The 281,870-nt window shown below is 43.7% G+C and overlaps 4 protein-coding genes across 5 annotated transcripts; 3 read left to right on the forward strand and 1 right to left on the reverse strand.

The window, feature by feature from the left end:
* The first annotated feature begins 17,907 nt into the window (after positions 1–17,907).
* EEF1E1 (eukaryotic translation elongation factor 1 epsilon 1) lies at positions 17,908–43,694 on the forward strand. Its single transcript, XM_075416960.1, has 4 exons — positions 17,908–18,063; positions 19,816–20,016; positions 34,948–35,043; positions 43,025–43,694. The coding sequence occupies exons 1-4, from the start codon at positions 17,956–17,958 to the stop codon at positions 43,163–43,165; spliced, it is 546 nt and encodes a 181-aa protein (XP_075273075.1). The 5' UTR covers positions 17,908–17,955; the 3' UTR covers positions 43,166–43,694.
* A 7,833-nt stretch (positions 43,695–51,527) lies between these two features.
* BLOC1S5 (biogenesis of lysosomal organelles complex 1 subunit 5) lies at positions 51,528–68,257 on the forward strand. 2 transcript variants are annotated; one of them, XM_075416961.1, is made up of 5 exons: positions 51,528–51,718; positions 52,731–52,813; positions 55,006–55,135; positions 58,945–59,003; positions 65,120–68,257. In XM_075416961.1, exons 1-5 carry the CDS (start codon positions 51,607–51,609, stop codon positions 65,297–65,299), a joined length of 564 nt encoding a protein of 187 aa, XP_075273076.1. In that variant the 5' UTR covers positions 51,528–51,606; the 3' UTR covers positions 65,300–68,257. The 2 variants fall into 2 exon arrangements, with proteins under 2 accessions (XP_075273076.1, XP_075273078.1); XM_075416963.1 differs by having other exon boundaries at positions 55,006–55,090.
* A 34,704-nt stretch (positions 68,258–102,961) lies between these two features.
* Positions 102,962–129,227, forward strand: TXNDC5 (thioredoxin domain containing 5). Its single transcript, XM_075416965.1, has 10 exons — positions 102,962–103,292; positions 108,991–109,140; positions 111,894–111,999; positions 113,291–113,387; positions 115,730–115,845; positions 118,098–118,184; positions 120,834–120,974; positions 124,369–124,451; positions 128,348–128,477; positions 129,084–129,227. The coding sequence occupies exons 1-10, from the start codon at positions 103,054–103,056 to the stop codon at positions 129,204–129,206; spliced, it is 1,272 nt and encodes a 423-aa protein (XP_075273080.1). The 5' UTR covers positions 102,962–103,053; the 3' UTR covers positions 129,207–129,227.
* Positions 129,228–130,719: 1,492 nt separating this feature from the next.
* On the reverse strand, positions 130,720–226,935 carry BMP6 (bone morphogenetic protein 6). The gene is made up of 7 exons (XM_075416964.1): positions 226,521–226,935; positions 156,132–156,324; positions 143,705–143,853; positions 142,265–142,462; positions 134,337–134,413; positions 132,264–132,374; positions 130,720–132,173 (listed from the first exon to the last, which is right to left on the reverse strand). The coding sequence occupies exons 1-7, from the start codon at positions 226,933–226,935 to the stop codon at positions 132,024–132,026; spliced, it is 1,293 nt and encodes a 430-aa protein (XP_075273079.1). The 3' UTR covers positions 130,720–132,023.
* Between the last annotated feature and the right edge of the window lie 54,935 nt (positions 226,936–281,870).

The raw sequence follows: 281,870 nt of genomic DNA on the forward strand, positions 1-281,870 counted from the left end.
GTTATCATATGAACAAGCACTAGAAGAGAAGAAGAATCCGCGATTGAAGGCAGCTTTGGATCACACTCCAAGAACTCTCATTTGAACTAGTGGCAACACTCTCCTTGATGAGAGTGGAAATAGGTCTGGGGCTGGAATAGTGTTTTTTTGCAGGATTTCCTGTTTCCTGGGATTCTGTGCAAGTCACTAAGCATCTCCCGTTTATATGGTAATTCTAAGGAGAAAACTGGTGTCCAAGTATTGGAATGGGAAAGGAAGTTTTCCAGCAGCACTGACGGGTTTTTTTCCCACCTGCTTTCGACTTACTTTCCCTCTGTGGTAGACTTACAAAATAAGAGTCTTTTGACCAGCAGCACTTGTTGTTGCTCCAGGGCAGAGAGCTTAGGACAGAACCAACAGGCACTCTGTTGCCCATACAGAGTCCAGATGTTATAAAATTCAGCAGAAGAAAGGCAAGCTGTGGAACAGAGATAGACAAAACATTCTGAAAATCCAAAGCTACTTTCTTCCCTGAGGACTTTTTCACGTATTTGCACATCAAATAAACACCAACCTTATGTGTTGGAACTGAGCTTTTGGCATCAATATCAGCGGAGGAAGTAACATAGCTCTGCCGAGGCCAGCAGAGCTGGGTGCCTCCGCTACAGCAAACTGCTCATACGTGCTGAATGGCAAACAGCTGCTCTTCAGTATCAGCAATGGTGCATGAAAGAAACCTGAGGGAAGCTGCAGGTCTTTAGGTTTCTCCTCTTTGTTATTCATACTGACCTAGCTGCCTTTCAAGGTAGGAATTCATGGGGTCCATAAAACAATTTGTACTGGGGCAAGGTATTTTTTTGACATAAGGAGACTAGTTACAAAAAATCTGCCTGGAGTTCCTGAAATATTCCGTCTTGACTAGCCCTAACCAAGCGCAGATGAAACTTTGTCAGGGAAGTTTCAAGGCTGGTGAGGTTGCTACAGAAGATGACCTTGGTATGTGTTGCATGGTATGTTATCGGATTCAGTCTCATGAATTGTTCCTGCTGGTGGGTATATTCATTTGCACATAGTCAAAGATTTGGATATAGAGGAGAGAGGTGAACTTACAACAGCTGGATATGTAGCAGTCTTGCCTGTGTATACCCCATTTATTCCAAAATTGGTTTTGCCGACGACCAGAAAATAAGTTTAGTTTGGAAGTATGAAGTGGTATTCACAATATTGTCAATTATCATTCCTCTGTAGAGATTCCTGATGAATAATAAAGACTAGTCGTTTTGAGACTGTGAGCTAAGACATTGAGGCTGTGAGCCCAACCTACAGTAGCTTGAAACTTAACTGTGTTTTCTGGATACTTTTAAGATACCTGAATTCCTTCAAAAATGCAAAGCAATTTAAGATACTCTGTTACCTCTCTGTCGAGTGTTCAACAAGTTATTACACATTGATGATGTGATCTCCAAGTTGCATAGATAGTCTTCGAGACTGTGTGTCGGCCTCTTTGCTTTCTTTACCTGAACTCTGCACCTTTGTGGAAAGATGATGTAGCACAGCCTGAAGGCCTCAAAAGGATATGCATTAAAACTCATAGATCCACATGAAAATCTCAAGGAAAAAAAACCAGTTTGCATTGCAAGCAGTAGGCATGTAGGGAAATGCTCCACAGGATCTGAAAGGGTTTTGTTATTCCATTTAGGGAGATAAGTCAGTGATGGCTGTGTTGTAGCAGTGTATCCTTATTCAGGCAAAGTTCTGCTCTGTTTAATGTCATCAAGAGTTTGAGGACTGCTGAGTTCTAACAAAACAATTAAACAATATGGTGTCACTCTCTCCAGAAAGGAACAGTTTTACTATGGTTATGAGTAACTGAAACTTGCAGAGTTTTTTCTGCTGATGTGCCCAAGAAGTTAGTGCAAGACCGTACATACACAGCTACGTAAACCGCAAACATGCAAGCCACTAACTACTCTGCCCTGATTCCCCATGTGGATGCTTTTAATCATTAAATACATGATATCTTATTCTACTCCATTCACAAGCAGATGTTCTGAAGACTTCAGCACATTTTGAAAAGTTATCCCAACTATAGCACCTGCCCCGCTCTTCTGACAGCAGTCTTCTCCCCTCGTCTGGGACATCAAACCCAAAGGTGGTTCAGTTCTTCAGCCTCCATCAACAGCAGCTCAGCTCATTACCACGAATCAGCCTTTGTAGGCAATGTCAGTGAATGCGGCAGGCTGTGAAGGAGAATGGTGGAAATGTGGTCATGTGCTCCTTTGTGTCACTGCTGGAGCAGGGGCCATACTCTCCAGCCAAAGGATGAGGCAGGTATCGAGGGACAGTGACCCCTGAAACTACCTCAGTGAGCACTGGCAGAGGCCATCTGAGGAAGCCCCGAGGGCTCACCACTCTCCCTATGAAGAATGAGTGCAGACAGCTGCTGTACCATCAGTTTTCATCTTGCCTTACCACATGCTGATTTCCCCATATACACAGGCCTTTGGCTGCCCTTTGGAGTCTGCCTGCTCCAAAGATATTTGTTAGTCAACTTTAAAACTGTGAGGGGTAAGAATTTGAATCAAAGATGCTCCTGTTATTTACAGAGACTGCTTCTGGACCCTGACTGTATTAAAAAGCTCAACAGAAAATCTCATCTGGGAACCAAAATTTTTGGGGTCAAGCTGATTTGTGTTCACTGCAACCTACTTATAATGTATTTAATTAGTCCATACTTCAGGGCTGCTGTCAATCTGTTTCCTCTGAAGACTGGCCACAGATGGAGCTGTGGTACTGGGGGAGGTGGTGGATGTTCCTGGCACTATTGAGGAAGATCAGGTATTTCTTTAGCATGTGTTGTTAACACTCTCAGGGTTAAACCTGTCACCAGATTCAACAGTGACAAACAAAGGGTTTGACTACGACATATTTCAGGATGGAATTTTACTTCAGGAAATTAGCTGGGAATATCCTTCCTCCTCTGGAGCTTGGGGCATGGCCCATGGTCCCATAACTTCCTGGGAAGTTCTGGAAAAGTCACCTAAGAAACTCCTGCTTCATCCTAAATACTGGCAATGCCCTTTATTTCATTTCTTCCTTACCTGTGACACCATTTTTGAGGTTTCGCATCTTTGTAACAATGGTAAGGTCTTTTCTTCAAAGGTCTTAGAGCATGTTTTGAGGAAGAACTTCACTTTGAGGGTGATGGAGCACTGGAACAGGTTGCCCAGAGAGGTTGTTGACTCTCCTTCTCTGGACACATTCAAGGCCCGCCTGGACACAATCCTGTGCAGCCTGCTCTGGGTGACCCTGCTTCGGCAGGGGGGTTGGACTAGATGATCCACAGAGGTTCCTTCCAACCCCTAACATTCTGTGATTCTATGTTTTATAAATATTGATTAGTCTATGTTGCAGGACTGTCTGCAGATGTAAGACACTGAATTTCACAATGCACAGTTCGTCCCTTTACATTCTTACTTTCCTAAATGAGCATGAGCTCAGAGAATAACCTGGGAGGCACCACACCTTTCCCAAGCTACGTTTTCAATTTAGAGTATGTCAGACAAACAATGCATGTAATTTTATTTACCATGGCAAATGGACAGTTGATGTTTTTCTTCACCAAGCCTTTTCCACTAAACGACCTCAAAGAAGCAGCCTGCGTTATAAAGAGTAGAGAAAAATGATAATCGTAACGTTGTCTCCTGCTTCCAAATGATGATGTGCAAGGCACATACATAACTTCTTGGCAAGGATCCATTTGTCAAAATAAAGGAGGTCAACTGCGTAAGGGAAAGAGACAATAGATCTTGACAAACTTGTAGATGCTAGCAAAAAAGTAAACAAAAAGTTGCTGTGACTGATGTATTAATGTAACACTGCCGGAGTACTAGCTTCAAAAATTAACAACTGTTCATGCTTTTGTGACGAGTCAAAAGAGCAAGTGTCATGATTTCTGCTATGTTTGACATTTTCTATAGTTTCTACTCAATTTTAATCTCTGCGTAATACTCAATACTCAGCCTTCTACAAGCAAGACAGAATAAGTAAGATTCCCACAAATGGGATAATACATTTGAAGACAGCTGACCTAAGACAAGAGATAGCAGAGATGAAAATTTCTTGACATTTTTTATGAACTCATCATTTTTGCCATTTAATGTATAAAAAGAAAAACCTATTTCCACTGATTGATTACTTTAATGAATAAATGTACTCAATGATTTGGTGGCTTGAGTGGATTAAATTTCCCTTGCTGGCAGGAACTGGCCTTAAATGAAAGTGTTTTGAGGGTTTATTCATTTTTTCCTACATCAAAAAAAAGATAGAAAATCAGTCTGAATTTCAACCACTTTGATCTCTGTGTATATTTTATAAAATATTGTCTGAACCTCCGTGAGCTCCTGTGGAGTAAAACCCAATTACAGTCCCCCAGACTGTGGGCTCAAATAATTTTAAACCAGATTTTTCACAATGTCACTGACATGTTGAACAACACGCAGAAGCTTATAATCATGACCTCCTTCTTTTGCATTATACTTCCTTGCTGTAATCAATTCAAATACTCATCATCGCATAAGCCTTGATCCTCACCTCCACAAAATGTTTTCCAAAACACAGCAGCAAATAAACAGTTGATAAAAAAAAAAAATGCTGCATCGCCAGGTATGGTTTTGACAAGTTTTGGGTGGAGACAAGAAGCAAAACTGAAGATCACTGCAGGAAGCAACAGGGAAAACGAGAAGAGGAGAGTTCATTACAAAAACCTAAAATAAAATAATACATAAAACCTCCAAACAAACAAATACAAAAACACCTAGGAAAAGGAGGAACTAGGCGATTTTGCAGAGGTGCTGAAGAACAGGATAATCTTCTGTTTGTGGCCCTGTTTGCTTCTGGTAGACCCATTATCGAACTTATGGGTTGTGGTGCAACATAACCTGAAGTTCGTAAACTCATAAGTTTTGTGTGTAATTCTTCGTTCAGTCCTGGGTCAAGCATCATGTGTCTTAGTAGCAGAGCATCGTGTGACATCTCCACACTAACACAGATTTTCCTTCGGTTGATGTGTGCGCTAATGTCAAACACACACACTTGCCAAAAGCTAAATGTAAATTTCTTCTCACAAAGGCAGCCTCCCCCAGACAGAGTTTGTGTTGGCCTCGGTCTATAACATACATTCCAAACACATTTTAGCTGTAAGAAAGTTGCTTTAACAGAAAAAAAATGCACTTGGAAAGTTATACAATGTACTGCCTTAATTATAACTTTTATAATTTGAATATGTTTACTTACTCTGTAGATTTATGTCTCCAGCAATTAAAAGCTGAAAAAGACTGAGTAAAGAGAAGCAAAGAACAAATGAAAGAACATAACACTTATTTTCACTAGCAATACCAGCTTCAAGGGGATTTGCTGCAGATAAACCTTGTGATCTCATTTATATGAAAGAGAACTCAAGACTACGGTGAGTTATTTGCTCCATATTTTCATTTGTCTGGTTGTGTCCTGATGTCTACTCCTGTTGTCCTCATACAACTTGTCTCAAACCACAGTAGTAGGGGTCAGAGTTTGAGCTTTCCTTTGAGGCTGGCTGCCGCTCAATGAAGGACCCTCTCGGTCTTCGCATCTGTCTAAATACACCTGCCTATTCACTGCATCAAGTCTGTATTACTTTTTTCTCATTTTTCTGTTCTGCAACATTTCCTAGTTTTATTGGGTGGTTCCTCATTGACTCAAAAAGATCAAGAGAAAAATGTGCTTCTGTGTAGTAGCTGATCATTCCCATCCTGTTAGAGAAACTGTACAGACACTCTAGCTTAGATTAGCAGCAACTGAAGCCTGATTCCTCTTTTTTTGTTACTGATTTAACTACTGCATTCTCTAAATGCTACAGGATACAATACTGAAGGCCATAAAGGCTTTTCATCTGGGAGAAAAGCATAAAGGTAGAGGCAGAATCCTCTCCCAACAATTAATAACCACAGTGCATCTGATACACAGGAATACAGGCAACACTGGCTGTGGAGAGCCAGCAGGGTTGCTATGTCGTGAGAAACACCTCCAAACCAAGCTGTTTCTCGGAACAACTTCACGTAACTGTGTAGTCAGTGCAGACGGACGGAATCAAAGGGGGAGCAGAGGAGTTGCTGGGATTGGCAATTAGTTGTTCAAAACTGTGAGCAGTGCAATAGCACAGCATCCAGGTGTGGTTTTAACCCACCTCAGTACGAATCTGTCTGGAACTCAAAAGACAGTATTTAGAGTATTTAGAGTATTAAGTATTTAATTATTAATTATTTAAGTATTTAGAGCCACTAGTAAACTGAAGTTTAAACTTCCCAGTTTCTTGTTATGTCTGTTTATTCAAACTGAGATTTTCCCACTGCTCAAGAGAGTCCCAACTGTATTTTACTAGGTGACTTGGTGAATAAGGCAATTGAATCCCCTACACGACCCACAGAGGTCCCTTCCAAGCCCTAACGTTCTGTGATTCTGTGAAACTACACAAGCACCTACTTCTCCGTAATTCTCAACTGATATAGAGCCACAAGCAATAGCAGTTTACTCTAGAGACAAGTGTAGAAAAAAAGCATGTTGCCCACCATTTGTTGTCTAGAGATGTGCTAAGCAGGTTTAAGGCAAACTGGCAACAAAAGCTATCTTGCTTCTGTGGAAGTGCTGTAGCCCTGCAACAGATACAACAAACTCCCTAAAATTCTCAGTACAGACCTGTTTTATTTGTGCCAATAACTACCTTAGCTTGAATCTGACTGTAGAGTAGTTGTGTCATTAAAATCTGGAGATTAATTGATAATTAAAATCAGAAGAGGTGCACCAGTTCAGGAATTTGCATACTGTAGCAGGAATCCTAAATGCATCTGATTGCAACTCAACACCGAGGAAACTTATTGATTGAGAAAAAAAAAAAGCAACCGATGACCACTCTTGGTATTCCTATAAGTATCACTAATGGAAAAAATAAACCTATTGGAAAGACTACTTTTAAAATGTGATTTACTCTCAGAGCCCTGTGAGACTCACCTATGATATTAGTATAATCTGATAGCAATGTGACATCTCCTTTCAAATGCACCCTTTCCTCAAGGACATCAGGAGAGGTGAAAGCTGACAGCATTTCTGTTACACTGACAGAGCTGTGGGTCAAGCGAGCACCACACCAGTTTACACGAGGCCTGAATTTGACCTTGTATCACGACAGCTCCCAAAGGATCCTACGGTAAGCACTGATGTATTCAAGGCTGTGCATGCTGGCATTGCAACGAGATCTCCACTTGGAGGGCAATGTTGAGGGCATCTTTCATCCTGGGGCAAACACAGAGCACTAGAAAGATGTTCTGCTACAAAAATTTTGCGACAAGCTGCCATCATTTCCTGCAGGGCAAATACAGGAGTCTACTGCTGAAGACAAGCCATCAGAGCCTGCCTCAGGTGCTGACAGCGCTTCTTTAACACATCCACTTCTCTAACACAAGCCTTATTCTCAACAACAGCTGCTACTGATCGAGCTGCTACTGATCGGGCATCTTGTCCTTGTCGGCTAAGAGGCAAAAGCAAATCTGTCAGAAACAACGTGGCCGAGCATCTCATGGGCAGAGGGACAGATCAGCTTCTAGTCCGCCAACCGCGCGTTCATACCCAGTACAGTGAGTCAAATGTGCTTTTGTGCTGGCCCGAGGAAGACCAACTGATCTTTCAGAGGCAGGAGGGAAGGCTGCGAGATGAATCCGATGGGCAAGGCTCATTCCCAGCCACCTGACCCGCTTGCCATCTCATGTGTGTTCGGGACGTATTTCCAACTCAGCACAGCAACAGCTGCAGAACAAAGAACAGAATTAGTCCAGATTAACCCAGTACATTATAGCTTATGCTGAAATAGCTTGGCCTTTTCACCCCAGGACCCTGCCTTCTGTAAACAGGGCACACCCCCAAAAAACAGCTTGCCAGCAGCGATTCAGTTACAACAATCACGCTTGCTCTCAAAAACACAGCAGGCAAACCCCAGAACTTAGTTGTAAAGTATGCAGCAGGTTAGATTCTCAACAACCAAGTGTACCACATTTACACATGATAAACTAGATGTAGCATTCTAGGTATACTACTTTTAAAATTAGTTACCTGCTTCATCTATTGCACTGTCTCTTGGGAACAGAAGTGCCTGTGGTAGATACGCACAACCGCCGAGCAAACCCACGGTCCTCCGCCACACCGAACCCCTCCGTTCAGATCATGGTAGCAGGCGTCCATTTGTTCCCTTCCGTGCCAAACAATCAGCCGTTCTCCATAACACTCACTGCCATATATCCATCAATTTCAATTGTTTTTTTTTAACGACATCTTCTAATTTGGAAGGCAAGTGAGTAATAAAGGATAGTAAATTTGACTTAAGAAACAAGGATGGAACTGAGAGTAGAATATGTCTCTACAGATTTCTCAGTAAATTTTCCACGCAGGTCCTTATTTTCTCGTCTTGGGGAAATCAAATTTGTGACAATCACTGCCTAAGAGTTGACTCTTTCCTTATTGAACAACAAAGTTACCTTGACTTTCTGACAAAACTTCAAAGGAACATCAGTGAGACATTTTTTATACAGACTTACGTATATGAATACATACACACTCTCTGTTGATTGGTCTCCAAATTCATGGCAAATAGTCAAAATTATTTTGGAATTATCAAGCCCAAACTCACACCCATGTTCAACAGTTGTTTAATCTCAAAACTGAGTCGTGACGCTTTTGAGATCCACAGACACACTTGTAACAAAGTTCAGGGAACTCTGAGCTATGAACAAGCGAATCAGCTCTGGGAATGCATTAAAAACAGACACAGCAGCATGGAGCTAACTGCCGCCTACCTGTGCTAATTAGCTTTTGTACAGCAGTGCAGTAATGCAGCTACCCTGCCCGTTGATCTGGCACTGCCATGCAACTGAGATGAGGACTTTAAATCACTGCAATGCCTGGGCAGCGCTGTGACTTGCAGCCATCTTCCGTGGAACAGACGACAAAAAGAATTAAGTCAATTTTGTAATGGTCAGTGACAAATCCTGTTGTCGCTCCGACTTCAATGAATATAAAGGTATGCGTATTTTGCTAAATTAACACATACATTGTGCATGAGATCAGTCTTCTCAGGAGTATGACAAGTCTCCCTTGCCCTACTTTTGGTGTTGCACTATCACAGCGGTAACATCACGGCCACTTTCCCTTCCCTGTTTCCTTCAATACGCACTTAGGCTAAAATCTGCTGCTGGCTGCTGGGACAGTAACATCTCTGAGTCTTTGCCTGCAGAGAGGCTTCTAACTAGAATTCCTTTTGTCAGGGTAACCTAGTGGGAATGAGACAAAAAGATAAAATTATTCTGCCTCTTAGGTTTAAAATACTGGTTTTGAGTTGTTTTCTGCCCAACACATACAAGAATGGCTAAATTTTAACCCAGACCAGGGTTGAGCAGCAGGGACGCTGAAGCAGAGGATTGATGGCTGCTACAAGAATCACTCTCTCTCTGTGTTCAATCTTCCGAGAGAACCTGAAACAAAAAGGCCAATTAGCCAATTTCATCTTTGCTTCATTCAGCCACCGCAGGGACCAGGAACAAGTCTGGATCTTTCAGTTTGACTGCACACGCTCCCCTCATTTCCATGAGTGGAGTAACAGCAGCAAGGTCTCGGCTTCTTTTTTTTTTGCTCTTAAGCTAAAGGAATAGCTCCGCTCACACAGGCTGCAGATCCAGCAGTATAAGTGGTATCAGTCACAAACATTTAGCCAGTTTGCTACATGCATTTAAAAATTAATCGTGAAGCTACAGCAATGAAACCTTGCTGCAGCACTCTGGTATTAAATCCTTCCTTGGGGAATTTTTATGAGGTTTGGATTAGGAAGGTCCTACTGGTCCTATTAGTGGGAAATAATATGGTTTATTGATATCTTTATTTCAACAACTGTGTAAAAGCGTCCACTGGGCAAACCCACCTTCCCCACCTCCCCGGAGGTACCTGTGAATAAATAAGCATTACGGCTAGTGTAGTTCATTGTGCAAAGCAGGGACACAAAATGCAAAAAGCGAAGAAAGACCTCCTTGCTTCTGGTTTGGGGCAGGGGGAGGAGGGCGTGCCAGAGAGGGTCTCCACGTGTCCCGGCAGCAGGCTGAGGAAAGAGAGGTATGCTCAGCTACAACGTGGGCCTCCCCGTACTGCAGGACTACAGCCGCTGCTGCTGAATTTAAGAAGGTGGAAGGAAAACTGGATTCACATTAAGATTGCAGTGGGTCCAAGGTACAGAGCAGAAAACTTTCTCCATTTGTATAAAACGTAGATTTGTATATAAATATTCAACAATAACTTCTCTAGTAATGAATAAGAAATAAATTGCTTATATGATGCATGATAAAACCATTATTTTGCACAGATGAGGCGGGTGACACTTGATTTATATTGACTTGCAAAAGCTTCAGACAATTAATGGGAAAACTGTTCTGAGACTTATTACATTGACAAAATTCTGGTACAGCTCACAGCGATATGATTCACACAAGGATCGTCTGGCACATAAAGCTTGTTTTAACAGATACCAATGTGACATACATAAAGCTGTCAGGCTTTCTCTAAAGGACAGTCATCCACTTCATGTTTCAAGTGCCAAATTAATTATATTTGACATTTAATTTATAACCTAAGGTATTTTAGATTTGGAACTTGACTATGATAACAGCAGATTAGAGCAGCGCTCCATTTGACAGAATTGATTTTTCAAGTTATTTTCCTTGTGTGTGAGGGTCTTGATTCAGATTTTTGTGTACGGAGCTTGCGTACAGGACACTGACACCTCTAAGCAAAGTAGGCTTCGTTCGCCTCCTCCCCCAGCCCATTCCCTGCTGAATTATTTTGCACTTGAAGCAAGTTTTTCCCGCAGTCTTAATCACAAAGCTCCATCTAATGGAATGAGGGGAGAACTGTGCACAGAAAAAGAAAGGGAGAGAGACACTGCTAAACACTGCTGTCAAGGGAAAACTGCTGCTACACAACCATGAGCAGCTAATTTCCTTCACCTAATTTATAAATTCACCCCTTCCAAGGGCTTCAAAACTTTGAGGAGAGAGAAAAGCCAAAAAAACAAATACTTTGGCTTTCCATCTGACTGAAATCGTAACCTTTTTATTGTAACCGATAGATATTTCAATTCATCGATACTAGTATTTCACACTGGTAAGTCTCACCTTCTAGGTTCCAAAGCATTTAAAAATTATGAATATATAAAATAACCTGTACATGTAGGTACACATTTACTGACAGATGGTTCATTATTGAAAGTGAAATCTTTCAACAATGAAACAATCAATTACCTTTTCAAAAAATTGGCAAAACATTTCTATCAATTTCCTCACTGAAAATGAAGGCTTTCTGTTCAATTTTAGATCATTCATTGATAGCACGCTGGAACACAGCTGGAACACCAGCCTTTCAAAGTATTGCTGCAGGAAAGGAGCTGGAGAATTAGAAAAATTTTGCAAAGAGCAATGCCATTTTCAAGGCAGAGCAATTTTCTTTTTTTAAAAAAATGAAGTGCTTTGCAGATGTTAATACAAAAGATTGGACAAATTCCTGTAAAACCTTAAAAATACATGTATTATTCAGGTTCCCTCACAGTAAGGCTCTGTGGCCACTTTCAGATTTCTTCTCACAGAATCACAGAATGGTAGGGGTTGGAAGGGATCTCTGTGGGTCATCTAGTCCAACCCCCCTACCAAAGCAGGGTCGTCTATAGCAGGCAACAGAAGGTACAAATCTAAATGTCACCTTGTATCAAGATAAGTCGTTTCACTGGAGAACCAGGACATTTGTCAGGGTCATCTGATTTAAGATGACCAACGCAGTGATAGCCCTGAGTCTCTATTCTGAAACTGTCAGTGGCAGGACAAGACTAGCTTGTATTTTTTAGTAAAAATGCTAGTTCGGTATTTAAGCCTTCTACCAAGAATTGCACTTTGACGCTCTGCGCAAACAGACCTGCCAAGCTAAAATCATTTCAATTTCTTAACGTTCACAGCCAGACGGAGAGGTAGGACACCCTCGGCAGGGTACCTTCAGTTAGAAAGGTGATTAAACCCTGTCTTCAACAAATCTCACACACATGTAACGCACAGTTCAACCCGGCTATTTCACAGCCAGCTCAGATTTTCACAGAATCACAGAATGGTAGGGGTTGGAAGGGACCTCTGTGGGTCATCTAGTCCAACCCCCCTGCCGAAGCAGGATCACCTACAGCAGGCTGCACAGGACCTTGTCCAGGCGGGTCTTGAATATCTCCAGAGAAGGAGAATCCACAGCCCCTCTGGGCAGCTGTCCCGATCCGATATCGGGGAGGTTTCGATTCGATCCCAGGAGACAAGATTAAGATGCAAACGCAGTCATATGCCGTGCAACCTTGTAAACTTTATTTTCAGTGAACCGGGAATCGGAGGTCTGGCAGGGACAGCAGCGGGGGGGGGGGGGGGGGGGGGGGGGCGGAGAAGACGAGACAGGGAAAAAACAAGGGTAAAGTCGGAAAAACCCCAGCGGGCGAGGAAAAGAAGTGCGGGGGGGGGGGAGAGGATCAGTTACCACCACCATGGATTCGACGATGTCCAGCGATGTCCAGTCAGCTCAGGCTCTGTGCAGGCGTGGAGCCCCGGCAAGAGTAGGGCCCAGCAGCCAGGCGGTGAGGAGGAGACCAAGAGGGCGGCGAGGAGAGCAAGAGGGCGGCGAGGAGCATGTGCTGCCCTTTTATAGGGGCATTTTCGCATGTGCAGAGCATGTCTGCATATGTGCAGTTCCTGCCATGCGTGTTGCCCACTTAGACAAGTCCATTTTTGCCCGTCCACGGGCTACTCTGTGCGCAAGCGCTTTCCTGCAAGTCGTTGTGGCGTCTTCCTTCCAGAGGCCAGCAAGAGATGGCAATAGCAATGTCGAGACAAAACCAGTTTGTAGCAGTCTTCTACAGCAGCCTGTTCCAGGGCTCTGTCACCCTCAGAGTGAAGAAGTTAGAATCATAGAATCATAGAAAGTTTTGGGTCAAAAGGGACCCCTAGAGGTCATCTAGTCCAACCCCCCCGCAGCGAGCAGGGACACCACTAACTAGATCAGGTTGCTCAGAGCCCTGTCCAGCCTGGTCTTGAATGTTTCCAGGGATGGGGCCTCCACTACCTCTCTGGGCAACCCGTGCTGGTGTTTCACCACACTCATTGTAAAGAATTTCTTCCTTATATCCAGCCTAAACCTACCCTGTTTTAGTTTAAAACCATTAACCCTCGTTCTGTCACTGCTGTCTCTACTAAAAAGATTGTCCCCATCTTTCCTATAGGCTCCCTTTAAGTACTGAAAGGCTGCAATTAGGTCTCCCCGCAGCCTTCTCTTCTCCAGGCTGAACAAGCCCAATTCTCTCAGCCTGTCCTCATAGGAGAGGTGCTCCAGTCCTCAGATCATTTTTGTAGCCCTCCTTTGGACCCGCTCCAACAGTTCCATGTCCTTCTTGTGCTGAGGGCTCCAGAGCTGAACACAGTACTCCAGGTGAGGTCTCACCAGAGCAGAGTAGAGGGGCAGAATCACCTCTCTCGACCTGCTGGCCACGCTTCTCCTGATGCAGCCCAGGACACGGTTGGCCCTCTGGGCTGCCAGCGCACATTGCCGGCTCATGTCCAGCCTTTCGTCTATCAGTACCCCCAAGTCCCTCTCAGCAGGGCTGCTCTCGATTCTTTCATCCCCCAGCCTGTATTGATACTGGGGATTACCCCGACCCAGATGTAGGACCTTGCACTTGGCCGTGTTGAACCTCATGAGGTTCACACAGGCCCACCTCTCCAGCTTGTCCAGGTCCCTCTGGATGGCATCCCATCCTTCTGGTGTCTCAACCGTACCACTCAGCTTGGTGTCATCTGCAAACTTGCTGAGGGTACACTCGATGTCGCTGTCCATGTCATTGATAAATATATTGAACAGCACTGGTCCCAGTACGGACGCCTGAGGGACTCCACTTGTCACTGGTCTCCATCTGGACATTGAGCCGTTGACCACTACCCTTTGGCTGCGACCATCCAACCAATTCCTTATCCACCGAACGGTCCACCCATCAAATCCATGGCTCTCCAATTTAGAGAGAAGGATGTTGTGTGGGACCGTGTCAAAGGCTTTACAAAAATCCAGATAGATGATGTCCATTGGTTTTCCCTTGTCCACTCTTGTTGTTACACCATCATAGAAAGCCACTAGGTTGGTCAGGCAGGACTTGCCCTTGGTGAAGCCATGCTGGCTGTCTCGAATCGCCTCCCTGGCCTCCATGTGCCTTAGCATATCTTCTAGGAGGATCTGTTCCATGATCTTCCCAGGCAGACGTGAGGCTGACAGGTCGGTAGTTCCCAGGGTCTTCCTTCCTATCCTTTTTGAAAAGGGGCACAATGTTTCCCTTTTTCCAGTCACTGGGGACTTCCCCTGACTGCCATGACTTTTCAGGTATCATGGAGAGTGGCTTGACAACTACATCAGCCAGTTCCCTCAGGATTCTGGGATGCATCTCATCAGGTCCCATGGACTTTTGTACGTTTAGGTTCCTCAGGAGGTCCCGAACCTGATCTTCACTTACAGTTGGAAGGATTTTACCCTCCTGGTCTCCTTCATGCCATCTATCAACTCGGGAGGGGTGAGGAGAGAGGTTGCCAGTGAATACTGAGGCAAAAAAGTTGTTGAGTACCTCAGCTTTCTCCTCATCTGCTGTTACCAGTTTGCCGGTCTTGCTCATGAGCGGGGGTACCCTTTCTTTGACCATCTTTTTCCGGCTGACATACCTGTAGAAGCCCTTCTTGTTATTTTTCGCATCCCTTGCCAAGTTCAGCTCCAGCTGTGCCTTGGCCTTCCTGACCCCATCCCTACACAACCGGGCAGCTTCCCTATACTCTTCCCAGGAAGCCAGTCGCTGCTTCCACTGCCTGTGCAGTTCCCTCTTCTTCCTTAGTTTGACCAGCATCTCTTGCCTCAGCCATGACGGTCTCTTCCCTTCTCTGCCTGACTTCTTACACTTGGGGAGCGAGACCTCTTGCGCTCTGTGGAATACATCCTTAAAGACGTGCCAGCTCTGTTCTGTTCCCTTGTCCCCGAGGACCGTTTCCCAGGGAGTCCTTCTGACTATCTCCTTGAAGAGCTGGAAATTTGCCCTCCTAAAATTTAGGGTCCTGACTATGCTCTTCATTATTCCCATTTCCCTCAGTAGCGTTAGTTCCACCAGCGCGTGGTCACTGCAGCCCAGGCTGCCTCCGATCTTGACAGCCCCAACGAGCTCACTCGCATTGGTGACCACCAGGTCTAGTATCGCATCCCCTCGTGTAGGGGTGCTTATTACCTGGCTTAAGAAGTTGTCCTCAATGCATTCTAGGAACCTGCTGGATTGCCTACAGCTTCCGTGTTGCTTTTCCAGCAGATGTCGGGGTGGTTGAAGTCCCCCAGTAGGACGAGAGCCTGCGAGCACGAAGTCTCCTGGAGTTGGAGGAAGAACGCTTCGTCTGTCAGCTCCTCTTGATCTGGCAGCCTGTAGTAGACACCAACCACTAGGTTCCCTTTGTTGCTTCTCTCTCTGATTCTTACCCATAAGCTTTCGACCAGCTCGTGGTTATTCTTCAGAGACAGCTCTTCACTCTGTAGTGTTTTCTTGATGTAAAGGGCAACGCCCCTGCCCCTCCTTCCTCGCCTGTCCCTTCTGAACAGCCTGTAGCCATCAAGAGCTACATTCCAGTCATGGGATTCATCCCACCAAGTTTCCGTGATGGCAATCAGGTTGTAGCTTTCCAGCAGCACGATTGCTTCGAACTCCTCCTGTTTGTTTCCCATGCTGCGTGCGTTTGTATAGAGGCATTTCATCTGAGCTGTTGGCCTCGTTACCTTCATAGCAGAGCATCCCTTTTTTCCCTTGAGGTGTTTCATGGGTATTTTCTTATTGGCACCTGATACCTCAGGCGCCTCCAGCTCCCTTCTGCAAGACTTCCACATTGCTGCAGTGTCCCTCGCATGCTGCTGGGCAACGGGTTAAGGGCTCCTACTAGCCCCCCATCCCTCTAACCATCGTGTATCACCCCCTAGCCTGTCGCTGGCAAGCCTGATAGGTTCCCCTTCCCCCTTCACCTCTAGTTTAAAGCCCTGTCAATGAGCCCCGCGAGCTCCTGGGCAAAGATCCTCTTCCCCCTTTGAGAAAGCTGGTTCCCACTGGATGCCAGCAAGCTTGGTGCTGTGTATGTTGTCCCATGGTCAAAGAACCCAAAGTTGTGGTGGTGACACCAGTCACGGAGCCATGTGTTAATAGACTGAGTCTGCCTATGTCGCTCAACGTCTCTGCCCACCACTGGAAGGAGTAATGAAAAGATAACCTGTGCTCCAGATTCCTTTAGTAATCCTGCTAAGGCTTTGAATTCTTTTTTAATTACCCTCAGGCTACTTACTGCAACTTCGTTCGCAACCACATGGAAGAGCAGCAGAGGATAGTAGTCTGAGGGTCGGACCAGTCTAGGAAGTTTCCTAGCAATGTCCTTGACCCGTGCTCCTGGGAGGCAACAGACTTCCCTGAGAGGAGGGTCTGTCCAGCATATCGGACCCTCTGTTCCCCTCAGCTGGGAGTCTCCTACAACTATGACTCATCTCTTCCTCCTTGTAGAGCTGGTAGTAATACGAGAGGGAGGTCCTTCTGATCTTTGTGCCTCCTCCGGTGTGGATGGGTCAACCCCTGCACCATTCATCGTTTTGTTCTCCACATCTAGAGCCTCATACCTATTATGCAAAGGCACCTGTGGAGATGTGGTGGGCAACGGAAGGGTTCGCCTCCTGCCCCGACTGGGGACCCACTTCCACTCGCTGTTTTCTTTTGCGTCCCTTCCTTCAGCCTGATGGGGGGAGGTTACCAGTGCCCTTTGGTCCCGGGCCTTTTTTACAAGTTCTTCCTCATGTTCAGTGGGAACTTCCTATGTTTTAGTTTGTGCCTGTTGCCCCTTGTCCTGTCGCTGGGCACCACTGAAAAAAGTTTGGCTCCATCTTCCTGACAACCCACCCTTGAGATATTTATAAGCATTTATTAGGTCCCCTCGCAGACTTCTCTTCTCCAGGCTGAACAAGCCCAGCTCCCTCAGGCTTTCCTCATAGGACAGATGCTCCAGTCGCCTCATCATCCTCGTAGCCCTGTTTCGTGGGGTTTCTCTCTTCACTTCGCTACCGCCATTAGCCACGGTTCATTAGCGCGCTTTACTGAACCTCTTTCACCCCTGCCCTTGCTCGGCACGGGTAACGGCCCGGCCCGGCCCGGCGCCATCCACCCTTCCCCGCACCCCCAGTACCGCGACTCCCCCCGAGACTCCACCCGCGGCAGCGGGGGGCCGGGTGGACCTCTTGCCGCCCCTCGCCTGCCCCGAAGCCCGCGGTAGCCTAAGGCTGCCGGGAGCACTGCCACCGCCCCATCACCGGCGCTCGCCCCTTTCCGGAAGCAGCGGCCGTTACTTCCGTTGGGAAGACCGACTCGCGCCTGCCTCCCCGCCACAACCCCCCCGACCGGGATGAGGTCATGAGCCCGCCGCCCCGTCAGCGGCCGCCGGCCCCACCCCATGGCTGAGGCCCGGAGGCGCGGCTTGCCCCCCTTCTGCTCGGCCCCCATGCGCAAAGCACCATGTGGGCGGGGGAATGTTTGTGCGCGGCTGCGCATGCGCCCTTCGTGATCCGCAGCTCTTTTCCCCCCCCTTCCTCCCGCCCTCGAGCGGTTTCGACTCAAAGCCCGGCTCGGCGCATGCGTTGGCTGAGCCTAGCGTCTGATTGGCTGGCCGGCCCCTTCAGCCCAATAGTAGTGGAGGTTCCTTTAGCGGTGTGGTGTTTCTGTCTTCCAATGAGGTTGGCGGTTGTTGTCAGGTGGCGGCCGCCGCTGCTTTTGCTTGCCCAGGTGGTCCTGCGCCAAAGATGGCAGCTGCGGCGCGGCTGGGGCCCAGCGGGGAGGAGCTGGCTTTGCTGGAGAAGTTGCTGGGCTTGCCGAAAGGGAACAAGTACGGCGCCCAGGGGGAGCGGAAGGTGAAGGGAGTGAGGAGGGGCGGGCAGCAGCGAGCGCGGGCGTCCACTGGCCCCCTTCCCCAGCGGCTTCCTCCCTCGCCCTTTCCCCTCCCGCCGGTCCGGCGCCTTCCCCGCGCCACGGTTCCCCTCACACACACACCGGTGGCTGAGTGGCCGGGGCCTTCCAATCTCCCCCCTCTCCGGGGCGGGCTCTGTGTCGGCCTCGGCTGCGCTTCCCCGCAGGGTCGGATCTTGCCCTGGGGCGGGGGCTTCACCTTTCCTCTCTCAGCCCCTTCCTTCGCCGGCCGCCTGAAGTTGTGGCCGTAGAGCCTCGCTACAGATTCGGAGGTTCTGGAAAGCTCTTCCCTGTGCCTGTGGAAGGGTTGTCGTGTGCCGTTGGAGAGACATCGGCGTAAAATGTGCTTGTTCTTACACCACTGCCCTTCTCCCTGCATTTTCCTCATGCCAGTGCAGTTCTATCTGTGCTGGTATGGTTAGCTGACCTGAAAAAATAAGGTGTTTTAACATCAGGAATGCCTCTGTAGTGAGGCACGGTTGCTCTTAAATATTTTTCTCTTTTGAAGCAGATGTGTTGACATTTTGAAGTTCACATGCAAACATTAAGTTCCATGGTTTAATATGCAGCTGAGGCATGAAAAACTTGATGTGGGGCTGAGAGTGTCACAAATGTGTGAGGGCCTTTACGTGGTTCTTTGAGACAGAAGAGAAGCTGTTCCTTATGTTTTTGTGTGGGTTTTTTTCTTGACTTTGTTTACTATTTATGATTTGAGTCCTGAATATCAATATATGCATTCTTTCATTGCAAAAAGTTTCTTAATTATGTAACAACCCAAGTGGTATTTTAATGCTATTACTGTAAAGCATAAGTCTGAATAATCAAGTAACTAGATCTGTCTGCAGTTTATCTGACTGTGTGTTCAGTGGAAAAATTGAATAGTAGCCAAAGACTCTTGATACAACTGCAAAATTAATATTATGCTTTCAACTTGCATCTTATGTTAATTAAATCCAAACCTGAATGGGCTCCTCTGTGGGGTCTGATACTTGGAAAAAAAAAGAGCATTGCATTTTAATCAGTTTCTCTTCTATCATTTGAGGTCATGAATGACTGCAACAGACTAAAGCCCATTGAGTTTCACTTCATTCATTTCATTTCTGGTTCTTAGAGGTTCAGTTTCCTTTCCCACAGTTTAACATGTGCTAATGTCACTGAGAAAGATACAGTTAAACCCAGAGGTGTGTTGTGTTGTCCTCCTCTGATACCAGTGAACTACTGACTTCTGTCAGAGCGTTTTGGAATAGAACAGTGAACATGAATAAGCATTTCTGAGAGTCTGGCTACTGCAGTCTGCTTGGAGAGAAGCTGGATGCTGCTGACTTCAGAATCTTAAGTCAGAGTACTAAATATAAAAGTGATTTAAAAGTTAAGGTTTCTGCCAGTGTTAGAACAAGCAATGCTATTTCTTGCTAATGTTGGCAGAATTTGATTAATTGGAGCTAAAGGTGTCCTGGTTTGCCCATGTGCATATGTTAAATACCATTCTTCTGTAAAAACTAAAAATAAACCACTCCACAGAGTAAAAAGAAAACATACACTTTTTTTTTGTGTTGCTGCCTTTAGTAGGAATACTTCTAAATTCTTATATATTGCTTTAATGATCCTTTTGAGTGACTATTAAAAAACAATAGCTATTCCTAGAGACTGCTTTTTTAATTAGTTGCTTAGTACTATACTTCTGTTTCCTCTTCTAGGTTCCTGTTCTTCAAACAAACAATGGTCCTGGTCTGACTGGATTAATGACCATAGCTGCCCACCTAGTTAAACAGGCCAAGAAAGACCAACTGCTTGGAAGCACTGCAGAAGAGAAGGCTGTGGTTCAGCAGTGGTTGGAATATAGAGTGACTCGAGTAGACGGAGGCTCTAGTAAAGAAGATACTAGAATAATTCTGAAGGTAAGGAGTACTTAATTACCTTGTAGCTGAATTTTGCAGTGACTAGACCTTGAAGAAGATTACAGTGCTAATGTGTGTATGAAGAACCAATTAATAAAACTGAGCAAATGCTGAAGACGTGGCAGTATCTTTAAGCACTGGCTTTTACTCTGCTTGCTGCTTTTCACTTTTATTGACAAAAATACCCCAGCAACCTGAAACAGGAGGGGAAAACAGCTTAAACTGTAAAATGTATGGAAGCAGAGCTCTTGTAGTGTTTTATGGCTGTAATGCTGTAAACTACCCAGGGTATTCAGCTGCCTAGTCTCATATTAGCCATGGAAGGCACCAGTTTCTTACTGTCTTTGTAAAACCTTGGTTATAAACAAGTTGGCGTTGTATTTCAAGATAACACTGCTCTGATTGTTTGAAGAACTATTCTTACTGATTTGGTAATTATGGAATACAGGCCATAGCTGGCTGTTGCGGTAATTGATATTAATACCAAAAGGAGTTACTGGACAGAATGGTGTGTGAAAAGTGAAACCATAAAGGAACCTCTGTAAAACTGCTCCTCACATCAAGCTACTTTGTATGGAGGCTTTGGTCTACTGTATTAAACTTTGCTTGCAGTCTGAAGCTTAATTCCTCTTCAACAGGTGAAAGCAGGACAGAGAATCTCAAGGGTCACCGTGTTATTTGAGCAGCCTAATGGCAGAGAATAGATAGCAACACTTACCCCATTCTGTTTCTTATTCCTTGTGACTGGTAATTAGTATTTTTTTCAGTCTTGTAGGAACAGAGCTTGAAGAGAAAATCTACTTTACATTAGTACTACACTTTTGTTTCCTCTTCTAGGTTCCTGTTCTTCAAACAAACAATGTTAAGTGCTAAGGGCTCTGTTTACTAAGTCTGTATGAAATAGCAGTGAAATTCAGTTTTTAAAGTGTTTATTTTTTCTAATTAGCTGGAAAGTACACAATGCTCAGTGCTACAAGTAAGTCTGGGTTTAGAAATAGCTTTGTGAGCTTCAAGGTATTAGGAAGATTGACTTTACTTGAGGCTAGCAGCTTAATACTTCTGACTTCTGTCAGGTGTGACAAGTCTGAATGAACTAGAAGTGCTGCAGAAACCAAAGGTAAACTGAAGCAGCATTCAAGAGTTAACACATTGTGTTACTTAAAATGAAGGAAAATCTTTCACCTTAAAACGGTGCAGAGCAAAAGCTTGTTAGTAATATGTTGTCCTTTTCAAACTGACAACCTCCTTGATCTAGCAGCCTGACCTAGTTGAAGATGTCCTTGCTCACTGCAGGGGGGTTGGGCTAGATGACCTCCAAAGGTTCCTTCCAACCCAAAGCATTCTATGACTTGGAATGTTATGCCTTGCTTTACAAGGATCAACTTGGTGAAAGCCCTAAAGAACCATTTCTCTCTCTCTCACACCCCAGATAATCTGAATTATCTTGACCTCACTGTATCTATGGAATGAATACCTTCCATTGGTTAAAAGTGAGTTTGTTTACATTGCTTCTCTTTTGGACCATCTCTGGTCTTACTTTCTACATGCAAATACTATCAAAACCTTTTGAGTCATGGTTACTCTATAGGTATGCATGAAAATTGTCTACCCTTTGGGATTTTCAGAATTTGATTGAAGGAGGTGTTGACTAATCTGGGTTTAACTTCAGGTTTAGCTGTATGTTAAATGGGTAGTGTGACTAGGTGGCTCTCAGAGGTCTCTTGTCTAATTAATTTTTCTAAAAAAAACTTTTATGACAAGTATTATGTAATTTCAGTTTTCTCAAACTTGTGATGCCTTTTATTCTCTCCCAAACTGTGAGAAGATCATATGAGAATAACTTTTATTTACTTTTCTTGCCCTTCTATCATATAAAAAAACAAAAGCAAGTTTTCTGTCTTATTATAACAAAGTACATCTGCTTTGGATGGGCGAAGTGATGATACCTGCTTTGTCAGCACACACATGAGTATTTGCAGAACTGCATTTGAGTATTAAAAGCAGACGCAGAGATATGATGGTTACATGCTGAAGCTGGTATCTCTTCAGTTTTAGCCTTAGCAACACTGGCAGTGTAGAAGGACAATATACTGAAATACAAATACGTAGATAAATCAAGCGTTTGCAAACAAAGCAAAATTTCCTTACCAAGAAAGTCAGTGTCACTTGAGGGAGAATCTCTGCCTTTGAGTATATTCTAATAGATATTAGTACTTTAAAATTTTCCTATGGATGTTTTTTCTTGACAGATGTTAAATAGCCAGAATTTATTTAGGCGCAAGGCTGCTGTGGAATTGTTCCACCACTAATAATTTCGTAATATAGCAATTAAGATTGATTTTTTTAATTTGCTCTCTTGTCACCATGATTAATCAGAAAAAGAGGCAGCCTACCATTAAAGTATACTATGCCAAAAGGGAGTATGGGTGGGGAAAAAAAAAACCTAAAATAGGGACGGAAGTCTGAGGTTGTAGTTTTACAACTTGTTTGGAATACACAATGGCAGTCTTGGGACAGTTGCAGCCTAGAGCCACAACTTATAATAAGCTGCGCCAAAAACAGCTCAGTCACTTCTGCTATAAACTTTAGGCTGCCTCTAATCCTTAACTGAGGTGATATGGTTCTGAAAAATGTCAGTAAATAACTGGTTTAATGTCTGTTAATTTGAACAGGAAGGGTTTTCTGTTGGGTTTAGGAAAATATGTTCTTAAATTGTTCTTACCGACGTGTTGATAAAAGCTGTTACTCAGCATGAAAACAATCATGAGGTAGTCAGACCATCTCGGCCAGGTTTTTTATATTCATTCAGAGCAAATGCCATGCTGTTCAGAGCCGGCCAATGAAAATGCTCTTGGAGTTTCGTCTAACTTTGATTTGCACTCCTGTACTGGGCGGAATAAATGGGTGCAATACCTCTGGGTTGTTCTTCAGCAGATACGTAGGAATGATGATTGTCAGTAGTGGTGATAACATAATATCTAACGCATTATGTTAGCTTTCTTTTCTATGGGACGAGAGGATTTTCCTTTGCTGCTTTGATGTTTGGTTAGTGGTAAATTAAGCTGCATAGAGGGGGAAAAAAAGTCTGAGAATTGTCAAGTAGTTGTGCTTGATAACTAGTAGTTTTTCTACTCTTCTGAGAATTGAGAACCTTTGTGAAACACTTGTGCCATCGCATGTCTGCTTAAATGTTAACGAATTCCATTCAGGAGATTTGAATTGTCTCCTCTTTGCCAATTTTAGGTATTCAAACTTGAGGGTTCTTCCCACCCCATCTTCAGAGACATATTCTAGATAACTGGAGCTTGTACTTCAATTCACAGAAAAGCTTCATCAGAAATGTAGAAATCTCTAGTCTGAAGGATAATTATAAACAAGAATTATGGTGTACTACTTTCAGTGTCTCATACAAAATTGTTCCATGATTTCAGCTAATTTTGTCCCAGTTTCCCATGGTGTCTGGCTGTAATCATGAAATCCAGTTAGAAATCTGGGTAAGCGAGCTTAGATTCTTATTTAACATGATTGGTTGAAAAATTACTGTTTCCACAAATACATAAGCAGGTTAATCCATGCTCTGCCCATGCCATTAATGCACAGTTCTTGTACGGTTTTTTGACAGACTTCTAAATAGGATGCCTACCCTCTTTGGCAAGCTTGTCCAGCAGGCATTTTTTTAAACTTCAACCTTCCATGTTCATTTCTCTCCCTTTTCTGTTAGCACTGGGATATTTTTGTGCACTTACAGGTGTAAAAGAGTGAATTTTGATTATTTGAGCAACATTTGTTGTTGTTTTTCTTCTGTCTTTTACAGAAAATTAGTTGTTGGATATATTGTTTTTCCAGACCAGGTTTAGCTCATCATTTTGCAGTTAAAGTCTTACATGCGATTTAAAAGTATGGCTGTGCCCCGACAGTGCAGTTCTGCTTTTCTTGAATGTGGCTGCAGAATCATTTTCTTGGATTCAGCATTGTCCCAGGCTTTCCTGAGGCATTTGAGAGTGCTCAGCTCTTTGTCTTTGCATGGTGCAATATTAAGGCATTTGGGGCATAAATCACCTCGAGAATATTGCTGAGTGAAAGGGTGTGCTGCTGTGTGTCAGGGAAGTACATACACCAGTACTTTATGTTGTTGTGGACAAAATACCCAAAACCAAATCAGAGTATGATTAAATCCATTGTAAGCTATTGAGTCGTCATAAGAATCAACTGTTAATTCTCTGAGCTGCTGTTTCAGCTTGTGGTGACTGGAAGGGATTCAGTTGCCTTAATGGATCAATTAGGTTACAGACAGTTAGATTGCAGTAAAGGATACTGTAGGATAGCCAGAAGAGTGCCATGGATGGGATGTGTTGAGCTGTCACTCTAGATATGGGCTGTACATTGGAATTTTTTCCATAGAACAAGCAAATAGGAATCCATCGGTTAAGCCATAAATAATGCAATATCTCTTCTTTTTGTTGCTTTTTCCCCTCTCATACCCCAAAATGGAATTTGAATTGCTGCAGTTGTTCGGTGCATATTAGTGCGTCAAACTGCAGTTATGCCTTAAATACCTGTCTGAAATTTGAGAAAGAGTTTCCTGAGGCACTGCAGCAATAAGTTCATGTAGTTACAAGCAACTTCCAAGACTCTCAGTGATTGAATACGGGGATTGTATATACGTAATCAATATACGTAGTGATGTTCAGTACATCACAGAAACTGATACAAATGACAGCTAAAAGACCTGAATTTCCTGGATGTAGTAGAAGTTCAAATACAGTTTTGTATTCATATTTTCATTAATCTCTCTGGGACACAAACACTATTTCAGTTTAATACCGTGGTCGCTTAAGAAAGCCTTACTTTCAGGAATTTTAACACAGTTGGCTATTAGCCAATAATTTAATCATCTATGGGTAGCATAGCCCATGAGGCAAGATTAACTAAATGTGCCTAGTGCACATGAAATAAAAATTGTACTGTGGTGTTTCTGAATTAGCTTGACTCACAGAATGAAATAGGAATATCTGTATTTTATGGGAGGGGAAGTACATGTGCAAAAACAGAGTTATAAACTAATGCTAATTTATCCAAGACTAAACCTTTTTTATCAAATTCCATTTGCTCAGTTAACTGACTTAATAAAATTTGATGAACCAGAATAAATATTGGTTCACGCTGTGGATGTGCCTTTAAAGTTTTAGGATTTTTCTATCAATGAATATTTTGAGTATACAGTGCAGTATATTTGAAGAACAAATTTATTCTTTGTATGATATTAACCCATCCTGAACAACTGGACAGACAGTATTTCTCCACAGAAACTAGCCTACCTCTTGAAGGTGTATAAAGCTAAGAATTAGCATGCCATAAACTCTCTGATGTAGAAATCCAAAATTTTGAGCAGGAAAATAACTGTGTTGATTGTACCTTCAGAGATAATAAGCTTTTTTTACTTTACGAAGCCCTGATTCCATAGCCTAGACTAAGGAGGAGGACGGGGGGGTGGGTTAGAAATACCATTTCAGTGGTGTTACTTCTCATTATTCTGCACGTTAATCAAAATGAAAAATGATAGTCACAGAATGTATCAGAACAGATGATTTTATGATTTTTTTTTCCTAGTTGCCAAGTTTCAGCATCCGTGCAAGGACAGGAACAACTCTCAGACATTGATGCAATGCACAGTCAGTTCCCTTTATTTTTGCGCTTGTGCAGTTATATACATTTTTCATATCTGTACACACGATTATGCTTATTCGGATAAGGCTACAGACATAAATCACACGCTGTTCACACGCCCCACGTTCCCTTATGATTGGTAACTATGCACTAATGCTAATAGCAACAGACTGCCTCCACGTCCTTGAACACATCTTGTTTTTGCTAACCCACATCATGTAAACTATCAGAACTTTCTCAATGGCTACTCTTAGCTGTCTTTTCCAGCAGCCTGTTCAGTTATGCTGTTTTGCTTAAGCAGCCTAGTCGTGCTAATTCTCAAGCTACATCGACCCCAACATCTCCCCCTTTTTCTTTTCAAAAAAAGCTAAGCTATCTTATCATTGCCTTAAAAACATTTGCTCAATTTGTGTTAGTTGCATCACAAAAATTTTCTTCACAGTTAGCTCTAATACCTTTTGTGTTATGCGTATTATACACAGGACCAACATAATCACTGCCATAATTATTACAACAATAAGCAATAACATTTTGATTAGTGACATTAACCAGCCAGAAATTCCCCATCTGTTTCCTGCTGCATCAAATACTTCCACAGCTCCAATAAATCAGAATGCAGATACAATAGTCTAAAGTCAAAAACCGGAAAACTTACCAAACCAGAAGATGCAAAGGCAGTTACTTAGTCCAGACAAATCCATTAGATCACAAAAACCAAATAAATCCATCAGAACACAGAAATACAAACACCATAACATAAAATCACACATTTATGGTCGCGACCACGCACACACGCAAGCACACCAAGTTTTCAACATAAATGCAAATATTACAAAGACTTATGAACAGACAGCAGGCAGGCAACAAAAGTGATACTGGAAGAATGCTTTTGTCTTATTAATAGTCCCTGCTCAGAACTTTTTGGTCCAGTGATCAGAGGTTCTCCCCGAGAATCCCTCGGTGCCGGCTGGAGGTCCTGGATCCCTGGGACCATTGCTGTTCAACTGCAGGGTCCTGCCTGGGTACCCAAACTCTACTACCAGAAAGGAGCAAAATAATTCATTCTCCAAAACTTAACCCTGGAGCCCTAGAAAGCAGGCACTCATATTGACACTTGTCAGATAGTACAGATAACAGCTATACATCGTTAGGATGTAGCACCTTCAACCATGTGGTTAGCATCTTTGTTAACTGGGCCCACTGTCTTTTTATCACCTCCCCTTCTTCTTCCATGTTTGTTCAAGATGGGTTTGATCCATTTTGCCGGCACCCACTCTGTCCGTTCAGTATCTGTAGAAATACAAGCATATCCCCTCCCCCAAGTGAGTAGTCGTACTGGACCTTCCCAAACCCCTTTATCCGGGTGGAATACCATTACTAACACCACATCATTGTCATAGACATTTTTGTTTGTTCCCCTGTGCCAAACAGCTGGGGGGTCACTATGACCTCCTCTAACATTCAACCAATTCAGGACAAAAAGGGTTTTGTGTAGACAGTCTATCGGGGATTGCTCTCCCCCCTTTTTTAAAATATTTAAATGATCTTTTAGTAAGCAATGGGAACGCTCAACAATAGCTTGACCGGTGGAGTTGTATGGGATGCCCCGTACATGCTTAACACCCCACCGCTGAAGGAAACGGGCCACCACCTGAGACCTGTAGGCTGGGCCATTATCAGTTTTGATTTGTTCCCAACACACAAAGGCTTGCGCCCAATGTCGTTGGGTTGCTTTGGCATTGGTAGAAGTAGCTGCTGTTGCCCAGATGGCAGCCGAACACGTATCGACAGAGACATGGATGTGCTTCAAACGCCCAAACTGGGGGAACTTAGTCACATCGGTTTGCCAAAGTTGTCTGGGCTGTAGACCTCAAGGATTTACACCACCATCCTGTATAGGAGTGAGTCTCGCACAGTCAGGGCAGGCTGCAACAATAGCACGCGCATCTGCTTTAGATAATGAAAACTGTCTTTGCAGTGCCGCCGCAGACTGATGGAAAAAGTCATGCGCTGCTTATGCAGCATCAAAGCTTGTGGACAGTTGTACGGGAGCGGCTGTCACTAGTTGGTCCGCACGGCGGTTACCTTCTGTTAGGCCCCTAGGAATGGAAGTATGGCTTCTAATATGAGCTACAAATAGTGGTTCTTGCCGCTGTTGAAGCATGTGCCATAACTGAGTTATGGCACTGAACAGCAATGGGTTTTGTATCTTACCGATAAAGGCAAAATGTAACCTTTGTACGATACCAACGACATGTAGTGAGTCAATCACAATATTGGTTGTTGAGGCCACCGTTTCAATACTTCCACTACTGCTAAAAGTTCTAAAATTTGAGCAGATCCTTCCGCCACAAGGCTGTGCGAGTACCAGTGGCCATGTAGTTGCCACACAAACCCAGCACGCTTCGATTTGCTGCTCGCATCCGTAAACACTGTCAGTGTGTCTAGCGGGCAATCAGTCACAATATTCCGTGCCAACAACCATAAACATGTCTTAAACAACGGGTGACGCGGGTAGTGATTATTACAAACGGTTGGTTCAATACAGCCGCCGCAAATTCATCATTGGTTTGACAAAACTGTGCGACCAATTGGGATGTAAGTGGCATTATTACTTGGTGTGGTACAGCTCCAGCAATAATTTTTGCTCATTGGCATCCTTTATGGATTGTAGCCGCAATAGCCTCAATCCTTGTGGTCACTGTTCGTTTGAAATGGCTAGGACCGAAAATCCATTCCAGGATGCATAATGGGTCTGATTGTTGCTCCCGCCATTGAGCCAATATCCCAATGATCTCTTCCCGAGAGTCATAGATATATAACTGGATCAGGGAGCCTTCAAGTATCTGGGAGACAGAACCATGTGAAATCTTCTGCGCGATAATTTGAAGTGCTGCCTCTGCTGGTTGTGTTAATTGGCGTGGTTCATGAGGATCCTTTCCGTCCTGCAATAGTTCATACAGGGGCTGTAAATCCGTATTGGTTATTCCACAAACGTTCCAAATCCATTGAAGGTCTCCCACCAACTTTTGGACGTCATTAAGGGTTTTGACATTGTCAGCACGTATAGTCAACTTTTGCGGCCTAATCACGGTTTCAGTTAAAGTCATGCCCAAATATTTCCCTGGGGGTTGTCGTTGAATCTTTTCAGGAGCCACCACTAAACCCCAATCTTCCATCATCCCCTTTAATTCACGAACAATGTCATCTTGGATTGGACATCGTGAGGCCAATAATAAGTCATCCATGTAATGATACAAAATTAGTTCCTGATGAGATCGTTGGAAAGGTTGCAGCGCCAAATCCACATATCATTGGCACATTGTTGGTGAGTTTTTCATACCTTGTGGTAGCACTACCCATTGGTATCGCTTCGTGGGTGATGCTCTGTTAATGGCGGGTACTGTAAATGCAAACTTTTCACAATCATCCGGATGTAACAGGATGGTAAAAAAGCAGTCCTTCAAATCTAGCATCAGGATATCCCATTGTTCAGGTATCATAGCTGGCGATGGTAGTCCGGGTTGTAGCGGCCCCATATCCTGCATTACTGCATTAAGTGCTCTTAGGTCTTGTAAGAGTCTCCATTTTCCGGACTTTTTCTGAATGGTAAACACAGGAGTATTCCAAGGACTAGTGGATGGGACCAGGTGCCCCAACTTCACTTGTTCATCCACCAATTCTTGGAGATGGGCGAGCTTTTCAGTAGACAGCGGCCATTGGTCCACCCAAACCGGCTTTTTTGTCAACCACATGAGCTTCAGTGTAGGCCTGGATGCGCTCGCTTCAATGGCTGCTGTCAAAAAGGTGTCTGAATGACACAACCCCATCGTGATAATACGTCTCTGCCTAATAACCAAATAGTAGTATTCAAGACATAAGGGCGTGCTTGTGCCAGCAACTTACCATCTTGGTCTACAAAGGTAGTGAACTCAGTACTCATTTGTGTCACTGTTGCACCACCGATTCCTGTCACCATGCCTGACACTACCGTCAGTGGCCATGACTGGCCATTGGGCCCTAGGGATTGTAGTAACATCCGTTCCAGAGTCTAACAACATTTTCTGGTCTTTTAGTACAATGCTGTTCGGTCCTTTAATAGTGATCTCTCTTATGGGCTGTTCTGTGGAAAGAGGTTGTACGAATGCCACCAAGGGGGGTCCACTTGAGCCAAAGGCATCACTTCCCCTATAGTTAGGGTCAGTTAGGGGGACCTGAGCAATAGAAGGAATCAGTTGGGCAACCTTGCTGCCTCGTTTGATGGTTAATGGGGGCGTGAATACCTTTAACATAATCCCTATTGGGCCTGTGAAATCTGCATCAATTACCCCTGGTAGGACAAAAATTCCCTGACTAGTTGCAGAGGATCACCCCACCAACAATGCACTCAGCCCATGACCTAAGGGTCCTGTGGCTACTGAGGGAACGGCATGCACCTTATCATCTTCTGTAGTGATGTCTTGTCCCACGGCCAGATCGACTCCTGCGGAGCCGCTTGTGGCGGCTCGGAGCTCGTCGAGACAGCCATAGCTGTGGGGAACTTTCTTGTCCTCGCGCCCCCCATCCTGGCGCTGCTCTGCCCGTTTCCCAACAGGGGGGTACCATCCTTTTTAAACTGCGACCTGCATTGAGCTGCTCTGTGCCCGAACTTGTCACATCTATGGCATGTCCCTACAAATTCGTCAGCCACCACCTTTTGCTTCTTGATCTGAGGACAGTTTCTTTTGCAATGGTCTTCCTCTCTGCAAATAAGACAACCAGTTTTTGATTTAGCACCTCGATCCCCTTTCCCCGTTTGCATGGCAGGTCGTAAAGCAGAGGCCATAGCAGCCGCATGTATTCTGGCCTTCTCTCTTTCCTCCGCTAAGCAAGGTAATCGGGAACAAGCCTCCACGTACCGACTAAGGGTAGACCCACTAGGTAGGGACGCAATTATCTGTTGACACTGAGTGTTGGCATTTTGAAAAGCTAAATCCTTTCCTACTGCACCTTTTGCTTCACTTGGCAGATTCGGTGCCGCATCTAATGCCTCCTTTAATCAGTCTATAAGTGCATGTATGGCTCATCAGGACCCTGACGAATCTGCGTATAAGGTAATACAGGCTTCCCAATCTGTGGTAACTCAGTTAAAGCGGCCAGGGCTAAGCTCTGTGACTGTTGCAATATTTGAGGGTGTAGCGCTGCTTGAGCCGCCCCGTCGCGGAAAGCGCCAGTACCCATGAGCTGGTCTAGTGTAACTACACGTAAAGGATCATCGGCACCTAGGTGAAGGTTTTCCATCATTGCAACCTCACATTTATCCCACCACTTATCCTTCCACAACATAAAGGCAGTGGGGGGCAACACCAATTCTAACAAGGCTCAGGCATCAGCTGGCACTAATATCTGATTTTTGAAAAAGGTGGTAACCAGCGTCATAACTTGCTTGTTATCCAAACCATAGTTCATTACAGTTTTTCGTAACTGACTCACTGTTTTCCAGTCAAAAGGAGCCCATATCTGTTGATTCCCCTGCGTAAACACCGGGAATGCTGTTAAACTGTTTGGTAGCATTTGTCCTTCAATTACAGCATTTTCTATTACCCCCCTCCATTGTTGTCCCATATTAAAATTAGGGTCGCGTATCGGGGGCGTCCCGTCTCCACTCCGACCTCCAGCGGCCACACCACCCCCCTCTGTACCACCGGGTCCCTGCAGACCACACCCACTGTACGCGCAATCAGGCTTGTGAACACCGGATGCCCCCCCTCCTTGCTCTCTCCACTTCACGCCCCTCTTCCACTCCTCACGTTCGTCGTCCCCCACCCCCTTACCATATTTACTGCATAAATAGTGATCAGCGTCAGCTAAGCTCATTTCCCCGTCTTCCAGCATGAGCCTAACCCAGTGCCGTTGCGAATGCTGTGCCGGTGCACTTTCGTTAATGCTTCCATTATTTGACCCCCCCGAAATCACCTCTCCCATCCCGTCCGACTCCCCACATATCTGCTGCTCGACCGCTCGCAAACCGTCCGTTATGACCTCGTGAGCCTTTCGATATGCCTGTTTAATCGTGGCGTTACGGGATCCTTTATCTAGTCGTTGCATCTCGTCCAACAGCTTTGTCATTTGATCCTGTTGCTTTCTCAACGTGTCCATAAGTTCACTTTTATGAATCTTTGGGTATAATAGCGATGTTGGTCCTTCGGGCGAGTCAGTATCCATTTCTTGAAAATCAGAGTCTGGAAGCGGCACATTCTCTGGCAGTGGTGGGGCTGTAGGTGGCGCTGGTGCCCAGTCTCCCAATTCAATACTTGGTCGTCCCCAAAACTCCGTTTCACTAGGACGAACGGTATAAGCCTGAGGTGCCGTACAGGGATCTTGATACTCTCCCGCGGGTTGACTGATTGCATAAACTGCTCTCGCGGCAGCTGCAGCCACAGTAGCATCGTCCTTCATATCAGCAATCATATTTTTAACAGTTTGGAAAACAGGGGCTAATTGTCGCATCTCTTTGTTTCTGACCTGCACAGAGTCCCACAAGTCCATCCCAACTCTGTGCCACGCATCCGGATCGAACAGCTGATCCATTGTTATCAGCTTTCGGTGGCGGCACCATAATAATAGTCCCGATATGTCTGCTTTAGTTAACTTAGCATCGGCTCGATCCACCAATTCCAACAGGCTTTTCAGCACCGTGTTTTCTGACGCTGATACAGTGGAACCCATGCTGCCGATGTTCATGCCCCCCCCCCCGGCGTGCCGCGGATCCGCTCCTGCCTTTCTTGGGCAGCCCGGCTTACCTCGCCAGCTGGCAGTCCCCTGGCTTCTTCGGCTGCGGTAAATCTTCAGGGTCACCACAATGCCGAGTTTCAGCATCCGTGCAAGGACAGGAACGACTGTCACACACATTGATGCAATGCACAGTCGGTTCCCTTTATTTTTGCGCTTGTGCAGTTATATACATTTTTCATATCTGTACACGCGATTACACTTATTCAGATAAGGCTACAGACATAAATCACGCGCTGTTCACATGCCCCACATTCCCTTATGATTGGTAACTATGCACTAACGCCAATAGCAACAGACTGCCTCCACGTCCTTGAACACATCTTGTTTTTGCTAACCCACACCATGTGCACTATCAGAACTTTCTCAATGACTATTCTTAGCTGTCTTTTCCAGCAGCCTGTTCAGTTATGCTGTTTTGCTTAAGCAGCCTAGTCATGCTAACTCTCAAGCTACATCAACCCCAACACCTAATAAACAGATCTCTAGCTACTTTTTTCTTCTGTAAGATTTTTCTTAGCATTGCATTTGCCTTTCTGTTGTGTGAAATTCCACAGAACTGTAGTTACATGTTTAAAGTAATTTGAGAGCTAACTAACATGAACAAGGCAGTAAACCAGTCTAAAGAAAAGAAGCTACATAGCCGGGGTGGATGACCTTATAGAATTTAAACTATGCAAGAGTTAATATTTTTCCCTGATTTGCTCTAATAAGAGGAATCAAAGCAGACATGAGGATGTTTAAATACTACAGAATTGTAGGAGTCCTGTCATGAAGAGGCTATCAAAGAAATAGTGAGGTAGCATAATGGAGTCAAACTTGTCAAATTCAAGTGCAAGGTCAGATGTCTTAAAATCTCAGCATTTTATTTTTGTGTTTTGTTTTTGTATGTATGCACTGTAGGATATCTCTAGATCAGTAAGAATACAGAACCACAAAAACTGGAATATGCAATTACTAAATGTAATTTTTAAATTGTTCGCTATTTATTAACCCCCTTCTCCTCGCCCTAGACTTTTTTTTAAAATAAAAGGTGGTCTTAAAATGGAACGTGCTGTAATTCAGATTGAAAAATTATTTCAGGGATGTTTTGAAAAACATGAGTTATGTTCAAGCTGCTTACCTCTGTTTCTGGGGCGGGAGGAGAAGGGTGGCTTAAGGAGATCGCTAAGGAAAAAGTAGTGCATTTACTACAAGATTGTTCTACCAGCAGAGGAATATTAGCAGGGAGAGCTGCCAAATCCAAGGAAAAGCTGGGCAACTATTTTCCTACATTTGTGAAGAGAAAATTATGAAACTAAAGCTTGCTTATGCTGGGATCAGGGTTAAAGTAGATAATTTTGTTTGCTGGTACATTTCTTTCTTTAGAGGGAAGTAGGGAGCAGAAAGGTACATGAATTGGATGAGAGGTAGGTAAGATGTGGAGAAAAGGAAGGACAGGTAAGAAGGTAGAGCTGTTGTGTGATGCCTGTGTTCTTAGAAGTGATACACTTGAGCAAAGATGAGTGTCAGCCTCTTGTTTTCAGCAGAGAATACTGCATACAAAAAGCCATGAAAATGGGTCTTTCAGTAATACAGATTTGAAATATTTACTCAGTGAGCCTAAATGGAAGCCTTCTACTACCCACCCTTGTAGCCTCTGATACAGAATTGTTGAGAGATGATCTTAAAATGCTGAAGCACTGTGCTCTTCACATGGACTTAGCAGCTGAATTGACAGTATTAGTCATTAAGAATTGCTAGCAGTGATTTCAACATTAATAAAAACCTAGGTGTCAAATCATACCACCTGATGGATATCAGGTTTCCAGCATCGAACTTGAAACATGTTATTCATCTCCCATCCCACTATCCCTTTGTGTTTCCCTGGCTCTTGCACATCTGCAATTCCAGAACCTTGCTGACCAGTTGTGTTGAGTGAGTCCTGGAGGACAGGAGAAGCTGCTGCTGGAAGAGCAGTATGCTCTCCTTTGATCACAGGACTGCAGTTTCCACTTAACAAATGTTAAATATACAACAGCAGTGCTTCTGAGTCATATGCACTAGTAGCAAAAAAAATACTCAAGTTTTGCATTTTTTAATTCCGGTAGTCTGAAGCCCAGAAGAGACAGATTTTAAAGTATTTCTGTGGAGTCAGCTTAATATGCAAAATAAGTCACAGTTGTATTTACAGAAATTTGAGTGGATGTGAGGGAATTACGAAAAATTATGTGCCATCAGCAAGCTGGCTAGCACTTTGTGTGAAGACCAGCATTTAAGTTTTCTTGAATTCTCACTGTCAAAGGATGATATTTTAGTTTATTATCTTGGCGCTTTTTAGAATTTTTTCTTCTTTTAATGTTTTTATCCTTTGCTGAGTTGGGATAAATTAAAGCTGGCATTTATTTTATATGCATGGTCTCCAGAGGAAGTTTTCTATTACTTTTAACAATTGCCTTAATATTTTGTCTTGCAAAGTCAATACTACAGCAGTATGATGACTTTCCTTTTTAGGATCTTAACATGCACCTTGAAGATAAAGTCTACCTTGCAGGAAACATTTTTACCTTAGCAGACATTTTGATGTACTATGGATTGCATCGTGTCATGGTAAGTGTTATTTGCATTATTTTTATATGTACAGCTATCATAATTGTTTAAGGGCAGTTTATTGTTGAAGTTGACCTACTGAATTGATTAATGACAATTACAGAACAAAAATGAAGAGATTTCTTGTAAGAACTTCAACTAAAATTTGTTTTTAAGTTGTTCAGGTTTTTTTTAATCTTTAGCTATGAATCTGTCAAAAGTGTACTATCTGCAGTGCCCAGAATGCTTTAGCTTCCTCTGTATAATGTAGGACATTAGCTATCCCTGTGTTTCTAGGTATAAGGACTCTATGTTCAAGTCTGAAACACGACTGCTTACAGAACTACATGGGGAAACAGATAAATGAAACTGAAAGGATGGGTCAAAACTGAAAGTACTAACCTTGTTGATACTGGAGGAATGCTGCTGATGCTATGAAAGATGCACCTAAATTAAGTTCCTGAAGGATGTATGCATGTAAAAGTGTGAGCCGTAACAAAACATCATTTGTGTTTCAAGACTTAATAATAAGACTTGATAATGTACAGAATATGAAAATAACATGGGGAGCTGGTGCTTAGAAGGGGGGGAAAAAAACCACAAAAACATCAACAGAAGAGCTTGTACCGAGTGGAGAAGGTGTTGAGATGCTGCGTAGTCAGCTCAGGATTTGCTATGAAGTGCTTATAAATCATTGCACCCCAATTCTGAACACCAAGTGGTAATTTAAGGATGAAGGAGTAGAAGTTTTTTGTATTTCAGTGGCTGGAACTTGACTGTAAACGAGCCATCCTTCTCTGGAGTGGGCACTACTAAACAAAGCAAAGGACTTATACAAAAAGGTCTGCTAAGTTTTTGGGAGAAGAGAAAATCAATCAGTTTTAAATTAGAAAATTGTGGGGGGAGGAGATAATCAGAAGATGCCTCTGGTAAATGCATGTGTGCCTGAGAATTGGTGAATTCAATAAACTGGGTGAATGTTTACTTTATACGATTAAAAGCAGGGCTCTGGGAGAAGAGTGCAAGAATGCTACACTTAAAAGGGAGGCTGAGGTGGGGGGGGAGCGGAGATCAAGAAATAAAATGCAACCAAAAATGAGAAACAACTTAAGGTATGTGTATCTTGACTGTCGAGGAGTACAAGTTCAAATGAGAGAGAGTAAAACACAGGAGAGGGAAGGGAAGCTTTATTTCAGAAGGTTTTTGAAAACATGTTAACATGTTAAGTAACAGTAAGTTACTTAAACTTAATTCTGTTAAATCATATTTGCCTTGTAAAATATCTTTAGTAGGATAGATTTGTTGACTAGAGTGTCAGAGTGGGTTACGTTTCACATATGTGTAGACGTAGGAAAAAATGTATAAATACTTTCTAAAACTATGTCTGTATATGCTGTAAGAGAGTACAAGTTCAAATGAGACTTTTTTTTTTAAACTTGGGCAAGGGAAAATCGAGCATATTTTAAATTTAGAGTTTGCTCTAGAGTAGACCACCTAATCAAGAAGAAAAGATACAAGTTATTGCTTTGGGAAATAGAACAGATGGTAAAAACAAATGACTTGGTGCTCCTGGGTGCTAGCAACCATCCAGATACTACTTGGGACAAGTTTATAGTACAGCATCTGTTTCTGAAATGTTTGATTTCATGGAAGATAATTTTCTGAATCGGAAAGGTATAAAGGGCAAATAATGGGGTGGCTATCCTAATTAAAGAGGAAAATCTAGAAGCTGCAAGCTAGGAATTACATGTATCTTGAAGGTTTCAGAATTGATTAACATTAGTACTCAACTATAGAGGTAAGATCTTGAACTGTAGAATCCTGTGATTTTTTTTTTACTATTATTTTTATTTTTCCTGTAATAAGAGGAGAGTACATTGAGAGCTTCTTCTCTGCCCTAAGCTTGGTGAGGGGAAGCTGCTGTATCTCTTAATGTGATGTGGTCCAGGAAAGCAGTTTGTCATATCCACTGCTGTTTCAGCTAAGCCTTATGCAAAATATCAATAAATGTGTCCTACAGTCCTTCAAGAGAGGAGGCCAGAAGTGGGAGGCACGGGGGGGGCAGACCCAGAGTTCTGGCCATCCATCAAGCTGTTTAGAAAATTGATCTGCAAATGTTACTGGTGATAGACTACCAATGACATGCTAACACAGACATTAGAATACTCTAAATACTAGTGATGTACCATGATCGTCCTGAATGAGCCAAATTTTAATAAAAACCATAAAAATCTTCCAATCCACATTACATTAGACAGGTTTTTAAGACCACCCAATCCTATTGCTTACTTCACCTGTGGATTCATCTTACGTTCTTCGTGTTTCTGAATGGGGATCATATATCTTCATATTGGGGAGGAACAACCCCATGCACCAGTACAGGCTTGGGGCAGACCTGCTGGAGAGCAGCTCTGTGGAGAGGGACCTGGGAGCGCTGGTGGATGACAGGTTGACCATGAGCCAGCAGTGTGCCCTGGCTGCCAAGAAGGCCAATGGGATCCTGGGATGCATTAGGAGGTGTGTGGCCAGCAGGTCGAGGGAGGTTCTCCTTCCCCTCTACACTGCCCTAGTGAGGCCTCATCTGGAGTAGTCTGTCCAGTTCTGGGCTCCCCAGTTCAAGAAAGATGAGGAGCTACTGGAGAGAGTCCAGCAGAGGGCTACAAGGTTGATGAGGGGACTGGAGCATCTGTCCTGTGAGGAAAGGCTGAGGGAGCTGGGCTTGTTCAGCCTGAAGAAGAGAACACTGCGAGGGGACCTAATAAATGCTTATAAATATCTCAAGGGTGGGTGTCAGGAGGATGGGGCCAAGCTCTTTTCAGTGGTGCCCTGCGACAGGACAAGGGGCAACAGGCACAAACTGAAGCATAGGAAGTTCCGTCTGACCATGAGGAAGAACTTCTTCCCTCTGAGGGTGATGGAGCCCTGGAACAGGCTGCCCAGGGAGGTTGTGGAGTCTCCTTCTCTGGAGATATTCAAGACCCTCCTGGACAAGGTCCTCTACAACCTACTGTAGGTGACCCTGCTTCGGCAGGGGGGTTGGACTAGATGACCCTCAGAGGTCTCTTCCAACCCCTACCATTCTGTGATTCTGGGATATTCCTCCCCTCCTCCCACCTTCATTCTGCCCTTCCCATTGTCCAGGGGGACTTCTGGAGCCTGATTCTTCACTGTCCAGGCTCGCACATTTCAACTTGCTAATCGGTTTGTCTACTTAACAGCAGCAACTCTTCATTTTGCAGTTGTATGGCTTTCTTTAATTCTTCCTGTCCCTTCTAGTTATCTTAATAAGCACAATAGCACTTACAAATGCACAAGTATTATGTGTTTAAAAATCCATATTGTGCAAAAGAAATTAGTATTTTAATGTGTGAGAGTCAGACGCAGGTAGTGTTTTAGGCTTCTTGCAGACTGAATCTATTTTGAGTCTATTAGTTAGAAATACCCACTTGTTATAATAAGGCATAAACTAAATTGTATACATTGTTCTGCATCATAATATAGTTCACAAACACCCAAAAAGTGTAAAGCTTGATATTAACTGTCTAAATGAGCTTTTTCAGTGAATGTGATTTACATTGTCATATGTAATTCCATGTCTCCATGTATGTAATATAAATGTTGTTGTCTTTAGACACTTTGATTAACTAAATATGTATATGGATAAATATGATGAACAATGAAGTTCTACTAGGTTAAAGCATAGATTGCAGAGAAAACGTGGCTTTAGAAGCATTGCTTGAGGATAGCTCAGGCAATCAGTAAGCATTAAATTCCCCCTGTGGTAATTAACTTGTTTTCATCTCTTTTTTATTTAAAATAAAAACGTTTCCCTATGTTTTTATTCTGAAGTAATTTCAATCAGCACGAGTCCAGCTCTATTTAAGAGAAATAATCAATGCAAAGGTTGATTTGTGTTTAGACTTCAAAAATTTTATCAGAACCAAGGAAGCAGTCTTGAATCTGTATGTCTGACTTAAAAATTTCTTTAATAAGGTCTAGAAGATAACTTATGGGAGAAATTTATATCTGCAAATGGATGAAGCCTCAGTCAAAATTTTGGGGTCAAATCAAGTACAAAACAAACTAAATTGTTCTGCTCGGGTCAGAACTACGAATACTGAACTATAATGAGACAACAATAGTAGTTTATTTTCCAGTTAACTTTTTCCATTATGAACATTTCCAGTAGTAAACGAATTGCGATGATTTTGTTAATGTTCACTGATATGCTGCTTATCTTAGTACTGGGTTAACAGACTTTCCTTCTAAATAATGATGCCGGAAATGGTACTCGCACTGAATTACGTAAAACAGTGTTACTTTAAGAAAAAGATGTAATTTTAAGCATGTTCCTGTAACAGCAGAAAATTAGTCAAAACTATGTGAAAGTATATGTATTTCATTAAATACACCGTTCAGCTCTGTTTTTTTTTTCCTCTTTCCCTCATATCTAAAGGCTAAATTTGAAAAGTGAGGTAGTATCTTATCCTTTTCTCGATGCTGAAGAACTTCAGATGTAGGCAGTTATTTTTAGACTTTCCATGCACATGCAGGGTGTGGGAATGGGAATTTATGCCTGCATCCCCAATGCTACTGAAAGCAAATATATTTAAAGTGCGTATATTTATAGCCGCTCTAGAAACTCTTCTAGTTGTGTTGTATGATGACCACCTTGGTTACCCTTTGTGAGCTTTGTGGTGGAAGAATAAGACTTTTTTTTCATGACATAAAAAAAAGCCTGTCAAAATGAGTGTCTCCTTCATTGCTATTAAAATAATTGCTTTAATAGCAAATAATTATTTTAACAGCAGAACAGCAGCCTTTCTTAACTTGGGGGAATTATCTAATTTAATGAGGAAGAACAGAAAATACCCATCTAACAAAATGTTGTAAAAAATGCCATGGAAGTGATCTCTAAACAATTAACCTAAGAGTTATGTGCTGAGTAAAAAGTAGAGCATGCCACAAAGTGCTTCTTAATATATTTCACTGATAGAGCACATTATGTAAATAAGTAAAAATATCTCGCTTGTTGTGCCTAGAGTACAAAAAGGGGTTTTGTTATTAGAGTAGCTGTCTGGTTTGCCCTTCAGATGTTTTTTCACTGCGCTAACGGAATGGAGGAGGACTAGTTTTCCTTTATTTTTGATTTACATTAGAGAAATGTGAAGACTGAGAATTATCAGTATAAAATTATGGTGAGGAAATGATGTGTCTGCTGCAAAATCTGAAGTTCAGCATTTTCATAACCAAGTGCTTACCTGTTGAAGACTTTGAAAAAGGATATTGTAATTATAACTTCAAGCGTACAACACTCATGGAACTTAAGGTGACAGTATTTTTAGTATCTGCTCATACTTAAATACTTTTCATCACTATCAGTAATTTTGGATGGCCTGAGAGCACACATGTTGCTCTTCTCATGTTCTGTGTTGCTTTGTAAGTGGTTCTACAGCTTCATACCAAGCACTAGCTTCCAACTACCATTAATTGTAGCAAGCTGCAGGTGATCAAAAGCATCTTCCACTGAATGGTACTGAATGGGTTTTTTGGTTCTGAATATAATGTACTTGAAGAAGCTCAGGCAATTTGTGAAGCATTTGGTGTTACATTTTAATAGTTTTCATTTTTTGTTTCCAGTGCCTTTAAAAATTCTGGAGTTTTTCCCCTTATTGGTATTATTCTCTTCTACTTGGCTAATGCTGATTAACTCTCTTAGCTTTCTAGCTCAGCAAAAATAACACACGGCTGTGTTTTAATTGATTTGTCTGTACACTTCTGTCAGACTATACAGCTGTAGGAATAGTGTTTACATTTTCTTGCCAGCAGCAAGAAAAGCAGATTTTGTCATGTGGCCTGAACTGGGGTTTTAAACAGTTCAAAATTGCAGAAGTTGTTGTGGCAGTGCATGTGCAGTGCTATGCTTGTATTACGGCAGGTGAGTCCCGTAGGAAGAAGAGCTACTTGAGTTTAGGAGCAGCTGCATGATCCCTGCTTTTCAGTCATTGCTGCAGTTACTATGCTCTTAACTTACTCTTACTAGAGCTTTAATGCTATGTGGCATTGGTGCACAATTCCTTACTGCAACTCCTTGAAATTCTTCTTTCTTGGTATTTTTCCAGTTGTTCATCTTCTAGTATATATCCTTATTTTCTTTTTACCTGTTTAAAGCTTTCCAATTCTAAGCCAAGTGCTGGGCTATGTGAGACAACAGTGAGGAGAAGCAGCAAATGCTACAGGCAGCTCTTGAAATCTAAAGGGCTGGTATGTTGTAAGGTGAAATTTAACATGAGACTGAGTTTTGAACAGCTTTTGGCTCATACAGCTGAGTAAATGAGTATGTATAGCTCTTCCTGTGATTTAAAGTTTGTTGGAACATGTTTCTTTCCAGCTGTCCTGTGCCCAAGACTGAATTTGCAACAAGCCTGCGTTATCCATGAAATCTGGTGTTTGCGGAAGAAGGCATAAGGAATATGTCATCTGTTTGGCTTTTGAGGAGGGGATTAGCCTTGAGTAGCTTTTAAAGTCTAACCATGAAAAATACTAGGCATGCCTATCTAGTGATTTGTCTGTTAAAACTATCCTGTACAGGTGTGCCCTTTTTTGTTGACTGCAGTTGTTGTCAGGATGACGAAGTTAAGCTTGATGGCTAACTTAGCTAACTGAAAATGAAGTGAGCTGCATCCCACACTGATTGGTTTACATATTGATGAGATGAGATGAGATGAGATGAGATGAGATGAGATGAGATGAGATGAGATGAGATGAGATGAGATGAGATGAGATGAGGTGGTTGCTGTGAAGATCATTTTTTGTTCCTGATGCAGTTTTTGTAGTCTGTTTTGAGGACTACCCCATCTGTAATTCAGTTGTAGTAGGTTAATGTGAGGAAACAGGTTATTGTCGAAACTGCTAAGCTAACTTCATTACAGAGGAAGGAGGAGACCTAGAATTGCTGATCAAGGAACAGTAATACAGGTGGTACAGGATGGGAATAGTTCTACAGCTGGCTTGACAGACTTTGAAGAAATAGAAGACTTTGTAGCCAAGCTTTGAGGACTTTGCTGACTTGAACTTAGAAGACTTTGAAAGGTATAGTTAAGATCTGTAGTTGTGGATGACTTTATCTGAGCCAGTCCTCTGATAAAAGTAACGGTAGGCTTGAAGCTCTTCCTTAGCCACAATTCCTGTGGCAAGGAGCTGTTGCAACAGCTGGGTGCTAGTTGCAGGCTGCCTCCTGACTGATCTTGCAGCTGTTCAGATCTGGGTTAAACTCAGCAAGTGACTGTGCTGTTAACTCGAACTGGTGAACAGGACCTAAAACTGTAGGAGTAAGTGATAGTACTTTAAATATGTTTATGAAGTATGGAGAGGTTTCCAGTTTGTTTTATTGTAGTAATTTGAATCATGCCGTTGCTATCTTAATAACGTCAGCTACCACATTGCAACAGTGAAGTGTTAAGCTATGCTGTTTCTTAGCAACTATTGTATCACTATTGCTCAGAATGGAAAACAACTTTCAATTTTTCTATCCAGTCTAAAATTCCAGGACAAAAAACCTTAATTCTGTACTTGGTATACACCTTGAAATACAGAGTAGTCACTTTGCCTGTGAGGCAAGACTGCCTGCTAGAATTATGTGAAAGACTTGTGTGTGGTGTGGAACTCTTCCTTGCCCCTGCCAATGCTGTGTGCTAAACCTGTGAACAGATGCATTAAGTTCAAGCAACCCAGTGCCCTTTTTCACCCCTCTCTATCATACAAATGTATATTCCGTGCTCCGGGTCTGCTCATTTGAGCGAATTAAAAGTAAATGCATATTCTGGGCTGTGAATTTTAATATCTGAAATTAAGACAGAATACTGCCAGACTGTGACAACTTTTTATGTGGGTTGAAATCAGCTGTAAAACTATCCACTTGTATTTTACCTTGCCACATGTTATGACACTAATGATTGCAGTGCCTTGTATTATTGGTGCTTTGTATTTCTTCCCCATGCAGGTGGACCTTACGGTGCAAGAAAAGGAGACGTACCTTAATGTGTCTCGTTGGTTCAGTCACATTCAGCATTATCCAGGCGTCCGACAACATCTGTCTAATGTCGTCTTTATCAAGAACAGATTATACACTAATGCTCATTAAGGAAAATCTCAGTGTCATGTTGGAAGGGTGTTTGAGGAATTTAGAAGTTATACAGTCCAAAACCACTAACTTGCAAATACTGGTTTGTAACCTTCTGTATGTGAACCAAACTGTTGATGCCTCAAATAATACAATTGCATTGAATTGCTATTGTTAGTTCAAGAATCTGGACTAATTAAAGTGTATCATGTGTCTGATTAAATGCAACAATGGTAGAAAGATGGAAATGGACTTTTTTTTTTTAAATTCCCTATTTTTAAAAAATGGAAAGTTCTTTCAATTAAACATTCAGGTGTAATTACGTAGTCTTAGTAGGAAAGAATTACTCATTTTCCTTCAATTATTCACTCCTTTTGCTATTTATTGAATTTTATGTATGTCCCACTCTCTTTTATTTTCCATGGATGTTTACACTAGTTTTGTAAAAGTTAAGAGCTATATTGCATGCCAAGGATGTGAAAAAGGGAACATGCAAATGTTACAAAGTATTTATGTGACTGAATAAATTATTTTAAAACTGTAGTCTTAATTTGGCTGTGGAACTTTAGTTTATCTCCAGTAATGAAAATGAAGATTTTAAAAGGTTAGTTCACTTGCTGCGTTATTTTGTGATATAGGGACTTTTATTTTGATTCTAGAAGCTTTTTCTTTCAAACTCAGTAACAAAGCTAGAGGTTTTCAAGATTTTGCGTATGTCTCGCTTCGTATGGTATTTCCACACAAGTAAAAATGGAAATTTTGAGATCTCCCCCCCCCCAAAAAAAAAAAAAAAAAAAGAAATGGGGGGGGGAATGACATGATGATGACTTGGCTTAAGATAATACCGAGCAGTCTGTCAAGTTCACCCTCAGTGTTTTAAAGTTTGTTTTTAAAACCATATGCTATTGTTGAATCAGAGTTTTGGACAGGTCATTTCACTGTAGAATGAGGTCCCTCCATTTTTACTTAACAAATTTAAAAGTGCTAACTTTAAATGCCCTAAAGGATATATCTGAACTGAATTGTGCAGAAGGTAATTACTCAATTAACATTTCTTCTAAAACACTGAAAGAAATAGAAAAATGTTTTGATATTTTAATTGATAAATTTCTATGTTGGTTTCTAAACAGTGTTCAGCAAACAACTTCAGTTGTACATTCTTTTGTCTTAGCTTGTGTGCTACTTCAGGAGCTTCCCACCCAGTAAGGTAGACATAAAGATACCCTGGGTAGCTGTTTGAGCAATTTGAATGTTACAAGGCCTTAAGAAAAAAGCAGATAGATAATGAGATGAGGTAATTTAAAATTGTCCTAACGTGTAAAAGGACAGAAGAAGATCGCATAAGTAAGCTTAACTTGGACAATTCCAGGTGCTCTCATGGGTGTTTCCTGTATATACATAATTTATTTAGAGGGTTTACACACACACAGTGTTACTTTTAGGAACATCTTATTGTTGTTGAAAATATTCTTGTTTGGTTTGAAAACATTCTTGTCATTTCCTAGGGGGCTTAATTCTCAGCTTCTACCATTTCTCCTATTAGTTACTCTTGTTCCTTGCTATTTGGAAGCAGGCTTTGTGTATGTAATTATGGAGATCTCGCTGAAATCTGGAGATATGGTCAAGAATTGTGGAGTGGGCTTCAGTGCAAATCTACATTAGAAACTTCATACTCCAGGCTTTCTGTATTTGACAGACTGAGGGATTCAGGTGTTTGCTGTTAGCACCTGCACTCTTAATTCCCAATTTATTCAAATGTTTGTTACCTGGTAGTATGTATATAAGTGAGTTTGCTTTTTTCCCCCCAGTTATGGCTGGGAGCAAGTGATGATGAGACTTAGAAAAGTACGTACACTTCTAAATTCTACTGTAATGAACCATTTTCTGTTTCTGAAGGGGAGCATGAGTGGGAATCATCAGTGCATTTGGTCAGGGTTTGGGGAAGTTTCACGTTCATCTTAACAGATTGTTTGGTTTTATAATTGCTATGGCAAATGATAATATGTTTTGTAAAGTGTGTGTGCAAGCCTTCATCTGTGGAAACAGCAGCTTATGTTACACGTAAGAACACTAAAATGGAACCAGAGCTAAAAATATTGCTGAAAACAATACTGCCATTTTTCAGGTAAATTTTGTAGGGATGATGCTACAAAGTGTCTTTTTTTTGTTTTGTTTTTAATCACAAACAGCTGCTGTTTCCAAGTGTCAGGATTTCTCAGGGTGGCTACATGCTACCGCTGCAGTATCCCCTAGCCTCTTGTGCCAGTTTTATTTTCTCTGGTGTAGAACAGAAGTGTTGCTTGCTGCTGAAAAAACTAAGGAAAAAAAAGTCTCTCCCCTGCATGAAGAAACTTAAGGGGGTGGTGGGTTAAAAGCAGAGAAGGATGAATTGAGACTTTGCCTTTAGAGAGATGACTGGGAAAACCAGATGGTATTGATTTCCTCCCCGCTCCCCCTTTCTGTCTAATGCCTTTTGATCATCAACGGCAACTAAATCCATAAAAAACACTTCTGAAAAAATAATAAAAATGTAGCTTGGTCTATCTGAGATGGTATGAGGTACATTTATTAAGATGATGCTTCATGTTATTTACAGATGAGGTGTAGTGTACTTGAGCTCTCCAATTAGCATTGATGGTCTGTAGAAAGAGTGTGCGTGGGTAAATGTTCTGCTGGTTTTAAAGCTACTATGAGTTGTCGTTCTGTTTCTGTAATAGTTTGTTAACTTTCACTGAACATTTGTAAAAGTGACTTTCCTGCCTTGCAACCCCCTTTGTTAAAATTTCAGTTGCTGAAAGGCACAGTGAATACTGTGATGTTGTTTTACTTCTGTTGCTTCGCAGTATGATGATGATGATGGCCACAGTGATGTGTGGAATTTATTTTCACAGCATTTCATAAACAGTGACACTCTCATTTGTTAATGTATCTCATCATTGCAGTATTATTAGTTTGCATAATTGTTCTATCTAATTTATTCAAGGGGCCTAACATGTTATGGTCTTTTAAGTATATGCCTCTAGGAGTTGAGGTTGTTGCCATATGGTGAGATAGTGCTGCATGACAGCCTTTCAGCAACTGAAGAATTCAACAGTGAAATAAATACGATAATTGTAAGTGTTCAGTGAAATCTTACACTTAACACTTTGACTTGTCTTTTTCCCCGTGATGCCAAGATGACCGCTGCTTGCAGGCAAGCCAGGTGTTTATCCAGAAACAGATGTTCAAGTATTGCATTGGAGATGTTAGAGACGTGCTGCGGATTTTTAGTCATCTTCATTTGCAAATGAGCTGTCAGAGTTCACTTTGACTTCAGAAGTCTCTTGGGGCAGTTCTTGCACTGAGACTTAACAACTGGGCAACAGTGGTTTATAGAAAAACACGGGTTTAATATGGGATTAGAGGAGAGTGAGTAGGGATGAGAAACTTGAGAAGATCTGTGTAACGCTGAAGAAGAACACTTTGTCTCAGTTTAAACCTGGGTACTAAGAAAACCTTGCGGTTCCATCTCAGCATCCATTTCAGCAGCAAAACTGTAAAGATTTTTTTTTTTTTTTGTGATACCTTAAATGTGTCACATGCCTTTTGTCAAGTTTCTTTTGTGTCATCAGTGATTTTTACCTACCAGGTTGGCATCCCAGTTTCCCACACAGAAACCAAGTTAGGAGGTACCACTTCTGGCTAACAACTGAAACAGTCCAGTCAAGCAAGTTTCATTATGTTTCTTCACTGCCCGGCCACAGCAAGTACTTCTTTTCAAGACGTTTGCACCTACTGAATTGCCAGAGCTTCTCTGAGTAGAATGCATAACATCTCGACTGTGAATTCTCCTAGCTGGCATCTTAGCTGTTTGCCCTGTAAGAGGTGATATTTTCACATCCTTTTAATCTTTTTTTTCTTATAATCCTCCTCTGTAGCCTACCCCAGCCTCTTCAAAATATTTTTAAACTGAAGTAGCCTTTCTCCCAGGAATTTCTTACTACCATCTGAGTCTTTGGAAGAACGTAGGCCTAGAAATGGGGAACTTATTTTTTGTATGGTAAATCTTAAACTTCCTAGCAGGTGTTACAGCTCACTGAAGTATCTTGATAAAACAATTCTTCAACTTCTTTCTCACACACACACACACACACACACACACACATTTATTTCAGTTATAATTGTAGCTGATGTAAGAGTAATCTAGTCTGCTCAGCATGGGTGTGGGTCCTGGGTTATTAGCAGGAAGTTGAGACTAGCTGAGGTTTAAGATGGATGTGAGTACTTTGCAGTTCAAGTCAGTCACTCGTGTATTAGAAGTGTTAACGTGGTTTCATCTATGAAATAAAATACATACAAGTAACATTACAGATGAGACCTGTAGAACTTGAGCATCTTTATTCTCCTCTTGGTTAAAAAGCAGTAGATGACCAAAACTCTGCTGCTCAGTGCTGTGGATTTGGAAGAGATGAGGACAAATTACTTAAAAAGAGATGAGCTGAGAGAGATGGAAATAAAAGGATACACCTATAAAAACATTATCAAGAAATCCAGTGTAAGCTCTTCTATTCAGAGGTCTGGTTCATATTCTTTCTGATCTGCTAGCATCTTCAGTTTGCATCTCTGCAGGTGATTTATGGTTTGTCTGCTATGTGAATGCTGAAGTTGGGAATAGAGACATTATCATGATTTTTCTCGAAGTAAATTTGCTTTGGTATGGCCATAAGCAGATTTTATAATTATATGTGTATACAGAGCCTCATACGTAATTTTTTTACCTCTTTATTACCTTTTGCTAGGAAGAGAGATCTGCAGGCCTACTTGATTTTTTTTTTCCTTTTAGTTTTAAATTTTATGACTTCTTTTAATCTTTGGTGTTTCACGGTCTTTAACTTCAAAGTGTAATTGCAAAGATGCAGCTGCTTAACAGATTAATACATTTAATATTTCTCCCCTAAGAGCAGTGTTTCTTCTTTGCATCTATAATTGGATCGTGATGATGCTGTCCTTAATGGAAACGCCAGGTTTTGTATTCACTGTACACCTGAGCGCATGCTTACTCACTTGGTGATCATAATTTTTGTTCTGGACTTAGCAAAACTGAATTGTATTTCACATGGCTTTTGCGCTTGAATTTCATTGCAAAAGATGTGTGAGGGGAGATGCCATCACACGCCTCTGCTGCACCGAGCTTTTGGATTCAGGCTAGGTCTTTCTATCCCACCGCTGCATGTCTCTAATATTAGATTTATAGTACTTAAGAGCCCAGCTGCAGGGCGACATATAAAGATAAAGCAAGTTGGGGCAGGGGGGGAATTGATTTTGTAGCAAGGGTTACTTGTTGCTGCTCTGTGCACGTTCCTGCAGGTGTGGCCATTATTTTCCGTGCTGGTGGTGAGTACAGCCATGGCAACTGCGGCAGAATGCCAAGCATCCCGTCCCGTGCTCCGTGGGCAGACGGGAGGTGAATAATTTTTCCTTGTTGCTGTGTCTGAAGGATTCCCCTTCCCCCTCCCACGCTACCTTGGCCCCCTTAGGAAGATTTTCATCTATTAAACTTTCCCTTCTCTGTTGGAAGAACTAAATCTCTTTCAGCGTTTCCAGGCTGGTGATCTAATTTGACAGCTCGTCGGTGATGTCTATTCCACTTCAAAGAGGCAGGTAGCCTCGAGCTAGCCAGCTGCATTGTGGATTCTGCAGATTCGGCTTGCTGTTCCTGCTGGGTGTCATCTGTCGTCTTAGTCTTGCGGCAGATAATTTTTGTCCTCCCTAGCGTCATCTGCCTGAGCAGTTTCTGCCTGGCAGGCCTGTCCGTCCAGGTTGAGCATCAAATACAGTAGCCGCACGGCTAATCCGACGAGGCACCCCTCCAAACAGCGCAGCCCCAGGCCCGCTTTGGCCCGCGCCGGCACGGTGGCCCCTCAAGCTTCCAGCCATCACGATGGCGGTCTCAGTCTCCGGTCACGGGTGGAGCCCATGGACTCTTTCTGCTGGCGCAAAGTGCATCCCCCGCCTTGCCCTTGTCGGGGCCATCGCTCCAATTCCCCCTGTCGCAGCAGACGTCTGCCCCAACAAGTTTGGGCTTCCCTGCCTGTTGCCAGCTTTTGACTCGGACACCGCCACGTGGGTGAATCCGTCCGTCCACCCATCCATGGGTTATCGTCACCAGATGGCCCGCAGGGGAAGCGACAGCACTCGGCGTGTTCAGCCTGAGGTTTTGCAGTTTGGAGCGCTGCTAACGCTAATGGGAAGTGGCAGGGTGATCCCTAAAAGAGGAAGCGGGTTCCGTTGCATGGCAAAAGTGACAGAGGTTGTTTAGCCCATCTTCCAGAAAAATACATGATGACTGCATATGCTGATTTTCATGCTCCGAACCATAGCAATTTCCGTATTTTTGTGACTTGACTACTTCCTGCAAACTGACAGGTCAGGGGCTCCACAAGTATTGTCTTTTTGTAGCCATCACCTCTTTAAGTCCTCCTTAATTTCTTTAAATATGTTTTGAGACTAAGCTTGACGTGACAGTGAGAGTAAGCGGGGGGGGGGAGGGGGACAGGCATAAATGCAGCAAATAAACCATATTCTTTAAAAAATAAAGCATATTCTAAAAAAAAAAAACCAGTATTCAAACACAGAGAAGCACGGTAGTCCTAGAAACCGATGCGCTTACCTGTCACAGGATTTGTCCTTGTTGCAGGCACGTAATTCCGAACCTGATATTATTCATGATGTAATAACTCTTTCCTAGAAATGGAGTACTTACAAACCCCTTCACTACAGGATTTCCTGCTGAGCAAATAAAAAGAGAGCTGGAGCATGGGGCTCAGTGGGGGAAATAACCTGTCTGAGAAAGACACTGGGAAAGGATGGCAGGTAGACTGGAAGGGGATAAAATTAGCATTTGAACAATTCTAACTCTAATTATTAGTGATCAATCAAGCCAGCTGGAATATCCTCCAGGTATTAATAGATGCGCACTGGTGTAATTTACTTGTGATTGTCAAGTGCTTACATGCTTTGGATACAAGTGGAAAAATATAAATACTAATCTATAGGTTGCAAGAGATGGTTACTTTGGGGGACAAAAAAATACGTAAAAGGGAACAGTATTTTTTAATAACTATTCTCATCTCTGCTAATTATTGTCTAGCCCTGCATAACAGTGAAGGGGTGAAAAACTATTTTAGATTATATATTTGTGCTGAGTCTACTAATAACTTTAGTTGAAGTATTGCCCACTTCCCAATGTAAGATTTGTTTTATTATTTAAACAGATTTTAACCATATTTTGGCTGATTTGGGGGGACATTGTTTCAACAAAATCAATTCACTCATTTTCAAGGCTGTTTAGAAGATTATTGTAAAAAAAAAGCGATTTCAGTGAGCAGTTTTCGAGCTTTGATGATGAGACACAGAACTTAATAATAGGATCATTTTTTGTGTCTGTTTTAATTGCTTCATACAATAAAACCCAAAACCTCTTTTTTTTTTTTCTTCTCAGCTAGGCAATTACTCCTACTTATAAAAGCCATGCAGAGTAAAATGTAGGCAGAACTGATTTCTAACAGAGAAATATATACTACTCCTGTTTTCTACTAATAAAATAGTAATTGTTCCAGCTGAACGGGCTCCTTTCAGGTATTCCAGGTCAGGACACTGTAGGTTGCAGCAGACCAATTTCTGGCCCAGTTCTACCTTCTTTGACCCTACAAAGACACGGAGCAGTGTGGTATGTATCACAAGTAAAAAGGGTGTATAAAAAAAATAATAAGCTATAGATGCAATGATTTAAACAAAAATTTGATCTGTTTTAAAACCTACTGAGTATATGTAGCATGAAAAAAAAAAGAGGCAATATGCTGTCATTTATAATACTGAAAATATCCTGAGACTCTCGAATGGTTTTAAACGAAATGTATAGGGATTTTACGTCTGTTTTTGCCCTTTTTTAATAGTTTATTTAGACTACTGTTCTTCATTTTTGCAGACCACAGGTCTGACTCTTTGCAGCACCCAGACGCGAGCTGATTTACCTGAATGCATCTCTCTTCTCCTAAAACAAAACCCAACAAACAGCCAAGGGGGTTTGGGTGGGTTTTGGGTGGTGGGTTGGTTGTTTTCAGAAAAGCGGGGCGCTGGGCTCTGAACCGAAGGCGCCCCTGAGGCAGGGGACGGGACGGGGCAGCCGCCGCCGGGCTGGGCCACACGGGCCCCATCCCCAGGCTGCAGCAGCTTCCTCCCGCGTTAAAGTCCTCCTTCTCCTTAGCGCAGCCGAGGGGCGATCGGCGGGCCCAGGGGCGGCAGGAGGCCCGACGGCCCGCGTCCATTACTGCACCGACAGCCGTCGGGACGCTGAGACGGCCGGCGCACGGCGATGACCTCACACCGAGGCACCGGGGCGAGGCGGAAATTGAGCGGCCGGGGAAGGGCCGTGGTGCCGGCGGGCCCCCGCCGCCGCTGCCGGAGCGGGGCTCCGAGCAGCCATGAGCGGGGCAGGCCCGGCGTCCCCCGGCCGGAGCGAGGCGGCCCCGCTGCCCAGCGACAGGAAGCGGGAGGCGCCGGCGGCCGGGTCCCCGATTCAGCCCATCATAAAGGGTGAGGAGCGGGGCGGGGGGACACGCGCGCCTGGGCCGCTGAGGGGCCGCGGGGCGCCCCTGAGGGGCTGCGCGCCAGCGGTGTCCTCAGGCGCTTCCCTGCCGTTCCGCTGGCCGTCCCCAGGTCTGAAGCCGGGCCTCCGGGAGGCTTCGCTGTGTAGCTGCCGTCCCCGGGAGCTCGGGGAGCTGCCGCTGCCGCCCGGTCGTCGCCGCTGGCGTTCGGTTTCCTGGGAAGCTGTCACTGCTGTCCCGGGAGACACTCGCCTTCCGTCCTAGGTGACCTTCCTCAGAAGAGGTTGAACTTCGCGGCGTTTTAGCCCGTGCTTTATTTACCGTGACCATGTCACTCCTCCGATTCGAAACAGGCGTTCCGCGCTCCTTTTAAGTGCCCGTTGGAACTACAGTGCGCATTTCGTGAAACAGTCTTTAAATGCTGTCAGAATGCTTTGACGTATAATGGGCTTTTCTCCCGTATGATAGCCAAGCCTATTTCTGATCTATGTTTATCTTGTAAATACTCTTCTTCAAGAGTAAGTCTCAAGTCTTTGACCATGGAATAGGAGAAAATGCTAACAGGCTTACTTCGTAGCGAGCTTTCTTCTTGTCCTTCACTGCAGAAAACTCCCATTATCCTAAGCTGTGAATCTCTGCTGAGCCGCAGCCCTTAGTTCTGGTCTGCATCAGAGCTTTGCTGCTGTTAACGGTCAGAGATGGACACTGTACCAAGCAGGATTGGAACAGAAGGTGCCGAGAGACAGAGGAGAATGTTCACCTTCACAGAAAGGTGACTGTGGCACCTGAAATACTGATTCATTGCGTTTTATCGAAATTGGTGGTTTGGTGAATAGATGGGATAGCCTACAAATGTTATGCTGGTGGTCTTTTGATTTTGTATGTCCCTGGTGAGCGGTGGTGTCTCTTGCCTTGAAGTACGGTGGTGTTACCTTGTGTTGTGGAGCCTAGTATGGAGTCTGAGAGAAAAATTAAAAATCTCATTTTCGTTAATCTTCTAGATGTTGGGGAAATCTATTCAAGACTACTGGATCACAGACCAGTAATTCAGGGAGAAATACGTTACTTTGTTAAAGAATTTGAAGTAAGTATTTATATTTTATTGGGTGCTGCAGTCTTCAGAGTCTGAGAATTTAAACATTTTCAGCATCTTTTTAGAGATAATAACATGTATGTAATTTTCTTCAGAAAGATTTGGCATGTATTTCTTGCCCAAAATAACTTAACGCACCTATAGTATATGTCTGCATCTTTAGTAAACAAGGCAGTAGTTCAGGTCTTTTTAGATAAACAAAGGGACATAAATATTTTTTCTGCAAAAGGCTGGCAGGAATATGCATGTAGAATTATGTAGTCCTAATATCTTAGAGAAGTCTTGTTGGTTCAAGGAAAATATCGTTGGCCGGTGTAGATTTACATCTGATTAAGAAACTGCTTTGTGCCTCAGCTGGATTCAGCTAGCACAGTTGTAAATTTCGTTTTGCTCTAATTTTTGTTCTGTGAAAGAAAGTACTATTACTGGAAGAGAAGAGCAACACTTTATGCCAAGTAAGAAAATCATTAAAAATTGGATGAATGTTACCCAATTTGCTGCAAATAAGGCTGAAGTACCGAAAGCGTGAAAGTGTTTATATGCAACTTTGCTTGGAAAGTGTAATATGGTTTCCACAAGATGGCAGCAAAAGTTCATAAAAGTAGAATCTGGGGTCAACAAAAGGCTATTTCTGAGTAGATTTTCATTCTTACAGAATGTGGAATTTAAAATCTTAAAATTAGTCCTGAAAATACAGTTACACCTCAAACTTCTAGTGTTCAGAGCTGATTTAAAAAAAAAAAACAAAACAAAACAAAAACATTAAAATGCCTCCCCCCCTCTTCCCCCCCCAGTAGTAGCTAATATTTCAAGCAGGTCTAATTTGTTGCTATACTAGTGGTTTAGCAAAATAAGTATGTGAACTAAACTCTTAGGAGATGTATGTTGTATGGGTTTGAGAGTCATAAGGAATGATTTCTTTCTTTTGCCTTCCCTAAAAAAGTTATAGGATATAGTAAATAGTTTTATGTGGCTTTTCATAGGAAGGAAAATTTTAAACTCAATTACAAAATTATAACTCATATCTTTGTAATACATATATTTCCCTCACTGCACCCGAAGTCTTGTTCTATTTCTTAGACAAATTTCATATATTCTTAGATATTTTCTTGAATTTTAATTTCTAGTTTATACTTTCAGGGAAAAAATAGCAAAGCAGAGGATTATGTACATTTTTGCAACTTAGAATTTCTTCCAAAAATTAGCTTGTTTCTAACTTTGAGATATCAGATGTTTTTTGGTAGTAGTAGGACATAAGCTGCTTTCTTCAATGATGAGCATCCAGTGTGTAAATAATGTAGATTTGCATTCAGGAAGTCTGGAAACCTGTTCAGTTAATCAACTGTACTTGTCTGTGCCTCTTTTTCTGAAGTTTTAAAATGGATATGGTGATCCAATTGCCCACTTCATGTCATGCGGTATTTTTTTATTATCTGGAATTGCTTTATGCTTAGCAGCTTGCAGTACATGACTGTTTGGGACAGGCAGCAGCCTGGAGCAGATTTCAGAATGCTGTTCATTGTCTAAAGGACAGTGCAGGTGAAATTCAGAGTGGAAGTAGTGCTGTGGCTTCTGAAAAATAGTTTTGTTTTTTTTTAGTGTAAACAAAAAAGCAAGAGCTTGTTCATCTTGTAATTAATCATGATCAGCAGTGAGCCAGAAGAAGGGCTGCCTCTTTAGTCAGCTGTGTTACGTTATTTTTCAGTCTTGACTTCATTGCTTACTTCAATAAAATCAATTTTACTTGGATTATTTTAACCTCATACCATGCTAAATCTGGAAGGTCAGACATCAAGCAAGCAAAATCACTGCTGTTATTTCTCTGTAACAGCTGAGTTATAAAAATGCAATGCTTTCAAGCTCTGTTTCTCTTTGTTGGTTTTGATATGCTGTAAATTACCTATACAAAACAATACATTTTTTCACATAATGTTTTCATTAGTAAATACTAACTTTTGTCACAAGGGCCTGAAGTGTCATTCAAAGTATTCTTGTATTTTGGTGTGAAGAATGAAGCATTACTCGCTTTTTTTCATAAAACTAATTTTATCAATTGCACTAAATCATCGGAGTAACACTTTAATAGACAATGGTATAGTCTTTGAGCCAGACTCAGAAACCATCTGATTTTGGAAAGTGGTGTTCGTTGTTAGCCACTCATTGTCTTTCAATTCTTCCGGCAGGAAAAACGTGGCCTCCGAGAACTACGAGTACTTGAAAATCTGAAGAACACAATCTTTGAAACCAATGAACATGTTCTTCCTAAGTGTGAGCAGGCAATGCATGACAATTTGCATGAAGCATTCAAGAGATGTAAGCACATTGCTTCTTATGTCGCTTGTTGCATCATTTTGAGGAATAATTTAAATAGTTTAGATTGAAAATATGATTTGTGGAAAAATTACCATCCTTGGATAAATTTTCTACCATTTATGTGCTTTGTTCTCATGTCTGTGAAATTTTAAAAAGGAAACAACAGGGACATTTTTTGCTATTTGTTGGTCCAGCCAACACAGTTCTTGCTAAGGTTACGTTAAAGCTTTTTGTTGACTTAAGTAGAAGCTATTTCAGCTCAGTCTTTTACAGCTCACTTAGAAACAGGATAGTACTCCATGTTGGCTAAATCCATGGACAAAATTTCAGTTTGCTGATTTGTTGCAAGCATGCGGTGGTGTGACCTTCACGTTTCTTAATTTTCCCACAGGAGAGCATAATACTGTCCCTGTGATTTAAAACAAAACTTGCACATGTATAGCTATAAAGTATGCTGCTATCATTATTATCTTTAGTCACAAAAAGGGTAGTAGTAATTATTCTTGTATGTTAATCCTAGTTTCATAGTTATAACCATCTGGTTTTTTTGTTGCTCAGATTTTAAAAGAAAGTTTAATATTTGTTGTACTAATTTTTCAGTATCTTTTTTTTTTTATTCAGCAGGATAGCTTCTCAAAAGTATGTTCAAGGGAGTGTGACTATGTTGCTTTAGGTGCCAAATTTATGCAGTTGAAACATGCCAGTGTGGGTTTTGTTATATTTTATGAATAGCATGATTTATAAGCATTTAATTTCATATAGCTTATATGGCATCTGGCATATGCAGAATAACAAATGGTAGATGATGCTATACGCACAAAAGGATGGTGGGATGATATTTGAAACTTAAAATTTAGTCATGCAAATAAGGTGTATGTTCTAATACTTTCTAAATTGAATGAACCTTTGATATTACTCCCTGACTTTGTAAGGGTCAGCTGTGCAATACATCATTAGTAATAGGAGCACTGAATGGTGGAGATGGGAAGGGACTTCTGGATGTCATTTTGTCCAACCGCCCTGCTCAGGCAGGGGCAGCTAGAGCCAGTTGTCCAGGGCTGTGTCCAGCTGGGTTTTGAATATCTCTGCAGATGGAGACTCCACAACCTCTGGGCAACCTGTGCCAGTGTTTGACCACCCTCACAGGAAAAAAGCATTTTCTTGTGTTTTGGATGGAATCTCATGTGTTTCAGTTTGTGACCGCTGCGTCTTGTCCTGTCAATGAGCACTATAGAGAAGAGTCTGGCTCCCTCGTCTTCATTTCCTTCAATCAGATATTTATTCACATTGATGAGATCCCACCTGGGCCTTTTTTTCTCCAGACTGAAGAGTCCAAGCTGTTTCAGTCTCTCTTCATATGAAGGACGCTCCAGTCCCTTGATAGTCTTTGTGGCCATGTGCTGGACTTGCCAGTCCATCTCTTTGGTTTAGTGGGGAGCCCAGAAGTGGACACATTACCACAGGTGCGGCCTCACCAGTGCTGAGTAGAGAGGAGAGATCACCTCCCTTGATCTGTTGGCAGTACTCTTCCTAATGCAGCCCAGGATGCTGTTGGACACCGTTTTTTGCTGCAAGGCTATGTTGTTGATCCTGAGTGTATTTTGCCACCTGGGATTATTCCGCCCAGGTGCAGGACTTGGCATTTCCCCATGTTGAACTTTGTAAGATTCCTCTCAGCCCAATTCTCCGGTTGCTCCAGGTCCCTCTGGATGGCAGCACAGCCATACGGTCTTTCAGCCACTGCTCCTGGTTTCATATCCTCTGCAAACTTGCAGAGAGTGTACTCCGCTCCAGCATCTGGGTCACTGATAATGTTAAGCAGTATCGGCCGCAGTGCTGGCCCCTGGCATAAACCGCCAGTGATTTGCCTTCAGCTTGACTTTGTGCTGCTGATACCAGACTCTAGACTTGGCTGTTCAGCCAGTTTTCAATGCCCCTCGCAGTCCCCTTGTCTAACCTGCCCCTTGTGAGCTTGTCTATGAGCATGTTGTGGGAGACAGCATCAAAAGCCTTACTGAAGCTGAGGTAAACATCGCCTGCTTTACCCCATCTGCCAAGCTAGGCACTGCATTACAGAAGGCTGTCAGGTCTATTAAGGATGATTTCCCCTTCATGAATCCATGCTGACTACTCCCAATCACCTTCTTGTTCTTCATGTGTTTGGAAATGCTTCCAGGAGGGTTTTTTTCCCATCACCTTTCTGAGATTGAGGTGGAGCTGACTGGTCAGTAGTTCTCTGGATCTTCCTTCTTGCCCTCGAAGAGAAGAGTTCTGGATCACCTGCCCATGCTTCCACCTCCCATATGGTTCCTTTTTTAAGTCTGAATTCAGTTAGGAGCTCCTTGCTCATCCATGCAGGCCTCATGTCACCTTTGCTTGATTTCCTACTTGTTGGGATGGGCCTTTCTTGAGCTTGGAGGAAGTGATCCTTGAAAAGTGTGCTAGGTCCCATCTGTTACCATCATCCCAGACTCTTGGTTTGCCTACCCTATCCCCAACTTCTTTACTGTTTTGGTTTTGTTTTTTTGAGGAACCACTCCCTGACCTGTCATTTTGAATTTAAAGCTGTCCCTACCAGGTTAGCCAGCCTCTTGGCAAAGGTGCTTTTGCCCTGTTTAGTCAGGTGGATTTAATCTCTTCCAAGCATCTGTTGATGCTCATGGTTGTAGAAACCGAAACACTGCTGCCAGCACCAGCTGTCCGAACAGCTGTTAACCCCAAAAATCCATGGAGTTCCCCTCACCAGTAAGGTTGAGGAGAACATTACCCAGAGCCACGTGCCTTTGACCGCTGACCCCAGATCCTTGTAGTCATTCCTGATATTTCTGGGTCACCCCTGCTGCATGGAAGAGCAGCAGGGGTAATAGTCCAAGCCTCAGTACATCCCGAATGTGAGCTCCTGGTAAGCGACAAACCTCCCTAAATGACAAAACGTACCGACACATGGGGAGCCTCTGTCCTCTGCTGTAGTCTGCTACAGCTGTCACTTGCGACTGTCTTCTAATGGTCCTGAGTGGCTCAGGCTCAGCCACCGATGCAGTAATTGATGGTGCGCCAACTCCTTCTCAGCTACGAGGGCAGTGAACCTGTTCTGTAACTGGGAGCCCTCAGCGAGGCAGGAGCCTGCCACCTGGTGTGAGAAGTCACCAGCTTTAGAATGGTAATAAGTAAGGTATTTCTTGATACTAGGATGTGTTAGTGGTAGAAATGACAGCTTTGGGGAAATCAGTTTACTTAATTCTGCATTAAGTGTTAAATAAGTTAGGGAAAAAAATTGCATAGGAATACAGTATCTGTTTCCATTTGGAAGTTTTCCTAGGCATAGTCTCACAAAAGAAGAGGATGACTCCTGCATAAAGAGTTCTCCATGTAGATTGTTTATACTGAATTACTTTTTACATTTGATGGGGAAAAAATACGGGGGGGGGAGGGGAATCAAACAACTAAAGCCTAGAATTTGGTCACCTGTTTCTACTTACTGACTTGAGAGTGTTTTTGATGTCTTCTGAGGTGCTGAGTAGTGAACTCTAGCTTGTCAGCCGCGTTAAGGAGTATGGGCACAAGAGGACCTAGCTGCCTTTTTTTTTGGCTTCTAAACGCGCAAGGGTTGAACTTGGTAATATGCCTACATACAGGTATCAATGTAAAGTATTTTCTGCAAGTACTGACAAATCTTTTTAATGCAGAGTTAAGTGGCACAGTGGAATATACTGTTTGACTTGCAACAGCCTCATGTCTTCTAAATCCCTTTCAGGCAAGTTTCTTTGATTTAGAACAGCAGACTGATGTACTGCAATTTGTTATTTCAGTGCAAGCTGCCAACGATATGATCCATAGACTCCATGAGAAGGAGCATGAAGAGAGGAAGGTAAAGGATGGATGGATAGATTTTTATGATGTGATCTAAGTAAGAATCTTGTGCTTCTACAGCAAGTTTATCTGCTTTCAGTATAGTAGACTTAAAAGCATATTTTTCTATACTTTGTGTACTTGCAGTAAAACTTCTTTTTGGAGTGATTTCTGCACTTACAAAACACATACTGCAGCAGCATATATGTTCTCAGCTGCAAAGTTAATGGTTCACTAGCTCTTCCTACAATCTCCTGATGTATGGAAACTACCGGGTTTTTTTACTTCCTTCACTTTATTTTCCCTTATAGCTCAAACTATAATATTTGTCACATACAGGGAAAGCTTAAATATAAAAAAATTATTTTCTGTGGAATAAAAAACACCTACTCACCTACTAGAATGGAAATGTAAATCTTTCCTAGTGAGCTGAGAACTTTGACTGTATTATATATATTGCTTGTTGAAAGGAAGTGTGTTTTTCACTTGTGGATGGGTTATTTAATGAAGGGCTATATTACAGGAACATGCGAATCACTGGAATCTTTTCAGTTGGCTAGACTTTGCTCATTTGAAATACATGTGCTCTGAATCTAAAATTTGGAAAATTATACAAGAAATTAGTTTCCTGTTTTGCTATTACTCCTTCATGATTGTGTTCCTGTGTTATCGTTTTACTTGCAAAATGTTATTTATAATTATTTAGTTCAGAAAAACTGAAGACGTTTCTGTGGCCATCATGCAAAACAGGCTGTGCATTGATTTATGTAAGCTGATAGTCATGTTTTTCTTTCCTTTTTGTAATCGATGAAGATGGGCAGTCCAGTTGCAGTTGAATACTAGTACTGTGCAAGTAGCACAGTGCTGAACCCTGACAAAGTCTGCTTGTGTCTGACACTGGTGTAGAATGTTTATCAATATGGTGATAGGCGCTTTATATATATAAATATATATATATATATAACCATAGAGAAGTTAAGTAGAAAATTCTTATAGTTCTGCTACTGTTTGAAGTAGAACTTTAATAAAAAAAATTATAACTTATAAAATGAACACTCAATAAGAATGGTAACTATTATTTTTTAAAATAGTAGCTGTATGTTTCCACTCAATTTTTTTTATATGCAGTGGAGCAATGCTAATAGCTATTCAGGATTTGTAGTGTTTCTTTAAGCCTGTGTAGGCTTTTTGGCTTGAAATTTTCTAAATGCGAGTAGTAACAGGTAGGTGACTTTTTAAAATTCTAGACAAAAGTTGTCTCTGTAGTGCAGCCACTTGAGCAGAAATACTTTTTTTCCTTATATTTCTTTCTGAAATCATGTGTGCTGAAAAAAGAATGGATTTTTTTGTAAGATCTAGTGTCAAGTGATTAGTCTTAGCAGCCCTCGGTGACATTGATTCAGTTGCTGCTGAATAGAATGAATCTGAAGATTATTTGCTTTACTGATTATCTTTTTGTTGCAGTTCCTTTCAGCTACTGGTATCAGCGAAGTAACAAAAGGGAAATTATGTTGTCCCTACCACATTCTCACTTAAGATGTAAAGTAATTTGTGATCATAGGAGTGTCATTGAAAGAAGCATTCGTAGAATCCCCTGTCTCATTCAGTAGTCTCCCCATTCAGATCAGTAACGTTTAGTTAGTAGTTCAACTGTGGATTACTTTCAGCTTGTGATAGCAACTAGAGAAGATTTCAAGAAATTTTGTAAACAGGTTTTTGTGTACTGTGTCCTTACTTTTTTCTCTTTAAATACTTTTATGTGGAATTGTGAAGGTTTATAATGAAAATTACATAATGCTTCCAATTATTGGCTTTTAATTGCTTGTAACATGAACTAGTATGGTAACATTTCTCAAAGCTGGTGACTGCCTCAGATAGTGGGGTCTTTGGTTTGGAGGTATTTTTGTGTGTGTTTTTGGTTTTTGTTTGTTTTTTAATTTTGGGAAAAAATAGCCAAAGTAGTACTAATAACAAAGTGTACTGAAGAATTTGGTGTTCTTACAGATGTTCGTTTTTGACATAACCGATGACAGTAAAACAAGAATAGAAACAAATATAACCAACTCATGTGAGTCAGTACTGTATACAAGAAGGCTGTATTGTCTTTCAAGTTCAAGCAGTATGCACTGTTGAGTGAAAAAATAGTTTCATAATCAGATTAGATTTTTGCCAAATAACTAGTGTCTGAATTTAGGTGTTGATATAAAAGGAATATGAAAGACTTCACTGCCAAAATATATAAATTTGCTAACACACCAAAGGGGATTCCCAGAACAGGAATTAATGAGGCAGCAGCTATGTTTGTAATTAGACGAGCTTTGGTTTACATGTAGACCAAATTATAAAACTTTAACTCAAATCTATTTTCAAATTTTATGTGAACATGAAGGCTCAAAATCATCCAAATTTTGTGATGTCTAAATGTCTTATGAAAAAAATACTCATAAAAGTAGTGGGCATTGTTGCAAATACAGAACAGATGCTGAGCTTAGTTTGAGTTTCCCAAACTCTTTTGTTTATAAAGTCATGCTGAAAGGCAGAAACTGAGCACAAGTTTTCAGGTTACATGTGAAAAGTGAAGTTTAACTACGTGCTATGGCTGATCTTCCATTGGTTGGTCTAAATGAGCTGCAGGAGTCACTTAAAGAATGGGTAACCAGCAATCAAGGACAGGGCAAAGCTGTATCAATGTGGTCTGGAGCTGGAAACTTTATAGGAGAATAGAGCTGGAATTCTGAGAGTGTTTGGGGGTGAGGAGACAATAGTAAAAGCCTGAAGCATAGTGTACTGTTGCTGACAGTCTTTTTGGTTCAGATAGAAATCTACAGCATGGTAAGAAATGTTTGATTGTCTAATGCTTAAAACATTAGAACTTATAACTAATTATTGAGACTCCATTTTTCGGTTCCTGGGTAAATATTGTCCTGATACCATACAATACCATGAATTACCTAAAGCTGCTTCTTGGCTGAGGTACGTGCAGGTCTGCATGCTTTAGTTCATACAGCAATTTTCCTACATGAAACCTCCTTTCAGGTAGTTGTAGGGAACGATAAGGTCCCCCTTCAGCCTCCTCTCTCCAAACTAAACAGCCCCAGTTCCCTCAACTGCTCTTCATAAGACTTGTTCTCTAGACCCCTCACCAGCCTGCGTGGATTCTTTAACTTCTAATAATAAGCAAGTTTACACTGCAACATATGCTTTGGTTGAAAGATCGGTATCCTAAGGGGTGCATCCATTAAGAATCACACTTTGTTATTTTTACTCTTTGCACGGCTATTCGTCTCGTAGGAATAGGAATATTGGTTTCAAGCTTATGACTGTCTCGCACACACAAACATATCCACTCAGCAGTTGTCAGTGTTAATGATCTGGAGGTGCTGCTGAGAACAGTTGGGTTTCAATTTTTTTTCTAGGAGGGAGAGCCTCAGTGCCTAAGGTGTGCACTGAGCTCCTACAGCAGGGTTTTCCAGATCGTTACCAGGGTGGGAGAATTAAAACAGTATTCCAAGTCCTTGCTGTCTTTTGCTTGGTATTTCTTGTCATTCTTACTTGCTTGCTCTAGCATATCTTAGTTTTAGTTTTCTGTTTTCTAAAGTGTTTGTTCGTATCTGCAAGTTTTTACTTTGTGAAAGGTGTAAATTGCAAGTCTATGGAGTTACTTTATTTCCAACATAAATCTTACTCCATAAAATCCGTTACTATTTCAGTAGAATTCTACTTGTGTTTATATATTTAAAGAATATTGTATTTATATATTTAAAGAATAAGTGTTTACAGTAGTTGCTTTTCAGTACTCAACTATTTATTTAGGCATAGATTAGGCAGCATACACAGCCTGCCTGCTAATATGCTTTTGTTTCACAGTGTCACTTCTCTTGTGCTAGAACAAGCTAAAGACTGAGCAAGGGAAGGGAAGAGGTTTTTTGGGAGAAGAAAGGAGTTAGACTGCAGATTTTTGATAAACTGAACTTAGATATCTCATGTTCTATGAATGGCTTTGGTTGTTTTATCATGTAAGTCATTTTATATCCTTGGGTAGAAATGGTGCAGTAGAAAATGAAAATAGCAAGTAGCAACAGGATTTTCACGTTCCTTGCAAACTATTCACGTTGTGAGGAGCGTGGGTTAGTCTAGCTGAAGTGTGGTTTGGGTAGGTGCTGTGTAATCCTGTCAGTAAATGAGTGATGCACTGAGAGTTTCAAAACCCGTTGAGTATGAAGTAGTGTACAGGTCAGACTAATAGTGTACACTAGTCTGCTTCATTAGTAACTGATATTGCATCTGTTGCAAATAAAATGGATCTTGGCATAATGTTGTTACAATGTACATAGAATGCTTTATGGCAAAAATGGTGTATTTGAACAGTGATGTGTGATCTTAAAGAAAAATACACTGTGGTGAAGAATACATAAATGGGTTCCCATTGCCTTTAGTTGACAAAAATGCCAGATTTCTATTGAATCTGTATGATAGTATCTATTCCTACACAGAAGTGCTGTACATAAAAAAAATCATTGCTAATAAAAACGAGAGAAAAAAAAAAGAAGAATGAATCCTCTCTTTTGATGAGAGACAGAGAAAATATAAGAACTGCCTCGATTTACTGTGACCTCAGTGTTTATAATATAAGGAGGTCAGACTGTTAATACTGCATGCAAGCAATCCACAAAAGTACGCCTCATTTTAGCGTGCATATTGGATGTGTGTGTGAACTCTCTTTCTAGATAGCTAGATTGGTTTGGTTTGGTTTGAGTTTTTTTCAGGTTAAGAGAGTGAAAGGAGTCAGACTTACCAGAAGCCAAGTGGTATTGAAGTACAAGGGGAAAAATAACTTATCTATAAAGGAAGACATTAATCACAGTGAGAGCTAGCTGGCTAAAGCAGGAACATAAACTGCCAGTTTAAAAACATTGAATATCCATGTTTTTATATTCTGTTTCACTCTCTTTTTTGTGTTAGGGGTGATTACGGTGAACATAAGCATTGTGGTAAAATAGAAATGTGGTTTGTTTCTAGTTTTAAAAAATGTATTCAAGAATGTAAATAATACTTTGTTTCAACAAATAAGACATTCAAGGGGAAAGTAGCAAATGTCAAGAAAAGAGGAACAATATGTGGAAGAGTTGGCTGACATAATATATACATATTTTAGTAACAGTCATAATTTGCTGTGGAACATAGAAACATTCAATTTACACGTATTTGACATAAAACCTCAAATGTTGTCTTACTGTTGAAGTGGATCCTTTAATGTAATGCAGATATACCTAAATAATGGACATGCGTAACTCTAAAATTTTGTTTTGTCTAGCACTTGCAAATATGAAATACAGTGGGCCTAGTGTTTTCCTCATAAATCAGCTATAGTAATGCTTTTTCAGTGTGTATCATATATAACATAGACCTGCCTGTACTTGCTGTACTAGATGCAGATTCTCAGTTCTTTAAGACACTTAATTGAAAATTGGATGCATTTTATTTAAATTATATCTCTTTCAGTTACTTTCAGAACAGTGGACTCCCTGAGTCTATTTGTGTCAGTAGGCAGCTTCTTTCTGTGTGAACACAAAAAAGAGGGAGGGAGGAGGAGCAGCATCCATGTACTGATTTATATTGTTAATTTTTTTTTTCATAACTAAGCGGCTAAAAGCACTGAATACTATGTTCCCAAAATCAGAAGTTGATTTTAAAGTAAAATCTTTGTGAGATAATGCAGGTTTATATCAGCTGCTTACAGTACTTCTAACATTGTCAGTAGTCAGAGGAGCAAATAATACAAGTATGATCTTTAGAAACAACAGAAGCGAACTAGGTGATCTAGCACCTTTACAGTGTCTTTCCATTTGTTTATTTAATTAATTTTCACCAGACTGTAGGACAGAAAAACTATTGTTGGTACTGCTATCACGTTAACAGTATCGCAGACATTTTACCATTTATTTTGGATTGACTATACTTCATAAAAATAAATGTTTTCTTTTTAGTTTCACTTGTTCATATGTTTTCTTGCTACTTTCACTTTACTGACATAAAAGCCAAGTTTTCTGATACTCTAACATCATGTAGATATCACTAAAGCCTCTGCTTTAATCTGGAAACGATCGTTAAAACTTCTCATTTTCGTCCTTTCAGCTTCAGGCAGACAAGCTGATGGTTCGTGAAGAGAAGCACACAGCCCACTGGGAGGAATTCATGAAAGAACAACAAAACAAACAAGCAGAGGTGGATGAAGAGCACAGAAAAGCTATGGAGCGCCTCAAAGAGCAGTATTCTGAGATGGAGAAAGAACTGGCCAAATATGTTTCTTTTTAAGACCTTTCTTTTTTAATAATGCTGGGTTTGTGCCAATACTCAGTTGCTTCTGACTTAAATTGAGATTCTTTTGGAAAGCTGAAACAAAGAAGAAAAAAGGAGAATTTCCTCTACAGGTTTAATATGGGAAAAAATCATTTGCATACTTTCAACTTAAGTGCCTATCTATGCTTGTTTTGTTCAGGGCGAGTAGAATGCCAGTATTTCTTCATTTGTTGGAAGGTGGAACTGGAAATTACATTGTGTGACTACATCAGCTGGAGGAGTTGCAAACTGGAATTCTCTCCCATCTGCAGAGAGTATAATATCGTTTGGGAAAACAGAGACGTTAATGTAATACTAACTATTCTAGTGTGCAGCCACAGCCTTTTCCCAAGAAGTAGATGTAATAAGTTCCAGCCATAGCTAGCTGAGAATTCACTGGGAAAACCATAAATCCCATTCACAGATTTCAGGGAAACCAACTTGTTTTACAGAATACTTTACTTTGAAGCTTTAGCAATGAAAGATCTCAACAGAGTTTTAACTCCAGTTGTAATTCCAGCTTTTGGGTTGTTTGTTCAGTATTATGGAGTCGAGTTGAGATTTAAGTGGTTTTTGCTAACATAAAAATGGCTAAGTGAGCTTGGACAACAATTTATTTTCTGTCCCTGTAAATATCTCAGACCTGTCTTTTTAAGCTTTACTGTTCTAAGCAAAGCAAAAACAAGCTCAAAAGTAATCATGAGAAGCATATCAGTCTTTGTACTAGTAGCTGTGTAGCTAGTACATGTTTACCTTAAATATTTGGCATTCTGTTGGTTGACTTAGGATAAGCTTGTCAGAACTTTATAGAGCAATTGAGGAAAGATTTTGTTTCTTTATCAGCATAATAAATGAGCAGATTAGTGGTAAAATGCCTGTAGTACTGATCTGCTTTCTTACTGTTACTCTTACGGGGTATGTGAAATTCCTGTGTTGCTTTCTTTTATTTAAAACTTGCAGTTAACAGCAGTGTAACTGAAGAAGTTAACTTAATCAGTTCATTAACCAAGCAAAATGAGACACAGTACCTTAATGAAATTTGCTGCAAGCTAACCGTTAGTACAGGAAATCTCTTTCCCCATTTTAGCTGGTGTCCAATATAGAATGGAAACAGAATAAACAGAATTTACCCTTTACCTGTATTGCAACTGTAATATGCCAACAATGGTTGCTTGTGTAAGTTCATGGCTTGGTGTCAAGGCTCCATTCCTGGCAGTATGTTGATAGTGTGATTGAAGTTAGTAGAGGAGATGGAATAAGTATTTGAGATTTCTTTCAGTAACACTGAATTCCTGCCAAGCTGCTCTGCCCTCTACTGTAAGCCAAACAGCTTCATCAATCATCATCGTGTATCTGGACTGAAAAGAGAACTTGCCGACACTGGGGCATGCTGGAATGTTGTTAATTTTCTGTTGTGGATGGAAAAAAGGTATCCTGCACATGAAAAATAGGAAAGCCTCTTTTAGAACAACCCCAATTTGAATAGAAGGTGACCTCTGTAATACTTTTCAGCTGATTGTACCCATGATGAATGTTGTGACCAAGCTCAGACTTTGATTTAAAAAGTTCGTTCTTGCCTGTCTTTAGAACTGAGTGTGGAATAGTTTTGGTTGTTTTGAGCACAGACGGAAAATGGCTTCTCTCTTACCAGATTATTTGATGTATATGTGCTGAAAGCCCTAAGAACTTTATAACAAAATGCATTTAACTGCATACTGAATTCATTTGTATTTTTGCACTGATAACTTTTATTAAGATTTAGATATCCAATTAACTGTGCACTGGAGCTGTAGATTTTAGTCTTTTGTCAATTTGAGGGCTCTTAAGCAACGATGCAAGTGTTGCAAGTTGGATATTCACTGGAAAATAAAGCAGTATTTCCAAGATATTCTGGGATGTGTGCTCCTGAGTTTTTGGAAAGCTTCTAAATACTAACACTGAAAATGTGTTCCTCTTTTAGAATGATACAGGTATTCTTATGCTGAAGATTGTTTGAAAACACTTTTACTTATAGTCTATATCTGCCTGTTGGCCCGCTTTTATTCGTTGTGGGGACTACCTGAAAACTATTCATTGCTGAATTATTTTATTCAGTAACTTACCCCTTTTTTATATGATATGCTGTAGGTTTTGAGGTACTTGGAAATGCTTAATTGTCTTTGAAGCAATTTGCCAACATTTCATGGGAAAACCAATTTCTTCTGTCCAAATGCTTTAAAAAGAAAAAAAACACCAACAAACCAACCAGATGTGTCTAGTATTATCTCAAAACAGAACAAATCTGACAGACAAAAAAATTTCTTGTCTTCAGCAGTTTTTTAGCAAGGTGGGACTATGGTCTTTCTGGACACAATAGTTCTCTGCAGTGGGACTTTATTTGTAAGATTCCATTTCTTCTTGTTCATTAGTCTACTATTTGGGAGAAATAGAAAAATGAATAGTGTAAAAGTTGCTTTTATGTCATTGGTGCATGAAGGAAGTGGTTTACCTTATACTTGCAATATTAACGTGACTGAATTTCATAGTTTTAAAAATCTTGAGAATTTATTGAATTCCGGTTAAACTGGACAGCAGGTTTGCACTGGATTCCAATAGGAGCTGGAAAGGGTCCGCAACACTGAAGTTCTAGTGTGGCAGGTAAGTTTTGCAATCTGCCTTTGTACCAGACTACACATACAACTTTTTGCTTAACTATTAGCGCTGCTTGTTATACTGAATTGTAGGTTTAACTGCTCTTCTTTGTAACTGGAAGTGGATTTGGATGTCGTGTAATCACTAGAGTATTTTCTTAGTCTTTCTATTCTAATGAGTACATAGTGAGAAACTGTTATCTTCCCTGGAACTGCTGTATGAAATCTGCTGCTGTGTTAAGGGTTTGTTTTGGTTTTAACTGCCTTGTTTTAACAATGAACCTATGTGCTGTTCTCCTTGGAATGTTTTATATCTAAGGCCTATCACAGTTTTTTAATCTTAGGAAGGAGAAAGCTGATTTGTTTGCTCTTACTCTGCTTCTTTCCATGCTGAGACTAGGTAGTATTTTTCATAGAAAAATTCTGTAATTACAGCTGGAACATTGCATCTGATATTTTAATTTATGGCTTGTTAAACCTTTTCTCAAAAACTGTAAAGTTTTGTTTCAGTAGTCAAACAGCAAATACGTGGCATAATCAGCCAATGAATTGAATTGTATGTAGTTCACTCCTGAGCTGAAAAGCTTCCTCTTTCTCAAGGCTGTGGGTATGGAGCTTTACAAATATTCCCCAGCAGGTGGCAGTGTAAGGCTGAGAAGGAAAGTTAGCAAGCCTGTTTTTGTGAGGTATAGCATGTAAATGCTTATATTCAGTTGTAATACAGTATTTTTTATGAGTACAAGATGTTTGGTGGATGAAACCACAGGCTTTTAAATAAAAAATGGCACTACTTAGCAGCAGCATTTTGCCCCATTAGTCCTCAAAAAAGCTTACAACAGGTCACTCTTAAAATTATTTGTGTAGGGTGTGCTGATCTGAACAGCGTCTGCAATACTTATGTGATCTAATTAATATTTGTTGTAATCTGAAATGACGCTAAATGTCAGAGACTGAAACCTTCAAGAGCTGCGTTCTTATACAGCTGTTCAGTTTTGTGGGCCAGGTTTTCTGAAGGTTTGAGGCAAAAGTTAATGCTTATTGATAGAGATTGTGCCGTAATAAAGAAATGGGGACTTCCGCAAAAAAATTGTGTGAACAAAATTATAATACCACACACTTTTAAACAGGCCAAGTATTTTAATCGTGTATAATTAAATGAACTTCTGAAAGTAAGTAAAGATGCAGTATGCTCGGTGCTGTAGGTCCAGCTTATGGTGTGTGTGAAGATACAGCAGAATCTGCAGGAAGATGGGAGAGCAGCTGCCGTACTAGGATTTTAATGAATAACACAACTTTCATAAATAGCTTAGTCATAAGCTTATTCAGAATTGCCATAGACATTTAAAAGAGAAGGGAGGAGTCAAAAATGCTTAAATCTTTTTTGGGGCAATTAACAAAGTGAGTTTTATAAGGGTTTAAAGAAATATTTTGGAAATACATTACTCTACATATATGTACCTTCCAGTTCTGAAGAGTGTATGGGATTGCACGCACTACCTTTGCAGTTTCACATATAGTAATAAGCAAAGTAGAAACAAATTTATTCAAGACAATGGTGAGCATTAGAAAGAAGAAAGGCTTGCGGAAGTCCTGCTAGAGCTTAAAGCTGTAGCTTTGAAATACAGGGCTCGGGTTTGTGCTTCCTAACTAGGAAACCAGCAGAGCTATCTGACTGGGTTTCAGATTGCCTGCTTAAATGTTTGTCTGGGGCAGATCAGAACCTGGATGGTTCAGTTTTTTATTTAACATCATTTTGTAGATGGTGAAGGTAAAGCTAACCCTTTCAATATGAACTTTGAAGACAATTGCACTGAAGGATGGATAATACTGTATTTTAAAACTGTAATTTAAAATAAAACCCTGCATTTCCTCAATCTTTGCTAACAACTCACTGGGTGGATAAAGGAGACCTGCAGCTGGGTATCATTGGGGTTTTTTAACAGACATTGCATTGAACTTCATATGATGGAATTTAGTGAGAAATATTTATGGCTTTTGCTTGTTACTCATTACTAACATTTTGAGATGGACATAATCTATAAATTTATCCAGCATTTCATGACATATTGTCCCTCTATTCTGTAATCTGGAGAAAAATAAGCTTTGTTCTTGCCACAGCAAACATGGCAGGACCAGAATAAGCATTTTCAGTTGTCTTTGAGTTAATTGTAAAATAAACTTACAAGCTTGCTTTGGAAAGCCTTGGCCTGTTTAAGCTTTGCAAAGCTTGTGGGGTGGTACCTGGCCAGTGCTCTCCCAAGCTAGGATGTGCAGGAATGCCTGTTGCGATAACGTGTTCTAGAATATGCACAGCACTTTTCAGTAGCTTTAGCTTCAGGAAAGTTAGTTCCGGATTGCTTGAGGTCATAGGAAGTCCTTTATGAGTAGACCCAAGTTTGTCCTTTCCAGATGTTTTTAGCCCTCATTAAATAAATTCTGGTTCCTGAAAATCCCCTCTCCAGGTGGCTTTAAAGCTGTTCCAGTATTTACTATGTCACCTAGAAAGTTTTAAAGCTGAATTACATAAACAGGAAATACTGTACATCCATCCAATGTACTGATTTGAAAGAAAATTGAGCGTAATTTAGAAAATATTTACTAAACAATGTCAAAAATTGTAAAGTAGAATTACAGTAGCACACCTAGGTAGCAGTTTGGTTTCAAACAACTAGTGCCCAGCGACAGGACAAGGGGCAATGGCACAAACTGAAGCATAGGAAGTTCCACCTGAACATGAGGAAGAACTTCTTCCCTCTGAGGGTGATGGAGCCCTGGAACAGGCTGCCCAGGGAGGTTGTGGAGTCTCCTTCTCTGGAGATATTCAAGATCCGCCTGGACAAGGTCCTGTGCAGCCTGCTGTAGGTGACCCTGCTTCGGCAGGAGGGTTGGACTAGATGATCCACAGAGGTCCCTTCCAACCCCTACCATTCTGTGATTCTGTGAACTACTTCGCATTTGGAATCCTAAGGAGGAGTTATCCTCTAAACTATCAAAGTCTAAACAGTTCAGAAATCTTTTCAGAATGAGCAGCCCGCAGTACATCGAACAGCAGAGAAGTTTTTTGGAATTGAGAGGCAGCCGGGCTTCGACATTTGAGTCCTCAGCAAGTTTAGAGGCGCTCATTGTATCGGGCAAATGTGTTGTTCATTGCCTGGGACGCCTTGAGTGCCGAACAGAAATGCTGCGCAGATCCCTGGTGTAGGACAGCACCTTGCTCCCAGTTTGTGTAAGGCTTTGCGCGTCTGCGTGTACTCGGGAGAAGCGGGCCCAAATGGAGGCTGCTGTTTCTGGTTGTAGAAAAACCAAAAAAACACCTATAAATGTGGGGTGACCAGGATGTATTGTGTTTTAAAACTTTATTGCAGCTGTGAATTGCAGGTGGTACAGCAAATGCAGCTTCCTTTGAAACATGCATGAACAGAAAAAATTTTGTGTAATAAGGCAGGGTTTAGTCACTGGCTTTTTGTTTCTTAGCTGGATGTTGAAGTAGGGAGGAAATGGATGATGGAGCCCACTACGTCCGGTCGCTGTAGTGTTTGTCACTGAGCCAGCAGTCACCATCACCACAGGGTCACAAAATGCAAAATCTTCCTTCAGTTTGTTTGTTTTTAGAGGATGCAAGTCCTAGAGAAGTGTGTCGTCAGAACTGGAGCATGCAAAGTCAGAGCAGTTTTTGTCCCTTTGCTGTCCCTTTGTCCTTTGCAGCCTCTCCTGAAGAAGAAACAGTAGTCCCCTCTCTACCCTTTTTACAGACCCATTTTTACTTTTATCAAAAATTAAACTGAAATACAAAAACTGAGTTGAATTTTCGCAGTTATCTTCACTCAAAATAGAGTAAGAGGCTCCAGCTGAGCCTCTGTTGTTACAAGTTTCGGAGCTCATTACATTTGGCCCATCGACACAGAACTGGAGTAGGACCACACACCTCTGCACGGAGGTTATCCAGCAGCTATTGTGTTAGTGCTGCGGTAGGTCATTGCCTCAGTATGCTCCCTTTGAGGCAGCTGCCATAAAGAGAAACGTTAGCTGAAAACAATTTTCAAATAATTTTCACACGGTAAGAAATTAATTCTTCGTATATGATGTGTTTTCCACGTGCGCCTTCCCTGTGCTTTCAAGTTCCCAGACTAGTTTGTCCCACAGAATCCAATAAAAAAGTATAATTTCTCCCTAGGGTCTTTTCTGGCTATGTTTGATATCACTTAACATAATGAGCTTTTTACTTCCACATCATAAAGGGTTTTGTTTTAGATTTCTTTTTTTTTTTTTTCTTCTTCAACAAAAAATGTTGCTTACATCCCTTCGAAAGAATGCTCTTAGTTACGTGAAATGTGGACACGTCTGGGCCAGCCGCTTATCTACACCAGATTCAAAAAGTCTGGTTCTGTACAGTGGCTTACATTGCATGTTTTTGTTGTATTTTGTTTCTTTTAAAAACATATATGTATGTGTCTCGTTAAAAAACAGTGCTTCCCCCATCTAGGAACAATGCAATACTCACATCATTTCCTGAAAGAATAGAGTTGGAAGGCAATTATCTACTTGCCAAACAGGCTAACACAACAGTTCCTGATATTCTTCTCAAATATTTCAACTTCCCAGGAATCCGGAAAAAATAATTCCATGAGACGGTGTTATGAATGAAGGCATGACATTTCAGTTTCCTTCGCTTGGAATCAGACATCCAGAGGTAATAAATTACCGTGCACTTGGCACTGCTGGGAGAGGGGGGTCTGGCTAGGGCAAATTGTTTTTCTTCAGAGCAGGAACAACGAAGTGCTTTTACATCCTCCTCTGTGTGGTGACAGGCACGGCTTCTTTCTTAATGGGCTTTCAGCAGCAATCCCATGAATTACCCCTAGAAGAAACAAACCTGACAGCAAAGTACCTTGAACCAAATTTGTTTAGAGATGGGAAAATATAATAAAGATTTTTCTTTTTTCCATGTTTACCTCTGTGAAATAAAGCCAGTGACATGGTCTGAGAACTGTAACAGGAAAATAAATGGGGGGGGAGGGGGAGGGCAGGAATAGTGAAAAAGTATCTTTACCACTTTCTCTTGCATCTCAAGGAAAGCAATTATCACCAGTCTTATCCTGGTCCTGTTTCTGTCCCTCAGAAATGATTGGCTACAGCTGCTGCCCATATTCATTTTATGCTTTTTTTTTTTTTTTTGGTAGGTGCAAAGGAAAGAATAAATATACTGAAGAGGATACAGATACTGCTTTTGCAGGTTCCCTGTCAAATGTAAATTTCAGCTTACTCATTAATTCACACTTGAAGAGTTCTTAGATGGGATTGTAAATTTGGATCGTATGATAGTCATTATATATAGAATCATATAGAAAAGTGAAATGCTGCTCCTGGGAAACTAGTTGATATTCGTGATCTTTGAAGAGCTCACTTCTGGTATTTAATAAGCAGATGGCAGATACTTGTGAAGGAGTGTGTCTTTGGATCCAAAGTGAAGCATTTTAGCAAGGTAGCACGGGGAACCTTGCACCATTAAAGAATTTTCAAAATCATAGCGGGAAAACAGCAAATCAATGCACATCAAAATGAATGATTATTAAAGCAGAAGCTCCTAATGGCACCTGCTCTCATTCTTGCCTCTGGATGAAGTCTGAAGAAAGTGGTCATAATTGGGAAATATATAAATTATATTTTATTACTTTAGAAAAGCAATAGTTCTGGTTTAATTAGAAGATTTGCATATCATGGATCTTTTCTAAGAGATGTTTTTCTTTTGTGACTTCCTTGAGAGAACTTGACTGAGTAGCCCTGCCAGCTTCAGGGGGCACCTGTGGAAGTGCTTGCAGCGTGCCGGCAGAGGCATCTTGAGGTGCATTCAGCATTTGCAAGGGGTCGCTTGGCCAGAAAGACCTCGACTCAGCAGAGAGGTCAAGTAAGTAAGCTAACAGTCTTTATCATCTCTTGATAGTCTGTAATATCTATGTTGATATTTTGCTAAATTTCCTTTTGATCAAAGGAAATTTAACTCGGTGACAGCAAGCTAAAGATCCCATTAGAAGACTCAAGTGTCAGCTTGCTTGAAAACAAAGTGTATTGTAGGATATAAGGTTCAGAAACCTTCGGCAATTGTTTTTTTAAAAAGACAACATGGAATTTATTATCTGTTATTTTAGTGTCTGTAGGAAACAGGATTGTCACCTTCTCTTACACTGCAAATAACTGAATCGTGAACACTCAAAATTTATTTTCTATAAAGTTGAAAGGGAAAGAAGAGGTCTCAAGTCATACTTCTTTCCAACAGGTAATTGTACTCTGCATCCAAGGGTAGTACGGTGTTTTGAGGAATTTTTTTGGTTGTTTTTTCCTGAATATCTTACTGGAGTAGCTGTGTTTTGTGATAAATATAATATTTTACTTCTGGGATGTGTATAATTACCGTGTAAGCAAGGAAAAGGATAAAAACACAGCTGTAGGGATAGTGGTACTACATAGATAGATAGATAGATAAGACATTTGCAGTTAGATTCTCTTCCTGTACTTCTTGCTATTAAATGCTATCAACAGTGATGAAAGCTAATGCATGTTCAGAAAAAAAATTTCTTTTGCCTATCAAATGCGTATTCATTTAACTTTTAGATCAGTGGTTAAGACAGCATTCAAAATAATAATTAAAACAATTGAAATAAGAATTTACTTTCTGGGACCTGTTGTGTTGTCAGCCGGTGGCCGGATGCTAGGGCAGACTTTCCCCAATTAGCAGATTGCGTGCCCCATCTGGTTGGCCAACTGCACTGTTTATGCATCCTACGCGTTACCGCAGTTGAGACGCAAAACAGTAAACACCTCGGAACACCAAAAGTGCCAGAAGCCGCCTTATTTTTGTTGTTATTTTTTGTAATTATACCTGGGAGGACTGGAGAGTTCTAGTGTGCTTTTTTCCCCTCACTTTTTTTTTTTATGACTTGTTTTTTGCATTTCATAAACCCTTGGCAATGGGTACAACAGCTGCCTTTGCACTCTCAGGAGACGAGATCATCTAGGACACGCACGCTTCCAGCGAGGATCAGTCCCCTCTTTCACCATGCATCGTGTTGGAGGTGCAGCCCAGAAAGCAGGACGTCGTGTGGACGGGCTCCCTGTGGGACTGGCCCTCGAGCTGTTTCCCAAGGGGCGCATTCACTTCTGCGATTTCCCTGCTCTCATTTCTGTTCTGTGCCTGGCTTCCTACTGAACAACGATGCCCTCTGAGCTTGAACATTCCTCTCTTACCCACCTCGTCCCTGACTGTGCTTTTCCTCAACAAGCCTAAATCAGGGGTTGCACAGTTCCAATTTTTTTTTTCCCTTCTTTTTTCCTTCCCTTCACATGAAAAGGTCAGTTTGGTTTACTTTATGGCGGAAGGTCTAAGGCCTTGTAATGGAAAAGGTGGGTGCAAGTTGTTTTCATAGAGTTTAAGTAAGGTTAAGCAGAGTTCCCCCAAGGTTTGTACTGGTGCTGGCACTGTCTAATGTTTGATTTGGAGGAAGACACAAACAGTGGGGTGGTAAAATCATCAACATCATTACAAAAAAGAATTAGTCGTATTCAGAAAGGATGAGAAGGAAATGTAGAAGGATCTAATAAATAGCAGGCAATCTGACATGATGGTGGAGCTGCAGTTGCAGTGTAATGTGATTTAGAGTACAATGTTGACAATCTATATATTCAGGATTTTAAATTTACTGAAGCCAGCTGGGAAAAAGTTGCACACGCTGCTGTGAAAAACTGAGTGAAAACATCTCTTCATAGTGCAGTGTGGGCTGAAAAGCAAACAGATATATGGGAAATTAGATAGTATTAAGAGAAGAATAAAGAACAATACTAAAAATAATGTCATACCATGGCGTATAGTGTTTACTCGCATAGACTACTAAATAGTCTGCTGCATCTCAGAAGGGGTATGACTGAGATGGGAAGAGGAGAGTGAAAATAAACTGAAGTTTGGAGAAGTGTGTGTGTAGGGAGAAGCATTTAGAGGTCTAATTTGGAGAGGGAAGTAAAAATGTTTAATACAGTATACTGCAGAGAAAGTAAATCATACATTTATTCACATTTGTTTATTATTCAAGAGTAGAGAGAAAAACGGATTGGATCTATTTGACTTTTACAACTGATTCAAGAAATAGAACATGCAACTGATTTGTAGTCTACACTACAGGTTGCCACTGACTGACTGCTTTCTGGGTGACCTTTCTGGGAAAATTGCCCACGCTCCATTGAAGGACTCCACTTAGGAAACTTTGCATTGGCTTTTTTAGGCAAATTTCATCGTGACATTCTCTTGAGCACTATCCTTTGCACAACACTTTCTAACACAGATGAGGGCATCTCATCAGACACTTAGCTTTAGGTATGTGTTTTCCGTGCATTTTACGTTTTCAAACAATGTATTTCACACCATGTGTTTGTGTAACAATTGCTATTTAATTCACAGTTAGTTAGGGAACTCTGAGATTGCATTAACAAAAAAAAGGACAGCATTTTACCAGAAGTTTCCTATTATATTCTTTTTTCTTTGAGAATCCCCTATCATACTGCAACTTGATGGTTTTCTGGGTAAATACAGATTCATTTGTATTTCACATAAGTCTTAATGAGGAAAATGCATATGGTGGTCATCATTGATTTATCTCCAGAGTTGAATATGTCAGTGAATGCTGTACAGGAAGAAGAGCTAAGGCAGTGCTGTTCATTGGAAATACCTTGTAGGAGGCGGGGTGGCTTTGGATCTTGCACGGCTTTGAAAGGTGGTACAGGGGGTAACTGCACAGTGTGATGACTTGGGGAAGAGATGAAGAGCGCGCGTCTATTGGGGGAAAATACAAAGAATCCCATTTTTCCCTGTAAAGCGAATAGATCCGTGCCATTAGAAAGACTTTCTGGGGCCTTGAAATAAATTTACCTTGAAAGGTACTGAAAGACCAGGTGAGTGCTGTTTGTGCCAAACTTGTAATACTTTGTTGCTCTTGCTTAAGAAGAGTTCACTGTAAATAAGCTTGCCAGCTACCTAGCTTTGTTTTGTGTGGAGCTTAATAGCCCAGCAGCATATGTTTGCCTACAGCTGGTTTTGCTTCTAGCTTTTCTTCTAAAGTGTAACGTATCTATCTTGCTCTATTTTAACATCGCTGTAGTTCTGTGCTTGTGTGGGGATTGACTGTTGAGATGTCTCTCGGAGAGCAAAATTGGCTTCTGATCATGAGAGAAGGGGATATGGCTGTGGACATCTCACAGATGAGGAAACTGTGAGGCTTTTCCCGTGCTGCTGCAAGAAAAGTGGTAGCACTGTACTTATAGGTGTAAGGGGCATCAGGTGACCTGGGAAGACCCAGGCTTTCTTTTTACCACTATAGTGGTACTGCCGGACAAGCACTAAGGCACAATCCAAATGAAATCCTCCCTGGCCTACAGTGAGCTATGGACAAAGCTGACATTGTAAGGAGAAAATACAAAAATTCTCTTCTTTAAAAAAAAAAAAAACCACCCACTAAGCAAACCCCACAAACCCTCCCCCTATAAAGCTGCAACCCCCCCTGCACAAATCCCAAGCCCTGTGTTCCTGAATCTGATCACATACTTCTGCTTCAACACACAATAAAATTCCATGCGAATTTAATACTTCAGTCTTGAGCTGCCTGCAGAGCAGTGGGCTGGGGCTCCTTCACAGAGACAGGGTAAGCAGTAGATGATGGAGGGTTTTCCAGTTAGCATTGGCACACTCCCCAAAGCTCAGAAGGTATAGAAATGGAGAAATAGATATAAATTAATAATTTTAAATAACCTACCTTCACCAGTAACAACAGAGAAAATACTTTCCATGCTATGTAAGTAATACATCAACATTTAAGCTGATTAAAATTTGATAAACTACTAACTTCCCCATTTTCTGATAGGAAGGCTGGGGCCCGAGATAAAGCAGTGTCATGCTGGGGAGGACAAACACCCTAGCATCCACTAAACTTATTTTGCATTTATTTTGTTAAGACTGATTCCCATTTCCTTCGTAACTCTTTGTTTATTAATGAGTTGACTCATCCAGAGTCCAGCCGCTTGTTTCCACACCAGCGAGATGGATTTGCACCCCGGCCAAGTGGAGTCAGAGGCAGAGATAACAGCCAGCAACAACAATAGTCTTCCCCAGCCCCTTTGCCAAGAACAATTGGCAGAAAGGACTCCCGGAGTAACTTATCACCGGCGCAGGGAGAGGCTGAAGCTCTGGAGGGACAGGGTTGCTGCTTGCCTGCTGCAGATAAACAGCAGGATGCAACCAAGAGCCAAGCTCACATTGCAGGCTTCACCTATCAGCGGCGGAGGCAGGCACCCATCAGTCAACATAACGCTCTGTGACTGCCAGCCACTCGCTTTGAGTAGCCTACGACACAGCAGACTAACGCAGCAGGCGCTTTTCAAGTGCCAAATCCACACTGACAAAAGAAACTGAAGATAGTTTGGTCCTGAGGTACCTTTCGCTCATGAATGTGCACGTGTCCTTGAATTGGTTAAGCTGTTCTCAGATGAAGCTCTGTATTTTTAAACATGAACAAGTTGTCAGATCCTGCATTACGGATGATGTGAAATCTGCTCACAACAGCTCGTATTTGATATTTCAGCCCGCTTGTCTTGAGTCCTATTCTGCAAAATGGTGAACACCTCTTCATATCAACTCAGCTGTGTTTGATCTTGATGGCTCTTTGGCTTGAGAGGAAAAAATAAGAACACCTGAGGCTAATTGTCTTACAAAAAATTACATCAAAGTTTGGCCTTGTGATTGCACTGTGGTTCTCTCTCAGAGAAGATCCCCTGCTAGCTAGTCAAATAAATTCAGACTTCATAAGCATGATAACTCTCAGAGAGTTACAGCTACAGCTGTTACTTGCATGGCTTTTTGGACAAAGCAGGTATCTGATTAACTAGAATATTGAGTCTAATCAAAACACCCATGAAGACAGAATTCTATGTGACACAGAACTCATTATGGTTAATGAAATATGACTCAGTATTTTTAATTTAACAAAAGAATACAACAAATTTAGGGGTTTAGGGTGGGAAGCAGCTTGATGTGTTATGTGTTGTGGATTGTCTACTACAGCTAGCCTTCATACTGCTAAACCCCCTTCAGATTAAGGAGAAATTGGAGCCTGTTAATTTGTCCTGCATGTCTTTATATGCTTTACCCAAATTTTCTTCATGACCTGACTCAATGTTAGAAACCATCTTTCCAATCTGGCTTGTTAGAGATAATTTTTTGTTACTCTTTCCTCTCCCCCATCTATACAGTTAGATCGTGTTGAGATCCTTCCACTTCTTTTTCTGTGGGTCTGTCTTTTCTGTAACTTCAGCCAAATCTCTTATTTGAGCTTTTATTGCACAATGTGTTGCTCTTCAGCTCTTGCAACATGCTCTTTGCAAGTGTGAGACACACATATGCTTTCCCCCGAAAAACAGGTGTTCAATTCAAACTCCGCTTTTATTTGTTTGATCGTGCTACTTCTCACTTCAGATCTCAGAGCTGGCTTCCGTGTAGCGTCGTATCCAATTTAAGACTCTAGTTCCCTCAGTGTAAGGACACAAAATTGCTGTTGCTTTTTAAACTTTAAATTTCCTGGTATTTTGAATTCTAAAGTTAGGCTTTACAGAGGCATTAACATTATTTTTGTTTCACAACAGAAAGGAGAGGGGTAAAAAAACAACACGGAGACGGGTTGCAATAAAATTTTTCAGAACCACTAGACCAAGAGATTAGAAAGTTACTGATTTCCAAGGTAAATCTGAGTTCAGGGTGGCAAAGTAATGATTTTCTGTGAATCAACAATTTTATTATAAAATTTGAACATCCAGAATGTACTTATGCTGTAATCTTTGTCCATGAGCCCATCTCAGCCTCCTGTCTTCTCACTCCCACTTTATCCCACCAGATCTAAAGTTAGACTGTTGGCACTGGAGGAAGAGACCACGCCTTTCCCATATCTTTTTTTTAAAAAAAAAAAACTCGTTTTCGTTTGCACTATAAATAAATAATAGCCAGTGTGGTGCAAGAGAAGGAAAGGAAAAAGCTACATAGGCTCACAAATCAAACTAAGAAATCAACAAACTTATAAATAAGTATTTTCTTTAGAAAATGCAAACACTCTTAGGGGAAATCAACATATTTGGTGTTCTGCAAAAGAAATTAATCTCTTTGCTGTAGCACCCCTGTTCCTGTCTAAAGAGACTGCCATCATGTGCAAAGGACATGTGGGGCACCTGAATGACCAGGCAGACCAGCACTACAGGCTGTTTGCTGAGCATCGCCTTGCAAGCTGCCGGCAGGCAGTGGTAAGTGGTGGCTGAGTGTCTGTTTGTCCCTAATGTTAGTCCGGAGTTAACACGTCACCAATATGGCTTTAAAAATCCATTAGTATTCATTCCCCTTAAGGTATCAGGGTTTTCAGCCCATAATCTTACTTCGTGTTTCTAAGCAATTAAGCAGTAGTTAGTAGTGCTGCAACTTGTTTGGCATTTGATGTAAACCAACAACTTTGATTTGATAGCACATCATTAAAATAAATTTGCCTGTTGAGTTTTCACTGTGTCTCTTTCCTTCCTATATAATATCTCCTTAAGCTTCCTTTTTGTAGTCCCATGTTAATTAAGCTTGCCTGAGATTCAGTTCTGCTTTTCATTCTGATTCTGGTTTTTTTACAAGGATTTGAGGAAGCTGAAACACGGTTCTCTATCCATATGGTGTATAGGTAATATAAGGCTGAATGTAATCTAATTCTTTAAAGTGTTGTAGATTTCTTGTCTTATCAGTAACAAAATATAGATAAGGAATGTGAATTACACTGGATTCCCAAGAGAAATGTAGGGGGTGAGGAAGTTAAAAACATTCTATGAGATCAGAGGTGAACGTTGTCATACATGTCTTTCTACAAAGAAATTGAAATATACGGCCACTTCAGGTGCAGCGTGACTCTATCTGTGCAGGAGCATGCTTGGAGCTCCAGAATGCTCTTGATAGCTTTCTGACCTGGAGAGGCCAAGGAATGCCCGTCAGTCGCAAGTAAGAGTAGGAAGGAGCCCACAAGAGAAGTTATGTTCCAGGATGGAGGGGATTTGGAAGTGCTGTGCCGAGGTGGTCGGTTGTTTCCACTGCAGTCATGATTACCACACACATCAGACTACAATTTATCATCCTCCATCTATACCCTCAGGATACATTTGGCAGCTGATAGCACTTTTTATCCTCTCACAAATCATTGTGCTAAATTCACACACCCACCAAGACAGAGTTTTCTCAAAGAGCTTGAGGGACTCCTCCTCCCACTACTGACATTGGCAGCACCCTGTGTTGTAGTTTAACCCGGCAGCTGGGTTACTAAGCACCAGACAGCCGCTCGCTCACCCCTCCCCTTCCCCCCCAGCGGGATGGGGAGGAAAAACGGGCAAAAAGGAAAACACGTAGGTTGAGATAAAGACAGTTTAATACGACAACAAAGGAAATACTAATACTAGTAATAATACTACTAATATTAATAACGATAATAATGAATACGCAAAACAGACTATATACAATAGGATTCTTCTCACCACCCGATGAGTGATTTGCAGCCAGTCCCCGAGCAGCGATCACAGAACTCCAAAATCCCGAATTTCCCGAAAAAGTTAGAACTCCTGGAGAAGAGAGGATTTGAAATTCCTGGAAAATCAAAAAGCCACTAGCTTCCTGCCCCCTGGCCAACACCCATTCATAATCTGAGCATGACGTCTATGGTATGGAATATTTCCAGTGGCCAGGTTGTGCTAGCTGCCTGGCTGTGCTCCCTCCCAGCTCCTGCACGCCTGCTCATTGGCTGAATAGCAGGAGACTGGAAAAAGTCCTTGATTTCATAGCAACAACTGAAAACATCAGTGTTATCAACACTTCTCCTACTAAATCCAAAGCACAGCAGCTACTGGGAGGACAATTAACTCTATCCCAGCTGAAACCAGGACACCCTGGTATTTCAGTTTTGGGTGGATGTACCGTCAGAGAATCTTCCACTTGGTCCCTCAGCTGCTGATTTTATGGTTGCTTCTTGACCTACACCAGTAACATGGGCTCAAAGAGGACTCTAAGCAGTCAGCTCATCTTTCTTCAAGCCCTTTCTCACCACAAATTGGTTAAGGCCTCACCCAAAATGCGCATCTAGTAGCTATGCCAGGTAGTAGCATTCCTTTTTTTACAGAGTAAAGACCTCTAGAAGTTGGGTAGCACTCACAGCTGCCATCTCACTTCCCTTCTATATGGGCAGATGCAGCTGTCTGTGGTTTTCCTCCCCTCCCCAGTGCGTTACCTGCTAACACTCAGGAAACGCACCTGGCAGGCGTTTCTGAGACTGAGGAGCAAACAGCACTGAATGGGTTGTGCTGCCTGCAGAAGAGTGCCTGATGTTACTTCAAAACAGCATTTGAAAGTGGCAAAGGCAAATAACTCTTCCTCCAGCTACAAGTCGAGAACACCTCTAATTGAATCCAGCTCCGTAGGTTTTAGTGCAATCTGTTCCCTAACACAGCCAAACAGACTGGCAATCTGTGAGATCTCTCAGCTTTTCAACAAATACTGCTATTCTGAGTTGCCTGTGGACAATGCCTTCCTACTAATAATTAAATACACTTGTGAAAAAGCAATTTTCTTTCTTAATGCAGGGGACACTGAAGGTTTCCCAGAGTTTCAGATGTGGCGCATACACAGAACCAGAAGAGGCACCAGCAAAAGCAAGCCACGTGTGGGACGTCAGTTTGATTTTGAGCGATGGTTGAGAAGATGGTGGCTGGAAGCTGCTGGAACATAAGTTGGAATTTGGTTTCATCTCTCAGAGCTTTGCCTTTAGTTCACCGAGCACTCCTGTTCATAAACTGTGAGTGGACTAGCATTTAAAGGATACTGTTTTAGAGCATTAAATCATAGAATCATAGAAAGCTTTGGGTCGGAAGGGGCCCCTAGAGGTCATCTAGTCCAACCCCCCCGCAGCGAGCAGGGACACCGCTAACTAGACCAGGTTGCTCAGAGTCATTTCCAACCTGGTCTTGAATGTTTCCAGGGATGGGGCCTCCACTACCTCTCTGGGCAACCCGTTCCAGTGTTTCACAACCCTCATTGTAAAGAATTTCTTCCTTATATCCAGCCTAAACCTACCCTGTTTTAGTTTAAAACCATTACCCCTTGTCCTGTCACTGCTGTCTCTACCAAAAAGATTGTCCCCATCTTTCCTGTAGTCTCCCTTTAAGTACTGAAAGGCTGCAATCAGGTCTCCCCGCAGCCTTCTCTTCTCCAGGCTGAACAAGCCCAACTCTCTCAGCCTGTCCTCATAGGAGAGGTGCTCCTGCCCTCGGATCATTTTTGTAGCCCTCCTTTGGACCCGCTCCAACAGTTCCATGTCCTTCTTGTGCTGAGGGCTCCAGAGCTGAATGCAGTACTCCAGGTGAGGTCTCACCAGGGCAGAGTAGAGGGGCAGAATCACCTCTCTCGACCTGCTGGCCACGCTTCTCCTGATGCAGCCCAGGACACGGTTGGCCCTCTGGGCTGCCAGCGCACATTGCCGGCTCATGTCCAGCCTTTCGTCTATCAGTACCCCCAAGTCCCTCTCAGCAGGGCTGCTCTCGATTCTTTCATCCCCCAGCCTGTATTGATACTGGGGATTACCCCGACCCAGGCGTAAGACCTTGCACTTGGCCTTGTTGAACCTCATGAGGTTCACACAGGCCCACCTCTCCAGCTTGTCCAGGTCCCTCTGGATGGCATCCCGTCCTTCTGGTGTCTCAACCGTACCACTCAGTTTGGTGTCATCTGCAAACTTGCTGAGGGTACACTCGATGTCGCTGTCCATGTCATTGATAAATATATTGAACAGCACTGGTCCCCCTCTGGACATTGAGCTGTTGACCACTACCCTTTGGCTGCGACCATCCAACCAATTCCTTATCCACCAAACAGTCCACCCATCAAATCCATGGCTCTCCAATTTAGAGAGAAGGATGTTGTGGGGGACCGTGTCAAAGGCTTTACAAAAATCCAGATAGATGATGTCCATTGGTTTTCCCTTGTCCACTCTTGTTGTTACACCATCATAGAAAGCCACTAGGTTGGTCAGGCAGGACTTGCCCTTGGTGAAGCCATGCTGGCTGTCTCGAATCGCCTCCCTGGCCTCCATGTGCCTTAGCATATCTTCTAGGAGGATCTGTTCTGTGATCTTCCCAGGCACAGAGGTGAGGCTGACAGGTCGGTAGTTCCTGGGGTCTTCCTTTCTACCCTTTTTGAAAAGAGGCACAATGTTTCCCTTTTTCCAGTCACTGGGGACTTCCCCTGACTGCCATGCCTTTTCAAGTATCATGGAGAGTGGCTTGGCAACTACATCAGCCAGTTCCCTCAGGACTCTGGGATGCATCTCATCAGGTCCCATGGACTTTTGTACGTTTAGGTTCCTCAGGAGGTCCCGAACCTGATCTTCACTTACAGCCGGAGGGATTTTACCCTCCTGGTCTGCTTCATGCCATCCATCGACTCGGGAGGGGTGAGGAGAGAGGTTGCCAGTGAAGACTGAGGCAAAAAAGTTGTTGAGTACCTCAGCTTTCTCCTCACCTGCTGTTACCAGTTTGCCGGTCTCGCTCATGAGCGGGGGTACCCTTTCTTTGACCATCTTTTTCCGGCTGACATACCTGTAGAAGCCCTTCTTGTTATTTTTCGCATCCCTTGCCAAGTTCAGCTCCAGCTGTGCCTTGGCCTTCCTGACCCCATCCCTACACAACCGGGCAGCTTCCCTATACTCTTCCCAGGAAGCCAGTCGCTGCTTCCACTGCCTGTGCAGTTCCCTCTTCTTCCTTAGTTTGACCAGCATCTCTTGCCTCAGCCATGCCAGTCTCTTCCCTTCTCTGCCTGACTTCTTACACTTAGGGATCGAGAGCTCTTGCGCTCTGTGGAATGCATCCTTAAAGACTTGCTAGCTCTGTTCTGTTCCCCTGTCCCTGAGGACCGTTTCCCAGGGAGTCCTTCTGACTATCTCCTTGAAGAGCTGGAAATTTGCCCTCCTAAAATTTAGGGTCCTGACTACGCTCAGTAGCGTTAGTTCCACCAGCGCGTGGTCACTGCAGCCCAGGCTGCCTCCGATCTTGACAGCCCCAACGAGCTCACTCGCATTGGTGACCACCAGGTCTAGTATCGCATCCCCTCGTGTAGGGGTGCTTATTACCTGGCTTAAGAAGTTGTCCTCAATGCATTCTAGGAACCTGCTGGATTGCCTACAGCTTGCCAGTGTCGGGGTGGTTGAAGTCCCCCAGTAGGACGAGAACCTGCGAGCGCGAAGCCTCCTGGAGTTGGAGGAAGAACGCTTCGTCTGTCAGCTCCTCTTGATCTGGCAGCCTGTAGTAGACACCAACCAGTAGGTTCCCTTTGTTGCCTCTCTCTCTGATTCTTACCCATAAGCTTTCAACCTGCTCGTGGTTATTCTTCAGGGACAGCTCTTCACTTCCTCGCCTGTCCCTTCTGAACAGCCTGTAGCCATCAAGAGCTACATTCCAGTCATGGGATTCATCCCACCAAGTTTCCGTGATGGCAATCAGGTTGTAGCTTTCCAGCAGCACGATTGCTTCGAACTCCTCCTGTTTGTTTCCCATGCTGCGTGCGTTTGTATAGAGGCATTTCATCTGAGCTGTTGGCCTCGTTACCTTCATAGCAGAGCACCCCTTTTTTCCCTTGAGGTGTTTCATGGGTATTTTCTTATTGGCACCTGATACCTCAGGCGCCTCCAGCTCCCTTCTGCAAGACTTCCACATTGCTGCAGTGTCCCTCGCATGCTGCTGGGCAACGGGTTGAGGGCTCCTACTAGCCCCCCATCCCTCTAACCATTGTGTATCATCCCCTAGCCTGTCGCTGGCAAGCCTGATAGGTTCCCCTTCCCCCTTCACCTCTAGTTTAAAGCCCTGTCAATGAGCCCCGCGAGCTCCTGGGCAAAGATCCTCTTCCTCTTCCCCCTTTGAGAAAGCTGGTTCCCATTGGATGCCAGCAAGCTTGGTGCTGTGTATGTTGTTCCATGGTCAAAGAACCCAAAGTTGTGGTGGTGACACCAGTCACGGAGCCATGTGTTAATAGACTGAGTCTGCCTATGTCGCTCAATGTCAATTGTGACTAGTTATTGCTATTGACTGTGCAGGTCTCAGAACAAGAATGACCTGTCTACACTGTTGTAATATTCCAAGAAAAGTGTAACCTAGTGCCCTGATAAGGTGGTGGGGAGGCCAGTGTGGCAGTTGCATTTCTGATACTGGCCTTAAGCACTTGCTGTGGTCCCCTAATATGTGAGCATGAGAGCAGGGGAGATACAAACCTCAAATGCCTCCCTCATCTCTGAAGAGATCAGATCCCCAATGTCAGGACTGCATTTACAGGGCACTCTTGGAAATGTCCGTTGCAGGTAGGTCAGGGCTGCGTGCTCCTCCCAGGCCGCCTCGTGGGGTGGAAGGGAATAAGGCTGCAAGGAGCAAGGGAGAAGGTGCTGCTTTGATTTTTCTGCAGGCGTTCTTCTTGGGCACCACTGCAGAGTTCAGCATCTGATTGACAGAGCTTTCATGAGGTCAGCCTGGGACTTAGCACACCAGCCTTATCCTTCGCTTCGCTTTCCCAGTGTATAAAGGGAGAGAATGATTTTTGCGTCACTTGGCATTTGAAAACATATTAAAGTTAAAAATAATTGCAAGAAATAGTTTTAGTTAATATTTAGTTTTAACCTTTATAGAAATAAGCTTTTGTGGCTTTGCTCTCTTGAACGTTAACACAATTGTGGTATATATCTATATATTTATGTATCTATAATTCTATATCTATATCTATATATTGGGCCTCTCACTATAAAAAAGACATTGGGGTGCTGGAGCATGTCCAGAGAAGGGCAACAAGGCTGGTGAAGGGTCTGGAGATCAAGTCATATGAGGAGCAGCGAGGCAACTGAGGTTGTTTGGTCTGGAGAAAAGGAGCCTGAGGGTAGACCTTATCGCGCTCTGCAACTACCTGAAAGGAGGGTGTAGACAGGTGGGTGTCAGAGTCTTCTCCCAAGTAACAGGCAATAGGACAAGGGGAAATTGCCTCAAGTTGTGCCAGGGGCAGTTTAGATCAGATATTAGGAAAAATTTCTTCACTAAAATAGTTGTCAAGCATTGCAACAGGCTGCCCGGGGAAATGGTGGAGTCACCATCCCTGGAGCTATTAAAGAGGTGTATAGACGTGGTGCTTATGGACACGTTGCAGTGGTGGAATTGACAGTGTTAGGTTAATGGTTGGACTCGATGATCTTGAAGGTCTCCTCCAATCTAAATGATTCTGTGATTCTATCTGTATAGATAGATAAACATTATTAAGATATATATATCTATCAGTATACCAGAAGAAGCATTCTACTGAAGTCCATTAAATGAGATATTCCAGATGCCTGTTAATTAAAAAATTCCAGTAATTTAAATACATGCACTTGTCTGAAAAAAATTAATTAACGTATAACTTCAGCTGATTGAAGTTCCATGGGACCTTCTCTACTCTGCACTAGTTTAAGGACTTTTGTGTCATTTGCAAATTTTGCCACCTCAGAATTCTATTTTCCAGGCCATTAATTTAAAAGTCCTGCCTGGAGGCTTTGCAATCTTAACTCATCCCAGCTATCCATGTTTTCCCAGTAGTTTGTATTGTTTGTTGCTTTACCCTACAGTTTGTGTGTCATGGCTGTGCCACGTGCCAAACGTACGCAGATGTGCAGGAGGACGCCTCTGTCCATTGACCGCTCCTTTCTGCAGACTGCTGTGGCTTTGAGGGTTTTCTCCATCTCTTTGTTAGTTTCTGATTCAAGACAACAACACTTTTCTTCTTCCTCCAGCAGCAGCTAGTGTCTTCCGTAGTCCACTGAGAGCAATTTCTGTCAAAGCTTTCTTCAAACTCCAAGTACATTTTATGAACTAATTCCTTTCTCCTTTTCATCCCTGTTTCTGTGACAAAGCTAGAAAATTGTTCTTCCATCTGACCTTTTTACCTACTATTTTAGTGATGGTCAGCAACTGGAAAAGCAACGTCTTAAGATACCTGGTGTATCAGAAAGATGCCTTGTAAGAATGGTTATAAACATGCAATATTGCTCAGTATTACTACATAAAAATAGTAGTTTACACCCTAAGACCAGGTCCATTTGCTTCTAGTGGGACTCCATGCATGTCAGTATGAGAAACGCGGCATATAAATCCCCACCCTGTTCTTCTCAGTGTCTCGTTTCGGACAACCACTGAAGATGTAAGCAGCTAGAGGCAGTGTGGTACCTCTGCATACGGGAGTGCCACAAAGCCCTCGATTTCAGTGTGTCCTCCAACCTTGTAGAAATTTGAAAATGTGTCTTGAATTTATGACTTGGGTTCCAAGCAGTAGGCGTTGTAGCAATTGTAGTCCAACTGCAGTAGTTATTGCATTAAAGTACCTGGAACAGTAAGTCTCCTTTCACCACCAGCCGCTGAGCATGGAAAGGCCTCAAAGAGTGACTCACTGTAATAAAGCCAACAACGTGTGTTGACTTATGGAGTTGTGTCAAGGAACTACACTTCCTTCTTTTGCTATCTTAACTATATCAGCAAAGAGAGGTCCCAAGCCAGATGTCCTTGTGAAAGAGAAGTTAATAGTAATAACAGATATTAAAAAGCTTATTTTCAGCATGATTCCTCACCATTATATTTTTAAAAATCCATGTTCTGATCTTTCCTTGCACAGGAGGGATGCCCAAGCAAAGTTGTGTGACAGCTGTAATCTCACCGTAGTTTGAGTAAATATGTTATGAGGAACAGGAAACAACAAACTTAAGAATAAAGCAAAAGTTAATCATATGCTAGAAGTTGTTCCTGTATTTACTAGCTGGAGTATACTCAGTAGAACATATTTACTATTTAAGATATCTTTTTTCCAAAGTAATTGTCAAGTATTCAAAAATTAATCCTCACATCACTCGTGGATTGACTATAAATTTCTTTTCAGGGAAGCAAAAGTACAGACTTCTCACTCAACACTGGGTCATCAGAAAGGTTTTGTGTGTACAGTCTCTCCAAACCTGGTAGCAGTGAAGGCTTCGGCTCGGATCCTTCGGCCGATGACGGCTGAGGTAGGCTCACGCAGGCAGTGCCTGCCCACCCAGAGTGCTGGAGGCTCAGGTCAGCTGCCTGGCCGTCGTATGCCGACAATAAAAGATCCACTTTAAAAGCAAGATTTTCCATTAAAAAGTAACTCCCGTTTGTAAACAAGCTCTGCGCACACAGCCTTATCTGAAGAACCCTATATTGCCTCCACTTTGAGATAACAGAGAAATAAACCGCAGCCAGGACTATGTTCCAGCAGCTGAAACAAGTGCCCTTGTCACAGGTGCTGCCCACTCGAGGAGGATCTGCCACATGTCAAACAGGATCCAGAGCCTGTAAACATGTGGGACGGATGGCTTCTGCATTCCCTGAGGTAAAGCCGACGTCTTTCCGTTCTTCTGGTACTTACACCAACCTGCTGGTATTATGGTCACAACAGTCATTTGAGGCAGCCTTCATTCTGTGCATCTCATTCACACATGGAGAAAAAAGGTGGTTTCATTGATTGTTTTGTGTCCTTTTGTTTTAATGTGGTTAATTCAAAGTCTGAGATTCCTGAAAGCTTCTGCAGGTGCTAGAACCAAGCATGTGTTTCCAAGCAAAGAAAGGCTGTCACATGGGTCTTTAAGCAGAAATATTCCTTGACACACACACCACTGAAGGGTGACTGTTCATCTCTTCTTCCTGGCTTTTTTCCCTGCAATACAGGAGACCCAGCTCTGTTCTTTGCTTGAGTTATTTCAAATTTACACTGGAGCTGGAATAAAATACATGCAGAATGGATTAATTATACCTAAACTAATTGTCACACTGACTAAATGTCAGGTGAGCAAGTGCTGTATCTTGTCCCTGGGTGTCCTCTCTCCTCCTCCCATCATCCAAAACACACTTAGCCCTTGCCTGTTATTGTCCTAACGTTTGTGAAAAACATTAGCATAAAATTCCAAGAAACTGTTTCAAAGTTGCATCAGTCTTCCCAAAGAATTTCATATTTCTTGAAGATAACATTGTAATTTGGATAAAAAGTATATCCGCTTTGCAGGGCATCTAGGTGGTGTGAGAGAAAAGGAGCTTTCCTCTTTTTCTAGAGGGTGGGACACAGGCCTGGTTTCCACTGCCTCACATGCCCTGTACCAGTGGGAACGATGGTTAAATGCCTACCTTTTATTGTTGCTTTAGCAATATAACCTGCTTGCCATCGCAGACTCCACATAGCGCTTTGTACACATGAAAGCAAGTCTTACGGCTCAGTTTCTGTTTGCAGAGGCTGAGAGCTTTCAGTGTAAAAGTAATTCAGACCCTGAGACAATTGCCTATTTTGAGTACATGAAATCATCAGTCAGTATAAATAATACAAGTTCAGTAAGCAACACAAGCGGATAAATAAATTTTCAATATCATAAAAACAGAGTAAGAGTCTCCTCCTTTCCCCTTCTCAAACAGGACGATGAGTAGCAGAATACGTGGAATAAAAGGCTTTTTATTTCCCTGGAAGTTTTGTAGGGAATTAAGCTTCAGAGAGGTGTTTGCTGGTGACTGACTGTCTTTAAGACGAATCTTACAAACCACAAGAGAGCCTGAGGAACTGACAGTAGCTGCTGGTGAAGAGTTTTTAATTAAGACAGGGCTTGATAGAAACAGGAATTTTGGTGGGTTGTGCCACTGGATGAATGTTCCCAGGCTACCCTCAGTAACTCCCTGTTTCCTGATCAAATGACATGTTCTTCTGCATGAGATGGAGGGAGAAAATAGTTTAAACTCTTCAAAGGTTGGTGGTACAATGTTCTGAGCCACCAGTGGCTGCTGCTGCTCCAGCCTCTTTGCAAGCTGCTGCTGTTTTCCTATGGAATGCTGCGCTGGATTCTATATACCTCAGCGACAACTCCAGCGTTATGCCCAGATAACTGATTGTCTTTGTTTTCAGAATATTTCTCGTCTCTCTTGGGGAAGAATTCATTGCCATAGATCTTTCTGGGAAGAGGAAAAGAAGACAAACGCAATTCTAGAGTAGCTGCCCTAGTGTAGTTAGCTGCTTCAGGGTTTCTATAAAACATAAGTTGTTCAAAATATGTTGAACTATAACTGCCTAATTATAAGATTTGTAATCGTTTTCTACATGCAGACCTTTATCAAATTGTGCTCAAGCTCATAATCAAAATATGTGATTTAATGCTGTTTAGTGGTAGGCACACATACAGTCTACATATCTTGGCAAGAAGGCAATCAAGGAAGAGCGATTTTTTTTTTTATCACAAAGACTGAGCCTTCACAGAAAAACTAGCATGTTTAGTTTTGTTAAACTGTTTGAGGCACCTGTGCTTTTCATCGAGAACATCAGCATGGAAAATTAATTTCTCCCTGGCTGACTGCCTAAAGCTACAGTCACTGCTTTGGTTGTATTTACTCAAGGATTAGATCAAAAAATCTTAGATATCTAATACTTTTTCTAGCACACTGAATGTGTTAGAATCACACTCACATTTCACTGGATAAGATTAAATTCTGTCTACAAAAAGGGCAACTTTTCTTCTTGAGAGTGATGATTCCAAAATCTCTGAGAGCTAAAACAGTTTAGAGCAAACTGAAATGGCAAGGAGACAGTTACTGTGCCTAAAACAGAAGTCTCTGCATGGGAACCATTTGGACACATGAGGAGAAGAACAGAAAAGCTGATGAAACTATACTGGCTACAGGCATTCAAAACAAACTCGTACCACAGCCCCTCTTTCTATCTCATGAAGTGGTAGTGGTAATAAATTTGTTGAATGCAGTGCTTAACATGCATGGTGTTTTGATGTCTTTCTCCACTAAGCAGGAGTTAAGCAGATTACTCAGGGCGAGCTAGAAAAAGCTAATTTAGCTAAATCATTATCTAGCCAAATTAGTTACATTTAATCGCTGTTATCTGCACTCCTCTCATTTTTTGTCTCTCCAGAAATACAGTTCTACCCATTTCCAAAGAGTTCCTAGACAGCTCTCTGTGTTCAGCGGACTGACGACATGCTTCTCTGCTAGCTTTGGCCTGCTTGATGACTTCATCTTGTTTGGAGATTTGTCTTTCCTGGGTTTTGTGGAGGTATTATTTTCTGTTTCCTCTCTCTTTTCCTGCCGTCTTTGTCCACGAGTGCTCTCCCTTCCCTTTCCTTGGTTTCTAGGGAAATGTCCCACCATGTTTTGTCTTTGACTTTCTCACCATATAGCCAAATGCTTCCTGAGCACTTTGTGAAGCTCTTGCCTCCTGAACGCTGTCCTATACTCTTTAGGTTATGGTATGATCCCTTGTTTTAAAGTGTGTGACTTTATATTTGACTTTGATAAAATGTCCAGCTTACTAAGGAATTAGCATCCTCTAAAATATTTGCCCCTCTGACAACCTTTGCCTTACTCATGAGTACTGCTATCAACAAAAAGTTGCAAGTATTGACAGCCTCTTCTCAGTGCTCCTCTCAGTGCAGACCAGTTTTTCCCCGCTGAGTGACATATTGTTGTGCGGAGCGTGGTGTGCCCTGTGGTCCCTGATTCAAGCAGCAGCCCCAGGTATGGTCTCCCAGCCAGGGTGATTCACCAGCTGCTCTCATGCTCTTCAGTTCAGCGAGTGACCACTTGGCCTCCAGTCGGCTGACAGATTGAGAACAAGAGACCTGGCAGGCACCATCTCTCCTGCAATATACCCTAGGTCCTGCAGCAGGCACGTGCAGGTTGCTGGACTCAGGTACCATTTTTTAGGTTTCTTCTCCCTTTGTCTGTACGGATGGACACCTCGACTCCCCCAGACTGTCTTCATGCCTTTCTACTTTGGATGTTTTTGCTGCTTCCCTCACAAATTCTTGTGCTCTACTGCAGACCATGCCTGGTTACCTGTCGTCTTGTCTTACCCTGCTGCTCCCACTTCATCTATTTTACAGATTATTTTCCTTAACTGTCTTCAAACTTTCTTCCTACCTGTGCTGCGCTGTGCCCCTGCTGGTGTGCAATAAAGTCCTGACTGTAGACCTATTCCTTTTGTGAACAAAAGGGAAACATGACCAGTACGTTATGTTTCTGTGTGTTATGGATGGATTTGTCATGCATGTGCAATAAAAACGGGGTTGAATGTTTGCCTGATTTAGAAAGGAACATAATGAGTATTTAACATGGTTTTCTTTTAAATTTATTTCATTTATCATGTGATATCTAAAGAATTAACTTTATAATCCATAGAATAGACAGTGTCATACAGCTATTTCTTAATTAATCTGCTTCCATAACAAAAGGAGGGAAATACTGAGAAGTGTGGGCATAAAGGTGTCAGACAAAGCAGTAAGATGAAGAGCTAAAAATAAAGAAAGAAGCCGCTGGCTTGGTGAGAGCTAGAAAGAAAAAAGTCCATGTAGTAGAAATGCGAAATTGTAGCTTGTAGAACAGAGAGCCAAGTTTGAAGGGAGTGAAGTGCATAAGGAAGGCATTTGTGTTTAAAGCCTAATCAGCTAGCTCCCATTTAAAAGGGTGGCCATGTGCTTTATTCTTGGATCTCTGGACATTCCTCTCTGCTTCTGTGAAGCCATAAATACTGCCTTTGACATCAGCTGTTACAGGGAAAAGAAGTTCATTACTGCTCCAAAACATCCAAATTAGATTGTGTTACATACTGAAAGTATAAAATAAACATTAAGTAATGGCAGCACTGTCAGTTAGAATTACAGTCCTCCATAGATTTGGGTCTTCTTTTCTGAAGAGTGGTGGTGTCGCAGTTCAGAGGAGAAAAACGAAGAGAAAAAAATTGCTCTTATTGGTCCCCTAAATTGCAGCTGGCTTCAAAAGAGCAGCATCAGAGTCCAGCTTTTCTTTGGGTGGATATTGGAATGCACAGGTTATGAGCCACCAGAAGGGTACAGGGCAGATCAGGGAGAAAGTGCTGATTAAAAAATAATTAAAAACAGTTTTCTTGCCATACAGCATGTGGAGCTGGCCAGAAGCTGTGAGTGAGTAACTCTGTCTACACAAGTGTTTTTTGGTTTCTTTTTTCCTGATCTTCATTCACCTTCTGAATGTCTCACATTTTAAAATTCTGCTCATGCCTGCAGCACCCGTTTCTTGTGCTTCAGGTTGGTTTTACTTAGGGTGTACTGAGAAATCACGGGGGCTCTGTAACGTGTCAAATATCACAATGGACCAGTATTCGTACTGGCAGATAAAAGCAGCTGCAGGTTACTTAAGAGGGTGTGTGCAGTGTAATGGAAGAGAATTCAACCATGGAAAAAAATAGCCTCTAGTATTCCATCGTTAAGAGGAACACATGAAAGCAGCTGCAGAATTAATAGACGGGAAATTCTTTCTTTATGATCCATGAAATCTTCAATCTATATTATCCTCTTCTTCCTAACAACTTCTAATTGCATAACTGAATTTCCCTGTTTGTTAATTTTGCAGCATGGTGACTTACAATTGAGAGCAAATTGCCTGAAAGCAAAATTCTGTTTCATTTGTCCGAACTGTAAGAATTAGAGGACCGCAGCTTGCGTAGCATTTCCAGCAGTTATATATTCCTTTCCTGCAGCCAGTGGAGAGAGCAACTATTGAAACCGGGGTTTGTGGCTGTGGTGGTCAGAGTCCCACAGAGATGGTGGTCAGACAACACAATGAGCGTACGTTTCCTCCAGAAAGAGCAGCACTCACTTGCCATGAGATTGCTCTTTCCTTACTGCTGTGCCATTTTCTAGGCTGTCAAACCCGTAACGTTTTGTGGGTGGCAAAATGATGTCATTTTATTCAACAGCTTGTAGTAATTTCCACTCCCAACCCTTCATGAGAGGTACAAATTACCAAAGAAAAAGGGCTATAAGCTTACAAATGGCAGCATCGCTTTTCTTTTCCATTGAGATCACAATATCCTTCTTTCTAGCAGAATGACAATTGTGCTGTCACTAAAATTACATAATGCTAGGTCCCCTGGGGGGTTGTAGTTTGGGATTCAAAGGACAGCTGTCAAAATACGACTTGCTCTGTTCTGAGCATTGGAAGCCTCTTAGGGGGTTGTACACATGAGATTGTCTTTTTTTTGGTAGGGTATAGATAGAGTTAACAGTGGAATATAAGCGAGGAAACTACATTTACATGCAAGTAAAGTGATACACCTGAGATATAGAAATGACACACTGAAATAACTAGCATTTGCTGTAAATCATTAGCCCAAAATCCGGGCTAACACAAGTGGCAGCGCTACATTGACTCAGTGGAGTTTGGCAGCCTGTGGTAAAACTGGCTTTTCCCTTTGTTTTGTGTACTATCACACCATAAAATGTGTAGTAAAAGCTGCTCTGATTGTCCAGGTTTTGCCTGATGTCCTGAAGTCAGCTGCGCTGTAGAACCCTCCACGGCTGTACACTGGCTCCGAGTGCCTGCCAATTACTATGAAGGAGCATCAAATCAAAGAGTCTCAGTGTAGTTTTTGAATGTAATTGGAAGGTAAAAACTCATGTAGTTTTAGATTTCCCCAAACAAGAACAAAAAAGAGGAAAAAGGTTTGAAAAAGTATTTTGGGTTGGGTAAGTGTCTTCGTTTAGCCCTTGTAGGCAGCTGAGCCCTGCACAGCCACTTGCCCACTCCGCCCCAGTGGGTTGGGTGGAAAATCTGAAGGGTAAAACTGAGAAAACTCCTGTGTCGAGATAAAGGCAATTTAATAGCCTAAGCAAGATCTGTGCATAAGCAGACCAAACTAAGGAATTCATTCACTACTTGCCATCAGCAGGCAGATGTTTAGCCATCTCCAGGAAAGCAGGGCTCCATCACAGGTAACATTGACTTTGGAAGACAAGCGCCGTAACTCTGAACGTCACCCTGTTCTCCTTCTTTACCCCAGCTCTTATTGATGACCATGGCATCATATGGTATGTCATATCCCTTTGGTCAGTCAGGGTCAGCTGTCCCAGCTGCGTCCCCTCCCAGCCTTTTGTGCACCCGCACCCTGCTCGCTGGCAGGGCAGCGCGAGAAGCAGAAAAGGCCTCAACACCGTGTAAGCGCTGCTCAGCAATAGCTAAAACATCACTGTGTTATCAACGCTGTTTTGGTCACAAATCCAAAACACAGCACCATAGGACTTATTATGAAGAAAATTAACTCAATCTCAGCAAAAAGCTGTACAATAAGACAAGAAGGGCCAGAAAGAGGATCCCAGGAACTACAGGCCTGTCAGCCTGACCTTGGTGCCAGGGAAGATTGTGGAGCAGTTCATCTTGAGTGTGCTCACTGGGCGTGTGAAGGACAATGAGGAGTTCAGGCCCAGCCAGCACGGGTTCATGAGAGGCAGGTCCTGCTTGACCAACCTGATCTTCTTCTATGACCACGTGACTGCCTAGTGGATGAGGGAAAGGCTGTGAATGTTTTCTACCTGGACTTCAGTAAGGCCTTTGATACTGTCTCCCACAGCATCCGCCTGGAGAAACTAGCTGCTCATGGTTTGGATGGGTGTACACATCACTGGATAAAGAACTGGCTGAATGGCCGAGCCCAGAGGGTGGTGGTAAATGGGGTTAAATCCAGCTGGCAGCCAGTCATGAGTGGTGTCCCCCAGGGCTCAGTTTTGGATCCGGTCTTATTTAACATCTTTATCCATGATCTGGATGAGCAGATTGAGTGCTTCCTCAGTAAGTTTGCAGATGACACCAAGCTGGACAGGACTGTTGATCCCCTCAAGGGTAGGAAGTCTCTGCAGAGGGATCTGGACAGGCTGGATCAATGGGCTGAGGCCAATTGTATGAGTTTCAACGAGGCCAAGTGCTGGGTCCTGCACTTGGGTCACAACAAGCCCACGCAATGCTACAGGCTTGGGGAAGAGTGGCTGGAAATCCGTCTGGCAGAAAAGGACCTGGGGATGTTGGTCGACATCCGGCGGAACATGAGCCAGCAGTGTCGCCAAGAAGGCCAACGGCATCCTGGCTTGTATCAGGAATAGTGTGGCCAGCAGGAGTAGGGCAGTGATAGTGCCCCTGTACTCGGCCCTGGTGAGGCTGCACCTCGAGTACTGTGTTCAGTTTTGGGCCCCTCACTACAAGAAGGACATTGAGGTGCTGGAGTGTGCCCAGAGAAGGGCAACGAGGCTGGTGAGGAGTCTAGAGAACAAGTTAGTCTGGAGAAGAGGAGGCTGAGGGGAGACCTTATTGCTCTCTACAACTACCTGAAAGGAGGTTGTAGTCAGGCGGGTGTTGGTCTCTTCTCCCAAGTAACTAACGATAGGACGAGAGGCAATGGCCTCAAATTGCATCAGGGGAGGTTTAGACTGGATATTAGGAAAAATTTATTTACTGAAAGAGTGGCCAGGCATTGGAACAGGCTGTCCAGGGAAGTGGTGGAGTCACCATCCCTGGAGATGTTTGAAAATGTGTAGATATGGCACTTCAGGACACAGTTTAGCAGGCATGGTGGTTGGACTTGATGATCTTAGAGTTCTTTTCCAACCTTGATGATTCTATGATTCTAATTATGCAGCCACATTTCTATTTGAAGGAATGGAACAGAATAGAGCAATTTTCATGAGGGCCTTTGTGACTCCTGAAACGTTGTTTTTACTCGGTCTAAAACCAAGCATCACAAAGAAGTGTGTACATGCTGTTTTCACAAAATGAAAAAGATGTAGTTAAAACATTTCTGAATGACAGGAGGCAGCAAAGCTCAACATGCCCAATGCAGGCCTGAAAGCAGTAAACCCTGAGGCTCAGCTTTTCCTGCTCCAATGACTGTGTTAGCTGAGGTGAATGATGCATCTGGTGTTTCTTCCTTGAGGGTCTCAGGCAGCTTCTTGTTTTCCTTCAGTGCTTCCAGATATTAATATCCTCTGCTGCCCCAGCTTCAGCTGCTCTTGCAAAATACATATCAGAAACACGAAGCTCTTGAGAAAAGAAGCCTGGCTCTAGTGAAGCCCTTGAAATGGCGGAAAATAAAAGTGAGGAAGCCAAGAAAAATAGAGGAGCAAAGCTGCTTCTGAGGGGTTGTTTTCCCCACCTGCAAGTAGTCCTGTATTACCTAAGTAGTGTAGAAGAGGAAAAAGTGTGACACAGAGGCATATGGATCAGACTTTGGTTTGCAGAGCACCAATTTCTGGACTCTGTCAAGCTGGGCAGTCACTTGCTGTAGATTGCTTTAGTTGCCAGTAAGCAACTCACTTTTAAAAAAAACCCAAACAAACGAAATACGTACATAATACCAGCTTTTCATGTCAGGGCCACGGAAGGGAAGTAGTTGTTTGCGACATGAATAGAAAGGGAAACATCTGCAAAACAGCCAGACTCTTAGCTAAGATGCTAATCCCGTTTTAGGGATCCATTTAATGTTGGGGATAAGGCAACTAAGACGTACAGGTGTTAAAATAGATCTGCTGCTCAGCTGTGTGTGAATGGATGACAGCACGATTCTTTGGGGTTTTTTTTTTTCGATTTGCCAGTCTGGTTTGTGCAGATTTGTGGGACAGTGCTCGTGAATGAATGGGAGCTGTCAACTTGTTTAGTCTAGCCGAACAAAAGCTGAGAAAGGATGCCACTGCTACCTCTAGGCATTGTTAGAGAGGAAAAGAGAATCTCACCTAAAGGACAATGCTGGCACAGGAACGCCCTGGCATGAATGAGCTATAAATAATATAGGCCGACTATGGGAAAAGTTCATAATCCTAGGCAAGGAGCTAACTTTCAGAGTAGTGTAGGCAAAAAAATTCTCACTTGTCTTGGAATAGAGCTAAGGCAGTTTACAAACAGGGTTGTACGATGCCCATTATCTGGCAGAACAAGGACTAAACTCTGTGACCTCTGAGATCCTTTCCAGTCTGAGGCTCCTTGGTCCTACGTAACGTCTACATCAGGCCTGTGCAATGCACAGCCTCCCTGACCACACACCACCCACCAAAGACTTTCTCTGGCCGAGAACAACGTGTGGATAAATACCTTGTTCGTACCGTTTCACCTCTGTAGGCCCAGCATCTGCCATGAGCGAGCTGGTGCCTCTTAGCCGGCGGGAGTTCAGAGGCAGTGGGGCTGGGTTTTATTCCTCTGCAAAGACTTTGAGATTAATTGTGCTTCCAGAACCGAGGTCAAGAGCACAGCAGACCTTGGAGACGGTATACATGTCCAGGGGCAGTAGGATTCACTGGGAGTCATAATCAGCAGTGACTGTGATGCCCCCTCCCTGGATGGAGCTCTGAGCAATCTGGTCTAGTGGAAGATGTCCTTGCTTATGGCAGCGGGGTTGGAACTAGATGATCTTCAAGGTCCCTTCCAACCCTTACCATTCTATGATTCTATGATTCTGTGATCCAAGGGTGAGTCCCTCTTGCTGATAAACAATGCAGGTTAATTGCTGTGTTTTGGCAATTTTATGCTGATTAGGTTGTTAGTTTAGATCAGTTGTTGCCAACATCAGCAACCACCCATAGCTTGATGGGCTTTGATGCTTGTTTTCCCCCAGATGTGTGTTGTTACCCAGAACAAGCTGCTGTGAACTGCTGATCGGCGAGGAGCAACTGCAGTCAGCATAAGCCGTTGCTACTGGTGACCCATTCTCCTTGGGGCCGTTTGACCCATGTCCTGCCCACTCAGCTGTTCCATGGTGGTGCTCAGGTGCTTGCCCTGGGACAGGCACCTGGGAGGTTGAGCTCCTGGGCATCAGTTGCTTGCGGCTGGGGGGGAAACTCCTGACAAGCAGGAACTGATTAACCTTGGGAAAACACCCTGGGCAATAGAAGGCAGAGGTTGGATGGCTGGAGGAGCAGGAAGCTGGGCGATGTTGGTGTGCTGCACTGGGGGGTGGTGTGGGTGCAGAAGAAGAGTAAGAGGATTACAAGGTGGGAAATGATAGTGAGGGAATAGGGACATTGGTGACTGGTTGAAGTCTTCCACATATCACCCCCTTACCTGACGTGCCTTCGCCTTGTGTGATGGGATGTGAGTATGTCTTGAGTTGTGTAAAACCTCTTTGGGTGTTCTTCCAAGCAGAGAGACAGCAGTTGCCACCGGGCTACCTGCAAAGCTGCTTGGACTGTTCTTCTCCCCATCCTTGCTGTGTTCCCAATGCAGTTATCAGCAAAGGGAGGACAAGGTCTAGAAAGAATGTTTATCAGCTCCAAATGAAATGGGAGCAGGGAGCTGGAGTGAGGTGGTGGATGGGGTAATTGAATTTTAATCGAGATTCAAATCAGCAAGCAGGAAACAGTAATTTACATAAGCAGTATTAATCTCATTAGCATTTTATGGAAAGAAGTATTCTCAGAGAAAGATTTATTCTCATCAGCAGTTCTGACCTAGCAGTACCTCTTGCTAATTGACAAGAGTTTAACTGTAATCTGTGCTTGTTCATTTTGGGAATGCTGAACCATTACACTCATGCTGCTGCTGATAATGAAGCCATATTTCTGTCATTCTTACGTGGTCTATGTCTTAGATGGAGACCTTAAATTCACACATTTATTAAAAATTATTTCAAAATAGCTTTTAATTAATCTGTTTTTAAATAAGAGGATTGTTCAAGATTCTAATTTAAAAGTCTATTTTTAAACGTGTTTGATGTACAGAGAAAAAGCAGACCAAAAATACACTTGTATGGAAAGGAAACCAGCTTGCTTAGCGAGCGGAGGTACTTTCTGTGGTTAGACAGCTCACCCGGTTGTACCAGGACACTGTTCTTTCGAGGCCTGCAAATTAGTCATTCTCACGCTCCCTGACCCTGCCCATTTGTTTAAGGGGGCTCTGTTGGTGTGTTTTCATATGCTGAAGGAAGGGGGGGGGGGGGGGGGGGGATTTGCACTTGGCTTTTTTTTTTTGTAATTTTTAAATCCATGATTAGTCAATAACTTAATTTGAAGAGCAACAAAATAAATCTTTTTTAAAGAAAAGGTTACCGCTGTGGAAGGGTAGATTTCTCCTTAAATTCTGATTCTGGTGAATAGCTATTTTTCTGCACAAACCAGGTTTGTTTTTTCTTCTAGCTTGGCAATAAATGTAGTTGGAGTATTTTGTAATTCTTTCACATATCCATAGCAAGGCTTTTTGGAAGCCTGGTTTTGAGGCAGGTGGTACCTTCCAAAAGTAATTTGCATTTTTTAATGAAAAGATATCTCTAATTTTAATTTTTACTTTTTTTTTAATAAGTGATTTTTTTTTTTTTAATAATGATGGCCTTGATGGCTGTGCTGTAGCATAAATGTGAGCTGAGTGACCACAGCCAGCGTTGCCTCTGAGCACAACCCTCCCAGGGTGTAGCGTCAGTCCTGCGGAGGAGGTGGTGTTGGACAGAAGAGGTGATGAGCAGATTTAGATTAGATGTTAGGAAGAAATTCTTCACCATGAGGGTGGTGAGGCACTGGCACAGGTTTCCCAGAGAAGCTGTGGCTGCCCCCTCCCAGGAAGTGTTCAAGGCCAGGTTGGATGGAGCTCTGGGCAACCTGGTCTAGTGGAAGGTGTCCCTGCCCGTGTCAGGGGGGTTGGAACCAGATTATCTTTAAGGTCCCTTCCAACCCTTACCATTCTATGATTCTATGTGGGGAAGGAGGATTCTGGAAGACAGTGCACGAAGCTAGGCCTGCCTGTGCGGACACGTTAGCGCACCTGGCTGCGAGTAGCAGCTTGTCAGTGAGAGCGACGGTGCCAGGCTGAGCCTGTGCTGCGGAGTGCGGGCCCCGCTGCTACACGGGCACGGGTCTCTGGGGCGGCGGTGGGTGCCCGAGGTGCAAAGGCCAGCCATGTGCGCCTGCATCTGCGCGTACATAACGATTCGTTTAGTTGCCCGACATTTTCATTAAAATGCGCTTTCCCTGCTGAGAGGGGACCTTATAAATGCTTACTAATATCTCAGGGGTGGGTGTCAGGAAGACGGGGCCAGACTCTTTTCAGTGGTGCTCAGCGACAGGACAAGGGGCAACGGGCACAAACTGAAGCAGAGGAAGTTCCAGCTGAGCATGAGGAAGAACTTCTTCACTCTGAGGGTGATGGAGCACTGGAACAGGTTGCCCAGAGAGGTTGTGGAGTCTCCCTCTCTGGAGATATTCAAACCCTGCCTGGACACGGTCCTGTGCAGCCTGCTGTAGGTGACCCTGCTTCGGCAGAGTAGTTGGACTAGATGACCCACAGAGGTCCCTTCCAACCCTGACCATCCTGTGGTTCTGTGATTCCCGTTGAATTAGGCGACCAACTGCTTTTACCCACTTCGCTATACCAAACTGACGGACCTGTGGTTAAGCGTCTAAACTGAAATTAATTAACATCCGAGCAATTATAGAAACACAGACCCCTCTTCTGTGTTACATCAGAACGCAGCTGTCTCATCCTGATCCTCTTTCATTATTATTTGCTGCTGCTAATTGTTATTATTTGCTGATTATTGTTACACTGCTGCGACTTGAGCAGGTGGGTAGCGCCCGGACCCTCGAGAAGCATGGGGCAGGGGAGCCGGGGGACGGAGCCTTCCTCCCCCGTCCCGGCTCCGGGCTGGGGGGCCGGCCCTGGCTTGTGGGGGGGGGCTTTCTCCCGGGGGGGCAGCACTCGGCGTTACTAACCGGGCTGGTACCGCCCAGCCCGGCCCGGCCCTTCGGTTTTTAAACCGATTTATTTTAAGAAAAAGCTTCACCGCGGTGTGTGCGTGTATGTATATGAAATTGTAAATTTTATTACTATTTTAAAAATTTAAGTATAAATATAGGTTGTATTTTAATATTTGAAGATAGAATTAAATATTGTATGATATGTGTGTATATATATATAATTAAAAAAATCTCCATTTAGGGGGGGTCCGGGGGTGCCCAGGGGGGAGGCGCGAGGCCGGGGCGGGGGCCGGAGCCGGCCCGGGCCCGGGCGCGGCGTGCGGGGAGGGGCCGGGCCGGGCCGGGCCGGGCGGGGAGGGGAGGGGAGCGGAGCGGAGCGGAGAGGAGGAGGAGGAGGCGGAGGCGGCGGCGGCAGCGGCAGCAGTGGCAGCAGCAGCGGCAGGAGCCGCTCGGGGCTTTGGCCGGTCGTTCTCCTGGCGCTGCGATGGCTCCGCTCCGCTCCGGCCCGGTCTGGTGGCGCCTGCTCTCCTTGGCCGTGCTCGGCCCCGTCCTCTACGGCCGGCCGGGGCGGGCTGAGCAGGAGCCGAGCCCCAGCCTGGCGGAGGAGGCGGCGGCGGACCCGGCCCCGGACCCGGACCCGCACGGGCGGCACCTCTATAGCGCGGAGATGTTGCGGCACGGCGCCGCCGCCGCCCCCCACTTCGTCATGTTCTTCGCCCCGTGGTGGGTATCGGAGCGGCGGGGCCCGGCGTGGCGCGGCCCGGCGCCATCCTGCCCGCGTCCTCCCCCGTTGACGTGGCAGCGGGAGGCGGCCGGGTCGGCGGCGGCGGCCTCGGGGTCGCGCGGCCTTAAGCCCCGGTAGCCGGGGACGGGCCGGGCGGCAAGGGGAGGACGGGCGGCAAGGGGCGGCCGGGGGCTGCGGGGCGCCGGGCCGGGGAGGGGGAGCCGGAGCCTCGCGTCTTCCTGGCCCGGGCCTTCGCGGCCGCGATGGCTTCACCCGGCCCGTCGGCACCCGAAGCGGCCCCGCGGGGTGTGAGAGCCCCGGAGCGGGCCCCGGCCCCCGGCGGCCTTCCCCGGATTCCGCTTCGTCCCCCGGAGAGACCGGGAGCCTGCGGCCTTTGTGCACACGGGAGATTTTGCAGTCTCAGTGACTGTCCCTTACCTGCACCCGCTGGTCCCGCAAGCGCTTTGGTGGCAAAAGCGATGTTCGCTTTGCCCTCACGAAATGTAGGGATAAAGTTGCGGCGAAAGCGGCATGGCGATAGCACGGTGTCGCTGAGCCCACAGGCAGCCGTAGCAGAGCCAGAGAGTTCCCAGGTTTGCAGGAGCCCCGCTGGGCTTTTGTCCTGGAGCGGTAGGTTTGCCGGAGGTGTGGGAGAACAGGGCTTCGCTGGAGGTGACAGCCGTCAGGAGGACGGTGCTGCTTATGGCTGGGCCTTCCCAGGGGTTGTTCGGAGTTGTCTTTTTTCCCATATCCTTTTTTATCTGACCGACTGATACCCAGCAGACGTTATTGGGATTTTTCCTGTTAGGGTTTGCTGGCTGGTTTTTGTTTGCTGTTTTTTTTTTTTCGCCTCCAAGTTTTCTTAAATTTAGATGAAGTTAAAGGAACAATGTGCAAAAGTCATGTTTTGATTCTAAGTTAGCCATTGGTACACGGTGCCATTTGGGCATACCGTAAGTCATGACACACTTTGAAAATCAACAGCAGAAAAGGGTGTGCCTCAGGGGTCAGTAGTGGGGCTGGTGCTGTTTAATGTCTTTGTCGGCAACGTGGACAGTGGGACTGAGTGCACAGCAAGTTTGCCGACGACACCAAGCTGTGTGGTGTGGTTGACACGCTGGGGGGAAGGGATGCCATTCAGAGGGACCTTGACAGGCTGGAGAGGTGGGCCTGCGTGAACCATGTGAAGTTCAACAAGGCCAAGTGCAAGGTCCTGCACGTGGATCGGGGCAGTCCCAAACACAAGTACAGGCTGGGCGGAGAGTGGTTCGAGAGCAGCCCTGAGGAGAAGGACTTGGGGGTACTGGTGAATGAGAAGCTCAACATGAGCTGGCAATGTGCGCTTGCAGCCCAGAAAGCCAACCGTACCCTGGGCTGCATCAAGAGAAGCGTGGCCAGCAGGTCAAGGGAGGTGATTCTGCCCCTCTACTCTGCTCTGGTGAGACCCCACCTGGAGTCCTGCATCCAGCTCTGGAGCCCCCAACACAGGAACGACATGGATGTGTTGGAGCGGGTCCAGAGCAGGGCCACGAAGGTGATCAGAGGGCTGGAGTACCTCTCTTTCGAGGACAGGCTGAGGGAGTTGGGTCTTTTCAGCCTGGAGAAGAGAAGGCTGCGGGTGACCTTACAGCAGCCTTCCAGTACCTGAAGGGGCCTGGAGGAAGGATGGAGGGGGACTTTTCACAAGGGCGTGTAGTGATAGGACAAGGGGGAATGGCTCTAAAGTAAAAGAGGGCAGATTTAGATTAGATATAAGGAAGAAACTCTTCACCATGAGGGTGGTGAAACACTGGAGCAGATTGCCCAGAGAAGCCGTGGCTGCCCCCTCCCAGTAAGTATTCAAGGCAAGGTTGGATGGTGCTCTGAGCAACCTGGTCTAGTGGAAGACGTCCCTGCTCATGGCAGGGAGGTTGGAACCAGATGATCTTTAAGGTCGCTTCCAACCCAAGCCATTCTATGATTCTGTAGAACTGAGGAACCACTTATTTTTTTTCTATTAGCATCGACTTGTTTCTGCCCTATGAAAATGTAAAGCAAAAGCTTGAAAGAGCAGATGCCTGGCTTTGTTCTCTGAAGATCACAGGAGTGGAGGATGCCTGACTTGCTGGTGAAGGACCTTTGCCTGAGAGTGCTGTAAGGCCTAAGCAGTGCGCGTGCAGAGCAGGAGTGCTGCTGCGCTGTTCTGTTTTCAGGTGGTAGTATCTCTGTCTGTCCATGCTCTGACCGACTGTTTTGCAGGCATCCCTGAAACCAGATGAGCTTTTATCTTGGCGCAGGCTTCATAGGCGACCCTGTACCAAGTGGGCTGTTGTGGAGTCCAGCGTATGCTCGACATCCTCAGCGTGCATCAGAGAGAGCCTTGCAAACTTGGACCACGCTGTGCCCTTGGGAGGGCTGAGGATCTCTGCCCAACTCAAGTGCAAGGAGCTGTGTCCTTTCCCATACTTGTTGCAGCTTCTCTGGGCTTTCTTCTCGCCCTTAGCAAGCCTCCTCCAGATCTTTGGGTCTCGGCTGCAGGGCCCTTTGTCTGGACTCCTGGCTCCTGACAGGCAGTGACAGGGCCAGGTTTTGGGTCCAAGGGGAAGAGAAGGACAAAGGCAACATCCAAGTGCTTAGGCGAGGTGCTTATACACGCCAGTAGTTTTATCATCAGTGGGATCAGGCGGCAGCCTGACAGCCCTGGAGTCTATAATAGAGCCTCTTGCCCTATTCCTTGGTGATGTTAATATGCTGATCTCCTAATGCTTCTCACAGGGCCTTGCATTTTGGCACTGCTCCCTGTAGTTACAAAGGAGAAGTCTAGCAAACAACCCAATGTTCAGCTAGGATTGTCTTTCAGATTGCTATGGATGCTGCTAATGTTGCATCATCAATGCTGCCAGTAAGAGTTATGGTAGACAGAGCTGACATAACTCGTCTCTTCTGGATTGTCAGAACAAATGTTGCTGAGGGCCTCACTCCCAGACAGCAGCGGTACACATGAGGTCCTACATTTGTTTCAAATATTGCGGGCTACTCCAAAAAGAGAGCATTCCAAGTCATTTGCCATCAGATGTCTAAGGTTTTCAATCGTCAGACTGTCCCCCTTGGTAGCTACACTTGACAAGGGACAGAACCATGAGCAGGTTAGTCTCTTTGTGGCGCTACATATTCCTAAGATATTGGCCATGCTGGTTGTGTGTCTACAGAGGAATGAGGTTCCCTTGGTTCCTTAGTTGGAAGGAATCTCAAATAAGTGGTTTCGCTGCATTATTTTGACCATTACAGATCTTTTCAACATATGTGGTCTCTTGGTAAAGCTCTGGAAGTCCGCTGAGCTGAAGCAGACTTGGTCACCAGAGTTTGCTGGTGTTGAATTGAACTCTGTTGACTGGATTTTACCTTAGCTGGATTCTTTTGCCTGGAGCGAGACTGGTCCTGTGCTGCTTGTGCTGTTAAACCTGTCCATCCCAGGGTCTACTAGCATTTTTAACTGGATAATGATTTGTACTGTATCTTGCTGTGGAGCTGCCCTTGCTAGCTGCAGAGCTCAAGCTCTGCTGGTGACCTCCAGAAACATCTGTGTTCCTTGAAGACTGCAGAGGGCCTGTCAGTAACTGCAGTTTTGAGACACGTGGTCCTTAAGTACCTTTACATCCCTTCCTGTCATGGCCCAGAGAGTCCACCATCCAGATTTGCACGAGAGGCGCTGGTACTGCGGGAGGAGCACTGCCCTGTCAACGCGAGGTGGAACAGCCTGGTGTTCTATAGGTAACTGCTGCAGCAAAGTGATCTCCAGCCATGAGCACTTGTGGCACATGGTTGCTCAGAGTTAAAATAGGCAACCTGTCTACATACTCACAAATATCATCCTCATGATATCAACCCGTAACTCCTGAGGTTAGTGGTGTACAAGAGGCAGGGTTTTGTTTTGGGTTTTTTTCAGAAGGAGATCTTTTGCTATGGGCTTGTCAGTCTCTTTTGGATCTTCATGTATGTTTGAAAACACTGGCTGCTCCCCCAGCCCCACTAGTGTCATGTAGAGTGGTAGCAACAAAAGACTGTGTAGGTACATGGGGCTAAGCAAAAGTATTCAGGGGACTATCTTGTCTTCTGTGTAACACGGATTTTTTTTTTTTTGTTGAAAATCAGGGCTGACTAACTAGTTGATTACTGATACAGATATGAGAATTTTTCCTGCTTTGTTTTAAATTTTAGCTCATATAATCTGAAGAAGGAAGGGAAACTTTGTGTATAGCAGAGATCATGGTGTGAAATGGACAAGGCAGTTCTGTTCTGCGCTTAAAAACCAGCGGATTAATTACTTGAGATTGCCTTACATAGTTTTCCATGCTCTGTTCTGAACACCAGTCAGTATTCATTCAGTGTTTAAAATCCCCACAACTGCTAGGGGAAGGGATGAGGGAATCCAAAATCCCCCTCTTAACTGAAGCTCCATAGAAGAGTTGACTATGGAGGGACTTCAGTCTGAAATTGAATATTTAAGGAATATTGAATTTTAGGAATAACACAGTAACAACACATTGTGTCCCTTCACTATGACAATTCAGAATAAGATCACATGGGAGGTCGTATTCCCCCACGTGGTGGGAGTATGTGTGACCCGCTGCAACTGACTGTAACAGGAGCTTGTTAAGGTCGGGAGACGTTCTTTATGTTAAAGTAAATGTCAAGGTTATTTTTTTGCCTTTCTGGTATCAGGAAACCTGGAAAGGTGTGAATCCATGCAGCTCTTCTGCAAGTGTACTTGAAACCAGCTGTACAAAGGAAACTGTTTTAAATGGGAGCAACTTTCTCCAAAATCCTAATGGTGTTTTGCTTCTTGCTGACAAAGTAGACTGCCTAGGTCATGCCAAGGGCAATAACAGCTTTCATACTGTCAGACTGAGAATGTTTTCTGTTAATCCAATTATGCATTTTTAGATGTCTTGGAGGGTTGGCAAAAGCAGCTGTTAAAGAGAAATGAAAATCCATTCCTTAAAACTTTTCATTGCAGTTAAAGGAATAAGGTGTTGCTATAATGACTGGAACGACTAGAAAAACTGTGAGAAGAATAATAGCTGTTTTCTGCTTCTGGTGAGCTGATGTTGTAGAAACTGTATGAGGCCAGTTTTCTGTGTATATGCAGATACAGTTGGTTGATGGTGTGCTGCTGGGGCAAAGCATGGTTTGGGAGGATTTTGAGAAACTGTTCAGAAATCAGTCCTGATGTGTTTCATGACTTGTGAGTTACAATTCCTGTGATGCACACAAGCACAAATGACCTTACAAAGAGGCTAGAAACCCTTATCTTCTTACATGCTGCTGAAATACACAGTATATTGAAATGTTACAGTGGAAAGCGAGCTAGACAGCCTCACAGAATTTTTCTGGAAAGCTGGAAGACTGAGAGTGCTTTTCTTAATAGCCTCACTAAGTTCAGGGGATGTTCAGTAGGCTTTGTCGCGTAAAAAGATAGTAGCGAGAAGTTCTTATCTCTTGACAGTTTTTACATGACATGTGCCTGCAACGTACTACAATACTTAGTAGTATCCACTGTTGCTCAGTGTAACAGTGCTTGAGTAAGGAAGGTTTCTGACTTGACTATTTTTAAATTTATCAAAATCTCAGACCGTTCTGCGTATGTCTTTTCTATAGATTCATTCCCCTCTAAACATGAGCAACTATTAATCAAGTATCTTGTTCCTTCTGTTGCAGGTGTGGACATTGTCAGCGCCTCCAGCCAACTTGGAATGATTTGGGAGATAAATACAACAACATGGAAAACCCACAGGTCTATGTTGTTAAAGTGGATTGTACTACAGATACTCCACTGTGCTCTGAATTTGGCGTCCGAGGATACCCTACGTAAGTGTAGAAGGACGCCTGCTCCTGTTTCTTTCTTTTCAGTTTTCCATGTTCCTCTACCAATTTGTTGAAGCTAAATTCTAACCTATGTTTTTTGGTGGGTTTCTTTGTAGCCCTTTGGACTTCATAGGTTCTTTTTAAGCCTTTTTACCATGGTGGGAAGTATCATGTGATACATACTACTCTTACTGTTTTATTTTTTAAAGAAACTGATGTTTTGGAAGATGGCTATGTTCATTAAACGAAGTGCAGAACTGTCCTTTTGTTTTCTCTGAGAGTACCTCTTTCTGAAGCAACAGTACATTGTTCAGCCATGATATGCATGATAGAGCTAGTCTCTGAAAATGGTAGTTTTAAAAATAACTTGTCAGAAGTTCATCAGTACTCTGCACCATTCATAATTAATGTATAGGTGATCTCTTAAGTTTTGGAGTGAAGTTGGTGCTCGTAAAATGGTAAATTAGTAGTATCACATAGCAGTGGTGGTGTTTTACAGAGTTTTTCTAGGTGATATTGCTTATATTGATCTGGGAGAAATTGATCTGGAGTTTATAAAGTTGTTAAACTTGTGCTGTTACAAAGGATGTATGCCTTACTGCCTCAGCTTTGGTAGGCAGACCGTTATCTAAAGCATCTATAGACTGTCTGCCTGCTTTTGGGTTAGATACATGTGCTCGCTTTTTAGCTGCCAGAAAGGAGCAAAGGGATTTTTTTTTTAATTTGTGTCTTCTTTAAAGCTTCTTGCAAAAATGGATGGGATTGTTCCACTGCCTTACTAATTACTTACCTTAGTGGGGACAAGTAGCAAATGTCATCTTCTGGAGGCCTTCCACAGCCTGTATTTTTCAGTTTCTGTCCCTTTGCTCAATTTGTCTAATATTACTGCGGACCCCAGCAACAGCCTGAACTTGACATATGCTCCTGGCTGTGCCCACTTTGGTGCAGATGAGTGCAACTGAGTAGAAGTTGAGAGTTATAAATAGCAAAGTCCATGTTGAAATAGGAATTGTCCTTAAGGGCAGTTTGTGGCTTAGTTCCACTAGAAATACCAAGAAACAATTAATATTCCAACTTTTTCTTAATACCGCCAAAAGCATTGGTCATCTTTCCACATTTGAATAGATTATATTGTGGTGCTGTTCCTTTTAAGATAGAAAGAGTGGCAGAGATTTTGAATAAGAAAAAGATGAATGGATGTGTAATTGTGTTTTTTTACTCCTTCCCTTCTTTAAGGTCATTGAATATCGCGGAATAGTTAGTGCTCGCTTTCATCTACTTGAAAAGTACAAATGATAAGGCAGTCACCTGCTAGTTATAGAAATACAGAGATGGAGGGGAATTCATTAAATATGATCTCTTCCTGTCTGGGTCAGTTTTTAACTAGCCTGTTTTTAAAAACTTCCAGCAAGGGAAATTTCACAGCTTCCTCAGGCACAGAGGGATTGTTGCAAGTCCGGGATGTGCTGCTCCCTGCACTGCTTTTCCAAACGCCGGGCAAAGGAAAGGCTACGTCCCCTTTCCATCCCCCTGAGGGTCAAACTGGCTGAGCACATTCCTGCGCTCGTTAGTACAGTTGTCTCAGGATTATTTTGTGCTGCAGAATACTCTCAACTGAACTAAAGAAAACTTACCCTCGTGAAGAAAATAAAGGTGCAGCTGGCTCTCTAAGTTCATCTTTTTTTTTCTTGTTACTCTTCAAAAGTATTGCTATGAGGTGTATTTTAGATGTTCTTTGGTTTAATTTTTGTTGTTTCCTTCTTATTACAAAGTTGCTTTTTTTTTTCCCTTCAAAAAAATTCTGGCCTTTTATTCACAAACACCTTAAATAGAAAGGGCAGTGGGAGCTCCTGTCTCTTTTGAATGTATTTGCGTTATGTAGGTTTTTGACACTTTCATATGTTACTTTTTTTCAACTGTGGGACAAGAAGCGAGAGAAAAACATTTCAAGAAAAAGCAGTACAAAATCACAACTTGGCAAGGGGAACTGAGGGCTAGATGACAGTAGTAATTGAAACGATGATTTGCTTTAAAAAATAAGACTAGGTCAGAAGTTGATACTGCCCCTTCAGCAAATATATTTCCAATTTTAACATAAGTATTTAATAGTAGAAGCTTTAGGCAGTTTATGGAAAAGTTTTAGTAGTAATTATTAAATGTTATAATCACGAAGCCTTGAATCCCTACAAGCAGTTGCTTATTTTCTTGTCCTATTGAATTATTTCAGCATATTTTTAGTCATTTTAATACCACATGAGAAGTCCTACATTCTGAGAGCCGTCGGGGAACGAAACATGAGAAAGAAATTCCTGGGAAAATAAGCATTGGGTGTTTTTCCTTTGGTGATGGAGAGGGCTGAACAAAACAAAATTGATGCTTATTGACAAGCTGAAACAGGATTCATAGGCATAATGAATGAATAACCTTAGAACTGAATACTGCAATGTTTTATTTGCTCTTGCTTATTGATCAAAGTAATATTAGGCTATGTTGATTGTTAACAAGGTTTTGTGGGTGTTTTTTTGCTATTTTAAAAATCTCCTTTAAAAGCATGTGTGGGAATGAAAAAGTGTCCCAAGTTCTAGCCATGACCCTTTGAGTTGAGGGAGATGCCTGATGCCAATGTTAATAGTCAAGAGAGCTGTTACTGCAGCCTGAGCTGCATTACTGTGCGTTAGCAAAACGTGTTAGCTTTCTGGGAATGTTTCCTGTGTGAAAATTTTTGCCTCACTCTTTTCTGCTTTTTGATCCTTTAGCCTAAAGCTACTTAAACCAGGACAGGAACCTCTGAAATACCAAGGCCCTAGGGACTTCCAGGCACTGGAAAAATGGATGTTAGAGAACCTAAATGAGGAACCATCTGTAAGTGAAAAAGAAATAAGATCAGGAAATATTTCCTTCTACAGACTCACTTATCTGTCGTTTCTGTTGGTTAGGTTTCATTTTCCAGGAGGAAGTCTGCTCCCAAGAGTAAAAGTCAGGTGGCAATAAAAAAATGGAACAGCTTCCACATAAGTCAGAATAGTAATTAAAACCATCATCCTGTAACCTGCCCTTTGTTTCCTGTACTGAAGACTACACTACCTAATGCAGTTTCTAACGTTTAGCATTTTGACATTTTAAGATAGAGTTCTTAGTGTCAATTCAGTCGACACCTGTAGGCCATAAAATTTCTAGAATAAGAAAAGCGATTTAGCTCTAATGCATTATTAAAATGCATTTGTGTTAGGTTTAATTACCTCTTAAAACATGGATGCAATCTTTAGCTCAGCTATTATCTAATAATGTTGTAGCCTAAAGAAAGTGTTTAAAAGTATTGGTTAGGTAAGTTAAGCTAATATCATCACTAGGAAAACCCTTGAGTTTACAGGTAGCGCTTACATATAGTAGCCAAGCCTTGCCTAAAATTAAATTTATAATTGCTGTTTCTAATCAAGGTAAAGCTTTAGTGATTGCTGAACCACAATTAGAACATGATTATTTTTAAGCAAATTTGGTATTTTTAATAATTCAACGTTAAATACTAGACTATTTTAAGAAATGTACTTTGAGGCTCTTATATTCTTTCTAGCTCTGACCCTAGTATCTAGAAAGTAGTCACCTACAGCAAACCCATGGTCACGTCAGCAGAAGCAGCTTACCTATAAAGTGTTCGCTCTTTCCCTGTTTTTGTTGCCTTCATGGAGGCATTAGGTCCCTCCTTTCTGCATTAGGGGAGCAGAAAATAGCTTTTTCACAAGCTATTTTTGAATAGCCCAAAGACCACTGAAACTGGTGCAATGGCAGATGTGGCTGGTGCATGGTGCTACGGCAGAACGGTTATGTAATCGAAGTGTATTAATACATGGTGATGTGATGAATGCTGTAGCAATTACTGTGCTCTGTGACTATACTACAGCACCGTGAAAGACTCTATTACTCCAGTGACTGTGATAGCACTTTTTTATGTGGTAGTCTTTTTGACATTTTGCTTTCAAGTAGTTGTTAGGAAACATCAGATGCCTAAATCAAGCTATGTAAGGACACTGATTCAGGCATTTAAAATTTTATAGTACGGGGTTTATAACACTACCACAGAATGCTGTGGTACAGGAATCAGATATTGTGTATTTACTGTACAAAACAAATAAAAGTTAATTTTTCTCATTAATAGGATCCGGAAGCTGATGTGGAACCACCAAAAGTCCCCGAACCTAAGCAGGGAATGTATGAACTCTCAGCAGACAATTTCAAGACGCACATAGCGGAAGGTAACTATTGTTTCCTAAGCAAGAGGTACTGGCTTACAGAGACACCAGTAGCGGGAAATCTGCAACAGAAACGGTAGTTTTCAAGGTACCTCCTTCCCACTTTTGTTTTCCAGTAATACCTATTGAAAGAGGATGAAACTACAGATGGTACAGAAGTACAGTAGTTTAATTACATATTGCACACCATGAGAAAGTTTGAGAATGGGATTTCACTTGGAAGGCAGTAAAATTAAGGCCTCTAATCACATGGAAGAAGCTAGTGGGGCTTGCTCAGCTAAACTGTCTCTTTCCATGAGTTCCTTGCTCAGTCACAGCCTTGTGTTTTTACAAGCCCTGTTTCCTCTTTCCCAAGGCACTGGCTTGTTCTTACTCCCAGGCTGCTCTTCTGGCTAAACATCATCCACCCACTTCCTCCTTACTGCCCCCGTCCCACTCCAGTCTGACACCTTATTTGATAATTGTTTAGCTTCCTTCCTCCAGAATTTAATATGGGTGAAACATGTCACCTCAGTTTGGCCATTTTAAAAAAACTTTTGTCTGGAAGCTTTAAAATTAGTGCCAGGAGTGATTGATACCTGACGTGGGAAATTTCACCCCTCACATGGTGGGTTTTTTAGAGAATGAGCGAGATCTTACAATACAAACTTTGGGCTGCCGTAACAACAGAAGATCTTACTATGTCTGTTTTCCTAAAAAAAAAAGCCGTATTGAATTAGCTATCTGTGCCCATGTGATACCACCAGTGAGGTAAACACTAGAGCTGCTTAAAGTAACCGTTAACTAATTAGAAATATTTTCAAGTGTAAAAGAGCATTTTGTGCAGCTAACTTAAAATTTCCCAGCCTGTGTGGCTTAACACAGAATTCCATCAAAATTCTTTATGGATTCTTCTCTAAGCCATCTGTGAGATGCTAAGCATTTAACAACTTTCCAGTCTGAGAAGATAGTTAAGTTTAGTGTGTGTGTAAATGTTTTACTATTTTTGTTTTAATATTTTTGTTTTGTATCCATTGACATTGGTAGAGGAGACGTTCTCATGGTCACATCCGATGGTTGAGCGGGTTGATGATCATCTGTAAAGCTGTTGTCCTCTCTTGACTTCAGTTACAAGAAGTTCAGGACTTAAGTTTAGCAGGAAGCTTAGCAGTTCCAGCTGGAAGGTTGACTTTTGTTCTTAAAAAGTCTCCATTTGCTTTCTCGGTGCTCTAGGGCAAAAAAGAATTTTAATTTTTTATTCTGTCGGGAAGGAGAGTATATCAGAGTACATGGTATAGAATAGTGGATTTTGACTATTCAATCAGTAGTCAAATCAATAGGTGTTCTTATTCATTCATGAGAAATTTCAGTTTGCAGTTCACTTGACCAAAGCAAAGCATGCCAATCAGTTTGAAAGTGCTCCTCATGCAGCACAGGCAAGTACAGTACTACTGCGGTTTACGTTTCCTGGTTATTTTGTGACGTCTTTCGTCTGACCTCCTTTTGTGAACAAGCCCTCCAACTAGAAATGAATTCTAGTAATATCAGCCCCAAAGTAGTCTTCAAAGGATTATGAATGATTTCGTTAAAAAGAGCATTTCCCAGTTGCTGGCGTTTCCTTCAAATTAATTTGATTTTTTTTCCCCTTGTTTTAGTTAAGCTCATTTTTGTTTCCTAATAACAGCCTTGTCTTGATGCGTACAAAAGCATGCAGCATCTTGAATTAATAGTAATCTTAACTGAAGGACATTACATATTCTGGTACCCTGCAATAATTATATTTTTAAACTAAACATTAGTAGGAGACAGTACAGAGACTCCTTTTGATAAAGCACCACAAAAAGGCAGCGATTTCTGAATAATTGGCATGAAAATACAAAGAGCAGGGCAGAAAAAGGAGAGTGGAAAGCTGAACAAAATTATTTAGGTAGTTAATGGACTTAATGCATTGGTGTTTCCCAAGAAATGTTTGAGCTGAAGTCTAATACTTTCATTTATGCTGTTATAAATACATGTTCCTTGGTCGTTCTTACTGCTCTGTAATGAGGCAGTTGACATGGCAGAATTAGACATTGTAGCAAATGGTTACATTTAAAATATAATTTTTAATATCTCATTTGTTGGCTTGAGGTTGTGAAGCTGTTTGGATTTTCAGGAAGATTCGCAGCACTGTGGGACTGCATACAGTATTGAAAACCTAATTGCTGAATATTCTGTTCTGTTCACAGTGTTCCCTGTCTTTAACTCGGGAAATACCATGATAAATTTGCAGTTTGATATTAGTACCTACTCTTTAATTGCAGCCAAATTAATTCCAAATGAGTTAAATTTTTTTTTTCCTTTTTTTTTTTTTTTTGGCTTAAAAGGTAATCATTTTATCAAATTCTTTGCCCCTTGGTGTGGTCATTGCAAGGCTTTGGCCTCAGTCTGGGAACAGCTAGCTCAAGCCTTTGAGCATTCGGAAACTGTCAAGATTGGCAAGGTGGGTGAAGTGCTCTTAGTCTGAAAATGTGTTTTGTGTGAATGATTGCTTCAGCCAAGTATCATGCTATTCGTGCTGTGATATGAAGTAACAGTTGTTTTGTCTGTCATCTCTTAAATCCTTTTATAGCAGTAGATCCTATTTTAATTTTGAGGTGGTTATCTTTCTCTTGCACGTCCAGTAGTTCCCTCTGTTTTGAAGAGGTGGCTGTTTGGTTACAGTGACAGGATTCCCTCATTTTAAGCAAGGGCTTGTTAGAAACACAGCTAGCTCCTGGTGCTTCAGAGAGAGTTGTGAATAAGTCTGATACTTCAGATACAGGCAATAATATTTTGAGATTTGTTTTTGATTAGGCTTCCCCTCTGTCAGAACTTGATAGACTTAAGAATTTATTTTGAGTGGGAAAGTGGCTTCGTTTGCTGTTTACATCTTTACATCATTGGATTCTTTAGCAAGTTTCAGGCCTGCAGGTCTCTCTATGATTATTTCTTTTTTTTTTTCTCTTTTTTTTTTTTCTCTTTACCCCAGTAGAACTTTCTAAAAGTTTCATGGGGTCTTCCACCTCAGAAACTGATATCTTGTCCTGCTTTACTATTTCTCTTAGGGTTGATAACCAGATTCTGTGGTGTATTTACCATGGGAGCTTGTTACTTGTACGTGGAGTGACTTCTGTGCAGAGGTATGGAGGTGGTCTGGCAATTGCAGTTACTGGCTTTATTTGCTGACCCAATACCTAAGTCCAGGTGGCTCATGATGTGAACGGCTCTACGTTTGCCAGCAGTGGAAAACTGACTGGGCTCAGCTTCCATGTCCTTAGCTTTCAGAGTGGTTCCGCTGATCTGAGAGACTGCGTAACAGTTGTCAGGGTTGTTAGTCCTGCAGAGGGACAAAACCCGGCTATCTCCCCTGCCTCTGCCCTCGTAGTGCTTTCAGCTGTTACTAGGATGATGAGTTTGACTTTTTTTTTTACTTCCAATTTCATTTTTAATGCTTAGAAAATCTACTAATTCAGATGCACTGTAGATGTACAGAGCAGGTCAGGATAGCTGAACTTCAGGGAAGACACATATATATAATTTTGAGACCTGGTGGACGTAAAATTAGATTCCCTCTGAGAATAAACTATCAGGGGCTATTGCTCCTTTGATAGTGTCTTTACTAAATGTTGCATCTGCTGATTTACTTTTTGAAATCCTGGAATGCTTGCTGTCAGAAAAAATCATTGCTTAGCTTAAGCATCTTCTTGAAGTTACCGTTTTCTGTTATCCCGAGAAAACAAACGACAAAATTTCAAAATTCCCATTCTATTCAGTTGTCTGTCATGTTCACAGCTACTATTACTGATATTTGCTATTTAATACAGTCACTAAGATTTGTTTCGATGCCTAGTCAATTTTGTGTACCTGTATATGTTATGAAACTATTTGTAACATGTCTTGGCTAGATTGTAAGTCTGTAAGTAAACAGGAAACACAACTGTTTCGAAGAAGGCTGAACCATGACCTTCCTGTAATCTGGGGGAATAGTGTCTTAACAGCAGTGATACCTACTGGCAGAATGCTGTTTAACCTTTAGAACTGATCTGGAGCAAAGTGTTTCTAAGGTAAAATTCAAAATCCAAGTGCTGTGTCGAGCAAAGGCTCCAATGCTTAAGTACCTGTTTTTCTCTGCTTCAGAAAAGTTTGTAAGCTGGTAACTTTACAGATTGGTTTATGACATATTAGAATTGAATGTTGCTTTGCACTTGGAATTTTCCTTGGAGTAAAGTTAACTTGCTAGCTGTTGACATCTCTTCTGAAATCTTTAAAGAGTAGTCTTTTAAAAAATGAGTGAGCCAATATGTCTTCACTTTAAAGCGCTCTCACATTAGCGTTTTGTGTCTTATTGTCCATGCAGTGATTTTATTCACTGAGAATACCAAGTACTTTTTAATTGGAATATTTAATTATGTCTTTTTTGTTCTTTGTAGCTGTTACTGCTTCCTCCTATCCGTACCTCCCTCTCCGATCCCTCCTAAAAAAAACCAACAAACAACATCAAATACACGTATAGCCTCCAAATTACACAACCAAACCACTATCTGGAAGGCAGACATAATTGTTCTCAAGACAGTACTTGGTGATGAGTTTTTCCAAGCCATACATTGCTAGTTTCCTGTATTTTTCTGAGTTCTTAAACACAAGGGAAGCTATGATGCTTAAATAATGTTTATTTTATGCACTGAATGGTTTATATTTTTTTTCAAAATGTAGGTCGACTGTACCCAGCATTATGAAATCTGCTCTGGAGCCCAAGTTCGTGGCTATCCCACACTTCTCTGGTTTAGGAGTGGTGAAAAGGTGAGTCTGCAAGCTCAGCAAAAGGTCAGACCATTTTTTTCTGAATAATACTCAGACTGTGTTTGCATTCTGGGGAAAAAAGATCAAGTGGGCATATAGGAAAGTCTGCATGTGAGACAAAAGGATGTTGGAGGTTCAGTCTGCTACTGGAAGAGGCATGCTTCATCCACAGATTAAAGTTAGAGCTTTTTGCTCTTTGTACTCTGCAAATAACCAGGATGATGTTCATAAATCTGTAAGCAGCATTTCAGTTATGCCACTGTGTAAGAAAATTCTGGGTGTACTTTATCTTAATACCTTGCCTCCTGTGGAACACAAAAAAACAGATGAAATAGAAATAATAAAAAATTATGTAATTTTAACAGTGTGTATCAGAAGGTTCTAATCTGTAAGTGGAGTCTATTGCTGAGTGATGCAAGTTTTCCTTATAAATCTGAACACTTCATACTGCACTGTGAGTAAGAGTCCTGTGGGCCCAGCTGACTTTTTTCCTTGTAGCAATTCGGAGAATGACAATATTCTGAAGTTAGGCGGAAGTAAAATATTTATGAAGACCATGTACATGAACAGCAGCAAATAAGCATAAATGGTAGTGTTACTTGTCATATGTTTCACACTTTCTAGATAAATTAAATGTATTAAATAGATATTAAGAATACGTCTGCAAGCAGAGGATCCAGGAGTCCTCTTTCAGCTCTTACCCACTAAGGTTTTTGAGGTAGTGCTCAAGTCACATGGTGGCATGTCCAAGGTTAGAGGTGTTTTCAGTTAATTAAACTTTTGTCTCTATATGGTGTGAGTCTGAAGAATAGGAAGTGTTCTGCTGTTTCTCCAGAATGGTTTTCCACGTGCTTTATTTTTATCTTTCAGATAGCTACAAATGGCTAGATGCCTTGCTAGAACCGTACTATCTTGATCTAGAAAAGGTAGCTGTGGCTTTTCTCGACAAGCCAGATAAATTTTTTTATTTTGACCCTTTGTAATTATTGAAGTTTGAGTTGCTCGGACTTACTTGAATCAAGAGTGTGGTGAAAGAAAAAGTCAGATCACTGCTGTTATATTTGGTAAAGCTGAATCTCAGCCATTAGTCTGAACAATGTATTCCTGTTGACATCAAACTGGCTTTTCTCCATTGGCAGTGTGGTATTCCCTGGTGGTGTACTGCCACCAGAATTGCATATTCCTTTGCGGGCTGATACGATATATTTAAAAAAAACACAAACCAAGCCCAACAACTTTCCAATAATCTGATCCAGAAATTCTTGGAAATCTCTCTGGCAGCTATTCTACTGTTTAGTAAGTGGGGGGGAGGAGGAGGAGAACTGGAGAACTGCTTCAGCCATCCAGCATTGTTGTCCGTAATACCATCATCCCCTTTGTCATAACTGAAGTCTGGCACGACGCCACCCCTCTTGGTGAGATGCAGCAGAAGCCCTGGGAGCAATGACCCTGCCCTGCTGAAATGGATACAAACAAGCAGGTACAGGGTTCTGGCGTCATTGTAGATCAATTCCTTTGTGATTTAGACCCGGTGTGGGGAAGGTGGCTATAGTTACAAGTAACATTATGAATGACAAAAGAAGGAAAATGTGTAGTAAGCGTTCCAAAGATACAGGAAACAATTGCAAAGGCATCTGTTCTTCCTTCCAACGTGTGGAAGATTGTATGCTGTTTCTTGAAGAGTTACTCCTCATCTGAGAGAGATGATACATCTTGTAGCCCACCCTTCATAGGGCCGAAACACGAAAGAGTTTTATCCAAAATGGATGTGTAGTGTCTCGAAGAGATGATCTCTTTTGAACAGAGAAATCAGTACTAATTTTTGCCGAGAGCGCTGAGGGCAATCATGCAAGACCCAGTTTGGAGGTGGCCAGCAGTGGTTTTGAGGCTAGAAACTGCTCGGAGGTGCTCTGATTTCTTGTTCTCTAGAGCTGTGAAAGGACCCGAGATATGGGGAAGCATCCAAGGCAAACTGGCTTCTCGAAGATCTGGCTGGTTGAGGGCTTTACTTGCGTGTTCAAAAATGTGACTGAACTTATGTGAGAGCGGTGACACGGGATATTCCTGCCCCGCAGCAGGCAGTGGTTGTCTCTTGCTCCCTAGTGAACTTAGGCACCCAGAGAGCATTGCCTCACTGTTTGGGTTTTCCGAGGATGTATGCCAAGCGTGTGGGCCAGAGGAGCATCCATGTAGTCAGGTGACGTGCAGGTCAAGTCTTTCAGCCCTGTCAAAGCACTGTACAGAGCTTTGATGATAACAGAGACCACCACCAAACAGCGATGAGTATTTTATTGTTCCTTGTGGTAGCTTTAGGTTCAAAAAAATCAAACCTTGAAAATGCTGACTAGAGTGAGAGATGAAGGTCAGAGTGGAAAAGTTTCTAAAATTTGCTTTACACTTCTAAAATACCTTTAATTTCAAGGAAATTTTAGATTCTTCCCTTTTGGTACAGAAGAATCTGTGGCAAATGCTGAAGATGTGGCATGAAGGAAATGCCATGGAGAGGTTTAACAACTAGATAATCGTATTTATTATGAATATGCTTACACTTGGCAATCTTAGTTTTGCTGATAATTATTTATTTGCTAATTATTTATTTGCTAAATTAACTGCATATACACACTCGCACAAACTATTTGATAATTGTAGGGTGACCAGTACAAAGGGAAGAGGGACTTCGATTCCTTAAAGGAATATGTGGATTCCCAGCTGCAGAGCTCTGGGAAAGAGCCACCAGCAGATAAACCCACCGAAGCCCCGCAGCCACCCCCAGAACCCACCCGTGTTGAGGTAAGTGCTGCTGCACTCTGCAGCGGTGTTGGAAACCTTCAGACTGTTCCAGCAACCTGTCCAGGTCTTCCATGTGTTTCTGTCTCCCTGATGGCTTCACAATTTCTACCTGTAAACTGTACCAAATACTTTCCTGATTATTTTTCTAGTAATTAATGGGTGGAATCACAGAATCACAGAATGTTAGAGGTTGGAAGGGATCTCTGTGGGTCAACTAGTGCAACCCCCCTGCTGAAGAAGAGTCACCTAGAACAGGCTGCACAGGACCTTGTCCAAGCAGGTCTTGAATATCTCCATAGAAGGAGAATCCACAACCTCTCTGGGCAACCTATTCCAGTGCTCCATTCACCTTCAGAGTGAAGAAGTTCTTCCTCATGTTCAGGTGGAACTTCCTATGCCTCAGTTTGTGCCCATTGCCCCTTGTCCTGTCACTGGCCACCACTGAAAAGAGTTTGGCCCCATCCTCTTGACACCCACCCTTGAGATATTTATAAGCATTTCTAAGATCCCCTCTCAGCCTTCTCTTCTCCAGACTAAACAAGGCCAGCTCCCACAGCCTTTCCTCATAGGACAGATGCTCCAGTCCCCTCACCATCCTCGTAGCCCTCCGCTGGACTCTCTCCAGTAGCTCCTCATCTTTCTTGAACTGGGGAGCCCAGAACTGGGCACAGTACTCCAGATGGGGCCTCCTTAGGGCAGAGTAGACTATGAGACTATAAGAGTAGACTATAGACTGTATATAATCAGATTATAAGTCCTAGTTTACTAACCTGATGCATTTTGAGAGGGGAAAAAAATAGAGTGGCATATAGGTGGTCTTTTTTGGTCTGTAGAACTGCTGGCACCTCAGTCTGTATGACAGCATATTTGTCACTATGGAGATGAATGTTTCTTAGAAGATTCTCACTTTAACCCAGGAGGATGGCACATGCTGCAAAGCCACTAAAAAAAGCCAGGGTCCTATACTTACAGACTTATCTGCAGAAGCAACAAACAAGCAAAGATTATGAAGACTGATCTAAATGTGGCAACGTTATGTGTCCTGTGGCAAGAACACTCTTCGGGTTTGGAAGCTTATTCTAATCCAGGTTGTAGGAGCTAGAAGGGTGATGAATGTTGCCAGAGAATTGGCAGGACTAGCTTTATCACCTTTGCGTAGTTGTACTTCATGTCATTTAGTTTTCTGTCTTTTTTAAATCATTTTGGCCTTTCATCTGCCTTTTTTTTTTTCTTTTGAAGCTGAATCTAAAACAGGTGAGGTTGAGCGATTAGGAATGGTTTTCCAGAATACTTTATCATCAAATGAGGAGAAAACACTTCTGCCCAGAAAATAAAGGATGGTAATTTACACTCCTTTGTGGTGTAGAATGAACTTATGTATTTTAAAAGTATTAATATTACGACTATAAATACAGTTTATATGCAGCTTCTCACAGGTGAACATACCTTCCCGTTTGAGTTTTTCAGCAGGGTTACTCATTTTACGTAAAATGGCTTACCAGAAGTGATGCTTGATTAGCGATTTTTGTACCCCTCAATTTTTTTTTTTTTTTAATTGACCTCATATTTGGAAGATGCCAACAAGCTGGTGTTGGTAAAATGCAGAAAGTAACCAGTTGTCTTTCTGTTTTTAGAGAAATGACATAAACCACCTGTGATGCAAATTCCCACTTATGCCTTGCTTGTAGCAGCACACACACGAATAGGGAAGGATTGTGGGGGGATTTTTTTGCCAAATAATAGTAGACACAGTAGAAGTCTAAAGTTTGTCTTTGCAACTTTACATCGCAGCTTTCGTTGCCACCATTTCTTGGTCACTCATCTTTCAGACACCTTGGTTCTGGTGGCGTTCTCACAAGTTTTGAAGCAAGGGGGTAGCCCATGTAACCAGCAAACGCTGCCTGCAGTTACCGTCAGCAGCCCCCAGTTGGTACCACGGGCAGCAAAAGCAACGAGTTCCACCTCAAATTTGTGTCCCACTGTTCAGCCCTTTCATGGAAGCTGTACTTTTATGTCCGTGAGACTTCTCTCCTGCCCAACATCACTAAAATTGCTCTAAAATGATCCACGTGGATTAAGGCAGAGTGACCAGCAGATGCTCGGGTTATGTGACTGCATAGCTCAGATTCTGTAATTGCACAAGATGTATTTTCTTAAGAAATCAAGCTAAAATTGAGCTGATACTAAACTTATTTTTGTGGTTATATAGTTCACGTTGCTATTCTGATAGTAACCTATGTATCTTTAAAATTCGTTTTACTGTGTGGATCGTGGGGAGGACATTATTTATGGGCTTTTCAGATTTGGTGTCTTAGATTGTAAATGATGTTTGGCACATCTGTTTTAGATGTCCATGTAGGAAATTCAGAATAGAAGAGTACATATTTACTGTTAATCTTTTTCTTCATTTGATAATTTGTAATTCTTAATTAAAAGCATAATTTCTAATTTGCAAATAATTTTCAGAGGGGATAACACTTGAACTTAATGGAGTAAATTAATTTCATTAACTAACATTTACAGTAAAGGTACCTTTAATTTGTAATTTCAAGTTTCTTTTTGGCTTCTAGTCATAAAACTCTGAGTTTTAACTAGAATTGGTAATACTGCCAGTTGAGCTCTTGTTTTATTTTGCTTTCATTTGAATTTGAAGCTTTTATAGGCATGAGATTTATTTATTTATTTTGACTACCTCCTACCCTTAAGGGTCTCATACAAAACAAATGAAGCTTGTTACAGTTCTGTGCTCTCATGGGATGTTTGGGACTGTCAGTAGGCAGCGTGCTGTCCTCCCATCACTCCCATGCCATTGCTCCTGATCTTATCAGCAGTAAAAATTCTTTCGGCGTCCATGCGAGTGTGGCGTGGCAATGTCCTCTTGACAGGCAAATATGTATTTCTGGTAAGAGCTTTTCCTGTGTGTGTAGCGCAGGGATATAGCAGAGGGAGAACAGCTGCCAAGACATCACTACTGTGCCTTAAATACCTAATTAAACTGTCAGATGGCCATTACGTGCTTTAAGCCAACTCCTCTCAGGGTGGTTCCTTGAAACATTTGCATGACAGTGTATTAAAATGAAGGCAATTTTTTCCAACATCTAGAAATCTGGATACAGACAAATCCCCAGAATATAGGGGTGGTTTGTTTCTCCAATTATGGATGAGATTGAGCGTGAAATATGCATTTCTCTCCATCTCACTAGGGGAGGAAAGCAGCTGAGGGCTAAAAATTAGGTGTGCTGTGGCTACTCTTCTTTATATTATCAATAATATTCTTTTTTCTAGTTTGATTTTTCCCTTTCAGGTGGCTAAGAGTTCGTTTGGCCGATGTTATACATACAGAAAGTTTTGACTCTATTTTACTTTTTTTTTTTTTTTTTTTTTTTTTTAACAGGCTGCAGTGCTCTCTCTCTCTGAAAAAGATTTTGATGCAACCATTGCTAGGGGGATCACTTTTATTAAATTCTACGCTCCGTGGTAAGAAGCTCCTACCCGTTGTTGTTGAGCATTATTGCTCGTCTGAGCTGTCGGTGCATTTGTCGCTGTAGGTCTTTGAGCTGCGTGTAGTATTCTATTTGTTGTCTGGATCTAAAATGTGATTTAACTGAAGAATGTGTGTGCTGGCAAGAGTTACGGCAAAAAAGCTCAATCTGTTCTTGCTTTTTTGGGATCCCTCTCTGTGGAGAGGCTGACAGAGAAGCTTAGTGCTGGGGACCAAGGAGAGTGAAGCTTTCTTTGCAGGCTTAGCATGCTCCCGTCCCTCGATTGGGGTGAGGCGAGGGGAGCGTATCACCAGTGCTGAGAAAGGAGAGCGTGCTGGCTTCTGGGCCCTCTCCTGCCACAACCAGCCTCTCTCAGAAGCCTCATTTGAGCCACCTGGGAATTGGTGCAGCCTGTAGAACTATGGATAACTGACTGTTACTCTTCAACTAACTGACAGAAGAACTCATTTGCACAAGTGACGATTCTGAGAAGCTCTTACAAATATGTTCCATGTAGTATGTTCTTAGAGTGACCCAAGGTAGAAAAGTCCAGTGCAGGTGGTGTAGGTGTGGACACCCAATGGAAAGCACTGGGGGGAAAGAAAGTAATGTCCTACCTGGCATCTGCCATTACTGGCACATCCAGCACAGCTTGGGACCCAAGCTGGGGTAAGACCTCAGTATTACAAACTCGCAGAACAAATATTTTCCCTCTTTTCCCTTCTGAGACTAAACAAAAAGCTTTAAGTTTCTCTCTCTGCAAATCTCTCAGGAAATCTGCATGCCGTCTGTATTCTCCGTTGCCCAGTGTCTTCGCCAATAGAAGGAAGCCTAGTGTAGGGGGAGAGATTAAGCTGTATTGCACTGTATGAAAGACAACACACATCTGATCTCATCACTAGCCGTCCCATTAATGCAGTATATAAAATATAAAAATATCTTCTGCTCGTGGTGGTAAAAGGTCACCATTACAAAGCAGCACAAGCAAGTGCAACCCATATTGAAATATGCTCAGGAGAATCAAAATATTGCAGCTTAACTTTGACAGTAGGCATGAATGTGTTTCTTCTTGTAGGCAAGAAGTACCAGGGAAAGTTTCGCTTTACGTAATCTCAATGGTGCAGTCTTTTCCAGTATTGTCACCCTTTTTACCACAGTGTGGTTTGCTTGCTTGAGAGCCACTTCTGTACTCTCTTACATCTGAAAGATCTAACGTGAGCAAGTATCTGCCACCACTGTCTTAAGAAATAACCCTGTCGTGTCCGTCAGTCCCCCCTTCACCTTTACTGCCCTTCTTCACTCCCTTTATCCGCTCTGTGCACTGTGAGGGACCGAGACTGAACCTGTGCCTGTCCTGCTACTACACCACCAGCAGAACTGGCTGGTAAATTCGGTTTACACCTGTGCACAAAAGCAGCTTCTAATCTGATTTCTAAGCCCAGGGCTTGTTGGCATATCACAGAATCACAGAATAGTAGGGGTTGGAAGGGACCTCTGTGGGTCATCTAGTCCAACCCTCCTGCCGAAGCAGGGTCACCTACAGCAAGCTGCACAGGACCTTGTCCAGGCGGGTCTTGAATATCTCCAGAGAAGGAGACTCCACAACCTCCCTGGGCAGCCTCTTCCAGTGCTCCGTCACCCTCAGAGGGAAGAAGTTCTTCCTCATGTTCAGCTGGAACTTCCTCTGCTTCAGTTTGTGCCCATTGCCCCTTGTCCTGTCACTGGGCACCACTGAAAAGAGCTTGGCCCCATCCTCCTGACACCCACCATTTAGATATCTGTAAGCATTTATAAGGTCCCCTCGCAGCCTTCTCTTCTTCAGGCTGAACAAGCCCAGCTCCCTCAACCTCTCCTCGTAGGGGAGATGTTCCAGTCCCCTCATCATCCTCGTAGCCCTCCGGTGGACTCTCTCCAGTAGCTCTTCATCTTTCTTGAACTGGGGAGCCCAGAACTGGACACAATACTCTAGATGAGGCCTCACTAGGGCAGTGTAGAGGGGAAGGAGAACCTCCCTTGTCCTGCTGGCCACACTCTTCTTGATGCACCCCAGGATCCCATTGGCTTTCTTGGCAGCCAGGGCACACTGCTGGCTCATGGTTAACCTGTCATCCACCAGGACACCCAGGTCCCTCTCCGCAGAGCTGCTCTCCAGCAGGTCTACCCCAAGCCTGTACTGGTGCATGAGGTTGTTCCTCCCCAGGTGCAGGACCCTGCATTTGGCTTTGTTGAACCTCATCAGAAACTTTTTCTGGAATGCTCCATTTTTAATTAGGTGTTCTTCATAATACTGCACTGTAACCATGTCCTCGCCCCATGAGATTCTAACGGGGTGCTGCCGGATCTCACAGGTACGATCAGAGTTGGATGGCAGGCTGCGAAATGGTGATTCGGGATGCAGAGTCAAGTTCTGAAACCAGTCTGCGCTCGCTGGCCGCAGCATTCAGAAAGCCACCATTTAGGAAAATACTTCCTATATTTATGTAGTTGGTATCCTAGTTTTAGCTCTGAAAGTCAGGCTTCTGTATACAGTTGTAGTGCTCTGCATATAAATGACTTTTTTCTCTTCCAAGTGGATTAACTTATGTAGGGCTCAGCAAACACTATTATGTTGCTTGCTAGTTCTGTCTTTCAGTTAGTTTTGGATAAATATTAATGTTAACTTGCAGACTAAGCATAAAATCATCCTGTTCCAGTAGTTTTTGTGCATGGTCAGAAATGCTTTTGTACTGTCACTGGGTATTAACAAGGTGGTTTGAATATATACTGGTTTGCATTAAGAAAACTTTTTTTGAGACATCTTTCATTATTTTCATAAATGCCCTGATCCAGCCTCGAGGTATTTACGGGGCTGTTGTAATAATCCAATTAAGGTGCAGCTGGGTTAGAATAGAATGAGCAATGCAGCTTTAAAGGCTGAAGTGCTTTGGGAATTCTTCTTGAAGGCAGTAAAGGAACTTGGCTAAGCCAAGTTCAAAATATAAATAAAATTAATACTTTACTATAGTTCCTGCCATTTTACAGTATAATTTTCTCTCTTGACACTAGTGTTTCAGCATGTGCACTCTGTGCACATTCTCACATTACTGTACAGACATAAGTGAATAAAATAGAAAAAGGATTTTTGGTGTTACTGATGATGTAAATGGAACGATTCCCTATTTAATGCAAATCAGAATAGGGCCTCATACATTTCCCCCCATCCCTGCTAAGCAAAGCTTATTGACTGTCAAACAATTGCATTGTGGATCTACCTGAAAGTACAGTGGTAGTGGTTAAACTTCAGAGTACCTTCAGTGAAAAAAAGGGCATTAAACTACTGGAATGTTCCTTAAAAGCAGAATCTGTGTTGACAAATGCCTCTCTTAAAATTGAGTTTCCAGCATTGGCTGATGCTATGTTGGTCAAGGAGGCTGTTAGGAACTGGAAGAAATTTAATAGGGAAACTAAAATCTCGTTTGAAGAACTAGGCTGGGGCTATGTAGCGCTAGCATAACTGGCATACGCTACCTGAAAACTTAAATTTGTGCTATAGACATCGTATGCCTTAAAAGATGTTTGTTTCTAAGTGAGCTTTTTTTTTCATTTAAATATTCTCTGTGCTTATCTTTATTTGGCGTCATGTGCCTCTGTAGGGTAAAATGTTAATGCACCGACATCCCGAATACCATTCGAGATGAGACTAACGAAGGCCAGAAACTAACTCTGTGCTTAAATAAAATCACTCGTTTTCTTAGCTCATTTACTGACATAATAGTGCAAGGGAGTTGTTGGAGGGGCAAATCATTAGGGGATGGGAAAGGCTGCTAGTTAAACTTGCAGCTCTTGCACCAAGACAGTAGAGATAAACTGGAAGGTGTATCTGCTAAACAAATCTCGCTCTTTTGTTTCTAGGTGTGGTCACTGTAAGAACTTGGCTCCAACTTGGGAGAACCTTGCCAAAGAGCAATTTCCAGGTTTGACTGATGTCAAAATCGCAGAAGTAGACTGCACTGTGGAACGTAACGTCTGCAACAGATTTTCTGTAAGTGTGAAAGATCCGAAATGAAGGGGACAGTATTGCGTACCAAACTTTGGGGCTCCAGCGTGCAGCTGAGCTGGCTGCTGCCGTGCGGGCGCCTGGTGAGCATGCAGCTGCGTTCTCCGTTAGCCAGAAAAAGAGGTGACATGGGTGACACTGTTTCTTTCCTGGTCTGTTTGTTCAGACCCGGTCCTTCTCATTATTGGATAGAGCTGAAGGCGGCACTAAGTTAAGAAGCCTCCCTCCGTGAAAGCACCAAAGCAGCCTTGTGGTTCTGTTCCTAAAGAGGAAACAAAGCTGTCTTTTGGTGCTTGTAGGCAGACAAGCGAAGACAGAGCTGGAGCTGCCCTTGCCAGCTGCTGATGGAAGAGCCTAGAGGAACACGTATTAACTACCCCATTCACTTAGAAATGTTCAGAAATTGCAGGTTGGCATTGGCAGTGCTGATGGGGTGTTTGGGTTTGGTTTTCTTTTTCTTTTTTTAATTAAAATGGCTTATGGTGTTAGAGGGGTTTGGTAGCTTTTCAGAGTCAGGCAAATACAAGTGAAGGATAGCAGTGCATTTGGACATTAGTAACAAGTTTCTTTTTGTGTGTGTGTCTTTTGAAGGTGCGTGGTTATCCTACACTGCTGCTTTTCCGAGGTGGAAAGAAAGTCAGTGAACACAATGGGACGAGAGACCTTGAATCGCTGCATAGCTTTGTCTTGCGTCAGGCAAGGGATGAGTTGTAATAAAAATCTGGATGCTCTGTCCCTCGCTGTCTTTATACAGTAGCTGAGGGATTTCCATTGTTGCTAATTTTCAAATAGTGTATTTGGGGGTGGGAGGGGATTGGGGCATTTTGTTTGTTTTTAGGAAACTGAATGTACTAAACATTGGTATCTTCCCTCTATGTATGTGTGTGTGTGTTAAAGACACGCTACCCTGTGTGTGCAGGAAAACTAACAAGCAGTTACTGTGCAAACTGAGAATATTTTCAGCGTTGGTAATATTACTGCATTGCTGCGTTCCCGCAGTGAAGTGTACATGGTTTCCTTTGAGACTAAAATACATGAAGAAAACCAGCTTAAGGGTACCAATAGAATATTTTTGTCTTCAGGTTAGATTTGGTTAAAAAGTAACCTTTACAGGCTGCCCACCATTACTAGAAAGGCAAAAGCTACAGCTGTGGTTGAGTCACTTTTGCCTCTGCAACTGTACTTAAACCCTATCTGTCTTAATATAGCTGCTGGTTAAGAAATGGAAAGTCAGAGGAGGCTGAAAACACGCCCACACCCCCACCCACCCTTGGGAAGATACCAGGCCACCGTGAGTTGGCTGTTTGCTGTTAATCCTCTCAGCACGGGAGGCCTCACCGTAACGGAAGCGACGGTACTGTAACGTGTGCCTGAACAGCACTGGTGCCACAGTGTGCACGTGTCAGGTGGACCTCCATAGGCTGCTGCCGTCCAGCTCCAGAGGAGTAACGATGCTCTACTTATGTAGAGCCAACATGAACTGGTGCTGTTGTAACTGCTCCGTTAATATTAAGCGATCAGTGAGACTTCGGAGCTGATGATGTGGTGTTTCCTATGCTTGCCTGAATCCAGACTTTGTGCTGACCTACTCCTTACTCAGAGTACTCAGAGACAAGTAGTACAGTGTTTAGTTTTTTTTTCCTTTTCATTCAGCTGTTCTATAGTAGTGTAAAATAGTTTCCCACTTTTCTTGAGCCTTAACCTTTTTCCAAGCTGTAAGCGTTGGTAAGTTTGAACGCGAGGCCCGTGCGCTCTGTGGTGCTTTGGGTTTACAGCACGGCTCTGTTCCTTGGTGTGTAAGATGGTCCGTGTGAGACACAACTGAAAGCCAAAGAGTTTACACTGCAGAGACTGTCATGACACAGAGACAACAGCAAACTGAATTCTGAGACTGAATTCTGCCGTCTCGTGTGCACAGAAACTCATGGAATGAGGATGCCTGCAGGCTAATTTGACTAATCTGTCAAGATGCTGATTTTTTGTCCATCATATGGAGTAGATTGGTGGTTGTGTGTGCGTGTTTTTCTTTTTTTTAAAAAAAAAACACAACCAAAAACCACACACAACCATGAACTTTTAAATCGGTGAATTTCTCCTGGTACTTCACTTCACTGTCTGTCCAGAACTTTTGATTCTGTTCAATCTAAAAATGTGTAAGGGTGAAAAGTCACAGTGAAAGCCAAGTGTTGTACTGGCAGATGTATTAGATCAATGTATGTACTTCTGCCTTAAAGGAAGCCTTTATTATCACGTTTTTAAACAACTTTCTAGTGAAGCACAGTCTCATGAGTTTCTTGTATAAAATCAAAGTGGTACAATTGTTTACACAGATTTTTCTAAATAAAAACTTTTTAAAAAAGCGATCTTTCTATAAATGGTACAGCACAATGAATATACAGTGACAAGTGCAATAAATTATAGCTTGTATTTACAAGAAGCCTTTTAAATGCAAGAATTAGAGGTAAGTGCATTTAATACAAGTTTAATATGGATCAGAACAATTTGCTATTAGCTTCTGCTAGACAAACCGTAGCTACGCTGTGAATGTATCCTTTATACCAGTTTGTTAGTTGTGTGCGTTGAAGAGAAAAAGTTGGCCAAATCCTTGCAAATGTTGTTGACATTCTGTCTTCCTGTAAATAATTTGTCCAGCTAGAGAATGAATGGCCCCTAAACTCTTACGTCTGAATTACAGCTGTAGAAGCGTCCCGACTTCTTTCCTGGGCAAGTGGTAGTAGATGAGGCGGCTCCGCGTGGGGAATGGAAGGAAGTTGCACAAGATGAAGTGTATGAAGTTATATTGCTCAGTCAAATATTGAGCTGGAAAAACCAGCCAGGCTCTGAGTTCACGCTAGTGCTTCTAACACTGGGTGCAGCCAAGCCATCTTACGCTTGCAGCGTCAGACTTAAACGGTGCTTGGAGAATAAGAGAGCTGAAACATTTGCTTTGGCACAATTTAAGATGCTTACTGTCATGACAGGTTTCAGGAGGAGACCAACAGTCTAGGTGTAGTAAGTAGTCCTAGACAAGAGGCAATTCCTAACCCTAGGAATTTTACATTACACCTCTTGTACAAGATGTATGCTTTACGTCCAAAGTACTAACACTGCTTTCTTTACACCAGCTTCCCTGTCCCTCCCCTCATCCTTCACCACAGAAAACTCACTTGTGTTGGGTGTTGGGTGCTGGTAAAACTGCAGCGCCTATCCAAGCACTGGCCAGGCTGTTAGCTGAGATGAAGGCCGTCCCAGCCCAATAAAGCACACGGGGACACACTGCTGCTCTGCGGGCCCTGGCTCTGCAGAGCTGAGTGGCCACTGGGGTGTAGGGCCAGTCTGTAAGAAGTCCAGCGTTCCGCTCATGGCCAAGCATGCAGTGCCCACAGCCCGCCCTTGCACAAGGCACATAGGTGGTGTTCTGAAAGGTCATTCATCAATTGTTTCTCTTCTCCAAGGTCAGGTAGTTCATGAAAGCGCAGAAGGTAGGATGGAAGTTCATGGTAGAATCACAGTCTGTGTGAAGACTGTTTGTCAGTGACATCCACAAGCTCTTACTACCATATTCCTGTATTTCTTCAAGATCACGTTAGAATTATCATCAAAATAAAGAACAGATATGGCGTTTAGTTTGGTAGGTGCACAGCAGGGTTTGGGAACATAATCAGGATTCATAAGATGAACCTGTTGCCAAAAAGAAAACACAACTGAGACAATGGTAACTGGTTTGTAAATCCACCTATCGTTTTGTCATGGAGCTTTCTGGAGACTTACCAGAGTCTGTACAATGGCATGGTTGGTTGCGTTCATATGGGCATTGAGTGGAAATGAGCACTCCCCGTCGCAGTAGTTTGCTGCGTAGCCCTTTGGAGCGATTATCCAGTCCTTTTTAGGAAACAAACAGAACGTGATGCAAATGAGAAAGTTACCAGCTTCTACAGACAACTGCGTGCAATTAAGACCAGCTGAAAATTTTCCACTGACTTTTTCTTGCGGGTAAAAATGTGTTTTCGCTGAAACTGTTGGGGATTTGGGGTTCTTGGGTTTTTGGTTTGTGTTTTTTTTTTTCATTGTGAGCCATGACTTTTCCATGGACACACTGATTGTAATGTCCAAATAGTGCACATCTATGCACAGCTTAACTGCCACAAACTAAACCAGTTTTATACTTCAAACGGTTGCCTTGTGGGGATTGTGGTTTGGATGCCTTTATGTCCCAAGGTTTCATGCAGGTTAGGCCTGCTGGCTGAACGGCCTTTCCTAGGTTGAGTCACAGCCTCAGGTTGTGTCCCCTCCCAGAGAAAATCATGTACATGCACATGTGCACAGTGCACCCAGGGACCTCCAGAACGGGACTAGGGAACACAGGTGCATGAGCAGGCTGGTGGCCCCGGTGGCAAGCTGAGTGCCACGCCGTGGAAGAAGGTGACTCTTCACCATAGGGCTAACAAGAAATTACAGTTTCTCCACTGCTGACACAAAAGAGCCAAAGGTAAATTTAAAAACATAACCAACTAGCAGGAGGCATTTCTCCCTCAGTGTCAGGCTCTGCAGGAGGACGTACCAGCATGTCTCACATGTATGTAATTGTTAAGATGATTTCCCCTTTACCTGACAACAATTACCTGGGTTAGCCCACAGACAGCCACTCCCCTGCTACAGAAGCCAATACAGACTGTGTAATTAAATTTAGGGTTTAATGCAGTGTAAGACCAAGGGAAGCACTCCTAGAAAAAAACCTGCTGGGTGTTGCGAAGGAGACAGCAGTGCCCAACAACTGCAAGGGGCTGCTGCCCTGCCTCCACCACCTCTCTACAACAAGCAGGGTCTGGATTCCCAACTCCTGCAATGAGCTCTGCCGGTCTCTGCCCTTCGTTGCGCAGCATCTTGCCTTTCTTCTCATATCTGGAACTTGAAAGGTGCAGAAAGTTGAAGGCAGTGCCTTTAAGACCGTGAACATCACAGCTGGAACATGCCTCCTGCCTGGAAGTAGGGCAAGCGAGCTAAGAAGGAGGTGGGAAGACTGCACAAGCAAAAAAAGCCACTAACAAGCAATGGGGAATGGAGTCAGCGTGCAGCCATAGTTGTGGCTAGTGGGACGGAGCTGACACAAGCTACAAAAAATGCTGCTGTCCCATCAGCTGGGAGAGGACTTTCGCGTGCAGGGTTTTACAGAAGCAGCAGGGGCAGCCCTGGGCCTCCTGATTTATAATCTGCTAAAAACATTAGCTGATAGAAATGGGACCTCCCTCACAAAAGTGCTGAATGAAAGAATTAAAAAAAAAATATACATTTTTAAAAAAAGAGAAAAGGAGGACATTCTTTGAAACATGATGTTTGATGACACTGTGGCCTGGTCCTAAATAACTTAATCTAAACAACTCTCTAGCCTCATGGTGTCGCAACTGAACCCAGCCTTCAGGCCACCCACCACTGCCCATGCTAACTGTGGGGCAGGATTAGAGGATTTCAACACAATGGCCAAGGTTAGAAGTAGGCTGATCATGAAAAAAACCTTGATTTGGTTAAAATCACTGCTTAGCATCAGATTTTTTTCCTTATCATTAGAGGTACACAGATTATGAGTCCTTGCCCGTACCGTGACTCCCATGAGTGACAGAGAATGCCTGTATACTTGAATCTCATAAAGTATCAAGCTTCCTCTGGTTCTTATCAAATGTCACAACTATCAATATTTATTTGCCCTTCCCTGGGGCTGGTTTTGGTGGGGAGGCACAAGGGACATTTTAAAGCATAATGGCAGCCTCGAGTGGAATTACCGTGACACTGTTTAGATAACATTTCATAACAAAATGTCTAGTTTACCCAGAGAGAAACATCACACACCTGCCATCCCAAGTCTTGGAAGCTAACGTAAAGCTCATGCTTTCTGCACGCTGTTTTTAAGTCACTGCTGTTGTAATCTGTTAAAATAAAAACAAAACAGGAATTTAGAAAGTAAAACAGGCAGAGCATCGCTGGAGGGCACAGCTGGACAGTTGTGTGCGCGCTGTGGGCCCAGCAGCAAGAAACAGCGACCTCCCTCAGCAGCCAAACGGAGAAGGGTGTTGGGGGACATCCAAAGCAGGGCTGAAGCTTTGAAGACACCTCCATAGGAATGGAGGGACCCAAGCAACAGTGACTTGGTTATAATTCCTTCAGCTGCCTTCAGTAACTTGACAAGCAGTACTCGTAAAACACCTCCAGTAAAATGATTTCTTAAAAATAAGCCCCTGCACCTTCAGCCCGGCACAGCTTACGTCCCTGCTGGGTGCTCAGACTTGCCCCACTTCCTTGGCCATGGTTTCTGACATGTGCCACGCCAGGAGGTAGCTCAAAACGCATGTGCTTATTGAGAGAATTACAACCCCGGGATGGGTAATCATCTCCTTGTGCCCCTGTACCGGTCAGCAGAAGTCCTTAAACAGGTAAGATGTCCCACAGGCAGTGAAACTGTGACCCCATCCCTCTCTGTGCCTTACCCCCAGCCTGCCCCGGACATCACACATGGCTCCACGCACCACTCTGCTCTTGGACCTTTACAATCCATGCTCTGAAAAACAAGTTTCTCCTTCCTATAACCCACTTATCTGCCAATGACAGAGGATTTGACACGGCTCCAACGTCAGCCGGCTCCTTAGTGCCAATACTGCCCAGAAGAGCCAGGGTGCAGGGTGCAGAGCCCTGACCAGAGACCTTCCCCCTCGCCATGGCACAACACAAGAGGATGTTTCAGCCACGCAGGAGCTGCTCCCCACAGCCCCACAAAATGCAGCTTTTGAAGGCGAGTGGAATTTCCCATTTATATTTGGAAAGAGAGGCAGCTCCGCACGCAAACACCTGGAACCACAGTGAGCGGAGGAGCCGAGCCGTGACAGAGGGGCCTTTCACCCCCGGGTGGCTGCACAAACCCAGCCTTGATGGGCGGTGGCTGATCCCATCACGCCTCGGGCGGCTGCCGGACCTCACCACAGCAGCCACAGAAACCACCTTTGCAGCGGGGCGGCTCGGCCACCAGCTGCAGCTGACAGACCGTCACTTCGCGCCCAGTGGGACGCATGAGAAGAAGAGATGGCGACAGATACGGCTTGAGCAGCGTGGGAGCCCCACACAGCGACACACACGTGCTCGTCGTGGAGCCAGATCCAGACTCATCTGTGTTGCCTTCAGCGCCTTATCCATGGGGGCCTCCTCCTCTCCCCTCCTGTCCTCTCCTCTCCTCTCCTCTCGCACGCCCGGTCTGCACGCAGAGGTGGTTCCGTCAGCAGGCAGATGCCGCACGCTGATGTGCCGTGCCTGCCTCCCACTGCCCTGGGCCTTTCGGCCACCCAGACCCCGGTGCCCCTAATGCTGATTGAAAGGGGACCCTCCCAGCAGCGCAGCTTTCCCCAGATGCGGCAGCTGGGACAGAAAAATATTTTTAGTGAATTTTTCCTTGGCTCTGAATAAGCCTTTCTTTTTTCTTCCCTCCAGCCCCCACCCAAGTTTGGGAACTACAAACGCAAATATTTATTCAAAAGAAAAACTATAATACTAAAAGCACATCCAACTGACATTAAGGGCAGCACAGCACTACAGCTGGGTACAGTTAACACCAAGGTCCGAAAAAACCCTACACCTCAAACCTAGGCTCCAAACCACCAAAGATTAGAGAGTTGTTTTTAGAAGCAGTTTGGGTTTTAAACTTTAGGGATTGCATTTCAGACTTTCAATAGCTTCATTTCAATCACGGATTTAATCAGGTGAGCAGAGCTGGTTAACAGCCTGCTGCAGCATAACCACTCACTCTTTCAGGAGCGCTCGGTAGCAAGGATGGAGGCGAGTCTCTCTATTCAAGCTTTCCATTTTCAAACCAGACATACCCAGCAGAAACCAGGGTGTGGTGGTTTTTTTCAGATGAAGCTTTTCAAGTCCCTGGCTCAGCCCAGAAGCAAATTTCTACCATTTGATGTTTCTAAACGGTCTGGTCGTAACAATGGAAAAAAATGAGCAGAAGATATGTTTAGTTGTCAAAGGCTTTCACTTCAGTATCTGAAAACACAACTTCATCGTTCTTCAATGGGAATGTATTGTTTGCTTTGGGGAGACCCACCTGTATTTGACAGGGAGTTACAGTGGAGCTGATCTATTCACAACAGAGTGGGAAGAACTAAGCTGCCTTCCAAATCCAGCTACAACTCACCCAAATCAGCTGCGGGAAAGGGGAGAAGGCAAGCGAGGCAGAGAAAACAGGACTGGGAAGAGAGGCTGTGAGCAATCACAAGTTTAAGAAAACAAAGGCAAAAAAGAGCTGCTTAACAAGCTACGAGAAGCAGAACGTGTCACGAACGCGTCCTCTCTCACGCTGCCTGAAATTGGTCCCCCTGATGCGTCCCAGTTCACCGGCAGGCAGTCAAGTTGCCCGACGCACATTCTGCACCGAGCACCGGCACCCCTCCAGCCAAGGCAGCCGCAGACAGCTCCACCTCCTCGCTCGCCCACGCTCAGCCTCTGCTTTCATCAGTGTCAACACATTAAACCTCCCTTCTCCCGGGATTTCTCCCCCGTTAACCCTCACCCCAAGCTCCCCTGCCCTCTGTCCTTCTTACCTGTTTGCCTACCACGTCTATTTGATAGAATCTACCTCAGCTCAACTTCAGGGATGCTACAAACCTTTAATCAACCCTCAGCAGTGGCTTTCTGAATCAGGGAAAAAAAATGCAGCCACACAGATGTGCGTAATGAGGAACCATTCCCTATGGTTTGGGGCTCAGCACACGGCCCAGAGCCACGTACATCCAATTACGGGCCTGAGCAGAGAGAAGCCCATGCGGTAAAGGGTTTCTGGCAGTGAGCTAAAGCTTGCTCAGCTACTGAAGCTGGCCTCCACGACATAACTTCTCCAAAGCCTGGAAAGCAGGACCAGCTACCCCAGTCAAGTGCGCTCAACTGTTTTAGCCCAAACTGCTCTTTGAGGTGGTTTGCAGGGCAAAGACCCAACACCCACGAGGCAACAGGACGTGTGTCCCTCCCCGGCAGCCCTGCGGCGGGGAGCCAGGAGGGCCGAGGGGAAGCAGCTTGCAGTGGGGGGACGCTGCCAACAGCCGCCGCCGGGCTGGCTTACACTGCCACGACATGGCTTGCCAGGGTTGCGAGCCTAGGGAGCTGCTTTGGGAGCTCCGACAGGCTCATTGCGGGTTTAGCAAAATCATCTCTTTTTTTCCCCTGAATGTACCAATTCAGAAACACTAGCTTGGCACTTACAAGGCACTGCATGCAATCACACTGAAAAGTATTTTGCCTAAAACAGAGATTTAGAAAAATAAAACCAACCCCCTAGTTATGCACTTAAAAATAACTTCCAGGGAAGCACAGTGAAAACAGCACAGTTAGGATGGCTTTTCTCTGTGGCTTGTTTGCGCTGATCGTTGTCTGCCTTCACCAGAACTCAAGCCTGACTTTCTGCGAGCACAGATGTTTCTCTTAAGGCTGGATGCTGGCATTTGTGTTGCTGAAAGGAGAGAGAGAATACCCTGACCCTAATGGTCTTCCTCCTACAGACACTTCTGCACCGACCTTGTATTTCCTATAACCTCTCCCACGTTAAGTGCTGGCAATGAACATATAAATATTTACTGAGGTCAATCCGTCTGAGAAGACTCTTGCTGCTCCCAAGGTGCCAGCTTACCAAATTCCACAGGGTAACTAATTGCTTCTGTGGGCCAAAACAGCTTTGACAGAGGCCCAAGGCCAGCCCCTTCTTCTTGGTGTTTGACTTTGGTGATTTGTCCGGATAAAGCTGGTGTAAACTGATCACGCAGTTAATAACGGCCCACTTCACATGAAAGCGATCTGCTTGGGTGGGAAGAAGGAGAGATGTTGAGCTGACATGGACCCGCATGTGAAGGCACATACAGAAATGCCAGCCACGCTGCCCTTGGTCTGCGTCCGAGCACTCTGCTACAGGGAAGCTTGGCTGCAAGATAATGATGTCTATTAACAAGACCCTTGCCACCACGAAAACATTTGTCCTTCTTTGCCTTCAGTGTTTGTACATGATGCCCTTTGCGGTACCTCGCTCCTGTACACACAGGGAAATCTGCCTGGTGCCATGTACGTCCGCTGGAAGGAAAGGCTGCTTGGAGGGTCCCCCCACTTCTCACGGAGCACCTCACACCAGTCCTGGAGTCCCTGGGGTGGCTAAAGAGAAGGACCTGAAAGGGGTGTTGCAGGAGTTTCACTGGGAGCAGCAAGCGCAGCCTGAAGTCAGACATCCTGACGCGACTCTCTCCATACGGAGGGGCTGCTGGGAAGGGATGTGCCTGGAGGCTGACTCGCAGAAGAGGAGGGTTGTCACCACTGGGCAAGGAGGCAGCCCCGTACAGAAACTGCAACTCGTGGAGGAGCCAGTCATACGGTAGCAAAGTCCTTAGGCTCAAGGGTCACTGTCGCTTGACAAGATTCCCCATCTCTTGAGGTTTGCTGGAGGGTCAGCTCAGAGTCTGAGAGCACGAGCTAAACCTGCCCCGAGATACGACTGAGCGAGGGACTCGATTCCCCAGACAACAGCAGAGAAAAACCTGCACGCTCCTCCAACCCTCCTTGTTCCTCCACGTCCTGGGCCAGAGCTGGGGTATGATTTTCTGCCTCAACAGATGGAAATACTTCCTCTTCTTCCTGTTCATCCTCCTTCTGCAGAAGAACAGAGCTTGGCTCCAAGAGTGCATTGACGCAGGACTCTATGTCAAAGCAGTTTATATCCGTGGGGTTTACTCGGTTCTGCTTTATATAAGGGAGTCATAATTACTTGTTTATAATACAGAGAAATGAGCATTCTTGGTGAAAAAATACAGACCATTGAGATTCTTATGCCACAGCCTTAACCTTAGCATCTGAGCACTTGGTACTGACTGCAGGACAACAACTGCACATCAAAGGGAGCACAGCAGGGTCCCAATCCCGCACGTAGCAGCATGCCTTCGCGTAACTCCCTGGCTCACCAGATCCAGTACCAGGCCAGCAGCACACTTCACGTGCTCTGAACTGCAGGCCTTGAAATGCTTTCCATATTTAGATAGCAAATGGGGCTTTTTCAAACATACTGCCCTGACCCAACTCACAGAATCTTTTGGGAAAGGGTTTCACTTTTGGACTGAAGAAAGAAAACCCTGTGTATTCATTAACATAGAGGAAGGAAGGTTCCATCTACAAAAAAACATCAATGCCATCCAGGAGAGAAACTGCCCTCCAGCCCTGACATGTAGTGGCAATCCTGGCTCAGGGAAGACCACAGACCAAAAATCTGACAAGACGTAAGACACAGCAAGAGAGGAAGATGCACAGGTGGGGAGTTCCACAGAAGAGGATTACAGCATCCCAGTTCTGCACCCGCTTTGGGTCCAGAGCATCAGGGCACCGTCTGAAGAGGAAGGTGGTCTTCAGGATAACCCCTGGGCTCGCCTCCTGCTTCACCCTGGGGCAAACACTTCCCCAGCCCCGCCACGCATCATCGGGGCCTGGATGTATAAACCCAGACAACTGAAAAAAAAAAATTCCCTGTGATCTCTTTAATGCTAAAAATGCATAACGGTCATTGTTGCCTCTCGGGCTATTAAGTCAACCACTTCTTAAGAAGAACAGAGTCTAAGAGTGTCACACTTAGAAAGCAAAATAAGCTGATGTAGTCTCTCTTTTCTAAACACAGAAACCAACAAAACATACATCTTAACTTTAAATTCCCCTCCTTTCCCCCGCCTTAAATTCACGGAGGCTCAACTATACCTTGCTGACTACTGAACTGCCAAATTCCAGGTTTTAAATTAAAGCTGGCTTTGAGCTAGAAGAGCTCAAAAAAGCCCTTGAGACCACAGAGCAACCAGCTATTTTTTCCCTTTTTGTCATTTTAGAATTTTACGACCTGATGTGTAAGAAAGCAGCAATGTAAAAATGGACCTTTTTGCCCAATATATCTACTCCCTCTGGAGCTTTGAGTCACACTGTCTGATTTAAGAGTAGTAAAAACTTGAGTTTAGCACTGCAAAGCTTGTGGAGCTGGAGAGAGAAAGTTGGAGCCTATCCTGACCCTGCTACCAGTACCACAAAAGAACAATGCAGCAAGTAACTTTCCCAAAGCGCTGTGAATGCATTAAAAAATAGGTTCTCACGCTGAAGGGAGAGTGGCAACCAAGCCTGCCTGAATGGTAGAACTTCATGCCACCTGCGTAAATGCTGGGTTTATTGCTTGTAACACCCAAGCAAGCCCATCACATGGGAAAGTAACCCAGTGAGCAGCCGTGATGCCTGCCTTTAAAACTGCAGCTTGGAGGCACTCAAGGAAAACCAGGACCAAAGCGGGTCCCAGCAATTGGGACCAATAGACAGTTCCACCTGTGGGGCTGGCAGAGGGCTCTCATGCTGAATTAGATGATAACTTCTCTGGCAGGGCCATGCTGGTGCTGGCTGGCCTCCCTTGGGGAGGTCAGGCTGCAGAGCCGAGTCGCTCCTCCTGCCCTTAAAATCCATGAAGTGACATTTCACACCCAATCTATTGCAGCAATTGCATGGCACAGCATGGGAACCCACAGCCACGCTGTGGTGTGCACCATGAGGACACGCAACGGCTGCAAGAGGCCAACTGCCACTGGCACGCACTAGCCCAAGGGGCAAGTCCATCGCCACGCCAGGCTGGAGCAATAGGGCTGCACTGGCACATCGCTATGTCCGGAGCCTGGATGCCAGCCCTGGAGGGGCTCCTGACCCAGCTCTGGCTTCCTGCAGGTTCCCAGCGTCATGGCCAGCTCGGGGCCACCTCGGGTGCAGCATGGCTCGCCCACAACCCCAGCATGCAAGAGCAAGAGCCAGCCTACGGATTCGCACCAGCTAAGTTTTGACAATGCTGGCTCATCTCCCTGCAGTGCGTCTCGATACAGACTAAAAAATGCATCCGCCTCTCTTCCTTGGGGTATAGCAACTTCTAGATACGGGAAAAGCAGGGATGCTACTGGAAATGAAGGGGGCAGCATAAGCAAATTAATCAAATAACTTGGAACAGGCTGAAACATTTGAGAGGAAAAAAGGTACTCAGTGAACGAAGGACTTGTAGCACTGTGATGCAGGGCAGAGTGTCTGGGAAACAGGCAAGACTTAGAAGACAGGACACTGTCAGTTTTTGTCAAAAAGTTCAGAGTTATCCTACTGTCCCACCACCCCGCAATAGCACTCACAAGGCTGCTGTACACCACCTGCAAGATGCAACATTTCCACAGCGAACAGACAAGCCTCTCCTTGCCTGCCTGGAGATGCACTTCACTGTTTATACACTGCTGTTCTCACAAGGAAAACAAAACCGAAAAAAAGATCTTGTGCTGTTCTACCAGGGTTTTTCCAAAGAAAACTGAATGAGGACTCTGCTGGAATGTGTATGTGCAATACCACAAATCCCACTGTACACTGAGATGGAATCTTTTGAATGTTGCATTTCACATGGCGTAATTCTAGGCAAATACTCTGTAGCAAGCAACCTACAAACACAAAATTCCATGTTAAAACTCCCCATTCCCGCAAATTCAATGGCCACGACTTCACACGGGGGTCTGGACTCCACCCTGGATTCACAAAGACTCCTGTAAGGCTCATTACATGAGACCCCTCTTGCATCCTGTTGCAGATGTAACCTATTCCCTTGAGGAAAAGCATCCCATCTCACATCTCCCTTCTTGCTTTTGCACCCTGAAACAAACAGCAATGTCCCAAGAAGTTGTCCCAGCTTCCCGACACAACGGGTGCTGCATGATTACCTGTGACACTAGACACCCTGGAAACGTCCTGAGCCTGGGTGGAGCGGTTCCGACTCTGCTGCCTGCGCCTGCTTGTCGCTGACCTCGTAGTCCGCACATGAACTTCACTCACTTTGAAGAAGGCCACCATGAAAGGCTGCTTGTCGTAAGGGCCATCTCGGCCTATAAGGCCTGCTTCTCTAGGATTTACACTGAAACCTTCAAATCAAACAGAAAAGTGAGTGTTAGAGAAACGGTGCTATTGGATTGCTCCTTCCAGCATCGCGGCATCCCCACAAGCAGCGTGTCCTTTACGGCTGGACCTGATGATCTTAGAGGTCTTTCCCAACCTATGATTCTTGCTCACACTCTTCTTTTATCACCAAACACTCCCCTCCTGCCACCTTGACCTATGAACTTTTTCACAACAGCACCCCGTGCATCCTGGACAAGAGGCTCCCCCACAACACTTGGCTCCTCCCTACGGCACCTCTGCTCTGGTTTAGGCATTGAGCAGGTGTACAGACAGATACATAAAATGCAAAGCCTGGATGTCTCACAAAATAAAATGCAAAGCCTGCCGCTGCCCGTGAAACACAAGGAGCAGAGAGGTATTAGGAGACCTCTGGGCAAAGCAGAGGGCAAAGAGATGGGGAGTTTTGACAGAAATACAGGATGGGCCCCTTTAGGGAGGTGGAGGCTGGCACTAACATTTCCTCAGGGACAACAGTGGACAACCCCTCTGGTCTCATTTGACTCCACATGTGTACCAAAACCCAGGACAAAGCCACAGGAAGAAAATATAAGGTTGGAGGGTGGTTCCTGTAGAGGAAAGATGTCCCTGTCATCTTTTTGGTCACCTTCTGCTAATGTAGATCCTCTCCTTCCCCATCACTTATCTTTGAACACTCAATTTCATGTTGTTTTGCGGTCTCTTCTCTCCTGTTTCACCTTTCAAGGTTTCTGTGGGCTTTGAAATGCCATCACTGCAGCCGCCCTCAAAGAGAACAGCCCCACACAGTGACCTCTTTCCTTCTCCAGCGCAGGGCTCCCACCTCAGGTTTGACTGGATCCGAGCTGCATCAGCAGACGCAGCAGCCTGGAGGGTTGCCATAAATCCATGTGGGGAGGTGTATACCCATACACCTGCCCTCTTCTCTTCTTCTCACCCCTAAAGCTCACCCTACCTGGGATCCCAACTCCACGCCCCCTTCCACCTCCAACTCGGGAACTGGGACCCCACCGTAGCCCATCCTGGTACTGCTCAGAGACACTGGACCTTACTCACTGGGAAACATATGTCTGTCGTGGGACAGCCAAGTATTGTGGTGGTGTGGCTACAGCTGCCTACAAAGGCAGGGTGCTCACCCCCGACATCGCAACTGGGCTCTGTTAGCACCACTTCTAGGCAGCATCCAAGAGGCTCGCGAGGCGATACACATTAACCGGCCCATAGCCTACCATCCCGGGTCACCACGCTCAGCTGCAGTCCCATGTTCTGCTGCGGGTTCATCACCCACATGTTACTGGTGGCGGTGACGTCAAACTCCAGCCAGCCCTCCTCTGAGGCCCACACCACCCGCGTGTCCAGCAGAAACAGGTCAGAGGCCCTGCAGAGAAGCAGAGTAAGGACAAGATTGTGATGTCTGGGATTTTCTCCCCTGGCTTTAGCTGTTACAGAAATGAGAAAACCTGAATTCGGTAAAAGGGATGTTAATAGCCAGAAAAAAAAAAAATCCTCAAAATCTGCCTGTTTTTATCCAGAGTTTTGCCATGAGATGCACCTGCTTCTGCATGTGAAATTCAGGATTACAAATGTTTTTCATCGTTTCGAGGTTGGAGGAAAGTAATCCTTGTCCATAGGTCTGGGTGCTTCTGCACTGGCAAGGGATTTCAAAGCCACTCTTCCTCCTGAAGAATCCAATTCTAGCTCTGGCAGGACAGCGGTCAAACTACCAGCATCTCCAGGCATTCAATGGCTTTTGTCAAAGCGGTTTCGTGGTTTCAGCCTACCTTCTACAACACAGATCTACCACAAATGACCAAAGCAAAATCAGAAATAAATGAAAAAAAAAATCACCTAACAGGCCAACCATCAAACAGTGAAGGAAAATAAACCTCTAAAGGCCTCTGAAGACATTTTTCTGAGGCTTATCAACAGGGATTAGAGCTCCTTGTTCCAAGGCTGCTGGTACTGGGTCTCCTTCACGGGCTTCAGCTTCAAATGCTATCAAGTCTACGCCTTTTCTGCAGCATCAAATGCTCACCAAAACTCAGTTCAACGGAATCAGCTGGAGAAGCACCCAGAGAAATTCCCTGCGTACATTTTCTCACTATATTACAGGCATCATTTCCCTGTGCAAGACAGCTACAATTCCTATCCTTAACCTGTGGTCATCACCACAAAATGGATTCCAGGTGTCAATCCCACCTTCTCCTGTCTCTCCCCCTGAATTTATTTTTCCTAATAATAACTTAATACAAATGAGAAAACAGGGTACCTGTCCCTTCCACCTATCCAAGGTTAACTTCAGAAAAAAAAACGTTTTGATTGAGTTACATTTTATTTTTGGCCAACTGCTATGTCATACTGTCCAGCAGCTTGCTTTGCATGAGATCACACATGGAAAAATAAGCACTTAAGTATATTAGGGCTCCTAGTGCGGCTATTTTTATAGCGTGGAGGCTTTCTTCCGCCTTGCTGGTAGCCGCACACTCTGTGGTTGACTCAGCAGCCTTTCCCACAGGAGTCTTTGCCACCGCTCCTCCAACACAGAGTGGGTTCAGGAACAACTCTGACCTTCACCTCCAACAGCAGTGAGTGGCTGGGGCTGGCCAGCTGCTACATGTTTTGGAAACTTTAAGGTTGAAAGATTTGGGCTTTCCCAGGCAAGGTATATAAAACCAAATGCTGCTTAAAGGAGACCGCAAACAGCAGCTGCAACTGAGACCACTATTCCCCTCTGCAGGTTTAAGAAAGGAACGAACTGCTAGATCATTCCCACCTCTGAATATGACTTACACACTGGTCTTCTCCAATGCTTGAAACGGACAAGGTCAGGTTGGATGGGGCTCTGAGCAACCTGATCTAGCGGTAGATGTCCCTGCTCATTGCAGGGGGGTTGGACTAGATGACCTTTAAAGGTCCCTTCCAACCCAAACCATACTATGATTCTATACCTATATCTGAAAAGAGCGTTTCCTAGCACCTGTTCTGACCTTCCCCCACACACCAATGGCTTTGTGATCTCCTGTCCCACCTCCCCTCCTCTAAGTGCCACACTCTCCCCAGCACCCGCCCACTCCAGGCAATTTCCTGTTGGAGCCTGCAAACTTGAGTAACTTTGGTGATATGTCCACCCAACCCAAACATATCTGGCTGCAGAGCTGCTGGGAACTCTGTAAGAGCAATCCCTCATGAACACTCAACCATATGGGATTAGTCAGGTCTACAAAAACAAGAAGAGGAGGCTCAGAGCTTACATTCCCATTGCATTGCGCTTTGAGAAGACACTTGGACATCAGCAAGGTGTAAGGCCTGAAAGGACCATATGGCGTCATCTAGCCCCTTCCCCTGAACTCCAGGCAGGATCAACTACACCCATGTCACTCCTGAGAGATGTTTGCCTGAGAGATGTTTGGCTGACCTGATCTTACAGATTTCCAGCCTCAGGAATTTCAGCCTCTTTCTAGGAAATTGAATGGGTTTCACTTGAAGCACTTCGCACCCTGCCCCGTAATATCTAACTTAAATGCCACAATTTCCCCTTCTTACTAAAATAACATCTTCAGTCTTTCCTTGCAAGCCACATGTTGTAGATTTTGACTATTCTCATTGCTTTTTATAGACCCAAATCAGATCAAGATATTACTGATGCCAAGTGGAAGGCTAATCTTTATGTGTCTTTCAGACTATGCCTCTACTCATACATCTCTAAACGCTATTTTGGCTTCTTCACAAAACTCACACTGTTAACTAATGTTCAGCTTGTGATCCAGTATAATCCTTAGATTCATGCTGCTGAACCGCAAATCACCCAGTCACTTCCTAGGGTGTATTTACATCACTGATTTTTCATGTTCAAATGAAATTCTTCTTTCTCCCAAATCACACCTTTTTTTCCAGACTGAACCTCCATCATTATCAGATTACTTAAAATATGGACTTGCCTTCCAATCGGTCTCCCCCACCTTAGTGTCCTCCGCAAACGTAATAAGCAAACTGCCTGACCAAGGCACAGTTCTACAAATGAGAACGTTCCACTTTATCCCAGTATGTCACACTCACTTTGGAAAGATTTTAATTCCTTTGTAAAATGCAGAAAAATGGACAATTGGGTTTTCCAATTCAGTTAATTCTTTGCAAAAATTTTCATACAGGACTGGTTTTCAATTGGCTCTGCTATTCAACTGACTCTTGCATTGTTTGACCAGATGAAGCCAACAGTGAAGGTCCACCCCACAGGTATTGTAGGTCATGGCAGCAGCGCCAGCAGGTAACACATCCTAATACTTTCTGCTTAAGCCTGTTTTCAACTAATGTTTGCCACCCAAACCTCACCAGACTGCACAAAATTGCATGTCTTTTCTTCCTAGAAAAGGAAGCCTTGGCATGAAGGCACCCTAGCCTTGGCATGAAGGCTTTTTTAAAAAAATATTCAGTGACCTATTTCCAAAGGCAAAATTTGGGCGGGTTAGTGGGGAAAATTAGATAAAATAGAATCCCAACTATTTAAACCAAGTCTTTAACCACTCTTTTATTTTTTTCAGAATAGACATGTCGTATGTCCTTCCTCCTTTAAGAAAATCACCCCAAATTTGTCCACGCAGTAAGTACTTGAAAATTGCTGCCCACACAGGCCCAACAGAGATTCAGCGCTTCGCAACTAAATCCTCTGGACTTTTTGTCTGCAGGGAACATACTTTCCCCTCCTTTCCCCCTTGGTAAACCAAATACCATCAGTCACCTGAGGGAAATCTGCTCTTCCCATGTTGCTGAGAAGAAATGTCCTTGATACTCCTGCAAAAAAGCCTTACGACATCTGATCTTGGAACGGAGACTGGGAGATCTCCCAGGCTGGCCCCAGGTGGAAGGGAAAGAAAAGGTGAGAAACAGATCATATAGCAAGAAAGTCACATGAAAAAGTATTGAATTTCTAGCCGTTAAGTGAGGACATTGATCCTGTGTAATGAGGCGGGCAGTGGCCTTCCAAGAGAAAGCACACAACCACATATGCAGTCACATTAATGGAAGGATACTTGAAAACTTCAGCATTTGAGAATAACAGAGGCAAGATGGGACCAGAGGGAAACAGGAAGGGAGCATGAAGAATGGGAAAAAATAGAAAAAGAATGGCTGGAAGAAATGCACGAGCCAGCATTGTTGAGCGGAGACGAAGGAATATCTGCTCTCAGCACAGGCTGAAGAAAGCAGAGGCAGTCCAGAGGTTTCACGCCCAAGCAACCCTGCTCGTCAAGGACATCACAGGACCTCTGGCAGCAGCACACCAGGACTTTCAACTGTAGTGTACAGAAGAGAATTTTCATCACCAAAAGAGGCAGTGTCTTAACAGCCTCTCCACCTAAACCTGCCTCTGGGCTTTTACACAGTTACTGTCATCTCTTTGTCACTACGGTGCCCGACAGTCTCACCTTTATTTTCAGCGTGCTTAACCATCTAGGCTAGTTCAGCTAACGACTTCCATAATAAGGGTGCTGCAGGCATAATATGTATTAACCTTAGAGTATTAAAGGGAAGCAAGTCAATGGGAGAAACTGAGGCAATGAGCTGAAACAACTTTCCTGAGACAAGAGAGAACATTAAATGGGAAGATGCAAGTTAGGGATTCCTCACTCAAAATAGGAGCATTTTATTCTGGATCGAGTCCCTAAAGCACAGTCTCAAGTCCCAAGAAATAAATGGGAGCGTTTCCACGGCCTTCCAAAGACTCTAGAGGAGGATGGAGAAGCAAAGGTCAACAGAGCAATCACAAGTGGCTGCAGTAAACAGAAAGAAGTACACAGTTTACCAGAGAAATATGGCCTGTGTGATTCAGCAGGCAGGATTTAGCTCCAGTGTCCTCAGAGAGCGAGCCAATTTGTCAGATATAAATATCAAATATTGCTACTATTCTTAATGCCGGCATCCCAACCACGTACTCAGGGCATTTGTAGGAGAAACAGCTTGCATTTAACTTCAGTGCTTTTACCCCTCTAAGATAAATATTTTGTTAACCAAAACGTCTGTGTAAACCTTTCAATAAAAGGGTGCTAATTCTCTTTAATTGAACACTAATTAGATTAGAATTTAGTCAAATTAGTAACCAGGTCAAGTGGTTAATCTTAGTTACTACACTTCGTGAAATGTTCACATTAAAATAATTTCTCTGTTCTGGGTACACATTACAACATGGAACTTTGCTACAGGAAAAACACCAAAGCTATAAAAAGCTAAATTTAAAGAAGCATCTGTTGAACTAGTTTTTTTACTTTCCCACCCTCCCTGGCCTTCTTTCCCGGACCAGGCAGAAGTTTTACCAGGGAGACAGTGAGAACAAACAGAAATCTCACCTTCAGAATGACCAAGCTAAAGGTCTCTTATTTTAATTACAGATCTCTGAACACCATTTTTGGCCCAACTTCAAAGCTCGCAATTACCCAGGTGTCTAAAGGATTGTTACGCATCAACAGCCATTTACCAAAGCATTAATTACTGTAAGTCTCTAAAACTTTCCTCAGCTGAACCTTTTTGTTTACTTTTCTTCAAAGACAAGTTGACATAATGGTCTAGACTGCCTAGCAGCAGTTTCTCAAAAGGGAATTTTGCACAGAAGTGTGTGGGATTTACATTTTAATTAACGCACTTTCCAAATACTCTTCTCTTCTGCGTACCTCAGGATCTGAGTCTTTAGTTTGCACTGAGATCAACCTTCTGCAAAAATCACCCTGCATACAGCCAGCTAGCAAGATTATTTACTCTTATCCGCTAACGACGGACTAATAACTGCACACACAACTGACTCAATCTTACAGAGTTGAACAGAACTCCACATCAATAAAACCTTGAAATCACAGCCTTTTCAAAACTGGAAGATCCACCACCTTCCAGCAGATGTAAGCACCACTTTGAATTCAAGAAGTGTTTATTACTTATAGAACAGGTTGTGTGCGGAGCTCGCACAGCATGACGTACTGCCAACAGACGCAAGCGCAAAACCTTAACAACTAAATGGCCATTACACCAAAGATTTAAAAGCACTGTACAAGATCTAATCAATCAGTGCTCGCTCGTGCAGAGAGCCTCAGGCAGGGGAATGCCAGCACCTGGAACGATCCGCCATGGAAAGCAAAGGCAGTCTTTATCATTTTATGAGAAGAAGTAAGGCTCAGTTTAACTGTCCTGAAGGAGCTATAACATCAGTGGGCCAGAGGACCAGGAGAGACGTGCACATCCTAGAAGAGCTCTTTAGAAATGAGGAAGGAAATATCAAGAGCTGTGAGTCTACAAATGAAGTTACTTCCAAGGTGAAATAGAAGACCAGCAACTGGACACTAATTCTCAGCGACTGACAGCCAGCGGAGGAAAAGCACAGAATGGAGATGCCAGGGCACTCTGGAGGGGTCTGTGATTTGGCACAGGCAGAAGAGAGCCATCCTAGACGCATTCAGACATTGGACACACAAGAAGGGATAGGCATGTGAGCTCAGCTTTTCGCTGCTCACTTACCAGCCCCACACCACCGCTGCTCTGTGTGATAAAAGCTCCCTTGTGCTGAAAAAGTTGTCCTGTACTACTGCAGGCATAGCCCCTGGAGGTAAAGTCTGAAAGGGTAGGAGCTTAAGCCTTGTAGACTCACTGGAAGCGCTGCAGGGTGAAACACTGGTTTCAAGGCTGCATCTGGCAGAGTGGAAGATCAGAGCCTGGAACTAGATGTGGTCTCCCCATACCAAGACTCTGGAAGCTCAGCCTACAGGTCCATGATAATCCCCAGCAAAGCCATCGATATTTCAGTGCGAAGGTGTCCCCCCACATCCAGCTCAAGGTCTTGAGCTCCACAGCTCTCAGGAATGAACATTTTACCAACAGGAGCAGTAAAAAAAAAAAAAAAAAAAAAAATCCCAAGTCACAGGGGTAGGACATGTATTTCTCATTTCCTTGACTATGACACAATGAAACAAAGAGGCACTGTAGCTGTAGAGATGGTTACAGTACTATACCTCAGAGTTTAAATGCAGTTTGAGGCATGAAGATGGGGGAGAGGGCAAAGGGGTGGTATTTATCTTTGTCCTTATAGGAAAGAAATCAGGCACTGCTATGGTATTCTTTAGTTTTGGTAGAAAAAGCCAGCTGGTTACAGAACCAGTAAGTTTCACCCAGAATAACTTTGGCTTTTAAACTACTGCAAACCAACCACCCCAAAACACAACAAATTGCATACACACAGTGTGAGCTGAACTGAAATGCGGACAGATGCTTCTCTATAGCATCATGGAAACAGCTCTATCTTACACAAATATATGCACACTATATACAAATCTGACCCCAACTTGAAACAGATTGATGCTAGCTTTGCCATTTGTATTACACAATCCACTCCAAAAATCCAGTTGAGGACTGTTATTTATTTTCTAAGCTATAAACACTGTCGGCAAATCAATTTGCCCTTTAGATTAGCAGCTCGGATCGCATTTGTATAAATATCCTGTTGCAAAGAGGAAGACTTTATTACCACTGTAACTGGCAGCTAAAAACCAATGAGCACCTTAACCCGTCAGGAATTGCGTTCAGCAGAAGAAGAACCTACTCCCCAGGTGGTTGCTCTGCACAGCACACCTATGTCCACACGTGTCTTACCGTACAGGAGGAATCTTTCTGCACATCAAGTCCTCATATTTCATTCTGGGTGCAAACGAAACTGTTTAATAAACTTTGACCATTAAGGTACCGTATCTTCCTTTGATCACTAACACAGGCCGCTGTGTTTTTCATAGATCAGTTGTTTGGACAGTGTGGGAGTGTTTTGAGGTCTGCATTAGCAGGATATTTACACTTGAAAACATACTGATGATCCAAACCAAGGACTAACATCTTTGATCAACCATAAACTGCCATCCCTAGTCCTGACCTGACACCTCTCCGGGTGACAGCAAGGAAGTTTCGAGAAAGAAAAATAAATTAATGAGCTGTTTCCAGGGACAAACTCATTTCTTCCCTTCCCTCGTGAAGGTCTCGCTTACATGGCAATCCCACTCCCAACAGGCATCGGAAGTCACAGAGGGCTCTGCTGGTCCTTCCACAAAACCAGCCTTAGAAACAAGCTCATGTGCAGGACTTAACTGTGCATAGGTACCACCGAAGGGAGGAGAGTCGCGGCTGTGCAGCTCCTGCCTGCTGAAACTAAGCGCGCCCTCAGATACAGCCAAGGTGGGACAAGCACCTGGAAGCTGAGGCCACTTGTCTTCCTGAACTGGTGTTCTGGCAAAACTCCCTGCTTTCTGCACATACCAAAAAAAGAGAAAAAAGAAGAAAAAAACCCCCACTCTAGCCTTCAAACAGCACAGTCTCTTAAACTCTGGGGGGTCAGAAGCTGAAGGGCGGCAGCATTCAGCGGACATTTTGCCCATTCTTTCTTCCAGTGTCAGCCTCTACAGCCCACAGCCCATTTCAAAACCCAGAGTCAACTCCTTCAGAGCAAACCAGATGTCACCCTCAGCCCTATTTGGTGAAGTCTCTTCTCCACACAATCCGAAATGCATACCGCTGATGGCTGGCCACAAGCTTGACCTATCCTGAGGACTTCATCAACCTCTTTGCAGCATCCCACTGACAACTCCAGCAGTTTGTGTTATGACAAAACGTGGCTGTTAACTGCGGTTTGGTTATAAAACAAAAGCGTAGTTTCTAGGAGCTATTTTTTTACCTTACAAAAGGGTGGAAGGAATGGGGAGATGAAAATAATACTGACACAAGTGAGTCAGTATTAAAATGTTTTCTTCTGTTTAAAAGAGAATGTACTTAGACCACACTGCCCTCAACGTGTGTTTCACCGCCCAGAGCACGAGCATTGTTTTTGTATTTCTGATGGCTCTGATCATGGAAAGGGTCAAATTTATCCCCGAAGGTTTAATACTCTGATCACTTGCGCTCTCTCCACATACACCCCTATCTAGGAGAGAGTCTCGAATGGGCCCATACAATCCTCGCTTTTAGCCTTGTCTACAGTGGCAAAAATCAGCTTGGTAATTCCATAAGTGGTAGAAATTTTAGCCTCGGGCTTGGTTTTGGTTTTAGCCATCAGGGAGTGGCCAGCAGTGCCTTGCATTTCTGTCCAGCAGCGCGCACATCTGGGCTGGAGTCACACGCCTATGCTCTCACTCTCCAGATGAGTTTTTTTTTCCTTTGCTCAAGTAATACTGAATTAAGCCACTTCATTACACTTAATCAGATCCAAGGGATACTTCCAGGCTCTGAGCTTTGGTGAACATTTGTATTTACTGAATCCTTCTCTTATCTCCTGCCCTCCCAAACTCATTTGTTTGAGAGGAGCAGGCAGGTTTCTTTTTATGTTTTTTTCCCCTCAGAGGTGCACACTGCCCTTCTCTTGCAGACTGCTGGTTTGAATTCATACACACCAACTGCCCTGTTAAGAATTATTTGTGCCCAGAAGTATTTCATTAGCTATCAATAATCACTTCAGACAACTGTTAACTCATAAAAGCCAAGATTAACATGGTGTCTTTGAACTTCCTCTGGCAACTGCCGATGTTGACTGAGCAGGCACTTTCTGTGGCCTTCAGAGATGAATTTTCGTGACCAGAAGGAGTATTTGTCAGCAGAACAAGATGAAAAAAGGTGCTACTTCAGTTCCTTCCATCTCACCTGCCAGTTCACCCATCAGACTTCAAGATCTCTACAGACTCTTCCTTATGCAATGAAATGCCATCAAATGTCAGGAAATATGAGGCTGTTATTCAAACCTTTAGACCAAAGGAAGTGTGACACAACTCTTTTTAAATATTTTTTTTTAAGTCAAAGGCAGCTGTTATTTTCTGGCTCATAAGATGTGTGCTGAAATACAACAGAAGACTTACAAATATTTAGCAAGTTCCTTAAAAAAAAACAAGGCTTTTTTGTAATTTAACCTTCTAGTGTTCTCAACAGGAAAAGAAAACATTATATTCCAAATTATTCCACTGAGATAAAAAGGGGAGAAAAAAAACACTTTGGATTTTTTTTTTACCCCCTCCACTAAAAGCAAGTAAGTGAAATGACTATCAAAATCCAAAAACCATTCATAGAATACAGCTCCTTAAGGCATACCAGAAGAATCTGAGGCATTTTTCCCCTCCATGCAGAGACATTAGTGAACAGCTAAATACAACTTTTTAGTATTTGTTTTCAGGAACTTTTACAGGCCAAAGTCCACCCAGGTCACCAACACAGCTGCATGTTCGAATCTGCAGCAGCAGCTGCCTACGGAGTCAGAACCTCAACTGAAGGCAAAGAGTGGTAAGCAGGTTCTAATATTTTAATTGTCTTTTAACATCTGCATATTTGTAATATAAAAAGGACAATTACTATAGATGACTATTAATATATATACACTTTTATATACAGATACATATAAAGGGTACATACATATGCACGTAGCACATATTTAAACATAAGCACACATTTTCATATGTGCTTTTGTACTTTACATGTACATGAAAGAGTTCTGTAAGCTGAAAGGAAAAAGAGAGTAAAAAGGCACGTCCTTTTTACAACTGCAAGAATCTGTGAGCCACATTTTGGCGACCTCTGCACAGATGGTGTGACAAGTCCCACAGACTCATCCAAAACGCAAGCTTCTTTAGTGAAACATCTCCCTCCTTCCCACCAGGAAAAATAAATAAATAAAGAAGAAACAGAAACAAAAAGGGAGCCTTGAGGGACTGGATGAGTCAGAGGTTAGTAACGAACTACAGACACTCATGCCTGGGTCAGCAGTTCACGCCTAGCCCGTGTCCGGAGGGACGGTGAATTGCTGGCAGTCTGGACCTAGAGGAAGCCACTTTACGATTCCCAGTCCCAACAGTGGGATCCCCTCAGCACAGCTGCCGGCAGCAGCAGGAGGAACATGGCAGAAGGGAACTGAAAGACCCGAAATACCAGCTCTGGAGAGAGACCACCCTGGTGACCCCCATCCGAGCTGCTGCCTCTGCTCAATCCGTAGGGAGGTCTCCAGCACCCACAGATGCCCAGCACGTGCGGACACCAAAGTGTCCCGTGCCAAAGCACATGCGTTGCAGCTTCACAGCACAATCTGATTTTGGCATGTTTCTCACATGATATTTGAAAGCAAGATACAAAGTGCCAGCATCATTGCCGCACACAGAACTAGTAGCCACTTTCGGAACAAAGAGTTTGCAAATCTGTTGGCAACACGGTACATTAGGGGCTGGATCCTGTATTTTGATTCTCTTTTCCACAATGGATTACTTCTTTGCTCAGTTTACCCTGAAAGAAGGTTATATACATACAAAAGTTGACAGTTGTCCTTACAAGAGTCAACTTTAGCCCTGACATACTCTGCGCCCTGCTTTGGTGACCGACCCAGAGCAGCATAATGATCACTTCCACAGATGCTTGGCAAAGATTGCCTCCAGCTCCAAAGGTGGGATCTCCACTTAATGAAATCTAAACCAGACCAACACTCCCTATTTTTTATTCAATGTGGCTACAAATGAACAATACAGCTAACATCTATGAAATCTGCATGACCGTCTGGACTTCCATCAGTTCTTCAAGTGGGTATTGACGTAACATCCTAACCAGCAAGCACGTTACCCCAGGAGGCACTCCAGCAACCCCCAACTTGAAACGCAAACAGAACACTGACCTTTTAAAACTAACACTTTTTCCCCTATCACTTGCATATCCAAGCATTTCTCTCCATTTCCCCAGAGGCCATACACCTCACAGAACCACCAGTAACTATTTGATGTTGCCCTCACAACAGCAAATCATCAAAGGTGGATCCCCACAAATGGTATTGATGGAAAGGCTGGGGAAAGAAGGACCAGAAACAAAAACACCCAGAAAGCCTTCACAGAGGAAAGAAACGAAGATTTTTTAACCTGAGTGCTGAGCGCTGCTTCCGATTTCTTTCTTTATGCCTGCAGCAGAGCAACAGTCAGAGTCCTGACACATTTCGGCAGAGGTTATGAAGCATTTCTGTACCACAGCATTACTCTGACATTCAACTGACCATGTATTTCCATCTTTTTGCCTTGCACCATTCCCCCATCAGAAACATTACCCTTTTTGAATTAATCACTCCATCTACACTTGTTTGGATTTGTGTCACACTTTCTGTTCAGCCTCTCTCTCTTTTGCCTCTCTGATTGCCACTGAAAACCCAGGAGTAATTTTGTACTTGTGGTCAGCATGCTGAATATTCTTCTATTTACTGTAATGCAAGTCCATCTGAGAGCAGGTTGAGTCCGCACCAATTAGCAGTATTTTTCAAACAGGTTATGCTTTTTATGCTGATAGTATTAAGTTGAAAGGGATATGTGTATTTCAGTACACAAAAGCAATGCCGGCATTATAAGTTTAGTTTAAAAATCTACTGCCTCCCATCAGATTCTTGCTCTATTTAAAGACACTAGAAAGATTGCAGCTAAGTGACACCCTAGGCTACAATACTGTGGACTTTCTCCAGCTGAGGTCCATTTTTCACTCTACCATGCCAGTTTCCCACAAGGAAAGGATCATGCAATAACATAACCCTGTTAATGTGAACAAAACCGGTATTTATTTAGCAGTCCTCTCAACGTAAATGCACAAGCTCAGCCTTCCCCAGCACAGCGGCTGGTGGCACAGAGCAAGCCCCTTCTTGCATACCTGTTCTGATGTTCCTGCAGCACTTGGTAGATACTGATAAGGAAAGTTTGGTTTTTAAAGCTCCCCACAACGCAGTCCTTGTAGATCCGAAACTCGGCGGCTGTGACAGCCTCGCCCTCAGGAATCTGAGACAAATTAAACTTGAACTCCTTGTGGTGCCGCTGGTGAGGCGTGAACTCCTTGTCATACTCAACTGCAGATGGGAAAAGGAAAGAAAAGGAAAAAAAGGAACTGTGACTAAAATTTAACAACGCAATGTTTCCACATGCTGCCACCTGTTCCTTCAAAAAAACCCCAAGAATCCTATTTTCTTCTCCAAAGATAGCCTTGGCAAGTGCCAGGAAAGCTTATGCAGCTAAAGCCTTTCAAAAACAGTACTCAGAAAAGATGAATGTTCACCTTCTCTAGCCAATGCCTTTGAGATTTCCTATTTTTTAAAGACAAGACAGCTTTGACAGGTGAAATATGACCGTGCATTTTGCTTCTGTGTGGAACTCTGAAGCTGTGACTGCCCCCAGCATTTCCCACCTCTGGATCTCCGTGTTCTTTACAGCATTTCCTGAAGTCTCGCACCCCTCTTCCAACAGAGGAGATTTTGCTTTAGCACATAAAGGCACAGACAGAAGTAAGTGTTAGCACCATGTCAAGCAGTTCCTTAACTGTCCTAAAACCTGCTGTTTTCTGCCTCCCAGGTTTGTGTGTCAGTCATCAGACTGCCTTGCGAGCAGAATAAGATTAACGTGACACTTATTTCAAGGGTTAAAGTTAACCAGAGCTCCTCTTCCTTTTGCAGAAGCTGAGTCGAAAATGAGAGAGTTGAGAAGGAGTGACCCCTTTTGGTTTCTGGCCTTAGCCCTCCTCAGGTACGCTATCGGGTACAGAGTTCAAGGCAGATGCAAAGCAGAACCCCTCCTTCTTCAGGCCTCAGGACTTGCATTTTCTCTGTTTGAGGCCCCCTTTGCAAACCCTACCTCTAGTCCCACTCTTGTACTACTTAATTACATCTTGCTGTAGTCTGACTTTGATTTATTGTTCATTATTTCTTCTAATTTTCTATCAGAAATTGCTTAAAACATTAACATATTATATAAACATACAAAACTACATCTTTAAAGCCCTGAGGGGGGAAAAAAAAATAAAACCTAAAACCTGTTCCCAACAGTGCAACTGATGTCAGTGATGAATAAATCACCATTATATTACCATTAGGGACATGATTACATTCAGAGAAGGTGGTGAGGGAAGTACAGATCCCTTTTCACATTCGTCTTTGCGCTCACTTTTTGTTGCCCCCCCTTAATACATCAAACCGCAAAGGCGTCCAGGAGCCTACCCTCACAACATCCCATGAGGTAAGCAGCAATCCCCATTTTGCAGCTGGGATAGTGAGTCACCGGGAGAGTGACTTGTCCAAGGACAGGCAGCGGAGGCTCACGGTGGAGCCAGGAACGATGGCCAACGCGCTTGAGGTTCATTGCTCTACCCACAGGTTACCTCTCCGCGGAGCAAATACGTGTCCCAGCTGCTGGAAACAGCCCACGGATATTCTCCTGTCTACCTTTCCCAACTGCCCATTCCTCCTCACACCCCAGTCCCAGTTTCATCTGTGTCCTCTCCCTTTTCTTTGGCAGCCCTTTCATGTGAGCTGCCTCATCTGGCTGGGTCCACGTCCTGGCTCCCTGCGAGACAGTTAGTCACATCCTTCTCTTTGAAGCTCGCCTGGAAATCTTTTCACCTCCGTATGACTGCTGCCGAGCACTTTGTGGGACACCGCACTTGGAGATGCTGCGTAAAGAGCTGCCATGGGGCGAACAGGCAAACTCCCAAACCACTGTCGGAGTCAGACGCCGCTGCCAGTTTTGGCAGTCTCACATTGCGTCTGTCTGAGCAGTTTAGATGTCAAACAACTGACAAATGCGGATTACCAGACCCTACGACTTCCAGAAATGAGGTGGTGACACCCAGCATCTCCATCAGAGACTGCACCAAGGCAAACACTGGTACCGCTTGCTTCCAGTGCCACCTGGGAATCACCTCGCTGGCCATCAGTTATCGGCAAACTGGGCTTTCCTTTGAAGCATCCAGCCCTGCATTTAACTGGGAATGACTCTGGCAATGCTGGACCGGTTGGTGTCACCCACATGTACGCCCTCCGAGAAGGGGCCTGAGCCGCCCGGTTACTCCCCACCCCGAGGCGCACGCCGCAGGATGCACTGCCCAAAACAGAGTGGCCACGTACGTTCAGAAACTCGCAAGCATCCAACCAACAAGCAACTGCATTTGGCTGCTTGCAGCAGGACGACGTGCCCAACACGGCCTTTTTACTTGCTGCTACAAGATGAGAGGATGTAATTAACGGTGAGGGAATGTCTAAATCCACAGGTTTGGAGAGACATGTATATGAAGCAACGATGCTTGATTTAGAACTTGCTAAATCCTTGCTTGCGAGTGCAACGAGCAGCTGAAACCCACGTCCCCCCCGTGTGCCACTGCGAGGACGAGCTGACCTGTGGGCGAGATGCAGCGAGGAGGCTCTACCCAGGGCTTGAGAATGATAAAGGATCAGGAAAAGCCAGGGGAAGGACACAACCAGGATGAGCAGCAGAACCCCATCAGCATGCCGGAAAACTAAAATTACACCAGAGAGAAACAGTGATGCGAATATTCAACACTTGCTGCCAGCTACAGCCCCACATCATGATGCGATGTAGCCTGCAAGCACACGGGGCAGAGCGCAGAGCCATCCCACCCAGCACAGGGCTCAAAACAAGCCCAAATGTCACTTTTTATTGTTCCTTTCTGACCTCAAGTCAGCGACGGCAGCCTGACCTTCACTACAAAATACGCAGTTTAAAAGGGATATAGCCAGACTCTAGTCCTCTAAATCAGTATTTTCCCACACCCCTCTTCTAAAAAGTCACAAGAGGAAGAAAAACCCACCAAAACATCTAACACAGAGCATGAAAAGTAGCAGCAGGTATGGTGCTTGACTCCAAGTACCCTTTCCCAGTTTCTAACTTGCCCGATTTATTTACGATAGTATTTTCCTGTTTTTTAAAACTTTCTTCCTTTATTCCCGTCCTTGTCTGAATGCCCCATGCAATCACAGAAGCTGACTAAACTGATTAGAGGGGAAACATTCAGACTGATTTCGTTATCAGGCTTGGCAGAATAAACAATCTCAAATGTACAAACAAGGAAATCTTTTTTTAATCCTTCAGATTAAGTAATTTAGCTTTTTCTGTTATAAGAAAGGCACATTCAGAAAGAAATATTGTTAAGTTGATGGTATCCTCCTCGACTGCGTTCAGAAGCCTCCCTACAACACCACAGGATGGAAAAAAGCCTATATTAAGCTTGTATGAAGTAAGTATAAAAGTTTAACGAGTTGGAAAGTTTTTCTGGCTATGTATCTTCCCATGATACAATGGAGGGTGGGTTTTTCTTTCTTTGTGGGAGTGGTGAGATATTTAAGTTCTATATACTCATTGTCACCCCATCAAGTTAATAATCGACTGTTTTCATTCAGCAAGACAGCTTAAAAATATAAAATGCCAACAGTTCTTCTCTGGGGGTTTTTTACCCCATGGAAACTGTTCATTTTTAACAAAGAAGTCAAGTTTTAGAACAGTAAAATTTGGACAGACAAGATCCGAGCTGCTGGTTCCCAGGATTACCCAGTCTGTATTGCTATCACGTTACAACACATCAGATGACCTTGTATTCAAAACACAGACAGCGCATGTCAAAATGTAAGACAACAAAAAAAAAGGACAAATCATTTCTCAAGCTGCTTTCCAAATTTTTTTTTTCCACGTGAATTCATTCCGGTCAGTCTGGCTGGTGACATGTGAAATCCACAGCTAATTTCCATCCGAAGATGGACATGTGCACGTCCCAACTGTGCAAAGGCCTTGCAGGGAAAATCAGGCATCTCACAGCCAGGACAGGGTGGAAGTGAGCAGCCCTGAGCCATGCTGGCCTTCCATAAACCTCTCCCCAGTATTAGTCAGAACACCAGGACCAAGCCAGGCAAAACCAGGGACTGCAAGGTCACAACATGAACTACAGCCATATAAAATTCATCCTCATGGTCAGACTATATTATCCTGAATGTTATTACTCATTTGCTGGAGTAGCTTCTCGGAGAGTACAGATCCAGGCATGCACGTACCAGGGCCAGTTGGGAAAGGAGATTGTAGAGGTTTTAGCCCACCATGGGTGCACATCCTCTGAGCCTAAGGGACTGCCCACTCCATTACACAGGTCTCTGCTCCCATCCTGGCTGGAGCTGGGGCAGCTCCTCCACTTGCAACAGAAAGCAGAGTCGGAGCTGTGTACACCGGCAGTACTTGCCCCTGAGTTTTCACTACAGCTCGTTTCTGAGCAGAGTGGCTGGGCACACACAAACAGTTAACAGAGAAGCCTGCCAGTAGCTCTTTACATTCCCCTTAACAAATATTTTTAAATACTATACAAACACAACACTATTGTTAAGCAGTTAAAAAGGCAAGAATGGCAAAATCAGGGTTACTGTGGTTTTGAATTTTTTGTATTCTAATTCTAACCCAGTGTTGCAACAGCCAATTTCAGCACAAAATGTCCTTCATTTAAAAATAACTTACTGTTTACAATACTTGTTACTTTAAAAACACTGCACCAAAAAAAATTAATTAAGAAATCAACACAATGCATCTATTTTGGTAACTATACCATCCTACTTCCATTTGAGTGTGCTGCATACACCTTGGACCAAATGAAATACAGTCACGGAAATAAACTCTCAGCATTTCTTTGCTGAACTAAAGTAACTGGTACACAGAAATAACAGGACAACAGTCTTTCCCAAGTAAACACAATTTTCATTCAGAACAGTAGCACCAAGCGTCGTGATATTTGGTGGTTTTCTCCAGTTCTCAGCTGGTGAGAAAGGTGTTAGGTCAGGTCCTCAGGTGAGAATCTCAATGGTGGCTTAAGAAAGTCTTTAGCTCGTACTCTAGGAGCTAAAGCCAAAAATGCAAACATGTACACTCAAAACCTAGAGCTCCAAAAGCAAACTTTCTGAAATATATTGTCTATATAAATAATTACAATTTCTACAGCAACCTGGCTTGTTGAAGGGGGAAGAGGAGGAGTGGGATTGTACATGACTATTTGGGATGGGACGTTCTGCATCCGTCCTGTCCCCAGCAAGGCTGAAGCTTCTGAAGCTTCATTCACACCCCAAGATCTTCGGTGACGACTTGGTTTTGCAGAGCCACTGCAACCACTCTCCAGTGAAAGTGACCAGTTTTCACCACCTCATGCAGAAGTACTGCATGAGTTCTGCACAAATATTCATTATTTCAGTTTGAGTTCAAATATAAGCCATTCCTAGTAATTTCTTCTCAGCCTTCATGCATGACCCCCTTCCTAATAAAATGAGAAAGGCCCTGACAACTTGAGTCACTAACAGGAGATTCGCCACCATAGCTACATAACATGCTCAGAGGCAATTTCTCCATTTTACGTCACCAATTTTTGCATTAAGTCAACAACAACATTTATCACATCTGGAGCAATGAAGCAGTGGATTAGGCCCCAAATACTTTAAGCATTACCACAGCTCCAATAGTCCCCTCTAATAAAAGGACCGTGTACAACATACATGATTGATCTACTGCTGCAACCTTACAGCTGTACCACCAGAATTTCTTCAATAATAGCTGTCATTAGTTTACACAGGACAAAATTTATGTGAGCTTAAAAAACCTCCTCATTCTTGGTTACAGTTGTAGAAAGATGCAAAAGGCAGTAACAATCAAAACACAGGGCAAGATTAATATAGAAGTTGGCAGGTCTTTTCTAAGACTAACTGACACACGGTGGGGGAGGACAGAAGACAAGCTTTCAGACATACAAGATTTTCGTCCATCCAGGCTGAGGGATGTCTGACTTCAGTGTAAGACTGTCTTCTTTTAGGTCTTACAATTTACCTCCTACTTCAAAATAAGTGCTTATGTAGTCAACCAGACACCGGGATCTTCATGTATGAGACCTGCAGCACATCCTTTTTACTCTGAAGAGATGGCCAGGATATGCCTGAAGGCTTGTCTGTATTTTCCACATCTACCAGGTCAATCTAAAAAAAGACACCAAGCCTCCCAAACACTCCCACCTCATTGGCAGACGATCATAACTGTAGAAGCGGTGTTACTACTAAAGATTAAAGCTGACCTTTATTTCTAAAATAAGCAGTATTTCCTAAAAACCGTGTAAAAATGAGCAAAGAGTACAAAGTACCAGTTTAATGGCTTAAAATGGGAAGAACAGAAGACCAAAAGACTTCACACCTAGTTTCTGCTGGTTAACAAGGAAACTGAAGTTAAGCTGTACTGCGTGGACCTGCAGGTGTAACAGCAGCCCAGCAGCAAAAACCAGATGGCTCCTGGAAGTAGCGAGGCTGCATCAGGGAAAGAAAAGATTGCTGCTGTCTGGTTTTCACACTTACATACAGCACGTGCCACTGTCAGTTGGATACCAGGCTAAAGACACAGGCGGTCTAACCCACTGTAGTGACACCCTAAATCCACTACCGCTTAGGGACAGGACTCATCACTTTGTCTTTACCGTAAGGACCCAAAAGAAAGCAAAACCTTCCCATTCTCCAAACTAAGGTTTATCAGCATGCCATTTCACAAATAGTGAGCAAGAAAATTCTTTAAAATAGAAGAATCTCAGGTGAAACATTCATATAAAAGGTCTGAAATCAAAGCCCCCTCCTGCCCAATATGTGCAAGGGTGGGCGAGATCCTTTCTTCCTACGTTGCTCTCAGCCCAGTGACTTCAAATACCTTCCACGATCACAGCAAATCTACACAGCCCCTCAGGACCTCTAAGAAAAGGCTGTTTCTTTCCATCACCCCGACTGTGGTGACAGATCCATCCCCTACACATCAAGCGCGTTGCCTACCGCTCCTGCTGCCACTTTCCTATGTGCCAGGTCTCCCCCAGTCCCTCCCTCTTCACCTTCTTCTGAAAAGCAGAATGAGCAAAAATAATTAATTTCAAAAAAGGAGCAGTCTCTCTGCTTCCCAGACGTCTCCCCCAGATTTGCAGTACAGCATCCCCAATGAAGGTTTGTTCTCATAGATAAAAGCATGTAAAAGCTCATCAGACATAAGTAATGAACTTCTCCCGCTTGCACTCTTGGTGATAAAAAGCACTTTTAAAGAGAAAAAAAAGTCAAGATGGTTATGGTTGAATCTGGCATTGCACCTTTTGTTGATCCCTCTGGGTCCAGCTGAGGCCGTCCAGCTGTGCTACCATTAATGTATTGCAATTGAAAGTTAATGCCTAGAAGGCTTAAATAGAAGAAGAAGATTCAAGGCCAACAAACTCCAAAAGGATGCTTTCTGTGAAACAGCTATAATATCACATCTGGGCCACCACAATATAAAGTGGAGTTATTCCACTAACTTCAGTGGAGCGATGCCAGTTTACATCCAATGAAGACCTGGCTTTATACTCGATAGTTGGAAGTGCCAGAAAAGAATGACTCAGAAAAATAACCTGTCATTAATCCAATCCCAATGTAATTATGGAGATTAAATTTAAACAATAGCAAATCACTCTCTAAGCTTAACACTCTACAAAAGATCTTCAAAGGAGTAGGTCCTTTTACTTTTGGACGAAAAACACAACTGAGCCCTTCTTTGTTTCTCTGTGCTGGGAATCAAGCCGGAATCGGCTTGTAAAATCAGATTAAAACAGTTGCACAACAGCTTCCATTCAGGATTCTTGAACCAAAGGCAGTTGAAAAATTAAAATAATGCACTAACCAAATATATAATACCCACGAGACACCAGAAAGTACTAAAAGGTATTTTCACAGTATCCACAAAGATGCCTACTGTACGGCCAGTAAAACTCTTCCACTCTGCACTGGGAGGCAGGCGGCAGTGGGGACAACCCTCGCTCCTGCACATGATGCCAAGAGCTAAAGCGAAGGTGCGGAGGAGGAGGAGGGGGAGGAGGAGGAGGAGGAGGAGAGCCCTCGGCAGAGCTCTCTGGGGGCAGCTAAGTCTGGGAGGCTGACTGCAGGCCACTGGCACTTCTGCCATGGGTGCTCACTTGTGGGCTTCCTGTGCCGTTCCCCCAGCAGTAACAGAGATTGCTGTGAAACTGCAAAGGCAGCTGCTTCCTTCGCCCCCTCCCCGTGGCTTCTGAACACCAAGTTAACAAAACTGGTATTTTTTTTCCATATGCTGGCACATACGGCAGGTCCCTGAACTGAAAACTGTGTTGTATCTTAGGAAAACAAAACAACTTTCTGCTTAAGAGATGCCAAACTGCTTTCTCAAAGGCACTACTGTTTGCATTTTTGTGGCAACATTCATGCAGTTCCCACTGAGAAGTTGATAAAGACCCTGACTGCAAAAACACCCCTCTGGAAGAAGCGATCTGAAGCTATTTCTGTATTGAGTTCTCAAATAATTTATGATTAAAATAATATTATGCTTTCCAAGAACCGTTTCTACTTCACAGCCAGGTTTCACGCACGCAGACCCAGCATCTGAGGAAGCAGGCGATGCTGTCAGCCTGGCCACAGGAACACATGACGGGAAGCGCTTCACAGCCCTGCACGTGGAGGCAAGAGGATGCTCCTACTGCTCCCTTGGCTGTACATTTGCTCCTGCGTCCGTGCCCACGCAGTAACTGCCCGGGACACTTAGAGCCACCCGTGGAAATCTTCTGCTCACAGCGTTTCCCACCCTCCAGGCTCGCCACGGGTCACACCGCATTTCCTGCTGGCACGGCCGCTGGCACGCAGATCCCAGGAAGAGTGCAGCTGCCCCGGGCGCACTGACTGGGTCTGGAAACGTTTTCAGGGTTTTTTAAATGGTGTAGCAGTTTGCCTGGCTTATCTTGCATCATCTCTCAAAATCATCCGCCCTTCCGCAGGAATTAAAGGCAGTCCAAACCAATTCACTTGCACGTTTCAGCTAAATTTCCAAATCGACGTTGTGCAAAGTGGGAAAGTTTTTTTTTTAATTTATGGGCATTTCCCTCTCTGCTTTTTTCAGAGGAGAGGTTTTATGTTTGTCAGTAAGACTGTGAATCAACCAGCAGCAAGTGGGAAAGCAGGCAACATAAAAATGTTTGCAAGTTAAGTTGAACGCTTTCATTTTGTGGAGCGCTCATCTCTTAGCATCACAGGCAGGTTTCAGCTCTTCATTTCATAGCCCAGCTGAGAAAGACATCTCCTGAACACAGCACAATCACTCCTTGTAAAAATACTGCCCAGAGCGCTTCAGGTTTTATAAATTATTGAAAAGGCTTAATCCAGCACTCAAGACACCAATACACAGAAAAAAATCAGCCACTCTTCAGAGCTTGTCATGCTGTCCTGAAGCCTACACCACCACACCATAATGGTAGCATTGCTGACATTTTACTTGTGGCTCCAGCAGACACCATGAAATGCTGTTGCATCACTTCTTATTTAGTGTTTAGTATTTTACACAGGGCTCCAATTTCAAATGCCCTCATTATATCAGACATCCAGCATCCAGGACTACTGAAGAGCACGGGCGTTGGGGGACTGGCAGGGTGCTCTGTGAGAGAGCACGAAGAACTCTGGCATCGTCCAGAGAAAAGACAAGACATGAGAAAGGAGGAAGCCCCGCACCTAAGGAGGGCAGAAAGTGACGGGAGGGATAAAAGGAGGACAATTGTGTTCTGAAGATGCCACAAGTTCCCAATGTTCAACGTGACTACGGAGCAAATGCTCTCCAGGAGAGTCGAGGAGAGAAGACGCCAGAGCTCTGAAGGCTGAGGACAGTGAAAACACGAAGTGTTTGAGGGGAGTCTCATCACTTCCACAGCCTTCTCCAGCCAAGGCAGATGGGCTGTGAAGCCTCTGAGGGATCTCGCTGTGCAACCCTAATGCCTCTGGGTAGCATAAAAGAGCTGCAACCATGAAAACTGTAGGAAATTTAACAAGAGACAGAAATCCCAGAATATTTTACAGCGGTGACATCGATGTGAGGTTACTGTCCCTCTCTCCGAAGCAATAACACCTTGCAAAGGTCTCTCCCCACACTTGCCCCATGTCACATTTCATGCCCACCATGCCCACCCAAGTTCATACTCCTCCATGCGAGCTGCATTTACAGGGGACCGGCCATGCCAGATCCAACCAAAGCTCCCTGCCACCCGCCCTGCACCCGCCGAGAGCAGATGCCTGCGGAAAAGCAGAACAGGGCAAGCCTAGCCATCCCCAAAGCCCTCTCCTAGCAAGCACCGTGGTGCGAGCCCATGCCTGACACCACCCAGACCCCGGTTCAGACAAGACAAGCTCTGATCACATTTGCCCTCCATGCAACCTAGAGGAACAACGCGGTGGGGGGTAACCAGCGGGAGCTCCTGGCATGCCTCGGTCATAAAAATGGAGGTCTGCTGCCCTACCAAATCACTGAAATCCCAGTTTTTTTAGTCTGCCCACTGGCCATGCCAGCAGGGTGTGATCTGGGATGTGACACTTCTAGCTCCGAAATCTCATCTGCTGTCAACCAATCTAATGATGCTGCAGAGAGCCAAGCAGCCGTCAGACATTTAAAAATTTGTAGCCGCTGTGGGCGGTTGGAGCAGGAGTCATGAAATGGTCATTAATAGGGATTAGGTTTTACCTAACCTGCAGCCTTTCAGCTTCTCAAAACACAGCTCTAAAAAGAAAAGAAAATGACGTCACACAGCTTTAACGACCTGCGTAGGGGTAAAGAATTTCACCCTTCGAAAACAAAAAAATTAAGAAAAAAACCCAACTTGACAAAAAGCCCCAAGTTTGCCTAACAGCTTTTCTCTAAGCCTTCCTTTTCCATTATTTCCAATGTTCCCATATCCCCCAGAGACCAGAAGCATACTTGGAATGTCTCTGTCCATCTGATAAAGCCATCGGCGACTGCAGCCCCACACCGGGCCCACGGGGGACACAGCTCTTCTTCTCGGCCTCAGAGCACAGTGCGTAGCCCGGTCAAAAGCCAGGGAGATGCAACGCTTTGGGGAAGATTGGAAAGTCCTGATCGGGGAGGGAAATCCTAGGGAAAAAGCAAGACTCGAGGAAAAACACCATTAAAAGAACTATTAAAACAGGATTTATGGAATAATCCTTAGTTCCACATTGTTGGCCTGACTTTAATACAGTAGCATGGCTGGGTAGTTCACCTGAAAAACATCCAGCAGGAAAAGGGACAGCCTCTGCCAAGTTCTACTCTTTTTTTTTCCCCCTACATTTTTTTCCCCCCTCTCACTTTCACCAAATACACAAAGCAACCCTTGGGCTCTAGGCATTTAAAAATCAAAGTTACATACAAATGGTCTTAAAGTAACAGCACATAAATTGACTCCAAAAGTCCCCAGGAAATCAATAAACGTCACTGGTTTAAAAACCAAGCCGGTATGTAGGCATTTCTGGCTTTCAGTTTATCTTGACCCTTTTTCTTAAATTATCAGGTTCCTGGAGACAGAATTTAAAATGAACAAAAGAGAAGGTGTTAAAATTCTCAGCAGAGCCACTTGCCTGCAAATTAATTTTTGGATGTTTGGCTTCCACATCTTTCCTCTTTGCGATTCACGTCCCGGCTGTTTGGCTATCCCAGCACTTCTCTGCCCCACCCAACCCAGCCCTGTCATCACTGATCTTATTTTTCCGCTCCTTCTCTCTTAGTAATGCCCTCTCTTGCCTTTACTGGTCACATGCCATCCTTGGAGAAAAACATCAAGCCTCTTCCAACTTTTATTAAAGATAAATGTACAGGAGATCAATTTAAATAAACACCCACAACAGATTTCAAATTTTGGTCTTAAAACATGTCTTTTTTCTTTTCTTGTGCCTGAAGAGTAGGGAAGCTGCCCGGTTGTGTAGGGATGGGGTCAGGAAGGCCAAGGCACAGCTGGAGCTGACTTGGCAAGGGATGCGAAAAATAACAAGAAGGGCTTCTACAGGTATGTCAGCCGGAAAAAGATGGTCAAAGAAAGCGTACCCCCGCTCATGAGAGAGACCGGCGAACTGGTAACAGCAGATGAGGAGAAAGCTGAGGTACTCAACAACTTTTTTGCCTCAGTCTTCACTGGCAACCTCTCTCCTCACCCCTCCCGAGTCGATGGATGGCATGAAGCAGACCAGGAGGGTAAAATCCCTCCGACTGTAAGTGAAGACCAGGTTCGGGACCTCCTGAGGAACCTAAACGTACAAAAGTCCATGGGACCTGATGAGATGCATCCCAGAGTCCTGAGGGAACTGGCTGATGTAGTTGCCAAGCCACTCTTCACGATACTTGAAAAGGCATGGCAGTCAGGGGAAGTCCCCAGTGACTGGAAAAAGGGAAACATTGTGCCTCTTTTCAAAAAGGGTAGAAAGGAAGACCCCGGGAACTACCGACCTGTCAGCCTCACCTCTGTGCCTGGGAAGATCATGGAACAGATCCTCCTAGAAGATATGCTAAGGCACATGGAGGCCAGGGAGGCGATTCGAGACAGCCAGCATGGCTTCACCAAGGGCAAGTCCTGCCTGACCAACCTAGTGGCTTTCTATGATGGTGTAACAACAAGAGTGGACAAGGGAAAACCAATGGAAGTCATCTATCTGGATTTTTGTAAAGCCTTTGACAAAGGTCCCCCACAACATCCTTCTCTCTAAATTGGAGAGCCATGGATTTGATGGGTGGACCGTTCGGTGGATAAGGAATTGGTTGGATGGTCGCAGCCAAAGGGTAGTGGTCAACAGCTCAATGTCTGGATGGAGACCAGTGACGAGTGGAGTCCCTCAGGGGTCCGTACTGGGACCGGTGCTGTTCAATATATTTATCAGTGACATGGTCAGCGACATCGAGTGTACCCTCAGCAAGTTTGCAGATGACACCAAGCTGAGTGGTACGGTTGAGACACCAGAAGGACGGGATGCCATCCAGAGGGACCTGGACAAGCTGGAGAGGTGGGCCTGTGTGAACCTCATGAGGTTCAACACGGCCAAGTGCAAGGTCCTACACCTGGGTCGGGGTAATCCCCGGTATCAATACAGGCTGGGGGATGAAAGGATCGAGAGCAGCCCTGCTGAGAGGGACTTGGGGGTACTGATAGACGAAAGGCTGGACATGAGCCGGCAATGTGCGCTGGCAGCCCAGAGGGCCAACAGTGTCCTGGGCTGCATCAAGAGAAGCGTGGCCAGCAGGTCGAGAGAGGTGATTCTGCCCCTCTACTCTGCTCTGGTGAGACCTCACCTGGAGTACTGCGTTCAGCTCTGGAGCCCTCAGCACAAGAAGGACATGGAACTGTTGGAGCGGGTCCAAAGGAGGGCTACAAAAATGATCCGAGGGCTGGAGCACCTCTCCTATGAGGACAGGCTGAGAGAGTTGGGCTTGTTCAGCCTGGAGAAGAGAAGGCTGCGGGGAGACCTGATTGCAGCCTTTCAGTACTTAAAGGGAGCCTATAGGAAAGATGGGGACAATCTTTTTAGTAGAGACAGCAGTGATAGGACGAGGGGTAATGGTTTTAAACTAAAACAGGGTAGGTTTAGGCTGGATATAAGGAAGAAATTCTTTACAATGAGGGTGGTGAAACACTGGAATGGGTTGCCAGAGAGGTAGTGGAGGCCCCATCCCCGGAAACACTCAAGACCAGGTCGGACAGGGCTCTGAGCAACCTGATCTAGTTAGCGGTGTCCCTGCTCGCTGCGGGGGGGTTGGACTAGACGACCTCTAGGGGTCCCTTTTGACACAAAACTTTCTATGATTCTATGATTCTATAAGTGTTCTTAATGTTGTCCCCAGCTGAATTGCCCAGACACAGATTTTAGTTTCTGACTCAGTGGCGAGCACATGGGCTACAAAATAAATTTACTTTTTCTTTTAGATAAGTATTTTAAAATATTTTTTCTTTTTCAAAGTTACTGTAGGATGGTAATGCTATAGATTTGACAACTTTAACAAGAGTGCAGAGAGATATCTGCCTTACCTAATGATTTTCTGTTTGTGTTTTAATAAGAAAACCATCAACCATTAGAAAGTCTGGATCAGGCTAGCACCACAACTCACTCCCTTTACAAACATATAGACAGTAGGGCGATTTGACAAGCAAAACTCTTTTTAATGCACATTTACTAAATCGATTTTACCCCTGCACACTAAACCACCCTAACAAGTTGGGTTGTGGCTCGCGTGAATGAATGTTTTTACTGCCGTTCTCACATAGAGACAGAAAGGCTAAAGGTTTATATAACGTTTGCATGCAGAAAAAAGGCAATTAATTATACGGCATGTCCTAGTAATGAAATTCCTCCAGTCCAAATAGGAGAAGAGGAACCTAAATGTTGTATGATTGACGTTATTACCTGCAGCTGCTATCATACTTCAAGAAATCTCCGACTCGGAAACAGCAGCAATGAAGCGCTCCAAGATGAGTAATAATATGCTTGATATTAAGGGAGGGGAATAAAAAGGATTCTAAGAAATGTGCTCTCTGGTACAATAACAGTCTCTCCGAGAATTGTCAGGCAGAAAACACTACAGGATACCAGAAGAAAAACACACCACACTGAAAGTGTTGTCTCCATTAAACTCACATGGAGGAGGGGGAAAGCGAGTAGAGAGGAAACCCCTTGTATTTACCTAACCTACATGAATGCTAACGCTTACATGTGTGTTGTAACAAGATTGGGAACTTTAAAAGCTCTAATCAGTAGATGCATAAGCAAATATTTATCCTGATCCATTCCAACTCTCTGTGGTTTGTAAATCCCCAAGAAAAAAAAAAAAAATATGCAGAACAAACCAGTCTAGACCACAGATTTTGGCTACTTTAGTTAGAAAATTACAGGAAATGGGCCAACTCCAAGGAGGGGTTTTTTGGTGGACTTTTTTGTTTGTTTTCTGAAGACCCGTGACTACCTGATGTACGTGCACTTGTTTGGGTAGCCGAGAAGAATTCTTCCAGGCATTCTTTAAAGCACAATCACTGCAATATAGAATTCCACATGCCTGATGCCTTGGCGAGGTGTTGATGTATATAACCTTGCAGACTCACTCTGACCCACACTTTTCATCTGAAGACGTTAAAAAAAAGCCTCAACACGAATAATAAGGCCTTTGTATTTCAAGATCCTGAAGAGTTTCTAGCGACATTATTTCTCACCCTGTTACCCAAATGCATGGAAAGAATCACTCGATATCTTTCCATCGGAGGAAAATCTGAGCTGGAAAATATTTTAGATAGAAGGTTTATCTTATTGGGGATAACATCCATTCAAAGTGTTAGAAGATCTTTCCACCCAGCATTAGAAAACCTTTTCTATGGGACAAAGACAAAGGTTCTGCCTTTTCCATGTGGAAAAAGTCAAAAGCTTGAGCAACTCTGCTTTAGGCTGAGCCAGAAAGAGTCTGGGTGAAACAGAACTCGACTCCTACGGTAGCCACTGAGACAAGGTCGGGAACGTAAAAAAATTACTGGCAAATACAATATATTTTCTAATAAGAATTTTCATTAGAAATGTTTTTCTCATAATTATGTTCTTAAATTTTGAATTTTGGGTTTTGTTTTGGGTTTTTTTTTTCAATTAGGGAAAACAAAAAACCCACAATGAGATATTTTTAGTGGGAAGAAATATTTCAGTTCAAAGACTAGCTTTTATTATAAATAGAAAAAAAGCTGATGCTCAACAACAGCAAAGCTGATACAAACCTTGAGTATGTATTTTAACCTCATATTTCTGGCTCAGTTTTATGAAGTTTTTTTTTCCCTCTGCCATTGCCTTTCTGCTGTTTCTTCATAGCTGTTCATGGTGGCAAGACCAGCACCAATGTAGTGACAGCAGCTGGGATAGTTCTCCTGCATCCAATGCATTGTCTGCCACAGGACCTACCCGAGTTGCATCTCACCCAGAAAGGCACTGGGCATGGGCAGTGGTCTGATAACTGACAGCCTAACTGATCTGAGATAAGGTTATTACCACCTGTGATTTACCAAGGTCATATATTTGATTTGCCTCCGTGTGTCACAAACAAATCCCCTTTGGGTACTGTGGGATTACCAAGTGTAAACATCAAGGTCTTTAGACAGATATCTGAAACAGTACAACTATTTAATTAAAAAAAAAAAAAAACAAGGAAAATTAAAAAGCCTCCTGTCCTCAGGACATAGAAGAAAGTGCAATGGAAAACCTTTAAAGAGGCACCCATATCTGAACTCGGGCATTGGAGCTCCCCTCCCCTACAGCCCCCAAGAGGGGAACCCTCTCAGCACACAGACTGCTGCTGCTCACCACCTTTCAAGAAAAAGACCTTCCCATGGGTAACTGGATTACTTGAATGTTCTGCAAATTAAACAACCTTCTTTTGTTTCCCTTGTTCAATACAAAGCTACCGAGTCCCTACAGCAAGTCCCAGGTCCCAGTGCTTCCCTTGGGGCTGTCAACACCACTTTCACTCTGTAACGGGGCCAGATCGTGCAAACACTCCTCCAGTCTCAGTGTCTGCCAAAGCCCATGGTCGCTGTTCTCAGGGCACCTTAGAAAGCCCACTCCGACACGCTTCTAGACAAAGTGAACAGGAACAGAGTGAAGGAAGAGTCTCTTCTTGCCTCCCTCTTCTAGTATTTTACTTGCAGCAGCTTTACAGTTAAGTTTGCAAGGGATCTCCAAAAGAAACTAGATTTTGCCCTCTCCTCCCTGTTAAAATCCATTTTAAAAATCATATTGCTTTCAGAATTGATGGGATAGAGAAAAGACAAAGTGTGTAAGCTAGTCCATCCATAAATAAATGCAAGTTTAGAAGGACTTGTTAAGGCCCTTTTATTTTGGTTGCCTTGCTAATGGCAAAATGTTCACTGATAACCTTTCCAAATTAATACATATATAAGGGCGGAATCAAGTACAAGTTGATTCAGTTCAAATAAAAAACAGTTTTGCTGTTGTAATATAAAATATCTCTACAGATTGCCTCTGCGTGAGCAACTTTACCCATGTTAAGACAGGACCTCAGGAGTCCTATAAAAACAGAAGCAAAACAAGTAAATGGATGCAAAATTAAAACTGAGAAAAAATAATCCAGTGAAATGCCTTAAAATTTATTATCTGCTAATACATACAAATGGCCAATTCTCAGGTTAACATTCCGTGCTCCATATTGGTGGTGTCCTATGAGCAGAACAAGAGAAGAAGCTAAAGTTGCATTTCTGTAAGACTCAGGTAAGGCTGTGGGGTGTATTTTCACTATATCCTTCCTCGAAGACTTATAATTCTTGTACACATAGCTTTAATGCTCTATTTCCTGATGTGGATTAGTTTTCTTCTCAAAACTGAATTTTCTTGAAAGGTTGCACATGCTTAAATAACCAATATGGGTTGACCCAAAAGTGTCTTGGACAAATAGATATTATATTCAGAATACAGCAAATATTACTTCTTCCCCCCACCCCCCACCCCCCCCCCCCGCATTCCAAGCCCAAGGAGAAACACCTTATAAGCTCAAACTTCCGAGCATTAAGCAACAGCAAGAAATTGCCTCTCAAAATCCCTTCCAACACAGCTGCCTTTGCTTGGAAAGTTAATGGTCTTGCTTGATTTCCACATTACTAGAAAACAGAGCTTCAGTAAAGGTGTATTACTGAATAAGCAGTAAAAATTTCTTGGTTTTCTTCCTATGAGAAATTCTTTACAAACTTCACAGATACCATCATTGCTCAGAAGTCTTACAGGTAAGTATTAAAAGCTGAAGCTCACAGGAATATACCCAGTCATTTTAAAAAGGCCCGGGATTATGATAGGGCTAGACATGGAGCTTCCATTTCCAAAACACCAACACATCCAGGTGGATGCCATATAACGTCTGACTGGAACCAAAACATCACAAAGTTCAACTAGTGAACCAAAACCACTGAAATTATGTTTTGCTGAAGCAAGAAGTTCCATGCTAACAGTACATAAAAATTCAAACTTGCAAGAGAACAGAAATCACTAGATGAAAACATACGAACGGCCTAAATTCACCTCAATTTATTCAGAAGTTAACTGATTGTTTTTTAATGACATCGTCTTGCTCCACAGATATACTTTGGTTTCAAGCAAAACTGTGTTTTTCAGCAGAAAACAAAATTTTGTCCCCAAATGCCTCCCCAGTCCCACCTGTGACCCTAGCTGCAGCACTGGTTGTGCCTTTGGACTTCCATCTCCACTGAGGACAGTCCCACCCCCACGGGGAGAGCAGATCAACAGAGCAGCAGAATGCTGGGGGGGGTCGATTCCTCTAAAACAGCATCCATCCCTTGTCCAAAAAGTTTAACAGCACTGTGCTGTATGGTAGTACCACCGTACTTTCAAGGCACTGGTATCACAGCAGTTAGAAATAGCATCACTACCACTAAGACAGGTTAGTCCTCTACATGGAGGTGCATGTATTTCCTTTTCTGGATACACTCAAAAAAGTCCTTTCCAGAGGCACAGGTGGGGTTTCTCCAGTGATTGAAGCCCAGCTTTATGCAAACCCTGGGTGACACTGAGGTGGAGGGCAGTGCTTCTGTCACATTGCGTGAAACTGCCCATCAGAGAAATCATGGAATCATAGAATAATTAAGGTTGGAAAAGACGTCTAAGATCATCAAGTCCAACAATCAACCCAACGCCACCATGCCTACTAAACCATGTCCTGAAGTGCCACATCTACACATTTTCTGAACACCTCCAGGGATGGTGACTCCACCACCTCCCTAGGTCAGAGCGTGCAAAGAGAGAGAGCTCAGGGAATCCTGTCTGGTTTCAGGGGAGGCTGCTGCTTTATAAAGTAGAATCCAGAAGTACACTTGAGCCATTTCAAATAATTCACAAAGAACTCAGCTGAACTGAAACTGTTATCAGAAACACAGCAGGTCTTGTGCACACCTCTCCTTGGGCAAGAAGGCTCAACCAAAACCATACCTGACGCTCTCGAGTTATCTAAAGTAATGCAGTCAAAACACTGTCCCTCAACTAGAAGCTCTGTGGGACAAGTTATTTTATTAACTGATGTAATAGCCGCACCTTTCACAAACCAGCAATAGGTAGGTTAAAGAGTCTCATAAAACCCCTTTCCACTCTAAACTGATTGTTAAGAGTCTTGGGAAAATCCCTTTCCACAAAGCAACCTCTCTCCAAGTTACTTGGCCAATTGCAGGTGTTTGCTTCTGACATAAAACCAAACACGAGTCTATTTGCTTTAGGTTTTTTAAGAAAATACCTTGGAAAGACTTTGGAAAACTAGAATGTAAATTATTGTAAACTATTTTGCAGCTTCCCTCACAATGCTTTTCCCTCTACCAGATTAAATATTTTGCTGGCACCTGTAACAAATCTGTATTTTTAATACCAGCAGCATGCTGGACAAGCAAGTAAATTTAAAGCTGGAAAATATTCTACTGGATTTTCCTCATTTCCCAATAAAATTGGCTGAACTTTATTTGGCTGTTCACCTCCACCAACTAAAGACTGACATCTGCTCTTTGGTCTATGTAGGTAATAGAAAGTTTCCATTTATTTAGAGTTCATTTTACATTCCTATAGATAGCAGAAAAGGGTAACAAAATTTTGCATTTGCAGGAAATGGCATTCACATCACAAGGCACAGGAGCAGACATTCAGAAAGACTAGAAAATACATGATCAAATACTGCATAATCTATTTAGCTCAAAATCTATTTAACCTCTTAAAATCTACTCTCGACTGCTCATTTAGTATACATGCATGCACTTGTTACACATATCTACATTACAGATGTAACAATGTAAAAAATGAGTTTTCAGACACATTTACTTTAGACACATTTATTTTAGAGGTAACTGTGTTTTATAACCAGGAAGGAGCTCAGAAGCAGATGTTATCATCAAGTATCGGTGTAGGTGCATTTAACAAAGGAATGAAACCCTCCCTCTCATTCGATCAACATGTGCAATAGTACAACCACAGATGAACTGCAGCTCTTAAGTTTCTTTCTCCTGCCTACCTGGAGGCATCTTTGCCACAACTCCAAACACTGTGTACACAAGTGACTGCTTTCCCTCACGTTACCGGCTTGGAGTCAGAGCTCATCCTGTTGTCACCAGGGCACAGATGAACCAGCACTGAGCTTAATTCCAATGTGGGAAATGCCACAAGTACTTGTAGGTCCCTTACAAGCACTGCAGGTACCATCCCCACCAAAACAAGCTGCTGAATCACAACTAAAGTGCCTTCAACATTTCCCAGAAAATCCCTGCCTTGCTACTTCCCTTCTTTTGGACAGGACCCATGACCATGACCATGGAATGTGTGCCCATGTAAGCAGACATTCATGCTCCTGCCTGTGAATTCTTATCTCAGTGGACCTTTGTGCACATGGTTCTTGCACCGTCCGAGTTGTTTCGTTCCAAGTGTACTATCCCCCAGTCTCTCACACACACTCACTGAACTAGCAATAGTGGGATGGGGTATAAATGCTTACGTTCGCTTTGGTGATGAGAGACTGGCAATAGGTAGGTCTGCACAGATGTTCAAATTCACTATTTTCTTGCATGTCAAGTTTGCATTCACATCACAAAGCTGTTAGGTCCCCCACAGCACCAGTTGTTATCTAGGGAGGGACACAGCTTTGTATCTAGCGGATACACACAGTTCTGTAGTAACTCCAGGCAAAGGGATGCTTTCCTCCATCAGGAAGCAAGAAGTGTCTCTGTGGCAGATATACCCCATCCACTCCTCTTACCTGTTCAAATCATATAATCAGAGAATGGCAAGGGTTGGAAGGGACCTTAAAGATCATCTAGTTCCAACCTCCCTGCCATGAGCAGGGACATCTTCCACTAGGCCAGGTTGCTCAGAGCTCCGTCCAACCTGGCCTTGAATACTTACCGGGAGGGGGCAGCCACAGCTTCTCTGGGCAATCTGCTCCAGTGTTTCACCACCCTCATGGTGAAGAATTTCTTCCTTATATCTAATGTAAATCTGCCCTCTTTTACTTTAGAGCCGTTCCCCCTTGTCCTATCACTACATACCCTAGTGAAAAGTCCCCCTCCATCCTTCCTGTAGGCCCCTTCAGGTACTGGAAGGCTGCTGTAAGGTCACCCCGGAGCCTTCTCTTCTTCAGGCTGAACAGACCCAACTCTCTTAGCTTGTCCTCATAGCAGAGGTACTCCAGCTCTCTGATCATCTTCGTGGCCCTGCTCTGGACCCACTCCAACACATCCATGTCCTTCCTATGTTGGGGGCCCCAGAGCTGGACGCACTACTCCAGGTGGGGTCTCATGAGAGTGGAGTAAAAGAGCAAAATCACCTCCCTCATAGGACAATTGTTTAAGAATTAAATTTACACAGTTAAATCTTCCTCTCCTTCTTGTTACATGCATCAGATCATTTGTATACTGCACTGTCAGAGACCACCAGTGAGATAATGAGAGGTGATTACGTGTGCCTCTCTCTCCAGCACCCTGAAAAGTCAGAGAGGGAAACAAGTCCCTGGTCCCCTAGTCCCCTAGTCATCCCAGCACATTCACCTGCAGCACCAGAAGAGCAGTGGCAAGGTTCTGGCTTTTTCTGACTGAGCACAGAGGTTCATCAACGCAATGAGAATTTTGGAAACATGAACTTCTTCCGCATGTTAGACTTAGCTTTGAGCAGCTGGATAAGGAGAAAAGGTTTTTTACGTTATATGTAAAGCCAGTTGAAGAGCGCACCAGACAGAATCAATAGAGCTGTGAAAAGCTTCCAAGAGTGAAAATGTGAATTTTGGCTTCTTTTACATGTGGGCAAGGCTAATTGAGAAGACTGATGGAAGAGTCTGTTTCCAGAAGCTTGACTGGTCACACCAGTGCCCAGGCAAACTCAGGGTGATTGGCAGGTGCTCACGCTCTGCCAACTTTGTGCAACCCCGTGGCATGCCGTGAGTGCCAGGACATGGGCTGGGAGATCAACCTCTGAGGCCAAGTTTTGAGTGAGTTAGACACACACTTCTACATGTGTTGGAGTCAAACAGGGTTAAGCCACCTGCCTAGACATAGCCAACCATGCTTTGAAATAAAGCCTTTTAAGACTGAGACTATTCAGTACAGTATTTTCAAAACTTTATGTTACTGTACTTAACGAGCTGGGGGTGGAGTGCAAACAGAGAAGACAAAACCCATTCTATAAGGACAGCTGAATCCAAGCTTTAGATCTACAAATAGTTTAAATCCCCAGGAAGAGTTTGCAAATGCCCAGCATAAATTCCCCAGTCTTTGTCCATTGAACCTTTTCCTACTGTTTCCACCCCCTCCCAGTCCAGACGAAGCCTGAAGTTCAGGCTTCACCAACTCAACAGCTGCAAAAGCTTAAAAGAGAAACAATAAATTTCCCTTCAGGAAAAAAAAAAAAGAAAAAAAGATAAAAATCTCTTGCCATTGGCTTGCTTATGGATTCTGAAAAAACTCTAATGGGTGGCGAGAGGGATGTGGTCAGTGGTCAGCAGCATCTCCTGCACATACACGCTTTCTGTGCAGTCCTCCAAGGAGAGCAGCAGTTGTCTGCATTTGATTTCCAAACCACATTTTCATCCTTTTCTGCCTGCACCCAACCACAAAGAAAAACAACACCCATGCTGTGCATTCTTTTCCAAACTCGAGAGCTGCTCTTCCACTTCTCCTCAGGACAGCTCATCTGCTACAAAGCGCTTCATCTCACAGCCCAGCAAGATAAGCTGAGATGCAAACATCAGGCCTGCCAGCCTTTTTTTGGGGACTCCCAACCAAATTAGCGCTTGTGGGGATGCCGATCTATTTCTGTCTGCAAAGGGTTATACATTGAAACCACTTCTGACAGCCCAAGTTAAACTGCAGGGAGGAGGAGGGTGGGGATGAGGCAGGGGGCGAAGCCCTTCCCAATGTATGGATCAAAGACGACAGTGTATATCCTGTCATTGTTTGAAAACACTGGAATTTTTGCCAGATTCTGTGTGGCTTTCTAAATAAATTACTCTATGCTTTCTTTACGGTCTCAAGATTTCAGAAGTTTAAGGAAGCATCAGAAATAATGAGAAGCGGGTGATGCTGGTTACTGTGGTTCAGCCAATTGTCCAATTCTCCCTGTCTCTCAAAATAAACAAAAATAGACAACTCTAGTGCCAGCGGTGAGTGGGAAATATCAGCATCTGTCTCAGCCTTTCTGTTTCCTAAGAACAAATGTTCAATTAAAAAAACTAAATAAAATGTCAAAACCAGAATCTCAGCTGAGCTATCTGCTGCATTTAGTTCAGAGTAACAGATTGTGACACACTGGCTTCAGCTTCAAGACACTGTAAAGGTCTCTGAAATAAAGATTTACAAGATTCACCATCCCATTTTAGAAACATCCTTCCATTAGGCCTGCTGATCAGAACATTTTCTCTGGCCCTCTAACATAGGAACAACAAAAGCCTTGAGTGGACCTCAACAGATGACACATCTAAAAGGAGAATATTAATCTTAAATTTTAAGATATTTAATTAGTCACAGAATTACAGAATCACAGAATGGTAGGGGTTGGAAGGGACCTCTGTGGGTCATCCAGTTCAACCCTCCTGCTGAAGCAGGGTCACCTACAGCAGGCTGCACAGGACCTTGTCCAGGCAGGGTTTGAATATCTCCAGAGAAGGAGACTCCACAACCTCCCTGGGCAGCCTGTTCCAGGGCTCCATCACCCTCAGAGGGAAGAAGTTCTTCCTCATGTTCAGATGGAACTTCCTATGCTTCAGTTTGTGTCCGTTGCCCCTTGTCCTGTTGCTGGGCACCACTGAAAAGAGTTTGGCCTCATCCTCTTGACGCTCACCATTAAGATATTTATAAGCATTTATTAGGTCACCTCGCAGCCTTCTCTTCTTCAGGCTGAACAAGCCCAGCTCCTTCAGCCTTTCCTCGTAGGAGAGATGCTCCAGTCCCCTCATCATCCTCGTAGCCCTGCACTGGACTCTCTCCAGTAGCTCCTCATTTTTCTTGAACTGGAGAGCCCAGAACTGGACACGGCACTCCAGATGGGGCCTCACTAGGGCAGTGTAGAGGGGAAGGAGAACCTCCCTCGACCTGCTGGCCACACACCTCCTAATGCATCCCAGGATCCCATTGGCCTTCTTGGCAACCAGGGCACACTGCTGGCTCATGGTCAATCTGTCGTCCACCAGCACTCCCAGGTCCCACTCCACAGAGCTGCTCTCCAGCAGGTCCGCCCTGAGCCTGTACTGATGCATGGGGTTGTTACTCCCTGGGTGCAGGACCCTGCACTTGCCCTTGTTGAACCTCATCAGGTTCCTCTCTGCCCAACCTTCCAGCTTGTCCAGGTCACACTGAATGGCAGCACAGCCTTCTGGTGTATCTACCACTCCTCCCAGTTTGGTGTCATCAGCAAACTTACTGAGGGTACATTCTAACTCTTCATCCAGGTCATTGATGAAGAAGTTAAACAAAACTTCATGTTTCCTTTTACTAAACCATATAAAAAGTAAGCCACAAATCAATATACACTGGTCTAAGTCATCATCCCACTGTTTTATACAGCCACAGAACTCAACGCTGACATTATCTACGCCTTTCCGAAATAAATGTGCCAGTACTCTAGGTTTAAAAAAAACAAAAAAAAGGTCTCAATGAAGATTGTTACCACCATGAAAATTTGTTCCTCTTAGATTTTATACTACAGAGACTACTGCATTCCTTTAAAATCATGACTAAGGTAAACTGTCCTTACGCCACTCCAAAAAGGAAAAAGACAGTATATTAAGCAGTTCCTTAGCCAGTCTTTTCTGAATTATTAATACTCAACAAGGCATGATAAACCACCATGAAAGTAACATTGCTGACAAGACACAAGAATACATGGATTTCTTCTTAGTTATTCATCTTAGACATTCACCACTACAGTTACAATGTCAAAAGTCACCAGAGGTACTGTGTGGCAATGTCGGAAAACCTCATCAAGTGTCTTTAACTAGCGGACATCAGGAGGACATTCTGCCCACTAATTTTTGCCACAAGAATTGCAAGAATATGGGGTAGAAATCTCTGCCCTTCTGGATAAGGGCTTTCGTACGGGTTGGTTTGGCTTGGGGTTTTGGGGGTTTAGGTTGGGTTTTTTGGGGTTTGGGTTTTCTTTTAAAGTTTCGGTATGGGATGTGAAGAATGTGGAAGGTAAAGTCAGAATGAGAAACTCTTCGGGGAAAAACAGCAGCATTTTCTTGCTTGACCTAGATCGGACTCTTTCTCTCCCCTCCACGTCCAAGACTGACATGTTTGTGTAACCTAATTCATCCTGGCAGTCTTTGAGGATGCAAGAGCACAGATTGCCAGGACCAGTCTATGAAGAACAATAGGGTTTCAGAAAAATATGTTCCTCCAGTTTTGTTTCAGCCCTCCTTTGCCAGCAGTAATAGCACACTGTATGCCTTGAAACGGGTGAGTATCAGAAAGTCCCAGTCACAGACGTCCACAGGGTTAATTCTGTATTCTCAAGGACTTAAGTTTAAAATGTATTAAACATTAATCGTTTGCAATGCTTTGAGCCATAGCACTGACCTGACCCAGTAAAACAGAGCAATCCCTATGGGTGAAAAGCGTGTAGTCTTTTTAACCTGACACTTCACACTTCAGCAGTAATGAGACTAAAACGCAAATTAAGTCATGTGTCGCTTTGACTGGAGATAAACAGAGCTAACTCTGCTTTACTTGATGACCTCCCATAGTGTGGGAAGGCTCAGCCTGAAATTTTTCACATACATATCTAAGGCATTGAAGCTTTTGTGACATTTTTCATTGTACAGTATTTTATGCTCTCATTTGAGCCCTTTGATGATCCTCTCCGAGATTTTATTTTGCCTTAAATGGTTCTGCAAACTCCTTTCTGAAACAAAGACTGCTAAACCCACTGTTGATGTCATGTTTGTTTTCCTTCGTCATAATGAAGTATCAAGTAATTGATTCATAGTCATTCTCCTTACATGAAAACTTCAGCATGACCTCCACCGGGAAAGATCTGGTTTCATTCCAGAGTATCTGATGCATCTGCACCATTAAAATGCCATCTATTTAGAACAAAACAGAGATAAGCTATGAGAACAAAAGGAACCTGTGTAATGCCAAAAATATTAGCATCTCAATGTCTGAACTGTGCAAAGTTATCACAGGGAAACAGCTAAATCCAGTCTCCTATTCAAGCTAATTACTGCCCAGATAACAATCTCACCTGTGCTGAATGGATGCAGAGCCCTTCTCATACCTGTATATCAGTATATGATTTCATAATCCAAAAAGCATGAGGCATGAACTATGCATTGTTAGAGACACTTACAATGAACTCACTTGTAGCAGTTCGGCACACCAAGGCCAAGTGAGCCAGCATCTGACAAAGGCTGGTTTGTTGTAAAGGAAAATATACATTTCTCCCTTCCTGCTTGCAAAGCAGGAAAACAATAGGGCATTAAATACCACAGATGTTTTAACAAACATAAAGTTTTTACAGTCATCACAGAAAGAAAAAAATAAAGAGAAGCCTTCAGTGACAGCTTCCACTACAGCAACCATGCTAACATCCATGTTGACCTCCACAGAAGTGATGGAGGAAGCAAAACACAGTGCAATTGAAGCTAGTTACCATATTTCTGATCAGTTAATGGAAATCTGTGAAGATTTTTAAAAAACAATGCTTCTGAATGGTACAAATGGGTGTATGGGGCATAGTACAGACTATGCATGAAAAGCTTTCCATTATTTTTTTGTTTCTTTCAAACGAAGCAAGCGAGACACATGCTCTGCTCTGCTCCTGGCACACAGAGGAGTTTCAGGACACTCAGCGGGTGATAACAGGGTCCCCTGCACTGAACATCACATGTTTCCCCAGGTTGCCGGGAAACGATACCAATCCTCCATCCGTTACTCCAAAACGTTTTATTCCACACGTGACGTTAGCTAAGCAGGCTTCAAATTGCCACTCAGCCTTCAGACCAGCAAGACAGACACAAAAAAAATGAGGAAGGCAAAAGCTTCATTGTGACAGAAACAAGGTAAATCTTTTGGATGAATGAATGAATCTTCCCCCACTGTTGAGAGAAACGCTCTGCAGGCAGAGCAGCCAGTTCCCCAACCCGATGGCAAGCAAGGACGGCTTCCGAGGACTGGAACAGGAAAGCCAGAAGAGGGATGAGCCAAGAACCACAGGTTCAAAGGGTAAGGGCCCTTATGTTTCTTAGACGACATTACATGATCTACATAAGGTCAGAAGGGAGCCAAGGTTCGAACAACAATCCAAATTCAGATGTTTTCGGAAGCCTCTTTTTTTGACACAGTTTAGAGTGTTTCATCTTATCAGAAGAGAGCCTGGGAGTCTTCCTTGACGTTCCCAAATTAAAGAGTGCTCAACTAACCACATGCCCTGCAATTCCTCTACTCCTCCTCCTTTAAGGGCTTTCAGGGACAAGTTTTTCCCAGGATCCTCAATCCCCGCCAGCAATAAGCAAAGCAAGAGTGGTACCAATCTACTGCACCCTGGGAAAGCACAGAGTAACCAGCTGTGCGGGGAGTCTGCAGCCCACATCTTGTCCCTAAGTTTCCCCTAGCCCAGCATTAGCTCTGCCATAAACCCACCAGCTAGGCTCTTTGTGCCAAAATGGGAAGACAGGTTCCTACAACAGTCACCCACAGATGCAGCAGCACAGGGGACACCTCCACATCAGCATCTGGCATCAGCACTGAATAATGCGGTGTGAAAGAAGTCCTCCTCCTTCTGAAATGTCATCTTCGCCTGCCCAAGCAAAGCCTATTTGGTATAGCTCTGCAGAGCAATGAGGATCTAGTTCCGGGGAGCATAAACTTTACCCATGTGCTGAGGGCTAGCTGCATTTTTACAGTCCTGATGTATTGAACATTGGAAAGATTTCTTTTTTTCCTTGGGACCTCTTTGGGTGGGAGGAGGAAAGAGTGCTTGCTCTTCGGAAAACATCTGTAAGAGATTTTTGATGTAACAGACTCTCGAGCATTTAATAAAGTGGAAAGTTCGTCTTTTGGGGGGAAGAAAATAACATTTATAGCCTTCATAGTGTCTATGCCAAAGTTAGACCTCTTCAGAAGTAAACTCAGTGTCCATCAAGCAGAGATTAGCAGATCATAGGGAGAAGTAGGGCAGAGATTATTCATTACATCTATTGATTACTATGCAGCAAGTACTATTCAGTGTTTACTAACAGTATTTTTACAGGTCATGCCCGAGCACGGCAGCAGACATGAGTGCCATTGCCAGCACAGGGCCAGGATGCAGGAGGGGAGGCAGGACCACGGTGGCCTGCAGCACACTCTTCTCTTCAGCCTGCAGAATATAATCTACAAATTAAGATAACAACTCAACCCCCCTGTTTAGTCTGCATTCTGCCCCAGATCTCAAAAATCCCACCGCATCCATGGAGAAACCCCCTGGGAAGTGCTATTAACCATCACTGGGAAGGGGAAGGTACAGCACATGCCAGAGGAGAGCATCTCCTCAGGGGGTCCGTAAGCAGGGTACAATGAGATACCATGCCAGAAGCCCAGACACAAGACCCAATATTCTTGTCTCAAAATGCTCCGTACGACACACATAAACACACTAAAAGCTGCTTCAGCTCTCAGCTAGATCAAAAGCAAGGCAAATTTTTTGGCACAACGAAAGAGAAACCAAGGAAGGCGTTATCATATGATTCCAATCACAGACAAGAGGCCTTTCAGCCCTCCAGAGATTAGCTTAAATGAGCAGCGTAGGTTTGGGGTGGAATAAACTCTCCATTTCTTAGGAAGTTAATCTGTTTAATTTTGGAAGGGGGTGGCAAGGGGGCTCTCCTCCTCGGGAGATAAGCTGCTTTTATGGTCTTGGAAATTCTTACAGCTGCCAGGGGTATTAACAAGCCTCGTACACACAGCGTGATCTGCTGCATGCTCAGTAAGAGCAAACCTAGAGCTGCTGGCAGCCCTCTTTACAGCCATCTCCCGACATGCTAAGATTGGGTCACGCAACTGACAAACAGGTTCCCAAAGCACTACCAGATTGTTTGCATTAGTTTACAGGAGACTTCCATTTGTGGTTTGGTTTTTTGTTTGATTTTTTTTTTTAATAGGAGGCAAGGAAAGTTTCAGCATTTCCCTCAAGCATAACTACTTTTCTGACATGTTAATTGCTACTCAGAAAGCCTACAATTAGCCAAGCCTAACATCATTGCTCTCCATGTCTATCACTGAAATCATCATTTCAGACCAGTTAAAGAAGCCCCTCACCCACCTAACGAATCAGGTCAGGCTCCTTTGACACACAAAAACCTTTTGTGGTGGATACAATTACCTGAAGGATGATGCTGGCCCTTTCACTGGTTGGAACAAGGCTCTTTCTTGAAAAAAAGTTCACTGACAGAGAAGATCTGCTGCCTGCCCCTGTCAGAAAGAATATAAAGCTACTCTGGGACCATCTTTGAATGCCGTCCATCCCGCTTTCTGACTGGTTATCCCTTACGGCACTGCTTACAAACAAAATCCACCAGTTTGCGCTAGCATCTGAAAAGCTACTCACATTCCAGCCTCCCCACATGATTTGTGTCTTGTCACGCTCCTCACAATCATCTTTAATTTGCTGATGACCAAATAATTTGGCCACATCCTCACAATACAAACTCCAAACTACGGGGCTTAGAGGCAGCAGCAACATGCAGGTCTCCGAGCCCACGGCTTTCCCGTGCCTCCTCCGAACAAGAACAGCACCTCCTAATCTAACTCCATCCCCGGGTGCTGCTTCCCTGGGGTTTTCTAGCACCCTTTTCTTTCCCCAGGTGCGTGACAGAGTGCTCCCAGGGTGACCACCAGGCAGAAGAGTGACCCTGGTAGCAACATCCATTCGTATCAGAGGACTCATTGCATAATCCAAACAGAGCATCTGCACTTACTCGTTTTGGATACTCTCTGTAATTAGACTATCAGTGGAATTTGTCCATGACCTCTCTTTAGCCGCCTGAAGTAAACAAGGCCACTCCAATTGCTTTTGCCTCCTGCAAATTCTCAGCAGTATCTCTTGACCCAGATTAAGACAATCCTCTGACTAGATAGGGGTTTTCTGAAGCTGCTGTCAAAATACATAGGGATTATTTTCAGCAACTTATTACCATTCTGTAACTTGGTTGCGGTATCTGCCCCAGAGAAAGTAAGTTTCCTGAACAAGCCACCTCCATAAATTCTGCTTGCATGTTGGAAGCCACTCCAGGGAGGTGACTATCTGTAAGTTTTACTCCTTCATTACTGCTGGTGATATGAAGAGTAGCTGAGGAAGGGAAGTGAGGCACAAAGTTCTCATATTTATTTTGGTTCTTCAAAAATACATGTAGTGTTCTACTCTAAATTGTCTGAACAACAGCAGCATAACAATAAATTTACATTCTGGCTTTGTGCTGGACCTTTTCTATTGGAGAGTATGTTAGAAAAATAAATATGCAGGCAACACATAACTCAGCAAAATCCATATGTACCCTATCTTGGTATTTAATTATAGTAGATCACAGCATCAAAGCCCAAATTCTGGCCCCTTTGTCACAGGGGTAGTTGTACAGGTGCATCTGAAGGTGAAATTTACTCCTAAAATATTGATGAAGAGGAAACAATTTTCCCTTCACCCGGATTTGCCTCCCCTGAAGAAGCACTCAGACCCAACCAGGCAAAAAACAACTTCACAGTGTGAGTTCTCACACATATCTCTCCATCAGGTTTTATTGTATCAAAAACCGATGACAAAGAGCTCAACTTACGTCTAGCAACATAATGATAAAACCCAAAACTTTTAAGGATTTAAGAAAACAAAACCAGAGTGCTTCACAGCAATTGCAACGTAGGTTTGAAAAGCACAGATGTCTGGCCATTCTGATACAGGGAAAAGAAAGAAGGATGCCAAGGTGCAGCCTTAGTCAAGGTACGCACATTCCCTCTGCAAGTGGTGGCACTCTGACCTATGAAATTGCTTCTAAAACAGCCTGCTATGGTCAAGGCAAAGGAAAAATTAACCCAGTAACTACACCATCACTCTGAAAACGCAGGTTTGGCTGCTGTCCCACCAAGACAGCCGGGAACAGACATGGCATGGCAGGCACAGGTATGGGAGAGCAGCAGGAGGAGCTGACCTTCCCACCTGCTCCGGGTAGTACCAAGAGCAGCAAGCCCAAACTTCTCCTCTTCCCCTCCCACCACCTTCCTCGGTCTGCGGTGGCCAGATCCCCACCTATCGTGGGGGTGGCAAAACTCAGCAAAAAAAGGAAAATCAACAGTTTCATGATGAAAGGCATAGAGAGTCTTTATCTAAAGGATGACAAAAGAGCTACCACTTAACTATGTGTGCTGTGAATTGAGGAAGTCTTTTTTTTTTTTTTTTTCCCTCTTCCTCTGCAGGCTCACAAGCAGAAAGGAGAAGACCTTCTACAGGTTAGTTAAAAGCAGCATGCTTCTGTACAAAATGCAGCTGGAAGCCCACCAGGTGTTAGCCTGGGGGTATTCCTTTCCCTGAGCCTTCCAGCTGAACAGCGGGGAATGCTGTGCTGAGGATGACTCCTTTGGTTCACTGGAGAGGCCTAAGCAGAAAATACCACTGTTCAATCATGCTCTTTCCTATACACAACACACCTGCTTCCTCCTGTGACTAATCCCCTTTTCTGTTGCGGAAATATCTGGTTATGAAGACAGCATGGGCACAGAGAGGTGGTTCACAGGCTACGGCACTTGCCACCCGTCCAAAAATGGGAAGACCGCTAAGAACAAGCACACCGTTCTTCAGTGCCAGCATGATTAAGTCCCAGCTGCAAAACATGGGGCCTAACCCAAAGGCCAACAAAATGAACAGAAGCTTTGCTGGCTAAAGATGCCAACGGCAGCCTTAGCAAGGGCTTCGTTACCAACACGCGGGCCATCTCCCCACCGCCACCAAGGATAGTCACCCAGCACCTCCTCAAGTCAAGTCACGCGGACTCAGTTTTCAGTTCTCTTGAATCTCACTCTACGCAGAGTCTCATCTGGAGCTAGGGTAAGCCAAGCAGAGCAAAGGAGCACCCACCTGCCTGCAAGCTTGCCGCAGTCGCAGAAGGCCTGGGACTGAAACAGCTTCGTGACAAAATCACTCCGCTTTCTAGATTTCTGTCACACACAGAGGGAAGAGGCATTCTGCAGGATTATTTATGGGTGGGATTTGTAAGAGCGCCTGAAGCCTTTTCAAGGAGGTGTCCGTGATCCCAGCTGACAGGGGCATTCATTAGTCCTCATCTGTTCGTGTTCCACGTTAAATATCTTAAATAAATACTAACTTACTCATGTTCCAAGTCAAGATACTGACTTCAACGTTCATGAAAGCACATGTGAACATGTCACAGTGCAACACAGAGGCTAAAAAAAGTTGTACTCCAACTTGCTCTGCCTAATCAACGTGTGTATAAAAAGCTCTCTGACCAGACAGTCAGGATGACAAAAAAAAGCACACTTCACATGCCAGCAAAAAAAAGTGGTCACAAAAGAAACACTACAATTTTTGCCTTTGGTTTCTTTTAGTATTGTTAAAATGTGCTTACGCCGGTCTTTAAATATTTTTCTGATCTCCAATTACTGCCTGGAGGCATCTCTCTGAAGGACAGAGTTCTTTCCTCCCTGTCTCCAGTAATATTCTATGTTAAAAAGTGCTTTTTTTAAAGAAGCCGAGACTGAATATAAGATTCAGTTCACATGTCCGGAGTCGCAAGAAATTTTGTCCTTTTCTTAACGACAGTAAGTTTATTATGACACAGGTGTGCTGCCGAAACAGTGACATTTCCAGCAGTTTCCCCTTACTGGCACTGCTCTGCTGAAGCGTGCCCTGAATGAAATAAACTCCTCTTGAAATGTTTGCAACCATTCACGAGGGTGACAGTGACGAGAAGGGAAGTGACTGTTCCCAGGCCAGGTTCTAGAAGAAATGTCAACAGCTGGAAGCCATCTCAGATGGAGTCCTTGCTGCCAACCCCTGCAGAAAGGCTCCTGAATAGACAGAGGGGTGTAGCCCCCATCTCCCCAGGTGTAGGAGAGAGGACACTGGTGGAACAGCATGGCGAAGCACGTATTGCTGCTGCCCATCCCAAATCTGCCTCGCAGGACTGCTAAGGAGGACCAGGCAGTGGTTCAACCCTCCTGCTTTACACGGCAGTATCTTCATTTTTTCCAACAGGGCTCACTCCTGCCAGTGCCACAAGTTGCAACTTGCTTTTAATCAAAAGCAGAGGGAGGGCCAGTGGCAGCCCGGAATCATCAACAGGTCAAGACATATATTAAATGCCTGGTCAAGGATGCCCAGTGGGAGTGTTATTAATGCAGAGACTTTTATTAGTGCTCTGCCTGTGTTTCTTTGCTGACTGAGCTGACGACAGTTGAGGCTGCAGTATTTAGGTCCTAGAGTCCAGCAGAGGCGTCTCCATTAGCTTTGCCCTTGTCCAGGCTCTCACCAGGAGATCTCGTACCCTTCATCTGAACATACCTGTATAAACCCAGCTGTGAAAGGGTACAAAACATACCAGCAAAACGACGAGTCTCATAGCTTAAAATACTGCTTTCACACTTTTGCTATGAATTTTGGGTTTTTTTAAACGTGAATCTGGAAGCAACAAAAACCACCGTGCTTTACCATTTCTCTCCTCCCATTCCCTTTCAGCTTTTAGATAAAGCTACTTATTGCATCTAGTTTCAATTAGCCTGTAAACTCTCCCAGAGAAGGACTGATCCTTACGTAGACTGCCTTGCACAACAGGAGAGGACCAGTTCAGATCAAGGCTTCCAGATGTCACCATACCACAAACAAAACAGTATGTTCATAAATGTCAATGCTTGCCCTGGTATGGAGTAGCTCTTCAGGGGTAAAAGGTCATTTGTCTATGCACTTTCTTCACATACTTAGCCAGGAAAACTGCACTTCCAATTGTAAGCCCCATAAAAGCGAAGGTATTCTTTGAGAATTGCTTGAAGACTCAGGAGTGGCAAGATACACGTTCATGCTTTTACAGCCATCAATTGACGTTTTCCTAGCTAATTAGGACACATACAACCAACATAAATCAAAGATACTAGAGCACACATCAAATTTTAATAGGCTTTTGGAATCAAACTGTTTGGAAATGTAACTTCCAAGTTCATATTTAATATACTATAATGTTTCCAAGAGGGAATAATATTTTCTGCTCTAATTCTATTATGTAAAAATATGTTTTCTCTGCCAGTAAAACATATGGGACAGTTTTTCTGTTGTTAATAACTGAAGTCATTCAGTACAGATTTTCACATTTAGTATTCTGAAACTAATCCCTTTTTGGTAAAAAAACTTGGCCAAAAATAGTCCTAAACAGAAGTGGAATTAATTGCTTTCCCATCATCTTCTCTAAGGGTGAATTTATATACAGTATGTTTTTCATAGTCATTGAAATGCAACAATCACAGGCGACAAATGTTCTCAGTGCAGATCTTCCACTGAAGTCGGTCAGTAACAACTCTGTAAGAGGAGGTGGTTGCAGCAAGAGGCTCTCAGGAAGATGCATGGTTATTTTTCTCAAGCTAAACAGAACAAAGCAGTGCTCTCATTCAGTTGAGCCTAAATGCAAATTTTTGCTTCATCAGTCCATGAATGCCTCAGTCCTCCAAAATGGTATTCATGTGCATGATTGTTCAAGCTGTATAAATTCTACCCAAACTTTTACGAGTCTATTCTAACTACATAGGTTTAAGCATCAGCTTAAGCTTTTGTGAAATTCAAACCTAAATCAGAAGCAAGTAGATTTCAAAGAGAAAGAGGAATTTCCTATCTAAGCCAGCATCTCAGCAGGACTGGTAGGTCTGCATGAACTGAAAAAAGAAATCAGATCTCTCATTAATTAGGAATAAAGGTGCCTTGCTTTAGGATATAAAAAAAAAAAATCCCAACTCTTACTGCTTAGTAGACCTTAAGCAATTTTGTCCTAAAGAACTTCTTTACAAATATGTAAGTCAAAGACACATTTCTTGCCTTATAATGGTTTGTATAGCGCATTTCCTAATACTGCAAATGCCGGAATAGTGAAGAAATTACAGGAAAACTTGCTGCATAATTTCTTTGCTGTTGCCAAACTGCCTCTCACCGCGCTAACTCTGAAGAGTTTACTTCAACAGCAGATAAGCTCTGAAACAAACCAACTGCTGTAGCTCTTGCCTGACAACAGAAGAGAAACAAAAAGAGTTCAAAGCTTCTGCCAAATACCCGAAGTATGGAAAGGAGTTAGCCAGCAAGTACAATTCTGGCCCTCCTAACTGAGCAGGCAAAGAAATTGCATTTTATTTTGCACAACACCATGGAATTCTGGCATGTTCAGCTTGAATCCACTTAATATGGCATGGGAGATGCAGATCACTCTGACAGTGATGCAGAAAGGGGAGTCCTAACACAAGTGATGTATCTCAAATGCCAACAAAAAGCAAGATGATGAAGCAAAGAAAAAGTAAACCCAAGAGCTGGTCAAGACTACATATAACTTCTGTAATGCATTTATCGTGTCAAATATCAAGCTAATACCAAGCAATATCAAGCTAATGATTTCTAAATATTTTGCTCAGCTCCATAATGTGCTTTGCACAAGGCTTTGAAAACTGCTCAGATCTTGCCAGCATACAGAAAAGACCTAAAAGCATCACCCTTTCAGAGCCTTTTGCCCTGCTACACTATATCCCCTATGTACTTTCTAAATATCTCAACTGTGTGACACACAGCAAACACAGATAACCAATGTCTGCAGTCAGACAGAGCAGACACTGCCTGACACCCTCCATTTTCAGGACATCTCAAATGGCCAGCATTGGTTTTGTCTCTTTACCTGGAAAGTTAAGAAGCTGATGTTTCAACCGTCCCAGCTTCAATCAGACCCATCCATGGTTGTCATGATCTGTTTATACACTTCACTTTCAACAGCTAAGCTGAAAGATGGTTCAAAAGAGAATTCACCACCATCCACTGTAAAACTTGGGGACCCCCAACCTCTTGCAAAGCGGTAGGCTGCTCAACAAGTGGGAGAGGGAACGGTCCATCTCTGATCCAACCAGGTGAGGAAACTAGGCAACAGGCACTCCTCCATGGAGCAAAGGTGTGGAAATGTCTCCGCAGTGATTACCTACACGTCCTTCTCCTTCGTGGGCACTCTGACCCCAGACCAGGGGGTGGATGCCACCACGTTCCTTCCTCGACCTTCCTAGAAGGGATGCCCGCAAACCCCTGGCCTCCCTGCTGCACAAGTATGCACATACATTTGACAGAAATCCAACCCAATCTATCCCAGTCCACGTGTTTCTCCCTTTCCCCTGGACAGGCAGGAACCCCCACGGACGTGCTGCCCTCCGGCTCTGCTGCTCCTCTGCCGCAGCCTCCGTGGAGGATCTCCAGAAATCAGTTGAAGAAGACGACCAGCCTTCAGGCTCCCTGTCACTCCTCTGCAGGTCGTGGAGCTCCCTGCCAGCTTGCATAACATTTATTCTATTCAAATTCGACTTCTCAGTGCTTTTTCCTTCCATGACAGTGCTGTCCCCACTCCACGCGCTCTGCAAGAAGCCAGAGTGCAGTGGCCATTTATTAGAAGACAATTGCAGCGTCTTACACTCAGTTTTGCAAGACCACACAGTTAATTGAACTCAGCATGAGGGGCAACCAGTTTAGCCCTTCTACAAAAGAATCGCACAAAATCCAAAATCGTTCTATCACTCATTCCTTTATCCAGCAAACCCTTTGGTTTGGCAACCAACCTTCCAGCTGCCACCCCAAGAACCTGCACTGAAAAAATTCACCTTATTTCTGAGAGTTGCAAAGTTGTCATAAGTAATTATCTGCCCAGTCCAGACTTGACAACATAATGACAAAAGAGCTGACAGGCCCTCCAAGTTAACAAAATCGGACCTGATCCTCAATCACCTAACTCCCCAAGCATCCTCTGGTCCAGGCAGCACTTGAAACCTGCCGCTGTAAAACTTGAAACCTCATTTAGAAAAAAGGCATTCCCACGGTTTACTGGCCTCACACCACAGAAGCAAACGGGGCTGCAACCACCCCGGAGCCCCCCGGCAGCACTCGCTTGCCCTGCGTTCCTTCAAAGCAAGAAACTCCCACAAAGAAAATTTAAAAGGAAAACCAGGAGATGGAGCATGTTCGTGATTTTGCAAACAAGTTAAGAAACTTTGTTAGAGAGCAGGTGGAGAAAGGATTCATCTTTGGAATTCTCCCCCCTCTCCCCCCTTAAATAATCCACAAAAATCTGTTTGCTGAAAGGGAATATGAATGGGAAAAAAATCCGTCTCATAAGCCAAGGATTGAGTCGCTAATGCCTGGGGATTTTTGTCAGTGGGCCAAATAGGGCGCTCTGGCTTGTTTTCATTCTTCCAGCTTCCCATTACCTGGAATCGAAATATTTCACATCTTTACGGGACAAATCTCGGCACATCGGGGAACACTGAGGGATGACGGCAGCAGCCGGCGGGTGAGCATGCGCCCTCCATCAGGATGACAGGCAGGGCATGTGCCTTGATATTTTAACCCGCGGAGCTCAAACAAGCACCAGCAGCGAGGCAAAAGCTATTTGAGCAGCGAGCCCTTGAGGCAGAGAGGGGCCCCGGTGTGACAGACCCCCGTCTCAAGCCCTCTTCCCTCTCTTGCCCAGGCCATTTTATGAAAAGCTGTAGGTATGTCGGGTTGTCCACCTGCAGCTGAGCCCCCCTCCGCAGTAGCAGGTGCTGCCCAGGGGTCTGCCCCGGGGCCCCAGGTGACGGCTTTCACCGAGGGAGCCTCTGCCAGGCTTGTGAGCCGTCAGCCTTCCGCCAGGACTTGATAAATAAAGGAAAAACAGATGAAAGAAGGGAAAAGCAGCTGTTTGGAAATGAACTGTAAAAACATCTGTAGCGCACCACCGACCGACCGCTGCTGGCTCTGGCCACAGAGGGTTTTAAAGGGCCATGACGCTGCAGCAGAGGACTAGGACTTCGCAGCCGCCTCGACTAGATGTACACTGGGACCAACCGGAACCCCAAAGCAAATCAAACAAATGACCAAAAACAGAGGAAAACTGAGTTGTGCCACCACAGCGAGCCCTCACCTTCTGGGGCCAGGCAAAAGGAGGAAACGATAAATAAGGAAAAGTCCTTAACAACACAGTACCGCATCTCTGGCAGCACCTCCCAGGTGATGCTCTCTTTGGTGAGGGGCATTGAAGGGAGGTTTAAAGAGGGCTTCACGACATTTTAATTTACTGCTGGAAGGCCGGCGGCTGCACTACTGGAAGCGGTTAGTTCACACACAGACGAACTCCATTGCTGCCTGCACTTGACTAGCTGACAACATACCAAAGAAACATTAAAACCAATCTATTTGGCTTCAGTGCGTATCATTCCAACACAATTTTATGCATTTGCTTCAGACTTGGGGAGGGGGGGGAAGAAAGTTCAAGGGTCTAAGTAGCTCAATTTATTTTTCAGTAACTAAGTTACCAGAGACTTGTAGCGAGACTGTATTTATTTTCTGAAGCAGGCTCCAAGTTGGCAGAGAGGTCCTTGGAAGTACATATTTCTTCACGTTCTCTTGATCTCAGTGTGTGGAGATTCACTTAACAGCTGTTTTATGTGCAAATGTTTTTTCAGGCATGTCCTCCCCAACCATAAACAGATTTTGATAGAAAACCCTCTCAAAAGAAGTTACGAAACAACAAATCTCTGAACCTCTTCTCACCCAGACCTGGAGATGAAATGTGAGCAAAGCCCAGAGGGTCTTCACACCACAGAAGGCTGGGGGGATTTGGTTTTGGTTTTTTTTCTTTTTTCTTTTTTTTTAATTTATCAATACTGTAGTGGTCCTTCCAACAGAAAAAATAATGCCCTGCCATCTGCACAGCTGTACTTCACTCCTTTTTTTACATATACAGGCATTCATACGCATTTGTATGTGCAACATCTATATCAGGTCTACCTACATTTAATCTCAAAATGACAAAAAAGAGTTTTTTTGGCAATGCAGAAAGCAAGAGAGACAGTCATCTTGCAAGAGCTGCAATGAAATCGTGTAACCATTTGGCTACCACACAAAGTAGGTATATCCGTAGGCGTGCATACGTGCGTGCATACAGGCAGGGATGGGGAATTCTGGAGGTGGGGTGGAGGCCATCACTTCCGAACATTTTCTGGGGCAGAGATTTGATATAGAGCACTTAGGGTTACTGTTTATGAACCATTTCAGAACCAAAGTCCTACAAAAACCACTTAAAGGTTTGATATCAAACTACTAAATCATATATGTTAACTTCTTCAGGTTCATTAGAACAAGAAAGGACCCATAGGCTGGGCTTGGAAACAAATACATAAATGGTGCCTCTAATGATAAAATGCCAGGAATTCCAGCAAGAAATAAAACATGCTAAACTGTTTTGAAGCACCAAAACTAAAAAACAAACAAACAAACAACAAAAAACAGAAGAAGAAGGAAAGATGAGCCATACTCTGAAGGGAGTAACAGCCAGTATCAGAAGAAGCACCTCTGAGGCCACCTGGAGAGCCAGGACAGCAGATCCTAGCTCTGAGAGGGGAGTCCCACATCCTACATCCTTTGGTGGCAGAGACAGTTTATAGGTTGCTGTCTGCCCTTCTGCTTCCAGGACGCCATCCGAGACACCTCCTCACCCCCAATGCCTGCTGTTGGCCCCTCATTGTGTTGAGTGAAGTGTCCATATAGCCTAGCTCCAGGTCAGATCTGCAAAATGATCTGACTAACAAAACAGAGGGAAACAGGCTGAAAATCAGTATTCAGGCTGATGTTGTGGTTTGCTGGTACGGTGAATCCAGCTTTAAAATGCCTACTACCAAATCAAAAAAACGTGATAAAGAACCAAGATATGGTAAAAATTTCCTCTGGTGGTTTAAGCTTGCTCCACTCTTTGCTGCGCATTTGACTTTCTATTGGCAGGCTCCTGGCTAAGTCATCCATCAGTCTGTGCCTCCCACAGGCAATATAAAGCCAACATAAAAGCACCGAGGTAGCATTAAATCCCCTGTCATCTGCTCACAGCTGATCCAGATCACATCCGCACCGCACAGTGATCTGGTCTGAGGCAGGGACCTGGGGCCAGACCATGGATCCACGGCTGAGTCATTGCCTCACATGAATGAGTAGGCAGGACAGTTGACAAAGCACTGATGAAATCTGCTTCCTGCATTTAACAGTGTCATTACCTCTTCTGTCCCAAGCTGTCAGCCAGTAATTAGGATCTTGCAGGTTGTTTCCATTAGGAGATGAAATCGGAGCCAGGTATAGAGCTGGTGGAAAAACAGGACTTCCAGTTGTCAGGAAATTTTCATTTCTTTGAAGTGTGGTTTTGGACTAAATTGGATGTACTTTTTCCGCAGGTAGGGACCATGGTTAGGATCATCCAGTTATACCAGCGCTGGGATTAAGGACCCCAAAACTCCTAGCACCTCCTGCCACAGGGGAGGGTTGCCACGTGCAACGTGTTTCTCCTGGATTGTGGATTCAGAAGCAGCTCAGCAGCCCAAGATATTTGAAGTGTAACAATCTAGGCTCAGCTACTAGCATTTTCTCCTTGCTCTTGACAGATATTTCCTCGAGCTAATACACCTGATTTACAGCGGATTTATCTATATGCAAAGTCCTACTCCCCTGAGTACAGCGGAGGGCTCTGCTGAGTTCTCCAAAGAGCCTTTCACATCCCCCAAACTGCAAACCAAACCTGTATCATCTGCGTTCCGAACACACAGAACTAATGAATGGTCACAGCACAAATCAAGGTCTGAGATCAATTGTGAGAAGCACCTAAAAGAAGCGTACAGAGGAAGCAAATCCTGCCTCTTGCAAACCCATTGGCCCAGGGAGTAAAGAGAAATGATGTGCACTTGGCTGCAGATACCTCTCAGGTGAACTAGGAAGAGTGAGGGTGATTCATATCACACTCACTTTTCCTGAAAGTTGCTATTACAGGTGTCTTTCTGAATTTTAACTTATGAAAGAAAAAAAATAACATCTCTTGAACTAACACTTTTTACTTAGTTCGAAGTGCTCCCTCCCCACCAAGCGCTGCTGTTCTCAGAATTACCAACCCTACAAGAATTCAACCAGCCAAAAGATGTTACTCCTTTTGCTAGTCTCCACCTGGTAGTCATCAATGAGTAGTCTGGGAACATCCCAGATCTGTTAGTTGGAATTATCCACTCCACTGTTTTCTACAATTAATTTCCAGGGACTGTCAGCTGCAAGCAGGCAGTTCACAGCAGCAGTTCACTGTCTGACCTACTGGCTTGCTCAGTGGACACTAAATCCGCAGCTTCTTCACATTCACATATGCAACTCTACTAAAATATTGTGCTCTTACGCTTAGCATCAGCAACATGGACATTTTTGTGGGCTTCTGGATAGGGATATTTCTTTCTCCTGTATTGGTCCAATAGTTTTCCAATACAAACACTTTCTAATTCAAAATTCACTTTTTATTATCCCATAGTCAGCCAAGTTTTAACCCCTTCACCAACATCCCTCTCAATGTATTCACTTCTTTGAAGACAACAACACAGAAGGAGGCACAAATACAGTCAAACAAATTTATTTTGCAAGAATAAGCACCTGTGAAATGTTCTTTTTCTTTTCCCAACTCCATATCCTTCTCTTTCATTGTTGTCAACTTAAATAAAAGGCACTCCTATTAGTAATAGCTAGCATCAACATGTTCCACATTTTCCAAGATAAATATTTAGAATCCAGGTCCCAGCAACACAAGTATCAGTATCTGTCTCTCATGTAGGTAGATTCCCAAGTCCACTCACTTGATCCCAAAAAAACCCCCCACAAAACAAGTAGATTCTTGCAGTATCCAAAAACACACACAAAAACTCAGCATTGCCCCCAAACACAACGCACAGCACGTGGATCCGGGCCAGCCAAAACTGCCCCCTCGCAGGACCGCTGCTCGGCAAAGGCAGCAGGACCACATGGTGGGGCCGGGGCCTCAGCTCCCCCATCCCTTCTGTACCCGCGGGCCAGTGATGTCTGCGGGTACCACTACAGTTTGTGCTGGCACTCGCTTTCTGAGGCATTTCAGGACTTTCTAAGTCAGTGGCATGATCTTCCTACAGCCTTGAACCGGAACTTGGCATAATAAATAACCCTGAACTAGGACTGGATACTTTTATTCAAAACAAAACAAACCTAGAAACAGCTGTTTGCATTTTCTTTTTTCTAATTGTAGGTATGTCCAAACCAAACAATCTTGCCTAAAAAGGTTACCACTTGAGTGTGTTCTCACAACATAAAGCCCGTATTAGCAGTGGGTTTAATTTTTTAATAGGTCTATAGTCTATCACTTGGGTATATGCTCAAGGACCTTTAATGGACAGGTCTAGAACTGAAACAGCAGTTACTGGTACCTACGCATTTCTCATCAGCGTAACGCATCTCAACTAGTGCAAAACCTGTCCAGCGGACCAAGAGGAAGGGGTTTCCTGCAGTCCCAGGGCAGCTGACGACCTTGTACCATCAATATTCCACATCATCTTGTTCCCAAATCGAGGAGTTTTATCGTGAGTCTTATAATACACTTATATTTGTTTTCACACATTCAAAATCTTTGAGTCCACCACTAAACTAAAGCCAACTCATTTTAGTATTAAATAATGTACATATTGGTATCTTTCTAGGCTTCTATAGGAAAACTCAGAATAAAAAACACAAAAGCAAAGAACAAAAATATTAAATGTCTTGTTCTTTACATCCAAGACAACAACCTGAGGAGTTTGATCTTTGTTCCTCTTTTCTGTTCTAGAAATACACACAAAGGAAAGGCTGGCAATCCCACTCCCTGTAGTTGTCATGTGGAAAAAGGCTGATGGGGGCAAAACCACAAAAAACTGTGGCTGTGTGCCCATGGTGGTCTGCTCACAAGCTCCTGCCCTGATGGCAGGCTGCTCTAGGGCAATGCCCGAGCGAAGCCTCCCAGGAAGGAAGACCAGCAACAGGCGAGCGAAGGGACAATTTCCAGTCAAGTCTCCCAGTGCTGCTCTACGACAAGCTCAAAAACTGAAGGATTTGCCCCTGTTTTGATTGCTTAATCAAAATACGTGGTCACCAAAGGCTGCTGCAGGGCTGAGGCTGATCCTTGGGTCTGTGACGCGACACTGAGCAAGTCAAGCTTATTCATTCACATGCCTCAGCTTACCCGTGTGCAGAGCAAACAGCCACCTCTCGGGCCTTTGTGGTCTCCAGTGATCTGCCAAGTGCTTTGGAGAGAAGATTAAACACCTCTGTCAAGCAGTGAAATGGTTCATCATACAAACAGGTAAGACACAAGAACTAAATCCTTCCTTTGGGTGCATGATGAATTCACGCAGAAGCCCATCCAGCACAGAAGTAAACGTCCTCTTAGGTGTCATCTCAGAGCCTACACTAGGTTGAAAACCGTAATTCTTTTCACCTAGTGGTTACCTCGTTCTTCAACTCTTAAAAGTATGAACTCCACAGTCATGAAGCCAAGGGATAGGTAGCTTTTCCCCACGGGTTTCCACCATCGTAATGCTGATGAGCTACATGCTGCTTGCACCACAAACTAGAGAGTCCTAACCAAAGTTGGATTCACGAGATCATAGAAACAGCCTTTTAATGGACCAGACCAAAGACTCAGGCAGCCCAGCATTTTGTCTCCAAGGATGGCCAGTAAGAAATGTTTAGGGATGAACACAAGGCGACAGACGACACAGAAGGATCTGTACACCTGCACACAGTCTTCCAGCCATCAGAAGCTTAGCAGCTTCCTGGTAAATGAAGACCATCACATTTATCAGTTGCCAACAGATGTATTATCTCCATCCTTTTTCGAACCACTCTTACCTCTGGTCTCCACAACATCCTTTGGCAATGGCTGCCATAATATAACACTGATGCACTACAAAGGGAGTCTTTCGGGGAGTGGGGGAAGAAACCGCATTTGTGGGACAAACGGAACAGAGACTGCTAATAAGATACACGCAGCCGGCAGACCGACTGTAAGCCAACCAGAAGTTGGTAAAACAATGAATGCATAAGAACAAAATTAATGACAAAAACACATGTTCTGAGATAAAATCTGAGAAAGACAGCAAAGGAATTTTTCAAGTACTGTGCAAGAAAAAGTTATGAAAAGGCAGTATTAACACTGTGAAAGAAATACTTACGCATGACTATGAAAAGAACTGATTTTTCAATTATTTTTAATGGGAAGCAAAAAAAAATTGCTCTAAAGTATAGTGACCTGGTTATTTTCTTTGCACTCTACCAGCTAACGTTCAAAAGATGATACTTTTTTCCCCATGGTGTTTTTCACAGTGTACGAGATGCACGTTTTCTGCATAATTTGTCTGGACTAAACAGTTTAATCTAAGCCCACTCTGTGTCTTTCGGCTGGTTCTGTCATTATAATTCTACTCTTGCAAGAAAGGACAACTGTTATGCAGAGATCCACTGACAAAAATGGATTCAAGAGACCAACTAGGTAGCTCCAACTGGTAAACTGAGCTCATAGCAAGAAAAACCCTCCAAAATGAAGTAAATGAAAAATGAGATTTTTCCATATTTAAAATATTTTCTCCAAGAAAAAATGGCTGGGGGCTCTTGAAAATGAAAGAAACTTTTGCAAATATCCACCACATATGCCAGTAAAAGGATGGAAAAAAGGATCTTAATGGAAAAGACATTCTAATTTTTTCATTTTCCTCCCCTTCCATTTTTCATTTCCATTTCAACAGAAAAACGAATAACATCCTTAAAAAGTCCAAACCATAACATTTTAGCTCTTCTGTTAAAAAAGCTAAAATGTTTTTTTTATTAAATGACCAACAATAATGCTGAAATCCAGCAATGCAACCCATGACAATTCATACTTATGCAATACCAAAATCATTATTTACCAGAACTAATCAGAAAGACACCTCTCGCCTCTGAAGGGGAGAATTAGGAGGGTTACTGTTAAGCCAAATTGCATCTTCTCACTGCTGGTAGCTACTGCCAACTCAGACCCCAAAATCAGTACAAGCTGGTGGCTCCCAGCGCAGCAGGAGAAGAAGGGGCAAGGAAAGGCCATGCCCAGCCCTCCCCCTCCATCAGGTATGCTCAGAAGGGTTTGAAGTAGTTTTCTACCCGTGGCAGGGATGCTCAGGCTGGTGCTGGGAAGTGGTGGGGGCTAGGCTGGCACCCAACTCAACCCCCAAAGAGGACCAGCCAAGTACAGGGCAAAAGACAACCTCCCGCAGGAACCCTCAAACCTGGAGCCCAACAACCTTTTCCCCCTTCCCGCAGGTGTGGTTGAGACTTCTGTTGAAGCACCACTGAAAGTCCACAGCAGCAAAATGACAGCAACTTGCTTTGCGAACTTGTCTGCTCCCGCAAAACATTGCTCATGGGGTCATTCAGCGTCTCGCAAATCTCAAGAACACTCTTTCAATTTCTTTTATGTCACCATTTACCATCCCTTCCACAAAAAGCACTGCATTTCTCCAGCTACCGCTAGATGCACAGCAGCACCTTTGCACAATGCCTTGTAGCCCGCCCTGCTCGCACAGTGCGCCAGTGAAGCCACCTTTCCCGCTCCTGCCCTCACTCATTCATCCGCCCAGGGATCCATGCAGGAATGTCCTTGCCTTCCACTCACCAACTCATCCATTTCACCAGCCCCACGTGTCTCTCCCCTCCATCCTTGACCACCACAGGTGCCTGTCCCCAGCCTCCGGCCACTTTTTCCACCCCAGCCCAGCTTACCCCTGCTGGTCTCTTTTCACCGCCACAGACCAGGGGCCTGATTTGCCATCTGAATTCCTTACTGCCACATATTTCAGAGGAGCTCATAAGCATTCGCAGTCACCTCAGCGCCCACTGCCCCTCACTCACGAGGGCCAGCAGTTCATCCGTGCAAACCACAGGGTGTATGAAGCCTGCCTAGCAGGCACATCGTGAACGCTGGCTGGACTGCGGTGGAGGTGGTTGCTTTCTTCAGAGTGAAGAACAGGAAGCCCCAGAAACGAAGCCCTAAGAACAAAACCTCAGTGTTTCCGTAATCAGCAAATAGGGGGCTTAAATGGTAAAACTCAAGACAGTAAGGGTGCAACATGGCACACAGCCTCCCACGCTCGTCCACAAAAATGTGACCATCTCAGAATTACTTGATCAAATTACAAACTGTTGCATAGCCGAACAGCCGATGTTCCCCCACCAAGGCATGGACTGTCTTCAATTGCTGCAGATAGTCCACAGCAAAGAAACTCAGAGCCGAAGCAAGCATCATCTTTTCTGTAACAAACGGGAACACATTTTCATTTCTGATCTCCTTGGGCAACTTTTGTCCATCGTTCACCCCACCTGCTGTCAGTGATTTCACAGTTTGGACATCAAAATGACTATTCATAAGAGGAAGGCCAGAAAGTCCATCTAGCAGACGTGGGACAAATGTGCTGCTCACCTATGGGGACCCCATAAGCTCCCCTGCAGAATATACCACCAAATGCAAAGCCATCCCTACAACCTCTGAAGACGCCCACAGCAAACAGTGTGGGCAGGAAATGTCAAGTTACCTTGACCGCAGTGACTCCTTGATGTCACGAACACCACATGAAATCTTGCCATCCTCCCAAAAAACTATGGTTAAGGGAAGAAGTTCCTTTCCATCTGTGTTTGGGCTTTGCACTGAAATAAGAGATTTTCCTGCTTTCCTCCTGTTCAGCTGACCGACCTGAGTCCCTACACCCATGCTCTCCAAAAAGCAGGGTGATTCTGTATATTCTGCTGAGACCAACCATCAATATAGGTCCACCGTCTCACAACAGAATCGATCCCTCTGCTCTCCACCAAGCAGAGAGTTCAAAATATCCCTTTGTGACCAGATATCCAAGTTCTAAATCCAGACAGACATCACCAATGCCTCATTTTCTGCTTCAGTTTCACCAACCTAAAAACCATTTCCACGTACACATGCTTCCCAGGGACATGGAAGCAAGATTAGGTGCAGAAGACTACTCTGCGTATACACAAATAAATTTTGACTAATCCTTACTTTTCCTCAAAGACAAAAAAACTCGTAGATCTCCAAATGTGATACGAAATACTGTAAAACGCATATTCCTGTGTGATTGACACATAACAGGCTGCATTTCAAATAATTTGTTAAATGTGGGTAGTCATATATTTATCTGTTAATCTCCGTGCGTTCTGTTACTCTGTCCTCCACCCCTTTTGTTACTACTATCTTCCCGTCACGTCCTCTTAGCTGTCAATGGCTGAGCTGCCTTCTCTGTTATGTATCGGTACAACGCCCAGCACAGACTTCTCATTATGACCTCCAAACCCCACTGTAAAAGAAATAGCAATTAAACCCAGGAATAAACAGATAAATTTCTGAAAAGAATGTACAATTTAGATAATGACACAAATTCACAAAAATGCTGGTTTCATGTCGGCTAGCACCGCAAACGCCAACTCCCTCGAGAACCTCCATATTTTATAGGGCTTTTTATGCTGCACTGGGGCAGAAGTGAGAAGATGACAGCCTAAAGCCAGCTCTTAATCAAATGCAGATTTACCTATGGAGCTCAGAGCGGTGATTAGCGAGTTACATTAGGAAACAGCTGGGGAACCAAAACGAGTCTTGGTGCCAACTAAACCTCAGCTCACCTGAATTTAAAATAAAATCCTTGAAGAAAAGACTCTTCAGTTAGCCATCATTTTTTATTACCGGTATGTGGGACACTCCCTGCTACAAATTCCTGCTTCTCTGGGTGGAGACCGATCACTTCTGAGCCATTTCTTCACTGAGTCTGAACCACCCACATCTACCAGGAAAATTTATTGTGATGAATAGACCTATTAATACCAGCTTCACCCCACCCTATACTGCTTCAGAGTATGGAAACTAGATGGATGTATCTGGTTTTGGTTAATATGCCATGACTCTCAAGTTTTACAATGGGAAGGCGGAGGAAACATTATGTATTTTATTGTAGTATTTTGGCACGTTCTCCATAAAATGGAAAATTCAGCCTATCCGGGATCCAGTTTGCTTACCAAACCTTACATCCTTCTTCTCCTTTTTTTTCCATGAAAATTATTTTCTCCTTTGTTCCTCCCCTCTGTGCCAGGAGAAGCCAAGAGCAAGCTTCAAGTCCTCCCAAGCTCAGGTAGAAACCATGTCCAAAAGGACAAGGAGGGGGCAACAGCATGTGAGGCTTTGTACGGGAAAATCTTTCAGGAGGAGTTTTGAATTTGGCACAGACTTGCTCTCACCTCACCCTTAAAAGCCTGGCCATGGCTAACACCTATTGACTTCAGAAATCAAACTCTGATTTAAAAATCAAGGCTATTGCAAACTGAGGAAAACCCTATGCAGATGTCACTGAGGAAGACACCCACACAAAAGCAATGGCTTAGATTGCTGAGAGCTATCCTGCAATTACAGATCTCAAATTCTGGAGCAAAGATAATAAAAATAAGCAAGACAGGACAACTGTGGTAACAACAGAGCCAAAGCCAGGTAGCAGGTGAGGGGAAGACACTGAACTGCTTTGGCTAGGAGGCAAAAGGCAGGCCAGGCCCACTAAACCTATGAAGAGAGACAGAAAATGCAACAGGGTTTCAAACAAAATACACTTTGTTTAAAGTCCAGCTCCTCAGGAAAATCAAAGAGCGGACTTCCTCCACCATGGGTCAGCTGAGGCTGCTACAAAACAGAGGAGTCCAACATCACTTCCAGCACTTCACCAACATGGCTTCTGGACAGGGATGCCCAAGGACCTCAGGTGGGCTCTACGCAGAAATCCTCTCAAAGCTACTTGTCTGCCTCCAAGCTGCTAGAAAAAAAACATACTTTTCTATGTTTCCTGACACTGCAGGAGATGCTTGAAGGCCACCTTCTCAGAGCACAGGGTCTTCTTGGTAACGCGTTCCAGAACAGCTTAATCTTCACCATTGCTAGGGTGACCAGGTCCCACCTCTCCCTCCCAGAAGAAAAAACTTCCTAACTGCTTCAGCAACTTGTGCTCCTCCAGGTAGCAAGTGGCGCACACCGAACACGGGGAAGGGCAGGAGGAGCGAGCCATACTCCATCCTACATTTCAGAGCCACAGAGACCAGCCAGGACCTCAGCGAGGGGAGAAGCAGCGTTGCAATGACTCCACTTTCTCCAGCTCATCTGATAGTGCCATTAGCACAACTGGCTCTCAGCCACCAAAGTGAGAAAAAGAGCAACTGGGTGCTCGTGCGGAACGATCGAATAAAAATTTAACGTCTGCATAAACAGAACCAAACATCTGGTGGGACAACTGCGGTCCAGCCACACACACGTACCAAGGGCACCAGCAAGAACTCCAGCCCTGCTCAGCACCGCTGCAGTGGGGAAAAGGCTCGAGCCCAGCTTGGTTCCAACGCAGACCCTGTAAACAGTTTTGGGCCGCTTCTTGGCAGAGCTCTTCAATTTATTTTTGACCACCAGCACTTGCCGGAGGGAACTATTGGGAGGCCCATAAAAATCGAGTTTCCTCTCCCAGTGTCAAGCGATGAAGTAGTCTTCGTTTCCTGACCTCAGTCATTGTATAGCGCTACCGCCTGCTGTTACAGAAAGTTGCTGTGTGACAGTAAGCAAGCTGACACCTAATTGTTAAATTCGACCAAGTGTTTTAATTAAGGGAAGAGTGTCTTTAAAATAAACTTAGAAGGCTTTGGCCCGCGTTCAGGAAAGCACTTAAGTACAAGCCTAAGACTGTCCCTACTCAGGAAAGCACATGCTTAAGTGCTTTCCTGAATGCAGATATATTCCTGTTCTGTGGCCTTAAAAGTGCACTAAATAATAAAATTTATTGCAATTTGACTTCACTGTTTTCTTGAAATATTTATTTAGCTCCTTCTTTATTAAGAGTAGAGTCACTTAAATTTTGTATCTGTTTAACAACACTTACTACTTACTCGCTGATTGCATTTCAAGACACAAACAATCTGTTAATGCTGTTTCAGATAAACTCGGGGTTCCCCCCCCCATTATCATGAACCTGTCACATTTTCTTGAAAAATATCCCAATAAACCAGTTGCCCTGATACAGGGTACCTACTGGCCACATACCACTTGAAATAATTTTGCATGGAGTTGGAGATCTTCCGAGTTTATTCTCTGTTATATACACAATAAGGATATAACGTCAAATTTTATCTAAACCAACACTCATGTCTAGGGCATTCATTGAATAATGACTTTCAGTCACTGCTTCTACAAATATTAATGCGCATTTTATTGTACCAGTATAGATGTCACAAGTTGCACCAAAAAGCCAAATTTGAATAAAAGAACAACCTTCCCCCCCAGCCAATACACAGTACCTGTGTTTTACATCTCTCACAAAGCTACCTCCAACACCTCCTCGCTGCAAATTTTAGATTTTCCTAAGAGAAAGCTGATGGTGTTCAGCAGGAGGGGCAGAGAGCGTGAGCACAGCATGCACACATCCATGTGAAAAACTGGGAGCAGAGTCGGAGTGTGCTTTGTCCTACTTTACCACTGCCTCTGCAGCTCCTGAAATGGGAACCTGAAACTTTGGCAATGACACCAGAGGTGTCAAATTTGTCAGTACTGCCAGGGCGCAGTGAAGCGGGAGGGCATCACCGTTTTCCCCTCGTTCATTTGGCCCATAGTTTTACCATATTAGTCCCCCATTTCATGACTTACATTGACGGTCTGAGCCTTTTTTCCTGTGGTCCTGTGAAGCATCAGATACAGACCCCAGCTAGAGAAAGTGCCTCTCGTGGGGCAAGAGTCTGTGGGGACCAAATTACTGAGTTACTGACAATCTCTCACATGCAGACATAACACCTGCAAAGACTATGACAAGCAAGGAAATTTTCCTCAAACCAAAACAGCAGGGAGAGTTTGCATGTTAAGTGCTTTCTCTTCGCTCTCTAACACGGAGGACAGTCCACATCCCACCTGGGAACTTCACCCAAAGCTGCTGTAATGCTGTGAGGACCCAAGACACCAGTGACAGCACTGATCTCTCGGGCTCCAGGGCACATCTGCCCTGGCAGCGTACAGCTGTAGGCACTGGTCTTCACTTCTTTGCTCTTAATTTTTTTCCAGGGCAGCTGGCAGGAGTCCCCTGACTTGTGAGATGTGCAGAAAAACTGGGCAGGATCTCTGTGGAGCTTGCTGGACAAAATGTCTACAGCTTCATTGTCTGCAATGGCCTTGAGGGTCCTCGCTAGTCCCAACGTCAATTTACCTTTCTTGGTCAGATTTGGGCTTTTGGTATGCACCACCACTGCTAATGAAAGTACCAACTGTTGTACCTTAGCTTACTACCTCTGCACTCCAAGGACACCTAGAAATGCCAAAGCAGGGGAAAAACAGGACATTTCAGTGTATTCACATAATCTGCACAACACTCAAAAAAAGTTTTCAAAGGGTGGAAAAAATCTGCAAGATGAATTGTCCTCTGGCTACACAGAGAAGCAGGTGAAAATCTAGGTGTCCCAGCTGTGACCAGCAGGTACATAATTAAGGGAACACCATATGACAACACACACTTAATTTGTTCAGGTGGCAAGGTTAACAAAATAAGCTCAGGGAATGAACGCAGCACAAGCAGAATGACTTAAAAATGAAGAAAAAGCTGATACAAGATGAATCATGCGTCTCAGTCAAATAAAGGAAAGTCTGCTTGCTTTAAACTCGATTGTAATTGGGTTTCCCCTCACCTTCCAAAAATGTATTTAAAAAGGAAAACAGTGTTTACGGCGCAAGCTAAACCACAACATTTTATTCATCAGTTGTTTCAGTTTTTCCTTGAGGCACGCGTTTAAAGACAACCTGGAGCAGCCTATCCATTTAATGAGGGGGAATAAAGAACATGACAATCAGGTTTCTTAGGAGAGGACATCGCAAGTAAAGCAGAACAGCATCATCTCCTCGGGCTTCCCTCCCGGGCACCGCCAGGCAGAGCCGGCTCACCCCTCGCTCGCAGAGCTGCCCGGGGAGCCCAGCAGGACACCTCCCAGGGACGCACAGGGGATCTTGTGGGCAAAAAGGCTTTCATGACAGAGAGCAGGCCTGTTTTCTCATCTCCGTCGCTGGTCTAACAGAGATGGCAAACCTCCTGCCCCTGTGAGCCATGCCTCTTCCACGCAGCTCCGCTCTCACAGCGACGAGGCACCGTCACTAGTGTTCACACAGGTCTGAATCATGCAAACTAGGAAAGATGGAATAAGAGGTAAAATAATCAAGACCTGCATCAGCAAGAGCTGTGGTTTCAACAAGCTGAAAACATTATTTTTAGAAAACTATAATCTCTTAGGCACCATCCTTCAAACTCACTTGCCTGCACGGGCAAGAGTCGGGACCCGCACACATACCCCTCTTTCTGGTCCAGTTCATTCCTCCTGCCCTAGCTGTTTCTTCTCTCCTTCGCGCCCATGGAGTGACGCGTGCGTAGCCAGCCCCACCGATCAGCTGGACGTGACCCACCCATGACCAACTGCAGCATTTTCTCCAACAACGGTGGTCTTCCAAATTTTGCTTGTGATTGTATCCAACACTTTCAGGCCCTTTTTTCCAGGGGTTTCCCCTAGTCTAATGCTTCACATTAACTTCAGCCTCAGACAACAAAGGCAGCTTTCACAGGCCATCTATCCCAGAAAGCACTCTCACTTTTAGTCTCCTCGAGTACAGCCTAAGCTTATTCAACCAGAAAGAGCAGAAGTAGGGATGTGTGGTGTGCAGGGCACACATAGCGGCAGTCACACCAGCCCATGATGGTTGGAATTGCTGGATAACTGACTTAAAACCTTGAACTGAAACCTGGGTTGGCAGACCGCATACGATTCTGCTGATGATTCCTCTCTTCCTCTGCCTTACTTCTTTGCATCCCAGCTAGCCCGAACAGAGCCGCATGCTTGGGGGAGCCCTGCTCGCAGCAGAGGACAAGGTAAAACCAAAGGACAACTCTGCTGCGGCGGCTCCAATACCGAGCACGTGGCAGGTAGCAATAAGCAACAAGAGAGCAGTAAGGTGAACCCCACCAGAAGACTGTGGCAGAGCACTGGCGAGGGATACTGTGGATTCAGGAACAAGCTCTTGTCTGCATGAGCTTCTGAAGTGACTTTTCCCACCTTATCTTTAGGAATGGATACCGACCTCAGGTGACTTCCCACAGACAGGAGGGCGGTGGGGCAAGATGACGCATGATGTGGAGACAAACCATGAATCCCAGGACGGAGAGCGAGCATCTGCATCCAGGTCATTACAACCTGGCCGTGGTACACAACCCCTAACCTCCTCTTCGGTTTTGTTTGTACTTGTGAAGCGCTGGTTTTGCTGTCCTTACTCCTCAAATAGCATCAGCGAAATTTACAGGACTCTTTGCAGACTACAGCCTTTTCTCTAGGTAACTGCTGCCTCCGAATCTGGCACAAGGCTGGACATTCAGCAGGAGAAACACATTAGACAGCCATTGCTTGATATCAAAGTCTTCAAGGTTTCCTAATAGTCCTTCATATATTTCTGTAGTTTTGTAGAATTGTAAAAGTTTGCTATTTTTGAAAATAATGTGTTCATTTAGTCATGATATCTCCTGCCTTTTTTTAATCACTGAGAGGACCTGTAGTACAAATCCAAATTTTCTTCCATCTCAAACAGGTACAGTCCAAAGCCAAGAATATATACGTTGCTAGCTGGAAAATAAAGTGCCCTTGATTCCTAACTTTATTTTGGACAGTCCACCCCAAGTTATTAAAAGCCAAATTCAGTAGTGAGAAAATATATATAGCTTCAGCTGTTTTGTGTGGGTTTAACGTACTATTTGCTTTATGAGTAAGAGATTCAATAATGCATATATTTACATAAAAATAGTTTTGACATTTAAGTTAACTTCTTGCCAAGCTGGTGCAAAAATGGAAATGTAAAAAGCATAAGCACAGAAATAAACCCCTATGCTGTAAGTCTGCTATTTACAGGTAAATTTTTTTCTTGGCAATAAGACCTGAACAGTGTGTTTTATAGCACTAGACCTAGCCACTCTGAGTCAATTTAGTGTTTATGGAAAGTGCCAGACTGACAGTTTGGGAATTAAACTCTCCATGTCAGCGTACAGTTGAGTAGGGGTAGTGGCAAGGAGAGCTTCCAGACCCTGGGCCACTGATGGGCCCTGGTCGTGTTCTGCAGACACAACAAAATTCACAATAGCACAGTCCAGTATGCAGCAATGCAGATGCCAAATTATTTCTCAAGCCCCAAGAGACTTCTGAAGAGGGTGGCACCACCACGTGCCACGGGAGAGCATGGAGTGCCCCAGACAGCTACAAAACGTCCAAAAGAAAAAGAAAAGAAAAAGTCTATCTCATAGAAGACTTTAATATTACAAAGCACAGGCAGATTTGGAGAAGGAGATAACCTGCCACTCCTGGGGCTTCCAGGCTGCCCATCAAAGCCTCTGGGACAGGGCGAGTGGTGGAGAGCCAGGAGCTGAAGGAGACCTGCCTTGCAAACCGCAGAGCCTAAAGCAAACCACGGAGGAGCCAGAACTTCTATCTGAGATCCACAGCCTCCCAGCAACACACACGCAACCTAGCTGGCCAAGGACCAGGCAAATTGCCTGGCAAAAGGCCTTCTTCACAGGTACCACCACAGCTCCATCAAAAGCGAACACTCCCATGGAGCACGTAGACCTTGTTAACTCAGCCGTCCTCAACACATAATGTACGTACAAGTGCGTTGCACTGGAGGATTCCCCAACAACAACAACTCCAACAATGAGTCATACTTGGTGATGTATATTCCACCTCATCCGCTCTCCAGCACTTTCCACCTGAACTATCTAGCTCTTTTAGACTTCTCTTTTCTCAAAGCCAAGGAGGAAAAACAAATCTCATTAATGCCCAGTTAGGATAGGTGATGCAAAATATGACATCAAGTGCATTACTTAACTGCATTGTGGCAAGCCATAGGAGCCCTACTCTGCTAGACCTGGGAACAACCATGCAGCAGTCACTGAGTAATTGATGGGATGGACAGAGAAGGTTGGTAGCTGTCTTTTCTACTGCAGTAACTAAGACCATTCTTTACTTCTTTTTTTCCCCAGAGCAATTAGTCAGCACAAGAATGTCAAAATACATAACTGGGCCACAAGACAAATTACAGTGTAAGTGCTGCTGCTTTGCCAATGACCTAGCAGGCTTGGCCCTGAGGTTTCTAATGTTTGAAGCCTCATGTCCCTTGTTCAGTGTTGCAGAACTTCTAAAGACATTTAAATAAAGATAATATGACAGGCAAACCTACCTGCATGGATCCTTCACATACATCAATAAATAATAACAACGCCTGGATGACCAAACCAATGACATAGTGGTATGAAAAATTAAGCCTTTGGTCACTAATTCAGACCCTTTTGCAAAAATTTGTGACAACTGGCTCATCAATACTTAATACTTTGACTGTCTCAGTTGAATGGTCTGGCAAATACAAAGCTATCTTTATGTTCTAGTTACCCTACGGCATCATAAATAGATGAAAATGTATGAAGAGAAACAATTAATCAGAGCTGAGAATAGTCTTGATCCTTACTGCAGCCTCATATGTTACATATTTTTCCTGCCGTGATCTCACTAGCAATGCATCACTGTTTTTAACCACTCTGAGCACTGATTCTACGCTCAGCAGCTGTGTTTGTTTACAGGGCTAGAAATTAGCACAGGACAAATGGACTTCATCCAACTGAAAATTTTTTTGGCATTTTCCACTACACTTCACAATATATTGGTCCTCATAGTCCAATTATGTATTTGTCACTGACGCTGGCCAAGGAGAGTGCATAAGCGAAGATGGTGCTTGCCAGTACCGCATGGGGATGCTTTTCATCGCTCCAAACGCGGGCTCCCTAGTTACTAAGCACGGTTCAGACACTTGCAGCCAGGAAAGTCCACTACTGTATTGTCCACACTTTTTTCACTAGGAACGTAAAGAATGCCGTCATAATCCATCCCGCGCTTTGCACTCTGCCAGTTCAGCAAGAGCGATGAAATGCAATGACATTTTATACTTAAAGGGACCTGCCAGTGCCCCTCACACTTGCAACCGAGCTTTCAAAGTCAATTCCAAAAGACTGTAAACCAAATCCAGACAAGTCAACCCTAAAATTGTTCTCCGTTTCAATACCCATATGCTTTTTCACAGACAGTTCTTTAAAGACAAACAAAAGAGCAGCCCTATGCTCCTACGTGCTTTCCATCTCCTTAACCGTTCCCTTAGCAGAGATTTGGGGGATGCTTTGTTTTTCCCCACCCCATTTTAGAATAAACAATTAAAGAGGAGTTACTGGTTTCACAAGGATGCGGCAGCAAACACTCCTGCCCTAGTTCTCACACACCTGAAGGTAAACATAATCTTAAATGTTTGCCCTAATTATTCAGAACATTTTTGTAAGCGACTTGTATTTATGTTACAACTCACACAACAGATTAACACTGTGTTCATGAAGTTGTAGCTTACAGACTGTTTATGTCTTCCACACTGCTAAAAATACTTCAGTTCCATCTTGTAAACTGTATTCTACAGACACTACCAAAAAGGCTCCCGGGCAGCTGCCGAATCCTGGTATTCAAACAATCTCTCCATGCAAATATCCACCACTGTCCGTTAATTCACCAACAAACCCTAATCAGGCACCTCTCTGGAGAGAACAAGGTTAAAAGCGCTATGCAACTTCCTGAAATCTATGTTCCCTCGAGGACAGAAAATGCCTGTTTCCAGCAAGATTTGCAGGGCACTGCATTTCTGAGGGACTGCTTCTCACTATTTTTAATTTTGTTTCATACAACATAGTCCACATTTCTCTGATAATTTCAAATAATAGCAATGATGATGTTCTGACATCGCAAGGCGCATGAAGAACTCTGTCAAAGTAATGTATGGCACTTCGCCGTGTAATTATGTTATATTGGAGCAGAGTGTTGGAAAACTTAGTATAATCATTAGCTGAGCGCTGAATGTTTTGATTGTCAGACAGGTTGTATATGATGCAAATATATGACTCAGAAATGATTTCACATAAACATTTTAGTAACAGTAATCTGACTCATAACCTCCAACATAGAAAATAACAAGCTGCACAAAACATCTGTGCGCTCTGAGCAACCCCAGCTTGCAGCAACCTTCCCAGCAAGCCTCGCAGCACAGAGAAACCAGCGGGTCCCATCCCCAGGAACCCGCAGCCGAGAGGTGCTGAAATCCACCTTCCCCAAAAGAGTCAAAGCAGGAGTCAAAAAGGCTGTCGTTCCCACCAGGGATGCCTGCCGGAGAGCTATGGGAGTTTACGCCGTCTGATAGTCTGCCCGGTGGGCATTGCTCGGTTTAGGTTCACACTTAACAGGGATAAGACGGGAGGAAAAGTTTGTTGTTATTCCACCCTGAAGCTTCGCCATGTCAAGTATGACACAATGCACAATTCTTCTGCTATTTATTTTCTCATTCATTAGGAGACGGACAGCTTCTTTCACGGCCCCTTTCTGAGGACAAATGTGCAGTCTTGAGTGACAGGGAGGATTTACCGTCTGTTATTTCAGAGGAGGTTTGCCATGTTTATTCTGGAAAGTGCCATGAATTAATGAACTATCTCTTCAAGCCTCAGTGAGCCGGAGCTGCCAGCTCTTTGGCTGCCAGAAGCAACAGACTGTTTTGGGACCCCATAAAATTCTTTCTGCTGAGACTAGTGATAGCAAAAGTATCAGGCGGACCCAATCCCAATAGCTCCTTAAACATAAAGGACTCATTATACCAACTTCAGCCGTTACACTGCATTTTTATTCAGAGCTTCTCAACAACCTATTAGTTAACTCAGAAGAACATCTACTATTAGCTTCCCTGCAGTGTGGACATTACCAAAAGACATTATGACTCTGCAGTGTGGACATTACTGTTATCACGTACATTAGCAAAAGTCAACTGAACCTTTACTAGGCTCTCCAACAGTTTCAAGTGAAAAATGTGCCCACCTGTGATCTCTTTCATCATTCCTATTCAGCTCCTCGTGGACACCAGCCTATGCCCATGTACAAAAGCATAAAACCAGAGCCTGCCCACATGCTCATGCTACCACCCACTGCACCCAGATGTCTCCTGCACTATTCGGTCAGAGACCCAAAAGGGTTTTTGCTTTCTTGCAAAAGCCATCACTTAGGGCAAACAGTAGATATCATATACAAATGGATGTCTGGTGAGTATTCGCGTTCAGGTAGCACCCACAGAGACTGGAGATGTTACCAATGTCGAGCTGTTTGCCAGCACATCTAAGGAGCCGTGTCCCTAACGGAGCATAGGCACAGACTGTGCAACATGGATGAGCAAGGTCCACAGTTGGGAAGGACTAAAGCCTAAGCAAAGTGAGAATTGTGGTCTCCAGTTGCCTGACGCTGCAACCTCAAGAAGGATGGGTTTCACTGAAGAAGACCCTCCTGTTCCACCGTCTCCACGAGCCGCTTGGGCACCGCCAGGACCGTAACTCAGCACGCGGTTTTGCAGTTACATCACAGGACTGGAAGCAAGAATTTCAGGGATCGCATCGCAGCTCCTGTCCAGTTGTGCCCTCCGAGCCTCAGCTTAGCCATTTAGTAAATGAGTACAGCGTCAATTCACGTTCATCAGAGCACGCTGTTGAGACTTCAGCACTTATGAAGTGTTTCGAAGTCCCAGATGAGAGACAGAGCAGTATCCTTACGTTGTCTAGCAAGTAACGATCATTACATGTCCTGCAGAATGGAACATTTTTGGACAGAATGGCTGCTACAATCATTAAAGTGTAAAAACTATCACACACAAGAGACAAGACACAGACATCTCAAAGTGAAAATCTCGCTTGTAGTGTGTTAAACAAATGTATTTTCTCTCCAGCTATCTTCCACAGCACATTAAGTTGGAACTTCCTTAAATATGAGAACTTTTTTTTTTTTACATCTCTTTTTTTCTTCACTCCCTTCCCCCTCTGCCTTTTTTCTTTGTGGGTTAAAAAAAAAAAAGAAATTGAAAGGGCAAGCCAAGAGATTCACAATCACCAAAGCCTGCAGAACATACAGTGAATTTTGGCAGGACATGCATGTTTATCCTTTTCATATGCTGTTTAAATTATTTTTATAAACAAGTCATTATCTTGCATAGCCACTGCTTGGTCCCTTTCATGTCCAAGATGTTTGATGTTACAATAATTAAGCAAAAGGGTCTGCATGCTTGAAATGCAGTCTCAGGATGATGGTTTGTGGGCAAGAGAGACTGCTGCTTTTCTAAAACAAAGGGTTTCTTCTCCACGCTTCGTCGTCAAGCACCTGCATTCTGTACTTACAGATCAAATCTTTGTGTAGATATTCAAATACTAATTATATACTAGGCTTAAATTTTAGAAATACGCTGCTACTATTTTGCACCAAAACCGTGCACAGCCTAGATGCACACTGCAATGAGAAAAGCAGATTTAATAACCAGAACTACTACCAAATGGATCTCATCGTTTCATCGTAAAGCTCATACTTGAAAGTAAGACCACATTTTCTCTCACTCACGTGTGTAACTGGGATTTAGGATTTTCACTACTTTTGATATTTTAAAAGCCCAGCTTTGTATCTCTCTTCTCAGCATCTCTTGCTGACCACTAGAGAGATGCCTGACACAGTTTTGATCCCTAATGGTCCATAGGCCAGCAAGGGCTGAGTGCACGACGGTGCCTACACGCGATCCCTCTGCAGAATGGGACTCTGGTAAGGGTCTTGCCTGGTAAGGCAAGAAAGGTCGGGACAAGGCTCACAGAGAAGCTTCTCGCTGCTTGCAAGCAAACTTGCTGAGGAACCAGGCTTGGCATTGTGATGAAAACACAGGTATATTAAAAGCTTATAATGCCCCTTCCTGCACAAAGGAGTGTGTTTGTCATGGCTGAGCTGGACCACGCCATCGGTGTGGGCACAAGAGAAGAAACATGAATGGGAAGCCCACAGTGAGCAACAGAGGAAACGCTTCCTCCTTTTTTCCTGCAGAGCACCTGGCCATCACAGACTGGCACTTCCACCTCTACTCATCCAGATTCAGCCAGACGGAGCTTGGCCCTCCACGACATGCAACTCGGCTGAGCTGAAGAGAAATTAAGAATTCCCCTACATAGATCTCTATTCCAGATACTTTTAACAAGGTCTGAGAAATACGGAAGTTCGGCTGCAGTAAGTGCTCATGTCCAAACAACTTTTATTACAGAGTTTACAAAGCCAGAGGCAGACAAGCCTTTTGTGTCTTGTGCATGCTTGTTACGGTTCAACATTTTTTCCAACTCATTCAGACAATTTTATTCCCTGTAATAGGACCGGGATTGACTGCTCACAGCTTTACCCTCCCAGATTTCTCTCTCAAATGGTCCAGCAAGCCCAGGAGATGCAAGCAGGCACCTCTGCTTCCTATCAAAACTGCAGACCCTTGCCCGCCTCCACCACATCTTGGCTCACGAATGCGACTATCACAACCTGCCCACAAGCTCTAATCTGTTCTCATATTTTTAAGTGCTCCTTGTTGCCTGGTGTGGAGCTAAACGCCTGTGTTTCAATAGACATGACGTCACCCCGTAGCCCTTGTACAGTGTCTAATGCCCTGACCGTACTTGCCACATGAGCGCAATCACAGAATCATAGAATGGTGGGGGTTGGAAGGGACCTCTGAGGGTCATCTAGTCCAATCCTCCTGCTGAAGCAGGGTCACCTACAGCAGGCTGCACAGGACCTTGTCCAGGCGGGTCTTGAATATCTCCAGAGAAGGAGACTCCACAACCTCCCTGGGCAGCCTCTTCCAGTGCTCCGTCACCCTCAGAGGGAAGAAGTTCTTCCTCATGTTCAGACGGAATTTCCTGTGCTTCAGTTTGTGCCCATTGCCCCTTGTCCTGTCACTGGGCACCACTGAAAAGAGCTTGGCCCCATCCTCCTGACACCCACCCTTCAGATATTTGTAAGTATACATTAGGTCCCCTCGCAGCCTTCTCTTCTTCAGGCTGAACAAATCCAGCTCCCTCAGCCTCTCCTCGTAGGACAGATACTCCAGTCCCCTCATCATCCTTGTAGCCCTCTGCTGGACTCTCTCCAGTAGCTCCTCATCTTTCTTGAAGTGGGGAGCTCAGAACTGGACACAGTACTCCAGATGGGGCCTCACCAGGGCAGTGTAGAGGGGAAGGAGAACCTCTCTCGACCTGTTGGCCACACACCTCCTAATGCATCCCAGGATCCCATTGGCCTTCTTGGCAGCCAGGGCACACTGCTGGCTCATGGTCAACTTGTCGTCCACCAGCACTCCCAGGTCCCTCTCCACAGAGCTGCACTCCAGCAGGTCCACCCCAAGCCTGTACTGGTGCATGGGGTTGTTCCTCCCCAGGTGCAGGACCCTGCATTTGCCCTTGTTGAACCTCATCAGGTTCCTCTCTGCCCAACCTTCCAGCCTGTCCAGGTCACGCTGAATGGCAGCACAGCCTGCTGGTGTATCTACCACTCCCCAAGTTTTGTATCATCAGCAAACTTGCTGAGGGTGCACTCTAACTCTTCATCCAGGTCATTGATGAAGAAGATGAACAAGACTGGGCCCAGTACTGACCCCTGGGGGACACCACTGGTTACCGGCCTCCCAAGTAGACTCGGCGCCGCTGATGACAACCCTCTGAGTTCTGCCATTCAGCCAGTTCTCAATTCACCTCACTGACCACTCATCCAGCCCACACTTCCTGAGCAATGCAGTGAGTGACAAGATAAGAACAGTGCATCTGCGCCTGCATACAGTGGCACACCTTGCCGCAAACACTTCTGTGCAGCTTTTGAACACAGCACATTTTACAGCCTGCGCTTGATAAAAGAAATTAGGGTTCTCCATCTGCCACCAGTAAAATTTTGGGCTGATCAAATACGTCTTATTTACAAGGGGGCTTCAAACAGCTGATTCATACGCCTTTCATACTGCAAACAACCATTAAAATACATAACACATCTTTGGAATAGCGTTTGAAAAACACTTTCTCATTTATTATCGGGAAATTTGACTTCTTTGGAACAAGTGTTAACACTGTCTTGATTAATTTGTAAAGCTATTCAAGCTGAATATATTTCAAATACTGTGCTTCTGTTTTAATTTTGAAAATGTTTTTATTTATACACTAATATTTGACCTATGAATATTCCAAGTTTATATGGAGCCAGCTGTTCTAAATTCTGGTTACACTGAGCATTCATGCAAAACATCAGGTGATATCATTGGATATTTTTAAGGGGAAAGTTCATAGGAAAGCAGTTATGTATTCTTGTGATTAACACCACATTGGATCAAAACAGTCATGTCTAGCTCTCTGAAAATACAGCTACTGTTTCAGTTAGCAGAACACTTCAGCTCTGTCTACATTATACTTTTTTTGCCAAAAATTCCCACTGTTGCTACCACTGATTCAATTCTGTCATTGTGCTACGATGAACACTGCAACATAAAATAAAAAGGGCTGCAGGCAGTGCTGTCAAAATCTTTATGACCTTAACAACAAAACAAAAAATATCTCCTGCTGTCACCAAAAAAAGCCCCAAAACCTAAACAAACAAACAAAAAACAACCCACCCCAAACATCCACCCAACTCTACAGGCTGCTTCTTAGCCTGGAAGCCTAAGTAACCGAAAGTTCAGGAAACACCAGCCCTGATCCATAGCAGGTTTTAGCAATCCAAGTCCAGGACGATGTATTACACACCCCTGCAATCCCACAGGGGCTCAGTTCCTTCAATTAAGCTGTTTCCTCCTGCAACATCCCTGCGGCAGCTACAGCCCCGTGCCCTCCCCAAAGACACCACCTTGGGAATCTGTCCTGGGTGCAAAGCCCGGGGCCGCAGGGCTCCGTGGGGAGTGGGCACCTCTTCAAGGTGCCAGCATCGGCCACCCCACTGCAAGTGCTGCAGCCACACAGGAGGCAGAGGGAGGCACTACTCCTCCTCCTCCTCCGCCAGCCACGACTGGAAAAAGGTGGGAAGAAACCACCCGCTGTCCGGCTCTTATGCACGTCCCCTCACCCTCGGCATATCACAGCTGGAGCATCCCAGTCCCAAACGTCCTCTCCATGCTTAGAATCATAGATGGTTTGGGCTGGAAGAGACCTTCAAAGATCACCTAGTCCAACGCCCCTGCCCTGCCAGGACATCTTCCACTAGACAAGGCAGGTTGCTCAAGGCACCATCCAACATGACTTTGAGCACTTCCAACGATGGGGCATCCACAGCTTCTCTGGCCAACCTGTTCCAGTGTCTTACCACCCTCAGTGTAAAAAATGTCTTCCTTATATCCAATCTAAACCTGCCCTTTCAGTTTAAAACCATTGTCCCATCAAATACAGAACCTAGGTGTGATCCAACACCACCCTCCAAGAGTCAGGTGCCCAGAGGAAGACTTTCTGGTTCTTACCCTCAGTCTCCCAGGCTCTGGAGTCTGATGTCTTCTAAAGCAAAAAGAAACCTCCCAAACATGAGCCCTTTTTCCATTCAGGTGACACTGTTTACTCTCTGTTTTACATTGCTATAGAAATGGTCGAATGGAACTGCTAAATGATTAGTAGGCAGACTGTACTTAAAAGCATTACCAGGCGTCTGCTGCCATACAGCAGAAACACACGGTGGGACTGTTTATGTCCCAAGTGACTCGTACCTTCCTCTAACCCCTCCCCCCTCCCACCCCCCCCCCCCCCAAACTAGCAATGATGCAAGATGACTTAAAAAGCATCATGCCTCCATGGCATGGAAAGTCTAAACACCACCTTCCTTCCTCCTAAATCACAAACACCACTCAAAAGTTTGTATTTAAAACTATGAGAGAGATCATCACCGCTGTGATGCACTGGGCTAGACCTGGCAAGGACCCACAGCTCCTCGACAGAGGCGAAAGGCTGCGGCAAGAAGTCCCTGATGGAGCTTAGCAGAAGACATACATGACAGAGCTGCCCAAGGGATTTTCTGTTGAAGCCACGTTCAGCTGGAAGAAAACCTATTTACAAGAAGCAGTTTGGTTTCAACTTTGTTTGAGGACAACTAGGAAGTGTTGTCTTTATACCTACAAAAAAAAAAAAACAAAAAAACCAAACAAAACTCACACCTGGGTTTGCATTCCAAAGTGCAACTTGTTAGTTATTTCTACATACAAAATCTAACTTGCTTCAATCAAGACCGCTTTGACAATACTAACTTTTTTCCAATTACAATCACTTTTTGTTGTTGTAAGTAAGACTTCCCCATTTTACCCAAATTTAAGACAGTGTAAATTTACAAGCTCTGAAAAGCTTTCGCAAGACAGAGAACAGTCCTGCTAACGCCACACGGTCCAATCCCAGCAACTTAGTCCAGATGACACTGAGACCTGCAGGATAAACTGCTTACACAAACGTGACCCTCCACTCATTTCAACCATGCAGATTTTGAACAGCAGCTTCTCCGGGAGCCACACATCTTCCAGGGCTCCTGGCCAATGGCACAAGTAAGGCTGTAGTGCCTCAAACTCTGAGTCCAGAGGAGCCGAGGGCTTCTAAAAGCCATACCAGATAGAGAGCAATCGAAGGACCGTGACGGACCATTTCCCTTTTGTTTAACTATGTCGTCAGTGAGCTGCACACTAGCAGGCAGCTCACAAGCAACAACCACTGCAAGGAAATGACATAAACGAGGACCTTGAGCTGCATCAGTTGAACAGCAAATGCAAGGCTGCTCTCCAACACTTGGGACCCATCTTGGCATCGAAGCCCGGTGTACAAGTTTTGGCAGAAGTCAGTAAACTGATTCCCTTCATCAGCTCCATGATTTCTAATACTGGCCTGCTCTGGACACACGTGGAGGACGCTGCTCACACGCCGAGAACGCGAGGCTACGCAAAGCCAGCTGGCAGCACAGCCAGATCCTTAGCATCACACACTCCAGTTATTCCCTGTGAGTAGATGTCTTGACCTTTACAACATGTGGCCAAGAGTATAAACAGATGGGATGACAGTATGAACCGTACGGTCCCGTCAATACAATCACACAATGTCCCTGATACATCTTGGTTGCCTAATTTGACATCCCCTGACACCAAGCATGATACCAGGAAAAAGACAGGTGGGCTGATCAAATGCTTCAGATGAAAAAATTCACCTGCTATAGAACTGCATGTGGGGATGCTGGAGCACCGCTGCCTTCCCATGAAAAGCCATGCGGAGCGAAGGCATATTGCTTGCGCCTTAGCGCTTGCCATGGATTTGTGCAAGCTCATTCCTAGAAGGAAATCTGGTAGGTGACGGCTGCCAAAAAGATGAAAAGCCTGTTTGGAAGACATCACATCCATAAGTCGCTGCTTTACAGGAAAGGGGAGAGAGTGCATTTGTACAGCAAGCCCTGCGCCGACCTCCGAGCAGCTCCCTCGCACTGAAAGGCAGCACTCCTGCCCCAGCAGACACTTGAAGTCTTGCAGGGAAGATGGGGATTGCCTGCGTTTTGGGGATTCAAAGACAAAAGAGGCTTTTCACCACGGTCCCAGCTCGAATCACGTGGAAGAGCCTCAGGGCTGACTGCAGAACTGCCTGACAAACAGCGGGGTTTCGGTCATCCTTATGCCTGCAGCCCTCCCGAGGGACCTGTGGCTCTTGTGACAAAGCGGAAAACCCTCTCTCCAAAAGCGACAGACTGAATCCACGCTGTTAGTCTGCTACAAAAAGGCATGATGCTGTGGATAACCAGGCATCACACCCCAAAAGCATGCTTTTTACGGTCCTTGCCCCTGGAAGATTTGATGGGTTCAAACCTCTTCCGCACAGCTATCCAGCTGCCAACAGCCCCAGATTCGGGTCACAGCAGAAACCTGCAAAGATTGTCATATGATTCCTTGTTTTTTCTTGGGGAAGCATGTCACCTTTTTCCCCTCAGCGCAGACGCCAGGATAGGGAGGCTTGGGTGAGGACTACAAAAGCTTCTTCCCCATTTTGACACAGGATTGCTCCACAGCACCTTTCATCATACAGGCAAAAATTCTGGCCACGATTAGAGCAGCAAAGTCTTCAAGAGTCTTCTTTCTGCTGCTGCATAGGCACATGCTACTCACTGAAGACATCACCCAGTGAAACAGGGGCTGGAGAGCAGCTCCTCTTCACTTCAGCGCTGAGGAGCCAGAGGAGACCATAGAGACTTCAGATCTGCCCCAGCCCCTGGCCCCAGCCTGCAGTCTGGTTTGAGTGGTGACTCCTCTCTCCTCATCTCCCTGGATTGAGGGAGAAGCGGTTTGTTGTGAGGAGCTCGATATGTCACTTGCTAAAACAGTCTGGGCAGCAAAATATGGGGATGCTTACCTGCATCCAGCTGCCAATCCAGCATCACTGCCTCAAAGAGGGATCTCCATATCAACCTCAGGTTATTTTGCGAGGAGATAACCCTATCTGCTCTCACAAGAAAGGTACATTAGTCAAACAGGAAACGTTAATAGATGTTACTTTCCCAATAGCACTGTGTCAAGCCATGCCAGTGCTATATTTACACCAAGGATGTTCTCAAAGCGGAGCTGAACCGTTTCACGAGGACACCTGTTGGCCCACAACACCCCCGGCACCACAACCCTGCTGTAGTCATTCCCCTGGCACAGAAGGTCAGCACCCTGCTTGGTCTGGTAAATCCCAGACGGAGAGATCTAAAATGCAGATGTTTCCATCTGCGCTAGATATCCACACTTCCTATGTGGGAAATGGAAGAAACAGGCATTTTCAGGTGCCTCATCCTAGTGAAAATGCCTGAAACAGACACTTTTACGATCATCTGCCCAAAACAGGCAGCAGGTTTACCCAGGGTAGACGGTATTTTCTGTCAAATTAAATATTTTTGGTATCTAACCTGATGAATGAAACTTATTATCTAAATTATCTGAACTGGTTTATATCTTATATGTGTTTTTACTTGTAATGGGAACCAACACTTATTTCTACCCCCTGATACTGCTCTCCAGATGCTTTATAAAACTAAGTGCTTAGCATCTCCTAGAAACCCTGGACACCTGAGGTTCCCCCCTCTGGCCCTCAGGGAATCATCGTCCACAACTGGCAGGCTCATACTGCAGTGCAGACATCACCAGGTAGGCAAGATAAATCCCAGACTCTACACTTCGAAGACTGATGGTTTTTGTCCTCCCTGTAAGACAACAACTCCCTGCGTCTGGAGAACCTTCACGCCTCTGTGCCCCCCTTTTTTCACTGTCTCCCAGGACAACACCTTTGAGCCTGACACAAGCCTGTGCTGCCTGAATAATCCAAGGTCTCATCAAAGTCCCTCAGCTTTTCAAGACTTCGACAAGAACTTGTACCCTGAGTCCATATGGAAACGCAGCCTTCCCCAGACAGAAAACGTATCTGCTGTATCCCCAGACTGGAGGAGTATGTACGTTGGTCAGGAAGGGCTGTCAGGAAGGGCTGGAGCGCACTGCAAGCTTAAACTCAGCAGTGACTACAAGCTACTGACTCTCTTCGGGCTACAGGGCTGGAATAATTAAATGTGCTTTTAAAAGACCATCAACACCTGCAAATTTTCACAAGAAGACTGGACTTCTCCACACAGCTGACCTGGATGATGGCTTTCCAGCACAAGGAGATGCATCATCAAATGTCTGCCTGGTTCTGGGCTGCAGCAGAAGCAAAACCAGCACCTGAGGGCAGGTCACCCCAGCCACCCGCACTGACTCCCACACAGCCACATGTGTCAAGGCAACGTGCACCAGGTATACCCATGTAATGCCATATCCTCCCCATCCTGAGGGCATGGCAAGGGCCCCTTGCATCTCTTTGGTAGCTGCCCCTTCAGTAACGGGAAGATAAGTCTTTAAGGTCAAACATAGGCAAAGCTCTTCAGAAGCTGATTTTAACCAAGCAGAAGTTATTACGGGGTCGGATCACAGGAAGAAAAATCCAAATAAAATAATTCTGGCAGTGTCTGCTTGTAAGGAGACTGCAGCTGTGGGTTTTCAGGGTTGCTTGGCATACGCTTCATTGGAATCATCAGTGTCCTCGAGGTCACGAAGTCTTTTCTTTCTGCTGCGACACCACCACCTTTTGCTGCATTTTCTAGACTACATTTGATAAGCCACTTTGAAAGCCCACAGGCTGGCTTTCTCCCATCACACCTTCGGTTTCTATATTGCAATATAACCTTAGGCTTCCTCTAGTTTTCTGGCACAAATTATTGTTAGTGGAAAAGTAAATGTCAATACACATGTAAAAGACCCCCAAAAATCCCTGCCCTGTCAGGGAAGCTACAGAAAACAGCCAAACAGCTGTTCGGTCTCAGCCCATCGATTTGCCAACCCTCTGGTAACAAACAATCACGTTAAATGACATTATGGTTTATGACTTGGAACTTGGAAGTCGATGAGAAATTTCTGCAGTTGATTCATACTTCCTGAGACTCATAACTAGCATTTCAGTCGCGCTATTTTACTACATTGCATGAATAATTTTTCTTGTTGTTACATAAGTGTCTCGATCCAAATTATCAGAACTGATTTGAATCATATGAATGTTTGTTTTATTTTCAAAAGAAACAAACACTTTCAGGTCTACTGTCTAACACTGTTCTCCTGGTGCTTGACAAAGCAGGGTGCTAAACACCTTCTAAAACACCACATGCTCACATTTCTCCCCGAAATCAGCTCCTTTGGGAACAGCCCAGCCCTTTGCAAGCACCTTGCTCCGCATCCTTCAAACGAAATGTGCTGTGGGGATCACTGACAGCCAACACCACACTTCTTAAACTCACAGCTCCAGGAACAGGTCCCGAAAGCCCCCAAGGCAGCAGCCCCGTGTGCTCCAAGGACGGGGAGGTTTGGGGAGGCTGCGAGGAGAGAAGCACAGAAGCAGAAATTCGAAACCCGTATGGTATTCCCATCTCTCAGGGTCCGAGCTAGACACAGACCACGCTGCCCTCATTGACGGACGGTTTCGGGGCGCCTCAGTCAAAAGCATCACAGCTCTGGGACAGCGGCACCACCTAAACACCCCAAGGTAGTTTTAAGGGAGAAGGCTGAGACCCTGACAGCCACAACCCGCAGGACGTGGAGCCCACGGGTCTCTGCGCTGCTCTGAGGAGCTGTGGTCACCCCGCTCTGAACACAGCAAAATCCTTTGACCAACATCCACAGCACAAGGGGGGGCACGTCTGACCCACTGCGGGTCTTCCGTCAGGTACAAACATCTCCCAGCCCCGGGGACCTGAGCTAAACCGCTTCTGAACGCAGACACCGAGCACATCCACCACCACCAGCAGTTTGCTGCTGTGGTGGCACATCGCTGCTATAGACGAGGAAACGTACAACTATTTGTACTTTTCTTTTTTTTTAAAAAAAAAAAAAAACAACTAGACAAGCTGTCCACAGGTGTCGTCGCTCTGGTGCACGGCGCTGGCAGCACTAGTGAAAAGACGCAGTTTTCAGCCAGCCGGCTGAGACACTCTAGCTTCACAGGAATTCCCTAAAAAAAAAAAAAAGGAACTGCAATTTGCCAACCAAAATATTTTCATTCTCCACATTAGGCTGAATCTAATTATGCTATTTCCTTATAATTGCAGTCCAGTATGCGGGGCTCGTTCAAGTAAAAAGCTTAACGGCTTTCCCACCGAAATTCCCACCCCTGAGCCCTCCACGCCAGCAACACGCTGACAGCACGATTTGTTTGAGGAGCAGGTTGACATCTAACGGAACTCACTTCAAGATTTCCACACGATGCAGATTTTTCTCACGTTCCGGGGCTCGACCCCCAGAACATCCTAGACAGAGCCACGCACCCATCGCCACGCCGGCTTAGGTCCCCTCAAAAAACAGAGGGGACAGGGACAGCGGCCCCAGTGTGCGCCTTGCTAGGGCGCTGAAGGCATCTTGCATGCTGCTTGGACCTCGCACAGAGCCAACGAACCCAACCGGTGCCGCGGGACGGGCCCGACCCCGCTACACCGGGACCGGAGCGGGGCGGGTAGAACCCCCGACGAGGGCAAAAAGACTATTAAAAGAACCACTAATAATAATAATAATAATAATAATGGTAGTACACCCTTTTCTTTCCTGCCGCCCCCGCGTTTCGCGTTACGGGGCTCAGCGGGACGGGAGGTTTCGCCCTCGGGCGACGTGCGCTGTCCTCCCGGCCATCACCCGCGCAGCCCGCGGTGGGTCCCGCCCGGGGGACCCCCGGTCTCGCCGCCGCTCCCCGGGAGAAGGAACCCCGCGGGAGCCGGGTGTCCGCGGCCGGCGGCGGGGGGGGAGGGGAATGTCTCCGCGCCGCCCCGCCGCTCACACTCACCCAGGTTCACGAAGCTCATGACCATGTCAGCGTCGCTGAGGAAGGCGCTGTCCTGCGGGCCGGCCGGCGGGGCGGGGGGCGGCGGGTGGCCGTCGCCCCCCGCGCCCTCCGCGCCCTCCTCGGCCAAGGCGCGGTAGAGTTCCAGCATGAAGCGCGGCGCCGCCGTCAGCCGCCCCGGCGGAGGGGCCGGGGGGTCCGGCGGCGGCGGCCGGGGCCGATGGGGCAGCCCCAGCACCGAGAGGATCTCCCGCTGCATCTCCCGCTTCTCGTGCGACTTCAGCCGCCGGTAGAGGAAGCCCGAGGAGGCGGCGGGCGGCGGCTCCCCGCCCTCCGCAGGCAGCGCGGGCTCGGCGGGGCGGCAGGCGCCGGTCAGCAGCGCCCAGCAGCAGCACAGCCAGGCCAGCCGCCGCGGCATGGCGCTCGGCCGGGCGGAGGCGGGCGACGTCCCCGCTTCCCCGTCTCTCCCCGGGGGCTCCCCACCGCCCTCCGGCCCTCCCCCCCCCCCGCAGCGGCGGCGGCGGCGGCGGCGGCTATCGCCCGGGGCCGGCGGGGGGGCAGCCAGGACAGCGGGGCTCATCTGCGCTCGCCCCCGCCGCCGCGCATGGCTGCCCGCGGGGCACCGCGGTGCGAGCCCCCCTCCGCCCCCCTTCCCCTCCGTTCCGCCGCCGCTCAGGTGCGGCGGGGCCGGCCCGGCCGATCAGTTCGCCATGCCGCTGCCCGGGGTCTTGCGCGGGGAAAGGGGAGAAAGAGGAGGAGGAGGAGAAGGAGGAGGAGGAGGAGGAGGAGGAAGGGCAGCAAACTTTTCCCCCCTGCCGGGGAGCGAGGGAGCGGCTCCTGCGGCTGCAGCCCCGGTCCCCGCGGGCTGGCCGGAGCGGGGCTGCCGGCGGCGAAGGCAAATCACCAGCGCGCCCGCCTCTCGGCGGGGCGGGCGGCCGCTCCTCCGGGGCGGGGAGCGGGCCAGGGCGCAGGTAGCGCGGCCCCGCGTTCGGGGGGCGGGGGGGCAGTGAGGCAGGTTGGGAAGCGCCGGCCCCGTCGGCTGGCAGCGGTTTGGTGCGCTGGAGCGGCGCCGGCCGCCTCGGCGGGCTCGTTTCTGCTTAAAAAGAGGGTTTCGGCCACCCCCCCACCCCCCCCTTCCGGCCCATAAAAGGGGGGGGAACGACCAACCTTCCCCCAAAACACTCTGCTGAAGGCTGCTAGGTTGAGCGAGAAGCGGCTCTTCCCTATGCTGGTCTCTGACTTCATCGATCTTGCTCGGGCTGGATGAGTAAACCCAGGCCAGCCCCGCCGAAATCAGTGCAGCCGCTCTGGGTTTGAACTGGGGTAATTTCGTAGGAGTTGGCCCCGAGAATAATATCTGGACCATTTGAAGTCACTGGCAGAATTTCCATTAACTTTATTAGAATCAGAATTTGGCAATAAGCTCATACTCAGTTTCCCAGAGACACAGCTGAGAATATTCAAGACAGAATACGTTATTTTCAGCAGCAGAGGTTACACCGAGCGTTCACTTCTGTGGAAGTAAGGTTACAGCTGGGTGCTTTAACTGCACCAGTCGACGAACACTGTAATACTGGGTATCTAAAACCTGGTTGTGGAAGGAAAATAGGCATCTTTAAGGAGATCGGAGCATAGGTATCACGGGGGTGGGAGGGAAGAGTATGGAAGTTGCTTTTGCAACTGCCCTTCTTTTCAGTTGGTGAAGATATTCGGAATTTGGCAGTGAGGGTGCACATGACAGCATGGACCCAACACGCTTCTTTCTCTATACTGGACCCCACTACCTTCACGGAAGAGGTCTCCATCATCCCCTAAGGAGGGGGGAAGACAGCGTCCAGGGAAACATTTGGTCTGCCGATTCACTTACACACTTTCCTCAGCTTTGCGCGATGGGGCTGGTTCGATTAAAGAGGGAGAGGAAGTGAGCAACACCCCTCTCCTCCTGCCAGGCGGTGTGGGATCCCACTGAGAAAGCCCAGGCTCCTGGGAGGAGACCCTGATGCACAAGCTACCCTGCATCCCTCCCAGGCCACCGAGGAGGGTTTTATAGCCCCCGTAGGAGGGACATTCAGAGGCTGGGAGGAAGAACAGGAGCCCTGATGTCAGCGAGGGAGATTTCCCGGGCAGGTACTCATCCTGCGGGTGGAGAGGGAAGAGAGCAGCCACTGCCGTGCCGTTCGCTTCCCAGGCTCAGAGCCCGTTCGGACGTAGTTGATGCCTCTCTCTCCAGCAGAGCTTTGCAGCCTTCGCTTCCTGTCGTGAGAGCGGCAGAGGGAAATGTCCCATCGTACGGTGATTGCTGATGAACGAGCCCTTCCATCCCAAGCATCCCCAGCTCCTCTTGACGTCGGGCGGGGATGGTGTGCGCTTAGCAGCAGACAGTGTTCAACTGCAGGGCAGCTGTTCAGCCTTTCTGCTCTTTCAGATGCTCCAGTGTGTATCATCACCTATACGTTGTAACTCTAAAAGAAAAATATTTGAAATACTGCCATTTTCATAGGGGTTACCACAACAAATAGTAGCTGCAATAAAAGCTGGCAGTATTTGGGCAACACAGTTTGATGTAATCTGGGGACAGGGACACATGGTGAACCTTTCAGTACTACTCTGTTCAGTTACCTTATTCTTAAGGTAAGTTCCTGTGTGTAGCTACAAAGCTAACACCCTCCTTAGAAAGTTAGGTTTAACTTACGTCTTCTGCTTTTTCCAGCAGTGCTTCCCAGAGATATCCATGACTCCTTCCTGGAAATGCCTCTCACGTGTAGATGTGAATGCTTTACTGGGGGTTTCAGCTAATGTCATCAGACCAGCGAAAGCCACTGCATCACTCAGCAACTGGCTGAGGGGGGGAAAGAATTAAGCCTTCATACAGAGGTCACCTACAGCGACGGATTTCAAATATTTCTGCCATCCGAAAGGGCAAGTTTCCGCAGAGGATTTTAAGGCTTCGGAGAAGAGCTGAATACCTAAGCCTCTGGAGGAGTGCAAAGGCTCCATGTCTGGCAACTGCTGCGGGCTGACGCACACGTTTTAAGAGTTAATTAAACACATATTGAAGTGCTACCGGCAGAAATTTTCGCTTGACAAGGAGCTTTCACAGCAAATCCGCCATCCAAAACTCTGCGGTAACACTCGCTTTCACTCGGGCTTTCCTCCCGCCGTCGTGCCTGCACACAGGCGGCGGATGCGCGCTTCTGGGCAGCTTTCCCTGCTCACGGCGGACATCTGCTGGCAAAGCCGAGAAACTCGGGGCTGTTCCCGGGAGCTTTCTTCCTAGGAGAATTAGCTATAAAACCTTTTTTCCTTTTTCTCTAAAAAATACCCCCACAAAACCACCTAATAATTCAAAGAGGTCTCTTACCTCCCCTAGAAAAATACGTATTTAATTTTCTGCCCATAAGCGAAACCTCAGCCTATACCCACTAACCCCTGCACCTGCCAAGCACTTGGTGGGGAGCGCGTTGCGCCCGTGGCTGTGAGCAGGGCCCCTACCCCCCGGGACTACCTTCCCAGGCGCAGTGTGGGGCTGGCGAGGATCGACTGCAGCAGTTCATTTCTTCTGGCAGTGCCAGTGTTTATGTTGTACGTGATTAGACACTGGGCTACCTGTTTCTAGCCGAAAAGGATTCGTTGGGGTTCCCGCTGTCTTCATTTAGTAAATCATTCCTCACTCTTATTTAAGCAGATTAGGTTTCCTAGTTACTTTGTGCACAAGTGAAGAGCAGCTGCAGGCAAGCACTGAAACGGTAGGAAGGTAATTTAACATTGGTTGGAAGCTTTCAGAATAAAAAAAACACCGAACAAAAAAAATAGAGAGGTTCCATTACCATGCCTTAAAATACACCATCTCATCTGTATTCATGAGGAGGTATATGCAAAACCTTTAAAGCTAATGCTCTTAAGTGTACAGCTTCCCAGGTACCAGGATGGCACAACTCTAGCAGAATGATAAACCCCGAGTTTAATTTTTTTCAGGACTAACAATAAACTCTCAAATATAGCATAGAACTTGCTATTCTAGTGATCCCTTCTCTACCTCCTGAAAGCAGAAAAGACATTTGACTTTTGTAACTTTGCATTCTCACCTTGCCTGCAGCTGAAACATTGGCTGCCCGAGTGCCTGCAACAAACCCAGGCTCCCGCGCTCACGGGGTCAGCAAGGACGCTGCCGTAAGGACGGCTTGTGTCTTTGCGCTCAAGTTGCCAAGCAAAGACAGGTGCTTTTTTAAAGAAATGTGGAAGAGCTGTAAAGTAACAGTGACATTTGCTTTCTAAAAATCACCTATGTTGTACGATAATGACATAGCTGGAGCGGACTATTTGCAGTGCTGCGCTTGGAGAGGTTGAAAATGAAAACATGCCTCCTAATTTTAGTGTACTGGTATCCAAGGTCTGCCTGTGGAATGGGAGAGAGTGGTTGAGTACAATCTTAGTTCAAAGACTGAAGCAGGCTAAAAACAGTATTTGCTATGAAAGCTCAAATTTTTCGTTTCGCTTGCTGAACTTACTCTCTCCGTGGCAAGCAGAGACAGCTGAACATCACTTTATTTGCACATACCAAACCACTACTTTCTTTATTCAGAAATCTCGTCTAAAAATACGCAATGATGATTTCCCAGACCAGAACACTTCAAAAAATGGTTATAAATATTAATTCAACAACATGACTGGACTGCTATCCTTGCAAAAGCAAACAGTTGAAAGTGAAGTAAGTCCCAGTATCCATTTCACAAACAGTTCTGACTCTGTTCCAACCCTGGCCACCACCTCCACCCTATCAAGAGCATACTTATGTGCGAACAATTATAGCTTCAAGGTTATTTGAAGTCAACAGTATCAAGTATGAAGGGAAACTGACCTGAAGTGGCAGCAATTAAAAAAATAATACTAATATATCATATCATTAATATATTTTCTCTGACTCTTTTCACAGTATTTGCTTTTCGTTTTATTTTTGCTAGTAATTCTTCTTCTGTTTAAAACCGAGGAAAGTACGTCATTGACTATAAAAGGGAAACAGCAAAATCTGCTCTGTATGGACTGTTAGACTTAATAAACCAGAAAGACAGTTACATCAATATCAATTCTACATATAAAAAGTAAGCAAAAGGTCAGTAAACATAGAAACAGGCAACACGCAGTAAGATTCTACCTTTAGCCTGCATACAGCTGCCAATGGTAACCACAGCAGCAAAGGCGTCGCTCGCAGTCCCTGCGAGCCACGTTGCAGGCATACCCATGCTGTCCTCGGACCTGCTGCCACTGTGCAGCGATGCCCGTGTCTGTTGTGTAGCGATTGCACCCATACAAAAGACATAGCACCACGTCCAGCCTGCGTAGACAGCTTCAGCTGGAATTTGTGACCTCCAGTGGGGTCCCAGAGAAAGAACTGAATCCTTCTGAACGATGAAAATGAGATAGGTACCTGGCTGTGAGCACATGAATGCTGCAAAAAACGATGACAAGTGGTTGACTCCATCCTTGGCTGGTGCTGGCTGGCGAGATGTCAGCCGATGTCCCTCCATGTACATTGTCTGGTGCCGTGAGCAGAAAAAAATTAAACAATGGTCAGGATAGCTCACAATGTGAGGATGAACTGGAAGACTGGTTTTAGTAGGTAGGTCATCATTTCTAGGCTCACGTGAGTTATGATGAATGAATGCCAAGATATCGATACGATAGGTTAAGGTTGGGAAAGGATGAAGAGGTAAAGGAAAGTCCATATGTAGGTCTTTACCAGACTCTCCATTTTCAAATATTTGATCTGGATTTAAGTTCTAAAGCTTTAAATTAACAAACACGTATTAGTAACCCTAACTCTGGCTTACATTTTTGTTTAGCAATTAAGTTATGCTTTTTCTTTTTTTATAGAGCCGCACAGAGGCAGAAAGCTTTCTGTTAGGACAGTTCAGATTTAAAATTTGGCAAATGCAACAAGGGTTAAATTAACAGAAGAGCCCTCTTTCAAGTGTTGGAAGCTCTTTCAAAGCTTATAGGAGCTGCCATTTCTGCCCTTGGGCCAGTGGGTGTTTCAAACGGTGAGCTCCATGAGCTCCTAAAAGCCATTGCAATTCAGTGCAGAAACTGGAAAGCTGGAAAAACATGGATGGTTTCAAATAATATTTATAAATTCAGAATGTGTCATGTATTATCAAATGGGATTTACACTTCACAGGTTTAAGATTTTAATTCAAACAATCTACCCATTCTAAAGCTGTATGCCCAACATACCTGGGCTTCTGTTTTAGCCCTTCATGTTTCCTTGAAAGGGGAAAGACTCCCAAGACAGTGCAGGACTCTGCATGAGCCAGTTACTAGAACCAGGGAATAATTTCTGTCTCAATGTGATAAGCATGGAGTTCAGATATTTTCCCCTATCTATTGCACATTTTTATACAGACAAAGCAAAAAGTGTGTTTTTGAGATACAAGAGCCTGGTCACAACCTTTTGCTTCAGAACAGAAAAAAACTAAAGGCACAAGACCAATGATAATAATTAAGGAAAGAACAGCTGTTAAGATTACTAACAAATTTCTCAATATTGCAGAATGGGTCTGAAAAATACCCTGGAGAGAACAAAACTAGGGGAAAAAATAAGTTCTGAAATCTTATTTAAAGTAACTCCGATGAGATCTGCTCTGACCAGTGTGCAAAATATGTCTTTTCAACAATACTTTTCAATAAAATTGGGATAGACCCAAACAGCATGAGGCCACAGCAGGGACTGCCAGATTATTTCAGTTTGAAAATACAAGCGCTGTTCCCAGCAGCATCCCATTGTAGAGGCGGCTGTACTCCGACTGCCTCTCCCTCACCTATTAGCACACAGGGGCGAGTCTTCAAAGTCCCTAAGCACCCTCTGAAAATAAATGTAGGAGATCGTTCCCTGTTAACATTAGGCTCTGATACCCATTTCGCACCAGACAGCCAAGGGGCCTGGCACCCATCCCACCCCGACCCCGGTGGACATCTCCCTCTACCATCTCCCATCCTCGGCCACCTCCAAGGCTTCCCCACTGCCGCCGGTTCCCCCTTCTTGCGGCATAGCTGCCGCCAAGGGGTTTTCTGCCTTATGGCCTCCTCAGGCTGTGGGGGATAAAACCACATTTCCTACAGCTCTTTGCCACTTATGGACATTTAGTAGATACCACCCGGTTTCATTCACATTCGCTTTAAAAGACGCCTCATACAGTGCCAACACAAACATGGGTATTTTAGGAAAAAGCAGGGTCTCAGGAGACACTGCACAGGGCAGCAAGTCTACAAAGGCATTTTTAGCCACCAAAAACCATAGCAGCTTAAAAAACTTTAAAAAACCTATTGTCTTATAGCTGAGCTTTTTCTTTCATACTTCTACAACAAAACACTCCCTCATGCCCCAAAGAGGGTGTTTTTCACTACCTGCCCTTAATGTCATGGCTTATAACCTTACTGATTAGTTCTTTAAGGGAACTAACTCAGCCAGGAGGAAAGGGGACACGAGTTGTTCCCAAACACCATTTAACATCTAGATTTAAGAGATACACATTGCAACAATCGTTTTGTTAACCAGTCAGGAGAAGAGCTGAGGTAAGCGGCAGTCGTATATCAATTTAAGCTGAAGAGATGCAGCTGCTACTGTGCACTAAACAAGTTTCCATGCCAGCTCAAGATGAGGTAACTCAGAAAAAAGAGTAGCCTTTTTCCTTTCTACAGGAAATGTTTAGGGGCCGATAGAAAAGATTTTATACATTTGCCTTCTGGAGGTAGGTCCTACAGTGATCATAGAGAAAGAAATTCTTTAAAGGCTATTGGGAGAAAGCTGTGTAAAAAAAAATATATTTCTGTGTTCTTAGCCTTCTCCAAATTAACAAAATCTCCTCCTAGGCAAAGTAAAAGTGATAACCAGCTAGTAACTAATTGCTTATAGGAGGCTTCAAGTTTCCAGAGCAACAGCACGCCTGTGCGGCAAGGCTTGTCTTTGTTGCACTGTTGGCCCAAACCAGAGCTCAAATTTTCTGTCTTGGCCAGCTTGTACATGAACTCCAAAGCCTCCATCCCTCCTACGGGATGCCGGCAGCCTGGACCTGGCTGAGCCCCAAGGGGATGCAGGCTGAGAGCTGCAGATACTGGAGCTGGGAAAGCCAGTTGGGACACCCAGCAGCTCTGTGTCATTGGGCTGTAACGCAGCTTGGTGGCTCCCTCCAGCTAGCACACCCATGCAGGTCAGCACGACTGCGGGTGCAGGCTTGCGATCATGGCACTGAAAAGCAGGTAAAACCTGCCCTTGCCAGCCCTGGCCCCTTCAAGCCGTTCAGGAGGGACCAGGGCAGTGAATCTGCTCTGGGTCTGCACGGGTCTTTGCTCACACGTGAAAGGGTGCCTCGCACAGGGCGGAAAGAGTAACCCCTAATGTATTGTTGCTGTTTTCATATTTAACAAGTACAGTACTATAATAAATAATGTAAACCAATAAATAAGTAATGTCAACTAGAAGATAGGATTAGCTAAAACCAAGTACCTCCGGTGTGTAGGCGTACCTTGCCTGTGCTGAGAAGGCAGCTCAGCTCAGAGGAGTTTTGGGGAGAGGGGAGAGCTGTGATGGCTGCTCCAGAGCCACGTCCCCTTTTCTGCACCACGCAGATGGTCACGTTCAGAACAAGGTCTCTGCACCTTACTGATCCTTCGCTGTCAGACCGACACGTGGTCAACTTCAAATAGTTTACTCTACTCTGAGCCAGGGGATTCTTCCAGCAAAAAAACCCAGACTCCAGCCTCAGAAACCAGCAATTACAAGGTCATTTCCAGGCACTTTGGAGATATTCGGTGAGGCAGAGGCAGTACGAGCGCCAGCCGAACTGCAATGCAGGCTGGCTGCTTCGTGAGCATCCTTCATGGCAGCATAGGGAAGGGCACCACTCTTGGCCCCGGGCAAGCCGCTGAGATCTGAGCTGATATGAATTAGAAACACGACTCATTTCAAAAGGCTACCTGACATTTTGGGCAGTTTTTTCTAGCTGCTGTGCAGAGCTACCAGTGGAAACACAGCATTTGCCTGGGGAGGGAAACATTTCTAAGCTAATTTCTTGCTTAGAGTAATTCTAGTCTCTTACGACGTCTATATTTCACTCGGCTTTGAAGAGATAGAGAAGGCAGATAATTAATTATAAATGACAGCTTAAAAAAAAAAAATAACCAGTCATTCTAGAGCCCCAGGACAAAACCTATACACCAGTGACAGCATATGGGCTCTTGTTAGTGTGGAACCAAATGCCTACAGCTGATCTCCATTAGAAAAGCCTCCGTTCACTTCCCTGCCCAAAACGATAGGGAAATCCATTTCATTTTCTTCAAACCATACGACAACATTTGGCAAGTTTTGTTTCCTCCCATTTGAAATAAAACAAAGCAATAAAATATGATAACAGTCCATCAAGTGATGTTCCAGTTTCATTTATGTGATGTTCAGAACAGTTTGTGGCAATAAAAGGAATGGGTACTTGAATGAGGTATTACGGTTAGCAGCCTGTGGGAAGATATATTTAGTTTAAATACTGATAATAGCCTAATAGCGGCAAGGCAAGATAATGGAATGTGACAGATATTGGATGTTCTCTCTTTGCATTGTGCCAGATGTATATTTTAAATTACTGTTTGCATCACAAAAGGGCCAAAAGGCCTCAGTTTTGGATTCAAAAGGGCCCTACGAGGCTGCACTCTTCAAACAAGTATTCAATCCCTTCCCTAAAAAATAGAAATGACAAGTTATTTTTATCACATATATCAATATTTTTTCATGGCCTAGTCTTCACAGAGCAGCTCTAAAGGTGGCACTGTCAAAAGGTTCACATGAAAGCCCATTTATTTCCCTGCGCAGGTCATTCAACAGTAACTTTGGCTTCATTCAGCAGTAATGGTAAATCCATTGGGCCAGTGCTGCAGGAGGAGTAGGATTTTCCAGCTCACATCCTCTTCGCCTTGTCAGAAGAAAAAAACAGACACCTGCTGGGAATCTCTGTAATCCATGGAGTAAGAGCTGCTTTCCCATAACAACTCTCCAGACTAGAGCTGTATTATAATTACACACTGAGATGAGCTGGTGTTGCTGGGAATAACTCCAAAGGGTCAGTGTTGTCTTCCATGCAGCTGCTCTGTGACCTGGTAGGTTACCGCACTCTGCTCCAACACCAAAGTAACTCTCAGGAGTTACAAGCACTCAAGCACACAGCCATTCCCTGTCCTACCAACAGGCATCATTTGGGGCTGAATCACTCACACTCCAGAGGACATCCCCACCTCATGTCTCCAATCACACCCGTCTGAGCTCCTACATCATCAGAGGCATTTAATGATGCCTCTGTGAGAAAGAAAAGACCTATTTTCACCTGGAGAACTAAGGAACAGGGAGAATGAAACTGTCCTCCTGTGGTTAGATGAGAAATTGAGAGCTGAATCCTGTTTTTCTGATTCCCAGCCAGTGCTCTACACATTAGCCTACTTCTCCTCCAATAACAGATTCAAACTGTGACAGGATTCTGACATACAGATTTCCTCTCCCCCGAAGGTTTTTCAGCATTTGGGTTTCGATCAGCCACTGTCACCACCCTGTTTCTTCAAAGAGATGCTCTGAAGTGTTCTAACAAGCATCAGCCACAATTTGAAACAGAGAGAAAGGGAGAAATGGTTCACAGATCCTCACAGCTACTATGTGGATATGTGGTTGGTATCAAAGCGGACTGCAGATGACAACAGCAGCGCTTAAAAGAGATCTTGAGAGTTGTGTTTTCTTGCACAAATTTTTATATGACCACACCACTTTGTTCTCAAATATTTAAACAGGTTAGTGACAATGAATACACTACACTAATTATAACATAATAACATATTGAAGCCAGTGTGGTGAAAGTGCTTTGTACTCCCAGGCACGCTATGGCCGTCACCATCTTCAATATCTGACCATAACTCAGATCCAAGAAAGTATTTGAACAAACCAGGCTGTTAACAAACGAATAATTAGATATATCCTTGATCAGCTGTTTCCTTTACATAAAGGCCCATGTGTTGACTATGTTACAATGTCATCAATAAAATCCTTTGCTGCTTAAGTCAGAGCGCATATCTCTCTGTGCTGTGAAGTACAGTTTCAACATGACGACTCTTCACAAAGGTGTTTTTTATAGTACAAGCCATGCATGAATTAAAGAAAATTCAGCTAAGATACACAAAGTAAATAGTAGCAACAACGACTAATCAAAACTTCCCTTTGTCTCCCACCAAAGGATTTCCCAAATGTCGGGGGGATTTCCATACGGGACATCCTGCAGTTCTTGCACTTAAGCAAGTATTCTTTTCTTAATGTGTGTCAAAATGGTACAGACTCTATAAAGTTTCCTGGTAAATGAGCAATGAGATACAAATACACATGCGTTTGGTAAGAAGCTATTAACTACTCTGACAGTTATTAAGTACTGCTGTCCCCTTGTTGGTGAGCATGCCTCCACGGGAGACTACACAAGCTCTGGACCTGTGGCCCAGTGGGAAAGTCAAGGACATGCATGAGCCATGAAAACGCCACTCTCCAAAGAAGAAAGTCAGGAAATGAAGAGCCAGAGATCCGACACTTCCCAGCTCCTAAACAATTTCCAGCAGTTGTCATACGGCTACTCGTCTCTCATTCCAGGCCCCTTCCAAATATGACATGGGTTTTACTGCCTGAAATAACAGAGCAAATAGGACTATTGCTGTCAGTACAGGCAGGTGCACAAGTCTGCAGGGTTGAGCCTTTCCACCCACTTCCCTAAACCCTACCTCTTCCCAGCACCCTGTTCCTCAAACTTTCCTTTGCTTCTGCAAACTCCACCTAAAGCTCCATAATCTTACAACTCTGCCCCCTCCATAAGACACTACCCACAAGGACAACAAAAGAAAATACTTCAAGAATACGCTTTTATGGACTCTCACAGAATTTCCCAGATATCTCTGACCTGAAAGCATGTGGTATGGAAAACACTGGGACAAAGGGTCTGCTTTGTTTGTTTATTAAAATGGGAAGTTATCTTTAGTTTTAGTTGTGGATAAGCTATCATAGTCATTTGTGCCATATCTTTAAATAAACACATTTAACATTTTTAATTTCCATTTTCATTGTGCACAATTAATTTTTGCTGGAAAAAGTGATAGAATTTAAGAATATTTGTTAGTTGTAGTTACAATTGTTGGGTATGCTTTTAGTGGAGTCTAAATTAACAGTTGATTTAATTAACAGTAACTGCATAAATGAAACATCCTATGTCACGGTAGCACTGTAAGTCAACTATTCACTTTAGAAACGCTTTTGAATCTTTTCCAGGGTAGAGAGAATGGGAAGAGCTGCAGAAGAACAGAAAGATACAATCAATGCAAAAGCTGGGGGGACTGGAACAGGAGGAAAAACTGAGTGTTGGTATCACCAGAGGTGCATTGAGGACTACTAGAGCTGGTTCAACAGAATCAACTACTAAAACCACAGCCTGCCCTCAAAATGGGTCTGAAAACCAGCTCCCACACCTTTCCCCTCCTATTGCCCGTTACCCAGAAGCCTTACTGGTCCTGTTTTGGGCTGCCTATGGTTTTTCTCTGTTTGTTCAGCAGTGGATGCAGAAGTCCCCACCCTCACGTATAGGAAGCCAGCACCTCCTAATTCTCCTCCCTTTGACCCATGGCCAAATGACCCCAAGTACACCACTGCTCCTTCTCCAGAATACCTGCCCTTGTAGCCTCTGACACCTGTATAGTGACTGCAACCTCTCTGAATATTAGCCATAAACATAAAACCCAAAGGAAGGTTGTAAGTTATTCCCCTCAGGTAGTAAATTAGTGGGAGAAATAATATTAGTTCAGTTATTTAGGCTGGATTTTTAAACATATTTAAGGACCAAGCATGCTGTGAGGCACTAGAAGAATTTCCAAAACCACATCAGGGGCTCCCATCTATTTAAATAGGAATCAGGCAATTTAAGAGCTTCAGAAAACCCCATGTCTATCAGTATACTTCCATGCAACAAACACTTCAGTATCTTTAAAAACATGGATTTTACTTATTGCCACTGCAAATTTGTGTGTTCAAAATACAAACTTGAACCTATACTTTTATCACTATGTTCAAACTAATTATTTGAAGTATTTAACTGACCTTATAAATGATTTTCCTTTGTTTCACTTTCAGTACATTTGGCTTTTTAGCAGCATCCTGGTTTCATTCAGTCCACTGCAGAATAGACCAAATGATGGTCTTTTCTCACATCTCTTCCCAAACACAGCATAACAGCATTTGCAAATTATCTCTTTCTTTTCCTGTTGACAGCTCTGACTGATAATAATTTACAGTCATCCTGGAGTACTATATATTAACAAAGTCCCTTGCTAACATTGCCAGCACATGTTCAAAGTCCGTTCAAATTCAGCCTCTTTGCACTTATCACTATATTAACCAAGTCATTGTAATTTTTCTTCTTTTTCAAGCTTTCCTTAAAAAGCTGGCAATTAAAAAAGCAGACAGAAGAAAAAGTGAGGGTGGCCAGAGAGGTGGTCAATGCCCCATTCCTGGAAGTGTTCAAGGTCAGGCTGGATGGTTCTCTGAGCAACCTGGTCTAGTTAAAGATGTCCCTGATCACTGCAGGGGGGTTGGACTAGATGAGCTTTAAAGGTCCCTTCCAACCCAAATCATTCTTAAATGAATGCTATTTCCAGCAAGATAAAGGTTTTGCCTATGTAAAATCAGTATGTGTGCATATGTGCACAGAAACAACTGTGAATCTAACAATATTTTTAGCTATTCAGCACTTGCTTTTTGTATACACATTTTCTCAGTAGCTCACCGAAGTGATGCAGAGGACTGCAAACAGCTCTTTCCTCCAAAGTGTGTTGGTTGGCTAGAAGAGATACTTCAAGTCCACTGGAGCTGCGTACCTGCTTCTTTCAACAGCCCCTGCTTAGGAAAACATTTGTGAGGAAGAATGCCATTGAAATTTTTAAAAAATACATACATATGTATACATTTATACACTGTTTTTATAGAAGAACCTAATTCCACAGAAACACACTTCAGTGGATCCATAGGATAGAGCATGCAAAGATTTCCTCAAAGACCTCAGACCTGTGCCTGACCTGGAGTATTTGCAAGCTTGTGCATTGCAGTAGTTCTGTTTGCAGCCGTCACACATCAGCTGTGCATGCTGCTCCTGAATTTGTTTTGACCAGTTTATGCTTTTATTAGTACAGTTTGCTTAGCTTCTTGGAGAATGCTCGTGTGATACAATCCTAAACACCCACCAGTGTAATAAAACTGAATCAGAGCCACTCCCATTTAATCACACCTGTATGAGGGAAAAGGTAATTCAACAAACACTCTCCAAATACCAGGGCTTTAACTGATGTTAGGTAGGAGTTAACAGATGCGTATTTCTAAGCTCCAACACAGAAGCTTCCTTACACAGGCTAAATACAACCTCCGAGCCCAAATACATCCTCAGGTGCAGCTACACAACCCCACATCTCTCCGCAGTAACAGCTGTGTAAAGTCTTAGTCTTCTGGCTGTCAACATCCATGTGACTGTAGGATAAACCTTCAGCAAATTTTTTTTTTTTTTTTTAATTTGCAGATTGCTAGAATTGGTTGTTGGGTTTTTGTCCCAGTAGGAAAAGTGCACCTCTGGAAGTAAATTTAAGCCTACTATCAAACCCACTTTTCTTAGTTACTTTTCAAAGAGGCTTAGGAGCCGTCTACGGAGTCCTTAAGATCCGAGCATCACAAGCTGAAAAGCTCTACTTTAGACAATGCAGCTGCACAAACCACAGTTTGGATAATAGGGACTTTGTTACTGGTTGTCACATAGATAGCAGAGAGAACCCTTTTTGACTTTCCCAGCCCGGGTTAAGATTTTCAGGTGCTAGCAGCTAGAAAAAAACACCCAATTTTTGCTGGCAAACTGGGCAAAAGAGTCCATGAACATGGAGCTTTTCTCACCACCTTTTCCATTGATTCACTCTTCAGAACCAAACCGAGCTTTGAATTAATACACAAATCTGACAAAGGACAAAACAACATTTAAATTACCATTGATAAATACCCAGCTGAAAGTAATCACTTCTTCTACTGTGGCTCATTAAGCAAGCATTCCATTAAAGCTGTAGAGTTAAATAATGAAGGAGATGACAGAGTTAAGATTCAGCGTGCCACTGTGCAAATGTGAAAATGTTTGTAAAATGTGCAGATAGCATTTTCAGAAGGCTGGATCTTTCTCTCTGTATTTCCTACATACCTTAGTTCTTCCTAACATCCCTTCACTGACAAAGAGAATCTTATCATTTTTCCCAGGCTGGAGCCAGACAGAACCAGGCAGCCTATGAACAGTTGCAGGGAGATGGTAAAGGGGAGAAGGAGCACTGGAGTTCCGAGGACATAAGCTGAACACCACCATGGTTACTGTAGCTGACCTCAGAGTGCAAGAATATGTGGAGAGGATGGGTTTGAGCTGGGAGTGTTAAGAGGAGGCTGGATATTACAGAATCACAGAAAAGTAGGGTTGGAAGGGACCTCTGTGGGTCATCTAGTCCAACCCTCCTGCCGAAGCACGGTCACCTACAGCAGGCTGCACAGGACCTTGTCCAGGCGGGTCTTGAATGTCTCCAGAGAAGCAGACTCCACAACCTCCCTGGGCAGCCTGTTCCAGGGCTCCATCACCCTCAGAGGGAAGAAGTTCTTCCTCATGTTCAGACGGAACTTCCTGTGCCTCAGTTTGTGCCCATTGCCCCTTGTCCTGTCACTGGGCACCACTGAAAAGAGCTTGGCCCCATCCTCCTGACACCCACCCTTCAGATATTTATAAGCATTTATTAGATCCCCTCTCAGCCTTCTCTTCTTCAGGCTGAACAAGCCCAGCTCCTTCAGCCTCTCCTCGTAGGGGAGATGTTCCAGTCCCCTCACCATCCTTGTAGCCCTCCGCTGGACTCTCTCCAGTAGCTCTTCATCTTTCTTGAACTGGGGAGCCCAGAAATGGACAGAGTACTCTAGATGAGGCCTCACTAGGGCAGAGTAGAGGGGAAGGAGAACCTCCCTCGTCCTGCTGGCCACACTCTTCTTGATGCACCCCAGGATCCCATTGGCTTTCTTGGCAGCCAGGGCACACTGCTGGCTCATGGTTAACCTGTCGTCCACCAGGACGCCCAGGTCCCTCTCCGCAGAGCTGCTCTCCAGCAGGTCCACCCCAAGCCTGTACTGGTGCATGAGGTTGTTCCTGCCCAGGTGCAGGACCCTGCATTTGGCTTTGTTGAACCTCATCAGGTTCCTCTCTGCCCAGCTTTCCAGCCTATCCAGGTCACGCTGAATGGCAGCACAGCCTTCTGGTGTATCTACCACACCTCCCAGTTTGGTGTCGTCAGCAAACTTGCTGAGGGTACATTCTAACTCTTCATCCAGGTCGTTGATGAAGAAGTTAAACAAGACTGGGCCCAGTACTGACCGCTGAAGGACACCACTTGTTACCAGCCTCCAACTAGACTCAGCGCCGCTGATGACAACCCTCTGAGTTCTGCCATTCAGCCAGTTCTCTATCCACTTCACCTACCACTCATCCAGCCCACACTTCCTCAGCTTCACCCACCTCATTCAGCAGCGGCCCCACACTGTCCCTAGCCTTCCTTTTGCTGCTGATGTAGTTGAAGAAGCCCTTCTTGTTGTTTTTGACATCCCTTGCCAGCTTCAATTCCAGGTGAGCCTTGGCCTTCCTCTTCGCATCCCTGCATGCTCTCACCACGTTTCTGTACTCTTCCCAAGTGGCCTGCCCCTCTTTCCACATTCCATGGACCTTTCTCTTCTGCCTGATCTCCGCTAGAAGCTCCTTGTTTAACCATGCAGGTCTCCTGCCTCCTTTGCTAGATTTCTTTCTCAGGGGGATGCACTGCTCCTGTGCATGGAGGAAGTGTTGTTTAAAGAGCGACCAGCACTCATGGACCCCCCTGCCTTCGAGAGCCCTGGCCCACGGGATTCCTCCCAGTAGCTCCTTGAAGAGGGCAAAGTCAGCCCTCCTGAGGTCCAAGGTTTTGATCCTGCTTATCGCCCTGCTTCCTCCACGCAGGATCCATTTCATGGTCACTACAGCCAAGTCTACCTCCGACCTTCACATCCTCCACCAGTCCCTCCTTGTTTGTTAACACAAGGTCCAGCAGCGTGCCTTTCCTTGTTGGTTCCTCCACCACTTGCATCAGAAAGCTATCATCGATGCTCTGTAGGAACCTCCTGGATTGCACCTGCCTAGCTGTATGGTCTTCCCAGCTGATGTCAGGGTGGTTGAAGTCCCCCATGAGAACCAGGGCCTGTGATTGTGAGGCTGCTTGCAGCTGCCTGTAGAAGGCCTCATCAACTTCCTCCTCCTGGTCAGGTGGCCTGTAGTACACACCCACCGTAATGACACCCTTATGAGCCTGTCCCTTAATTCTAACCCACAAGCTTTCAACTCATTCCTCATTTGCCCCCAGGCCAAGCTTAATGCATTCTACTTGCTTCCTCACATATAGAGCAACTCCCCCACCTCTCCTTGTTGGTCTGTCTTTCCTAAAGAGTCTGTAGCCATCTATGACAGCATGCCAGTCATGCGAGTTGTCCCACCACGTTTCTGTGATGGTGACCAAGTGGTAGCTGTCCTGCCGTATAATGGCTTCCAGCTCCTCCTGTTTATTGCCCTTGCTACATGAATTGGTGTAAACACACTTGAGCTGGGCAGTCAATCTCACCCCTGGCCTTGGCATGCCAAGCCTAGGCTCATCCCTAGTGAGCTGGGCAATATCCCGTTCCCCCTTCGAACCTAGTTTAAAGCCCTCTCAATGAGCCCCGCCAGCTCGTGGCCAAGAATTCTTTTCCCCCTTTGAGATAGCTGAGTTCCACCTGTCGCCAGCAGGCCCGGTGCTGTGTACACCTCCTGTATTGGGCTGCAGAAGGAACTCAATGCCATTATATAAAATATGAAGGTTAGAGGGGTGATCCAAAAATGCTGGATAACAGCAATATGACCACTGACTGAATTTGCATAATCAAGTTCTTTTCCACATTATGGTTTTGGCTAGGTATTACAGCCCTGTAACCCTGTTGCTACAGTAGGGATAGGGAGCAATAACTGATAGAATATCATCTGGCTTAACAGCTTGGCTTGATTTCTCCTATTGTGCTCAAATTTCACATTGCAACATCCCTGTGACTACTAGGCATAAATGGACGGTGCTAAGCACTGAGCATCACTGATTAGAAATAACTCATGTGATTGTGTCCCACGACCAGCCCACAGAGCTTTATACTTCTGGCGTACTCATTTCATACTGTCCTGTTCATTAATTTATCATGATTCATCTTTCAAGTATTCAGTCAGTTTATTCTTACCCCATTGGAAAGCTGTTCCAGAAGCCCAGAGCTCTGATACTGGTAGCCCTTGCATTTCCAGCCTAAAGATATTCATGGCCAGTTTATATTCAAGTTTCTTATTTGATGCTGCAGATTCTGCAGGCGAAGAGTAGAGAGTCACAAAATGCAATCCATATTCTCAACAGGGCAGTACTTTAAAAACAGTGTGCAGCTCCTAGCTTATGCCTTTTGTTAGGCAACCTCAAACTGGTTTAGAAGCCTGCAGCAGATTTCTTCTTGCCTTTAGCAAAAGAAAGAACAGCAGTGTGATGTTGTTTGCAATGATCCACACACAGCTTTGAACAGCCCAGGTATTTTGCTCAGTGGACGTATGTTCAGGCTATGATTCTTAGGATTACATGAATAAAGCATCTGGAAAACGAACTTTCAGGAAGCAAACCCTCTGTATTAGTTACATAGCTTTGTCTGTCAAAAACCAAGAGTGATCTCCAAATGAGAGAAGCTGCTACAAATTTCAGGTGATACAGCTGCCCTGTTTCCATTTCACTGGAAAAGCCTACTGACCTTGCTGGCTCTAACATTACCTGAGGTGAGACCAGAAGAGATATAGTGTTGGGTCAATAGATACTGATACCTGTGAATCCAATACTGATACCTGTGTATCTAATTCAAGCATTTGCTTTCTGAAACTGTATCCACCTGCACTGCTTTTTATTAACAGGCCATTATGAATGTGCCATTGGCAAATTCACTGCTAATGGAAATGTAAACATGTCCCTTGATACTGTCTAAAAGGATTTATAAAGAATGGAGAATGATCACGGGACATGCAGCAGCAAATGGGTCAGAAGCAGTGGAAAAAGCCACTTGCCCAACACTCCCTGCTGTTAACAGTCTAGTATGTCCCAAGCCTCTCTGGTAAGACAGAAGTCCTTCCACGGCCGGCTCTGAAAGCGAAGATCACTGTTTTTAGGAGCGTTTGACTCTGCAGTCAGTTTTTGTTCCCCTGCGAGGCAGGGACAGCTTTCCTAACATCTTTGCAGGAGATGCCATGGAAAGGACTCCCCCCACAAAAACAGAGGAGTGAATTATGCCTTTCAATACACCAAACAAACCCTGTGCCCTGCTTGCGACCAACACTGCAAAAAGTGGTCACCTGAAGAGCTGGCTCAGGAGATTTTGCTGGATGCCATGTCTTCTTTGCCCGTGCTAAGAAGTATCTCCTAATCCACATCAACCAGTTTTCTGGGGCTTTGGTCTAACTCTCAGTCTCAGGAAGACAGAACATACACGTTAGCCTGATCCTGACAGTCTTTAGGAGACACTACACATATCCGATGATGACTAATTCCCATATGCAGTAGGAAAGTTCATCTAAGTGGGAAATTTTGTGGAGAGGAGGCATTCTGAGAGATTAAATAAGCCGCAGACTATCTGAAGTTTGCAAGGCTTTCGGGAAAACTCTGATGAAATTGGGGGGGGGGACGGGGACACGAAGATGACACACACAGACGACACGGACAGATGGGGACAAAACTTTTTATCTACAAGGCAACAGTCATGGTATTCCTACTTTATATGCGTTGTATATGGACTGCCCAGAGCTATTAAATTAAGGAATTATATCAATTCTGTCTAAGTTTCCTCAGAGAATTTGCAGGATACATAAGGCAGTAGAAAGTAAAGACCAAGGATATAGACAATAAGCGCAAAAACATAACCGAATGTCCTGTGGTGAAATTAAATTTGATAAACTCTCAGCTTAAAAGCTAGAAAGGCACCCAGCCATAAATATACATTTCTACTGACATAAAGAAACGTGATGTTGTGACAGAGAAAAAACATTTCAGAAGACAATTTATTTATGGCTTAACAACATTTAAACCAACTATTATTTAAGTTAGCTGAAATGAAAAAGAAATGACTGGCAAATTGGAAAAGAATGACCCTTAGGTCAATATGACAAATTTGTTATCCTGCACGTGGGAAAACATCCCCTGCAAAATTTGAACTTCACAGCTGGATGTGAACACATAAGCAAATTTAATGCAGAGCATAAACTGTTGGTTGTCACCATCAACAAAACGTACATTCAGAGCACACCACGTAAATGAGACACAACCAGCCTCTCTCCCTTTGTTTAAAGCTGTACGGAAATGGACGTTTACCAGCAAAACTAGGGTGTCTCCATTTCACACCACGCCAAAGCTTTCTTGCAGATCTACTCAAAGCCACTTAACACATTGTGTTTGAAAAGGGTTAAACAGCAGATCCTAGAATCCCCTTGATCTATCCATAGTCTCTGCCTAGCAGCATTGCATTTCCATTTGAACTACAAATGACCCTGTACACACAATCATGTAGTTCATATTTATATAAAGAGAGGGTACAGTATGTATAATTTGTAAGATTTCTGGGAGGGGACACATCATAACTAAACTCCTACTTTTCCCTTAGGGAAACAATCGCATTTGGTTTTAGTTAACTTCAAAGGAGAAAAGTATTTTCCCCTCTGTGTCAATAATTTAACAGAAATTTGTCATTTCTGTCCACAAATCAAACTTTCAGAATCACCCTGTTAGCAGTAAAGCAGCGACTCACACACACACACGCAAGCGCACACCCCCGCGTGTGCACACACACGTACAAACATACAGAGCATAACAACTGCAACACAATGAAATGCTCCTGCAGCAATTTCTAACCATGGAAATTGAGTTTAGTTTCACTCAATTGCCAGAAACCTCTCCATGCTGAGGAGTTGTATTTCCAAGCACATACCATGGGACCAGGACCTTTGGTGACATGTTGTTCCAATTCTATTGAGGTCGGGTTGCTGGCCAGCCCTTTCAAATCATAACCAGCACAGAAATTACCTCCTACGAAACATCGTGGAAAAGTGGGACTGTGCAGCAGCAAACCCAGGAAAGCTTCATTTTGGGGTCAGCGCAGCTTCAAGCAGCATTCATATTTTTTCCCCCTCAGAGGATATCCAAGAGCTATATTGGGAGAGGCTGAAAGGACACTGCTTTTATTTGGAAATTTATGTTGCCCTGATTGCCTAAAAAATAAAAATCATGAACATTTCAGGCAACGATTTGCATTAGAAAAATATACATATAAATCTTAGGCAATCATCATTTTTTCCAATCCATTCACTGTCTGCAGCACAGAGATAGGAAGGCATTATTTTCAAAAGAAATTAATAGGAAAAGCGCAGCAATGTCTATTGTCTACAATCAAGTGCACAGTTTAATTCATAGCAAGTCAAACTCTCCCAGTTATAAAAACCTGCAAATATATTATCCAAGCCATGTAAGAGCTGCAGCACGTCCTCAATGGGATGACACCCTGGATGACACCAGGTTGACATTCCCATGCTTTCAGATCCCTGGCTGTCAAACCCCCAGCGTCGTCTCTGTGCATCATCTGCAACTGAGTCCAGCCTTCTCCAGTTATTTGCTTCGCCGCAGAAGGGGTTACCAGCATCTTCTTCATTTGTGAAAATGATTTTAGGCCAGACTACGACATTTTGTAATGGATTATAATGTTTGATAGACCTGTTCAAAGATAGTGAAAAAACCTAACAGCTAGAAATGTATTTTTAACTACAGGCTAATCATGTATCCTTCTTTCAAGTGTTTTACTTTCATTCAGACACTATTTTAATTATAAAATTCAGTGGGGCTTTGGGCCCTATAAATAAGTAATATTTGGAGATATAGGGCCAGTAGATTAGGGTTGTTTCCTTGACATATCATTGAGATTACACTAATTTAAACTAGCTGAAAATCTGAATCATAAATTGAGATATTTAAATGGGAAGTAACATAGCGCTCTCTTTCAGTTGTATAATATATAAGCAAGAGAAGACAAAGTACTCCGTTCTTACTTATATTAATGCCTGTTTACGCCACCATGGAAATTCAAAGGTCCTTACAAAGGTATAAGCTGTATCTCAAGACTGCAGGGAAAATTCCTGGGATATTCTGAGCAGCTTGCAGCAGCGCTCCATTTCTTAGTAACAGCACTACGTGCTCAGTAACTTCAATTTCTTTAAGACTGCAATAGCCTAAATGCACATGCAAGACTTTTTTTACATCTATTAAATAGCTTGTTGGAGAGCTAGTGAGTGGTAATGAAGCAAGGTCTAAGCACTAATGGATATAAAAGAGGGCAGAGAAGAAAGTTGTACAGGCAACCTTAATTCTTCTCTCTCAAACCCTAATGGTTCCTCTTTCCACTCCCGATTTTAGTGCTCTCTAACCCAAGACAGCAATGAGGGTACAAGCCTCTTTCCTAATGTGGGTTTGCCAGATGTTTGCCACCTCCTGAGGGCCTTTTTCATTGCATAAGCACATGTCTCAGCATCTGTTACAGAAGTCACGAACTGGGACTCCTAAACTTTTAAATGAACACCTCTGCCTTCACCCCAGGCAAACTGCTCTGTCAGTGGGGCTAAGAAAAGTTTTCCGCAAGGCCCTGCCCCAGCAGCAGCGGTGCAACCCCTCAAATACAGAGATGTGCCAAGGTACACCAACAGAAAATGTGGTCCACGGATTTGCAAGCAGACAGGTTGGAATCCATGATCTGAACACAGGGATGGATGATGCATGGAAAACAGCACGTCTCTCCAGAGAATGGTAAACCCTTCACAGACAAATGGCGTTCTTCCTCTTTGCTGGGAACCCAGCTGCTCAGCTACTGCATGTATGGTAAAGTATTATAATGAGAGAGGAGAGCGAGCTACTTCATTTTGCCCAAGGAAGAATTACCCTTTCCAGACATGAGTATGTAAAAGAAAGCTGAAAGCAGCCTACAAAGACTAAATGTCTGATATAAAGTGCTACCAGCTTATGAGTCCAGCTAAAGCCAGGTTACAAACAAGGATACAAACAGCTGATTCAACCTGTAAAACAAATTAAAAAAAAAAATGTAGATTAAGGTTGAAGCTTTGTGATTGTATGTATTACATCAAGAAGAGAAGATGAAGCAGATTTTGTTTTCCTGCAATGGGAGCAATGCAAAGTCGTGTCGCCCCATAATGAACAAGGGATGTTCTGCTCTGGGACAGGGATTCTCGTGAAAAGAACTGTTGAATCCTAATGAGGTGTTTTGCCTGCCAGTAGGTTAAGAATGAATTCATGCCTTTGGACTATCTTCTGAACCTTTCTTGGGCATGTTGTGAAAGATGAGATTCCCCTGAGCATAGGAAAAGGCCCTTTATTGAAAGTATTGAAAAACACATACAAAAAAGCCGTGTTGTTTTTTTATCCTTGCAATGGTCAAAGCAGAGTTCAAAAATGTCCTTGAAAGAAGGGAGGAATGTCTCAGCATATTAATTAATCTTAATACTGTGGCATATTTAATAAATGCATATGCAAATCTCTCAAGAAATCAGTTTTTGGAAGACATTAAAAAGGAGCACTTCATGAACACCGAGAGTCAGCAGCAGCTGTATAAACCTAAATGCCTACCTGCTGTCTGAAATTGAAATCAGATTAAAAGATAACCAAGATTTTTTTCATCCACAAATGCTAAAGAGATGCTGATACAAAATTAACTTTTTATTTAAGCTTACAGTATGAATGAGGTGAAGAAAATATCAGATGTAGAAATCTAAAAAGCTTCATGAACGGTTTAAAAAAATTGTGTATGGTCTGGCTAAAAAAGTTTCCAAGAACTACTGTTCAAGGGCATTAAATCTCTGTCTGTGAAAGCCACATGATAGGCTTCAACTACTGCAGTCAAGCAGGTTTTAAAAATTACTGTACCTGAAGTAGGCTTTACGGCTACTAAGCCACTCACTGTGGACCAGACCTAATAATGTTCAAATATATGTTCTAGCCAGGGCCTTTGAACCTTTAAGATTCCTAGGGACATACAGGATCAGGCAAAACACACAGTTACATACTCCAAATCAAGAGTCAACACAGTATATGGTAGCACTTATGCAGGGAAGCAATGATTCTCTTTCCAGTTCTGCATCCAATGAACCACGGAATGTAACATTTTTCATTTCTTGATGGTAACTGTCAGAACGCATTTAATTTTGGGGAGATGAAGATGGAATGCACAAAGAAGCGTAGAATAATTATGTGTTGAAAATTAAACCCAGTTGTCTGAACTGGGAAGAACAATGTAACGTACCAAAGGAGGTCTAAAGTGTTTTGGCCAACAAACTTAGAGGTCATCCAAGATGACATATTTTGTGAACGAGAGGCAAAGGCAGTTCTCTGTAGTGCACTCCTCACCTCTGTTCTTGAGTTTGGATCTATGTTTAACACTGCAGAATTCATAGTTCAGTGACACAGGGGTGTTTTTCTCACACCTAACCAAAAACAGTGAGCAATGTCTGAGAACACAGAGGCAGGCCCAAATTCCTAGTTCATGGATGTGTGTATGTGCAGGACTCCAGAAAGATTGTGAAGAAAAAAATCCCATTCAAGAGTGGCATGAAAGAAGGAATTTTCTTCCAGCTGCAGACCAACAGCAATGACAGAGTTGGAAGAACTATGAAACTCAACCTCTCCAGCATGCCCGTGGAGCTAGGGGTCTACTGGAAAATATTTTAACTCCCAGTCTGCAACCTGAACAAACCTGCAGGAGGACAGGCTCTCTAAGGCCCGAAGGATCCATGTCCAGCATATGGAACACCTGAATTACATGTCAAACACACAGTTTCATTGCTAGAAGTTCCTGCTACTCCTCCCAAGAAACAGTAGGAAGAAATAATTGTCACTGTGGAGCGTCCATGAAAAAACCATGGCTCCCTGAAAGGTAGAGAAGATACCAAATGTCTTGGTATCTTCAGCGCTGTGACAAGACTTGAGAGGTCTAGCATGCCCTTACTATGATTAAGACACTGCTTCCCTAAAACCAAACAAAACAATTAAACGAAATAAGATGCTTGCTGTGCTGATGGCGGACATTCTTGCCTATCAACAACTTATCAGTATTGCAGTGATTTTTCTGGTAATCTGTCCCATGTTCTGTTCTTGCACCCTGACTGATTACGCCCCGAAGAGATACTACATTCCACAAAGACATGTCATTGAAAAGAGAACAAGCACAGAGCCAAAGCAAGCCTTGCAATGACTGGTGCCAAGCTGAAGGGGAACCCAAAGGGAGGTAAGGCAAATGATGTAATTTGATCATTTTTGGACAAGGGAGGTTGGTATGCACTTCTCAAGGCTGTGTATACACCACAAAATACAAAGGGAGACTGCAGTCATGTAACTGCCACATGCCCTGCATTTTAAGGATGGATAGACCGAATAAAAAATTTAATATATTTCCAGAGAGTTTTGACAGCTTATCCCAGAAATTTACTCCCTCCTAGTCTTCAGCCATATTTCTTTGTCACTGAGGGTATACCTCCTCTGTCGACACAAACAGGTCAGACAGAGAAAACTAAGATCATTTTTGGGTGACTGAGGTATTATTATTTTGAGGTGCTGCAAGAAAACTCAGCTGCTGATTAAACCACACTGATGGAAATCAGAAAACAACATTTACTTTAATACCAGACTGTATGACAACACAAAAAAATCTGTCTTCAAAACACAAAAGGAAAGCAGGAATTTCCCTTGTACATTTGAACAGACAGAATCACTGAAAGGCTGCAAAATTCAATGTTACAATTTTCTCACTTTAGTTCATTTGTGTGCTATATATGTCATATGTATGCCTCAAGAAAAAGAAGCTGTAAAACACACACAAGTCCCGTTCTTTTTTTCCATCTTTTCTTTTTTTCAGAGTCTGTTACATTAATTTCCATAAGTTTGTAGGACTTACAATACCACTACTTCCAGTTCCTTCCTTTCACCTCTTTTCCCTTTGGATAAGAAGTGGCATGGCTTTGTAACTATGTGTGTATTAGCATTGTTATCATGTCATAAGTATTATAAAATAACCAATAGTCTGGAAACTGACAAAAAAATTGAATAGTTAAGCTCAGGGTGAAGTTTTCAAAACCTACTTGCCATTCCCGGTGTTTTTGTTTCAGAATGCTCAAGTTAAGGTATTTTAGAAGGGTTTTGATTTTTTTCTGAATGGGTGGTCAGTACCCCTTTGCGCTACACCTCTAGAGGTAAGGTATCTCAGGCCATGCTCATTCAGACACTGCAAGCGGATAAAGGCTTTCTCTACCTCACTCCAAGGATGCCAGCAACTGCCCCCAACTGCATACAGACAACAGCTCTCCCTGAGCCAAAAGGTCATGCTGACTGACTAGTTTGAAGCACAAGTGGAGTAATTTTGCGTTTGTTGATGTCAGACCATGTAAAGATGCCATCAGCTTAGGCACTCCAAAACCTAAGAAAGAGTTTCCCACAAAACAACACATAAACAAACAACCTTGTGACATTTTTTCGGAAGCAGCTGGTAACACCAGGAACAGATTTTTTTGCAGAGAATATGATACCATTTTGAACAACAGGCACATCTGTGTTTTGCAAGATTTTGGGGCTAACTAGCTTTGCAGGGAAAAAAAAAGATATTGTGAATCACATGACAGAAACCATGAGACGTAAGAGCAGAAAAAGACAGCTAAATTCATAGAGGCTGTAATTCTACAGAGGTAAATGAAGATATCTTCCACAGAAATTTGGCCCAGCATATTTTTCTCGGAGTGAAGGAACAAAACTGTTCCTGTGCTGAGTGCGGAGGGAAGCTGTTCTTCCTGAAGCTCCAGGCCGCCTCCTCTGACACTCATGGGATAATAAAAAAACACTCATAAGTTTTGGGTGTCTTTGAGAAGCAGGATGACTTACACCACAAGTGTGTTCCTTGCTAGTCGCTATATTGCCACATCTATGACTTCAGTTCAAATAAAAATCCTAGAAAAGCTAAGATCCCAGCAGGTTGCAACCAGCAGGGTGCTCATATCTGCAGTTACCGGGTAATAAGCGATTATAAAGTTGGCTACATTCTTTTTCGGTATAAATCAAAGTAAAGACAGATCAAGTTTTCATTTGGTTTTTCATTTGTTTTACTAAATTTAGCAAAATGAACTCCACTGGAGAAGTCTAGCTTGCAAAAGCCTGGCCATCTCCAAACTTAGAACTGTAATGTTAGGTTGGGTGTTCAAACTTCTTCCTCCCTGAAATAGCTGTTTTCTCTCAAAAATGACAGGAAGATTGGATTTGGACTTTTCCAGTTCAGAAACACCAAATGAGTCCCACTCATTTAGTTTGTATTTTTAAAGTGTGTTGAAAATCCACCATATAAAAATTAGTTACTCTGTTTTTTATTAATGGTATTTAAAAGACTAATAATGAATGTTTGATACTCTAGGGTGCAGACCTTATGCATATGCGCCTATATACATTACACATACATCCATATACGTATCTTTCATAGTATTCTAAATTAGAGAAAAGAGATTCAAATGCTAACTTAGTTTGGGGGCAGAATATGCCTTCAATTTACTCTCTTTGCATTTACAGTAGTGATAAAATCAGCTCTGAGGCTGGATAGTTTGTAAGGTAAACCAGAGGACAAGAGCATACATGCAGAAAAAGAAGTTAATACAATAATAAAGGCCATTAGTTACAAGTAGAGGTCCTACCGAACCAAATGCAAGGTGTCATTGCTAAGATTTTACCCTGCAAATGTGAATAACTGCCTTTGAACTAAAACTGCAGGAACTGCGGCAAGCGTTCTTAACACTTTAATGGTAGATAAACAATAGATGCAAATGTTCCACACCTAGACAACAGCAGGACACTTACTTCTAGTGAGAAATTAATTACGTCTTTGCCTGTTTTGCTATCTTGGCTTGACAATTCACAAAAGTTCTTCAATATATTCTTTGAAGTGAGGTGCAGGGTTGCAGTTTCCAGAGCTGGGTTTTATATATTACCTGTCCACTATTCTGCTGCTAAACTTTCAAGATAAATGAATACAGCATAAGACGGGCACATTAAATAACATGCATGCCTTCTTTCCCCATTTTGTGTTTCATATTCAAGTGTCTCTAGCTGTGGCTACACTAACAAGTAGAGCATCCCAAAATTGTTGGTGCTAAGGATCTGATGTCTGCATTACACACGTTTCCAGGGGGGTTTACTTTCCTTTCCTTTAGTTCTGGTGTGGTCCCATGGACAGAACACCGGTCAGTGGTTGGAGCACAGCCACTGGAGTGCATCTTCCAGTTCAGTGCCACGTGGAAGCAACCTAGCTTGGATATGCATTACATGAAAGAAAACACAGTAAGAGAGGACATTCAGGCTTCAGAAATACACCCCTGCTCCAAAGTAATTTGCTAATTGAGATGCGTCTTATGTTTCACCCTCACAGATGTGCTAGCATGGAATGACTTAAGTCACTGGAGTTTTCTGCCATTTCGTACAAGCTACGCCTCCATGCAAGGACAATAAACATTTTCAGAAGTCACACAGTACCCCAGTCACTATAATTAAAATAATAACCGGGTTAGACTCTTTGTGTGAGAAAATGAAGGAAGCCACACTGTTTTACAATGGATGAGGTTCAGATACTGAATTTTCCAATTAACATGCTTCTCTATATCCTTAAAAAGAAGAAAAATTAGACTTATTAGTTCAAAACAAATTAAAGATGCATTTTACAGCAAACCCCAAAGAAAATCAGTATGTCACATTTAAATGCTTCACCTAGCCTCAGTTTAATTACAATATGTAAGTGGACTTCTAAGAAAAATGTTGAATAATTCATAACCTAAGCTTTTCACATGCCCATTTTCATCCAGTTGTTGAAAAATGTAGAGGATTAAGAAACTGTTTCCGTAAATAGATGCAAATCATATTTCATTACTCATTTACGTAATCGTGTTTTAGGAAGGGCAAGAAGACAGTAGAGGTATAAGATAAACTCTTTCAGGCCTTTTTATTTCCTAGTGCCCAATCATTTTAGCATCTTCAGTGATGGGGAGATGAGGACAGAGGGTTTTTTTATACTGAAAACTACAAGTTTCAATCTTGCTTTGGCAAAGAAAAAAAAAAAAGAAGAAAATAGTCTCACACTGTTTAGAGGATAATTCTTTCCTTTTTTGCTCCTGGAGAAAATACCATTTACAAGAATCACTGTGTGTTAAAGCATGCCTTTGACAGCTAACACTGTCAAAGTAAAATTGAGCCATCGCTGGCAAGCGCCAGCAGAAAGGCTCTGCCAGAGTGTAAGAAAAGGACTCAACACAGCTAGAAGCCAACTCTCTGCCTAGCTATCCCTAAGGAAGAGCTGGTACAATAAAAACTCCCCAGCAAAAAGCCGGAAAAAGAAGAGCATTCACACATGAACTCCTTCAAGCACAGATACAACCTAAGGAAGAGAGCTCGCCTGGGGCTTGAAAGAAATACTGCTGTTGGAGAAGGAGGAACAAGAATGGCTCTGCATATTTCTCTCAAGCATGGTGACCAAAGAAGCCTCTGGAGCACGAAAGTCAGGGCTAGGGGTTTACATTCCCCTGCTGCTCACTCTGTTGTTTCTGTAACTGTCTTATGTAGCTTATGAGAAAAGCCTCTGCTTTTAGCAAGTTCTTTCGCAAAGCATTCACTCCCCACTTGAACTGTGACTTGTTCTTGACCATCAGGATGATAAATTAGAGTGCTCAAGTAATTAGAAGTCTGGAAAAAGCCAAGAACCATCTAGGAGGGAACTAGGAGAAGTTTCGCACTTGCTTTAAGGCCTCAGGCACGCAAACTAAGAGGACCTGCATTGCAACGATGATGGCCAGGCATAGTCCCTACAACTGGAGAATACGCAGCTGAGGAACAGAGAGGCTGCAACTGGCTTTTACTCAGATTTATATGGCTACAAAGCACACAAAACCCACAATGAGCTCTCACTGTATCCATCTGCTGACCATTCACTGTCAGGGTCAACAGTCCTAAGAAACTTCATGTTTTTCAGGAAACACAGCTAGAGCCATCCACTTCAAACATATTGAACGTCAGTAAAAATAAAGCAGCAGTTTCCTGGTTTACGGCATTGCTAGCTTCTGGTCTGCTAATCCCAATTGTCATAATGGCCTGGTGCTTTTCCGTGCTGACATCTCTCTTCCCACGTGAAGACAAAAAACAACAGTCATACTAAAAACGTATTTGGGTTCATTAAGAAGGGTGTCTGGGATGCTTATGTTCTCCCATTACATTTACTGTGACACTTCAAAATAAACACCAGAGAAGAACCTAGGGTATTATTTTTTTATCCCCCACAGAAGTTACTTCTTCACAAATGTGATCCATCACAAAGTATGATTTCAATTTTTACACTACTGTGTTTAAATGGATTTTGCTCTGTTTGTATTTAAAAATCAACAAATTAGAACACAGGCTATTTCCTGGGAATTAATAAAAATGACCAGCTGTGAAGAATGGATTGTGTCAGGCACAGCTGGGGACCACTAATCTCTCTGCACAAAATGAAAAATATTAGACTTTACCTCAATACCTTAAAGAGATCTAGTTGGGTCTGTAGGCATGCACCATCTGCATAGACTTAGTTCAGAGAATACTGCATGCTTTGAGTTGCTTGAAAATTCTCTTGGTAGCCCCCCTTCAAAAAACACTAACTTATAATCAGGCAGTAATTGGAATTAAATGAGAACAGAGAAAAACCTAAGTTTTCTTGAGACACAAGATCTCAAATGTACCAAGAAATGAAATCCAGGAATTTAATCCTATTCTCAGCGTAAGGAACTAGCCTGAAAACCATCTGGGAAGGGATTGTCCTTTAGGACGTGTTTGAACAGCATCTAACAAAACGGTTCGGATTTCTAGGACTATTGTAACACAAAACAATAAAAATAGCTGCAGGAACTCACACAGAACTACTCGAAACAACTCAAGTGAAATGGTGAGCACCATTCAAAGATGAAGGTACATTCCTTGTAAATGTTTTCAGCGCGTATAGTTGAAACCAAAATGTTTTGACTCTAAATAGCACCATGGAGGGAGCTGATGCTTGAAATTCAGAAGAAACAATATGGCTGCTTTTCAGTCTGTTTCATCCTGATTTCCTCAATACAGGCAGATGAATTTACACAAACTAAGGTTCTGTCCTTATTACTCATTTCTGATGGACCCGGGGAAGGACTCATCTCTCTTTCTGCCTTGCACTGATGGAAACATTAATGCCAAAAACTCTTCCACCAGAGGGCAGGGATCCCCATGGGGGGATATACTCTGCAAAGAGGCCTGTCAATCCTACACAACTATCCACACACTTGGGGATAGAAAAGCTAATAGTTGTGGGAACAGGGTATTTTGCCATATATTATTATTCCGGATTGAGAGTGAGGAAAAACTGCTGGCTTTCCTTCTAAAGTTATTGTATTTCCAATTGCTCACAAGGTCTCCCAGAGCCCAGAGAGGTATTTTGTTCAACACTGCAATAAATAAAAACTGCTGTCTGATCGGCCAGAGATGAATAATTCCTACTACCCCCACATGCATCCATCTAGGATGCGCTTATTTGCATGATATGGGAACTAATTGTTTAACACTACCCCAGAACACAGCATTGTTCACCCAGAGAAAGCTACACAATGGAAATTTATTGACTCATCACGCTACTATTTTTTAGCCAACTGTGTGCCAGGATTTTTTCCTTCGGGTATATAACAATAGCAGACAGGCGCTTCGCTTCCTTGGGACCGTTACTCTCCCGGGTGGCAAAATTAAAATCAGCCTCCACAAAACGCACTAGTGACGGCTGACAGCAGCCCCCAAACGGCACGAGGGACATCCTTTATTCTTACGCCCCTGCTCGCGGCAATCTGGCAAACTGTGGGGATAAAAAATAAAAATCGGTAATGGAAGTGACCGGTTTGGTTTTATTCCTTTGGAGATGGCTGCCAGGCAGAAGGAACTGTACCGCCTTTCCCTGCCCCGCACCAGGCCGGCCCCAGCCCAGGGTGACGGGGGCCACGGCAGGCAGGTGGGCAGCAGGGAGGCAGCCACTGCGGAGGCCCTCACCCAACGCCTCTGCCTGGCCAAGGCCCTTTGCGCTGGCAGCATGGCTTCTGCTGGAGGCCCTGGCTGGCAGCTCAGTCTAAATGGGCAGCCAATATTATAAGAAACACATAATATATATCTATTTAGACACACACGCCCCGTCCCCAATCCCTCAGGACACGCCTTGGCAAGCACGAGGTGGAGCAGGACGTGGCATGGTGTCACCTCCTGGCTTAAGCAGCGTGGTCGGTCATTTAACTGATCCACTAGCACAGCGTATGAAATACAGGAGGGCGTGGAGGGACAGCTTTCGGTAACACGGTGACTGCTCGAATGGCACCTTGGGCTCAGGCTCACGCATGTGCGGCCCTGGCCACGATCCCCAACAGCAGGCCAGACAGCTGTGTGTGGGGTTTTTTTCTTTAAAAACTCCTGTTAAATCTAGCGGACAGCACCGTGCGTTCCCCGAAAGCGGCTGTAGCTGCAACACCCTCTAACCACGGATGCTGGCTTCAGGCAGTGTAAACGCACAGCCCTGCAGAAACGCGGCCGGGCACCCGGTGCTGAGGTCGCGCTGCTGTTTTCCGTGTGCTGCCGGACCGGCAGTGTCCTGACCGAGCAAGCCCTGGGGGTGGGCAGGAGGCTGGGCAGTCTGCGCAGGTCCCTGCTGCTTGGGCTCTGGTGATTTTATCGCCACTGGGGAATGACTTGGGCAGATAGCCTATGAAGCAGACGTCCCGGTGTGAGCGTATCCGCAGCTGCAGACATGGCGTAATAGCACATCTCTGCAATGGAAACTTTTATGCCTTCTACAGATACTCCTAGCTTGATTTTTCCAAGTTCCTCTTCTTCTTAAGAGAGACCCTGTTGAAAGTCCTTTTTACTCCAAAAACACCTGCTTTACTTTTAAATGCTGCTAGTCTCAGCTCGTTTGAGCAAAGCCAACTTTGCTTTTAACTAATGAGGGAGTGAAAGTTTTCAAAGTCAGTATTTTGAGCGTTTTGCTTCATGAAATCTGAAGTGTTTGCTGGTAGATGGCCTTCTTCGGGCCATCTGTGAACATTCCTGCTTGCTTGTTCTCCATAGCCTTTTACTAGATAAAAGAAACCCGTTCAAATAATAAATATTGTAGGTCAAAACACACGTAGCTGTATGTCCTTATGGAGTGGCTCCCCAGCTCTCGTAACCCAGCTCTGTCTTGGGACACGGGCTCTTTACTACAGTTTAGACTAGAATAGTGCTTGGGAGCCTGTTACGATACAGGCCTGGCATGGTATGGAATCGGCTACAGCACTGCCTGTAGTAGCACACACACTCCTCGCTTCGCATCGTGCATGTGAAAACTTCCATATGTTCCAGCTATCATTTTAAGAAATGTGGTTTCCTGTTTGCTTTCTCAGTGAGTGCTCTTCCTTACAAAGTCTGCAATCCATAAGCACTTTGCAGCAAGTCTGGACTAGATTTGAAATATCACTTCCAGGTACCATCCCAATATCAGCTGTAAGACACGCACTTTTCTTATTCGTAACCTGAGTACATTTTTAGTCCTTAACACACCAAATACTTGTTTCACTTGGTCTGTCCCCTTCGATTCCATCAACATATGAGGAAATTTTAGAGAAAATCCCCTAGAACTCATTATAGACAATTTATTAAATTTAGCTTCACCTTCTCAATTTTTATTGATTCTACATTCTCCTGTAAACAAGAGGATGAGGGAAGGGAAGATGGTCTTCATTTCACTAGCCAAAATTTCATCCAGAGTTCTGATCTTCTGTGTGACTAAATAATTGGTGTCATTCCCATATACACCTATTGCCTTTAATAACTTTTTGGCAGAATTTGTAAGTCTCTACGATGGCAGAAGATAAAAAGACTGTTCTCTACACAGCTATCAGTCTGGACACATCATCTGGCAAACTGGAATGCCTTTTAAATTATTTTATGTTAGGGAACCTTGTCTCTCTCCGGAGAGAATATTTGGCCAGTCGCAGAAGTCTCCAGGTTTCCAGTAGATCAGCTGATGAGTAACAGAGGTGGTTACGGTAGCCTCTCTTTACTGCCTGTAGAAAACCTCCAACAATTAATTTGCAAGGGCCTTAGCCATGACCCAGAGCAGAGCTCTGAAAGCAAGGAGCCAGCTGCATATCTAACTTGGACTAATACCTGAACCTTGGGGAAGTGATTTCATAAAGATATGTACAGTAATGTGGTATTTTAAAAGGCTGTGAACTATTTTTGACATAGAAGCCCTGAAAACATCCCTCTCCTAAGTAAATAAGAGAGACGGAAGCTTGGAGTTCTTTCCAGGATTATTAATGTTGCTGTTTTTCAAATGATAATTCAGTGCATGGTCACCTGCAGAATGTTGCTTGATGTTAGAGGTCGCTTCTGATTCTACAGCATCATGAAGTAAATTCCACTGACTAAAGCTCCTCAGCACAAGAATAATGTGGCTACAGAGGGGGCCTGAAGTGAGTATATTTTCCTTGTTCCCCCTTGCTATGGCTAGAACACATAAGTGCCTCAGCATGGAGGAAATTGGAGTCTGCTCCCTCAAGCACCTTGCCTTTGGGAACAAGTGAGTAGGGAAAGGGCAGGAGTTTTGCCCAGAGGTCCCTCCTCCCACCCTGCAGAAGCAGAGCAGGCAGGCGGTGCCTGAGGGTACGTTACATCTCCTGGTGAGACCCTCCAGTCACTCTGTTATGGGGTAGTCCACCAAGGAACTGTCTCCCTCCTGAAGCACCATGTCCTTACACCATATCACGGCTAAGTGAGAAGTCCTGCTAGCTCCAGTCAAGGCTCTGTGTGTGTGTGTACAACTAGAAGACAGCAGGCACAAATGCGCTTTGGCTATAGAAAAGGAAGAAGCAATGCCTGGGTCTCATTTTAGCTAGCAAGTTTTAAGTATCAGCTTGATCTGGAACTTCTCTTCCTCTACCAGACTAGCCGCTATGAATCGTGCAACATCTAAAGATGGAACTGTTTTGTAGTATGCTGATTTCCTCCTCTTATTTCTCAGTGTGGGGTATGCTGGCAGTAAACAGTAGGCTCCCGACAGCAAAGCTCTTTTATCAGTCTGACAGAGGCAGTGGCAGATCCCCAAACACACCAAATTCTTCAGCAATGAGAGATTCAACTCTGGTGCCAAACCTTATCATCCCTTCAGTCCTCCCTCTGCTGAAGCTGACCATTAATTCAGCGATTAAAAGGGAGGCAGACTGCAATATCTCAGTATAAGATTTTGTACTGGTGACACTTTTTTTTTTCTCCTTGTGAAATACATCAACTAATATAACAAATTCTACCAGTTCACTAATTGATCACCTACAGGCAGTAGATACATACTGGAAAAGCGCCATTTCCTTGGTCATCCTGAAGCTCAGAACACCGGATAAACAGTTTGACTGTTGTTCGCTTGAGTGCTTTACCTCAGAAGGGTTGGTTTTACAAACGTAAGGCTACGTATGAACAATAAACAACAGACTGCAAGGCCAATTAACTTGTTGGCCATGTACCTTGTTGCCTTTGTCCCCTGGCTCTCCAGGATCCCATTCAAAGGGAAAATATTTAGAAAATTGCATTTCAAATTACTCTTAATGTCATTAATGTGATGTGTTCTGTTTTTCTCCCCACCATATTTCAAACACATGTCTCAAGTTTCTGTTTCCTAAATGACTGTGTTGAGCTCCCCCCCAAGCATGTTTACAGGCCACGTTTTAAAAAGAAACACATTTTAAATTAAGGGTCATATGACTAGAACTTGAGGAAGCATCTGCAGTCTGCTTTTGCAAATGTTCTGTGGTGAGGTGAAGACTTCTTTTATTTGCAACCTTTCTGGAAAAAACTTTACTTTTTGAAAATATTTTTTGGGAAGAGTTTCTTTCTTTTGGTAATACTTTTGATTAAAGAATGAATATCCAAAATATTTGTGTGGGACAGGTTGGAATACATTAATTTTTTAGCATGATTTTAAGCATCAGTAGAATTAGGAAAAAAAACAGCTTTTCCCTCTAGCCTTATGGCTCCTTATCTCTCACATATTCCTCATTTCAAGGGACATCATTGGGTTTAATATCAAAATATCTATCAAAACCAAAAAATTGGTGTTCACTCTTAATGTTCCAGATGTAGCTGATTTCAACTGTAGAGATTGGGAATGTGTAATCTTGAACTAAATTAATAGAATTATTTCCAGGGGACTTCAAGATTCCTGTGCTGATGGTTTTCTGTGGGTTCTTTTCCTTTCTTTTTGGATTTTTATCATATGTTATATCATTTATTTGGGTCTTAGAAGGTTAAGAAGTATGTCTAGGCCTCAACACCATGGTGCCTGAGTGTCTCCTAAATTATTAAAAACAGATATAGCAACAACACGAACATTTACTTTTATGTATAGTGTAATCATTAGTACTCTGACCCCAATTCAGAAAAGGATGTATATCCAGGGAAAAAAAAAAAAAATCAATGTATGTTTAACTAAACATCCATATGAACCACCTGGAAATGGCAAGATTTAAGTGCACAACTGGAGCTAAACAAGATATTTCTGTGAATCATATATTTCATCATGTGTTCAACTACCAGTGCCCCAAGAAAGCAGAACTGCAGAAAATCCCACTTGCTATTGAATAAAATATAATACAGGGCCAGTTTCAAGACACTTATGCGTTGTTTTTAAACTATAAATGAGTACAAATTTTCTGCTTATCTAACTGCTTCTTGCAGAGTTTGTGTCTTTCTGCAGAGCTTCACGCATTCTGACGGATATGCATAAATGGAAGCAGGAGTCTATGGCCCATTTATTCCAGCCACAAGAGACCAACCCAGAAGAAAATTTGAGCCTTAAATTAGTGGCAAGTAAATTAAAGTTATAACTTCTGAAAATGATTTGTGGTCTTCTGAAACCGTGAAAAGATGAAATAGTGCATTGATTTATACTGGTTTACAACGCCTTTGTCAGTTGCAGAAAAGGATCAGCAGTCAAAGTCATGATTTCTATGAGGAACTAGTGCCAAACTAAAAACTCTAAACTATACAGTAATAAAGCTACCAAGAGCCCCTATAGAATTCATCAACTCTAGGGAAACAACGAATTTGGTTTGAAGTTGTTACACAGAGCTACAAAGCTTTTGGGTTTGCGTCAATAAAATGTGGTTGAAAACAAAGTATGGTTCCCTTTCTCCAGTTTTCTAGTCACAAAGCCATGTGCTGCATCCAAACGAAACTGCCATTGGTTGGCTAAAAATTTCCCCATCCATTTTGACCCAGTTATTTTGTCCCTGTATTTCCAAGAATACAAAGTGCATCAGTGATTTTTTGCTCTGTCTGTGAAGACCCTTAGAGGTCTGCAGTCAAATTTTAAGGTATTTAAGAACAGCAATTCAGAAAATCATCTCTGTTACTAATTGGCTTGAGTTGTGGATTTAGGGGCTGTTGTCTTCCTGGAAAAAATAAAGGGCCTGCCAACAGAAAACTAAACCGCAGTTATTTCTATGTGCGTTTTATTTGTATGTCTCTGCACACGCTTCCATATTCACATCCAGATGCAGCAGCTAAATTCACGTCCACATTCCTGGGGGCATTTGCACAGATTTCCCTGTTCCAGCCATGTCTTCTAGACGGGCCGGGTGACAGCATTTGCCCTGCTTATTGCAGGCTGTGAATAGCTCCCGAGGTCTCACTGCTGACCAACTTGACTCTGAAGCCAGCACGGCCTTTGGTCTGACCCCGAATTTCAAGGAGGCGAACGTCACTTTTCAACACAATAAAAGCTATGGAGCCACTAGATGGCACTTTCAAAACATGGTTTTGCACACTCTGTCCAGCCAGCGATGGGTTTGGGTCTGACTTGCAAGATGCCTGTAAACCCGCATTATAAATGCTCTTCTCTGAAACGTACACTTACTGCCCTGAACAACAGACGTCTTCGAAAGGCTGACAAAGCAAGACCTCCGTTTTACCAAAGACAACATTTCTCCTGCCTTCCCCCATAGCACCATCCTCTCTGAAACGCAAGGCCATCAGTACATAACCACGGGTATGCTTAGTGTGGCATCTGACAACCCCTATAGCATCTGTAGTGAGAGAAACTTCACAACAGATGAGATACGTGACATAGTGGGAGCAGCAGTCTCCTTCCTAGTTTAGAAACTATCCGGAAACTATCCAAGAGACCAGATTTTCCAGCCATAAGACTAGAAAATCAACTGCATTTTGAGTATATTTTGTATGCTTTTTTCCTGTTTTATCCCTCCTCAGCCACTCATGCTAGAGATGATATTGCTGCAGGAACTTGGCTTTAAAAACAGAAAACTAGAAGTCTTATTTTAGGCAAGAAGTTGTTCAGGGCAGGTCTGTCTGTCTCTTTTTGTGTTTCTGTAGTGCTCAGCACCACAACAGTGCACACTGAGTGAGGTGTCAAAACTTTTCTGCAGTGTAGATGATTATATTAAAAATAATCCCATCATATAATGCTGCAAGATGTTGCTAATAAGCCATTAGAAGTATAATGACTACTTTTACCCCAGCGCAGGAAAGATGGAAACATACTACCAGTGTAACAGAGAGGCACAGTCTGTTTAGGCTGTTTATAAGTGGGTTTTAAATCAAGATAACCGCGCAGCACCTGAAATACAAAAACTGCTAGGCTGTCTGCTGCTACTCCGAATTCATCACCATCAATTGAAATTTTCTAGTTTATTTTCACTTTTGTCACTCATTACCTACTCCTGTCTATAATATCCACCAACAATATGTCAGCAGACACTTTCACTCCTGGAGTCTTGTTATTTTTTAGAGCTCTGGATGCATAGTACATGGGATTAGCTGGTATTTAATGGCTCTGGGCATCTTTATTCTCATGGCAGTAGAAAGACTGCCATTATAAAAGCTACATGACCTCAACTCTTGAAGGATTTTCTGCAGATGAAGTGAAATGTATAATCCATGGAAGTACCTGTAGTGTGCTATGTATTTGTTTGTTCAAGAGATACTCGAAGTGTAAAGCTCCGGGGGAAAAGTTCTCACAGTTCCAGACTTCATCATCGAGAAAAGGGGCAGAACAGTTGATGAGCCAGACAAGGCTTTGTTCCACTAAGCAAATGGCATATGGAAATCTTGTTAACTGTGGCAGTCTGCTTAGTCTGCAAGGATTTAGAATTTTTGTTAACAAAGAAGCATTTTAGTTGTTTTTCCAGAGTAATTTCTTTGTCAAATACAAGGAAAGGGAGGTTTTATGAAAATGAAAACATACCATGAAAATATATTTCACTTAGACAAAAAATTCTAAGAGAATGTGTTTAGGGTGCAAAGTTGAGCATATCAGAATCAGGAAATCTCAAAATTATGGTTACTCATGGACCATTAATTTGGTTCCCTTGAGTCTACAAATTCTGTCAGTCTTTAATTTTGTTATAATAGGTTGGTGGTGTTTCTTTCCATAGCAACCCTGTTTTATTGAGAATATATAACTGATTGTCATGTTATTTTGTTATTAATATATCATCTGTTGTCATTCTATGTATGATCCTCATTTGCTGCATATTATTTAAAACCTTCTAAGAATTTGCTCATTAACTTTTCTAAAGCATTCATCTCTTGAATAGCTAAGTGCTTCATATATCATTTATTTTCATAATACCCATGTAAATAAAGGGTGAATGAGAGAAAACCAAGAGATTTTACAGATGGGAAAGGAGACTGAGACATTAAGGTCAAAACCATTCCTTTTGGCTGCTTAGCTGGAAATTCCTATAGCATGACTTTTTGTGTATTTACCATTATATGTAGGTTTACATAGGCAGGCAGGACTCTACTGGTGCTTATGCAGTAAGTGAAATACAAACTATTTTTTCATGAACTCCAATTGACTCATTAGCATCAAAACAAGAAGAAGTAAACATGTTTGATGGAGAAGCATATACATCTTAACTGTATGACATCTTTCCTCTTTTTGCAACCTTCTGCTTGATTTCCTATTGTGCATTGTTTGACACGTGTGACAAAGAGACAAATCCAGACACAAAACCACGTCTTCATTGCATGGCCCTAACAGGAAAAATGTCGCAGTAGCAAAGCTGGCATACTCTTTGTGAATCAGCCCTACAGGGAACTGCAACATAGTACTCTGCTTGAAAAATGGCAAACCTCTGGAATGACCTTTTGGTGAAGAAGAGAGCATGCCCTAGCAGCCACAGATTCCTTTACCCACTCAGACAAGACCAGTTTCATTCACTAGTCCATATCATGCCCTTGTTCTTATTCATCTTTGCCATCTTCTCCTTAGTTCTAGTGTTCTTGCCTACTCCAGCCTGCTTTTGGCTTTGCATATTGGCTTCAATCTCCATACCTTTTCCCTACTGAGCTCAAGTCACAGTCTCCCTCATTGCCTTTCGATCTCCCTTCCTAGTTTCTTTGCCCAAATACCTGAGTTTCCTGTTCCTACTTCTTCCTTCCAGCTGTCTCCTACTAGCCCACCAATGACTCCCAATCTAAGTCTCCAACTCCACGCCTGTTCTATCTCAGCAACTCTGCCTTTATAATTCATTTATTTGTATCCTTCCCTGGATTTACCTGGGAAATGCTCTTCTAATGTATGTGTAGAAGAGAAACATACTGTCTTAGGAAATGCCAGGTAAATCCTATAACTTGGGACAGTTAGTCTTATTGTAGCTTTTGAAGTGTTTTTTTTTAGTTAAACTATATTGTACACGTGTAGATAATTTGTATCAGAATAAGGAAGCTTTAATTTAGTGTTCTGAATTTACCTGAAATTCACATTTATTGTTAATTTGTCATCTATATCATCCTGACTGTCCTTATGTGTAAAGACCTTAGGAGAGGAATCTTTGAGCATAGAATGAGCTGGTGCCTTTGAGTTGTCTTTTCACTTTTCATATTTCAATAGCTTAATTCTTGACTTTTTTTTACACCTTGAATAGTATGTGATACAACTAAAACGCACAACGCCTAACTGCAAAGAGAATGTACAGAGGGTTCAGAGATATCATTAATATGTGTGTGGGGGCAGGTCACTTGATCAATGCATATTTTCCTTCCGCAGCATTTTCATGCAAATCTAATAACAGCACTGTATATTTTCTCTATTTTAGAATTTTCTCTGTGGAAGTCATCAAACTCTGAGCAATGTCTCTAAAATCATCCTATCCATTCATACGCTCCATTATGATATTCTCACTGTTATTTTTGCTGTCAAGCCAGGTACTGTGCAATTTGGCCAGTGAACAAGACCTAGGACAATTAACAAGAATAGGAGGCAACATAGAATAATTCAGGAAAGAAAAATCTAAGGAGCAAGGACCAAGGAATGATTTTACAAGAGACATAAATCACAGTACTCCATATACTTTTCTCTCTCCTGTCATATGGTTTCTATGAGAGGAATTAAGACATTAAAGATGACACAAAGAACTAATTTTTGGGTTTTTTTTTCCTCTGGAAGAGTGGAAATTAGGTATTTGCTTGGGTTTTTTTTTTAAAAAAAGAACTCATGTCAGTTTGATACTAGAATAAGGGGCCAAGATCTGGAATGCTTTCCAGACTGAATAAATGTCTCTGGAATTCTAGTCTCTGCAGTGTGATCAGTACTCTAGGTACTGAAAATTTCTGCTTATTCAAGAACAGAATTTGAACAAACCACTGTTAAAAAAATACTATGCAAAGTATATTACTAGTATGTCTTACAGAAAATGCTTTGGTAGGCAAAATTGTTTCATTGTAGATGAAAGCTTATTACCATCGAGTGAATAGCTGTGACTCACAGCCTGACTAATCAGAGTCTGAGTGAGAAACAAAAGGTCCATTCAGTGAAACTTTTTTGCGTCTGCTAAAGAACAGGCCTTTTCGGTTCAAGTCTTGTTTATATCGTCAGGTTGTCAGAGGACACAAAGCTCTGTAGTACGTGGCTTACATGTTTCAGCATATCTCCTGTTACTCCCCTGCATCTCCCTCGCCACTCATTTCACGCATGAGAAAAGGAACTGTCGCATCCCTCGGAGAGGGATGCGTTGCCCGGCGAGGGCACGGGCTTCTCACAACACACCTAGTTTAGGCAGAATACCAAACTGCTATCAATCACGGGGACACCCGCACCGCGCCCCGCGAACCCGCACCTCGCTATACCGGTGGCAGGACTCGCGTGGACCGTCCCCCACCTCCTCTCGTGGGGGAGCCGCGGCTCCCCGCCCGGCCGGGGACGCCCTTCAGCACCACGGACAGGGCCCGCACCCCGCCGGGCTCTTGACCCCCATCCCCCTCCTCCTCCTCCCCCCCCCCCGAAGCAATGTGTTTGCTGCGGATGCAGGCAGGATTAACCGCGGGTGACAAGATGACCGACAACTAATAAATGTCCAGCACAGTCTGTTCACCATTTTAAATCCTAAAGCTCATCAGCAAAGCTGTCCATTTAATGACAGCCGTCTTTTCTTGCAAGTTGCTGAAGTATTCTACTTAATTGCATTTGTCTGTCAAAAGGCCACATAGTATCCTTCTTCTATGTATATTTTTCATATACATAGTTCATGTATATGAAAAAAAAGTTCTACGTCACTGCTAAGTTGGCTATATTGCACATTTAAATACACTGCACACTCACAAAAATTACTCTTGATTCTGCAAATAATGATGCAGTTCTCTTCATGAGTTGCAGAAAAGAAACACAATACACAAAAAACCCTAATGACGGAGAAGATGATCACCACCTGCCACGGTAGCTGTGAGATCCTGGACAGCCAAGATAAGCATTTATCGTGAGGGACAGCAGGAGGTCTTTGCAAAGGCAATTTCAGCTTGTTATCAAAGACGTAGGGAAAGAATCTAAGAAAGAAGTGGAACAGGAGAGGTCAAGGCAGTGAGGTGAAAGGGGCAGCCAGAGTGAAAGAAACAAGTGGAGTCAGGACTTCTTTTAGGAGAGAAGAGGAAGTTCTGTGAAGCAACATATATTAAGAGATGACATGTTACAGAAAAGCTTTTATGTATGTGTGTCTATATATACGTATCTGCAAAATATATCAGAAAAGGAAAGAGTTTCGTATTTGAAATAAGGCCAGATTTAAATTATTCTAGGAATGTTAAGTGCCCTTTACTCACAATATCAGCACTTCAGTGGGACACAGGCAATATTCCTCTGATACAGGTTTTTACATTTCCTTCTTACAAGAAAGAATAATTAAAAATACGAAAATCATATGTACTAGTTAAATTCTAGATCATGCTGAGGTGAGGGGTGGGTGAAAAGAAGAGAACTGAGCAGAGAAGCTAAGGGAGTCTGACATGTTTGCCTTTTGGAAGCAGGTATTTCTCACCATCTTGAGAATTGCCATAGGCATGGCTGGAGCACAACAATCAGCATGCAACAACTGCCAGACAGTTGCAGATGGAAAACTGCCTTGAAAAACCATTTCAACAGGGAAAGGGCAATCAAGGGAGACAGAAAATAAACATCAAGATGCAGCCAGGAATGGCAAGTGTTAGCAGAAGAATAGTTACTATACATGTGATTACTGGTACATATTTGGCCAGCGCCTTCAGAAGCCGCTAATTGGGAAATTATGTCTCACTCAAGTACAAAGGTGCAGTAAAACCTCTCTTTTCCCTTTTTAAACATTTTTTACTAATTATAAATTTTTTTATATCTCAGCCTATAAATATTATTCTCAAAATTAAATCTGGAAGACAGTGTGGCTTTTAGAATAATTTACCCTGGTGACAGAATCTTACAAAACAAGATTTCCTGAGTTGTACTTTAGGCTATATAGTTTTGGACTGATCTTGCATTCTTACGGGCATCTATTTCCAAGTGTTATGGCAAGCTGGTCCTGTTTCTCTGTTTATTAAGCTAATGTTAATGGCATTTTCAGAACTGCATTACAGTAAATTAGAGACTTTATGTGACTGAAAAGGACAAACGTACAGTGTATTTTGCATGTGAAGAGATGAGCAAATGTGTTTGTTCTTCTAACTTCAGGCTAGAAAAAGAAAAATGGAGAGAAAAAAAAGATGTAAATACAATTACCTTCTGTCCTGTAATCACCTATAATTAAAGGTGGACTTGCCTGCACAGTCACTTATGAGGGACAGACTCTTGTCCTTCTGCTCTAGTGGAAGCTACAGTCGTAAGTCTTGGCTTTCTTGAGACTCTAGCAATGGCATAACAACATATAGAATAGCTGCTGAACTGTTAGTGTGTGGGCAGCCTCACTGAGATTTGCACCTGGGAATACTCAGGCCATTTTTCAATCAATCCAGCTGAAGCTAGTGGGACTGTTCAAGAACTGGTGTCAATAGGGACCATGGCTCTGACTCCTTCCCTTTCACAGAAGGGCAGTTGGAGACATACGTGTCCTTTCCAGTACTAGTTTAACACATCAGGGCTGTATTTGCCACAGCATTGCTCCGAGACTGCAAGTAGGCAATGGGGTGATCGATCCATGAAACAAAACTGCTGCATCAAAGTGTTGTCTCCTCTAAGAAGTGATTCCAGTACCACTAGCTCAATATTTTTTTTACTGTTTAACTCCTCACTCTCCAGGCAAGTAAGAAATCAACTAAAACCTAATCCAGCCACCCTTTCCACCAGAGCCACTGCACTGGACCTCCAGTTCATTTGAAATCAGCTCCTTGAACTTTCATTTCAGCAGTTCCCACATCAACGCAAAGGGACGAGTTTAACAGCCTGGTTTGAATAACCTTCTGCCAAACATACCATTTAAAATTATATGGAAATGAAATGGAAATATTTCCATGTCCCAAGGGAGAATGCTCAGACAGATTGATAATCTGCAAGGCAAAACTGTACCTTAAGAGTTATTGCAGTGTGACACACACTGCGGATGACTACACAGTGCTAACTTAGGGGGCCTACTTGGCTAAGCAGTTGCTCCTGATGTATTACAAAAGCATATATATATATATACACACACATCTTTATAGATTTTATACATACACTTGTATGTATCTAAACACATATTACAATTAAAAAAAAAAATATCTTCCTTTTATCAATCTTAAGAGATTGTACAAATCAAGTAACTTCTACAAATAGCTGTAAACTGCTGGTTTTTAGGACTTCTAGCCTAAAAGAGTAACATGTTGCCAAATAGCTAGAGGGTCAAGACCATTTTCGGCCTGGAACAAAAACTGGGAGACAGACTGTTGCTGCTTAAAATTGTAACAAACCCCTGACTTTCTGACACGCCCAGGCAAGTTGAGTAAGTTGCTGCCATTTCAGAATTTTAAGCCACTGTGACTGAAATAATTTGTTGCTGTAAGTCTTGTTCCACTTTTAAAGAAAATTATTTCAGAGAACCAGTGAATCATTGAAGTTGTCCGTTTCCATCATTGTGTTGATCTGTATTTATTCATGCTCAAAAGCAACAAAGCACTTAACTATGTACATAATTTTAAACATGTCTGCAAGCTCAATAGCATCTTAATTCAAAATTAAACCTGGAAGCGGTGCACTGGTCCCAACCTTTTATGGCAAAAACAAGGCCACCTTTCTTACACCTCAGAAGGATATTAAAGTAGGTGACCATTCCAATAAGAGGCAAAATAGCTCTAGAGTTCAGAAACTTGCCAAGCAAAGAGAAAGTCACTTGCGACTTAATGAAACAGCAGAAAAGAATCCCAGAGTCCACAGAGGAGGACTGATTTTGCAGAACAGGAGATTAAGAGTGAGGAGCCAAAATGTCCAGATGACACAAAGTTATTTAGAACAATCAGAATTAAAGAGTATCATGAAATTTCAGGGGTAATTTTTAAAGATCAGGAGTCACCAGAGCAGTTATACTTCAGTGTTGATAAAGTGTGAGATAACGCACATCAGGAGAAACAATATGCAGGAATGCTAGGTGCCCATAGCCACCTAGAGAAAGAGCTGGTCATTCACCTAAATCTAGTTTCCATCAAAATCACATTAAAAATTTATTTTTTTAAAAGGTTTTTTCAAATATTTTTTGCATCAAGTTTGATCTCATAAGTCACAGAATCACAAAATGGTCGGGATTGGAAGGGACCTCTGTGGGTCATCTAGTCCAGCCCCCCTGCTGAAGCAGGGTCACCCAGAGCACGCTGCACAGGACCTTTTCCAGGTGGATCTTGAATATTTCCAGAGAGGGAGACTCCACAACCTCCCTGGGCAACCTGTTCCAGTGCTCAGTCACCCTCAGAGTGAAGAAGTTCTTCCTCGTGTTCAGACGGAACTTCCTGTGCTTCAGTTTGTGCCCATTGCCCCTTGTCCTGTCACTGGGCACCACTGAAAAGAGTTTGGCCTCATCCTCTTGACACTCACCATTAAGACATTTATAAGCATTTATAAAGGTCCCCTCATAGCCTTCTCTTCTTCAGGCTAAACAAGCCCAGCTCCCTCAGCCTCTCCTCGTAGGAGAGATGTTCCAGTCCCCTCACCATCCTCGTAGCCCTCCGCTGGACTCTCTCCAGTAGCTCTTCATCTTTCTTGAACTGGGGAGCCCAGAAATGGACACAGTACTCCAGATGAGGCCTCACTAGGGCAGAGTAGAGGGGAAGGAGAACCTCCCTCAACCTGCTGGCCACACTCTTCTTAATGCATCCCAGGATCCCATTGGCCTTCTTGGCAGCCAGGGCACACTGCTGGCTCATGGTCAACTTGTCATCCACCAGCACTCCCAGGTCCCTCTCCACAGGGCTGCACTCCAGCAGGTCCGTCCCAAGCCTGTACTGATGCATGGGGTTGTTCCTCCCCAGGTGCAGGACCCTGCACTTGCCCTTGTTGAACCTCATCAGGTTCCTCTCTGCCCAACCTTCCAGCCTGTCCAGGTCTCGCTGAATGGCAGCACAGCCTGCCAGTGTATCCACCACTCCTTCCAGTTTTGTGTCATCAGCAAACTTGCTAAGGGTACACTCTATCTCTTCATCCAGGTCATTGATGAAGAAGTTGAGCAAGACTGGGCGCAGTACTGACCCCTGGGGGACACCATTAGTTACAGGCCTCTAACTAGACTCAGCGCCGCTGATGATAACCCTCTGAGTTCGGCCATTCAGCCAGTTCTCATTCCATCTCACTGACCACTCATAAAGCCCACACTTCCTGAGCTTCCCTAGGAGGATATCATGGGAGACTGTGTCGAAAGCCTTGCTGAAGTCAAGGTAGACAACATCCACGGCTCTCCCCTCATTTACCCAGCCAGTCACACCATCGCAGAAAGCTATCAGATTGGTCAAGCATGATTTCTCCTTGGTGAATCCATGTTGACTATTCTTGATAACCTTCTTTTCCTCCACTTGCTTGATGATGACCTCTAGAATGAGCTGCTCATTGCAAGTTATCATGTCTAGTGCCTCTAGTGTCCAGTCCTGGGCTCCTCAGTACAAGAGAGACACGGAGCTACTGGAGAAAGTTCAGTGAAGAGCCACAAAGATGGTGAATGGACTGAAGCATCTCACATATGAGGAAAGGCTGAGAGCTGGGGCTGCTTAGCCTGGAGAAGAGAGGGACGGGGGGATCTCATCAATGTGTATAAATACCTGAAGGGAGCGTGCAAATAAGAAAGAGCCAGGCTCTTTTCATTGGTGTCCAGTGACAGGACCAGAGGCAATGGGCACAAACTGAAACACAGGAGGTTCCCTCTGAACATCAGGAAACAATTTTTCACTGTGAGGGTGACCAAGCACTGGCACAGGTTGCTCAGAGAGGTTGTGGGGTCTTCATCACTGGAGATAAAAAACCTTCTGAACACATTCCTGAGAAGCCTACTCTAGGTTGGACAAGATGATCAGCAGAGATCCCTTCCAACCTCAACTATTATGTTAATCTATGTCACTAAATGAATGCGAGGGATTGAGTTTAAGCTGCACTCATTTGTAAATACTACAGTTAAAGATATTTTGATCTAGATTTCTGGGTGCATTAGCCAAGTGACAAACCACTAGACAGAAAAGGCAGGCAGTGAAAATTACCATGTGTTGCAGACAAAGACACCTTAAATCACATTTTAGCTGAAGCCATTTTCTGTTATGATTTGCATTTTTTAAATGTTGAAATTTTGTTAAATTCAATCTTTATCTGTATCTCTGTGTATAGATAAAAATATTCTATTCAGTAAAGATGTTGGATCAAAAGCAAAACTAACACTAAGATTTTACATTTACCTGTTGATTTCACAAGCTCAAACAAAGAATCAATATGTCTCAGCAATGTTCAAAATCAGGAGCTCTTCCTCTGTGTTCATAAAAAGCTCTGTGTAACCTTCTCCTCTGGATAGAAATCTCTAGTCTTGCTGCCAGTTGATCTTGGTTACTCACATTCCTGACTAGATTTCAGAAATTAATAGTTCCTAAACACTGGGGTAAATTGTAACTCAGTTCCTTCCTTCTACTTACAATTTAAGGAGTATCTTCAATGATGCTATTTTTAGTAAGTGACCAAAAATTAGATAGGCAAGCACAGAAGTTATACATAAAATTATGCCAACTTGTTTTTCCTGAATATATTTTGAAGTTTACCTTAAAAAAAACCCAAACCAAAAAATTTATTATTTACATTGTTTAAAAAAAAAAAAAAAGGAATGTAAGAACGGTAACATGTTTCTTTCTTCCTAGCTTATTCAGTTACAAAACCCTCCAGTCTCTAAATATTTTTTTCAAACTCACAGAAGTTTACTGAAGTATTGCACTTTTTGTAAATGATTTTCAGGTTTTACCACTGATTTAAAAAAAGAATTGCAGTTCAGATAAGTGCCTAAGCCTAGTACTTACCATTAGGCATGCCCCCAAGCTCTGCATATTCCAGATATCATAACTAAGATGGTAAAAAGATTTCCCTCTCTGAGGGAAACATTCTTCTACTGTGGGTGAGCATTTTAAGCTCTCCCCGAGGGCTGCAACTCAAGCTGCTAGAGGTGTTTTTGTAAACGAGCAAAAAACTAAGTCCTCTCTAGAAAAAAAAAAATGCTGCCTGAAAAGGCTGCCCTCTCACCACTGCACCCCCAGTTCTGAGAATAAAATGTCCACAAGAAGCACATGGTTCCTAAATGATTCCTAGCAAAGAGTTGACATTGGTTTCAGCTAAATAAGCCTCTGTGCCATAACTGCCATAGTAGAGGTATGTCACACCCCTGTTACAGATTCATTTGAGTTGTCACAGGCATTCCAGTTTCTCTCCTCTAAAAATACATTCTATGTCAACTTCTGCTGATATGTAACAGGTCACTGAAAACACAGAGAAGTGCTAGTTACTTTTCTTGTTAGGGGAACTGTTGTCCAGCATCTGAATTCCAGTTGCCCAGAATTTACTTTTGTAAAAGTTTTGCATGGTTTCTCTGAGAAACACCACACTTCCAGTATTTGCGGGAAGCCATTGACATTCACTAAGAAGATAATCCACTTGGTTTACAAAAATGCTTTTTCTATATCCTGCAGTGCAGCATTGTATTGCATCTGCATACCAAAAATACTTCAGTATTTTACCTAGCAACAAATACCAAACAATAAACATTAATGGAGGTGATAAGTTTCCCTGAAGAGTAACTGCTCTTCTTTCTTTCACTCTGCGTGTTATTAGGTTGTTGTCTTGGCTTAGTGTATCATCCTAGGATCACGGGACCATTCAGGCTGGAGGGGACCTCAGGAGGTCATCTAGTCCTGATCAAATGCAAGGCAGCAGTATGAACTCAGAACCATAAAGCTTCTGAAGAGTCCCCAAATACAGTGTAGTTTTGTCTTCAGCTGGAAAAGTTTGTCTTTCTAATCACACATGTCCAAGTTGTCTTTGGCTGTACCAGCAGGTTACCTCTGTGATGCAGACAACAGTGGGGGCCTGGACTCTAGTCTGTCTTGCTGTGGCATCGTTCCACATCAAAAGAGAAGACCTGTCTGCATGCAGTTTTGATACGTGATACTAAATCAATTAGCTTGGCTAAAAGCAAAAATAAAGAAAGAGTAGTTCTGTTATTACAGCTTTCAGTTAGTTTACTCATATTTTCGGTATTTAAAAAAACACCTTAGACCCTACTCTAAGTAGTCAAACAGTGAAGCCAATTACTGAAACTCTAGTAGATTAAGACACAAGTGTACAATAACTATCAGTAGGCTATAGCAGAAATGAAGCCAGCGTGGAACTGACACTCACAGCTTGCAAGGCCAGGATCTGACTTTAACTCTCTAAAAGGTGGGTACGTAGTCTAATTCAATCACCTAACTTACCTCCAGTGGGTAAAAATAGAGAGATAGGCACTGCTGATATGCACCGAGTGATTCAGCAAGCTTGTTTAGATATCGCTTCTCTTTTATCCCCTGAACACAGAGGATGCTCAGCTGACTAGCTTAATGTAGCCACTTAACATTCAGATGACTAAAGCTAGATGGGGTTAACTCTGCCTTGGTGTGCCATAAATTCAGTTATACGTGCCTGTAGACCTTGAAGTCCAATAGGATTTCTACAGAATATGTACTGCAGGATCAAAGCCCCAGAAATACTGAGCTAACAGACTAAAAGAAGATCTTAACTGATGTGCAAGAGACATTCATCTTCACTGTTACCACTCTCTCACATGTATATTAGATTACGATAGGACCTACAGGCAAACAGCCTCAGAATCCTTCCGAGCTGCCCCTGAACCCGGAACTACAGTCTTTAGTAGCCATGAGTCAGCAAACAAGCAAACATCAGGCTATCCTGACATGTATTATGTGGAGGAAACCGCTTGTGCCTGTCACAAGTCCACATCTCCCGGCTATGACCCACAGAAAGCAAGCTGTACCTGTCCTGCTCCAGCAGAGACCTGCAGCAATGCCAGAGGTGTCACAGCCTCCACACTGTTCAACAGGAAGAAAGGAGCTGCAAAGGAACGAGGCATGTGACGTGCTTATTCCTATCATATACCATGTTGGGACAGTCAAATGCAATAGCCATGTGGCAGAACATCCAAATGCAAGTTTTCATGGACTGAGAAAATATATGGCTGAATAAGGCAAAGCATATTTTATTCAGGTAATATTTCAGGCTCAGTTTATCTCTCTGATATTAGATCTCTAATATAAGCCAGATAATTCAGAAATTTAAACTAAAGAAAAAAAAGTCAGCTTTTTTATGTAATTACAAGTCACACTGAAAGATTATTATACTTCTGCTCTGTAGATCTGTACTGTCAGATCCATTTATTTTCAGATATCATTCCAAGCTTGTTTGTTGTTGGGCGTATTTTGTGCTTTTTGTTTTTAAAGTTCTGATGTCTCAGTCTTCTATAGTTGAAAGTAGCTGGGCTACTCTGCGATTTATCTCTAAGAACACTTACTGACTTGGAGGTGGCTTTTCATTCAAACTTTTCAAATAACATACCTATTTTCCTTTCTTTTGAAAAAATATTTCAAGTATGTTTTTAAATATTTTTTTAGTATTGTTTTTCTACTTCAGTCATTGATCTGTTGGACAACTCAATGCAGCCAATGGGTTTTGGAGTCTACATAGCAGCCCAGAAAGCCAACCGTATCCTGGGCTGCATCAAAAGCAGTGTGGCCAGCAGGTCAAGGGAGGTGATTCTGCCACTCTGCTCTGGTGAGAGCTCACCTGGAGTCTTGCGTCCAGCTCTGGAGCTCTCAGCACAGGAAAGACATGGACCTGTTGGAGCAGGTCCAGAGGAGGGCCACAAAAATGATCAGAGGGCTGGAACATCTCTCCTATGAGGAAAGGCTGAGAGAGTTGGGGCCTGAAGAAAAGGCTCTGGGGAGACCTTATAGCAGCCTTCCAGTACCTGAAGGGGGCTTATAAGAAAGACAGAGAGAGACTTTTTACAAGGGTATGCAGTGATAGGACAAGGGGTAATGGCTTTAAATTAAGAGAGGGTAGATTTACATGAGATATAAGGAAGAAATGCTTTACTATGAGGTGGTGAGACACTGGAACAGGTTGCCCAGAGAAGCTGTGGATGCCCCCTCCCTGGCAGAGTTGAAGGCCAGGTTGGATGGGGCTTTGAGCAACCTGGTCTAGTGGAAGGTGTCCCTGCCCATGGCAGGGGGATTGGAACTAGATGATCTTTAAGGTCCCTTCCAATCCAAACCATTCTATGGTTGTTCCAGGACCACAGAGTGACCTGACAGCATATCAGCTTGGGCCAAGTGTGCAAATCAGAAGAAAAATCAGGTACACAAAGTAACACTAGTAAACACTTAGGCTTTTACATAGACATTTTAAAAGCTGTCCTCCTACTATGACCTGTGTTTTCTATGGCAGTGAATCCAAGCATAACTGACTGCCAAAATATGTTCTAAAAACAACGTATAGTACCCATATCTCCTGAAAATCAATATATCTCCACCGGGTTTAGTGGAACCTGCAGGTCCCAATTCCTTTTGATTCAGATTACAAACATATAACAATAATATGAGCATTATAATATTTTATGTTACTCATTTGTCTGGATATTTCTCCTTCCTCAAGAGTGTTACAATACATTTAAAGCCTTATTTGGTACATTTATTCCCCTTCTACTGACAACCCTAATTCCCCATGCCAGGTATCATTAATGGGGGTTTCATAGACAAAGGTATCCTAGAAACTCACTCCCACCAGTGATCACTTCAGATCTTAGCACTCTCCAACCTAAATGCACAAGATATTCCCTTGAGGTTTAATATTTCCACAATTAGTTCTTCAGATGCAAGCACCACAGCACCAGAAATCCTCTCCATTCCACGGAGACAAATCCATGAGTCTACCAGGCTCTCTCCCCCGCAAACTGAGAATTGTTACTTTGTCCTATACTTGGGAAATGCTCAGACACAATGGTGAAGATGTCAATATGGATAAGCAGGCTGGAGTTAGGTTGCAAGTGATGAGGAATTTTAAAACCCGTCTTCCTCTTATCTCGTAAGTCGATGTGCAACAGCTTGAACTTCGTGTAGATCATAATGGGGCAGCAGAGGAAACCTGCTGTGAAGTTCCTGGGGTGGAGAGCTGACTGACTGCAAATAATGCAACCCTGTGGTTTCTTTTCCTTGAGATTTAATTAAATTCATTTGCCTAGTTTTCACTGTTGTTCTTTCCTTCACTTCTTTCCTTTCTTACAGGAAGATGAGCAGGCAAGTTTTACTTTATGGATTTGTAAATATGGAAATTTGACACACATTTTCTCCTGCTTGGAGCACACAAGGGAAGTGTATGTCAAGTACTGCTTAAGTGTGCCAAGTTTAGCCTAGCCTAATTTGCTTTTCTTGTTGCATGTTTCTTCCCTTCCCTGCACCACGGTGCTAGTTTGGTATACTTGGATTGCCGTGCTGTTTCTAGAGAGCCAGGTCATGCCAGTCCACCTGGTGAGGAGGACAGACATTTACCAATTAAAGCAGAGCAAGCCTTTAAAAGCACATGAAGCATTAGGGGGTTGCAAAAATGCATTATTCATTTGCTTAAAAGATTGAGATTGTTTGAAAATATTAAAGGACTAAGGTGAAAAACTGGCCCCACTGGAATCAGTAGTCAGTTCTCTGTTCTTTTTGTAGAGCCAGAATTTCATCCTAGATCTCCAGGAGGCAAAGCCTCTCTCCTTATAGCTGCAAATCAAAGTACCTGTAATTCCCCTTAATTTACCTTAATTTACCTAAGAGTACAAGCAGGTGTGGTTACTCTGACTGGGACCTGTATTTGAATTGGAGGGTCAATTTCAGCTCTAGGGCCACTGCAAATTCAAGTTTTGGAGAAGAGAAGCTTTTTCTAGTCTCTGAATATTTTGCTTTCCTAACTCTTTGCAGACACATTAGCTTTTACCAGTAGTGATGCACACTGCATTAGGGTAAGGACTCAAATATCAATGGCAGTAAAATATTAGTAACCTGCAGCCTATTCACACAACACCCTTAAATATTTCTGGCCCGAAGTCTCAACCCCACTATCCTGTCTCTATGATGTATGGTGCATTATCATAGAATGGTAAGGGTTGGAAGGGACCTTAAAGATCATCTAGTTCCAACCCCTCTGCCATGAGCAGGGACATCTTCTACTAGACCAGGTTGCAATGTCATTATCACGTTGCAATAATCCATCAGAAGCACTGATTTATAGTATCCCAATCCCTTAAGCACAAAGAATATAAATCAGTATGACTCAAACTGTTCCTTGATGTGGGGCTCACACAGCATAGTCTGAAGCACAGGTTTCCAGGGAGGCTGTGGAGTCTCCCTTCTTGGAGATACTCAAAACCCTATCCAGACATACTCCTGGGCAACCAGCTGTGGGTGGCCCTGCTTGAGCAGGAGGGTTGGACCAGATGACCTCCAGTGCTCCCTTCCCACCTCAGCCATTCTGTGATTGTGCAACCATAGGTAAGACAACCATGTAGTCACACCTATGAATAGCAAATAATACTTATCTGTCAGATGCTTAGAAATGAAAATTTTTTTCATGCTCTAACTTTATTCCCACTATAAAAGCCAGTGTCTTGTGTTTGAACTGCAGCTAACAAAAAGTGACAGGGTCTATTAATAACACAACATGTATGAAATGCCAAGAATTGCTATAAAAAAGCAGAAGTCACAAGAAATCACTGATTGCAGGGAATCATATTTTTGACACTGCCACCCACTTCTCTACCCCATGCCCCCATAAGTCACTAACACTTGCATTGATTTTTGTTGCGACAGCTTCTCACCCAAAATTTGTTCTGTGTTTAGGTAGTAAATACTTTCTTTAACAGATTATAATCCTTATTTGCTGGCTGGTAGTACCAAAAAGGAAAGTCTGGTATCTTAGCTGAGTACCAAGAACGTCCACAACTAACACATCAGGAATGATTCTTACACAGACTCTCAACAAAACACTACAGGATTGTTATGGTTTAAGATAGATGCTTTCTTTTCCTATTTCTTTCCCTCCATAAAAATCTACTTTTAGACTGGCCTAGTACATGCATATACATAAAATCATAAGGCATATGGTATATATGAGTTATTGCAGAGTGTATCACCACTGGCCACCTTTTACAGAAGCACTTTCACCCCTCCTCCATCTTTAAGGACTACTCATGGTACCAGAATGTCAGCTTAAAAATGATTTCAACT

The sequence above is a fragment of the Opisthocomus hoazin genome, chromosome 3, assembly GCF_030867145.1.
Source record: "Opisthocomus hoazin isolate bOpiHoa1 chromosome 3, bOpiHoa1.hap1, whole genome shotgun sequence".
In the NCBI taxonomy this organism is placed as follows: Eukaryota; Metazoa; Chordata; class Aves; order Opisthocomiformes; family Opisthocomidae; genus Opisthocomus; species Opisthocomus hoazin.

Bases quoted from the DNA above. Each gene is read 5' to 3' on its own strand.
- EEF1E1 (XM_075416960.1), top strand. From the start codon at position 17,956: ATGGCAGCTGCGGCGCGGCTGGGGCCCAGCGGGGAGGAGCTGGCTTTG. The intron at 20,017-34,947 runs GTAAGGAGTACT...TTTCCTTTTTAG, and splicing joins ATACTAGAATAATTCTGAAG to GATCTTAACATGCACCTTGA. The intron at 35,044-43,024 runs GTAAGTGTTATT...TTCCCCATGCAG, and splicing joins ATGGATTGCATCGTGTCATG to GTGGACCTTACGGTGCAAGA.
- BLOC1S5 (XM_075416961.1), top strand. From the start codon at position 51,607: ATGAGCGGGGCAGGCCCGGCGTCCCCCGGCCGGAGCGAGGCGGCCCCG. The intron at 52,814-55,005 runs GTAAGTATTTAT...TTCTTCCGGCAG, and splicing joins ACTTTGTTAAAGAATTTGAA to GAAAAACGTGGCCTCCGAGA. The intron at 55,136-58,944 runs GTAAGCACATTG...TTGTTATTTCAG, and splicing joins GCATGAAGCATTCAAGAGAT to TGCAAGCTGCCAACGATATG.
- TXNDC5 (XM_075416965.1), top strand. From the start codon at position 103,054: ATGGCTCCGCTCCGCTCCGGCCCGGTCTGGTGGCGCCTGCTCTCCTTG. The intron at 120,975-124,368 runs GTAAGTGCTGCT...TTTTTTTAACAG, and splicing joins CAGAACCCACCCGTGTTGAG to GCTGCAGTGCTCTCTCTCTC. The intron at 128,478-129,083 runs GTAAGTGTGAAA...TGTCTTTTGAAG, and splicing joins ACGTCTGCAACAGATTTTCT to GTGCGTGGTTATCCTACACT.
- BMP6 (XM_075416964.1), bottom strand. From the start codon at position 226,935: ATGCCGCGGCGGCTGGCCTGGCTGTGCTGCTGCTGGGCGCTGCTGACC. The intron at 156,325-226,520 runs GTGAGTGTGAGC...TCCCATCTGCAG, and splicing joins CATGAGCTTCGTGAACCTGG to TTGAGTATGACAAGGAGTTC. The intron at 143,854-156,131 runs GTATGCAAGAAG...GCTTCTCTGCAG, and splicing joins CTGCAGGAACATCAGAACAG to GGCCTCTGACCTGTTTCTGC.